This window comes from Muscardinus avellanarius (assembly GCF_963383645.1).
Source record: "Muscardinus avellanarius genome assembly, chromosome: 9".
In the NCBI taxonomy this organism is placed as follows: Eukaryota; Metazoa; Chordata; class Mammalia; order Rodentia; family Gliridae; genus Muscardinus; species Muscardinus avellanarius.
In genome coordinates this window covers 22345670-22634027 of record NC_137795.1, presented here as the reverse complement: position 1 = coordinate 22634027, position 288358 = coordinate 22345670, and the positions used below count along the sequence as shown (strand labels likewise).

At 38.3% G+C, this 288358-nt stretch overlaps 1 protein-coding gene across 3 annotated transcripts; it reads left to right on the top strand.

Moving 5' to 3' along the window:
* Positions 1-78939: 78939 nt before the first annotated feature.
* VPS41 (VPS41 subunit of HOPS complex) lies at positions 78940-264725 on the top strand (the record flags this gene model as incomplete). 3 transcript variants are annotated; one of them, XM_080701307.1, is made up of 29 exons in its annotated part: positions 78940-78960; positions 95952-95990; positions 128277-128381; positions 135403-135480; positions 165859-165933; positions 173905-173967; positions 175879-175944; positions 201858-201977; positions 203299-203445; positions 212753-212819; positions 217810-217907; positions 221071-221200; positions 222599-222714; positions 224245-224301; positions 227351-227412; positions 228993-229074; positions 233937-234029; positions 237640-237767; positions 239401-239545; positions 241352-241393; positions 241975-242025; positions 243858-243995; positions 250610-250664; positions 252625-252765; positions 254652-254788; positions 261972-262071; positions 262175-262219; positions 263732-263811; positions 264645-264725. In XM_080701307.1, 29 exons carry the CDS (start codon positions 78940-78942, stop codon positions 264723-264725), a joined length of 2562 nt encoding a protein of 853 aa, XP_080557433.1. The 3 variants fall into 3 exon arrangements, with proteins under 3 accessions (XP_080557433.1, XP_080557432.1, XP_080557434.1); XM_080701306.1 differs by having other exon boundaries at positions 128274-128381; XM_080701308.1 differs by lacking the exon at positions 165859-165933 and having other exon boundaries at positions 128274-128381.
* Between the last annotated feature and the right edge of the window lie 23633 nt (positions 264726-288358).

Below are 288358 nucleotides of genomic sequence, written 5' to 3'. Positions count from 1 at the left end.
TGGTAGGACTCAGGATGAAACCCAGGGGCATTCTATTTCTGAGCTACACCCCCCCAGCCCTATTTTTCATTCTTTATTTTGAAACAGGGTCTCACTAAATTGCAGAGGGCCTCACTAAGTAGCTGAGGCTGTACTTGAACCACAATCCTCCTGTCTCTCCCTCCCAAATGCTAGGATTACAAGCATGCACCATCATACCCAGCCCACTTTTGATTTCTAACATAGTAAATACCAATAAGTACAATGCACAAAGCCAGGCATGATGACATACATCTGTAATCCAAGTACATAAGAGTCTGAGATAGGAGGATCACAGGGTTAAGGCCAGCCTCAGAAACTTAGTGAGACCCTGTTTCAAAATAAAAGAGTTGGCGTGCAGCTCAGAGGTAGAATGGCACTGGGTTTAACTCCCACCACCAAAAACAACACACACACACACACACACACACACACACACACACACACATTTTATATATTTAACAAAAGCAAAAGCTTTCGGTAGCCTTAATAATGCTATAAAGAGATTCTAAGCCCAAAATGTTGAAGGATTGAAGACATGATAGAATGTTTATTATTTATCATATTTTATTCTAAGCACATTCTTTTTCTTTTCAATACTGGAGATTGAACCCAGGAGCATTTTACCTCTTAACTACACCCCAGGCCTATTTTTTTATTCTTTTATGTTTGAAACAGGGTCTCACTAAGCTTTGGAGGGTCTCACTAAGTAGCTTAAGCTGGCTGCAAACCTGTCTCAGCCTCCCAAGTACTGAGATTAAAGCATGTGCCACCACACCCAGCTAAGCAACTCACTTATATTAATACATTTAGTGTGTGCACTGGCCCTAAAGGGTAAATATTTTAATCTTGATTTTCTAGATGTAAGCACTGATGGAAGAATTACATTGAATATTATAAATGCAGAGATTCTTAAAAGCAAATGCACCTAAAAAGCAAGTTTATATATTAGTAAACTAGATATGCAATGCATTTTGGATGAGAATGTTCTAAAAAAATATTAAGTTAAAGATTTTACATAATTTTTACAGAGAGCTTCAAAATGGCAACTGTGGAACACAGCACATCTCAGTAGCTGGAACATATAAAGTTCAACTACTGAGAAGGCAGCATCTTGACAGACAAAATAAAAAAAGCAGCGGAAGATACTCACCAACAAAAACAAATGTGAATCACAGCAGAGGGAAATCCAATGCTCTGAATTTGAAATCCACTGCAGAAAGCTCCACTGAGCGACTGACCTGGTGTGGCAGCCAGCACCATCTCGGGCCATCAGCCCAAACTGCATTTACTGACTCCAGCGCTGCAGCCCCAAGAAATCCCAACAAAAATTTCAAGAACTTGAAGTGCAGAAAGTGGCCGCAGAGCTCCAACATCTTAGGCAACCAGCACCATGCTTCAGGGATGCAGAAAAAATCCAAGAGCCTGTGAGCTCACCAGAAGCAGCACTCGCAGCAGCACACTGTGCCTTCCAGAGACCTGGCTCACAGGAGAGTAAGGTAACTGGGTCTCCTTACCCAGCCTAGAACAGCAGCAGGACCCTGGTGGGCTGGGACCTGGAGGTCCATCCTGGGGGTAGTCCTGTTGAAATCTCCAGAAACACAGGAAGGGCTCATAGTGCTCAAGACATGGTTCCTGCATGGGGTCGCACTGGACTCCCTCTGCCAGTGCAGGTAGGGAGACACAGGTTCACAGTGGGAAGGCACAGAGGGCAAGGCCTGAGTGTGGAGCCCAGAGCTGGAGGGCTTACATGGAACTTATTAACAGTGACACTGATAACCTGACACCTAAACACAAAGCTGTCAGAAATGAGAGAGGGAGCAAACACTCATTAAGTGGGTCCATAGGCTGACAATAGGATATGGAGCAAATGAGAGACATTGCAATATACTTCAGAATCTATCACAGTGAACAGACATACAGATATTACATGGGCCCAAGCCATATATATGTAAATTAGCAGGAATGCTGTTTTGGGGGGGTTGTTTTTCTTTTTGTTTTCTTGCACACTGTTGCTAGTCCTTTTTGCTCTTTTCCCTTTTTGTTCTTCCTTTTATAATGTCTTTTTTTGTTTTGGATGGTTTTTCGTTATTAATTTGTAATTGTTAGTTTTTGTAACTTGTTTTGTTACTTTATTCATGTTTGTTTGCCCCTTCCCCCACTCCTTTTAAAAACTTCCTCATTCTAGCCTATCTACTCTCTCCTCTCCAAATTTTTATCCCTACTTTATCTACTTGTTTTATATTCAAATTATTTCATATCTTCATACATAAATACTCTACTAACTACAAGAATCCTACTATCTGTCTCACATTCTCAACCAGATACTACCTTATTATACTTAAATTCTTACTCAACTTAATTATATCCTCTTCTTTACCCAACTCCTGTACCCATCACCCCAGCTCCTCTCCCCTTACCCAACCCTCACCACTGAAAAAAGCACTGTTTACCCATGCATGAATCTGCTAACACCTCTAAATTCCTACTGCTAAGATTGGATTAAACAGATTACCCACAGAGTCACACACAAATAAGATGCCAAAACATCAGAAAAACAAGTCTGACTACCCTGAAAATATGAGAACTAGGAACAGTGAATATATAAGGGAAATCATAAATAATGACCTACAAGAAATGCAAGAAGGAGAATTCCAAATACTGATCTTCAATATGATAAAAGGCCTTACAGAAAGTGTACAAGAAATGAAAGAGGAAGTGGAGACATTAAGAAAGAATCAGAAAGAGTTCTGGAATGAAATGATAGAGTCAATAAATGAAATAAAGACAGCAATAGAAATTCTGGAAGATTAGATGAAATGGAAAGTAGAATATCACTGTTAGAAGACAGTTCATTCAAAACCAAAAACATAGTCAACAGCATACAGAAGTCATTACAGCAATAAAACCTAAACATCCAACAACTATGGGACAACATGAAACGTCCTAACTTATGGATAAAAGGCAATGAAGAAGGAATAGAGGTAAAGACAAAGGGTATTCATAATCTCTTCAGAGAAACAATTTCAGAGAATTTTCCAAACATGCAAAAAGACTTGGACATACATGTACAGGAGACATACAGAACACCCTAAGGCAAGATCAAAAAACAACCTTCCTACGCCATATAATAATCAAAATGACCAACAAAGAGGCAAAAAAACAATCTTAAAAGCAGTGAGAACAAGAGAAATGATGACATATAGGGGAAAAACAATAAAAATCACCCCATACTTTACAACTCAAGTCATGAATGCTAGGAGAGACTGGTATGATGTAATCCAGGCCATGGAAGAAAACAAATTCCAACCCAAACTGCTATATCCAGCAAAGATATTCAAAATTGATAGAGAAACAAAAGTGTTTCAAGTAACCAGACTCTCAAAAAATTCATGAATACAAAGCCAACACTAGGAAAAATACTTAAAAAAATAAATCATAAAGAAGAAAAAAAGAATCAAATTTCAGAACCAAAGAGATGAAGTTTATCAACAGGACAACCAAGCAAAGAAGAAATAACATTATATCAAACAAAAGATAGAATATAAAATAGCAGGAAAAAACTCATATTTCAATAATAACCCTGAACATTAAAGGTCTTAACTCACCAATGAAAAGACAGACTGGCAATGTGGATTAAAAAACATAATCCAAATATATGCTGTTTGCAAGAAATGCACCTTACAGCCAAAGACATTCATAGGCTGAAAGTGAAAGGATGGAAAAAGATATATCATGCTGATGGAGACCCAAAGTGGGCAGGGGTAGCAATGCTGATATCCAATAAAACAGACTTGAAAACACATCATAAGAGACAAAGAAGGGCACTTTCTTTTATTAAAAGGAACAATCCACCAGGAAAATATAATGATAATAAATACGTTTGCCCCAAATTTGGGTGCAGCCACATTTGTAAAAACAAACCCTCCTGGACATCAGATCTCAAATAGACCCAAATACAATAATATTGGGAGACTTCAACACACCACTCATGCCACTAGATCGATCTTCAAATGTCACTAGCTCGATTTTCAAGGCAAAAGATGAGTAAAGAATCTTCAGAACTAAAGAAAACTATAAACCAACCAGGAACAGCAGAATATATATTCTTCTCAGCAGCCCATGGAACCTTGGAGAATATATATATATATTCTCCACAGCCCATGAACCAAAATAGATCACATTCTGAGTCACAAAGCAGCACCAGCAAATTCAAAAGATATAATTTAATTCCCTACATCTTTTCAGACCACAATGGAATGAAAGTAGAAATAAACAACAGGAAGACCAAAGAAACTAATTAAATACATGGAGATTGAATGATACAATATTGAATGATGAGTGGGTAAGATCAGAAATAATGGAAGAAATAAAGAAATTCCTGGAATTAAATGAAAGTAGAGACACAACATAACAAAATCTATGGGACACTCTGAAGGTGGTGTTAAGAGGAAAATTTATAGCACCGAGTGCCCACATAAGAAGACAAAGACTTACCAAATAAACAACCTAATGACACATCTCAAGGACCTAGAAAAACTGCAACAGTCTAATCTCAAAGTCAGCAGAAGGCAGGAAATAATTAAAATCAGAGCAGAAATAAATAAAATAGAGAATAAAAAAACAATTCAAAGAATCAACAAAACAAAAATCTGGTTCATTGAAAAAATTAAAAAGATTGACAACCCCCTGGCCAACCTAACCAAAAGAAAGAGATAATAAAATCATTAAATCAGAAATGAAAAAGGAGACATCACCACAGACAGTGGGGAAAATCAAAGGATTATTCAAAGGAAATTTAAAGTACCAAAAAAAAAAAAATCCAAAGATACCTCAAGAAAAAAAAAATTACACACTTGCTCATCATCCTTGATGAGCAAGATGCAAAAATTCTTTTTCTTGTGTGTGTGTGGTACTGGGAATGGAACCCCGGGGACTTCTACCTCTGGGCTGCAGTCTAAGACCTATTTTATATTTTATTTGGAAACAGGGTCTCACATAGTTGCTGAGCGCCTCACTAAGTAGCTGAGGCTGGCTTTTGAACCTGCTTTGAACCTGCATGATCCTCCTGTCTCAGTCTCCCAAGGGCTGGGATTAAAAGCATGTGCCACCATACCCAGCATGATGCAAAATTTCTAAACAAAATACTAGCTATACTCATTCAAAGCCATATCAAGACAATTATACAGCACAAACACGTTGGTTTCATCCCAGAAAAGCAAGGGTGGTTCAACATATGCAAATCAGTACATGTTATTCACCACATAAATAGAACTGAGAACAAACACCACATGATCATATCAATAGAAGCTGAAAAAGCATTTGAAAAAATCTAACTCCCATTTATGTTAAAAAACACTACAGAAAACTGGAATAGAAGGAATGTATTTCAACATCATTAAGGCAATATGCAATAAACCCAAAGCCAACATCATATTAAATGGAGAGAAACTGCAAGAATTTTCTCTAAAATCAGGAACAAGACAAGGATGCCCACTATCACCACTCCCTTTCAATATAGTCCTTTAGACTCCTGCCACATCCATAAGACAAAAGAAGGATATCAAAGGAATTCAAATAGGAAAAAAGGAATTTAAATTATCCTTGTTTGCAGATGACATGATCCTTTATCTAGAAGACCCAAAGAATTAACCAAAAGACTTCTTAGTGCTGATTAACCAATTCAGCAAAATTACAGGATACAAAAGCAACCTAAAAAAAATAGTTGCTTTTTTATATGCCAGTAATGAATCCATAATGAAAGAAATATAGGAAACAATTCCATTCACAATAACCTTAAAACCAATAAAATACCTAGGAATAAACCTAACCAAAGATGTAAAGGACCTCTACATAGAAAACTATAAAACATTAAAGAAAGAAATTGAAGCAGACCTTGGAAGATGGAAAGATTTCCCTTGCTCATGGATAGGCAGAATAAATATCATCAAAATGGTCATTCTGTCAAAAGTGATCTACAGATTAAATGCAATTCTTATAAAATATAAACATTCTTCATAGACCTTAAAAAATCAGTCATGAATTTTATATGAAGAAAGAAAAGATTCAGAATAGCCAAAGCAATTCTCAGAAATAAGAACCATGCAGGAGGCATCACAAGCACATCATTCGCAAGAAGATGAAATGACTTGGATAACATTATGTTAAGTGAGATCAGTCAAGCACAGAAAAATAATGGACATATGTTTTCTCTAATATGCCCAAACTAGGGAATATTAGGGATATCAAAGGGACTCCAGATAATGAAGGGGAAACCTCAGCAAAAGTATAAAGAAAGGGTAGAAAAGGAAGAAGGCTGAGGTTGATTAATGGAGGAGCTACATTCGAATATGTGCATAAGTGAATGTAGCAGAACTAGTGCTGCTGTAAACACATGAATCTACAAGTAGCAATCAGCAAATGAAAGGTGATGAATGCTGAGTGGGAAGAGGGACTAGAAAACAAAAGCCTACCAAAATACCCCTAAAAATTAGCAGATATATTTCAAGTTCATGCAAGATACACAATAAAGGAAGAATGCATCAATTTTTAATAAATATCAAAGGAGAATCTAATTTCAGATGGTAGTAGTCTCAATGGTAGTATTGAGAACTAATAGAGAAAATGTGCATGAATATCTATCACAATATGTGGAACAAGAGTCAATTTTAATAAATTGACTTCTTTATAAATTTTTATTTATTTATTTTTATTTTTTTTAATTTATTTTTTATTGGTGCAATGTATTCATACATCATAGTGGTATAAAGAAAATACTTTTGTAGACATACATGCACATCTCGCCCAGTTAGCCCCTACCACGATCCCCACCCCCTTCCCTCCCCATCCCTCCTTCCCATGCTTGGCTTACTGGTTGACATCTAGTATTATAGCAATTTATACAATATTAACATTGATAATCTCACATAACAGTTTCATTTGTCTGGTACCAAACTTTTGATGACTTAAAGATAACATTTCAATATTTCTTTTTGCTTTCTTTCTTACCAGAGAATATTTTTTTCTTTTTTTTTTTTAGGTGAAACTATCATACATTTATTTATTTATTTTTCAGAAAAAATCTATCCTGATATGGAATATGGACTCTAGATACCCAAAACAGTCTCAAAGAAGAACAAAGCTAGAAGATGTATATTTTCTGATTTCAAACCATATAAAGCTACAATAATTGAAACAGTGTAGTACTGTTCTAAAGGCAGATATATAAACCATTGGGGCTAAATAAAAGCCTAGAGATAAATTCTTCCATACATTGTCAAGTTATTTTTGACAAGGTTTCCATGAACTTTTGGTGGAGGAAATACTAGTCTTTTAACTAAATATTGTTGAAAAATAATAATAAATGAAAAAGAATAAAATTGGACCCTTACCTAACACATATACAAATATTAACTCAAAATAGATAAAAGACCTAAATATAAATCTTAATACTATAAGCTTTTAGAAGAAAATCTGGGTCATAAAACCTCACAACATTGAAATTGGAAGTGATTTCTTGGATATGATTTCAATGGCACAGGCAACAAAAGAGTAAATAAACTCCCTAAAAAATAAAAAAAAAATATTGTATATCCAAAGACAATGTAAACAGAGTTAAAAGTTACTGATCCTCTTCCAAGAGTTCCTCCTATGACCCATTTCTCCCTAACTCTCACATATTAGGGAAAGCATCTGATTTCTTATTTTTTGTGCCTGACTAATCTCACTTAGCATAATGTCCTCCAGTTCCATCCATTTCCCTGAAAATGATGTAATTGAGTTTTTTTTGATGGCTGAGTAAAATTCCATTGTGTACATATCCCACAGTTTTGTAATCCATTCATCTGTTGATGGACATCTTGGCTGATTCCATAGTTTGGCTATGGTGAATTGTGCAGCTATGAACATAGATACACATGCATTAGTTTGGTAGTTTGGTTTCTTTTCTTTTGGGTAGATACCCAACAGTGGTATTGCTGGATCAAATGGAAGATTTGTTCCCATTCTTCTGAGGATTCTCCATACTGTTTTCCAGAGTGGTTGCACTAATTTGCAATCCCACCAACAATGTCTTAGAGTTCCCACTTCTCCACATCCTCGCCAGCATCTGTTGTTGTTTGTGTTTTGAATGATGGCCATTCTAGTTGGAGTTAGGTGAAATCTCAGGGTAGTTTTGATTTGCATCTCTCTGATTGCCAGTGATGTTGAGCATTTTTTCATGCATTTATTGGCCATTTGAATTTCTTCTTTTGTGAAGTGTCTATTTAGTTCATTTGCCCATTTTGTTATTGGATGCTTTGTTTTCTTAGTGTTGAGTTTCTTGAGTTCTCTGTATATTCTAGATATTAGTCCTCTATCAGTGGTGTAGGTGGCAAAAATCTTCTCCCATTCTGTTGGCTCTCGATTGAGGTTCTTGATAGTTTCCTTTGCTGAACAGAAGCTCTTCAGTTTCATGCAATCCCATGTATTGATTCTCCTTTTAATTTGTTGTGCCTTTGGGGTCTTGTTGAGGAAATGTTTGTCTGTGCCTATGTGTTGTAGTGTTGGACCTATGCCCTCTTCAAGGAGTTTCAAGGTCTCTGATTTAATTTCCAAGTCTTTGATCCATCGTGAGTTGACTTTTGTACAGGGTGAAAAAGTGGGATTAACATCCAATTTTCTGCATATGGTTAACCAGTATTGCCAACACCATTTGTTGAAGAGGCTATCTTTTTTCCAGTGTATGTTTTTGGCCCCTTTGTCAAAAATCAATTGGCTGAAAGTGTGTGGACTTGTTTCTGGGTCTTCTATTCTGCTCCATTGGTCTATATATCTGTTCTTTTGCCAGTACCATGCTGTTTTTATTACAATGGCTTTGTAGTATAGTTTAAAGTCAGGTATTGTGATTCCTCCTGCGTGGTTTTTGTTGCTGAGAACTACCTTGGCTATTCTGGGCTTTTTGTTATTCCAGATAAATTTAAGGACTGATTTTTCTATGTCTGTGAGGAATGATCTTGGTAGTTTAATGGGCATTGCATTAAATCTGTAGATCACTTTTGGGAGGATGGCCATTTTAATGATATTAATTCTGCCAATCCATGAACATGGAAGGTCTTTCCATCTTCTAAGATCTTCTTCGATTTCTTTTTTCAGTGTTTTATAATTTTCTTTGTAGAGATCTTTTACTTCCTTGGTCAAGTTTATTCCTAGGTATTTTATTTTTTTGTGGGAGATCCTGAGTGGAAGTGTTTTCTGAATTTCTTTTTCAGTGGATTTATGGTTGGTGTACAGGAAAGCTTCTGATTTTTTAAGATTGATTTTGTATCCAGATACCTTGCTGAATTTGTTGATCAGTTCTATAAGCCTTTTGGTTGAGTTTGTTGGGTTTTCTAAATATAGTATCATGTCATCTGCAAATAGTGAAAGCTTAAGTTCTTCTTTTCCTATTTGTACTCCTTTGATTTCCTTTTCTTGCCTTATTGCTCTGGCTAGAGTCTCTAGTACTATATTGAAGAGAAGTGGTGATAGTGGACATCCTTGTCTCGTTCCAGTTTTTAGGGGGAATTCTTGAAGTTTTTCCCCATTTAATATGATGTTGGCAGTGGGCTTATTGTAGATTGCCTTAATAATGTTGAGATATGTTCCTTCTATTCCAATTCTCTGCAGTGTTTTTATCATAAATGGATGTTGAATTTTATCAAATGCTTTTTCAGCATCTATTGAGATGATCATGTGGTTTTTGTCTTTGATTCTGTTTATATGATGAATTACATGGATTGTTTTTCGTATATTGAACCAGCCTTGCATCCCTGGGATGAACCCTACTTGGTCATGGTGAATGATTTTCTTGATGTGGTTTTGAATGCGTGTTGCTAGTATTTTGTTTAATAGTTTTGCATCCAAGTTCATCAGAGATATAGGCCTGTAGTTTTCCTTCCTTGAACTGTCTTTATTCGGTTTGGGTATTAGTGTGATGTTGGCTTCATAGAATGTATTTGGGAGAGTCCCGGTTTTTTCTATTTCCCGAAATAGTTTGAGTAGTATTGGGATTAGTTCTCCTATAAAGGTTTTATAGAATTCACTTGGGAAACCATCTGGTCCTGAGCTTTTCTTTGATGGTAAGCTCTTTATTGCTATTTCAATCTCTTTGATTGTTATTGGTTGGTTTAAGTGTTCTATATCTTCTTGACTCAGTTTAGGAAGGTTGTATTTATCTAGGAAGTTGTCGATTTCCTCCAGATTTTCCATTTTGTTGGAGTATAGTTTTTCAAAGTAGTTTCTGATAATCCTCTGGATTTCTACGCTGTCAGTCGTAATGTCTCCTTTTTCATCCCTTATCTTCATAATTTGGGTTGATTCTCTCTTTTTTTTAGTTAGGTTGGCTAGTGGTTTATCAATCTTGTTAATTTTTTCAAGAAACCAGCTTTTGGTTTTGTTGATTTTCTGTATTGTTTTTTTATTCTCTATTTCGTTAATTTCTGCTCTAATTTTAATAATTTCCCGTCTTCTGCTGGCTTTGGGGTTCAATTGTTCCTGCTTTTCAAGGGCTTTGAGGTGTGTCATAAGGCTATTTATTTGAAGATTTTCTGTTTTTCTTATGTGAGCACTCAGTGCTATAAATTTTCCTCTTAATACTGCCTTCAAAGTGTCCCAGAGGTTTTGATATGTTGTTTCTTTATTTTCATTTGTTTCTAGAAATTTCTTGATTTCACCTCTTACATCTTCTATGACCCATTCTTCATTCAGAAGTGTGGTGTTCAGTCTCCACGTGTTTATGTTGTTTCTCTGGGTCTTCTTATAGTTGATTTCTAGTTTCAGTCCATTATGGTCTGAAATGACACAGGGAAGTATGTAACATTTTTTAAATTTGCTAGTGCTCATTTTGTGTCCCAGGATGTGATCTATTTTGGAGAAGGTTCCATGAGCAGCTGAGAAAAATGTAAACTCTGCTGTAGTTGGGTGAAATATTCTATATGTGTCCAAAAGGTCCATTTGGTTAATGTTGTTCTTTAGTTCTGAGACATCTTTACTGACCCTTTGTCTGGAAGATCGGTCTAGTATTGTGAGAGGTGTGTTGAAGTCTCCCAGTATTATTGTGTTGGGATTTATGTGTGGCTTCATGTCACAAAGAGTTTGATTTATGAAAGTAGCTGCCCCTATGTTTGGGGCATAGATGTTGATTATTGTTATTTCCTCTTGCTGGACTATTCCTTTTACCAGTAAAATGTGACCTTCTTTGTCTCTTCTAATAAGTTTGGTTTTGAAGTCTAACTTGTCTGATATCATAGTTGCTATTCCTGCTTGTCTTCGAGTACCATTAGCATGGATTACCTTGCTCCAGCCCTTTACCTTGAGTTTGTTCCTATCTTTACTTGTGAGGTGTGTTTCTTGTAAACAGCAGATGGATGGATTCTGGCTTTTAATCCATTTTGCCACTTTATGTCTTTTTATTGGGGAGTTGAGGCCGTTTACATTCAGTGTGATTATAGAGAGATAATTTTTAATTCCCAACATGTTAAGATCTTATTTCTGTTTGAGATACTGTTTATTCTTCTTTGCTTAGTTGTCTGCTGGATGGGAATTCTTGTTTCTTTGGTTCTGGCGTGAATTACCCATTTCCTCTTTGCAGTTAATCTCCTTGAGTATTTTCTCTAGCGCTGGTTTTGAAGACATAAATTCCTTCAGTTGCTGTTTGTCATGGAAGCTTCTTATTTCCCCATCTAATTTGATGGATAGTTTTGCTGGGTAGGAAATTTTTGGCTGGAAGTTGTTTTCTTTCAGAGTTTGGAATATGTTACTCCAAGCCCTTCTGGCTTTCATAACTTGGTTTGGGAAGTCTGGAGTGATTCTAATTGGTTTGCCTCTGTATGTCACATGGCCTTTTGTTTTTGTTGCCTTTAAGATTCTCTCCTTGGCTTCCACATTAGTCATTTTGACAATTATGTGGTGTGGGGATCCTATTCTCTGATCCTGTCTAAAGGGAGTTCTATAAGTTTCCTGGACCTGTGTATTGACCTCTTGCTCTATGTTTGGAAAATTTTCTGCTATTACTTCCTTGAAGAGATTGTTGATCCCTTTGGTTTCACCTTCTTTTCCCTCCTCTATTCCAATTATTCTTAGGTTAGCTCTCTTGAAATGGGCCCATATTTCTTCAATGTCAGATTCCTGCTGTCGGGTTTTTTTTTCTAAATTAGAAACTATGCGTTCATTTTTAGAATGATCATCTTCAAGAAGCGAGATTCTATTCTCCATGTGGTCTAATCTGTTGTTTATACTTTGAATTGAGGCCTTTACTTCATTAATTGCATCCTTTATCTCTTTTTGACTCTCTCTAAATTCTTTTCGAAAGTCCTCTATTATTTCTAAAGTTATTTTCCTAATTTGATCTTCTAGAGATCTTTGGGTTTCTGTGTTATCAGATTCTGATGTTGTGGTGTTGTTGGCATTCACTGCTCCATTGTTATTTCTCTTTCCCATGATTTTGGAAGTTTGTGCCTTCTCTGGTTTCTTCCCTGAGTCACTACGAGTTCACTTAAGATGCTCTGGATCTCTAGTCTATGGTATCTCAGTCACCACTACTCCTTTACTGTGTTGTATCACAAAGTCTCAGACCCAGGGAGTCAATCAAGGCTGCTTAGACCGTGGGGGGTGCCAAGTTGGGCGTTCTCCAGTGGGGAGTTGTGACTATGGTATGATATCTCTGCCACTGCCACTCCCCCACTGGGCTGCACTGCTAAAATCTCCGACCCAGGGAGACTATCTGCGCAAGTCCCTGGGAGTGCAGTACTGGGTTTTCTCCCCTAGGGGCCGCAATTTGACTCACGGTTGTTGAGTGCGCTGTTGGAGCTGTAGTGAACTTGGTGGATTCGCTGCTGCCGCCACTGGCAATATGGCACCACTGCCACGCCCTCGGCCGTGATGCGGCGTATTTCTTCTCTGGTTTTGAACTCTGCTCTGAGTCCTTGCCAGTTGTGCTGCGCCCAGCCCTTGGGAGCTTTAGATGTTCCCTGCACCAACAAAACTGCTGACTGCCACCCGGCTGTTCAGCACCTGTTCACCTCGGCTCGCTGTCCACCCCTCCTCTCAGGCGCCTGGTGGCTGGTTGAGTGGGTTGGTCTAGGGCCGTCCGGTGAACTCGCCGCTGCCGCCAGCAGTAAGACGCTGCTTCTGCATCCTAGGCCGCGAGGACAGAGTACCTCCTCTCTGGATTTGAGCTCTGTTTTGAGTCTCCCTCCTCTCTGGAGCCTGGTGTTGCTAGGGGAGATATAGGCCGCGCCGCTCCGGCCGCTCTGAGCCGCGGCTCTGGCTGCTCCGCACCATGGTTCTGGCCGCTCTGGCTGCTCCGGCCTCTCTGCACCGCGGCTCTGGCTGCTCTGCACCGTGGGTCTGGCCACTCCGGCCGCTCCGGCCGTTCCGCGACGCGGCTCTGACTGCTCCGGCTGCTCTGGCCGCTCTGCTCAGCTGCTCGGAACTGCGACTCCAGCTGCTCTGTACCGTGGGTCTGGCCACTCTGGCCGCTCCGGCCGTTCCGCGCCGCGGCTCTGGCTGCTCCGGCTGCTCAGGCCGCTCCGCTCCGCAGCTCCCCCCAATCCGCGCTGCGGCTCTGGCCACTCCGGCTGCTCCGGCCACTCCGCGCCGCGCGGGCGCGGCAGTTCGGGCTGTTTTTTTTCCGGTGTCTTGTTTTTCCAGCCCTTTTTCTCTGTCCCTTGTATTTACCATTTTTATTTATTTGCTGTGGTGTTTTCTGGCTCTGAAAGGCGCTGGTTTTGAGGTAGTAGAGTTGGATTGTTAGCGGGACTTGTAAGTGCCGCTTTCCTCCGTCGCCATCTTCCCGGAAGTCTCTAAATTTTTAATTTAATAAATTCCCTTCTTTTTTCTTCTTCACCTCTACAGAATATTGTATATATAATTTGAAGTTTAATCAATACTGATGATTTTTTGGAACACCTTATTCTTATTTCCAAAAGAAAGTTTATAAACTATAAGTAACATTAAAAATTTGTGGCAACCTTGGTAGATAACTAAGACATTTTACTTCAGCATATAGAAATATAAGACCCCAATTACAGAGATAAGAACAACATAAAAACATCATGAAATCCTTCTTTTGTTTCATACATAGCATTAATGAATATGTTCAGATTTCCAGATGTTTTTGGTACAATCTCAATGGTGGGATTTATCAGAAGAGATGCTGACATCAAGAAAGAACAGGACCTATGAAAATGGGCTTTTGTCTGGGACCATAGTGAAGAGGAAAGTTGATCTAGCAATAAGATGAGAATATAGCTTTAAACAAAAATATCACTTAAAAAGATTAGTACAGCCGGGCATGGTGGTGCACGCTTATAATCCCCGTGCTTGGGAGGCTGAGACAGGACGCTTTCAGCAACTTAGTGAGACCCTGTTTCCAAATAAAATATAAAAAAGGTCTGGGAGTATAGCCCAGAGGTAGAAAGCCTCTGGGTTCCAACCCCAGTACCACCAAAAAAAAAAAAAAAAAAAAAAAAAAAAAGATTAGTACACATGCAACAAAACAAAATTATAAATTTCAGTGAATATCCATGGTATTAGAAGACTTTGGAGTTGTTTCTAGAAGTAGCCCTCAAACTCCAACTAGGACATCAGAGTTTTATTCTAATCTGCATTAAAAAAGAAATAGTTTAATAACCGATAGATGACCCTTACAGTGCTTTAGCACATTCCTGGTACTCTTGCCTTCCTCACTGTCTCCGACACTCTCTTCCAAAGTCCTATCTAGATCTCACCAAGAACTGTATCATCACTATAATCTCACTTTAAAGCCTCTCATTCTCCTACCATGCTTCCACACTTACAGAATCTACGCAATTCCATCATTTCTTTGACCTCATTAGTGTCCAAAAACAATATCCCTCATCTTCCTTGATGCCATTTCCCTCATTAACAAGCTTAAATGTCATAGTTTAGAATCTATTCCCTTGAGAAGGTGAGAATTAATAGTTGATTTGGTGAACTTTCTTCGAGTTCAAGGACACCTGAGAATTTGACTAATGGTTGAATTCCTACTGCAACTTCAACATAAATAATTGGTTAAAAGCCTACATAAACCAGATTGATAGAGAAGATTCTATCAGTCACTTCTATCTTAGCAGAATCTCCTCTGTCAGACCAAGCATTTATGTGGTGTGCATTGAGAACTTGTTCCTGAGGGGGCTACCTGCCCTACGAGATAGAAAAGCTGAAGAGACCCAAGTTCATGACTGTCCTGATTTAATGATGTTTCATGATTATGTATGTCCCAAGTTCATAATGACTGGGAAATCAGAAGGCCTTTGGAGTCGCAGACCTCCTTCATGCCCCCATTCTGTGTGCTCTGTTGATTACTGTTTATTCTTTCTTAAACCTAAGAAAACATGGGCCTTTTGGAGTCTATTGTGTCTCATGAGCTTTATTTACCGGTGATACTAATAGCAAATCCAGCTCAGGTTAAATCCAACACTTGACCCTGAACCTGCACCCAAGAAAAAGAGTATAGAGCAAAACCCCACAAATCATGCCCACTGGTCTTTCTATAAGAACATTGACTTTGAAAGGGCCCTTCCCACTGCCCTAGTCCATTTCTCTGGTCTAATTATTATCAACCCGCTGACTTCACAATTCTACACTTTCTCCTCCCTCCATACACTCACAGCAATCCCTCCCCACTCCTCCTGCTCAGTTATGACCTTGCTTCTGCTTTCTCCTAAAACACAGGAGAAAACTCCTGCCACCAAATCTACCAACCTGCCTGCATTTGTACCTGTTGTTCTTCCTTTCCTCCAATTAGAATGGACGAAGAGTCATTGTTCCTGTCATTGTTTCTCAACCCTGCACTTGTACATATGATCTTGTTCCCTCTCAATTACTCTACAGTTTTGTTCTTACTCTAATCCTCTTTTACTTCTACATCAGCAAAATTTTCCCCTATAGACTATTCCCATAGGCATAAAGAACATAATAGATTAGCTTTGAAATTATGTTTTCCAGAACACCTTTCAGTTATTACCCCCATTTCTCTGTTTTGCAGAAAAAAAGTTCTCAGAATAGTTGAGTCTGGATACTATCTCCCCCATTCCCATCAGAGATAAAGAAAATTAGCATTTTCATGTTACTTTTGTAATTTCACATAGAAAATCAAATGGAATCTATTAAAAGATATGAGAATAAGTGAGCTTCCAAAGGTTGCTAGATTCAAGAACAGTATATATCAACTGCATTTCTATATAGTAGCATTAAAAATCAGAAATGAAAATAAATACCTTTTATGACAATACAAATATGAAATTCCTTGAGAAAATAACCAAAAATATATGAAAGATGTATACCCTGAAAAGCTATAAAACATTGTTCTCAGTTTTGCTGGCTGTTTTCTGCTGGATTGACAACTTATTTCTCTCTGTCCTGTAGCTACTATAGATGGCAGTTAATACACAGAAACTTGTTCAAGTGCAGTGTCAAATTTCATTATGAATGGAGCACTAGTTTCACACTGCCATTACCTTAGGAGGCATCTCAAGCCTGGCTGTCCCACTTTTAGAGGGCAAAAACTCAGGTTTCTGGTGCTGATAATCTGTTATGTTAATGGTATAAATTTTCATCCACATTTTTTTCTAATAGTTTTAAGTAGGTCATTTAAGAGGTGGTAACTACTGTATTAAAGTCATTGCTGTATACAAGTTGCAAAATGGTGATTTTTTAAAAATGTAATTCCTTCTTCATTCACAGTTTTTGTACAGAAAAACTCACTCACTGGGGAATTTTTGGTTTTACTAAAATGTGGTTCTTGCTGCAAAGGCAGGATAAGTACTCAGTTCTCTTTCTTTCATTATTAGTTTTTGAGTAATAAGTTTGTGCCTTAGCAACCTCTGATATCGTACAATGAGTTATGTTTTATTTCATTTTATTCTATTTGTTTGGTTTTGTTTTGGTACTGAGGGTTGAACCCAGGGGCATTCTACCTTTGATCTATATCCCCAACCATTTTTATTTTTTTATTTTGAAACAGGGTATTGATGAATTGCTGAGAGTCTCACTAAGTAGCTGAGGCTGGCCTTGAACCTGTGATTCTCCTGTCTCGGTCTCCCAAGTACTGAGATTACAGGGGTGCACCACCCACTTGAATTTTATTCTTTTTTCAATATCTCTAATAACTGATGATGAAAACTGGTAATTCTTCTATATTTTCAGTGAGTTTTAAACAATTGCAATCATTTTTCTCAGTGGTGCTCAAATTTTCACATCTTTTGCCGGGGTAACCCATCCACTTGGCTATGTGTACTTTTACATGACATTTGTGTGTGTGTGTGTGGTACTGGGACTGGGGTTCCTGGAAACCCTTCTACATCTGGGCTACACTCCCAGACCTATTATATATATATGGCTGGCTTCGAACCAGCGTGATCCTCCTGTCTCCACCTCCCAAGCGCCGGGATTACAAGCGTGCACCATCACACCCAGCTGACGTGATCCCATTTGCCTCTTTCATTCATTTCTATAACAGTCCAAATTTCTTTTTGGGTTCTTTTTATAGAAGAGTGATATTTAGAACCACTGGTACTATATCATTTCAGTGGTAAAAACTATAAAATATGTGTTTTTGTTTTTTGTTTTTTTGTTTCTTTTTTTAGTACTAGAGATAGTACCCAGGGGCATTCTACCTCTGAGATACATCCCTAGTCCTATTTTTTTTTGTTTTGTTTTGAAACAGGGTCTTGCTAGGTTGGTGACAGTTTCTCTAAATTGCTGAGGTGGTCTCAGTCCTGTAATTCTCCTGTCTCAGCCTCCAAACTACTGGGATTACAGGAGTAAGCCACCAACCCTGGTGAAAATGTAAATATCTTTTAAGGGAGAAATATCAGGCATTCCCTCTGATATAATCACTTCAAAATTTAGTATCAGAGGTTTTACTTGACTTAATTTTTCTCTTATGGTTTCTATTTTGCTTCAAAATAGAATTAACATAATCATGTGCTTATTTTATTCTAGAACACAAAATAAATAGTTAATTAAATGAAGCATCATTCTTAAACATTTTATATTTATCAGTCAGAAACAAAATAAGTCATATTAATGACTTTGATTTTTATGAAATTTACATTTTCCAACTTTGATTGGTTTTGTTCCATTTACTATGATTATGTATTCATCCAATATTCTATTATATATATATATATATATATATATATATATATATATATATATATGTCACTTACTGTTTTTATATACTCTAAAATATATTAGTCTCTTTCCTCTCTTTGTTGGCTAGGCTGACATGGATGGACAGCTTATGTGGCTGTGTTTCAGGAGAAAGCCCCCTTCCCACCAACATGGTTATTATTTTTGTAAGCATAAGTGGTCTTCCAGGTTTTGAGAATAGAGTATCAAGGAGTCTGAGTTTAGGTATAAGAACCTGGAAAATGGTTGTCCTCATGCAATGAGACTTTGCATTTGAGTGTACAGTCTCCCACTGAGAGAAGCACTAGTCCCAGAAACTTGAGTCTTTCATTGAATAGATATTTCTGATAACAGGTTCCCAGTTTAAATTGTCTAGGAAATTCCAACCAATTAAGGACAACATTATTTAACAATATATTTTTAATGACAAACCTGGTCTGACTAAAAAGAAAGAGGAATATTTGGGAACAAAAAAACAAAATGGAAAACCAACACTGTAAACTCAGGCTGATAGAAAAACAAAGGAGATGGGCTATGTGGTGGTGGAAGAGGATTGGGATTTTTTTTTACTTGAGGATTTTTTAAAATTTTTATTGGTGCATTATATTCAAACATCATATTGGGGTAAAAAACTTGTGTGTACAAACATGTACATATCGCTGATTTAACCACTACCCAATTCCCACCCCATTCGCTCCCCATCCCTCCCTCCCTTGCTTGGCTTAGTGGTTTACTTTGATATGTTTAAGTACATTGTGTGTTTTAGAGAATTTCCTTCTTCCCCCCTCCCATCCTCTCATTTAGTTGTCTTGTTTGCTCCTCTATAGGATTTCCTTTTTCATCTAGAGTTCCTCCTATGACCCATTTCTCCTTAGTTTTCACATATTAGGGAAAGCATCCAATTTCTAATTTTTTGTGACTGACTAATCTTGCTTAGCATTATAATGTCCTCCAATTCCATCCATTTCCCTGAAAATGAAGTAATTGAGTTATTTTAATGGCTGAGTAAAATTCCATTGTGTACATATCCCACAGTTTTGTAATCTATGCATATGTTGATGGACATCTTGGCTGGTTCCATAGTTTGGCTATGGTGAATTGTGCAGCTATGAACATAGAAACACATGCATTAGTTTGGGAGTTTGGTTTCCTTTCTTTTAGGTAGATACCCAGAAGTGATATTGCTGGATCAAATGGTAGATTTGTTCCCATTCTTCTGAGGATTCTCCATACTGTTCTCTCAAGTGGTTGCACTAATTTTCAATCCCACCAACAATGTTTTAGATTTCCCACTTCTCCACATCCTCACCAGCATTTGTTGTTATTTGTGTTTTGAATGATTGCCATTCTAGTTAGAGTTAGGTGAAATCTCAGGGTAGTTTTGATTTGTATCTCTCTCATTGTCAATGATGTTGAGCATTTTTTCATGCATTTATTGGGCATTTGAATTTCTTCTTTCGTGAAATGTCTATTTAGTTTGCTTGCCCATTTTGTTATTGGATGTTTTGTTTTCTTAGTGTTGAGTTTCTTGAGTTCTCTGTATATTCTAGATATTAGTCCTCTATCAGATATGTAAGTGGCAAAAATCTTCTCCCATTCTGTTGGCTCTCGGTTGAGATTCTTGACAGTTTCCTTTGCTGAACAGACGCTCTTCAGTTTCATGCAAAAACACGTATTGATTCACCTTTTAATTTGCTGTGCTTTTGGGGTCTTGTTGAGAAAGTGTTTATCTGTGCCTATGTGTTGCAGTGTTGGACCTATGCCCTCTTCAAGGAGCTTCAAGGTCTCTGGTTTATTTCCAAGTCTTGAATTGGATGGTTTGATCCATCTTGAATTGACTCTTGTGCAGGGTGAGAAAGTGGGATTAATTTCCAATATTCTGCATATGATTCTCCAGTTTTGCCAACACCATTTGTTGAGCAGGCTATCTTTTTTTCCAGTGTATGTTTTTGGCCCCTATGTCAAAAATCAATTGGCTGAAAGTGTGTGGATTTGTTTCTGGGTCTTCTATCCTGCTCCATTGGTCTGTGTATCTGTTTTTGTGCCAGTACCATGCTGTTTTTATTACAATGGCTTTGTAGTAAGGTGTAAAGTCAGGTATTGTGATTCCTCCTGCATGTTTTTTGTTGCTGATAACTACTTTGGCTATTCTGGGCTTTTTGTTATTCCAGATAAATTTAAGGACTGATTTTTCTATGTCTATGAGGAATGCTCTTGGTAGTTTAATGGGCATTGCGTTGAATCTGTAGGTCACTTTAGGAAGGATAGCCATTTTAATGATATTTATTCTGCCAATCCATGAACATGGAAGATCTTTCCATCTTCTAAGATCTTCAATTTTATTCAATGTTTTATAATTTTCATTGTAGAGATCTTTTACCTCCTTGGTTAAGTTCATTCCTAAGTATTTTATATTTTTTTGTGGAAGATCCTGAATGGAAATGTTTTCTGAATTTATTTTGCAGTGGATTTATGGTTGGTGTACAGAAAAGAGGATCACAGGTCTGAGGACAGCCTCCGCAATTTAGCAAGGTCCTCAGCAACTGAGTGAGACCTATTTTCAAATAAAAAAGAAAATCAGGCTAGGGGTGTAACAGGGTGTAACTGGGGGATAGGATGCCACTGGGTTGATGACAGCATTTTGAGAGCCACAAAACCTGAGCAACCAAATAACCTGAGCCCAGATTACTGACCCACAGAAATTGGCAGATTACTAGATGTTGCTTTAAGCCACAAAGTTTTTACCTAATTAGTTATGCAACAATTATGAAAAATTGCAAAGGCATTAAAAATTATAAGCTAAGCAATTAACTGAAGAGGTTAAAAGCAAAAACAAAAAAGGAAAGAGTAGAATGAGCCAAAGAAAATAAAAGGAAGGAAATAATAGATACCACTTATTAGAGAAAACAAACAAAACCAAATAGGTAGGCTTATAATTAACTTCTTATTAAAATAATTTCAAACTCATATGAAGTTGTAAAAATGTCATAGATTCACCCAGCCACACCTAATGTTAGCATCTAATGTTAATTACAATGTAACTATTGTAAAAGTATCAAAACCAGAAAATTAACATTGATATAATGCTATTTTACCAATCTACAGGCATTATTTGAATTTTGTCAGCTGCCCCATTCCTGTCCTTTTATAACTCAAGAATCAACCCAGGATTCCATATTCCATTTAGTTGAGATATTTTCTTTATATCCTTCAACCTGAGACTATTGTTATTCTTTCTTTGTTTTTTTTTTCAAGTTTGACAATTTTTATAGTATAGGTAAATTATATTGCAGATTTTCTCTCAATTTAAATTTGTTTGGGGACTTCCGGGAAGATGGCGACCGAGAAAAGCGGGGCTTAAGAGCCCCGCTAACAACTAATCTCCATTACCACAAAATCAGCGCCTTTCATAGCCGGAAAACACCATCACCAGAGAAACAAAAAAATCACCAGGCTCCAGAGAGAAAGCAGACTGAGAACAGAGCTCAGAGCCACAGAGGAGATACACCGGCCTCATGCCCGAGGATGCAGCAGTAGCCGCCATACTCCGGCGCCAGCGGCGAGTTCACCGGACGGCTACAGCAAGCCGAGGTGAGCCGCTGCAGAACAGCCAGGCGGGATTTCTCGCCGCAGGTAAAATCTAAAGCTCCCAGTGGCTGAGCTCAGCACACGCTGCAGGGATTCAGAGTGGAAATCAAAACCAAGAAGAAATACGCCAGCCTCACGGCCGAGGGCGTAGCAGCGGCGCCATATTGCCACCGGCGGCAGCAGCAGAGAAGTCACCGAATCCAGTACAGCTACATCTGCGTACTCAAGAACAGTGAGTCAAATTGCTGGCCACAGAGGAGAAATCCCAGTACTGTACTCCCTGGGACTTGACCCAGTGGGGGAGTGGCGGTGGCAGAGATATCACACCATAGGAGAACGTGCAACCTGGCACCCCCCACAGTCTAAAGCAGCCTCTATCGACTCTCTGGGTCGGAGACTCTGTGATACAACCCAGTAAAGGAGTAGTGGGGTCTGAGATACCAAAGACTCGAGATCCAGAGCACCTTAAGTGAAGTCATAGTGACCCAAGGGAAGAACCCAGAGAAGGCACAAACTTCCGAAATCATGGGAAAGAGGAATAATACTGGAGCAATGAATGCCCACAACCCCACAACATCAGAACCCGATAAAACAGAAAATCAGAGATTTCTAGAAGATCAAATCAGGAAAATAACTGTAGAAATAATAGAGGTGCTTCAAAAAGAACTCAGAGAGAGCCAAAAAGAAATCAAGGATGCAATTAATGAAGTAAAGGCCTCAATTCAAAGCACAAACAACCGATTAGACCACATGGAGAACAGAATCTCGCTCTTAGAAGATGATCATTCCAAAAATGAAAGCATAGTTTCTAATCTAGAAAAAAATATCCGACAGCAGGAATCTGATATTGAAGAAATATGGGCCCATTTTAAGAGAGCTAACCTAAGAATAATTGGAATAGAGGAGGGAAAAGAAGGTGAAACCAAAGGGATCAACAATCTTTTCAAGGAAGTAATAGCAGAAAATTTTCCAAACATAGAGCAAGAGGTTGATACACAGGTCCAGGAAACTTATAGAACTCTCTTTGGACAGGATCAGAGAAGAGGATCCCCACGCCACATAATTGTCAAAATGACCAATGTGGAAGCCAAGCAGAGAATCTTAAAGGCAACAAAAACAAAGGGCCAAGTGACATTCAGAGGCAAACCAATTAGAATCACTCCAGACTTCCCAAACCAAGTCACGAGAGCCAGAAGGGCTTGGAGTAACATATTCCAAACTCTGAAAGAAAACAACTTCCAGCCAAAAATTTCCTACCCAGCAAAACTTTCTATCAAATTAGATGGAGAAATAAGAAGCTTCCATGACAAACAGAAACTGAAGGAATTTATGTCTTCAAAACCAGCACTAGAGAAAATACTCAAAGAGATTAACTACAAAGAAGAAATAGAAAACACACACCAGAACCAGAGAAATAAGAGTTTCCATCCAACAGACAACTAAGACTGGTTATCTGTGGAGATTCATTATTTATGTTAGTCTTTTACCTATCTCTAAAGGGTATTGTTTGCCTTTATTGTTGTTAATTTTTAGGATTTCTAGTTGGAATATTACTATACCTTCAGATATAGCATTTGGAAATATGTTATCCCATTCTATTAGTAACTTTTAACTCTGTTTACATTGTCTTTGGATATACAATATTTTCTTTTTATTTTTTAGGGAGATTGTATACTCTTCTATTGCCTGTGCCATTGAAATCATATCCAAGAAATCACTGCCAATTTCAATGTTGTGAGGTTTTATGACCCAGATTTTCTCCTAAAAGTTCATAGTCTTAAGATTTATATTTAGGTCTTTTATCTATTTTGAGTTAATATTTGTATATGGGATTAGGTAAGGGTCCAACTTTATTCTTTTCCATGTAATTATTATGTTTCAACAATATTTAGTTAAAAGATTATTATTTCCACCGCCAAATGTTCGTGGAAACCTTGTCAAAAATAACTTGACAATATAGGGATGAATTTAGCTCTAGGCTTTTATTTAACTCCAATGGTTTATATATCTGCCTTTAGAACAGTACTACACTGTTTCAATTATTGTAGCTTTATATGGTTTGAAATCAGAAAATATATATCTTCTAGCTTTGTTCTTTTTCAAGATTGTTTTGGGTATCTAGAGTCCATTTTCCATATTAGGATAGATTTTTTTTCTGAAAAATAAATATATAAATATATGATAGTTTCACCTAAAAAAAATAGAAAAAAAATATTCTCTGGTAAGAAAGAAAGTAAAAAGAAATATTGAAATGTTATCTTTAAGTCATCAAAAGCTTGGTATCAGACAAATGAAACTGTTATGTGAGATTATCATTTTTAATTTTGGATAAATTGCTATAATACTAGATGTCAACCACTAAGCCAAGCATGGGAGGGAGGGATGGGGAGAGAATGGGGTGGGGATCGGGTGGGGGCTGACTGGGCGATGTGTGCATGTATGTCTACAAAAGTTTGTATCCCACTATGATGTATGAATACAGTGCACCAATAAAAAAATTAAAAAATTAAAAAAATTAAAAAAAAATTTTGTTTGATGTTGAATTTAGTTCTGTTTTTGACAAAAATACTAAAAAACAAAAAATTTCTATTCTCAGTGCATTGTAACAGTAAGTACATTATGTCAATATATTTCATTACTGGTGATGTTAATTTTCTTAATACAAATTTTGTTTTTTATAATCTTGGTGCATTTTAATCATACATCTTAATGGGGTACAAGATGGTAGAGACATACATGCACACATCACTCATTTAGCCCTTTCCTAATTCCCCCATTCCCTCCATCCTTCCTCCTTCTCATGTTCAGTTGAGTGTTTGGCTTTGTTATGTTTCTGAATGTGTATCCCGTGCGTTAGGGTGTTTCCCTCTTCGCCCCTCTGATCTCTCTCAGCTAGGTCACATTATTTGCTCATCAAAGGTTTCTCCTTCTTCATCATAGTTTTTTCTATGACTCTTTTTCTAGCTTCTAGGGAGCTCATCCTGTGCCTATGTGTTGAAGTGTTGGATGTATCCCCTCTTCAAGGAGCTGTAAGGCCTATGGTCTGATTTACATGTTTTTGATCCATTTGGAATTCAGTCTTGTGCATGGTGAGAAAGTGGAGTTTATCTCCATTTTTCTGCATATGGTGAAGCAGTTTTGCCAACACTAGTTTTGGAGAGGTTATCTTTTTTCCAGTGTATGTTTTTGGTCTCTTTGTCAAAAGCCATGGTTGTATGTGTGAAGATTTGTTTCTGAGTTTTCTATTCTGCTCAATTGGTCCATGTGTTTTTGTGCCAGTATTATGCTATTTTTATTATTATGGCTTTGTAATATAGTTTGAAGTCAGGTATTGTGATGCTTCTGCTTGGTTCTTGTGGCTAAGAACTACTCTGTCTATTCTGGATTTTTTTCTTCAAAATGAATTTATTTATTTATTTATTTATTTATTTATTTATTTATTTATTTTTGTGATACTGGGGATTGAACCCAGGGTCTTTGTATTTCCAAGCTATACCTCCAGCCTGATTTTATTTCTTATTTGAAAACTAGGTCTCAGTAGGTTGATGAAAGTCTCACTACTTGCTAAAGCTGTCCTTAAACCTGGGATCCTCCTATCTCAGCCTCCCCATTACCCAAACAAATTTAATGACTGATATTTTCTATGTCTGTGAGTAATAACCTTGGTAACTTGATGGGTATTGCATTGAATCTGTAGATCACTTTTGGAAAATGGCCATTTTTTTAATTTTTTTTTTTTTTTGTGATACTGGGGTTCTTGGAAGCCCTTCTACCTCCAGGCTACACTCCCAGACCTATTTTATATTTTTTTATTCGGAAACAGGGTCTATTAAGCCAGCAAGGCTGGCTTCGAACCTGCGCAATCCTCCTGTCTCCACCTCCCAAGCTCCAGGATTACAAATGTGCGCCACCACGCCCGGCTAAAAAATGGCCATTTTGATAACATTTATTCTGCCTATCCAAGAACATAGAAGATACTTTCATCTCCTAATGTCTTCTTCTATTTCTTTTTTCAATTTTTTATAATTTTTCTTGTAGAGGTCTTTTTCCTCCTTGGTCACGTTTATTCCTAAGTAATTTTTTTTTTCTGTGTAAGTTGAATATCGTTAGTGGAAATATTTTCTGGATTTCTTTTTCAGTGGCTTTATGGTGGCATCAAAAAAAGCTGATTTTTAAAGATTGATTTTGAATTCAGAAACTTTGCTGACTTTGTTGATCAGTTCAATAAGCTTTTTGGTTGAGTTTCTTGGGTCTTTGCTTTTTTTCATCTACAAATAGGAATTGTTTTAGTTCTTCTTTCCCTATTTGTATTTCTTTGATTTCTTTCTCTTGCCTTATTGCTTTGGCTAGAGTCTCAAGTACTATATTGAAAAGAAGTTGGGGTAATGGTCATCCTTGTCTTGTTCTTGATTTTAGAGGAAGTTCTTGCAGTTTTTCCCCACTTGATATGATGTTAGCTGTGGAGCTATTGTATATTGTCTTTAGGATGTTGAGGTATGTTCCTTCTATTTCAATTCTCTGTGATGCTTTTGGCATGAAGGCTATTGGATTTTGGCAAATACTTTTCCAGCCTCCACTGAAATGTTCAAGTAATTTTTTTCTTTGGTTCTGTTATGTGGTGAATTACAAGGATTGTTTTTCATATGTGGAACTAGCCTTTTATCCCTGGGATGAACCTGACTTGGTTATGATGTATAATTTTCTTGATGTAGTTTTAATTGTGCATTGCTAGTATTTTGTTTAGCAGTTTTGCATCTAACTTCATCAATAATATAGGCCTATGGGGGACTTCCCGCTCGGGACCCCCTCCCCTTTTGGGGAGCTGTTCTCTCTCTCGCAGGTCGTGTTGGCACTGAGAGAAGGCAGAGTGCATCTGAAGGCACGTGGCTCGGGCGACTCTCGAGTAGTGACCTGAAGGCCTCTGCTGGACATCATGGCTGACCAGGCCCCTAGGGGTGACCTGTACCTCTTTTCTGGCAGATCGCGTGGACTCTGGGAGAAAGTAGTTTGCAACTGATGGGCACTTGGCTCGGGCAACACTTGGGTAGTGACCCTGAAGGCAGCTACTGGACCCTGGAGTTCTGACAGCCCCTATGGGGTGTTCGGCCACTTTTCTCTATTCCCTTCTGGCAGATCCCGTGGACTCTGGAAGAAAGCAGCCTGCACCTGAAGGCAGTTCGGCTTGGGCTACTCTCAAGTATTGTCCTGAAGGCAGCTGCTGGACCCAGAGTCCCAGCCCCTTTGGGGGTGTTCAGCCACCCTTGCCCCATTCCCTGCTGCTTCCAATAAACCTTTTATTCCCCTTCAAAAAAAAATAATATAGGCCTATAGTTTTGATTACTTCGTTGAGGTGATAGCTGCCAAGTTTCTCCAATGTAAATTTACTATTTCTTTCTCCTTATAACTAACAAAGAGAAAATACTTTAAAACTACATAAATATCTTATTGTCATATATTTGCCTCATTAATTTTAGCATTGATAAGTAATCCATGCATGTAAATCTACTACTTTTTTATTTGCCAAATGTTGTTTTTCTATCAATTTTTAGATATTTGCTTGTTGTAATTTTTCTCTAAAAGAAGTATTACTTTCCCACCATTTAAGAACTTTTATTCTTGTCTTGACAGATCTGATAACATAGACAGTATTGTGCAATAATGATTATGTTTAAAATGTAAAACCATATTAAGAATGATAAACCATATTAAGAATAAAAATGTAGCCAGGCGTGGTGGCACACGCTTGTACTCCCAGCATTCAGGAGGCTGAGACTGGAGGACTGGGGTTCATGGACAGACTCAGCAACTTAGTGAGGCCCTCTGTAACTTAGTGAGACCCTGTTTAAAAAATAAAAAGAATAAAAAAAATAGCGATAGGGGTGTGGCTCGGAGGTAGAATGTCCCTGGGTTCCATCCCCAATACTGCAAAAAAAAAGGAATAAAAATGTAAAAATTGCCAGCAATGCAGAGAGATTTTAGAATCATAACACCTTATAGTACTTTATTCCAGTGAATTTAAAAACAAGTTATAAGCAACCATGTTGCATAATATTATAAATGACCAAAATTCATTTAAAACTTAATAGTTTAAAAATTACCCCAAAATAAATAGCAAACCCAGACAGTTTTGCACTTTCGCATTTTAATTGTTAATGTGTCTTATTTTTCTTTTCAGGTTTTCACTTGTATAATGGTTCCAGTGTCATTTCTTGCTCCTCTGTTACATATTTTTGATACTTTTGTTTTATAGCATTCACATCCTTTGAAGATTCTTAATGTTTTTTACTTTTTCCTAATGTTATGTGCATATAAGAATGAATCGCTACAAATCTCACTATCATGTACAATTACAATGCACTAATTAAAAAGTAAAAAGAAAATAAATTTCCTTAAGTTATTAATACTACCTAAAATGACTCTTTCTTATTTTTTTAAAAGAACTAACCTGTGGTTTATAGCCTACATTGTTCTTATTTATTCCTTACGTACCACTGCAGAATGAACTCCACACTGGTTTATTGCTATTTTCCATTTGTTCATACTGGAATGGGGCCAGTTCCTTCCTTAAGCTAGGTCCCTCTTGACTCTTACTCCTTCTTACCTACACGCTGACTGAATTCTGTAGCTCACTGAAAGAAGCCAAGACAAGGAATTCAAGGATTGGCAGTAAGAGGTACAAAGTAAGTATGCTTTGTAATGCATAGGGGTTATATCTAAATAAACTTGGGTACAGTTAAAATAGTCAGATTTTACCAACTGGCACCAGACTTCTTCCAAGAGTCAAAGCTGTTTTTTCTTTTTTTTAGAGCAGGGCCTTGATAATCAACTTTAGATAGAAAGTAAAGACAATGATAGAATGTGTATTTTTTGACAGTTGTCTGAGTCCTTCTCTGCCTTAGCTTTTTCAGTTGTAAAATGCCAATAATAGTAGCTGCCTTACAGAGTTGTGAAAGCATTAAATGAGCAGCCTAGAAAAGAACCAATTACCTACATAGTTTCTGCTCGATGGCGGTTAGCACTGTTATTAACCAATGAGCAGGAAGGAGCAATGAGAGGAGAGGGCCGAGCGCGCTGGGCATCTTGGTGAGGAGCTGCAGCTGAAGCCACAGAGTTGATGCTTCACAGGGACACGCAAATGGTCTTCTGTCCTGCAAGATGAGACATCAGACTCATCCATTATATTAACAAAGCCTTGTTACAATGGCCTGGGGATCTGGATGGATCAGGAACCCGAGATGACTTGATGATACACAGGCATGCCAGCAAGTATGGATAACTCTGAAGGAGGTGCATGGTCCTCAAGGGGACCTGGAGTTTCTGAGCATTCAATGTTCTGGGGCACCTCAGGATATTTCCTCCAAAACAATGACTGCTGCCACTTTCACCCTCTAGCCATAAGAAAAGTCAAAATACTTATGAACATCTTTAACACTAGAAATTGGTTTTAATATGCTGACCCATTAGCTAGATGATCTGAAAATTGATCACTTGAAGACTGACTGCTTCGTGGGGCAATGTGTTTATCTATCTAATGGTGCTTGAAATACTATAACATAATATTACAACTGTGATGACAGGCTACACCAGACATCAGTTTACAATTATTTAGGAAAGATAAGAAAGAGGAAACTACAGCTGTTCTTCAAAAGAGAAAACTAAAACAGGCATGGTGTGGCATATTTGTATCCTAGTATTTGGGAGGCTGAGACAGGAGGATAGAAATTTGGATAACAGCCTCAACAGTGTAGCAAGACTCTCAGCAACCTAGACATTTCGAAAAAAAGAATCAGGATGAGGGTGTAGTTTAGAGGTAGAATGCCCCTGGGTCCAATCCCCACTACTACAAAATAAATAAATAAATAAATAAATAAATAAATAAATATTAAGTTTTTTAAAAGAGAGCAAACTAAGAGTTTAAAACCCATTGCTTTAGAGATCAGGAGAGAAAGGCATATTTGCAGTTCTTTCTTAATCTAAGCCTTTGATTATTATAGACTTTAAAAACTATCAATCTATATTGGAACAATAATAATTAAAAATTAATTTGAAAATTAACCATTTTCATAAGTGAATTAATTAACAAAGTAAAATTAATTCCTTTGTTTTTAAATCTAAATAGCCAATAGAATAATTTGAGAGAGAAAGTTAATATCTCTCTCTCTCTCTCTCTCTCTCTCTCTCTCTCTCTCTCTCTCTCTCTTTCCAGTCCAAAATTACAAAATGTTAGCCGGGCATGGTGGCGCACGCTTGTAATCCCCGCGCTTGGGAGGCAGAGACAGGAGGATCGCGCAGGTTCAAAGCCAGCCGCGCTGGCTTAGGAGACCCTGTTTCCAAATAAAAATGTAAAAATAGGTCTGGGAGTGTAGCGAGGAGGTAGAAGGGCTTCCAGGAACCCCAGTACCACCCAAAACAAAACAAAAACAAAATTACAAAATGTTGTAATGTGCAACATTTTACTTGGGCTTTTATTTTTCTAATGATGACATTAATAAAACACATTCTGGGTAATACATGCTTCCTAAGCCATTTCTGTTTCTTCACCAGAAGTATTAAGGAAGTAATGTGCTCACTAAAATAAAACTCTGATGCTATCAAAGAAAACACATGTGCAGCCTCCGCTAAAGTCTGTGTGGGCACTCACTCAGTGAGGGTGGAGTAGCTCTGTTGCTCCTTGAAGCAAATATGAAGCAAGTATCCCTTAAAATTTAAAGCAAGATTAAACACAAAAGTGCTATTGGAGTACCTTTAGGTATTCATAGATTGCCATTTTGTACTTCACATATTTATATAGAGACATTTTATACTACATATTTAGATATTCCTGCAAAGTATTATGAAACTAGCATTCATTCACAAAAATTAACGGTTTGTGAACTTTATATATTCATTTTTTGGTACATTTTACCTCTCATATGCCACCAGCCCTAATCAGAGTCTCACTTAGTTGCTGAGGCTGGCTTTGAACTTGTGATCCTCTTGTTTCAACCTCCCAAGTATTGGGATTTCAAGTATGTGTCACTACACTCAGCTTTGTGAGCTTCTTAAAATAAAATTCTGTCCTTTGGACACCCAATCTCTGACCAGTGTTGCCATAATTGTCACATTGTTATTCCCTGCTCAGTGATGGGCAAGTAAGACAGCCTTCCTGATACCCCAAACTCAAAATCCCCTTTAGATGAAGAGTGTGGACTGGGGTTTCAATGGGGTGTTCTCTTGTCTCCTTAAAATAATAGAGATCTTTAGCCAGGCATGGTGGCACAAGCTTGTAATCCCAGCATTTGGGAGGCTAAGACAGGTGGATCACAGTTCGCAAAAGCCTCAGCTACTTAGTGAGGCCCTTTGCAACTCAGTGAGACCCTATTTCCAAATAAAGAATGAAAAACAGGGCTGGGGGTGTAGCTCGGAGGTAGAATGCCCTGGGTTCCATCTCCAGTAACTAAAAAAAAAAAAAAAAAAAAAAAGTAGAGATTTTAAAAATACCTTTGAAGCTTAAGGGAATCCTGTTTCTGTTTTCAGTCTTCTCTGGTTTCTACAACTTGGTAAAGTGACCTCTCAGGTAAGGTATTACTATCGCAAAATAAATAAGTTTAAAAAGAAGAATAGGAGCCGAATGTAGTGGAGGCACACACCTGTAAATCTAATATTTGGGAGGCTGAAACAGGAGGATTGCCTAAAGTTTGAGGCCAGTCTCAGCAATTTAGCGAGATTCTTAGAAACTTAGTGAGATTCAAAATAAAAAATAAAGTAGGGCTGGAGGTACAGCTCAAAGGTAGACTGCCTTGGGTTAATCTCCAGTACCACAAAAATGAATAAACAAATGAATGAGTGACTTTCCTTGGAATTAAAGAAAAAAAAAGTCTCTCAACATGCAGGGTTACTCTGTTAAACAGCTTAAGTTGTGCACTGCACAACTCCAGTCTATTCACATAGACTAAAAATAATGGAACTGCCCGAGATGCATAATACAATGAGCCCTGCAGTTCCCCGCAAAGACACTCAATCAAGGACCCTGACTGTATAATGCCACTCAGCACACAAGGTATTCTCAGTGCTTAACATAACCAGAGTAATTTCAGTAATTTTTTCTGATTAAAAATATGTTTCTTTTATACAATTTATTGTTTTAGGAAAAGCACAATCAAGGGAATAGAAGTCACCAGAACTCTGCCAATATTTCTATTAGAAATACATTAATCTTCAAATAATGTACATCTTTACTACGTTCAATCACCCACTGAAGATTTACATACTACTCATTTTCCATCTTTTAAGTTTGAGTGAATGCTGTAGTTTTCTTCTTATAACATCCTCATAACTGTAGCTAAGGTTATTGCTATGTAGCTTTTTCCTTTGATTCCTATTGTGTCTAGGATCTTTTTTGAGATATGTAAATCTTGACCTTTTGGCTATATTGCTCTCTTCTAAATCCACTGTTCCGAACTCTCCAAAGTCAGGCTGTTGACTGTCCTTTCCTTAGTGCTTTGATTCTCTGCTCCTGAGCTCTGAATAGCTTCTGCTTGCTGTACCTAGCTGGAAACCTTATGCCAAAGCAAAACCTTTGATATTTTGTTATTTCTTATGTTCCAGCCAGAGCAAATGATTAACATTGTCTTTGAAGTAGCTGTTGCCATTCTGAAAAACCCTGATCCAAGGTATCTCTTGCTATCTATTTCACTCAATTATTGCTATAAAAGGTAAATTTAAAGATAAATGGCAAATTCTTATCATGTCCCTCCAAATGAGACATCCACCTTGCTAAGGAACCCGGAGACAAGTTCTTCACTGAGTTTTCAGTATGAATAGTGTAACTGCATTCAACTTGTGTTACTTTAAGCATATCCTGCTATGTGTATTTCCAACACCTCTTCCTCTGTGGGCACAATTATGTCTCATTGAACAGCAGGCTGAGAGTGGCTCAGAGAGCAGTATTATTTTAACCATTCAGTACAGTGAAATGATGGTAAGAAATCCTTATTTTGCAACAGCTGAACAGGGACAATAGCACTTGTCTATAATTGTGAGTGTGTATATGAATGAGAAAATATTTGCAATTCAAGTGTCTTGTAGCCTAAATGTTGAACATGCTAAACAGAGTGGATTAAAAAACAACAGCCTTCTCTAAAATTGGAATTGAAAGAAATCTTAGAGGCTGAGCAGCCCAACTCCTCCAAAAGAGTGTAGACATATGTGATCCAAGGATATGTTTTTAAGTATGAGAGCCAGTCAATTTTGTATATAGAAACCACCCAAAGGATATCAACCAGAACTTGACTTCCCAGTAAAACACTTGATTATATAATTTTACTAACCACTGTTGCTTGATGAAAGACATCTCATGGCACAGAAAGTTAAATATCATAGAGACTTCATCCATGATTAAGGGCAGAGGGGTATGTCTTAATTTGGTATGTATCTCATAGTTGAAAATTAAAAGGCCACTTTGAAGGATCTGCTCATGTTAGCCATATAACTCTCAAAAAGCTTATTTGACACATCCATGAATATCGGCATGATTACTTAAAGACAAAAAATTAAATTTTGAAAAGTAAATCCATAATATGCCAAGTTCCTCTACTAGCTTGGTAGTTTTTTGTTTTGTTTTGTTTTTTAACAAAGAACCACCTGCTGAATAGCCCAAGTGATAGAAATATATTCTTTCACAATTCTGGACGTTAGAAGTCTGAAACCAAAGTATGGGCAGGCTTGGTTTCTTCCCAGGGCTTCTCTCTGAGGCCTGCAGAGCCATCTTCTGTCTTCACATGCTCTTTGTGTCTATTTCTGTGTTCAGATCATCTTATAAGGACACAGGTAATATTGGATTAAACCTCTACCATGTCAAACGTGTGTGTGTGTGTGTGTGTGTGTGTGTGTGTGTGTGTGTGTGTGGCACTGGGGTTCCTGGAAACTCTTCTACCTTCAGGTTATACTCCCAGGCCCATTTTTATACTTTTTTTATTTTGGAAACAGGGTCTCTTAAGCCAGCCCGGCTGGCTTTGAACCTGTGCCATCCTCTTGTCTCCTCTTCCCAAGCGCGGGGATTACAAGCATGTGCCACCACTCCCGGCTAAATAATTGTATTTTAATTAACTCCTTAAAAGTGTCATCTCTTAGCACAGGAACATTCTGAGGTGCTGGGGCTTAGGGCTTCAACATGAATTTTTATTTTTATTGTTTTTGGTCTGGGAATTTAACCTAGGGGCATTTGACCTTCAAGCCACACACCCTGCCCTTTTTATTATTATTATTATTATTATTATTATTATTATTATTATTATTATTTATTTTGAAACAGGGCCTCACTAAGTTGCAGAGGGCCTAAGTAGCTGAGGCTATTCGAGAACCGCAATCCTCCGGTTTCAGTCTCCCGAATGCTGGGATTACAAGTGTGCACCACCACACCCGGCTTCAACATGAATTTTTTTTATTTTTCAGTACTGGGGATTGAACCCAGGGCCATTCTATCTCTGAGCTACACCGCCAGCCCTATTTTTAATTTTTTATTTGGAAACAGGATCTCACTAAGTTGCAGAGGGCCTCACTAAGGAGCTAAAGGTTGGCTGCGAACCTGCCATCCTCCTGTCTCAGCCTCCCAAGTACTAGGATTACAAGCCTGCACCACCATGCCCAACTTAACATAAAATTTGTTGTGGGGCATAATTCATCCTGTAACGACCTCTTGCTCAAAAATTTCCTGGTCTAGTTTTTAAACCTCTTCCCTGTAACTCTCCCTTATAACTAATCCCCAGTAGTGCTGATCTTCTCTCAATTGCTAAGATGTATTGAGGTACATTTCCTGCCAGAGCTTTACCCTGTTCTTGTCCAGAACATTGTGCACCCCCACATTGCCCAAATCCTCATCATCCCCAAGTCTCAGCTCAAATTTCTCTTGGCCTAAACTGGGACATCAAAGTAGGCTTTTTTCATCGTGTTCTGAAGTCTTATTTCACAGTGCATACCAAAGTTTATAGATACACTGATTTAAATGAACATTAAAGTCACTCGATAATACTCATAAAAATGCTTAATAGCAAGAATATTAAGAGATATTCTCTTCCACTTGAGCTCATAAAGATTAACAAAATTTTTAAGTGTTTATATTTTTATGTTAACCACATATTTATAATCCAGTGATCTTTCTTTTTAGTAAATTCAAATATCATTTGGCTTCATTTTTTTTATCCTAAAAACTTTGCACTTCTTATGGTACTGGCCTGAGGGTGATGGGTGCTCTTTAACTTTGAATGTCTGGAAAAAGTCTTACTTTTTTAAAAGTATGCTTTACTGGATGTAGACTTCTAGGTCTATAGCTTTCTTTTCCCTTATTTATCCCTTTACTATTATTTATTTTATTTTTGCTGTTATTACTGGGGATTGAACCCAGGGGCATTCTACCTCTGAGTTACATCTCCAGCCCTTTTTATTTTTTTTTTATTCTTTTTGTGTGTGTGTGTGGCACTGAGGATGGAACCCAGGGGCATTGTACCTCCAAGCTACACACCCAGCCCTATTCTTTAGTCTTTTTTTTTTTTTTTTTCCCAAAACAGGCTCTGTCCGTGAATTGCAATCCTCTGGTCTCAGGCTCTCCAATGCTGGTATTACAAGTGTGCACCACCACACGAGGCTTGTTTTTGTTTTGAAATGGGAGTCTTTCTAGTTTGCTGAGAGCCTTACTAAGTTGATGATCCTGGTCTCAAACCAGCAATTTTCCTGTCTCAGACTCGCAAATACTGGGATTATAGGAGTATAACACCACATCCAGTGGTTTATAGCTTTTTTTTTTCAAAACTGGTTGATTTTAATGTCTGTAGGGTCTATATTCCTGGCCCTCTTTCACTTCTGATGCTAATAATTTTTTTTGTTTTGTATCAGTCTATTTATAAATGTGTCAGATTTGATTTTTTGTTGTTTATTCATTTTCCATTTGATTGAGAGTTATATTATTATCTTTATTATATCACTTCTCTGCTTAATTTGGAGACTAATATTCTCTTCTCTTGCAACTTCTTAAGAGTTTACATCTGAGCCAGGCAAGGTGGCACACACTTGTAATCCTAGTACTTGGGAGGCTGAGACAGGACTATCATGAGTTAGTGACCAAACTCTGCTACTTAGTGAGGCTCTCCTCAACTTAGCGAGACCATGTTTCAAACTAAAAATAAAAAATCGAGCTGGGTGTTGTATCATAGAGGTAGAATGCCCCTGGATTCAACCTTTAACACCATACAAAAAAGTCATTTTTTTACTTTAACCTTTCTTTTTTTTAGTATAAAACATTGAGAGATATAAATCTTTTACTTTATGTGTACCTCACAAAACTCAATATGTTGTATCTCTAGTTTCATGTGAAACATTTTTTATTATTTTTTCATTTTTTTTTATTGGTGCATTGTATTCATACATCTTAATGGGACACACATCTCCCAACTAGCCTTTACCCAATTCTTGCCCCATTCCTTCCCCCTCCTTCCTTCTAATGTTTGCTTGGTGATTGATATATTTGTTAAAGTACATCATGTTCATTAGAGATTCTCCCTCCCCCTCCCATCCCTTAGTCAGGTCGCCTTATTTGCTCATCCATGGAATCTCCTTCTCCATCTAGAGCTCCTCATATGACCCATTTTCTCCCTAGCTTTCACATATTAGGCAGATCATCCAATTTCTTAACTTTTGTGACTGACTAATCTCACTTAGTATAATGTCCTCCAGTTCTTCCATTTCCCTGTAAATGATGTAAATGTGTTTTGCTTTATGGCTGAGTAAAATTCCATTTTGTACATATCCCATAATTTTTTAATCCATTCATCTGTTGATGGACATCTTGGCTAGTTCCATAGTTTGGCAATGGTGAATTGCGCATATATTTATTGGTCATTTCAATTTATTCTTTTGTGAAGTATCTATTTATTTCAATTGCCTGGTTTTTTTTTTTTGATTGGGTTATTTGTTTTCTTAGCAGTGAGTTTCTTGAGTTTTTTGTATTCTAGATATTAGTCTTTAATAGGAGGAATAGTTAGCAAAAATTTCTCCCATTCTGTCAGCTCTCTGTTGAGGTTCTTGATAGTTTCCTTTGCTATACAGAAGCTTTTTGGTTTAATTTAATCCCACATATTGATCCAATTCTTAATTTCTTATGCCTTTGGGGTTTTGTTGAGAAAGTTTTTTACTTGTGCCTATGTGTTGAAGTGTTGAAGTCATACCCTCTTCAAGGAGCTGTAAGGTCGGTGGTCTGATTTACAAGTCTTTGATCCATCTTGAGTTGACTCTTAAGTGGGGTTTATTTCCATTTTTCTGTTCAACATCAGTAGCAATCAGAGAGATGCAAATCAAAACCACCCAGAGATTTTACCTAACTCCAACTAGAATGGCAATCATTCAAAACACAAACAGTAACAAATGCTGGTCAGGATATGAAGAAGTAGGAACTCTAAAACATTGTTGGTGGGATTGCAAATTAGTGCAACCACTTTGGAAAACAGTATGGAGTATCTTCAGGAGAATGGAAATGAACCTACCACATGATCCAGCAATACCATTTGTAAGTATCTACCCAAAGGAATGAAACCAAAATACCAAACTAATGCATGTATATCTGTATTAATAGCCACACAATTCACCATTGCCAAACTATGGAACCAGCCAAGATGTCCACCAACATATGAATGGATTACAAATATGTACAGAATGGAATTTTACTTAGCCATAAAGAAGAACAAAATTAGGTCATTTGCAGGGAAATGGGTGGAACTGGAGTTTAGTCAATCACAAAATGTAAAAAATAGGATGTTCTCCTTAATATGTGGAAGCTAGGAAGAAAAGGGGTCATAGGAGGAACTCTAGATAAAGAAGGAGAAACCTTTGATGAGCAAATAAAGTGACCTTACTGAGGGGGGTCAGAGAGTGGAAGAGGGAGATTCTCTAATTTACATGAGGTACATTCACAAACATATCAAGTCAATCACTAAGACAAACATGAGAAAGAGGGAGGGGGGAAGAAATGGAGAGGGAATTGGGGAAGGGCTAAATGAGTAATGTGTACATACTATCTTGTACTCCATTAAGATGCAGGACTACAATGCACCAATTACAAAAAAAAAAAGAAAATGTGACTTAAGAAAAACAAGAGAACTCATAATATTGTTTCCTTGTTATTGGTATTAAAATGCTTGAGCTAGAAAAAATAGTAAGTTAGAATTTTCCTTCCTAGTCTCAAGGACTAAGTGCCAACTTGCTAATTTTACCTTCAATTTCAGGGTGAACTTTCGGGTTCAAACTGGTGCTCTGAGTCTCACCCCTTCATTGTCTTCAGGGGGAGCTGTAAAAGAATGGCATGACCTCATACATAACAGATATGTTCTAAAGCATATCCTCTATGAGTATACATTCATCTTTTGAACCTGTCTTCATTTTTGTAAGGCAAACCTTAACAAGATGTTTCATAAAGTTACTGCCTTGTCTAGTTTCATAGGATAACTCCTGATTTGTATGTATTAGAATATGATAAAAGTCATATTTGTGTCCATCACATTTGTGTTCTATGCATCTCAATACGTATGTAATAACAAGTAATATTCATATAATACTCTAAGACTTATAAGGCTGAAACATTACATATTCCATTTGTTGTATCTCATGTATTGGGATTTTACATTTTAGCACCTCCAAAATAAGGATGCTCTGACAGTTGATGGTGTTATCATTTAGTTGGCAATATTTTTTCTTTCCTTGATTTATGTAAAATAATTATGTGACTTCCAATTATTCATATTTTTGATTCTATCAACACAGTAATTCTAACCAAAACTTTTATTAGATACTATTATTCTAATTTTTATTTTTATTTTTTGCAGTACTGGGGCTGGAATCCAGGGATATTGTACCTCTGAGCTACGCCCACAGGCCTAATTTTTAGTCTTTTTAAATTTTTTGAAACAGGGTCTCACTGAGTTGCAAAGGGCCTTGCTAAATAGTTGAAGCTGTCCACAAACCACGATCCTCTGGTCTCCTCTTCTCGAATGCTGGGATTACAAGCGTGCACCACCATGTCCAGCTATTATTATAATTTTAATGATGGAGGAACTTAGAGTAAAAGAGTCAACATATTTTTTTCACAACAATTGGGTAGGTAATAATAGATTTTGAATTTGAAACCTAACTCTTGAACTCATTGTTTCCCACAGTGGCACCCATCCAGGGTGATCAGATGGTGTGGAAAGTAGAGACGGCATGAAATAATAGTCACTTCAAGTTACAGGTGATCAGACAGAACATGAATGATCTACAATAGGTCACAATTTTGCCCATGATTCATTGCATCCTCTTCACTTGCACACTCTGCTCCAACAATCCACTCATAAATATTCTATTTCTTTATTTAATCATTCACAACATATCTATTTCTGATATAAAACAGATGACTGTACATACTCATAGTACATGAAATTTTCCTCCACCTTGTAACACTTATTCATTCAGTGCAGCCCATCACCACAAAAATTACTTTCCTTGGTATTATTTAAATTAGATCATTTATATCCCAGAAAACCAAATAAGCTTCCAACCTCTTCCTTTTTAACGTTGTTAGCATGCTGAATATGAACACATAAACCTTGAATATTCCTATAAGATAAAAACTATCAGATTTTCAGAAAAACCCAAATTCCAGCATTTTTATTTGTAATTAATAAATTTATGTATCTTGGTGCTGGAGATTGGACCCAGAGCCCTCTGCATACTAAGCATGGACTTTACCACTAAATTAACACACAACTCAGCTCAGTATTTTTAGGTTTGTTTTAAATCCAAGTAAAAACAATGAAAAGTCCAAAGTGATCAGTGCACTTGAGAATAATCCTAACAACTCAGGATAAGAGAATGCTCAGAAGTGATTTGTTTATATATAACTTTAGTTTCCAAGTCAATGTGGACTACTCAGAATCAGCATCTAAGGTTAGACTTTCCCAGAATATCTGCAGCACAAAGAAGCTTATTAGGATATATTTTAGAAAAATTTATACTTTTTGATCTCAAAGTCATTGTGTTACACCTTGGAAAAATGTTTACCTTGAATAAAGTGTAAGTAGATTTCACTGCACTCTGTATTATTTACCTTTCTGCTAGCAGGAGCTTCAATATGACTATGACTGTCTTTTTCTCTGTGTATTTTCAACACCCATGGCTCTGGGTAGGGTATAGAGACACAGTAGCTATGATTTGTGTATGATCTTGCTTTAATCATCAAGTCATTATAGAGTTGAAAGAAATTTGAGGGTGAGAGTGAAGGGGAAAGGAGAGATGTTGGCCAATGGGCACAACGTTTTTGTTAGATGGGAGTAGTAAGTTCTATGTTCTATTGAATAGCATGGTGATTACAGTTAATAATGTCTTTTATACTTCATAATAGCTACAAAAAGGGATTTTAAATGTTCTCACCACAAAGAAATGATAAATGTTTGAAGTGATGTACATGCTAATTAACCTGATTCAATCATCCCATATATGTGCAATAGTTATCAATTAAAAATAAAAGAATTTTCGCTGGGCGTGGTGATGCACGTTTATAATCCCCGCGCTTGGGAGGTGGAGACGGGAGGATCGCTCAGGTTCACTGGCTTAAGAGACCCTGTTTCCAAGTAAAAAAGAAGTATAAAATAGGTCTTGGAGTGGAGCCTGGAGGTAGAAGGGTTTCCAGGAACCCCAGTACCACTAAATAATAATAATAACAATAACAACAATAACAACAACAACAACAACAACAACAATAATAATAATAATAATAATAATAATAATAAAAAATTTTAAACAAGGACATATTATTAACCAAAGAACATTGCCTGGTTTTAGAAAAAAACAGATATCAAATGTAAACAAGCAATTCACTTTCTCAGTTAAATAACAAAAATTCCTTAAATAAACTCCCTGCATTTGGGAATAGTGAATATTGCATGAAGCTTTCCCTAATATTCCACTATGAGTTCAGCTTGCTTAGTTATCTAAGACAAAATATAACAAAACATAAAATAAATGTTGAGATGCATTCTAGGTTTTCATCTACTTTTAAAGCCAGGCATGGTGGCGCACGCTTGTAATCCCAGCATTCGGGAGGCTGAGACCGGAGGATCACAGTTCACAGACAGCCTCAGCTACTTAGTGAGGCCCTCTGCAACTCAGTGAGACTTTGTTTCAAAAAATTAAGAATAAAAAATTGGGCAGGGGGTGTAGTTCAGAGGTCAAATGCCTCTGGGTTCTATCGCTAGACCTGCAAAAAAAAAATACTTTTAATATTGACTTCTAAGTCTAGTCCTGCACATTTCTAGGGCCACTCTTCTCTTTCATGTCTGACATAAGATATTACCAGCCTTTCTGACATGTATTGTATTGTAGAAAGTTCAAGCCTTCCTCATGATTTTAGAGGATTTCCAGAGGGATTCTACCAGTTCATGGGCATCTCCCATTCTGGATTTATGCTCCTTCTGAATTCTCAATAATGATACACACTGGGCAATGCTGGGTTGCCATCCCTCTCTTACCCCATTCTGTATTACCTCTCTTCCTTCATTTTCTCAAAGGACCACTAACCACAGCCATTCTGTGTAGAAGGCATTTTATGGAAGTCTTAAGCTAACAGAAGTGAATTACGTACAGACAGGTTAGAATTGGCAACCCCATAAAATTGAGTCTTAGACATCATTGTGCTGTGAATCCAGAGGTCATCTCTACTGCAGATTCTTTTTTGTGGGTCCATCTTCCCTCCAGACTCCACTTACTTCCATTTCCCTGGGTCCCTTCCTTTAGTCTTAACAAATCTTCTGTACCCCTCTCTTTATGTCCTTCTGACTCTAAGCTTGGAGACTCATAATGACTCCTTTATTCAGGGTGAAAAATCCACTTACTTTGTGATGCAAAGTAACTTGTTTTCTTTATTGGCCTATATCTTAGTTTACCAGCTCTGCCCTGCAGACTTTTGGAGCCATACAGGCTATTTTGCTCTATCAAAACAAAGTTTTTATCCTAAGAGTAATTCTGCCTTTCTCCTAGTTCTGCCAGCTAAGAAAAAAGGAAAGATGGAAGGAAGGAAGGAAGGAAGGAAGGAAGGAAGGAAGGAAGGAAGGAAGGAAACATTTTTCTTCTTTCTAAGAGAGTTGTCATTAAAGTATATGTTTAACCCAGATCATTCCAGAGAAGGAAAACAAATCTCATTTTTCTGAGACTTGAATAGTATTTGGAAGAAATGGAAATGTTATTAAAACTGTACAATCTTACAGCCCTGTGTTAAAGCTCTACAATTTGCTTTGAAATGCTTTAGCCAAGACAGCATAATATAAAGGGATGTGTGTGTTAATTTTGATCTACACCCTAGGGGCTGTCACTTATTCTAGTCAGGCATTTACTCTTATAATAGGATCAGCTAACATTTAATTGGAAATGCTACAGCTAAGAGACTATGGCAAATTTTATCTTTAAACAATTATGTTGTTAATTTACATATTGAGTATTGATATAGATTTGTATTGGTGAAATTTCTGGCTTGTTAATTAGTGTGAAGAATTTTAGAAGTGGTTAAATTAGATAAATGAATGGCATTGGACACGCAGTACATATATTGAATAAATGACTTTAGATATACGCTACCTTTGTATGCACCTACAAACTTTCAAGATGGCACCTGGGGCATGGTTTCAGTCTCAGCTTTAAAGGATGATAAATGTTTGTTGCCAATTATCAGAGATACTAAAGTCTATCTTTGGACTGTAGCTATATTTATTTCAAGTGAACCTTTAGTTCGAGATGTTTGCTTTGCCGATCATATAAAAGAATGGAGAGCTCGATTTTTCCTGGAACTCAAAGAATGAGCTGTGTGATGTCTATTGTGCCTGCTTGCTAAACATATTTATCTAATAAATGTTTGTGTGTGGTAGAATTTGTTCTGAGACTTTGCTCTCTCTAAATACAGGTTGTGGAGGATTAGCTAACTGTAAAAGCTTTGTTCTTTTTTGTTTTTTGTTTTGTTTTGTTTTGTAGCTACAAACAACTACCACAGAGAATCTAGTAGCTGTGCACGATTAGACTGATTTGAATGGGTTCAAAACCCTCTGGTAACCAGAGTTCAACTGTGATGAGGTCAACATCTGCTCCTGTAGTTATTGCACATAGCTTGCACATGCTTAGGAGATGTTGAATGATTAATTAAGTGTATCATGATTTAAGTAGGCAATTAGGAAGATAAGAATGAAGAGGAAAATGAATCATATTGTTTATTTTCTCTCCTTGGTGTGTCAGAGAGACACCTGGGTATGGTCACCACAGAGAGAAGGCAGTGAGTCTGACAAGATCCCAGCAGAGCCGGGCTGAGGTGCGCCTGAATTAATACTCTGTCAGCATGCAGGGATGATCAGGCCCAAAAAACTGTTTATAAAATGTCCAAAAACCAAGGAAGGCACCAGAATTGTTAGCATGTGACTTTGTAATGAGATACAAAGATCATGTGAGCCAAAATTCTGGCATCAATACGGATATGGAAAACTCTAGAAAAAATAAAGAGACAAATCAAAAGAAAAAAGTTAACTGGAGGACTTCCGGAAAGATGGCGACCGAGAAAAGCGGGGCTTAAGAGCCCCGCTAACAACCAATCTCCATTACCACAAAATCAGCGCCTTTCATAGCGAGAAAACACCATCACCAGAGAAACAAAAAAATCACCAGGCTCCAGAGAGAAAGCAGACTGAGAACAGAGCTCAGAGCCACAGAGGAGATACACCGGCCTCACGCCCAAGGACGTCCCAGCATCGCCATACTGCCGGCGGCAGTGGCGAGTTCACCGGACGGCTACAGCAAGCCGAGGTGAGCCGCTGTGGAATAGCCAGGCGGGATTTCTCGGCGCAGGGAGCATCTAAAGATCCCAGTGGCTGAGCTCAGCACACGCTGCAGGGATTCAGAGTGGAACTCAAAACGAAGAAGAAATACGCCAGCCTCACGGCCGAGGGCGTAGCAGCGGCGCCATATTGCCACCGGCGGCAGCAGCAGAGAAGTCACCGAATCCAGTACAGCTACATCTGCGTACTCAAGAACAGTGAGTCAAATTGCGGGCCCCAGAGGAGAAATCCAGTACTGTACTCCCTGGGACTTGACCCAGTGGGGGAGTGGCGGTGGCAGAGATATCACACCATAGGAGAACGTGCAACCTGGCATCCCCCACAGTCTAAAGCAGCCTCTATCGACTCTCTGGGTCGGAGACTCTGTGATACAACCCAGTAAAGGAGTAGTGGGGTCTGAGATACCAAAGACTCGAAATCCAGAGCACCTTAAGTGAAGTCATAGTGACCCAAGGGAAGAACCCAGAGAAGGCACAAACTTCCAAAATCATGGGAAAGAGGAATAATACTGGAGCAATGAATGCCCACAACCCCACAACATCAGAACCTGATAAAACAGAAAATCAAAGATTTCTAGAAGATCAAATCAGGAAAATAATTGTAGAAATAATAGAGGTGCTTCGAAAAGAACTCAGAGAGAGCCAAAAAGAGATCAAGGATGCAATTAATGAAGTAAAGGCCTCAATTCAAAGCACAAACAACCGATTAGACCACATGGAGAACAGAATCTCGCTCTTAGAAGATGATCATTCCAAAAATGAAAGCATAGTTTCTAATCTAGAAAAAAATATCCGACAGCAGGAATCTGATATTGAAGAAATATGGGCCCATTTTAAGAGAGCTAACCTAAGAATAATTGGAATAGAGGAGGGAAAAGAAGGTGAAACCAAAGGGATCAACAATCTCTTCAAGGAAGTAATAGCAGAAAATTTTCCAAACATAGAGCAAGAGGTTGATACACAGGTCCAGGAAACTTATAGAACTCCCTTTAGACAGGATCGGAGAAGAGGATCCCCACGCCACATAATTGTCAAAATGACCAATGTGGAAGCCAAGCAGAGAATCTTAAAGGCAACAAAAACAAAGGGCCAAGTGACATTCAGAGGCAAACCAATTAGAATCACTCCAGACTTCCAAACCAAGTCATGAGAGCCAGAAGGGCTTGGAGTAACATATTCCAAACTCTGAAAGAAAACAACTTCCAGCCAAAAATTTCCTACCCAGCAAAACTTTCTATCAAATTAGATGGAGAAATAAGAAGCTTCCATGACAAACAGAAACTGAAGGAATTTGTCTTTAAAACCAGCACTAGAGAAAATACTCAAAGAGATTAACTACAAAGAAGAAATAGGTAACACACACCAGAAACAGAGAAACAAGATTTTCTATCCAACAGACAACTAAGATTGGTTGTCTGTGGAGATTCATTATTTATGTTAGTCTTTTACCTATCTCTAAATGGTATTGTTTGCCTTTATTGTTGTTAATTTTTAGGATTTCTAGTTGGAATATTAATATACCTTCAGATATAGCATTTGGAAATATTTTATCCCATTCTATTAGTAACTGTTAACTCTGTTTACATTGTCTTTGGATATACAATATTTTTTTTAGGGAGTTTGTATACTCTTTTGTTGCCTGTGCCATTGAAATCATGTCCAAGAAATCACTGCCAATTTCAATGTTGTGAGGTTTTATGACCCAGATTTTCTCCTAAAAGTTTATAGTCTTAAGATTTATATTTAGGTCTTTTATCTATTTTGAGTTAATATTTGTATATGGGATTAGGTAAGGGTCTAATTTTATTCTTTTCCATGTAATTATTATTTTCAACAATATTTAGTTAAAAGATTATTATCTCCACCACCAAATGTTCATGGAAACCTTGTCAAAAATAACTTGACAATATAGGGAAGAATTTAGCTCTAGGCTTGTATTTAACTCCAATGGTTTATATATCTGCCTTTAGAATAGTACTACACTGTTTCAATTATTGTAGCTTTATATGGTTTGAAATCAGAAAATATATATATTCTAGCTTTGTTCTTTTTCAAGATTGTTTTGGGTATCTAGAGTCCATATTCCATATTAGGATAGATTTTTTTTCTGAAAAATAAATATATAAATATATGATCGTTTCACCTAAAAAAAATAGAAAAAAAAATTTCCGTTAAGAAAGAAAGTAAAAAGAAATATTGAAATGTTATCTTTAAGTCATCAAAAGCTTGGTATCAGACAAATGAAACTGTTATGTGAGATTATCATTTTTAATTTTGGATAAATTGCTATAATACTAGATGTCAACCACTAAGCCAAGCATGGGAGGGAGGGATAGGGAGAGAATGGGGTGGGGATGGGGTGGGGGCTGACTGGGCGATGTGTGCATGTATGTCTACAAAAGTTTGTATCCCACTATAATGTATGAATACAGTGCACCAATAAAAAAAAAAAGAAAGTTAACTGAAAAACATGGGTGTTAAGCAAAAAAAAAAAAAATTAGTAAGGGAAATGTTTCACTAATAGGTTATGCTGTTTCGTCTTACTATCTTGACCGTACAGGCAATATTGACAAGAGAGCACAAAGTGGATGGCCAAGCCTCCCTCTCTCCCTTGACAAGAATCCAAGTGTCTTATATTTATGTCTTTCTCTAGGAAAGTTCTAAATTAAATTTTGTTACCATCCAATATTATAAGCATGAGTCTATTATGTCAGTTTCAGAAATTTTTTCGCATTATTTCTTAAATGGCCTGTACAGACCTGCTAAAGTGAACACAAATTTAGCATCCCTTAGTCTTGACACCAAGATGTATAAATATCACCCTTGATTGTCAAGAAGCAATGACACTCATTCACAGACAACCTGCTTTACTCTCTATACACACAGATAAACGTGACTGGCACCATCAATCTTGAAAGAATATCTGAAGATAATCTGTTCTAAGTGGTCATCTTTACTCAGATATGAACATTGAAATATTCTGTGAAGCACATTTCCCCAGTGTTCATTACTATGAACATATTACATTAAATTTCACCAACTATTCAGAAGAAGCACAACAGTTCTACCCTTACTTGTGAGAAGTCGTAGGTTCATTTGGGAAGAAGTTCAGATACAGAGCACCACTAGAGAAGTTACTGGGAATTACTTGAGTTGATTGATAATGCAGATTGAGAATCAAAACCTCCTTCCTTCATTGAGATTTTAGAGATGCTACTCTGTGTCTACAAGTGAAAAAAGAAAAAAGAACAGAGACTAGGATGCAGTGGAATAAAGCACAAAGATATTTGGCAGAAAGAAGTGAATTGGATCTCAAGGGATACTTAAAGTGAAAAAGACGGTGGGAAGATGATTTCTGACTTGGGACACAGTGAGAGGAAAGACAGAGGATAAGAATGGATACAATTAGCTGGGCATGGTGGCACATGCCTATAATTCCAGCAGTTGGGAGGCTGAGACAGGAAGATCACAGGTTCGAGGACAGCCTCAGCAATGTAGTGAGACTCTCAGCAACCTAGTGAGACCATGTTTCAAAAACAAAAAAAAGTAAAAAGGGCTGGAGTGTGGCTTGGAAGTAGAATTCCCCTGAGTTCAATCCCCAGTGCTACACACACACACACACACACACACACACACACACGAATGAAGAATAGACGTAGTGCAGGAAGAACATTAGGCAATGTAATGATGCTGGGGAGGCAGCAGCCAAGTGAGTCAGGCACCCAACATATCCAGTTACAGAGCAGACATCACCCTTCCAGTCTGTACTTTACTGAGTGAGTGAGGCTTTGCCAAAAAAAATTTGGAGTAGATGTTAATATCCCCATTTTATTGAGGAGACTAAGTACACGTATAACAATCTCTCTCACAAAATGAAGTACTGTACCAAAATGCTAATAAGAAAATACCGTTGCTTCTCAAAAATAGTTAATCAGGCCAATATGTTCTTATTAGAACAAGGTACCCTAACGTGACATTAAGCAGGGACCAGACACTGGAGAATGACTGGATACTAACCTTCACAGCTGCTTACATCTAAGTAACAGGATGTTTCCTTTTTTTTTTTTTTTTTTTTTTTGGTGGTATTGGGGTTTCTGGAAACCCTTCTACCTCCAGGCTACACTCCCAGACACCTATTTTTCTATATTTTTATTTGGAAACAGGGTCTTTTTTTGGGGGGGGGGTGGTACTGGGGTTCCTGGAAGACCTTCTACCTCCGGGCTACACTCCCAGACCTATTTTTACATTTTTATTTGGAAATAGGGTCTCCGAAGCCAGTGCACGCAGCTGGCTTCGAACCTGCGCGATCCTCCTGTCTCTGCCTCCCAAGCGCGGGGATTACAAGCGTGCGCCACCACGCTTATAAAAGCACTGATGGCAAGTCTACACTGGATCTGAGTAGTAGGGATTTTTATTTTTATTTTGAGATGGTACAAAATTGTTCCATGGATCTTGAAAGTGACTTCAAAAGACATGAGACATTGTATTTTATTCCTACAACAGTCAGTATAAAATGCAGAAATTGTCATACACAACAGTTTTCTAAAAGCCTTGAGTACAGTTGCTCAAGAAGACATGGATTTTTATAAGTAGAATCAAGCAGAAGACAAGAACTGTTAGGTGGTTGCCATTTCTGGTCAGGTAGCCCTCTCCAGTTATCATGGTGGCTGGGTCATACCATCCATATTTGCCTGGCCCCTTTGGCATTTTAGTTTGTAAATACCACAGTAAGATAATTCTTCTGGTGAAAAAACTTACAGAAGGGAAAAATCTTCCTATGTTTTCCAAAAGGATCTCTGTCCTCAAAGCGTCCCTTCTATCTCTCAACATTCCCACTTGCTGTAGGAATCAACCCCAAATGAAAAAGAAACCCACCCTCCGGAGCCACAGTCATCACTCCCTGCAAAACTCATCTTAAGACACCTATCACAGAAGTCAAGACTGGACTTATACTCTGTAAAGACAAGGTAAGTAGGCACTGTAGACAAATCGAGCTATATAACACTAGTTGGTCTCCATCTGTTATACTTGTGGGTATTCCTATGCAGGGAGGCAGGAAGATGCCAAGGTCAACTCTTTAATACAGTTCCTGGGCCAGAATCTCACTTATGTCATGAGACAAAGTAATCAGTGGGTAGAGGCCTGGCAGGTGTGTGATTCTACTTGCTTTAATGCCATTTTAAGTCTCTGAACAAAAGAGATTTTTATTTTTATTTTGAGATGATACAAAATTGTTCCACAGATCTTGAAAGTGACTTCAAAAGACATGAAATATTACATTTTATTCCTAAAGCAGTCAGTATAAAATGCAGAAATTGTCATACACAGAGTTTTCTAAAAGCTTTGAGTACAGGTGCTCAAGAAGACATGTATTTTTGTAAGTAGAGTCATTAATTTTCTCTTCATCACTAAAAAGCATGTTTTAGCATCTAATTAAATCTGATGCTATGGCACTTTGTAAAAAGAACTGCCGGTATTGAAGAAGGTAATAGAAAAGAAAATATACCTGTAATATCACCCCATGAGAAAAAATTACTTTTCCAATATCACTGATATTATTTGATATGGACAGTCAAATAATTAGAATCTTTTATTTATTTATTTTTTGGTACTGGGGATTGAATCCAGAGGCATTCTACCTCTGAGCTATACCCCCATCCCTATTTCGTATTTTATTTTTATTTTGAATAAGGTCTCACCAAGTTATAGAGGGTCTGTAATCTTCCTGCCTCTCATCCTATACAAAATTCAATTCAAAATGATTTTAAGACCTAAGTATAAGACAAGAAACTCTGAAAACTTAGGCGAAACACTCCAACATATAGGCACAGACCACTATTTCCTGAATATAACTCCTATAGCTCAAGAAGTAATTGTAAAAGTCAAGACATGGGATAATATTGAATTAAAAAGCTTCTGCACAACAAAAGAAACAACAGAGTGAAGAGAAAGTCTATGTAATGGGAGAAAACCTTGCCCAGCTATTCTTCCAACGGAGTATTAATATGCAAAATATATAAAATTTTAAAACAACAGGAAGCCGGGCAAGGTGGCACACGCTTGTAATCCCTGCGCTTGGGAGGCAGAGACAGGAGGATCGCGCAGGTTCGAAGCCAGCAGCGCTGGCTTAAGAGACCCTGTTTCCAAATTTAAAAAAATATAAAAAATAGATCTGGGAGTGTAGCCCGGAGGGAGAAGGGCTTCCAGGAACCCCAGTACCACCAAAAAAGAAAGAAAGAAAGAAAGAAAGAAAGAAAGAAAGAAAGAAAGAAAGAAAGAAAGAAAGAATAAAACAACAGAAAAAGATCCCAATCAATAAATGGGCAAATGAACTGAATAAAAAAATTCTCAAAAGAAGTATAAATGGCCAAAATATATATTTAAAATGTTAATCAGTTTTAGCCATCAGGGAAATGCAAATCATTTAATCTACCTCAAGATTCCATCTCACTCCAGTCAGAATGGCAGTCATCAAGAATACAACTAACAGTGAAGCCGGACACGGTGGCACACGCTTGGAATCCCAGCATTCGGGAGGCTGAGACCTGAGGATTGCAGTTCGCGGACAGCTTCAGCTACTACTTAGTGAGTCTCTCTGCAACTCAGTGAGAACCTGTTTCAAAAGAATAAAGAATAAAAAATAGGGCAGGGGATGTAGCTTGGAGGTTGAATGTCCCTGGCTTCCATCCCCAGGCTTGCAAAAAAAAAAAAAAAAAAAAGAGAATACAATAAATAACAATAAATGCTGGTAGGAAGTTCGGGAAAGGCTCTCTTAAACACTGGTGAGAACATAAATTGGGATAGCCACTGTAGAAACTAATATGGAGGTTCCTTAAAAGACTAGGAATAGAACCACCATATGATCCAGCTATACCACTCCTCAGTATTTATCCAAAATAATCAAAGTAAGCATTCTTTAACGATAAATGTCTACCCATGTGCAGCATAAAAGCCATGTTATGGAATCAGTCTAAGTGTCCCTTACTGATGGGTGGATAATCATGTGTGAGTGTACGGATGTGTCACTTTAAGTCTCATTATCATGTATAGTTATAATGCACCAATTAAAGTTTCTTTTAAAGAAAATGATATAACACAATGGAGTATTATTCAGACATAAAGAAGAATGATATTTCATTTGCAGAAAAATAGATGGAACTGTTAAGTGAAATAAGTCAGATTCAGAAATACAAGTATAATATATTTCTCTCAAATGTGGAAGCTACAGGAGGAAATAAAATTGTTACTATGAACTGAAAGTAAGATCTTGAAGAAATATGTGTCCATATATGTTTATAGCAGCATTATTCACGATAGCTAAATGGGGGGCAACCCAAGTGCCTATCAATAGATGAATGGATAAGCAAAACATAAGTATGTACACAATGGGATATTATTCAGCCATAAAAAGGAAAGAAATTCTGTCACATTCTACAGCAAGGATAAAACTTGAAGACATAGTGCTAAGTGAAATAAGGTAGTCAGAAACCACTGAGTAGGTCTTTTGTAAAGAAAAGATAAGACAAATAGTACTCACCCTTTTTGTGACAGAAAGACAAAACTGTCTGATTTCACTTATGTGGGGTGCCTAGAGCCTAGAGTGGTCTAACCATAGAGACACAAAGTAGTATCATTTTGTTCACAGGCAACAGCAAGGGAGAAGGGTTGAAGAAGATGGGCTGTTGTCTAACACGTGCAGAGCTTCTGTTTTGCAACTTTTTTTGTAAAAGAGTTCTGGAGACTGAGTAGCAGTATAAATGTACCTAATGGTAATGAATTATCTTCTTTAAAATGGCTAAGATGGTGAATTTTACAATTAAAAATATTTTCAGCATGAAGACACAGAAGAAAAGTGAAGGTAAAGAGAATGGAAGGGGTGGAGAAGATGTGCCTGGCTGCTCTCACTGGAGGCCCAGTACTTGGGAGGCTGAGAGAGGAGGATTGAAGGTTTGAGGCCAGCCTCATCAATCTAGTGAGACCTCAGCAATTTAGCAAAATCCTATTTAAAAAAAAACTGTGACTGCTTGTAATCCCTGTGCTTGGCAGGTGGAGATAGGAGGATCACGCAGGTTCAAAATATAAAATGGGTCTGGGAGTGTAGCCCAGAGGTAGAAGGGTTCCATCCTCAGTACCACCAAACAAACAAACAAACAAACAAACAAACAAACAAACAAACAAACAAACAAAAAACCAACAAAACTGTGGAGCTGGGTGTGGTGGCACATGCTTGTAAATCCCAGAATTCATGAGGCAGACACTGAAGGATCTCGGTTGGCGGACAGCCTCAGCTACTTAGTGAGGCACTTAGCAATTCAGTGAGACCCTGTTTCAATAATAAAAAAAGACTAAAAAATAGGGCTGGGGGGTGAATTTCGGAGGTACAATGTCCCTGGGTCCCATTCCCAGTACCAAAAGAAAAGAAAAGAAAAGAAAAAATATCAGAGATAGAATGTTCCTGGGTTCAATCTCCAGTCCAAAAAGAATACTTTCTTTTTTTAAGTTAACAATAAGCCAGAACATTTTGTATTCTATTTCCTTTATTATTCATCTTAAACTTTCTGATTATAATCCTGGAAACATATATCCTCTTCATCCTAATTCCTCTTTTTTTATTGAAAAGTACAAACACCTTGAGTCCAGGATATACAACTACAGCTTTAAGGCATTGTCCCAGGAACTGAAGCTCAGACTTAACCCCTTCCTTCTCAGGAGGTTAGTGTGTGTGTGTGTGTGTGTGTGTGTGTGTGTGTGTGTGTGTGTGCATGCTGCTGTAATTGTCCCATATTCTACCCATGGGGGAAAGTGGTCCCCAGAGCTGGATGTGGTGGCTCATACCTATAATCCTAGTACTAAGGAGGCCCCTAGGATTATGGGAATGACTGAACACACTGCATATGACACTGGACAGCTGAGAGCAACAGCAAGCTATTTAGTCAGGTATACCTACAACCCAGAGAGGGGAGCACTGCATGGCACCGGGCCACACAGAGGCACACAGGGGGCCACAGCAGGGGCTGCGGGAGGCAGGCTGTGTAGTCTCAAAACTACAGGTATCCCGGGCTCCAATAGACGCCTGTGACTGCCTGATACTCAGAGACTTTGCCTCTTCCTTTGATAAAGAAGAGTATTTGAAGGGGAACTTATTTGCAGGAACAGAATGGGTAGGAAGCCTGTGGTTAGGTCATGCAAGTCCCCCACAATTCCACTGGAAGTTGAGGCCACACTTAGCACCGAACCTCAGCTCTAGGTCTTGGAGGGTGTGTGAACAGCATGTGGACATAAGGTGTAACAGTGCATGATGCTAGGCACACGTGCAGAGAGAACTCACACCACATTGGATATGGTGTCAAACCAAGAGGTCCTCGGCCTGTAGCCAACCAAGGGAGAAACGACTGTTGATCAACAGGAGTCTTATTTCATTAGCGGTTAATTCTACTGCTGTGCTCCTATCCCCACTCCAATTAAGTATAAAATACACATTTCAAGGGTTGGTGCCAAACCATAAAGGCTAGAGACAAGCCCTGCCACCCAGCAGTAAATATTAAGGGAAAGAAAGATTTAATGTAAACGGCAGCACATGGCAGTGCTGATGATTTCTCATAAACTACATGGACTAATTTAGAAAGGAAGGGGAAAAAAGGCAGAGAAGCCTTCAAGGAAGTAATAACCCAGAGGTAAAAAATATTGATTAGGGAAAAATATTATCTTAATCAAAATATGTCTTTTAGCTGGAAGTTGTTTAGACTCCAGAAAGAGAAAACTAAGTCTGTTTCTAAGATGCACGTTTTTCCTTGTGGTATTTGTTGAATAATGAACGAGTCGTCACTCTTTCTGAGCTCTTTGCTGTGTAAATCAAAATAAAGGCTTTAAATTTTCTATAGAACACCTTATTTATTAGTCTGATGAACAATAAGCAATATTAACAATTTTAAACTATCTCAATATATATACCTCCCACTTTTGGTATGTCTTGATGATATATCCTGATAAATTTTACAAGGCTGACCACATACTGTATTTTATTTTAATGAGAGCTTGTTACCTCCGATCTTTTTCATCTGTCTTCAGAGGCAAATGATTCAAAATAACTTGTTCCTGTCCGCATTTGTCTTGTGTTTGAGCAGCTTCTTTTGAATGTCCTTCCAAGTTTAAGCTTGCCCTTTTAAACATGATGATTAGACAATATTTGAATTTTTTCCTATGTTCTTTTGTTTTTTAGGGATTCTTCTCAATTCAAACAGAATTTGAATCTAAGTAGGTAGAAGCTAATCCAAATTCTAACATCTTCTCAGCTTTTCTTTAATCTTATGATACATGACTGTTCTTAAAATCGCATATAACAAAATGTTACGATTTTTGTTTGCCATTTGAATACCTAAAAGCTCATTCACAGACGTGGTGCAGGAGCGCACAATCCCATTCCGCATTTTACTCATGGAGCAACCAAAGCTAAAGTGTTATGAGATGTGCTAAGAGAATGCAAGAAGAGCAAAATTAGAACGTAGTTTCTGACCATTCACTTGGCATCCACATACAGAAAGTGAGAAATTGATAAATTGCCCAATAAATTTAGTCATTATGGCCTACAAAATTTAGGTGTAACTGGTGATCGATGACCCAAATCATTCAGAGACCTATGTCCCCTGGAATCTCAAATCCCTATTTCATGTATAAATACTGGTTCTCCTTCAGGCCTCCCTTAATGATCTATGCATTTCCCCACTTTTGAACATATTTGCAAAATCTGTGTGCGAGGGTAACTATTGTCTTTACTTTTGCATTGCAAGTAAAAGAAAAAGAAAACTGAAGATCATTTTGAATCCAATATTTTCCCCTCATCAAAATATGCAGAGAGCACCCCCTGTTGGCTGCCTAGCAGCAGGCAGCCCACAAACAGCTTCCTTGTTAGTACACAAAGAAGGAAGTAAACTAAAAGAGCCATGGTAATTTGGATTCCAGTATCAAAATGGGGAGGGGAAATCAATATTAGCTTAATGGAAAAAAAAACAATATTGATAGGAGGGAAAATTTTATTCTCAGGCTCTTAATAGGGTATTACAAGCACTGGGAAGGGAAAATTTCCCCTTTCTTTTCTCCTTTTTTTGAAAGCTTAAAGCTGTATTCATTTTCAACATTAGATGAGTACAAATTTTTGAAAAAAGTAATAGGCAGAAGAAACTAATAAATAATTTTGCTGTTCTAAGGCCACACTTGGCTTTTTAGCTTGTGCCTTTCTCCTGTTCATATCAAAGGCTAAGAAATGCACTGTAAAATTCCAGATTTACCCCCATATTTTCAAGTGACCTGGGCATTAAAGGGAAGAAATAAGCCAGACATGGTGGTGCACACTTGTAATCCCAGCACTTGGTAGGCTGAGACAGGAAGGTCCCAGGTTTGCAGCCAGTCTCAGCTATTTAATGAGGCCCTCTGCAACTTACTGAAGCCCTGTTTCAAAATAAAGAATAAAAATAGGGCTGGGGGTGTAGGTCGGAGGTAGAATGGCCCTGGGCTCCATCCCCAGTACTGAAAAAAAAAAAAAGGAGGAAACATGGGTAGGTGATAATACATAAATACACATATATGTTTCATTCTACTATCCTAAGGATTGAGTTGATAAAAATAGATTTCCTTTATTTTTACTATAAATGCCTTATGCTACCAACCCCTGCAAATCTACTTGCTAAATTCCGCTTTTACTTATCTACAGGAAAGCATAGATTTTATTTTAAAATTCTGTTTAAAAATTACAATACTGGGTTCTTTAAAAATAGCAGCTATTTTGCCAATCCTGCCAATAAAAAAAAAAATAAGAGAAATCTTTTCCCTAAAAATTTCATCTGTTGGAAAGTCTAAATATTCATGTTTTTATTCTCAAATATATCTCTCCATAATTATAAATTTGAAATATCCAATTAGTGGGTGCCAGGGCAAGATCTCTAGACTAACCCCCAAAGAATCTGGATTCTAATCCTGGCTCTACCTTTTTCTGTGCCTATTCCTTGCATGCCATTAAGCCTCCTGGCATTTCAGTTTTATGATCTGAAAAATGAAAAGTAATTTTCTTAGTCAACAACTCAAGATACATGGAATGTTGATTGTGTGCTGGATACACTACCAAGTGCTTAGCTCCATAGGCTGTGTTGAGAGAGGGACAAATAATAATAAGCTGGAATTAAATATCTGTTGCATTGTGATTGCTATAAATGTCAGTGAGTTGACTCAGGAATACATAGGAACTCAGTTCTGGCGTTAGACAGTGGGTCCCAATCTCATCCCTTCCATTTTCTGGGTAACCTTAGAGATATTAGTAAATGTTTCTGAAATTCCATTTTCTTATGTAGAAACACTGAGACGTTTCTCCCAAGCCACATGGATGGCAAATGGAAGAGATGGTTTAAACCACAGTCATACTTGAGGACCACAGATCTGGAAGAGAAACAGATGCAAATACAAAGGTATGGATTTATTCAACTTTATTCCTTTATCTTTCATTGTACTCTTTGAAGGACCTTGGCTGTCATACTGCTTTCTATGATCTCTTATAGATAAGAGAGTCCGTAGAATATTTTAAGGGGGCATGGAGCATGGTCATGACTAACTCTCCAGGCTGTTAAGAGAATTCTTCAGGAGAGTGGGTACCGGAGATTGAAGCCAGGGGCATTATACCTCTGAGCTACGTCCCCAGCCCTATTTTTTAGTCTTTTTATTTTATTTTTATGTTATTATTTTTTGTGGTACTGGGGATGGAACACAGAGGCATTCTACTTCCAAGCTATATCCCCAGTTCCATTTTTTATTTTGCAACAGGGTCTCACTGAGTTACAAAGGGCCTTACTAAGTAGCTGAGGCTTTCCACGAACCACTATCCTCCTGTCTTAGACTCCCAAATGCTGGGATTACAAGTATGCATCACCACACCTGGCTTCTATTTATTTATTTATTTTTATTTTTTAACTTTTTATTGGTGCATGTAGTCATACATCTTAATGGAGTACAAGATGGTAGAGGCATACATACATATATCACCCAATTAACTCTTACCAAATTCCTGCCCCATTCCCTCCTCCTCCCTCCTTTTCATGTTTGGCTTAGTGATTGACTTTGATATGTTTGTTAATGTACATCATGAACATTAGAGAATTTTCCTCTTCCCCTCTCCCATCCCTTCAGGTCGCCTTATTTGCTCATCTGAAGTATCTCCTTCTTCATCTAGAGTTGCTCCTATGACCCATTTTCTCCCTAGCTTTTGCATATTAGGGAGAGCATTTGATTTCTCAGTTTTTGTGACTGACTAACCTCACTTAGCATAATGTCCTCCAGTTCCATCCATTTCCCTGTAAATGATGTAATTGTGTTTTTCTTTATGGCTGAATAAAATTCCATTGTGTACATATCCCATAGTTTTGTAATCCATTCATCTGTTAATGGAAATCTTCGCTGGTAACATAGTTTGGCAATTGTGAATTGCGAAGCTGTGAACATAGATATGCATACATTAGTTTGGAGTTTGGTTTCCTTTCTTTTTTTTTTTTTTTTGGTGGTACTGGGGTTCCTGGAAGCCCTTCTACCTCCGGGATACACTCCCATGGGCTACACTCCCAGACCTTTTTTAACTTTTTTATGTGGAAACAGGGTCTCTTAAGCCAGCAAGGCTAGCTCCGAACCAGCACGATCCTCCTGCCTCTGCCTCCCAAGCGCGGGGATTATAAGCGTACCCAGTGTTGGTTTCCTTTCTTTTGGGTAGATACCTAGAAATGGTACTGCTAGGTCATATAGTGAGTTCGTTCCTACTTTTCTTTTCTTTTCTTTTCTTTTCTTTTCTTTTCTTTTCTTTTCTTTTCTTTTCTTTTTTTATGGTACTGAGGTTCCTGGAAGCCCTTCTACCTCTGGGCTACACTCCCATACCTATTTTTTAAAAATATATTTTTATTTGGAAACAGGGTCTCTTAAGCCAGCATGGCTGGCTTTGAACCTGTGCAATCCTCCTGTCTCTGCTTCCCAAGTGCGGGGATTACAACCATATGCCACTGTGCCCGGCTGGTTCCTATTTTTCTGAGGATCTTCCATATAGTTTTCCAAAGTAGTTGCACTAATTTGCAGTCCCACCAACAATGTATTAGAGTTCCTACTTCTCCACATCCTCGCCAGCCTTTATTATTGTTTGTGTTTTGAATGATTGCCATTCTAGTTGGAGTTAGGTGAAATCTCAGGGTAGTTTTGATTTGCATCTCTCTGATTGCTAATGATGCTGAGCATTTTTTCATGCATTTATTGGCCATTTGAATTTATTCTTTTGTGAAGTGTCTATTTAGTTCCCTTGCCCATTTTTAATTGGGTTATTTGTTTCCAGGTGGTTTCCCAAGTGAATTCTATAAAGCCTTTACAGAAGAGCTAATCCAGATACTTCTCAATCTAATTCATGAAATAGAAAGAAACGAGAGTCTTCCAAATTCTACGAAGTCAATATCACACTAATACCAAATCAAATAAAGAAAACTCAAGGAAAGAAAGCTACAGGCCTATATCACTGATGAACCTGGATGCAAAACTGCCAAACAAAATACTAGCAACACACATTCAAAACTACATCAAGAAAATCATACACCATGACCAAGTAGGGCTCATCCCAGGGATGCAAGGCTGGCTTAACATACAAAAATCAATCCATGTAATTCATCACATAAACAGAACCCAAAACAAAAACCACATGACCATTTCAATAGACACTGAAAAAGCATTTGGCAAAATCCAACATCTATTTATGCTAAAAGCACTGCATAGAATTGAAATATAAGGAACATACATCAACATCATAAAGTCAATCTACAAAAGGCTCACTGCCAACATCATATTAAATGGGGAAAAACTGTGAGAATTCCCTCTAAAAACAGGAGCAAGACAAGGATGTCCAGTATCACCACTTCTTTTCAATATAGTACTTGAGACTCTAGTCAGAGAAGTAAGGCAAGAAAAGGAAATCAAAGGAGTAAAAATAGGAAAGAAGAACTCAAAACTTTCACTATTTGCAGATGACATGATACTATATTTAGAAGATCCAACAAACTCAACCAAAAGGCTTACAGAACTGATTGACAAATTCAGCAAAGTGTCTGGATACAAAATCAACCTTAAAAAATCAGAAGCTTTTCTGTATACCAACCATAAGTCCACTGAGAAAGAAATTCAGAAAACACTTCCACTCAGGATATCCCATAAAAAAATACACAGGAATAAACTTAACCAAGGAGGTAAAAGACTTCTTTTTATTTTTGAAACAGGGTCTCACTGAGTTGCGAAGGGCTTCGCTAAGTAGCTGAGGCTGTCCACGAACCTCCAGTCTCTGCCTCCCGAATGCTGGGATTACAAGCATGCACCACCATGCCCAGCCTTAGAATTGAAGGAGGAACTATATATAAATGTAATACAATGGCATATATTCCTATGATTGTATTTACTACAGTCATAGAATATTGACAATGGTTAGGAAAGAAAAAGACCCACACAGTATCACTTACTCTGATGTTGGACAAGATGTTCTTGGGGGATAAAATAAGACTATTCCCTTATAGGAAACTAGAAATGGGAAGCTGGACCTTCATCAGTGACCAAAGACTAATATTTCCTGTTTTCACTCATTTCTTCCTTTGACTTGGATTCTTAAAAAAAAAAAAAAACAAGCATGAAAACTGTTTATATTGAAACCATCTATATTGAAAGGTCTATGTGAAAATAAATGGCCTTTGCCAAGGGAGGCAGCCAGGGCTGGGCAGGCAGATCTTTCCAGTGGAAAATTGTCTTTCAATGCCAATCTTGGAGCATATTGATGTAATTAAGTTGCACATTTCAGATATGTGAAGAGAATGCTAAGGTTAATTTAGTTGTCTTAAGGGAGAGGTATCCATATAGTATTGCTATAAAGTAAATATAAATCAACAACAGCATTTAAAATTCAGTATCTAGTCTTTGAACATCAATAGTAATATGCTCCACTAAATATGACATCAAACTAGCTGATTTATTGTCAAAATGTGACAAGGTTATGCCAAAGTTTGGTTCTAATTCCTAGTGCATATAGTTCCGAATGTCTGAATTTTATCCTTTAGAGCTCATTTGGGGGATGAGGGAAAGAAAGGAGTGGGCCTTGCTTATAATGAAAGTCAGATGTAGTAATTAGAGCTGTTCTTAATTTGGGTCATAGATTCATAAAAGCATCTGATGCATCAAGAGATCTCTCTGAATACACAGAAGAAAAGAATGTAGGAGAACTATTGTTTAGGGGAATGCTTTGCCTATTAATAAAATGTGGTCATTTCCATTATTAAGTTATTCTTTGACACAGTTTTCCATCCAGAATTCTCTACAGAAAAGAGTTCATGTCTGCAATGCTATATAATTTTTTCAAAATAGTACATGTCTTTCATTTCTGAAAAAGAAAAGAATTTTCTTTAATGGCTTTAAAAAGCTGAGTCACTTCCCTCATAAGGGCAGACCCCTCCTCCAGGAGAGTTGTCTGACTCCATTTTAACCATCCTGGCAGGTGGTGGCCTGGTTTTTAATTCCTGGAAACCTACAGATATACTCTCCACCCTGGAAGAGCCTCTTAACTCAAAATATATTTCTTTAGAAAGATTCACTGAGAAGTAAAGAGGGGAAAAAACCCCACCACAAAGCCATGTACTTAAGCAGTCTCTTTCAAGCACCACTTACTGGCATTACGCTGAATGGAGAAGATCAGGATTTGACATCTATTGTGGCCACTCTGCAGCTCTACATCAAGTGCTGCCCAAAGGTGAGCACCCGGGCCTTGGGGCTTTGGGTGAGCCTCAATTATTGAAGGAGCTTGGGGAGGAGAAGAGGAAATAGGAAGGGCAGGCTATTTCTATGAAGAGGAGGGAATTGATACCAGCACCAGAATGGAAATTGTTATGAAGGAGGCCTCCATCTTGTTGGCAAGGCTGTGATTAGAGGAGTTAGACCCTGAGAAAAGTGCATTTATCAATACTGTAGGAGGAGGGGGTTGGTCTACAAAAGACTTTTATGTGCACCATTTATTTTCAATAAAAAGTAATATTTTAAATTAGTGTAAAATTTTACTCTTTAGGAAATATTATCAAAAAATGCTTTCATGGAGCTAGGCAGGTTGGATGTTTATGAAAAGTGTGATAATACTGAGAAATATTTCACAACAAAATTATCAAATAATAGACTGGAAAGTCACTCAGGCCAATTCTGTTTCATCAATCACTCGAACCAGACAGCACTTACCTATCCACTGGGTTTCCTTTCACACATTTCTGTATCCTCTGCCACATGGTGAGCCTCGAGAACAGGAAATCTTGGGTTGTAAACTTTGTACTGTGAGAGCTTAGCATTGAGCTTAATTAACTTTGCATAGCATTTGTGGAGGAGTCATAAACTTTTTTGTTATTCATTATACCTCCTTCATGTTCTAATGCCTAGGCAGCTGAAGATGAAACTCCAGACTTTGCACTTCTGCTGTGCCACACTCTTTCTGAGGAGATGAATAAAGAATGCCAAGCTAAATGAGTGAGAAAAAGAACTGGTGTGGGAGGCGGGGAAGGACACGTGAAACTACTTAAAATACTCTACATATATTATCCTGCTTCTGAATTCATGTTTTTTTTTATAGACAATACAAAGAAGACCAGTGAATGCCTTCATTAATATTTCCAATCTGGACACAGGCCTGTGATCATTCCTTTGACATCACAAATATAAAACTCTTTCTGTCCATCTACTTTTTCATAGTATCAGTATTGTTCCACTTGTTAAGTGAGAAAACTCTTTTCAAAATAATTTTTAAAAAAGAAAGGTATATAGTCTCACATGTGGGGTGAATAAAAGTTACACTTAGATTCTTTATAGCTTGATCTAATTGTTCAAACATTGTCCCTTGCTATTCCTCAGTAGAGCATAGTTCCATTACTCAATCAGTTTCCCCAGACAAGCAAGATGGCTATGAACAGCCTAGACTCACATCTTCTCATCCTGGAGACCCCAGGAGAAAGAAGCCATCTTCCATGCTCATTTCTGCAAAGAAGTATTGACCAATACACTTGGAGTTAAATGTCCTTACCAAGAAAAATTCCTATGCCCCAAAGGAAAAGTATTGAAATTAGCTTAACTTGCTCACTTGCTCACCTTGAAGGCTAAAAAAGGCAAGTCACTGCGAGAGAGCTCCACCAGGAACATCCAGAGATAAAAGTAAGAAAAGGTTGGGAAAATGTTTCAGAAAGTTAAAAAACTAGAGTTATCCCAGTCTATTTCATTTGCTTTATTATATTCTTATTGTCAAAAATTACAACCCAGTACTTTTCAATTTGCAGGTTGTGCCCATATTGCAGATCATGAAATCCAATTAATGAATAGTGATTAGGATATTATAGAATAGAATAAAATAATGCTTTTTGGGGGGATTGAACCCAGGGGTGTTCCACTAGTAAGGTATGCCCCTGCCCTTTTTTATTTTTTATTTTGAAACAGTATCTTGCTAAGTTGCTTAGGCTTCATGTCAAACATGTGATTCTCCTGTATCTGCCTCCTAAGTACTGGGATTATAGGCATGCACCACTGCACCTGGTTAGAATAAAATATTTTAGTGAGGTCAGTGTATACTACTTATATTAAAGGTATGTTAGTCAGCTTTCCAGTGATGTGAAAAATATCTGAGAATATAAACTTTCTCTTTTTTGGTGGTACTGGGGGTGGAACCTAGGGGCTTCTACCTCCGGGCTATACTCCCAGACCTATTTTATATTTTTTTCGAAACAGGGTCTCACTAAGTAGCTGAGGCTGGATTCGAACCAGCGTGAGCCTCCTGTCTCAGCCTCCCAAGTGTGGGAATTACAAGCATGCGCCACCATGCCCGGCTGAGAATATAAACTTAAAGTTAGAAAATATTTATTTTGGCTCAGAGTTTCAGAGTTTTCCTTCTATGTTTTCTTGGCCCTATTGCTTTTGGCTTGTAATGAGGCAAACATTACGGTGGGTAGCATGTAGTAGACAAAACTCTTTATCTCATGGGGGCCAGGAAGCAAAAAGAGAGAGGAAGGGGCTGGGGGTCCCAATGTCTCCTTCGAAGGCATGCCCAAATGACCTAACTTCCTTCCACTAGGCCTTACTCTTAAAGATGGCACCACCTCCCAATTAGGAGCCTTTGGGAAACTTTTAAGGTCCAAACCATAACAAAAGGTAAGTATTACTTCATAAAATTTTATTTCATTTTGATGTGTTTGTACTCTCTGAATATATGTATGTATATGTACATGTATGTGTATACATACACACATATATGCATATATATAAATTCTCAGGTTATGATATACAATGAGTTTATTATGGAATACAGTAGGTAAAACAAGATACATTGAGTTGATCCACATAGCAGTAAGTCTTTCAAGCACACTCTTAATTCAAATTGAGACCCCATTTAATGTAAAATTAATTCTACTCAGTACTAGGAGGCATTAACTACTTCTATTAAGAAACCAAACTTTCTCTTCATATTTAATGAGTTTATGTTAATATGTTTCTAAAGACTTTTGCCAGAAAAAAAACAAACATTGAAACAAAGAATTCCTATGGGACTAACAACAAATTCCTACAGTTTAAATGTTTTAGTGTTGGCACCCCAACTCAGAAAATAGGACTGCAGAGGAAACTTCAGAGCAACCTAAGAAGAACCTGTACCAGTGACTAGAAGAGCTGGAAGGAAAGCGGTGCCAGACTTGTTCTCTTTCAGAAAAGCAGGCCAACAATTTGCAAAGATTCAAGAAAACTAGCTCCAAGAGTGAGGGTTGTTTTAAGGGCTGTTATTTTTTCAGTTATTTCATAACTTACCAAGAAGATATATAGTAGATTTTTTCATCATTTAAGCAATACCCTGGAAAGGGAAAATAAGTTATTACAGGCAATATTAGACACCAAAAGAAAATTGCTCATCTCAGAGTTAAGTAGTCATGCATTTATGGAATAACACCCCAGTAGTGTAAAAGATCTCTAGTGTTCCAGAGTGCCAACTTCCTTTTCAGGGATAGAAGGACCATCCTATGTTTATTATATATATATATATATATATATATATATATATATATATATATACACACACACACACACACACACACACACACACACACACACACATATAGTCTCATGGTAACCTAGTAAAAATAACTGACAGCTGGAGCTGCCTAAAATCTTAAGAAATTTGTTACAAATGCAAACCAGAAATAGAAGATATATTTCCTTTGAAAGAGATTAATAGGCAATTTTTATTGCTGTAGTTAAGGCAATAACAAATGACAGCTCATTCGCCTGAGGCTTCAGCAATCAAGTATGAGAGTAGAATAGGGAGAGAAGAAGAAGTAGATTCTTTTAGATGAATCAAAGCTCTAAAAATTAGAAACAATGAGACATGTAAAGCACACCAAGTAATTCTGTATGGTTGGAGAAGAAAGTGAAAGAGGGAGTGTTAGCATAAGATGCTGGAAATGTGTGAATACAAATCAACTGAATTTTATCCCAAGAGCATGGGAGAGCTGATGAAGGATGTTAGCAGAGAAATCATGTATAATGTGTATAAGGAAGTTGAAAGGGATGGAGATGTAAGCAGAGAGACCAATTAGAAGGCTGTTATAATATTCCAGGTTGATGGTGAACTTAATTAAAAGAGGCACAGTGGGGGTAAAGAGGAAGGTACATAGAGAAATGTGAACAGGTTGAATTAACAGAACTTGGTGACCTGCTAGGCTCTGGGAATAGGAAGTAAGGAAACGCATCAGGTCTAACTCCTAGCTCTCTGACTCGGGCACGGGCATGGCTGTGATTTGGATATTGTTTTCCCCTCAGAGGTTTAGGTGATGGATGCTTGGTCTCCCATGTAACAGTACTGATGTGGCAGGCTGCATCAGGTAAATGGTAGGGTCTAGTGGGAGACCTGTTATGTCCTTGCAAAGAATACTAGGGTCTTGCAGAGACCAGTCTCATGTGACTGGATTCATTCCTGAGAGAGTCAGCTGTTATAAAGCAAGGCCACCCATATGCTTGGTCCCTCCTGTGCACATTCTCCTTCCACTTCTCTGCCATATAGTCAGTATAGCCCAGGGCCCTCACCAGACACAGCACCATGGCATTCATACCTCCAGCTCTAAGAATTGTGAACCCAAAAATCTGCTTTTCCTTATACATTCCTTATCCACCTTCAGGTACAGCAATATAAAATGGACTAAGAAAGGCATAAAGGTGGTGCTAATCATGGAGACAAAAAACTCAGGAGGAGGAGGTTTTAGGGAAGAGATTATGAATTAATTTTGAGATATATCCTCAAAAGAGGAGAGGAAAAGAGAAAATCTTACAATAAGCAATGGCAGCAACCAACTTGAGTCTCTGTAAATTTAGTTGAATATCCTCACACCAAATATTTACCTACCATACATAGCTATTCCCACAACGTATTTAGCAGAAATGTCTCTTAGCCTTTGATTTATGTGTTTATCCTTACTCTATACTAATTGTTAAATGAGTGAATACTATTTATGTAACTAAGTAGTAGAAAACATACCTTTTTTACAATATTCTAAACAAATTACACAGTGATATTATACTACTAATATTTCTGTGTGTGTGTGTGTGTGTGTGTGTGTGTGTGTGTGTGTGTGTGTGTGCGTGCGCGCGTGTGTTGTACTGGGGATTGAATCCAGGGGCATTCTACCCCTGAGCTATATTCCCAGCTGTATTTTTTATTTTTTATTTTGAAATAAGGCCTCACTAAGTAGCTGAAGCTGGCCATGAGCCTGAGATCCTCCTGTTTCAGGAGGCCAAGAATTATTTCATAAAAAATCCAGAACAAATTGCTGTTCTATGTTCTGTGTAGTAGACCAAATGAAAATCCCTCTGGAAAACTTCTTGCAATAAAGAATGAGAACAAGCTGGGCTTGCTGGCGCAGGCTTGTAATTCCAGCATATGTGAGGCTGAGACAGGAGGACTGCGGTTTGCCGACAGCCTCAGCTACTTACTGAGGCCCTCTGCAAGTCAGTGAGATCTTGTTTCAAAATAAAGAATAAAAAATAGAGCTGGGGGTGTAGCTTGGAGGTAGAATTCCCCTGGGCTTCATCCCCAGTACTGAAAAAAAAGAGTGAGAACAAAGACTTAGACCCACCTTACTGTAATAATATTAACTACTGTCACTAGCGGTGGAGTACATGAATGCTAAAGCTCATGCTTGGAATGAAGGATTGCTTTGTGACACCTAGTGTGCATAGTATTAAGCAAGGAGCCAAGAATTAATATCCTGTTTAGAGTTTGGAGACTTTGTGAAATACTAACCCACAAAGTAGCTCAGATCTAGAATGATCCATTGGGATCTAAGAGTTTTGTAGAGGCTAGTCCAATTTACAGAGCACAATAGTTATACACACACACACACACACACACAACACACACACACACACACAGCCACTATGATAGGATGAAATGACTCTGCTTTTGTAGACACACTAAAGGCCTTGATTTCTAGCTATTTTTAGCAATGTGTCACTTGGAGCACAGCTTATACCTATAACCAGTGAATCCTTTCCAAGGTATGAAATGATACCAGACCTGTAAAAAGTGTCACTATTAAGTTTGAATATTTTTTTCAATCCTGCAGTTTGGTGTGAGAGTCTTAGCTAATATTTGCAAATGGTAGATCAGAGAGCAAATATGGCAACATTTATATCATTAGAAAAAGAAGCCCAGAGTGGTGGCGCACACTTGTAATCCTAGCATTTGGAAGGCTGAGAGAGGAGAATCATGGTTCCAGGCCAGCTTCAGCTACTTAGCGAGGCCCTACAACTCAGTGAGACCCTGCTTCAAAAATAAAGATTATAAAATTAGGGCTGGGGGTGTAGCTTGGAGGTAGAATGCCCCTGGGTTCCATCCCAGTACCTATAAATAAATAAATAAATAAATAAATAAATTTATTTCTGGTTATTAGTGAAAAAGGTAAATGGAAAGCTTTTCAACCTTTATAAGACTAGAATTCAAAGAAGGTAGAAACTCACTGCTCTAAGAGGAAGGTTGTTTCGCAAAGTTGTATCAAAGCCTTGGCTGTTCAGTGCCTGCCTTCTACTTTTCTAATGAAAAGCAGGAGACTTCTCCCGATCAAATGCCTCTAAAGCAAGAAAAGATGTGTTATTTATAACTCAAAGAATATTTATTATAATAGGCATACTCCCATGGTGTTAGGGGTACACTGGCAAGCCCTAGGATTTTCCTGAGCATTCCTTCCTTCATAGCCATCCCCCCTCCATATTAATCAGGATGGAAACCCAAGTCTAGTACTCACTTGACCTAGTCCTTGAGCCAGCTAACAAAGCCATTATCTTTATATTACAGTTTTTTTTTTTCTGATCTTGAAACGGGCTTTCAAAATGGCTCCTGCCCTTGACTCTGGCCAGTTGCTCATTTGAAACCTAGAAAATTAGTCAATAGTAAAATCAGTTTCTGGCTGAAATTCAGCTAGCACCGGAGGGATGGTTAAGTCTGACTTTTGTCAGTGCCACATGAACTGAGGGCACTTATCCAGAAAGGGTGAGAGTGACAATTATATGTGTCACCCAAACAGCAGAGAATTCAGCCCTGTTTCTATCTATTCTGAGATACCTTTCCTTAATCCCTTAGGTCTGAGAACCAAGACGGTTTCCCTGGTTACCAAAGCCCACTTACTAGAGCAAAGGGCAGGAAAGATATGACATAAATATTGCTTAGAGGAGAAAGCCAATGTGGTGTGTGTGTGTATGTGTGTGTGTGTGTGTGTGTGTGTACACATCAGTTAGGGCTGTTTGACTGTGAAGATCTGAAAATTTATTTGAACTTGTTTCAACAAAAATTGTTCCTATGATATCTAGCAAAATCCAAACATCAGGAAATAGTTTGATCTGTTTCGTTCTTAATTCCAAAAGTCTCATGGAAAGAAAAAAGATCAATAAACGGAATATAAACTGTGCCTGGTAAGTGGAGGGGTTTTTTAAGGCACCATGAGGGTGGTGGTCCAGGGACATGGGATGGTAGGGAGATGAGTCCTAGGACGAGGATGCTGGACAGATAATTCCGACAGTATTTATTTATATCATAAGTACATAAAATGGAATTAGGTTTTCCCAGCTACAACAAACAGACACAGTCTGTAGAAAGCCAGGGGAAGGCTTAATAGAGAGAGGCCTGTCATATTTATCAACTGATGGTAGAACATGTTTATTTTTCTCCAACACCAATTCTATACAAAAATGTCTTCTCTATTTTCCTTTTTACTCACCTGCACTGATACAGGCATCTAAGCCCAGTGAAAAGAAGTGGAAGTGTCCCCAAAGGCAGTGGGGAAAAAAGGAGTAGGAGATCGCTTAAGGGAAGAGCAAGGTCAGAATATCCCAGCTTAGAGTAAGATCTTACCGATTAATTTTTAACATATTTTTATTGAAAATAAATGGTATATATTTAAACTGTAATTGGTGCCCTCTCCCCCCTTGCTGATTAATTTTGATATATTTATGAATGTACATCATGTACATTAGAGAATTTTCCTCTTTCCCCCTCCCATCCCCTCAGTTGGGTTGCCTTATTTACTTATCAATAGTTTCTCCTTCCTCATCTAGATTCCCTCCTATGTTCCTTTTTCTTCCTTGTTTCTGCATATTAGAAAGAGCATCCACTTTTTTTTACTTTTTGTGACTGACTAATCTCACTTAGCATAATGCTCTCCAGTTCCACCCATTTCCCTGCAAATTTTGTTCTTCTTTATGCTAAAATTCTATTGTGTACATATACCATAGTTTTGTAATCCATTCATCTGTTGATAGACATCTTAGCTGATTTCACAGTTTGAAATTGTGAAATGTGTGGCCATGAACATAGATATGTATGTGTTGGGGTCTGCTCAACTGCCTGACAAAACTTCCGATGAATCAGCTACATGTAGCTGAGTGCGTTGGGGTCTGCACAACCGCCTGACAGAACTTCCGATGAATCTGCAACAGGTAGCGTTGAGCGGATATGGAGGGCGTAACTACTCTCCTTGCCCCCGCTAGCCCAATTTGGTAATGTTGAGCCTTATTGGCTCAAATAATGCTTCCGTGCTCGTGAACCCCTCGTGCATTGGATAATGATTGGCTGCAAGTTATGTGCTTTGCACATGCAAGAGTGACCTTTAGCTTGATAGGTTAAAATAGTTTCCTGTTGGAAATCCCCCTTGCATTTTTTTGCTTTAAATTGGGTTGCCTGAGAAAAATAAACGAGATCCTGCTTGACACGTCTCCCGGCTCTATGTGCTGCTCTTACAGGCCATCGGCACTCATTTTCCTTCTCAGCTCCACCGCTAACGGGCTGGACCCATCATGTATGCATTAGTTTTAGTTTGGTTTCCTTTCTTTTGGGGGGGATAGCCAGGAGTGGTATTGCTGGATCATATGGTAAGTTTGTTTCCATTCTTCTGAGGATTCTCCATATTTTCCAAAGTGGTTGCACTAATTTGCAATCTCACCAACAATGTATTAGAGTTCCCACTTCATATCCTTGCCAGCATTTGTTGTTGTCTGTGTTTTGAATGATTGCCATTCTAATTGTAGAGGTGAAATCTCAGGGTAATTTGATTTGCATCTCTCTGATTGCTACTGATGTTGAACATTTTTAATACATTTATTGGCCATTTGAATTTCTTCTTTTGTGAAGTTCTTCTTGGACTATTTTATTTATTTATTTATTTATTTATTTATTTATTTATTTATTGGTGGTACTGGGGATGGAACTCAGGGGCCTTCTACCTTCAGGCTACGCTCTCAGTACTCTCAGACCTATTTTATATTTTATTTGGAAACAGGGTCTCTTAAGCCAGTTGAGGCTGGCTTCAAACCTGTGCGATTCTTCTTTCTCAGCCTCCCAAGCACAGGGATCACAAGCATGCGCCACCACGCCCGGCCTATTTTAGATCCAAGGTTGGTTGATCCTGCAGATGCAAAAATTCAATTGAACCATATGGGATTCTAATAAGGATCACTCAAAGACTCTGGTTTGCTTCATTTTTGTGTGAGCAGTGTCATCTTATCTGTTTACTTTATGGACTTTCTTGCGTTCTTTTTTGTCTGCCCCCTTTTGAAGAGAAAGGGCCTTCCTAGTAGTGGTCAAAGTCATTCCCTCCTTGAAACAACAATCAAAGGACTCTGGACTTCATTTCTGGGTCAGGGTCATGTATCCCTATGCTTTCCTATGAAAACACTGCCATTAATGTTGAATGAGCTTGCTGATCATTACAGTACAACTTCACTAGCTAGTCCAATAAGTGCCTGGAGTATAGAATAACACAATAAAATTGAAGATAAACCCCATGGTGAATAAATTTCTTTTTTAAACTAATGTTCAAGGTAAGTGTAAAACTATGAAACCAACATCATAGTGATTTTATTTTATTTGTGGGTCTGGGGGTGGAACCCAGGGGCATTTTATCTTTGAGCTACACCCATTTATGTGAAAAGCACTGTAGATAATTGGAATAGAAGGAACATATCTCAGTATCATTAATGTGGTATATGATAGGCCCACCGCCAACATCATTAAGTGGGGAAAAACTGCAAGAATTCCTCCTAAAAACAGGAACAAGACAATGATGTCCATTATTACCACTTCTTTTCAATGTAGTACTTGAGACACTAGCCTGAGTAATAAGGCAAGAAAAGGAAATCAAAGGAGTACAAATAGGAAAGGAAGAACTAAAACTATTGCTATTTGTAGATGACATGATACTATACTTAGAAAACCCAACAAACTCAACCAAAAATCTTATAGAACTGATAAAAAAAATTCAGCAAAGTGTCTGGATACAAAATAAATCTTAAAAAAATTAGCCTTCCTGTATGCCAACCATAAAGCTACTAAAAAATAATCCAGAAAACATTTCCACTCAGGATCTCATAAAAAATAAAATACTTATGAATAAACCTAACCAAGGAGGTAAAAGACCTCTACAAAGAAAATTATAAAACATCAAAAAAAGAAATAGAAGAAAAACTTAGAAGATGGAAAATTTTTCCATGTTATTGGATAAGCAGAATAAATGTCATCAAAATAGCCATTCTTTCTAATGTGATCTACAGATTCAATGCAATACCCATTAAATTACCAAGGTCATTCCTCACACAGAGAGAAGTTTCAGTCCTTGAATTCATTTGGAACAACAACCCAGAATAGCCAAAGTAGTTTTTAGCAACAAAAACCATGCAGGAGGAATCACAATACCTGACTTCAAACTATACTACAGAGCAATAGTAATAAAACCAGTGTTGTACTGGCACAAAATTAGAGATGTTAGACAGAATAGAAGACTCAGAAACAAATCCACAAAGTTACAGCAAATTGATTTTTTACAAAGGGGCCAAAAAATACACTGAAAAAAAAATAGCCTGTTCAACAAATGGTGTTGGCAAAACTGGTTAAACATATGCAGAAAATGGAAATGAACTCTACTTTCCCACCCTACACAAGAGTCAATTCAAGATGGATCAAAGACTTGGAAATTAGACCAGAGATCTTGCAGCTCTTTGAGGAACTCATAGGTCTAACACTGCAACAGACAGGCACAGGTAAAAACTTTCTCAACAAGACCCCAAAGGCACAACAAACAAAAAGGCAGATCAATATGTGGGATTGCATTAAACTGTAGAGTTTCGGTAAAGCAAAGCAAACTATTAAGAACCTCCAAAGAGAAATGACAGAATGGGAGAAAAATTTTGCAAACTATTCCTTTGATAGAGGACTAATATTTAGAATATACAGAGTACTCAAGGAACTCAGCACCAAGAAAACAAATAACCCAATCAAAAAATGGGCAAGGGAACTAAATAGACATTTCACAAAAGAAAATATTAAAATGATCAATAAATGTATAAAAATGCTAAACATCATTAGTAACCAGAGAGATGTAAATTAATGCAGTCTTGAGATTTCACCTAACTCCAATAGAAATTGCAATCATTGCCGGGCGTGGTGGCACACGCTTGTAATCCCAACATTCGCATTCGGGAGGCTGAGACCATAGGATCGCAGTTCGCAGACAGCCTCAGCTACTTAGTGAGGCCCTCTGCAACTCAGTGAGACCAGGTTTCAAAATAAAGAATAAAAAATAGGGCAGGGGCTGTAGCTCGGAGGTCGAATGCCTCTGGGTTGCATCCCCAGACCTGCAATAAAATAAAATAAAATAAAATAAAATAAAATAAAATAAAATAAAATGCCAATCATTAAAAACACAAACAACTGCAGGGCGTGGTGGCGCATGCTTGTAATCCCCGCGCTTGGGAGGCTGAGACAGGAGGATCGCGCAGGTTCAAAGCCAGCCGTGCGCGCTGGCTTAGGAGACCCTGTTTCCAAATAAAAATGTAAAAATAGATCTGGGAGTGTAGCCCGGAGGTAGAAGGGCTTCCAGGAACCCCATTACCACCAAAAAAAAAAAAAAAACCCACAAACAACAAATATTGGCAAGGATGTGGAGAAGTGGGAACTCTAATACATTGTTGGTGGGATTGCAAATTAGTGTAACCACTTTGGAAAACAGTATGGAGGATCCTAAGAAGAATGGGAACAAACCTACAATATGATCCAGCAATACCATTTCTGGATATCTATCCAAAAGAAAGGAAACCAAACTACCAAACTAATGCATGCATATCTATGTTCATAGCTGCACAATTCACAATTGCCAAGCTATGGAACTAGCCAAGATGTCTATCAACAGATGAATGGATTACAAAACTATGGGATATAAACACAATGGAATTTTACTCAGCCATAAAAAAACACAATTACATCATTTACAGGGAAATGAATGGAACTGGAGGACATTATGCTGAGACTAGTCAGTCACAGAAAGTAAGAAATTGGATGCTCTCCTTAATTGGCAGAAGCTAGTAAGAAAATAGGAGATAGGAGGAACTCTAGACTAAGAAGGAGAAACTATAGATAAGCAAATAAGGTGACCCAACTGAAGGGAACACGAGGAGGGAAGAGGGAGATTCCCTAATGTACATGATACACATTCACAAACATATCAAAGTTAATCACTAAGCCAAACATGAGAAGGAAGGAGGGGAAGGAATGGGGTGGGAATTGGGGAAGAGCTAAGTGAGTGATGTGTGCATGTATGCTCTACCATCTTGTACTCCATTAAGATGTATGACTACAATGCACCAATAAGAATAGAAAAAAATCCTCTATGAAAAAACACATTTTCTTGGCACAGATAAACACCTGAATTCTAAGCAGAATGAATTTAATACTTTAAGATAAAAATTAGTGCAGTAAGTGGATTTCATATAAGCACTCTATCTCTGAGGAAAACTCAAGCAGATGGTCTTTGAAATATTTGTTAGTGAGACATATGATAGGAATCCAATATTTATACAGGAAAGATTTTCTTTTCTTCTTCTTTTTTTTTTTTGGTGGTACTGGGGGTTCCTGGAAGCCCTTCTACCTCTGGGCTACACTCCCAGACCTATTTTTATACTTTTTTTTTTTTTTGGAAACAGGGTCTCTTAGGCCAGCACAGCTGACTTCGGACCTGGGCGATCCTCCTGTCTCTGCCTCCCAAGCGCAGGGATTATAGGCGTGCACCACCAAGTCCGGCAAGATTTTCTCTACTATTCAAAATAATTGCATTATATTGGTTAATAGTTTTTAAAAGGCATTTCCTGATATTGACAAAGAACTTGTATGATAGCTTCACAGACTTCAATGACCAAGGTATTTTATTTCAAAATATTTTAATGAAATATTTATAAATTTTTAAATGTATTTGAAGCATAAAAGAGAAAAAGAATGACTATATAAATTATTATTCTTCATTGAATATAATTACAATATGTTCTATTTAAATAATACTTAGCACAATATCTATAATGTTATTAGAATATGACTAAATGCAGAAAACTGATGGCAAAACTTGATGGTATAATTTTTTGGAAAATAAATTTTAAATAAACACAGGGAAAGAGAGAGAAGAAAGAAATACAGAGAAAGAGGAGGGAAGGAGGAGGAAGAGAAGAGGAGAGAAGAAAAAAATATGTACAATAGTACTGACCTGAATGAAGGTTGTAAAATGGTGCCTTCAAAACTGTGAGCCAAAATAAACCCATTCTCTTTATAAGTTGATTATTTATGCCATATTTTATGATAACAGAAGGGAAATTTCCAATAAGTTATATCTTGAAGTGACATTTAGAATATAGCATATTAGTTTAAGTGGGTATGATTTTTGAATACTAAATTGCAAAATCAATTGAGGGTTGCCAACATTATTAAAAATAACATGATTATTATTTTATAAGAGAAAGCTAATTAAAGAGAGACTAAGATTATTGCTTGTAGTCAGTAGTGGAATGTGGTATAATTTTAGTTGTCACTGGTTGTTAGGAAAGAATTGCGTAAACTGAAAATGGTAGCGATATAAGGAGTGGGAGCTAAAGACTGGGACAATAATAATCTATATTGCACTGTCTACCTAATTAAAAGACATATAAGGTTGAAATTTTTTGTATGGATTTGGGGATGGAACCCAGAGGCATTTGACCTCCCAGCTATACCCCCTGTCCTATTTTTTATTCTTATTTTGAAACAGGGTTTCATTAAGTTGTGGAGGGCCTCACTAAGTAACTGAGGTTGCCGCAAACTACGATCCTCTGGTCTCATCTCCCGAATGCTGGGATTACAAGCATGCACTACCACACCCGGCTATAAGGTTGAATTTTTTAAAACTTCACTTTTTTCACTTCATAAATTTAAAATAATACTATTTTATAATGGAAAATACTGAAGCTATTCATACTTCCTCTTTTTTAATATATTTTTATTGGTGCATTGTAGTCGTACACCTTAATGGAGTAAAAAAAAAAAAGTGGAGATATACATACACACATCACCCATTTAGCCCTTATCCAATCCCCATCCCATTCCCTCTCCCCCCTCCTTCCCATGCTTGCTTTAGTGACTGACTTTGACATGTTTAAGTACATTATGTGCTTTAAAGAGTTTCCATCTTCCTCCCTCCCAGCCCTTCAGATACGTCTCCTTAATTGCAGATACTCATGCATTGGTTTGGTAGTTTGGCTTTCATTCTTTTGGGTAGCTGTCCATAAGTGGTATTGCTGGATCTTATGGTTAGTTCACTTTCATTCTTCTGAGGATCTTCTGTACTGTTTTTCAAAGTGGTTGCATTAATTTGCAATCCCACCAATAATATGTTAGAGTTTCTCCACATCTGATCAATTACAGTTTATCTATTCCTTGGAAGTCCTTTTATTTTCCACACTGATTCCCATTTGCTAAAATACTGACCGCCAGAAGATGAGTGACTTTGATGAGATGATCCACTCACACCTAATTTTTTAATAGAGGTCAGTTGGGTCTGGGAATCTGCTGAGATATTGGGTGAGACAGCAGCAGCTTCAAGTGCTTCATGACTGCACAATTGCAGGGACCTGCTGGCCCTTTGCTGTGCAGCAGGCCCAGGTATCAGCCTCTCAGGCCCTGGCGCCGGCCTCGCTGCTCGGCAGGCTCTGTTCCCAGCCTTTCCGCTGGGCAGGCTCTGTTCTCAGCCTTGCTAGCCCTGGCCTCACTGTATGGCAGGCTCTGGCCCCTGTCACTGTGAGCAGGGTGTCTACGGAAGTTCCCATTTTTTCTTCCATATTTTTTTTTTTGTAGGAGAAAACAGTACATGTCTTTTGCAGAAGCTGGGAGCCTGAATACTTAGCAGCAATGGATTTCATCTCCCCACTGAGAGCGGAGGCCCACAGCTTTACCATTGAGAGGGGGATCTGGTGCTCCAAGCATACCCACAGCTTCAGGGAAACGCATCGTGGCAAGCCTGGCACGGCCATGCAAGGCTCCCTCCAACACACCCCGAACATTTTCCTTACATAGTATGTTGTCCAGAATTCCTGAGCATGTGCAGCAGGAACAGTCTACATTTGGGGAGATTTCTTCAAAAATTCAAGGTGGATTGGATTGGATCTGTCTGCCTCTCCTGGTACTGGCCACCACCACCGATGCTGCTGCCACTGCCATCTTGGTCTCTCCTCTTCAATATTTTGTAATAAAAGAAAACAGGACATGTCTTTTGCAGAAGGTGGGCGCCTGGGTACTTAGCAGCAATGGATTTTATCTCCCCACTGAGAGCGGAGGCCCACAGCTTTACCATGGAGAACAGGATCTGCTGCTCCGAGCTCACCACAGCCCCCAGCGCAGCGTAGAGGAGCGTGGTGGCCAGGAGCGCCTGAGGCCCCCAGGACACGTGGCTGGGCATCCCCATCCAGCCATGCTGGGCTCCCTCCAATGCACCCCGAACATTTTTTCTTACAGAGTATGTTGTTAAGAATTCCTGAGCATGTGCAGAGAAGCAGTCTATTTTCTGATCTCTTCTGGGATGTTCTTCCCAAAATCACTTTTTTTGTGGTGGCAGGCACCATGATGCCATCTTGCCTCCAATTTCACCATTTTCCACTCTCTGTCTTATATTTTAGATAGGAAGTCATGAATGGAAATGTCTCTGTATGTTGTCCCAATCAGTTACTAAACCAAAATCTGTTGTCCAGGGTTTCTCAGAGGATTACATGTCCTAAATGGCCACTGCCAACCATAGCTGCTGCAGCTGCGGCTGCTGCCATCTTGCTCATATTTCCTAAAGATGAAATAGTTATCTTTTTGACCAAAATAGCTGTACTTTATTGAGTTAACAGACTGTTTCAGAGATAAACGACAAACTTGTAAGATAGATCTTTAAAACCCCAGTGAACCCTTCTATAGATATAAGGCATTAGGTCTGGTTTCTATAGTTTTTCAGGTCCTGAAAACTGAGAAAGAGAAGTTGAATCTTACTTTACTTTCATAGCTTGAAGTTGGGAGAATGTGATTTGACACTGGATCAATGACTGTTAGGATGGAAATTTTCAAACTCAATCTATGTGCTTATTACCTGGGAATATCATTAAAATTTAGATTCTTGTTCAAAAGGTCTCTCAAATGGCCCAGAATTAGTCATTTCTTAGAAGCTCCCAGGTGGTCTGTGAAATGCACTTTAAGCTGCCTGACTTCCTAGATCAGGGCATCCCAAACTCTCATTTCATATGAGAAAACTTGAGGCTTAGAGGTCACAAGTGGAATTTCATTCTGTTGCTGTCCCAAATGAACCTGTCAGCCTGTAGTTTGGTTTTATCTTTCCATACCTGTGGCTCTTTACCTGTTTAGTGTGTACACAAGTAAATGTCAATGGATCCAATGTGCATAGTTTATTATAATCAGGACAGTACACCTAATGGGGAACAGATGAGGAATCCCAACTCTCTGAGCTTGAAACTAATAGAACAGAATCTGCAGAAAACTTTGTCTCTTCAGTCAGGTCTATAACATCCATTTTGGGAAAGAGAAAGAGTCTGAAGATTCTTCATTAGAAAGTATAGCAGAGGATGGCGAGTCTCCAATTTTGCTTCCTGGGCTGCCACTGTGTCCTTCAGCAGAGGGTCTTTTCATGCACAACTTGCATGGAAGATAAAAGGGATGCATTGTTGGAAAATCTATGGAGAAGTTTCATCCAATATATAGGACTTGGGGAGCTCTGGCTGCCAGAAATAGTATAGATGGCAAATTCAGAACAAAATCAGTAGCAGCAGCCCTGGCAAAGTATTGATTTACAGAAGACCTCTTCAATGAAGGCTTTTAACTGATTGCCACACTAATTCTATCACCAGAAAGGGCCAGGTTGCATGGCCTGGGAGAAAGTACAGCACAGCTGGCCTAAGAGACTAGGTAGGGCTAAGAGGAAGATTGCCTGCCAACAAAGAAAAATACAGAGGCCAGGACCTGTCCAGGTGTAAAGTTCTCAAAAATTTATAAGACCACATGCTATGTATTTGAAAAAATATATAATTTTGGGAGACTAAGAACAAATTCTTGTTCTGGATTTCAGTGTTGATTTTCCCAGTATTTGGTCACTCTTCCTTTGGAGGTGCTGCCTGACTTCTTTTTACCAAAATAAAACTGAGCAATAAAACAAAAGCACCCTAAGGATGGAGGAGTGGCAATAATCCTATTTTTCCCTCTTTACTCTGATCATGTTTCCGTTTCACCAAAGCAGAGGGGATTGTCAATTTGAAGAGGCTGTAGTCCTAGATATTTCTGGGTGGGTCTCACTCATAATGAAAAAAGGGAAATGACAGTTTGTGAAGCAAGTCAGAAAAGAAGAAGGGTAGGCTTATCTTGATTTCTCATGGAGACTGGGCTGAGAGAGGACATCACCCTAGCTTCTGGGCCTTTGAGGAGTCATGGTTTGAACCGTGATAGCTAGATACTCAGGGAAGCACAGAATGCTCCCTACTAGGTCAGAGTCAGTGTGGCACAGGAAGTCAAACACAGCACACAGGCATCTACCACGTGTTGCCGTATGTGATGCCTTCTGCTAGGTGAACAGAAAGCAGAAAATGCCTGTCTTTGAAGAAGATACTGCAGATTCCTGAGGATTAGGAAAGGGAGCTTATAATGTCCTACAACATGGAAAGGGGATCAGTTATACTAAAGGATAGAATGGTTTTACAGGTTTTCACCAAGGACAAGTTGAATATTCTATCTTTACCTACAAAGAGCACTAAAATACTAAAAATTAAACAAAGCAATTATTTTTTTCAATTTTGCATCCATAAGAAAATGTGAACTTAACGTAGTAAGCAGTAGAAGCTCAGTGTTCATTGGTGTATAAATGATCCTCTGGCTCTCCACTGCAAATGTCACTTTATATCCACTTGAAATACTTTTTTAAAAAAGCAACAGTTTTAGATTAAGCAGCATTTGATAATCAGAGCCTTCGGCATCAGACAAGGCCAAATTCTAACCCTAGTTTTTCCTTTAACTAGCTCTGTGACCACTGAGAACTCTACAAGTTATTAGAATATCTGGAAGGCTTAAATGAATTGACTTATACAAAGCTATGAACCCAAGTCCTGATAAGTAACTCTTAAATTCTTAATGCTAAAATAATCACGGAAACTAAAACAACAATAAAATAAATCTTAGCACTAACGATGGTCATGATAAGATTCTCCAGAGCAGGACTCCTTGGAGCTTGGATAGTCTGAAGCCGCAAGCGCCCGAGCACGTTCTCCTCTCTACGCAGCCGCCTAGCAGTGACTAAAACTACAATTCCCAGCAGGCCTGGGGTCAGCGCTGGCGACCTCACTTCCGGTCTGTCACGTGACTCTCGGGCCGCACCATGGCGGAAGCCGAAGAGCAGGTAGTCTCCAATTGAGGGTTGGGCCTCTGGGGTAGGAGAGGCGGGAGTGAGGTGGCCGGGTCGTGGAGGGGTGTGAGGGCGGCTGGAGGGTGCGGCCGAGCCGCGACCGGGGAGTGAGGCCGGGGGCTGCTTGCCGGGGAGGCCGGCGCTGCGCCGACACACCTCCGGGCTCCTGGGTGTCCTCCAGGCAGGAGCGCTCACCTGCGCCAGGCTCTGCGATTTTGGCTTGAAGGCAGGGCAGGCAGCCCAGGGACTGAGTGCCTGTCGGAGGCATAGGACATGTTTCGAGGCCAGGAGACTGGAATTCAAGTTGCTTTCCAGTGAGAGAGGAGAGCGTAGGTGATGGGTTTTGTTTTTTGTTATCTGTTGGATTTGGGTACAGAGCTAAGGCACTATTATGGTGCAGTAGGGACGAAGTGTACCGGTCTGGAGAAGTGCCTAGCGTCCAAGCTAGTTCCCTTTCTTAAATATGTCACTTTGGGCCATTTAACTTTCAAATATAAGATCTGGAGATGACCACGCCCTTCTAAAAATAGGTTAAGATGAAACGAGTTAATATACAACTTTAAAGTGATGAGAACCGTTGGGCACAGTAAAAGTTTAAGAGGATTATTTGTTGTCAGTGTGACATCAGATGGCCGTATCTAGACAACTGATAACGTGTCACTGGAGTGAAGGTAGAAATTAGTAACGAGGATATGCACATAATTTTTATGCAGCAATAGTGACAGCCACATATTAGATGAAAGAACAAAATAAGACGGACATGGTGGTGCACGCCTGTAATCCCAGTAAATGGGAGGCTGAGACAGAAGGATTAGGCAGCAAGCCTCAGCAGTTTAGTGAGGCTCTCGGCAACTTAGTGAGATAGTTCCAAATAAAATATAAAATAGATCTGGAGGTGTAGGCAGAGGTAGACCCCCCCCCCCAATAAAATTAAAACGATAAGAAAGAGGAGACGAGGCTAGACCTTGGGAGAGATCTCTTAAGTTGCCATTTCTCATGTCATGTCAGTTTGATATTGCTTTCCACACAAATTAGTAGGGCCATCAGTGTCCCCTGCTACCGTCTGCCACCTTTTTCTGACCTCCTTTCCCACTACATTCCTCCTCCTCTTCTATCACTCCGCACCAGGCACATTAGTTTTCTTACTGTTTCTTCAACAAACCAAGCAAGTTCTTATATCAGCACCTTTGCTCATGCTGCTCTCCTTTGGGAGTCCTGAGCTCTATGGGCCTTTCTCTTTCACTTCCTTTGTCTAGATGTTCTTTTGACTGAGACCTTCCCTGACCATTCTTTGAGACCTCCTTCCTGTATCAGTTTTCTCTGAAATGCTCATTATCATTTGGCATACTGTGTTTTAAATTTTCTATTTATTTTTATTTTTGTATATTTCTGAGTACTCTCACTGTTTGAATATAAGCTACATGATAGGAATTTGTTCATGATGGTCTCCCTAGACTATTGGTTGGTACTTAATATGTGTTAAGTGATTGATTTTTCAAATAAGCGGGTTGAAATTCAGTCAACTTGAGGAGCTATCTTATCTGTAATAAAGCTTTAGTCATCATCTACAAAGCTTATGATATTTTACTTTGCCTTTACTTAATAATCTAAATAATTATTTTATAAATGAGAATAACCCTTATCTCCTTTAGTATTTTTATTTTTATTTATTTATTTTTTTGTGGTACTAGGGATGAAACCCTGGGGGCATTCTACCTCTGAAGTACACTCCAGCCCTATTTTATTCTTTTATTTTGAAACAGAAGGCCTCATTAAGTTGCTGAGGCTGACCTTGAACCTGTGATCCTCCTGTCTCAGCTTTCCCCAAGTACTGGCATTACAAGCATATGCCACCACTCCTAGCATGATTTTTCTTTAAACTACTATACTACTCGCTGGGCGTGGTGGCGCACGCTTGTAATCCCTGTGCTTGGGAGGCGGGAGGATCGCGCAGGTTCGAAGCCAGCTGTGCTGGCCTAGAGACCCTGTTTCCAAATATAAAAGTATAAAATAGGTCTGGGAGTGTAGCCCTAAGGTAGAAGGGCTTCCAGGAACCCCAGTACCACCAAAAAAAAAAAAAAAAAAACAAACAAACAAAAAAAAAAACTACTATACTACTTTGGATACCCATATGCAGTTGGAGTAGGCATTTGCCTCCCAAGAAGTATCAGTGTATGCTAAAAAGACCAGTAGTCTATTGTCAGTGAAAGAAACATTAACAAATTATTCTATTTATTTTTAAAAGAAAGCTACTAAATGGTTGTACTTCTGTTATCAGTCCATAAAGATTAAAAATGGTTAGGCTATTTTCATTCTGCCAGATTGGTGCATTATGCATTTTATAGTAGGGAGCTCTTGAAATCTGATAGTGAGCCATTATTAAGCAATTTTGGAAGGCTGAAAGTGTACAAAAATGAAGTTAAGTCAATTTCCTAATTGTGTTATCCTGCCACCTTGAACCATTTTGGAAATTGTAACAAATTGTTTTTTCTCCTCCTGAATGCTTTAAGAATTGAGATGTGTATTAAATGAACTACCATGACAAGTTATAGATGAGGGCAAAGGAAGGTGTTATTGGCACTGTCCTATAAATTCAGCAACTCTGCAAGATTAATATCATAAAACTGAACTTCTTGGCATTAACTTTCCTGAGTATTCTTTGATGATTACTGTCCCCCCATTTTATAAATAACCAAGAATACTGACATCTACACAACAGTCTGGAGAGTCTAAAACTAAAGAACTTTAAGTCATTGTGAAATCCTTGCTTTTGCTGAATATAGTGAAGTTAGTTTGAAGAAATAATCACATTTATATTTTATGGCTCAGAAGAAGAACTAATATCCCTGCATTCTGCCTGGAAATCTTCTGACCAGCAGTTTTGCTTAGCTCCAAAATGATTTACAGTTGGCCTTCATCATTGCAGATGCCCAACAGTATTTGTTCATGCTTCTCTTATGAATAACATTCTGCTTGAAGTCTGGTTGTTTGTGTATTTGTCTTATCTTTCCTACAGATTGCTGAGTCTTCAAGAATAAGGACAAGAGCTTATTCATGTCTATATCTCCCCTAAGGCTAGTGCTTTAGTAAAATACTAAATTTTAGTATTACATTTTAGTATTAAAATTTAGAGGTGTTTAGTAAAATACTTAAGTGAACTTATTACAGGGAGAACAGCTTTCCTAATTGTCATATTGTAAATTAATCTTAGTAGAATTTTTATGGAATTATGTCATCTCCTTGAAACTTTGAAACATTGTTAATTAAGATGAAAATAGATGATGTACCTTTCTTTCTTTACTCCTACCAGCTGTAGTATTATTTCTTCTTCCCAACCCAACCAGCCTGGAGCCTGGTTCATTGAAATATGTGAGCAATCAAACTAACTGTTCCTTGACTAGATGGGAGAGTTTCTACTTTGAATTCTCCCTTTACATCTTATGTTATTTTTTATTTTTATTTTATTTAATTTTGTGGTACTGGGGGTTGAAACTTGGGGCATTCTATCTCCAAGCTACACTACTCTCAGTCCTTTTTATATTTTATTTTTGAAACAGGGTTTCACTCAATTGCCTGCAATTCTCCTGTCTCAGCCTCCCAACCACTAGGATTACAGGCATGCACTACCTCTCCTGGCTTTTACATTTTAAAAATTAGGGTAATTCTCTTCTTATTATAGACCATTTATGGATTATCAGATGGCACATTCCATAACCATGAGGGCTTCCATGTGCATAAAATAAAAGTCAAGACATACTTGAGTGCCAGTTTTCTTATCTGTAAATTGGGAATTTTATTCTTGAGACATATGAGTGTGAGATGAGATAAAGTTGTTGAGGTGCCTAGTTTGAAATGGTTGTCTTACAAGTAGGATGAATATTAAACATCCAAATATATATACTTGGTTTATGTATGCACAGTTTTCTTATAGTTTAGCCTAGATACATCTTAAAAGCAACATTACCAATAACTAAAGGAAAAACAGAGTTCAAAAAAGAAGTTACAATAGTAAAGGTTACCACATTTTTAGAGGGTCCACTGTTTACCATTTTATAACTAAAGTTTACTCCCAGATTGGCTTAGCTGGACTTACTACTTTTAAGTTTTTCTGCTCCTCACCATCAGGGTTGGTCTGCTGGAGGGTGTATCATTAGCTGGTTGGTAGCAGCCTCCCCAGCATCTATCTATGTTACTGCCATCTAGAGGAAGCACACATGTGATGAGGAGCTTCTGTATTCCCTGCAGCTCTCCATCCATAGCTGCCTATTCACAGTTGTCTTGGTTTGTTCTGGACGCCTTGTCCTTCTCAATGTATTATGTTAACAAATCCAGCCTTTATTTTAGACTTACTGAATCAGAATCTGGCTGGGCGTGGTGGCGCATGCTTGTAATCCTCGTGCTAGGGAGGCGGAGACAGGAGGATCGGGAAGGTTTGAAGCCAGCCCACGCTGGCTTCAAATACCCTGTTTCCAAATAAAAAAAAGTATAAAATAGGTCTGGGAGTGTAGCCCAGAGGTAGAAGGGCTTCCAGGAACCCCAGTACCACAAAACAAACAACAACAACAACAACAAAAAATCTGGATGAAGGAGTATATTAATGGGTATTAGTTAATTCCCCAGACTGAATTTTGATGATTCGGATGCAAAGTCAGATTGGGCGCTGGTTCACTGGGCCACTGAGCTTTTCCCTTTCTTTATGCCAGGGGAGACATCAGGATTTTTCTTTATTTTCAGAATGAGTGTACTTGCTAGGGGATTGAACAGGGCTCTAATCTGAGCCTTCCTGCTCCTACCAGCTTTACACGTTATCTTTCCTATTCAACCAGCCTAGTCTCTGGGTACCTGAACCTGGCTCCGTTAAGCTTTTATAAAGTGGTGCCTATTCGACAAGGGGATAGGGAATATATATTACATGAAATATTTCCTCCTTCCTGTGCCCATGTCTGACTTTGGACTCTATCACAACCTTCTTCCCATTAAGCTCAGCTGCTGTACAGTTCTGGGGAAGGGAGATAATGTACTAGTACCTTGTTGAGTGTCTCATGTCCATCCCCAGGCCCAGTCTGAGGTCTTGGAATCAAGTCTTTGCTCTATTTCTGCGTAGAGTTCAGAGCCAGGTCAGCCCTCCAGCAGTTTGGAGCTGCCCTTCCTCATGTTCCAGCCTCTCATTCTCTCCCAAATTCTCCACCCCTCCAACATTATATATTCTCAAAATTCTGGGAATGTCACATGTCAGGGAAGTTCTGGCTTCTTACTCTCCTGGGCTTCCTCTTTTCCTCCACTTTCTGGGTTCTGTGCTGAAAGAGGGATTAAGGTGGGGATCAGTGGAAAGCCTTTGCTAGAGAGGTCTTCAGAGAGCCTCAGGGGCTCCACTTGGTTGTTAGTGCTCTGCTGGAATTGCTCTGTTCCTGTTCATGTTTCCTGCTGCCTTCCTCCAACCTCTTTCTGAAACTGCCCTATTTGCATGAGTTAGTAGTTTGAGCATTTTTGTAGAGAAGAGACCTTGGTATTGCTCATGGGGAAATGCACAGTGGAGGCAGAGCATTCCTGTTTTAGATTACTGCTTGTCTCTTGTCATTACTGACAAACACGATGAGCTGATGCTTTTGGGTAGGATGGTAGGAGATAAAGAAGCCAAAACCTTTAGGTTTATCCACATTGTATATAAAGTAAGTGCTGTTAAGACATGGGAGTTAATATTAGGTCTAGCTGAGGGGTGTGTAAAGAAACAGAGGTCTAGGAGATCAGACCTGGACCTGTGGCTTGGGCTCACTGGACACAATTCTGAGAAGGGAGGTTGGGCTGTGAAAGAAGGCGAGGATTTGGAAACAGCCAGTGATTTTCAAATCTTAAACCTCAGATTGGTGACATGAAAATATGTAACATAAAAATTGAGTTCTGATACTGAAGTAAGAATGAAGACCCTTGGTTTGATTGCCCGGTGGTGTCCTTCCTAAGGTTCCTCCACTGGCATCTTCTGAACTCTGAGAGGATACTGATGTTGGAAGTTGGAAAACTCTCAGGATTAGTGCAGAGTTGGACCAAGGGCTAATTATTTATCTATTGAAGTATTGGGTTATTGAACCCAGGGGTGTTCTACTTCTGAACTTCATTTCCAGCCCTATTTTATCTTTTATTTTGAAACAGGGTCTCAGAGTTGCTGAGGTTGGCCTTGAGCCTGAGATCCTCCTGTCTGAGCCTTTTAAGTACTAGAATTTTAGGCATCTGCCATCAAGCCCACCTGGGCAAAAGACTTTCTAAATGCAGGGAATCATGAAATGAAAGCATCATCAAGGATCACAAATTCAAGGCGATGATATGAGTGGGATTTCTGTGGTATAGGAAGATGGAAGTGGTGTTGGGGATATAGCTGTTATGCTCCAACTGAAATTGTGTGGAAATGTGGATACTGGGTAGAGATAGTCTTATTTCTATGAAGTTAAAAATACAGATTTTCCTGTGAGGGCTTTTATAAACATCACCCAGGCCACGCAAAACATCTGTAGTTACATCCAGACCCCAGACCACCTGTTCTGCTCTCACATAGAGATGTGACCATGTGATATCAGTGAGATGCCACCCTGTGTGGGGGAAGATGGGGTGGTGGTTTGGGTCAGGTAGTGGAAAGTGAGGCTATAAGTCTCTTGAGGATCAGGCTCAAAAAGTTTTTGACTACCTTGGCTGGAGAATCTGAAATCTATTCTTTATGTTGGGAGACTATTGAGGGCTCTTTGAGGAGGACACGAACCAGTTTGATCTGTGCTTTGGAAAGATAATCTCAGTGTCAGCTCATGAATAAATTACAAAGGTCACATGTCACAGTGCTGAGGTTTTAGATAAAATTTTTTGTTAAATGATTGAAGTTGAAAGATTGCTTTGTAAAAGAAAAGTAAATTGTTAGCTTTCAGCTTGTTACTCATAATTTGTCCAGCTAAAAGTTTGTGTCACTGGGGTTCCTGGAAACCCTTCTACATCTGGGCTATACTCCCAGACCTATTTTATATCTTTTTTTATTTGGAAACAGGGTCTCTTAAGCCAGCGAGGCTGGCTTCGAACCTGCGCCATCCTCCTGTCTCCACCTCCCAAGTGCGGGGATTACAAGCGTGTGCCACCACATCTTGCTGTGGTAGAAATTTATATAGCATAAAGTTTATCATTTTATTCATGTTTAAGTGTATGGTCCAATAGCATTGAGTACATTTATGTTGTTGCACATCCATCACCACCATACATCTCTAGAACTTTTCATCAGCACAGATTAAAACTCTGTACTCATAGAACAGTAACTCTCTGCTACCCCTTCCCCTGCCCACTTTTATTTCACTTCTGTCTAACATATGTGGACTCATACATTATTGGTCCTTTTGTTTCTTACTTATTTCACTTAGAGAACAGTACAAATTTATAACTTGGATTTTCATGATTCAAAATTAAAATTGCAGTCCGGGCCCCTGGCCCTGACCCTGGGAGGGTGGGCATGTGCTGGCAGGGTGCCCCTAGGTGACCCCCCTCTCCACCCGGAAGGACCCTGTAAAAAAGGAAAAGAAAAAGAAAAAAGGAAAATATCAGAGATGGGTCAAGGAGGTGGCGGATGCCAGGATACTGGAGATGCACACAAAACTTATCCAAATGAACTGGAATTATTGGAAAAATTCCCTGCTAAGGAGGACTGCTTCTTCTCTACATTGTTAAGAATCTTGGACATCACCTGTAAGGAGAGAGACTTTAGTGGAGACCAAGGAGAAAGGCGGTGCTGAAAGCGGTTTCTGCGTTGGCAGTGGAGACATGTATTCAGGAGAAGCAGAAATCGGAGCCTACCAACCTTATTTTTTTATTTTTTATTTTTGGAGAAATTACACCAAAGCTACCGTCATGCATGCTTAGGAAGACTGGACAACATTCAGAGTGGAAAAAGAGCTTGGGAAAGATTTGAAATGGTGGAAGCAGTGGCAATGGCAGTGGCCAGTACTCAGGGGAGGCAGATATCTGATGCATTACACCTGGAACCTTTGAAGTAATGACCCCAGAGGCAGAATGCTACCACCACCATGCACCCTTGAGAACGTGGGACAAATAGTTGGGTGAAGAGGGTGCTCGGATTAGAGCCTGCTGAGGGGTGAGGCTGGTGACGGACACAGCAAAGCTGGGATCAGAGCCTGCCATGAGGCAAGGCTGGTGCTGGGGCCTCCAAGGCCGGGATCGGAGCCTGCTGAGGGGTTAGGCTGGTGCCAGGGCCAACGGCCGGCATCGGAGCCTTCCATGAGGCAAGGCTGTTATTGAGGCCTCGGAGGCCGGGATCAGAGCCTGCCGAGGGGTTAGGCTGGTGCTGGGGCCAGCGAGGCCGGGATCGGAGCCTGCCATGAGGCAAGGCCGGTGCTGGAGCCTCTGAGGCCGGGATCGGAGCCTGCTGAGGGGTTAGGTCGGTGCCGGGGCCAACGAGGCCGGGATTGGAGTATGCCGTGAGGCAAGGCCGTTGCTGGGGTCTCCGAGGCTGGGATTGGAGCCTGCCGAGGGGTCAGGCCAGTGCCAGGGCCAGCATGGCCAGGATCGGAGCCTGCCATGAGGCCAGGCCGGTGCTGGGGTCTCCGAGGCCGTGATCGGAGCCTGCCGAGGGGTTAGGCCGGTACTGGGGCCAACGGCCAGCATCAGAGCCTTCTGTGAGGCAAGGCCGTTATTGAGGCCTTCGAGGCCGGGATTGGAACCTGCCAAGGGGTTACGCTGGTGCTAGGGCCAGCGAGGCCGGGATCGGAGCCTGCCACGAGGTAAGGCCGATGCTGGGGCCTCCGAGGCCTGGATCAGAGCCTGCCGAGGGGTTAGGCCGGTGCTGGGGCCAACGGCTGGCATCGGAGCCTTCCGTGAGGTAAGGCCGTTATTGAGGCCTCCGAGGCTGGGATCGGAGCCTGCCGAGGGGTTAGGCCGTAGCTGGGGCCAGCGAGGCCGGGATCGGAACCTGCTGCGAGGCAAGGCTGGTGCTGGGGCCTCCGAGGCCGGGATCAGAGCCTACTGAGGGGTTCAGCCGGTGCCAGGGCCACTAGCCAGCATCAGAGCCTTCCGTGAGGCAACACCGCTATTGAGGCCTCTGAGGCCAGATTTGGAGCCTGCCGAGGGGTTAGGCCGGTGCTGGGGCCAGCGAGACCAGAATCGGGGCCTCCCATGAGGCAAGGCTGCTGCTTGAGCCAGTGAGGTCTGGATCAGTCCACTGGGTAGCCAGTCCACAACTGGAGCCATCAAGAGTGGGATCGGTATTTGCAACGTGGGATGCACAGAGAAATATCGCAGAAAATTAAAACCAGATGCTTCCCCGAATCAGCAATAACTAGGAGCAAAGGGGCAACAGGAAGTGGTCGAGCTATAGAAAGGGCCCTATAGTGAAGCAATTAAGGTAACCAATCAGAGGGTATGGAATAGGGGAGGATGGAGCCTCTTTAAAAAGCAGGAGGTACATAAACATATGTATCAAAGTTAATCACCAAACAAGCATGGGATCGAGGAAGAGGGAGGGAATGGGATGGGGACTGGATGAGGGCTAATTGGATGATGTGTGCTTGTGTATTCTCTCAAGTCTTGTATTCCAATGTGATGTATGATTACAATGCACCAATAAAAATAAAGATCGCTGTTCAACATCATTGGCAGTCAGAGAGATGCAAAATAAAACTACCCTGAGATTTCACCTAACTCCAATTAAAAACTTCAAAACACAACAACAAATGCTAGTGAGGATGTGGAGAAGTGGGAACTCTAATACATTGTTGGTGGGATTGCAAATTAGTTCAGCCAGTTTGGAAAACAGTATGGAAGATCTTCAGAAGAATGGAATTGAACCTACCATATGATCCAACAATAGGAGAAACTCTAGACCAAGGAGAAACCCTAGATGAGCAAATAAGGTGACCTAATTGAGAGGGATGAAAGGGGGGGAAGAGGGAAATTCCCTAATGTACATGATATACATTCACAAACATTTCAAAGTCAATCACTAAGCCAAACATGAGAAGAAGGGAGGGGGTAGAGAATGGGGTAGAATTTGGGGAAGGGCTAAATGAGTGATGTGTGCATGTATGCCTCTACCATCTTGTACCCCATTAAGATATATGACTACATTGTACCAATAAAAATTTTAAAATAATATTAAGATTGCTTAAATGAGGCAAAAAAAAAAAAAGTTTGAAAACCATGCACTCTGAATGCTAACCTTGTTCAGGGTTCATACTTCCTGAATCCCTCAATGGGGTTATTTATGCCATCTTGTTCACTTCATCTCTAAAACTTTAAATAGAAGGAATTGGTGAAGGAAGGAAGCTAAGAAATAACAAACCAGGCTAATTTCTGAAGTTATGCATGCTTTGCTGTGGTAGGATTGTGGACAAAGGCATGATTCCTTCTATTCCAAGAAGTTTATGCTAAAACTGAGGGGAGGTTCTACCTTGTCCTGGAGTAAGTGTTCTTGATTGATCAGCTGTTACAGGAAACTCCCCTGGGAGCCTGGTTTTTCCTGAAAACTCAGGTCTTTGAGATCTATAGGCCTCAAGGTATCACATTCTGGCACTGAATTCTTTCTGATGCATACATAGCAAGAGTATAATTTGATTTTGAGGTTTTGGTGTTTCACATTGCTGAATGGGGATTTATGTGTTTTGTCTTAATGAAAACATGGACATTCAACCACTTACCCTTTGTGCATATTTGAATGGATTCCAAATTTTAAAAAATGTCCATAGGTAATGTAATTTTTCTGAAAAGGCTGAGGGTGTAGCTCAGAGGCAAAATGTCTCTGGGGTCAATTCCCAATGCTACAAAGAAATCATGAAGTTCGACCTTGAATCTTCACCATTCCAATCTCAAGGGTTGTTAGAAAGGTTCAAGAAGCTGTGTTACAGACTGGTACTGCATTTAGGATTATGAGAAATGTGTGATTGTGTTCAGTAAAGTAATTAAAATAGTAAATCCTTTACAAATAAATTTTACTCTGTAAATTTAAAGTCTTGATATAGTTTCATAGCACACACAGAATGTGAAGTAGTTACTATGGTGGGGCAAAGTAATAGATCCATAATCTTATAGTTATCTAACCCTCCATAGCAAGAACAACTATAATCTGCTCATTTAAGCAAAAATCCTGAATATAATACACTATTACTAACTGAAGTCTTCATGTTTTATATTAGTTCTTTAGACTTGTACATTCATCATGTCTGCTACTTTATGTCCTTTGACCTATGTCTCTGGATTTCCAAACTCTCCTCCTCCTAATAATCACTGTTTTATTCTTTTATCTATGTATATTTGATTTTTTTTCTTAAAATTCCAAATATAAGTGAGATCATGCAAATTTGTTTCTGTGTCTGGCTTATTTCACATAGCATAATGTCTTCCAGGTCTACTTACACTCTCACAAATGCTGTGCTCTCCTTTCTAAATGCTGAGTAATGTTTGTGTGTGTGTGTGTGTGTGTGTGTGTGTGTGTGTGTGTGTGAGACAGTTTTTTAACTAAGCTGAAGAGCGTAGTTAATGTGAATAAATGCTGTAATGAACATGAGAGTGTAGATAGCATAAGGAGGTGATGGATATAGTTCACTTGGATGTATACCCAGAAGAAGGCTATCTGGGTTACATAGTAACTGTATTTTTATTTATTTATTTATTTTTATTTATATATTTATCTATTTTTATTTATTTATTTATTTATTTATTTTTATTGGTGCACTGTATTCATACATCATAGTGGGATACAAACTTTTGTAGACATACATGCACACATCGCCCAGTCAGCCCCCACCCGAACCCCACCCCATTCTCTCCCCATCCCTCCCTCCCATGCTTGGCTTAGTGGTTGACATCTAGTATTATAGCAATTTATCCAAAATTAAAAATGATAATCTCACATAACAGTTTCATTTGTCTGATACCAAGCTTTTGATGACTTAAAGATAACATTTCAATATTTCTTTTTACTTTCTTTCTTACCAGAGAATTTTTTTTTCTATTTTTTTTAGGTGAAAAGATCATATATTTATATATTTATTTTTCAGAAAAAAAATCTATCCTAATATGGAAAATGGACTCTAGATACCCAAAACGATCTTGAAAAAGAACAAAGCTAGAAGATATATATTTTCTGATTTCAAACCATATAAAGCTACAATAATTGAAACAGTGTAGTACTATTCTAAAGGCAGATATATAAACCATTGGAGTTAAATAAAAGCCTAGAGCTAAATTCTTCCCTATATTGTCAAGTTATTTTTGACAAGGTTTCCACGAACATTTGGTGGTAGAAATAATAATCTTTTAACTAAATATTGTTGAAACATAATAATTACATGGAAAAGAATAAAGTTGGGCCCTTACCTAATCCCATATACAAATATTAACTCAAAATAGATAAAAGACCTAAATATAAATCTTAAGACTGTAAACTTTTAGGAGAAAACCTGGGTCATAAAACCTCACAACATTGAAATTGGCAGTGATTTCTTGGATATGATTTCAATGGCACAGGCAACAGAAGAGTATACAAACTCCCTAAAAAATAAAAAAAAATATTGTATATCCAAAGACAATGTAAACAGAGTTAACAGTTACGAATAGAATGGGATAAGATATTTCCAAATGCTATATCTGAAGGTATATTAATATTTCAACTAGAAATCCTAAAAATTAACAACAATAAAGGCAAACAATACCCTTTAGAGATAGGTAAAAGACTAACATAAATAATGAATCTCCACAGATAACCAGTCTTAGTTGTCTGTTGGATGGAAACTCTTATTTCTCTGGTTCTGGTGTGTGTTTACTATTTCTTCTTTGTAGTTAATCTCTTTGAGTATTTTCTCTAGTGCTGGTTTTGAAGACATAAATTCCTTCAGTTTCTGTTTGTCATGGAAGCTTCTTATTTCTCCATCTAATTTGATAGAAAGTTTTGCTGGGTAGGAAATTTTTGTCTGGAAGTTGTTTTCATTCAGAGTTTGGAATATGTTACTCCAAGCCCTTCTGGCTCTCATGACTTGGTTTGGGAAGTCTGGAGTGATTCTAATTGGTTTGCCTCTGAATGTCACTTGGCCCTTTGTTTTTGTTGCCTTTAAGATTCTCTGCTTGGCTTCCACATTGGTCATTTTGACAATTATGTGGCATGGGGATCCTCTTCTCCCATCCTGTCTGAAGGGAGTTCTATAAGTTTCCTGGACCTGTGTATCAACCTCTTGCTCTATGTTTGGAAAATTTTCTGCTATTACTTCCTTGAAAAGATTGTTGATCCCTTTGGTTTCACCTTCTTTTCCCTCCTCTATTCCAATTATTCTTAGGTTAGCTCTCTTAAAATGGGCCCATATTTCTTCAATGTCAGATTCCTGCTGTCGGATATTTTTTTCTGGATTAGAAACTATGCGTTCATTTTTGGAATGATCATCTTCTAAGAGCGAGATTCTGTTCTCCATGTGGTCTAATCGGTTGTTTGTGCTTTGAATTGAGGCCTTTACTTCATTAATTGCATCCTTGATCTCTTTTTGGCTCACTCTGAGTTCTTTTCAAAGCACCTCTATTATTTCTACATTTATTTTCCTGATTTGATCTTCTAGAAATCTCTGATTTTCTGTTTTATCGGGTTCTGATGTTGTGGGGTTGTGGGCATTCATTGCTCCAGTATTATTCCTCTTTCCCATGATTTTGGAAGTTTGTGCCTTCTCTGGGTTCTTCCCTTGGGTCACTATGACTTCACTTAAGGTGTTCTGGATCTCGAGTCAGTAGTATCTCAGACCCCACTACTCCTTTACTGGTTGTATCACAGAGTCTCCGACCCAGAGAGTCGATAGAGGCTGCTTTAGACTGTGGGGGGTGCCAGGTTGCACGTTCTCCTATAATGTGATATCTCTGCCACCGCCCCTTTCCCACTGGGTCAAGTCCCAGGGAGTACAGTACTGGGATTTTCCTCTGGGGCCCGCAATTTGACTCACTCTTCTTGAGTACGCAGATTTAGCTGTACTGGATTCGGTGAAATCTCTGCTGCCGCCGCCGGTGGCAATATGGCGCCGAGAAATCCCGCCTGGCTGTTCCACAGCGGCTCACCTCGGCTTGCTGTAGCCGTCCGGTGAAGTCGCCGCTGCCGCTGGTAATATGGCGCTGCTGCCGCGTCCTCAGGCGTGAGGCCGGTGTATCTCCTCTGTGGCTCTGAGCTCTGTTCTCAGTCCGCTTTCTCTCTGGAGCCTGGTGATTTTTTTGTTTCTCTGGTGATGGTGTTTTCTGGCTATGAAAGGCGCTGATTTTGTGGTAATGGAGATTAGTTGTTAGCGGGGCTCTTAAGCCCCGCTTTTCTCAGTCGCCATATTCCCGGAAGTCCTATAGTAACTGTATTTTTAATGTTTTAAGAACTTTTCTACTGTTTTCTGTAATGGCTGCAGCAACCTCATTTCTACCAACACTGTCCAAGGTTTCCTTACTTCCACACCCTTGTCAACACTAGTTATTTCTGCCTTTCTGATAGTAGGTACCCTAATGGGTATGAGGTAATATCTCCTAGTGGTTTTGATTTGCATTTTTCTTAATGGTTAGTGATTTTGAACACCTTTTCATATACCTGTTGGTCATTTTATGTCTTTTTTGAGAAACATTCTTTTTTTTTTTTTTTTTTTGGTGGTGGTACTGAGGTTCCTGGAATCCCTTCTACCTCTGGCCTATACTCCCAGACCTATTTTATACTTTTTTATTTTTGGAAACAGGGTTCTTAAGCCAGCATGGCTGACTTTGAACCTGTGTGATCCTCCTGTCTCCACCTCCCAAGAGTGGGGTTTACAAGCGTGCGCCACCACGCCTGGCAGAAATGTTCTTTTTTAAAAAATTGGGTTATATATTTTCTTGGTGTTGAGTTGTATAGGCTTTTTATTATAAATTTTGGTTATTAACCTTTATCAGAAATATGGCTTGTAAATATTTTTCCCAGTCCGTATATGGGTTGCCTTTTCATTTTTTTGATTGTTTTCTTTGCTGTGTGAAGGATTTTTAGTTTGACGTAGTCCCAATTATTTATATTTGCATCTGTAGGCTACGCTTTTGGTATGATATCTAAGAAAGCATTGTTAAGGCCAGTGTCAAGGAACTTTTCTTTTTCCCCTGGGAAGTTTAATTGTTTCAGATCTTATCTTTAGGTTTTTTAATCTACTTTGAGTTGATTTCTGTGGTTGGTGTCTAATTTTAATGTTTTCCATGTGGAAATCCAGTTCTCCCAGCACCGTTATTGAAGAGACTATTCTTTCCCCATTATGTCTTCTCTGTGCCCTTGTGGAAAATTAGTTGGCCATATATCTTTGGACCTATTTTTGGGCTCTCTATTCTGTTAGAATAATGACTATGAATATTAAAAGTAGATTGTGGCCAAGGAGAAGGATCAAGATTCTACAAGGACTAAAATTAGGAACTGGATGGTTAGTGCAGAGAAGAATCAGTTTAAAAGTGTGGATGTGATACCTGTTGCTAGCTATCTGGAGGACAGTCAGGTGGTGCTAAGAACAAAAAATTACTGTTGGTGATTTTATCTTCAAAATAATTGTATCTTCAAAATAATAACTTTCTAAGGTTTAGAGTAATACTCAATTAAACAGGCTGCATAATGTTTAAGATGAGATTCTAATATTCTGGCTAATGAGATAAAATTCTTAGCCTGGCGTGGTGGCACATGCTTATATTCCCCACCCTTGGGAGGCGGAGACAGGAGGATTGCACAGGTTTGAAGCCAGCTGTGCTGGCTTAAGAGACCCTGTTTCCAAATAAAAATATAAAAATAGGTCTGGGAGTGTAGCCTGGAGGTAGAAGGGCTTCCAGGAAACCCAGTACCACCAAAAAAAAAAAAAAAAAAAATTAATTTTATTATCCCTTTGATGATAATATATATTCTTAATTTACAAATGGTCTTTGAGTGCAAGGACTATATTTTTATTAAGATTGTACTCTAGAGGGTACCTGCTGCTCATCAAGCTTGTGCTGATTTTTGATGTATGAAATAAAAATGATTTTAGATACCAGATTTGCATTTATCTTACTATCCACCTTGAATTAAGTAATGTATGCATCTGACTTTCTTTAAAAGGTTTGTTTTTTCTTGAAAAATATTAGTTAGATCTAAAATGGCCTTGCCCCATCTTTTTGTTCTTTCTTTGTTTATCTCATGGATTGTCATAAAATGCTTGCATTCAGTGTCAGCATATTAGTTGTAACCTTTTATTGCTATTGATATCTATAAGTATGTTAAGTAAATCTTCGTTTTGCTGACCTCTTTGAGGATGCATGGCATCAGCAGATTCTCTCTTTCAGCAGACAGGTGAGAGATTAGCAGGATCAAGTCAATTTTTCCCTTTTTGCTTTGTCTTTTCCAGAGCAGCAAGATTCGTTGTCTAGCAAGAGGGAAACTGTTAAATGGCAGAATTTATCTTAAGAGTTAACAGTTTAAAGAGTGCACACAAATTACACAGCCTGCATATACAAGGTCTGATGGATACCACTGCAGGGGGATTCATTTTAAAAAGCTGTTTAAATAAGACAGTCATTTTGACTCAGCCAGATTAATAACATCATAATAAATAACACAAGAGCCTTTCAGTGTAAAAATCAGCTGACGGGTCATTTGAAATGGAAGTTTCCTGTTTTCTGAGATCAGCGAGGCTGCTTTGCTGGATAAATTTCCATTTTTAGATAGTGAAAGAGTCAAGTGCTCAGGTGACAAGTTCCTGGGGCAGTTGTTCACCTGCTGACTGCTTGAGAGGTTAACAGAAGTGTGGACCCCAGTGACCCCACAGGAAGCAGTTCATGATGGCCAGGGTGTAGCACTGTAGGAAGCATGGAGGGGGAGCAGGTATGTAGAGTGTCCTCCAAAGCACAGGTACAGATTTCCTTTCCAAGAGGGGTGTTAGAGGTGGGGACACAAGGACTCTTTCCCTTGGCATATGGTTTTATTCTTTTTCTTTGTTCTGACCATTTTCCCTCTTTGTGCTTTGTAGGATATTGGGTCTCTTGAAGAATCTACAGATGAGTCTGAGGTAAGGTGATACTTCAGGAGCTTTAGGTTTTGAAGCCAGCCATGTTAGTTACTTTCTTGAGCTTGCTTTGCTTTGCTAAGTGGAACATTTCCAGGGGTTTGTGGGAGGAAGCAGTAGGTAAAGTAGGGATATAAAATAGAACCTTGGGGTATGTCAATTGTCTTTAAGGTGTCAAACAGCTTAGTTTAAAAATAAAAAGGAGTAAAAGTTTTCTTTTCATCTTAAAAAGTATTTTATTTTACTTTATTCTATTTTTTGGTAGTACTGGGGATGGAACCCAGGGGCCTTCTACCTCCAGGCTACACTCTCTGACCTATTTTATATTTTATTTGGAAACAGGGTTTCTTAAGCCAGCTGAGGCTGGCTTTGAACCTTCATGATCCTCCTGTCTCAGCCTCCCAAGTGTGGGGATTACAAGTGTCAAGTGTGTGCCACCACGCCCGACTTTAAAAAGTATTTTAACCGGAAGCATGTGGGCACTGGTAAAATTGATAGTTTTAAAAATAATCTCAACACTTTAATGCCAATTTTTTTTTTTTTTTTTTTTTTTTTTTTGCGGGTTTGGGGATGGAACCCAGGGACAGGGGTATTTGACCTCCGAGTTACACCCTCTGCTTTATTTTTTATTCTTTATTTTGAAACAGGGTCTCACTAAGTTGTGGAGGGCCTCACTAAGTAGCTGAGGCTGTCCGTGAACCGCCTCCCGAATGCTGGGATTACAAGTGTGTGCTACCACGCCTGGCTTAATGTCAATTTTTGTTTTAAGTTATCCACTATACATTTTATAATATTTGTTCTTTTCTTTTTGACTCAGTGCTGGGGATTAAACCCAGGGCCTCCCACATGCTGGGCAAGTGCTCAACCACTGAGCTATACTCCCACAACAATATTTATTCTTTACTCATTCTTTTAATGCATGTGAAATACATATTGGCAAAATTCCTAAAACATTGAATTTTCTTTTTCCATTTAAAAATTTTTTTTATTGGTGCACTGTGTTCATACATCATAATAGGATAAAAAAAATACTTTTGTAGACATACATGCACACATTGCCCAGTCAGCCCCCACCCGATCCCCACCCCATTCCCTCCCCATCCCCCCTTCCCATGCTTGGCTTAGTGGTTGACATCTAGTATTATAGCAATTTATCCAAAATTAAAAATGATAATCTCACATAACAGTTTCATTTGTCTGATACCAAGCTTTTGATGACTTAAAGATAACATTTCAATATTTCTTTTTGCTTTCTTTCTTACCAGAGAATATTTTTTTCTTTTTTCTTTTTTTTAAGTGAAACTATCATACATTTATTTATTTTTCAGAAAAATCTATCCTAATATGGAATATGGACTCTAGATACCTAAGACGATCTCAAAAAAGAACAAAGCTAGAAGATGTATATTTTCTGATTTTAAACCATATAAAGCTACAATAATTGAAACAGTGAAGTACTGTTATAAAGGCAGATATATAAACCATTGGAATTAAATAAAAGCCTAGAGATAAATTCTTCCCTATATTTTCAAGTTATTTTTGACAAGGTTTCCACGAACATTTGGTGGAGGAAATAATAATCTTTTAATTAAATATTGTTGAAAAATAATTACATGAAAAAGAATGAAATTGAACCCTTAACTAACACCATATACAAATATTAACTCAAAATAGATAAAAGACCTAAATATAAATCTTAAGACTATAAACTTTTAGGAGAAAATCTGGGTCATAAAACCTCACAACATTGAAATTGGCAGCGATTTCTTGGATATGATTTCAATGGCACAGGCAACAAAAGGGTAAACAAACTCCCTAAAAAATAAAAAAAAATTGTATATCCAAAGACAATGTAAACAGAGTTAAAAGTTACTGATTGAATGGGATAAAATATTTCCAAATGCTATATCTGAAGGTATATTAATATTCCAACTAGAAATCCTAAAACTTAGCAACAATAAAAGCAAACAATACAATTTAGAGATAGGTAAAAGACAACATAAATAATGAATCTCCACAGATAACCAATCTTAGTTGTCTTGGATGGAAAATCTTGTTTCTCTGGTTCTGGTGTGTGTTACCTATTTCTTCTTTGTAGTTAATCTCTTTGAGTATTTTCTCTAGCGTTGGTTTTGAAGACATAAATTCCTTCAGTTTCTGTTTGTCATGGAAGTTTCTTATTTCCCCATCTAATTTGATAGAAAGTTTTCCTGGGTAGGAAATTTTTGTCTGGAAGTTGTTTTCTTTCAGAGTTTGGAATATGTTACTCCAAGCCCTTCTGGCTCTCATGACTTGGTTTGGGAAGTCTGGAGTGATTCTAATTGGTTTGCCTCTGAATGTCACTTGGCCCTTTGTTTTTGTTGCCTTTAAGATTCTCTGCTTGGCTTCCACATTGGTCATTTTGACAATTATGTGGCATGGGGATTTTCTTCTCCGATCCTGTCTAAAGGGAGTTCTATAAGTTTCCTGGACCTGTGTATCGAACTCTTGGTCTAGGTTTGGAAAATTTTCTGCTATTACTTTCTTGAAGAGATTGTTGATCCTTTTGGTTTCACCTTCTTTTCCCTCCTCTATTCCAATTATTCTTAGGTTAGCTCTCTTAAAATGGGCCCATATTTCTTCAATGTCAGATTCCTGCTGTCGGATATTTTTTTCTAGATTAGAAACTCTGCGATCATTTTTTGAATGATCATCTTCTAAGAGCGAAATTCTATTCTCCATGTGGTCTAATCGGTTGTTTGTACTTTGGATTAAGGCCTTTACTTCATTAATTGCATCCTTTATCTCTTTTTGGCTCTCTCTGAATTCTTTTCGAAACTCCTCTATTATTTCTACAGTATTTTCCTGATTTGATCTTCTAGAAATCTCTGAATTTCTGTTTTATTAGGTTCTTATTTTGTGGGGTTGTGGGCATTTATTGCTCCAGTATTATTCCTCTTTCCCATGATTTAGGAAGTTTGTGCCATCTCTGGGTTCTTCCCTTGGGTCACTACGACTTCACTTAAGGTGCTCTGGAAATTGAGTCTGTGGTATCTCAGTCCCCACTACTCCTTAACTGGGTTGTATCGCAGAGTCTCAGACCCTGGGAGTCAATCGAGGCTGCTTTAGACCATGGGGGGTGCCAGGTTGGGCGTTCTCCTATGGTGTGATATCTTTGCTACCGCCACTTCCCCACTGGGTCAAGTCCCTGGGAGTGCAGTACTGGGATTTCTCCTCTAGGGGCTGCAATTTGGCTCATTGTTGTTGAGTGCGCAGATGGAGCTGTAGTGGACTCAGTGAATTCGCTGCTGCCGTCGCTGGTGACAATATGGCACCGCTGCCATGCCCTTGGTCGTGAGGCTGGCGTATTTCTTCTCTGTTTTTGAACTCCGCTCTGAGTCCCTGCAGGGTGTGCTGAGCCCAGCCTCTGGGAACTTTAGATGCTATCTGCGCTGAGAAATTTCCCGAATTCCTCCTGGCTGCTCTGCAATGGCTCACATCGGCTGGCTGTCCGCTGCTCCTCTCTGGAGCCTGGTGGGCTGTTGAGTGCGTTGGTCTAGAGCCGCCCAGTGAACTTGCTGCTGCCACCAGCAATAAGGCGCTGTTGCCACGTCCTTGGCCGTGAGGCTGGCGTATCTCCTCTGAGGTTCTGAGCTCCTTTCTGAGTTCCCCTCCTCTCTGGGGCCTGGTGCTGCAAGGAAAGATAGTGCCCACTGCTTCGCACTGCAGCTCCGGCCGCAGCACTGCGGTCTGGTTTCTTTCTGGTGTCTTGTTTTTCCAGCCCTCTTTTTCCCTGTTCCTTGTAATTACATTTTGTTTCTCTGCTGATGGTGTTTTCTGGCTATGAAAGGAATTGATTTTGTGGTAATAGAGATTGGTTGTCAGTGGGGCTCGTAAGCCCCGCTTTTCTATCTCGCTATCTTCCCGGGAGTCCTCAGGTCATTTCTTAAATAAGGAACCTTCTTAAAAACTGCTTGGAAGTTAAAATACCAGTTAAGATGGTATTTTAAGGGAAAATAAAGTCTTTGAGAAAGATGGGAGGCATCCCTTATAGGCTTAGTGGTAAAAGAGAAAGAACAGCAGAGGAAATTTAAGAGTACCCAGAAACATTACCTTCTCCTCTCTCCTACCACCAAGAAATGGTACCACATATAGGAGAAAGTAAACATCACTGTATCTTCATAATTCAGAAAGTAGTAAGCTACCCAGGTTCATCTTCCCCTCTTCAGAAGCATTTTTTGTTGCTATCTGAGAACACTTAAGATATTTAAAAATGAATGGAAATGGCAGGTGTCATCCATAGAAGGCTCTTACAGGAAGAAAACAAAACTATGAGAATCCAGTTTATGCTTTTTGATTCTTTTTGTTAATAGGAAATAGTAACATAGCATTCCATCATGAGCTGATTTTATTCATTCATTTATCTATTTTGGTATTGGGGATTGGACCCAGGGACATTCTGTCTCTGAGCTACACCCTCAACCCTATTTTATTATTTTTTTAATTAGTGTCTCACTAGGTTGTGAGGGCCTTGCTAAGCTCCTGAGGCTGGCCCTGAATCTGCCATCCTCCTGTCTCCCTAAGTACTATGATTATAAGGATGTACCACCATGCCCAGCTATGAGGTTTTATTTTAAAATTTTTTTTATTGGTGCATTGTATTCATACATCTTAATGGGATGCAAGATGGTGGAGACATACATGCACACATCACCCATTTAGCCCTTACCCAGTTCCTACCCCATTCCCTCCCCCTCCCTTCTCATGTTTGGCTTAGTGATTGATATTGATATGTTTGTTAAACTACATCATGTGCATTAGAGATTTTCCCTCTTCTTCCCTTCCATCCCCTCATTTAGGTGGCATTATTTGCTCATCTGTAGTATCTCCGTATTCATCTAGAGCTCCTCCTATGACCCATTCTCTCCTTAGCTTCCACATATTAGGGAGAGCATCCAATTTCTTATTTTTTGTGACTGACTAATCTCATTTAGCATAATGTCCTCCAGTTCTATCTATTTGCCTGCAATTGAAGTAATTGTGTTTTTCTTTATAGCTGAATAAAATTCCATTATATACATATGTTATAGTTTTGTAGTCCATTCATTTGTTGATGGAAATCTTGGCTGGTTCTATAGTTTGGCTGAGTTTAGTATTGTAAACAAGCATTTGAAGATGTGCTCAGTGACCTTAAATGGGAAATTAAAAACTCAGAATAGAAGTGGACAAAAAAAAAAAATTAGGAATTCAGGGAATGAGAGTTGACTAAACTGAGGAAAGAAATTGAAGGAAAAGGAAAAGTTGAGGAAACTGAGACCCAAAGTTCAGTGTGGCTTGACTGTAGTATCAGATAGTTCATGTGGGAGAAATGGGTTGTATTTCTGGCTCCTTTTCATTTTGCCTTCTAGCTCTGGTATCTTATTGGGGATTGTGTGAAAGGACTGACTTCAGCCCTGGGATTTATATCTCAGCTGTCCCTCATACTTTTTTGCAACCTGGACATAATACCCACCTCCTCAGTTCTTCAGCTCCTGAAAAACGGGAATTATAGTTTGCTAGGTATGGTTGGAGTGAGGATTAGGTAACATTGTTTGTAAATCATCTTGTATGGTAGCATATGGGGAGCACTCCATAAATACTAGCGATCTTCAATTTGTAACTTAAACTTGTTTTTTTCACTACTGGGGGTGGAGTCCAGGGACATTCTACCTTTGAGCTACACTCCAACCCTATTTTTTATTCTTTATTTTTGAAACAGGGTCTCACTAAGTTGTGGAGGGCCTCACTAAGTAGCTGAGGTTGGCTGCAAACCTGGATCCTCCTGTCTCAGCCTCCCAAATGCTGGGATTACAAGCGTGTACCACCACGCCCAGCTCAATTTGTAATTTAGACGTGATGGTTTGACTCATTTTGCAACTGATGGTCCAAGTTCAGACTTCATGTGCATATGTATATAGTAAGTGTTTACAGTCCATCCTTGGGAGAAGTTTTTTTTTTTTTTTCTTTAAGATTACTTTAGTTTGAATCACTTTCTACTTCTAATAGTGATATATTAAACCTTAGTCTTCCAAACAATTCTTTTTATTTTTTTTTACCTCTATCTCTTCCTCCTATTAGGTTTTATAATTATCAAGCTTTTGTAGAACAGGCATTTCCTTTATATACTTCTACTTCTTTCTTTTTCAAGTGCTTGGATAATTTCCAGTTTTGTGAATAATAATTTGTACGTGGTGGAGGATCACAGGTTCACAGCCAGCTTCAGCTACTTAGGCCCTCCAAAACTTAGTGAGACCCTGTTTCAAAATAAAGAATAAAAAATAGGGCTGGGAATGCAGCTCAGAAGTCCCTGAGTTCAATCCCCAGTACCTCAAGGGGAAAAAAAAATGTTACTGTGTTCAACCATGTGGTATAACAATATATCTACCACTTTGTGAAATGGTGTATTTCATATAAACTGCACTTATACAGTATATCCAGAAGACAAATGTTTTAGGTCATATTTTCATGTTAATGTATGCTGGAAAAAATATTATTTGCCACAAATTATCCACATGTTTTTTTTTAATTAATCTTAGAAAGTATAACCAAATGAAATGAAATGGCTAAAAACAGTATAATTAATGTAATTGAAAGTGATGAATATGTCAGTATGTAAAACTTCAAGGTTTTTAACATGTATTTTGTGGTTGAAGTAGAAATTCAAAACTGTATTACAATCAAAATGGTTCAGCATTTCAGTAAGAGACTCCATAGTTAAGTGTCTTGCATTTATTGTAATGCTTTAATTAGTTGTGGCAAATTTCATAGAAAAACTAATTTGGCCCTCTTTCCTAGGTTTTTTTCTAATACACACTGTACTGCTTATTCCACCTTGATATGGTGAGCCAGACAATTTCTTAGATGGCTCTTACTTTTGAAAAGCATAACAGAGAAATGCATTATCTTTAAAAGGATTTCAGTGCCATTTTGAAGTACTAAGGTCTTCTCAACACTTAAGGACTATTGCTTAAGATATAAGTATAAGTGGTAGCAAAATGAGATGGGAGTAGAGAGGAGTGGATCAATAGTCAGGGATGGCTTCATTGAAAGTCTTCAAGAATGAATATGCCTGGATCCTTGGAAGATGAATCTGGGCAGAGAGGCTGGGAGTCTTCTCAAAGGAGGGAGTATATGTGCAGATACAGTCATACCAGTGCATGTATGTTAGCCAACTGTGAGACCTTCAGCATGGTAGGAATGTAGTAGAAAGAAGAGTGTTTTTTTTTTCTTTTTTTTTCTTTTTTTGTGGTACTGGGGTTCCTGGAAGCCCTTCTACCTCCGGGCTACACTCCCAGACCTACTTTTTACATTATTATTTGGAAACAGGGTCTCCGAAGCCAACGTGCATGGCTGGCTTTGAACCTGCGCGATTCTCCTGTCTCTGCCCCCCAAGCACAGGGATTACAAACGTGCTCCACCACACCGGGCCTTGTCCTTTTAATTTTTAATTTAATTTTTTAATTTTTTAAATTTTTTATTGGTGTATTATATTCATACATCATATTGGGGTAAAAAAATTGTGTGTACATACACGTACACATCACCGATTTAACCCCTACCCAATTTCAACCCCATTCCCTCACCATCCCTCCTTCCCTTGCTTGGCTTACTGATTGACTTCAATATGTTTAAGTACATTGTGTGTTTTAGAGAATTTCCTTCCTCCCCCCTCCCATCCCCTCATTTAGGTTGTCTTGTTTGCTCCTCTATAGGATTTCCTTTTTCATCTAGAGTTCCTCCTATGACCCATTTCTCCTTAGCTTTCACATATTAGGGAAAGCATCTGATTTCTTATTTTTTGTGACTGACTAATCTCACTTAGCATAATGTCCTCCAGTTCTATCCATTTCTCTGAAAAATATGAAATTGAGTTTTTTTAAATGGCTGAGTAAAATTCCACTGTGTACATATCCCACAGTTTCATAATCCATTCATCTGTTAATGGACATCTTGGCTGGTTCCATAGTTTGGCTATGGTGAACTGTGCAGCTATGAACACAGATACACATGCATTAGTTTGGGAGTTTGGTTTACTTTCTTTTGGGTAGATACCCAGAAGTGGTATTGCTGGATCAAATAGTAAATTTGTTCCCATTCTTCTGAGGATTCACCATACTCTTTTCCAAAGTGGTTGCACTTTGCAATCCCACCAACAATGTTTTAGAGTTCCTACTTCTCCACATCCTCACCAGCACTTGTTGTTTGTGTTTTGAATGATTGCCATTCTAGTTGGAGTTAGGTGAAATCTCAGGGTAGTTTTGATTTGCATCTCTCTCATTGTCAATGATGGTGAGCATTTTTTCATGCATTTATTGGACATTTGAATTTTTTCTTTTCTGAAGTGTCTATTTAGTTTGTTTGCCCATTTTTTGATTGGATGCTTTGTTTTCTTAGTATTGAGTTTCTTGAGTTCTCTGTATATTCTATCAGAGGTGTAAGTGGCAAAAATCTTCTCCCATTCTGTTGGCTCTTGGGTGAGGTTCTTGACAGTTTCCTTTGCTGAACAGAAGCTCTTCAGTTCCATGCAATCCCATGTATTGATTCGCCTTTTAGTTTGTTGTGCCTTTGGGGTCTTGTTGAGAAAGTGTTTATCTGTGCCTATGTGTTGCAGTGTTGGACCTATGCCCTCGTCAAGGAGCTTCAAGGTCTCTGGTTTAATTTTCAAGTCTTTGATCTGTCTTGAATTGACTCTTGTGTAGGGTGAGAAAGTGGGATTAATTTCCAAAACCAATTTTGCCTACACCATTTGTTGAACAGGCTATATTTTTTCCAGTGTATGTTTTTGGCCCCTATGTCAAAAATCAATTGGCTGAAAGTGTGTGGACTTGTTTCTGGGTCTTCTATTCTGCTTCATTGGTCTCTGTATCTGTTTTTGTGCCAGTACTATGCTGTTTTTATTACAGTGGCTTTGTAGTATAGTTTAAAGTCAGGTATTGTGATTCCTCCTGCGTGGTTTTTGTTGCTGAGAACTACTTTAGCTATTCTGGGATTTTGTTATTCCAAATAAATTTAAGGACTGATTTTTCTCTGTCTGTGAGGAATGATCTTGGTAGTTTAATGGGCATTGCGTTGAATCTGTAGATCACTTTAGGAAGGATGGCCATTTTAATGATATTTATTCTGCCAATCCATGAACATGGAAGATCTTTCCATCTTCTAACATCTTTGATTTCTTTTTTCAATGTTTTATAATTTTCTTTGTAGAGATCTTTTACCTTCTTGGTTAAGTTCATTCCTAAGTATTTTATTATTTTGTGGGAGATCCTGAGTGGAAGTGTTTACTGAATTTCTCTTTCAGTGGGTTTATGGTTGGTGTACAGGAAAGCTTCTGATTTTTTAAGATTGATTTTATATCCAGATACTTTGCTGAATTTGTTGATTAGTTCTATAAGCCTTTTGGTTGAATTTGTTGCATTTTCTAAATATAATATCATGTAATCTACAAATAGTGAAAGTGAGTTTTTCTTTTTCTATTTGTACTCCTTTGATTTCCTTTTCTTGCCTTATTGCTCTGGCTAGAGTCTCTAGTACTGTATTGAAGAGTAGTGGTGATAATGGACATTTTTGTCTCATTCCTGTTTTTAGGGGGAATTCTTGAAGTTTTTCCCCATTTAATATGATGTTAGCGGTGAGCTTATTGTAGATTGCCTTAATAATGTTGAGATATGTTCCTTTTATTCCCATTCTCTCCAGTGTTTTTATCATAAATGGATGTTAAATTTTATCAAATGCTTTTTCAGCGTCTATTGAAATGATCATGTGATTTTTGTCTTTGATTCTGTTTATATGGTTAATTACATGGATTGATATTTGTATGTTGAACCAGCCTTGTATCCCTGGGATGAAGCCTACCTGGTCATGGTGTATGATTTTCTTGATGTGGTTTTGAATGCATGTTGCTAGTATTTTGTTTAATAGTTTTGCATCCAAGTTCATCAGAGATATAGGCCTGTAGTTTTCCTTCCTTGAACTGTCTTTATTCGGTTTGGGTATTAGTATAATGTTGGCTTCATAGAATGTATTTGGGAGAGTCCCGGTTACTTATATTTCGCGAAATAGTTTGAGGAGCATTGGGGTTAGCTCTTCTATAAAGGCTTTATAGAATTCACTGGGGAAACCATCTGGTCCTGGGCTTTTCTTTGATGGTAAGATCTTTATTGCTCTTTTAGTCTATTTGATTGTTATTGGTTGGTTTAAGTGTTCTATATCTTCTTGACTCAATTTAGGATGGTTGTATTTATCTAGGAAATTGTCGATTTCCTCCAGATTTTCCGTTTTGTTGGAGTATAGTTTTTCAAAGTAATTTCTGATAATCGTCTGGATTTCTACACTGTCAGTAGTAATGTCTCCTTTTTCATCCCTTATCTTCATAATTTGGGTTGATTTTCTCTTTTTTTTATTTAGATTGGCTAGTGGTTTATCTATCTTGTTAATTTTTTCAAGAAACCAGCTTTTGGTTTTGTTGATTTTCTGTATTGTTTTTTATTCTCTATTTTGTTAATTTCTGCTTTAATTTTATTAATTTCCTGTCTTCTACTGGCTTTGGGGTTCAATTGTTCCTGCTTTTCAAGGGCTTTGAGGTGTGTCATTAGGTTATTTATTTGAAGATTTTCTGTTTTTCTTATGTGAGCAATAAATAAATTTTCCTCTAAATATTGCCTTCAAAGTGTTCCAGAGGTCTTGATATGTTGTATCTTCATTTTCATTTGTTTCTAGAAATTTCTTGATTTCACCTCTTATATCTTCTATGACCCATTTTTCATTCAGAAGTGTGGTGTTCAGTCTCCGCATGTTTATGTTGTTTCTCTGGGTCTTCTTATAGTTGATTTCTAGTTTCATTCCATTATGGTCTGAAATGACACAGGGAAGTATGTAACATTTTTTAAATTTGCTAGTGCTCATTTTGTGTCCCAGATGTAATCTATTTTGAAGAAGGTTCCGTGAGCAGCTGAGAAAAATTTAAACTCTGCTGTAGTTGTGTGAAATATTCTATATGTGTCCAACAGGTTCATTTGATTAATGGTGTTCTTTAGTTCTGAGGCATCTTTACTCACCTTTTGTCTGGAAGATCGGTCTAATGTTGTGAGAGGTATGTTGAAGTCTCCCAGTATTATTGTATTGGGATTTATGTGTGACTTCATGTAACAAAGAGTTTGATTTATGAAAGTAGCTGCCCTTATGTTTGGGGCATAGATGTTGATTATTGTTATTTCCTCTTGCTGGATTATTCCTTTTACCAGTAAAATATGACCTTCTTTGTCTCTTCTAATAAGCTTGGGTTTGAAGTCTAACTTGTCCGATACCATAGTTGCTATTCCTGCTTGCCTTCAAGTTCCATTAGCATGGATTACCTTGCTCCAGCCCTTTACCTTGAGTTTGTTCCTATCTTTACTTGTAAGGTGTGTTTCTTGTAAGCAGCAGATGGATGGGTTCTGATTTTTAATCCATTTTGCCACTTTATGTTTTTTTATTGGGGAGCTGAGGCCATTTACATTCAGTGTGATTATTGAGAGATAATTTTTAATTCCTAACATGTTAAGATTTTATTTCTGTTTGAGATACTGTTTATTCTTCTTTGCTTAGTTGTCTGCTGGATGGAAAATCTTGTTTCTTTGGTTCTGGCCTGTATATCCTATTTTTTCTTTGTAGTTCATCTCCTTGGACATTTTCTCTAGCACTGGTTTTGCAGACATAAATTCCTTCAGTTTCTGTTTGTCATGGAAGCTTCTTATTTCCCCATCTTATTTGATAGATAGGTTTGCTCGGTAGAAAATATTTGGTTGGAAATTGTTTTCTTTCAGAGTTTGGAATATTGCCGAGTGTGGTGGCTCATGCTTGTAATCCCCGCTCTTGGGAGGCGGAGACAGGAGGATTGCGCTGGTTCGGAGTCAGCCTTGCTGGCTTAAGAGACCCTGTTTCCAAATAAAAATATATAAAAAAAAATAGGTCTGGGAGTGTAGCCCAGAGGTAGAAGGGTTTCCAGGAACCCCAGTATGAAAAAAATAAAATAAAATAAAAAACAAACTAGAATTTGGAATATGTTACTCCAAACCCTCTGACTTTCATGACTTGGTTTGGGAAGTCTGGAGTAATTCTAATTGTTTTGCCTCTGAGTGTCACTTGGCCTTTTGTTTTTGTTGACTTTAAGATTCTATGGTTTGCTTCCATATTGGCCATTTTGACAATTATGTAGTGTGGGGAACCTCTTCTCTGATCCTGTCTAAAGGGAGTTCTATAAGTTTCCCGCACCTGTGTATCGACCTCTTGCTGTATGTTTGGAAAATTTTCTGCTATTACTTCTAGCTTTCTTTTTCTCTGTCTCTTGTATTTACAGTTTTTATTTCTCTGCTGATGGTATTTTCTGGCTATGAAAAGCTCTGATTTTGTGGCAATAGAGATCGAGTGTTAGCGGGACTCGTAAACGCTGTTTTTCGAGGTTGCCATCTTCCTGGAAGTCGTTTATTTATTTATTTTTTTAATACATGGTCTTGCTAAGTTGCTGAGGGCCTCACTGAGTTGCTGAGGCTGGCTTTGAACCTACCATTTTTCCTGTCTCAGCCTCCCAAGTACTGAAACCTCTTCATTATTTTAAGCTATATTTCTGCCATTTGTTAGAGATTGAAAAGGTGAGTATTTATTCCTTGGTATGATAGATCTTTGAACAGAATTTATAATTATAAGGGTATGCCACCATGCCCATGTCAGTTGCAGCTACTAAAATACCTGTGAGATATTTCTGTTGAGAGAAATTAATTTTAAAATAAGTTGCAACTTCTAGGTGCATCAGCCATAAGAAGAGTTCTTTCTCAGTTTTGTTAAAGTGAAAAGAAGTCATTGTGATAAATCAGGAGATAGCCTTTTAAATTAGAAAATGTATCGCACAGAAATAATCTATCTCACCTAGCAGGTAGACCACTATGAATAATTTATTGAAATTTAAATTGATTCTTTACATGTATTAATTTTAATAAACAAATTTATAGTGACTAGCAACTGAAATGGTAATATACTCTGTTATGAGATTGATTGTTGAGAAAAATAGAACACAGGGTTATAATGTTATTTTCTTTCTGGTAGACCTTGGTGAAAACCTTGCTCTTTTATTTAATGAGCTATTAATATTAATAGGTTCAGCTGATTATTGCATCATCCAGGCATGGATAAACATTCCTTTTGAAGTATATTATATAAAAATTATTCATTTGGAAACTTTGTAATTTTTTTTTGTATATATAGGGGTTCTGGGGATGAAACCCAGGGGCAATTGACCCCATGCCGTATTCTTTTTTATTCTTTATTTTGAAACAGGGTCTCATGAAGTTGCAGAGGGACTCACTAAGTAGCTGGGGCTGTCTGCAAACCTCAATTCTCCTGTCTTAGCCTCCCAAATGCCTTCACCACCACGCCTGGCTGAAACTTTGTATTTTTAAACTGCATTTCTGCCATTTGTTAAAGACTTAAAATGTTGAATGTTTCTTCCTTGGTATGATAGATCTTTGAACAGAATTTATTATTTTATTGCCTGTGGAAAATTACTGTAGGCAACTCAAGATTGATCCTTTTATTCATTCAGTATATCTTTATTGAAAAAATATTTATTGAATATTAGGATACTAGAATATACTAGTATTTGATGAGAAAGGCAAATAATATACAAGAACATTTAAATTTATTAACATACCCAATAATAATGAATGTTGTTAGTTAAAAGAAATATAATTGACTGAAGGGAATGGAGTGGGCTGAAGAGTTGCAGTTTTATCCTTGGTGCTTAGGGAAGGCTTCTGAGGTAAGGTAACTTGGCATCCTTATTTTGGAAATGGTGAAACTAGACCTTTGAGAGGGCCCTCTGTCAAACAGAAACATGGACCATGCCTGGCCTCCTGACTCTGACAAGAATTGTTTGAATCTATATTTTTTCTTGAGTGGGATCATGATTTAATATAAGAACCAGCAAATAGGAATTATCTTTTATCTTTAAACTTGGCTCTTGGCATCCATAGTCCACCAATTCTAGACCCTTCGGTGCTTATGTTGTTCTTAGTAACAGGTAGAATAATGGTCTCCCAAAGATGTCTATCTAGTTATCGCTGGAACCTGTGGATACAACATGTTCCAGGGCTGGGAAGAATTAAGGTTGCTATTAGCTGACTTTAAGATAGGTTTGTTATCGTGGATTAGCTGAGCAGGTCTAGGATAATGGTAAAGGTCTTTACAGATAGAAGCCGCAGCAGGAGGAAAGGTCAGCAGTGTAATATGGGAGGCTTGGCTTGCCTTTGCTGGCTTTCAGGGTAGAGGAAGGGCCCACACCAAGGAATGTAGGTGGCCTCTAGAAGATAATAAAGGGAAAGAAAAGAATTCTCCCCCAATACTTCCAGAGGGGTGCTGTGCTGATTTTAGGCCAAGGCTGTCCATGTTGGACTTCTGCCTACAGAATTGTAAGGTAACAAATGTGTTGTTTCAAGCCACAAACCTTATGGTCAGTGATAGGAAACTAATACAATAAGTAATACAGTAAGTGTTCCTGTAGCACTTGCATATGGCTTTATTTCTCAGAGTTTGGGGTAGCAAATACATCTAGGCAAGGGAAAGTATGCAGAAAATCGTAGTGAAACTGGTATTCTGTGGGTATGTCTTTTCTAATGATTGCTTATGAGTGTTGTTTAAGTGATGATTTTACTTGACAATTAGGGCCTGATTCTGTACTGTGGAGGCTTTAATGCTTCCTCTTCTGCAGGCTTCAGAAATGCTATGACAGATATAAATAGTATGTAGGATTCTTTTCATCCATAAACTATTTGGTTTTGAGTGCAAACATTTTTTAATACAGAGATCCCTGGGTGCCCATATCGTCTTATTTCTTTACCTTAGAATGTGACTTTTTTCCAAAGACCTCAGTCGATTAAATATTTCATAGCAGGATGAGAGGATGATGAGAGTGGGAAATTTCTGATGGAGCTGAAGGTTTTTGTTTGTCATCCACATCTCAATCACTAGGGATTTCGCAGTTCCGAGGCATTTGGTTGGCGATGGGCTACTTTTAGTCTTTACAGGACTCTAGGGGAGGCTCTGGACTTAGCAAGTAGGAAATTGTAATACTTCCTTTCCTTTCTAATAGTAATCACACTTAGATGTGTTTGAAACATACATTTATTTATTTGGTCATTTAATTTATTTATGGGCTTGTGCTTGCAAAGTAAGTACTCTATCACTGGCTAGACCCCACTGAAACCATTCTTTTTAATGCTGCAGTAAAATCAAAAGAATATGTCTTCCTTTTTTTTTTTTGTATTGTAGATAGTATAAAACAAAGGGGCAATTAGATGAAACATGTCACTGTTCGTTCAGTTTTGTGTTCTAGTGAGATAGAAAGTTAGCTTGGAAGGGAGGATGATATGAGTTTGCAGTTTGAACTTTGGTCTATAATACACATAATTGTCATATTTTTAATAACTGACATTCACTAAATAATTCTAGATTTTATGCTTTGTGTACATTTGCTACATTTAATTATTATGAAAATTCCCTGAAGTACATATTATCCCTTTTCATAAAAATGAGGTAAGTTAAAGTAGCTTGCCCAGCATATGTACACAGCATATGTAACACAGCATATGTATGTACAACTGGCATAAGGAAACATTATTTTAGTTAAGAAGTTTGGATAATTCTCCCTTCTTCACTTGTGCTTTTCTCTCTCTTATCTCCTTTTTTTGTTTTATTGTTTTTGGTTTTTTTTTTTTTTTTTTTTTTTTTTGGTCCTGGGGATGGAACCCAGGGGCATTTTACCACCAAGCTATACCCTCCGTCTTTTTTTTTTTATTCTTTATTTTGAAACAGGGTTGCACTGAGTTGCAAAGGGTCTCACTAAGGGTCTCACTAAGGAGCTGAGACTGTCCTCCTGTGTTAGCCTCCCAAATGCTAGATTATAAGTGTTTGCCACCATGCCCCACTGTTATTTACTTTTATTGGTACATCTAGTCTTACATTCATTTTCCTCCCTTCCAGTACCAAGTGTCCATGTTGACAGTGGTATGTCCACTTGTGTACACAGAGTTAAAGGTCGTGTTTCCACTAATGAACCTCAGCCTTTCTCCCCCTTTACCTTCCTCCCTGGCTTCCCTGAGGATCCCCATCATCCGGAGTCCCTCTGATATTCCAAATACTTCCTACTTCGAGCATATTAGAGAAAACGTATGTCCCTTCTCTTTTTGTGCTTGGTTAATCTCACTTAACATAATGTTCTCCAGGTCTTTCCATCTTATGAATGACATACTTTTGTTCTTTATTGCTGAGTCGATTTCCATTGTGTGTATTTTCCATAATTTTGTTATCTGTTCATCTGTTGATGGGACACTTAGGTTGTTTCCATAGTTTGGCTATTGTGAATTGTGCTGCTATAAACATGGGTTTGAATATATTACTGTAGTTCCCTGGAAATATACCCAGTATTGGGATAGCTGGATTGTATGGTGGACCCATTCTTAGTTTTCTAAGGAATCTCCACACTGATCTCCATAGTGGCAGAACTAGTTTGCACTCCCACCAAAATAGAAGAGTTCCTATTTCCCCACATCCTCACCAGCATTTATAGTTATTTGACTTTTTTGTGCTTGCCATTCTGATTGAGGTTAGATGGAATTTCAGTGTAGTTTTGATTTGCATCTCCCTTATTGCTAATAATGTTGAACATTTTTTTCTGTATCGGCCATCTGTATCTCTTCTTTTGTGAAGTATCTATTCAATTCAGTTGCCCATATCTTGATTGGGTTATTTGGTTTTCTAGTGTAAAGTGTTTTAAGCTTTTTCTTTGTATATTTTGGGTATTAGCCCTCTATCAGAGAGATAGCTGGTAAAGATCTCCCATTCTATAGGATTTCTATTTATATTCTTTTTTTGTATGTGTGGTTCTAGGGATGGAATCCAGGGGCATTGTACCTCCATGCTGCACCCCCAGCCCTTTTCTTTCTTTCTTTCTTTCTTTCTTTCTTTCTTTCTTTCTTTCTTTCTTTCTTTCTTTCTTTTGTGGTAATGGGGGTGGAACCCAGAGGCTTTCCACCTCTGGGCCATACACCCAGACCTATTTTATATTTTTATTTGGAAATAGGGTCTCACTAAGTTGCTAAGAGCCTCACTAAGTAGCTGAGGCTGGCTTCAAACCTGTGTGATCCTCCTGTTTCAGCCTCCCAAGCGCTGGGATTACAAGCGTGTGCTACCACGCCCAGCTTTATTCTTAATTTTGAAACAAGGTCTCACTAAGTTGTGAAGGCTTCAGTCACTAAGTAGCTGAGGCTGTCTGTGAATTGTGATCCTCCTGTCTCAGTCTCCTAAATACTGGGATTACCAGCATGGGCCACCATGCCCAGCTTCTTTTTAAATTCTTAATGATTTTCTTTGATGGGCAGAAACTTTTTAGTTTGATGCCATCTCACTTGTTAATTCTTGTTTTAATTTCCTGGGCATTGGAGGTCTTGTTGAGAAAGTTACTGCTTGTGCCTATGTGTTGGAGTGTTGAGCCTATGCCCTCCTCTAATAGCTTCACAGTCTCTGATCTAACTTCCAAGTTTTTGATCCATCTCAACTCTATTCCTGTGCAATGTGAGAGCTAAGGATTTAGTTCCATTTTTCTACAAATGGATAGCCAGTTCTCCCAGTACCATTTGGTGAAAAGGCTATCTTTTTTCAAAGCATATGTATTTGGCCCCTTTGTCAAAGATCAGTTGACTATAAGTATGTGGGTTTGTTTCTGTATCTTCCATTCTGTTCAATTGCTTTGTGTGCTTGTTTTTTTTTTAATTTATTTTAATCAGTTATTTAATTTATTTATTTTGCGGTACTGGGGATGGAACCCAGGGGGATTCTACCTCCCCCAAGGCTATTTTTTATTTTTTATTTTGAAACAGGGTCTCACTGAGTTGCAAAGGGCCTAAGTAGTAGCTTAAGGCTGTCTTTAAACTGCAATCCTCCTGTTTCAGCCTCCTGGGATTACAAGTGTGTGCCACCATGCTTGGCTTTGTGTGTCTGTTTTTGTGCCAGTACCATACTATTGTAATTACTATAGCTCTGTAGTATAATTTGAAGTCAAGAATTGTGGATGCCTTCTGCATGGTTCTTATTGCTGAGAATTGCTTTGGCTAATCTGGGCCTTTTGTTCCTCCCTATGAGATTTATGACTGCTTTTTCTAGGTATAGGAAGAATGTCATTGGTATTTTGATAAGAATTGCATTGAATCTGTAGATCACTTTTGACAGAATCGCCATTTTGATGATATTCATTCTGCCTACTCATGAGCAAGGAAGATCTTTCCATCTTCCAAGGTCTTCGTCATTTTCTTTCTGCATGTTCTATAATTTTCATTGTAGAGGTCTTTTGCATCTTTGGTTAGGTTTATTCATAGGTATTTTATTGGTTTGAGATTATTGTAAATGAAATTATTTTCTGTACTTTTTCATAGATTAATGGTTAGCATATAAAAAAGCTACTTATTTCTTTAGATCTTATCTCTGTTTTTACAAAATGACACTGGTAAACTATCAGGATATATCTGATCATCTTTATTTCTCATCTCTTATAGCATCTCCTGGATTTTTTTTTCTAGCACTTGAATACTTGTCTCAAATGTGTTTTCATTGTGGGAATTTGGGTGATGACTGTTGAGAGCCCTGGTGCAGTTCAGGTTCTGTAGGGGTAAACCCACCAGGGGAGTGGCCTGGGAGAGGAGGCCATTTCCTCCTGATAAAGGAAGGGGTGAATGCAGGGGTCAGTCCTTATCTCTGGGAGGGCAGGATGCCTTTGATCCTTTCCCTAGCTAGCACAGGAGGCTGGAGAACCTCCCTCAGCAGCTTGTGAGAGGTAAGTACAGCAGCATGCCAGCTTCTCCAGGACATGGTCCCGGCTGCTGCAACTTCCACCTCTGTTCCGGGTACAGGGCTTTCACTTTCCCTCCTGGGTTTAAGTTGCCTCCAGAGTATCTTGTGGAGATATTAGTTTCTGTAATTCTCCTTTCCTCTCCTTTCATTCCATCTTTGGGCTAGTTTTGTTTAAGAGGTTAGCAGCACAGGTAAGCTGTCTTGGCAGAACCATATTTTGTTCTTTCCTTACTCGCAATGTCTTCAAATAAGACTGTACAATAGTGATCTATTTATCACCTTTTTTATTTTCTTGTCTTTCGACTTGGCTAAAATTTCTTTTTTTTTTTTTTTTTTTTGGTGGTACTGGGGCTCCTGGAAGCCCTTCTACCTCCGGGCTACACTCCCAGACCTATTTTTACATTTTTATTTGGAAACAGGGTCTCCTAAGCCAGAGCCGCGGCTGGCTTCGAACCTGCGCGATCCTCCTGTCTCTGCCTCCCAAGCGCGGGGATTACAAGCGTGCGCCACCACGCCTGGCGACTTGGCTAAAATTTCTAAATTGGTTTTGAAAAAATGAAAGTGGTAGTTGGCACCTCTGGATTGTTTTCTGTTGATGATGGGAATGTTTATCTTGTTTTGTTAAGAATCATATTTGCTTTTGATTTTAAATAATCATGCCCAGCTCTTAATTCTAGGCTCTTCCAGAAGAAAATTTCTTTTAATTTGCTGAAATTCCTTTTTTTTTTTCTTTTTACTTTTTTGGTACTAGGGGATTAAACCAGCTCAGCTTCTATCTCCGAGCTGCATCCCCAGCCCAGTTTTTTTTTAAATTTATTTTTTATCTTGGAATAGGGTCTCACTAAGTTGTAGAGGGCCTCATTAAGTAGCTGAGGCTGACTGAAAACCTGTGATCCTCCTATTTCAGCCTCCTGAGATTACAAGCATGTGCCACCATACCCAGTTTTTTCTTTTTAAATGAAGAACTAGTGTTGAACTTTATAAATGCTGTTTGTTTGTCAGGATGGCCCTGGTTTTTTCTTTTTTTGACTTATCAAATGATAAAGTCACATTTCTTAACATGCAGTCTTTGGATTTCTACAATATTTTTATATACTCTTATCAGTGCATTATAGTCTCACATAATGTAGCTCATAGTGATATACAAATGTTTACTGTTAACTTAGGAAATTGGGTTTGATTTATGGTAGTCTATTTAGAGCTTTTACATTTAAATTCCAATGTGATCTGACTGAAGCAATGTGTATTTTTTAATATACTCTGAGAATTAGTATTTTTTAAAATATACTCTGGGAATTATGATACTACAGTTTTACTGCCTTTTAAAAATGATAAGAAGTTTTTGTATGTTCCTAGTATTGGGCAGTTTGAGTAACTTTGGGATTTTGTGTGTGTGTGTGTGTGTGTGTGTGTGTGTGTGTGTGTGTATGTGTGTCTGGGTATGGAACTCAGGGTTATTCAACCTCTGAGCTATACCCTCTGTGTCCTATTTTAGGCTTTATATTGAAACAGGGTCTCACTAAGTTGCAGAGGGCCTCACTAAATAGCTGAGGCTGTACGCGAACCGGGATCCTCTGGTCTCAGCCTCCAGAATGCTGAGTTTACTAGCATGCACCACCACTCCCAGCTGGAATTTTGTATTCTTTGAAAGATATTTAAATAAAACTTGTAGCTATCAGAGTTTGAGCCAGGTAGTATGCTGCAGGAAACAGGTAGTACTTTGATGACTTTCATTTCTCAGTTTATTCTGATTATCTTACTTGATTTGTCTTTAAAAAGTACTGTATTAGACAACTTATCATTACTATGATAAAATACCAGAGATGATTTATAAGGAGGAGAGATTATTTATAATCATTTTATAGGAGGGTAGGCTTTTTGGCTCATGGTTTCAGAGTTTTTAGTTCATGTTTGGTTGGCCCTGTTGCTTTTGCCTGTGGTGGCACAGCACATTGCGATGTGAGCATGTGGTAGAGGGGACCTGTTCATCACTTGGCAGCTGGAAAGCATAGAGTGTGATAAGAAGGGCTTGGTTCCAGTGTCCCTTTCAAGGGCACACCCCAGTGACCCAGTTTCCTTCCATGAGGTCCCACCTTTTAAAAGTTTTTCCCATTTCATAACACTATGGATTGGCAACCAGGACTTGAGCACATCTAAACTATGGTAAGTACTAACACTTGGACTTATTAATGATTCTGTTTTTTATTTATTAATTCATTTTTGCTTTTTCATTTGTTACTTTTCTCTGTTTCTCTGGTGCTCACCTTCCTGCCTTCAAGAATTCCTTGGTCCTTCAATTCTTAAGGCTGGAACTCTTAAACTTTAGATTACTCTACTCCTCAGAGTTCAACCTGCTGAAGAAAGATGGTGGCTGAGACCAGAGGGTGCAGGGTGTGGAGATAAAAGAGACAGAGGATGCAAGTGTAGTTGTCTGCCCTGGAGATCAGTCCTCAGGGGAAGATGGGAGTCTGCTGGAGAGAATTAAGCAGGCTCTGAGTTGGGGGGCACAGGGTTGGTAGGAAGGCTAGGAAGAAGCTGTCTACCTTTTGTTCTTGTGGTTTATGTTTATTTGAAACAAATCAGGGTGTGCTGTGAATTCGATTTCAACAAATGTATCACTTTCTCCTTGATTTTGGTAGCTTTTGATTTTTATTGCTAATTTCAGTTTTATGTTTGTCTTCATGGAAAGTACAGAAAAGCTGTAAAAGGCTTTGGTGTGGGGTGGCTAATAAGGTTTTTTTTTTTTTCTTTTCTGAAGATGTGCAATCAGAAATGCTTGAGAAGTATTTAAACCTTTTATAAAATAAATAATTTCTCCAGAAGTTAGCATTTTTCTATTTTTACATAATATGCAAATTAGAAATAAAATAATTTTTTTCTGAGCATTCAGGACCTCTATTTGCTACTACTGCTAGAAGATGATCAAGCTGCATTTCTGTAAATGTATCTATAGTTTCTACTTTTCACATTCAGGATAGCCACCTTCCCACCTCTCTTTCCCCCTCATCCTCTTTTTGTGTCTAAACTAACAAATAGTTTAGTTGATCTTCTGGTTCTCTTGGTTGATAGTCTCTGATTTGGAGTATGGAAATCTAAATGAGAATGTCTGAGAAAAGCTGCTTACTAAACCCTGTTTACTGTTACTCAGACGTTTGTTTTCACTGGTCTTTATTAGGTACCCGCAGTTTTGTTAGGTGAAGTTCAGAACAGTGAAAAGGCATAAACCCTACTTCTAAGGATCTTGTGATCACCAAGGGATATTGGGAAGAAAGGAAAAGAAGGTTATGTTGGCTTTAGTGGAGGAAATTGTCCACCTGAATGGCATATCTTGAAGATTGGTGAGGTTATTCCATATGGCTAGAAGGAAATGAAAAGCTTATTTGCTTTTCTGATTTTTTCCCCTCTTCTATATATTCTTATCGCTTTCCCAATATAAAATAAATGATGAGAGTTGATCCTGTTTATGGTATGTGGCTTAGGGCATGGGAACCTTCACCTTATTTTTTTTCCTCCTTGAATTGAACATGAAATTCTGATACTACGGGGCAAAGGAGAGACCAGGGTTTATGAAGACTGCATATCTTGTGAATCTTAAGTAGAGCTCTTCAATTATTATGGGCTCAACTTTTTCTCACTTTCCTGGTCCAAGTCTTTTGGTAAGGAAAGCAGCCCTGAGATAAGAATCATAGTTTAGTAGATAAAAAGTTTTAGTGAGAATGTTGAAAAATTTCTTTAAACGTAATATTTATTTTTACAATAGATATGGTATGTATTTGTTTTAGAATATTTAGGAAATGCTGGCAATAACTCAAAATAGTGATTTTTATTTACTCTCTTTAATGGCCACAGCAGCCTGTGATTTCAGTCCTGTTATCACCCCCATTTTACACATGAAGAACCTAAAGCTTAGGGAGATTACCACTTCAGTGTGTATTATTCTTATTACTGCCAATATGTTTATACATTTCTTAAGTAAAGTTTAGATCATATAAAGTAGGTTTTATGACCAATTTTGTACCCTAACAAGATGTTATTAAATCATCTTTTAAACAGGTTTTAATGTCTGTAATATTTTGTCTTTTGAAATTGATTTAACCCAGAGTTCCTGACTCTGGCACTATTGGCATTTTGGGCAGGATACTTTTTTGTTCTGGAAATTCTTTTGTACAGTATAGCTAGCTCATTTAGCACAATTGACCTATATCCATTAGATACCTGTAGCACTTTTCTTCTACTTCCTACCCAAATGTGACAAGGAAAATGACTCTAGGTGTTGCCATGTAAGTGTCCTTGGGGTACAAAATCACCTTTGGTTGAGAATTATGTACTTAATTATACATATTCTGTGCTTTTAACAAAATAAATAGATAAATAGATATAAACCAATATAAATAGACTCATGGTAAATTTTTTATCTATTGGAAAAAGTATACCTATGAAATCTAGATTACATTTATTAGGTAATTTCAGCTCCTTTTTAATTAATATTTTATAATCACAATATTGTTTGAAATTTGAAAATGTAACCTTATTCTCATTCATGTCACAGTGTAATTGCTTGTCTGTCAGCAGTCTGATGGGAAGGCATCCTGGGAGCTCTGGCCACCGTTTTTTATTGTAAATGAATTCCATTATCTCCATGTCACTTTCTTAAAAAGTTTGGTCACTGAGGCAGCTGTAATACCTTGTGTTATTAATAGAACCCTGAAGTTACTTTTTCAGCGTGTTTATGTAGTTTTCTAGATATATTTTGAAACTTTAGAAGGACCTATAACCTATCCTAGATACTCATCTTTTTGTATGAAAATGTTCTGCCTGTAATAGAACGTGTGTGTGTGTGTGTGTGTGTGTGTGTGTGTGTGTGTGTGTGTGTGTGGTGCTGGGGGTGGAACCCAGGGGCTTTCTACCTCCAGGCTACACCCCCAGCCCTATTTTATAATTTATTTGGAAACAGGGTTTTACTTAGTTGCTGAGAGCCTTACTAAGTAGCTGAAGCTGGCTTCGAACCTGTGTGATCCTCTTGTCTCAGCCTCCCAAGCACTGGGATTACAAGTGTGCCACCACGCCCAACATGAACATTTTAACTATATGCTATAGTTCTAATATAGCATCTTAGAAATATATATATATATATATATATATATATATATGTATGTATGTATATTGCAGTTACCCTTTTTAGAAAGTCTCATTCATCTTCTGCATAGGTGATTTAGGCAATACAATGGTAGTTGAAATAATTAGGTCTGAAGTTATTTCAGGTATTTTTTATACTCCCCCCTCCCCCGATCATGGATTTCTCATACCCTTTTGGAAAAGTTTAGGATCAGTGTGATATATTTGAAAATGACCTATATATGTGTGTACATTGAGTGATAACATTATACCTTGAAATAAATGCATGTATCCAGTAATATATAGTTCTTATCTACTTATTTTCCCTTTGTTGATAATGTCATGTGGTAGTGTTTACATCTATTGTTTATAATACCATTAGTTGTATTTTCAAGACTCAAATTATGTGTTTTGGTTGACTTACATAGTATTTGTTTCAATTAGGCATTGAAAACTTTATTTGTATATGACATCTACTATTTTTATTTTTCTGTTCTCCTGCCTTCTCTAACAAATAGTAATTATAAAGAAGAATTATAGTATATCATGGTGCTTCTATGATGTGAATTATTTGCAAAGAGAGGGAATATTTTAAAATGTCAATTTTCAAAAACTCAACTGTTCTGATAATGGATTTTAATAGCTGTTTATATATATTAAACTTATAAGGTTGACTATCAGTTTTGAGTATTCCATTCTCCTTAAGGTAATTATAGTTCTAAAGAGAATATCCTAGAGGAAGAAAGCCTTTATTTTATACTTTCACACTCATGGTTGATTATTGATTTGCTTTTTATTAACACTTGGATTTTTTTTTTTTAACTGTGGAAGTTCAAACTGCATGAAAGCAATGAGAATATCTTTGGAGATGTTAGTGTTTCCCTATTGTAGCTTTAAAAACATTAGATATTTATTAAAAGGATTTGCCCCTAGTCAGATGTAGTTGATGACATGAAACCAAGTAAACTGTTCATCTGATTAAAATTCCTGGTGGTTCAGCTGAGGTCTTTCTCCAAGGGGAAGCAGTCTAGGAAAGGCCATCTGCGTAGAGTGAGATTGCCAGTTGTTTAATAGTGCTCACCTGGTGTGTTTCCACTGGCTTAACATGAGCTTTATAGGACATTTCCTGCCTTTGGTATTTTTCATTTTATTAGGAAGTGTTATCCAGAAATTAAAATTTAATTTCTGTATGGATAGGAATAGTAGAAAATGTAAGGATCTTTCAGTTAACTTCTGGAATTTATGACACACATTGTTTTTACAAGTAAAATTCAAGTTTGCATTTGGAATGTAACAGTGGTGTATATCGTAAAATGTACTAATATGAAGCTAGCCTCAGCAACTTAGACTCTCTTTCAAAATAAAAAAATAAAGTGGGCTGTGGTGTAGCTTGGAGATAGCATGTTCCTGGTTTCAGTCCTTAGTACCCCCCCTCCAAATAATAGTACTAATGTGTGAAAGAAAAATATTGATAAAGCTAAAATAGGATGCAAATGTAGAATGATTGGTTATAAAGAAAGAAAGAAATGTCTTATGCATAAATTTTAAATCATCAGGTGAAAAGCAAAGTATAATATTCTTGTTGGTATATATGTCCTAATTAGGTAATAGGATTTTGTCCATGGGAATTTGGAAATTTATTGTATGGGGACAAATTAACAATAGTAACACGTTATTGAACTGCCATTCAGGCAGAAACCCCTAATTGTTTTTAATATGTTATTCCCCCAAATAATTTTTTTCCCTTTTAAGTTGAAAACTCAGAAAGAATGACTACAATATGACATTTACTTTCAGATAGTGTTCTAGAATTTCATAGGATGGTTTAAAGGATTTGTCTTTAATTAAAAGTGCTGTATACTTAGTAAAAATCCATGTTAGTTGAGGAATTGATTCTTTTTAAAGGAAAGCTGCAGATTTTTCTTGTATGAGTAAATGTCACTCTGTTCATATCTTTGCTTAGCTGCAAGTCAGGACTTGTTCTCTTCCACCAGGTTGTCATAGCAACGTAGTTAACTGTCATCTCAACTCTTGATGGTTTTATTTGTAGGTGTGTAAGATTATTAAAATTTAACAAAAATTATTGATTTGTTTTTTATTAGCTCTGAGTTGTTTACCATGGAAGTTCAAACTGTATGAAGGCCTTTTTTCTGTTTAGGTTTTTTAAATTAAAGTGAAATTCTATATTAAATCTACTTGGTTTTTAGAATATATTTTATTTAAAATGTAATATAGAGTGTGCAGCAGCAGAATAACCTCGATGAATGGTATTTTTCAGTCACTTTCTGTTTTCTTTGTTTACAGCAAGGAGAAGAAAACCTTAAAAAAATTCACCTTTGTCCTACTTTTAACTTAACATAAAAGATACCTGTCAGAAAAGTGTGAAATGGTACATCAAGTGTCTAATATTAGAGTTTCATTTTATTTATGGTTTTTGAAACCTTGCATGAATGATTCAGTGAACTGTGTTGTGAAAGTATTTATTTTTGTATATTTATGTGAGGGAAATTATTTGGTTTTCACTTATAAATAAGACAGGCAAACCTTATTTACAATAACTTTATCTAATGGTCCGTGGATGAGTGCTTTTATGCAAAATATTCAAGAGGCTAGAATTAACTTTTCACATTGGATGCACATTTGATGTACAGACTTGCGCAACAGGTGGTATCTTATTATAAAGATAACATTCAGGATTCAATTTGTATTTAACACATTTACTCAAGAATGTACACATCATCTGTACCACATTTCATGTAAACTTTGTAATCATTTCTATTTCTTTCTTGGAGCAACATAAGTAGAGGTTATTGTTGCTTTTTGTATTGGTCCCTTTTCAAGTTTCTTTAGATTTGGTTAATGTGCTATTTCATATTTATATTAAAAGCAAGTCAATTTGGGGTATAATAGGTCCTTGTGTTGGATTGATTATCAAAAGATATCAAGGTATTTTTTTACCTAAATATGACGTCCTGTGTGTAACTGCCCTTTTATACTTCCTTTTTTGCTATTAATTCCTATAGTTATTCTTGGAAAGTTAATGGTATACACACCATCTTTGATTATAACACTATGTTGCTACATAAACAACTGCTTTTGTATACTTTAATCAAATTTAAGATAGTTTATTAGTGCACTGGTAAAACTAAGTGTTTTGTAAAAAACTAGTTTTTTAAAAATTAAGTTTTATTACTGTTCTTGTAGCTACATGATGGCCTCCGGTAACCTTTACTTTCCATTATTCATACCTTTGTGTCCTTCTGTCCCACATGTATTCATGACTGACCTGTATGATCAATGGAATATTGTAGAAATGACATTGTGTTGTATCTAAGGCGAGGTCATAAAGCATAACGCTTTCATTTTGTTGTCTTTTGACTTCCTCATTTTGGGGGAAGCTGCTATGTTCTGAGGACATTCAAGCAGCCCTATAGGAAAGTCAATGAGCCAAGAAGTGAAGCTTTCTACCAGTAGCCAAGCATCATCTTGCCAGTCATTGGAATGAGCCTTTTTGGAAGCTGATGCTCTTAACTTTGGTTAGGTCTTCTCATGGTTGCAGCTTCAGCTGATATCTTGCCTGATACTTTGGGAGAGAACTCCAGGGAACTACCATGCTGAGCCACTGCTGAACTGCTTGGTGTCAGCAACTGTGTAAAATAATATATATTTGTTATGTATGTATGTATGTATGTATGTATGTATGTATATATGTATTTATTTGGAGGTACTGGGGATGGAACCCAGGGGCCTTCTACCTCCGGGCTATACTCCCAGACCTATTTTATATTTTATTTGGAAACAGGGTCTCTTAGGCCAGCGGAGGCTAGCTTCGAACCTGCAGGATCCTCCTGTCTCAGCCTTCCACGCGCGTGGATTACAAGCGTGTGCCACCACGCCCGGCTCGTTGTTGTTGTTTTTAAACCAGTAATTTTGGCATAATCTATAATGCCATAATAGGTAACTAATGTACCTCCTAAGTAAGCACATTTTAAAATGCTTTTTATTAGTCACATAGTTTGTAGGCACAGGAATTTCAGAGACTTCTGTTTTAGTTTATAGAGTCATTTTCACAGGAGACTGGGTACTGTGTTCTACAAGGCATTGACTCAGAGCATTCATAATTGACTTTGATTTTCAGTTTTGTCTCTACCCACTGTGTGCCTTGAGGAAATCACTTAAATTTTCTGATAATTTTTACTGAAAATCTATTTAATAAGGGATAATTATAGATAAATCTCCATAGGATTTTTTTTCCCTTAAAGTCAGGGTGAAATAAATTTTATTCATGGCATATAACCCCTTTCCAGGTGAAGATGCAGATCTTTGTCCCAAAGGTACATTCCTTTCAGCATTGGACAATGGTTTTTGTAAGCATCAGAGTTTGTGGCGTCTCCCTAGGGTGTCCTATCTATCTTATAATCTGCAATAGGCAGAGCAATTATTACTCTGTCTTTTTTTTTAAAAACCTAGTCTTTTTATTATTATCTGTCTTATGTGAGATTTCTTTCATCTTTATCCTGCTTGCGATTGCATATCTTCTTGAATTTGCTTGTAGATGTCTTAACAGTTTTGGAATATTCTCAGTTGTTATCTCTTTAAATGTTTTCTTTTGTTCCTTTTAATTTTTTTCCTTATCCTTCTGGGATAAGACTAAGGCTACCTTAGCAAATAAATGTTTTTAAAAACTCTTGATTATATGTTAGATAAACTGAATGTATTATGTAATCTTTTAGACAATAAATGTCTTAAAAGTATGTGTGACTTTTGCACTATATTCTACGTCTCATCTATTCTTCATCGTGTCTTCTATCCATCTGTCCTTTCTGGGCTTCCAAGGACAAATTAATGGAAAATACAAAGAGATTGTTTATGACTTGTGGAACACAGAGACAGGGTCTAACATACTTTTAAAACATTTGTTGTCAGACAGGTGTGGTGGTGCACACTTGTAATCCCAGTGCTTGGGAGGCTGAGACAGGAGGATTGCACAGGTTCAAAGCCAGCCTCAGCTACTTAGTGAGGCTCTCAGCAACCTAATGAGACCCTGTTTCTAAATAAAATATAAAATAGGTCTGGTGGTGCAGCCCGGAGGTAGAAAGCCCCTGGGTTTCATCCCCAGCACCACACACACACACACACACACACACACACACACACACACACACAAATTTGTTGTCTAAAATGATTAAGTAATCTTTGTTTTTACATGTTTTCATCTAACCGATCTTTTCCTTCTGTTTTCCTAAACTTCCATTAAGTTAAACCATTTGTTGACTTCTTAATTTCAGTTACGTTCTTAGTCCTAATTTTTTTTTTGGGGGGGTGGGTCTGGGAATGGAACCCAGTGGCATTTGACCACCCCCTGCCCCATTTTTTAAATTCTTTATTCTGAAACAGGGTCTCACTAAGTTGCAGAGGGCCTCACTAAGTAGCTGAGGCTGTCCACGAACCGCGATCCTCCAGTCTCAGCCTCCCAAATGCTGGGATTACAAGCATGCACCACCATGCCCAGCTTAGTCCTAAAATTTTTATTTGATTCTCTTATGTAGACTACAATTGGCTGTTGAAATTTTTTGTCTTTTCACCAATTTTCCCATACATTTCTATTATTTGATTTGAACATACAATCATAGTTATTTTAAAGCCCTTCATTTATAAGAACACATTCTACACTTGATCTTAGCCAAAAGCTCAAAGCCATTAACTGGAAACTGCAATATGATACCATTTATGATATATATGCCACGTATGAGTTTGTTTTTCTCTTGATTTTTGGTTATTTGGACCTATCTTGTGGTATACCTGGTTATTTATTGAACCCTCAGTATTGTATCTGAAAAATCATAGCAGTGCCAGTATTTTTTTATTCTTCAGCCAAAGTGGAATTAGGTTTTCTTTAGTTGACAGATAGGGTGTGGGATTATGTACCTTATTCTAATCAAGGATTAAACTGAGTCAAAACTCTTATGTTTTGACAAGTTTTGGTGTCCCCCATGAACCAGGGATTCTAACTGTGAGTCTGTGATGTGTACCAGGATTCAGCTTCTTCTGGTTCTAGAATTCTTTTTTTTTTTTTTAATTTTTCATTGGTACATTGTAGTCATACATCTTAATGGGGTACAAGATGTTGGAGGCATACATGCACATATCACCCAATTAACCCTTACCCAATTCTTTCCCCTTTCCCTCTCCGTACCTTTATCTCATTCTTGCCTAAGTGATTGACTTTGATATGTTTGTTAATGAACATCATGTACATTAGAGAATTTCCCTCTTCCCCCTTCCATCCCCTCAGTTGGGTCGCCTTACTTCCTTTGTCTAGAGTTCCTTCTTTGACCCATTTTCTCCCTACCTTTTGCATATTAGTGAGAACAACTGATTTCTTATTTTTTTGTAACTGACTAATCTCACTTAACATAATGTCCTCCAGTTCCATCCATTTTCCTGTAAGTGACATAATTGTGTTTTTCTTTATGGCTGAGTAAAATTCCATTGTATACATATCCCATAGTTTTGTAATCCATTCATCTGTTGATGGATGAATCAACAGATTCATCTTGGCTGGTTCCATATTTTGGCAATAGTGAATTGTGCAGCTATGAACATAGATACCCATGCATTAGTTTGGTAGTTTGGTTTCCTTTCGTTTGGGTAGATACCCAGAAGTGGTATTGCTGGATCATATGGTACGTTCGTTCCCATTCTTCTGAGGATCCTCCATACTGTTTTCCAAAGTGGTTGCACTAATTTGCAATCCCACTAACAATGTTTTAGAATTCCCACTCTCTACATCCTCGCCAGCATTTGTTGTTGTTTATGTTTTGGCTGATTACCATTCTAATTGGAGTTAGTTGAAATCTCAGGGTAGTTTTGGTTTGCATCTCTGATTTCTAATGATGTGAAACATTTTTTCATGCATTTATTGACCATTTGAATTTCTTCTTTCATGAAGTGTCTAGTTCACTTGCCCATTTTTTGACTGGGTTATTTGTTTTCTTAGTGCTGAGTTTCTTGAGTTCTCTCTATAGTCTAGATTAAGTCCTCTATTGGAGGAGTAGGTGGCAAAGATGTACTCCCATTCTGTTGGCTCTTTATTGAGGATTTTCATAGATTCCTTTGCTGTACAGAGCTCTTCAGTTTAATGCAGTCCCACATACTGATCAACCTTTTAGTTTGTTGTGCTTTTGGGGTCTTGTTGAGAAAGTTTTTATCTGTGCCTATGTGTTAGAGTGTTAGACCCAGACCCTCTTCAGGGAGCCTCTAATTATTACTTTCACAGCACATCAAGGTAACTCTTTTGCATATTTGAGGCTATTTTGCTCTTTAGTGCCATACCCTACACAGCTTTAGAAATTGGCGATTGTCATAGGGGAAAGTAATTACACAACAAGCTAGATTTTCTGCCTCTCTCTTCCACTGTTATCATGGCCCCTAAAATTACAAATATATTGCTCTATCCTCATAAATACTAAAATGTTTGTTGCCTTCTCTACTCATAGCAGTGACAGTTTTGCCCTACAGAGCCTGGATTCTCAGTTTCTTGTCCTACATGTAAAATTGGTAAATGTTTTTAGGAAGAAAGTGTGTGGGATGCCAGCTCACCTTTTTTTGGTTTCTCTATTGCTTTGGAGGCCTGACTTCTGGTTGAGGTTGCCTCAGTAGTCCTCTGAGGCCTAGGGTAGATGATACATGTTTTATCAAGCCTTTGCAGTGATTGTGTATGAGAGCATTAATGTACCTCAAGATATTTTCATATTAGATGAAGGACGAAGGGCGAAGTCTGTGCAAGTATTTTTGAAGCAAATGTCAAGGAGTATATTATTTTTGTGAACTCTTTTTGTTCAGTGTTATGCTGTTTCAGGTTCTGATACATGATTTTTTTAAATTTCTCATTACTCATGTAGTAAAATTAATTTTTAAATCATTGTAATAATTTTTACAACTGCCTTTGATTTATTAATGCTATTATAGTCAGTATTGAATATTAACTTTATTCCTTAGCTGTGAGAATGAACATCTTATGATGTTATATCAAGCAGTAAGGTTGAGCATATGAAGTTTGTGACAATACAACATGATTGTTTTCAACCTTTGAATTTATCCTAGCAATGCAGTTGATATACCCACTTGGCAAAAGGAAGCATGGCAATATTAACCTTTAGCTAGAGTTGTAGTTACTGGCAGTGGGTGAGGAATCATATCTTGTTCCCCTTTAAGAAATATGTTTTGAATCTTTCAAAACAAACCTACAAAGGCTGTCACTTTTTCTTGCTTTTCATGCAGGAGGAAGAGAGTGAGGAGGAACCCAAACTGAAGTATGAAAGGCTTTCCAATGGGGTAACTGAAATTCTTCAGAAGGATGCAGCTAGCTGCATGACAGTCCATGACAAGGTAAGATGGCACTTTAAGAAGATTCTTGTTTCTACTCTAAGTTTGTACTCTGGAATCCTGGTGTTTTGGTGGGGGTTGTCTGCAGTGATTGTGTCTTCCTGCCACTCCTCATCTTTTCTTTCTCACCAACCAAAACCAAAACCACCCAAATATTTTACATATGCACATGTACCCACCTACATACATGTAATACTCTCCAGGAGTATATCAGATAGAATTTAGATTCCCTTAATTCCTCATATAGATTAAGTTAGGAGCATGTTATGATTAGAAACAGTGAAAGGAGATTATATTGGAGGTCTTAGAAATTAATAGAATTGCCCCCAATTATTACTTGTCTATTATATGAATTAATTGATATAGTCTACATCTGGGTACTTGTTGCAGTAAAGCTCCTACCAACTTCTGAATCCAGGCTAAGTACTAGACAGCACCCTTAGCCTATTCGTGGACCAAAGCAGCCTGTGTTGTTAGAATGATAGCGGCCATATAATTTCAGCCATTGTCCTCTTCTTCCCTAGGAGTTAGTCCCTGAGTGTTAGTCCTTCCTAAAAGGCAAACTCCTAACCTCTGACCCATCCGCTGGCTTCATTCTGTGTTCCCAGCAGTGTTGCTCCATCCTTCCCCTTGCCCCAACCTAATTTTTTTTGTTTTCCCCTTGGTGGTACTGAAATTGATCCCAGGGCATTCTACCTCGAAGTTATACCCCAAGCCCTTTTTATTTTTATTTTTATATATTTTTTTGAAACATGGCCTTGCTATGTTGTGAACACTCTTGCCTTCTTGCTGAGGCTATCCTTACACCTACAATCCTCCTGTTTCAGCCTCCCAAGTAGTAGGATTACGGGTGTCCATAACCATGCCTAGCTGCATAATTTCTTTTTGCTTCAGACTTTGTTCCATGGTAAACATTCCTATACTCAGTAATTTAATAAAATGCCTCTTAAATCTTGTCCTGTGAGCTCTGGCCCTTTTTTTTTTTTTTTTTTTTGGCACTGGGTATTAAACCCAGGGGCATTCTACCTCTGAGCTATACCACCCTATTTTTATTTTGAAAAGGTATCTCACTAGGTTGATGATAGTCTTACATGTGTTGAAGCTGTCCTCCAACCTGTGATCCTCCTGTCTCAGCCTCACTACTACCCCTTCTTTTTGTTGCTTCGCCCGACTTCCTGTCCCTTTCCTTCACTTAGTGGAGATTGCCCTTGCAGTTCTTCAGCCTCACTTAACTCTACTGACCTTCACATCCACTCTGATTCATCTCCCACTCTTTTTTTTTTTTTTTTTTTTGGTGGTACTGGGGTTCCTGGAAGCCCTTCTACCCGTGGGCTATACTCCCAGACCTATTTTTATTTTTTGGAAACAGGGTCTCTTAAGCCAGCATGGCTGGCTTTGAACCTGCGCGATCCTCCTGTCTCTGCCTCCCAAGCGCGGGGATTACAAGTGTGCGCCACAACGCCCGGCCATCTCCCACTCTTAAGGCCACACTCGAGGATGTCCTCACCTGGAACTTGAGGATCTTTAGTCTCAATTACACTCTGTTGACTCCTTTTATCTTTCATGTTCATTTCCCCACAAACTTTGTTCTGTGAGTTTAGAGAGACTTGATCTTTAGTTCGTTCTTTCCTTTGTGTGTCTGTAAAGTGATTAATATCCTGACGCGCAGCATGTGCAGTCGTCTTGCATCCTCATATCTTTGTTGTGCCCCTTAGCTCTAACCTCAAGTCTGAATCAGTGGGTGCTGTATAGTGACCAAGCAGCCATGCGCTGGTACAAGCTCATATGCCCAAATACACTTGTCACTAATTGTTACTTCTCCTTCATCATTTCCTGCAGTCTTCAGTTCCCCTTGCTCAACCACTGTCCCTTCACCCTCAAAGGACTGTGTTTCTGCTTAAGAAAACTGAAACCATGGGGCTCAAGCAACATCAGTTCCTGACCCCTCTCCAAGCCTGTCTGAATCCACACCCCTCCTTACTTACTCCTAGGAGGTTTCTTCCTCCAGTTCAAGGATCTTTTTTTTTCCTCACTTTTATTGTTTACTTTATCTCATTTCCTCCTTTCTCTCTTAAAGATACTTGCTATGTCGTGAGGCATACCAAATGTTCGCCTGCAGGTGAACCACTAATCTAATTTCTGTTTCTAAGAGGTTTTCCTATGTATATATCAGATAACGACAGTCATATGTATTCAATCTCTTGTGTCTGGTTTCTTTCCCGTAGTGTAATGCTCATGATATAGTGTGTATCTATTGCTGAGTAGTATTCTGTTGTATGAATGTATCACGTTTTGTCTGTCTTTTCACTAGCTGATGGACATTTGCTAATTTAAATATTACGTTGTTTTTTTTTTTTTTCCATTCACCATCTGATGGAAATTTGCTGATTTTAAATTGTGGCTCTCTCTCTTCTCAAACTTTTTTATTACATCCTCTTATTACTTTCTGTATAATTTCTGATACCTCCTTCCTTCAGTTTTCTTTACAACTATATTCCCCTTGTATGTTGGTTTTCTTAAGATTTGGTCCATTATCCACATTTCTTCTTGATTCATACTTTCTCTTTGTTTTAAATTTCATGGCTTCTGTGCCCATTCACAAAATGGCATTCATCAGAATAGCATGTGTATTTATCTAGGTGTCTTCTAGACATCTGTCTTTTGTCTCTTTTTCCTGAGCTTCAGCATGTCCACAGTGAACTCACCTTTTCGTTCTAGACTTGCATCTATTTTTGTCCGTATTTTATTTGATGTCATCCCCACTTCCTTTGTCCTCTAAGCCTCCTGTTCCCCACAGCCTTTTCTGGGTCCTGTGATTGTCTTTCTCCCTTGCTTTAGCATAAGCCCTCATCTGATCCTGCCTGAACTTGGTAAACATGAATCTCTTGAGCCTCTCGTTTTTCCTCTTAAATCTGTCTGCTTCTTGGTTGCAAGGATAATGTGTTAAAAATACAGATTTCAAAATCCTCGTATGTTTTTCATCATCTAGTAGATTAAATCTGAGCTCCTTAATGTGGTATGTAAGACCACCGAGCCCATCCTTGCCTGCTTGTCTTCTGTCTTTCACTTTCTGCTGTCAGTGTGGAACTATGGTAGCAGCACTTGGCAGATTTTTACTCACAGGACCTTTCTTGCTGGAGTTTACCTCACAACTTACCTGCTTTAATCCACCCCCATCCTGAGCCCTTCTTCTCTGTTACATCAGACGTTCATCATTTCTCCACAGAATTAATACACGTCCTATGAACTAATTTATTTTTATTCTAATTTTCTTTTGTTCCCGTCCATTCATAATACTTCTAAAGTAATATTACAGAAGTTCTGATCTGATCATACTGAAATTCTTTATTGATGTCCTGATATATTTTGTGTGTGTGTGCTACTGGGGATGGAACCCAGGGGCCTTCTACCTCTGAGCTACACCTCCAGCCTAATTTTTTATTCTTTATTCTGAAGCAGGGTCTCACTAAGTAGCATAGCTCACTAAGTAGCTGAGGCTGTCCGAGAACTGCCATCCTCCTGTCTCAGCCTCCCAAGTACTGGGATTACAAGTGTGCGCCACCACGCCAGGCTGACTTCCTAATATTTTAGTGTTTAGGACTGCCCTCCCTGCTTTCTCCACTTTCCCACCTTTTGTCTCTCCAGCTTTTCCAATCTCATTACCTGCCTTTTTTTCCTGGGCATAGATAAGATGCTTTATCCACATAAAACTACTTATGATCTCTTGCTTTTTGTGGTATTCAGTGCCTTTGAACAAGTTCTGTCATTCTGCCTAAAATGGTAGTGCCAGACTCACAATACCAGCTTGTTCTCTTTTCCAGTTGCTCCCTCAGGTTCAACATAGCGGTTACTTCCCATGTTCCATAGTCTTACAGATACTTTCATGTTTAGCATATTCTTTAAATTTAATTGTAATTAATCACTTTTTGTGTATATCTTCTTTAATATGCCATGATCTGTAAGTCAGATTACTCATTATATAATGCTTTTATTGCTCATAGTGTTTTTTGTGTTTGTTGAATGGAGAATTGAATGAATAAAATTGAGAAAACAGAGCTAGTCAATTTATTAGCAATATACTTAAAAACCAGCTTGACCAGAGCCAGTGATTGGGAACAGGATTCAGCATTGACTTTTAGATCATGAACTCTTCATCTGAGATCCATGTTTCTATTAAGAGGAGTCTAATCCATTTGAGAGTATCTCCATGGTTTATTTTTGTGGTTCTGGAGACTGAACTCAGTACTGTAAGCATACTAAGCAAATGCTTTACTTTTGAACCATATCTCTTACCCCATATTTCTGTTTTTAATTTTGGTTCTAACTCTACAGCCCTTAATTTTTCCAAGGGAAGTCTCATCAACAACTAGAATTTATTTTCCTAGTTATAATCTTTAAAATATGATGAAAAGATGATAAAGGGAGATGAGGTAATATTATTGGGGTGACCAGATTTCAAATGTGCTATTATTTTTTCTTAGGATGGTTTATCATGCCTTCTACTTGTTCACCTATGTAAAATCCTGTTTTGCTATGTAAAGGCAGTTATGCCCAGTGGATTTTGAAGGTTGGAATGTCCATTGTGATAGTTGATAGTGAATCAACTTTCTGTAATTAAATATGAAGGGGACTAATGAGATTATATTTATTCTTTGTTTACCTGGATTTTAAGTGCTTTCAGGTTAAAAAAAGAAATGAGATTCAATGGATATAGAAATTCAAGGCAGAGACAGGAGGATCTGGGTTCTCAGACAGCCTCGGCTACTTAGTGAGGCCCTTTGCAACTCAGTGAGACCTTGTTTCAAAATAATGACTAAAAAATAGGGTTGGGGGTTTAGCTCAGAGGTAGAATACTTCTGGGTTCCATCTCCAGTACTGCAAAAAAATAAATAAATAAATAAAATAAAAAATATATAAAATCAAGGCTTTTAATGGTAGAAAGAAAGTAAAATTTGAAGGATTTGTATTTATATTCTGTCACATTTGTGGCCAACTTGGCATTTTACAGTTTTTGTAATTTAAGTACTCAAAAACATTAGCAAATGAATATATGACTCACGCATAATTTTAGTAGTTCCATAAATATGATCAGCTTATGAAACTTTTTTGAACAGCATATAGCTATTTTTTAAATGGAATAGCAATAATATTTCTAACCTAAATGATTAAATGGTTTCCTAAACAAAAGGTAGCTTTTCATAAAATCAGAATTTTTTTACAAAAATATTCTAAAGCAATTGTACCTTTGGGTTGAAACTATAAAATTAAAATAGCTACTGTTTTCTGTCATAACTATTAATGAAATTAGTAATTTGGGGGGAAAAAGAAGAAACTAATATGTGAATAAAATACCCTGTGTAGAACTGTTGAAACTTTCCTCAAGTGAACACAGAAGTTCAAAAATGGCCTTTACAGTGGTGCCAGACAATGGCACGATATTAAAGCATTTTAAGGATTCAAGCTCCGTATTTTCCTGACAAACTAAATATAGTATTTATGAGGAGAATCAATACTGTGAGATACTTGGGGTGGAGTTAGCTTTTAAGACTCATTCTTTTACCACAGAGAGTCTCAGAATAGAGTATCACTTGTTTCCAGTTAGTATTTTATGTGGTGGTTTTCTATTCAAATATTGTCAGAGTGTCACTGTAGAGATAAAATTACAACCATTTTTGCCCTCTATTTCTGGTTAGAATGTTCTTTTGCTTTGGAGAAAACATTCCTGTTTCGTTTTAATATTCAGACTAATTTCCCCCCAGAATTACCTCTAGCCCCTTTCCCTTTCAGTGTCCGAGCTTCCGTTTTCACCGGGCTCGCTGTCTGCCCTGGATGACTAATCGTCCTGGCACCTGGTGCATTCAAGCAGGCCTGTGCAGTGGCGTCGTCATACCTAGTTATGTCTGCACACCTGATGTTTTATTAACCAGTATTGATTTTTTTCCCCGGGGGACTTTTTCTTCCTGAAAAAAAGGCAACCTTGCAGGAGTGAAAGGCATTGCAGGGGATGAATTTCTAACGAACCCCTTCTTTCCCTTTTTGTGACTTTTCTTTAATGTAGCTTCATATTTTAAGTGCCCGAACTGAAATTTCATTTAAAGCAATTCTATTTTGATAAATCCTTTTAAATCTTGACTTTCTATAAGGTTATTTTTTAAAGATTGTGCTGCTTGACTGAAATGCTTAGTAGCCTGTAAATTTGAGCATTTCATTATAGGTTGCAATGAAGCATGCTTGCATGCAATGAAATTCAGAGAATTTTGAACTTTTTGAGTAATGCTTAAAGAAATAAAAAGGAAGAAAAATCTTCATGTTGTATTTGAGGTAGTCCTCAAGTTTCCTCTGGCTTATTTAGGATCAGTTGAAAGAAGAAACAGGGAAATATGAACTAGTTTTATATTGTGAAATGAATATGTAGCTCAAGTTATTTGTTGACAGAAAAGGATTTTTTGCATTAGAGTATAAACATTTATACTCAAATATTATACAGTAACTTTTATAGAGGCATCCTGAAGATAACTAATAGTATAAGTACATCTGAGGGTTTTTTAATTCTTCAGTATGGCATGGATTATTTATTCCAAAAATATTTACTTTATGTATGCATTTTTGCATTGAAGTTAAATGACAGTCCAGATTTTCACACTTGCCATAAATTAGGGGGAGTTTCTTAATCATTTCCCTCTTACTCTGAGTTCAACTGTAGGTTGGTTGTGCTTTCACAGCTCCAGTTTTAATTTACTGCCTCAGTCCGTCAGGCATTGTGTACAGACTGCATATACACCATTAGTTGTCAGTAGATGAGGGTCCTCATGAGTCATTCTGACAGCTAGCTTGCACTATCACAATAAAATAGGCCCTGTTCTGTCATTTTCCTGAAGCTGGAAACAAGCCTTCTCTAAGGAATGTATATCTCCCGAGATATTGCAGAATATTCTTGCATTAAGCTTCTTGACTTTGAAAATTGTTTTATTACCAATTCTGTATTAATAGGACACTAATTAACTGACCCCTCTTCTTCTTTCAGTTTTTGGCACTGGGCACACATTATGGCAAGGTTTATTTACTTGATGTCCAGGGAAACATCACTCAGAAGTTTGATGTAGTAAGTATGTGCCATAAAAAAAATGTGTGTGCTATGCTTCATGCTTAAACATTTGTGCTTTAGAATACTAGTTTTAGCAACTTTTTTCAAAAGCATAGAGAATCACATTGTCATCTTTTTAAAGACATCTTGATCTCAGCTTCTTATCTGTGATGAAACTTTTTTCTTTTTCTGTTTTTGATAATATGATTGCTTTGTGGAGCTCTGTATCATTTCAGTTTTAAAATGGATTCTTTCAAATTTGAAAACATTGTTATGACTTGAATTTGTTATTTTTTGGATGTATTGTTGTCATATTTAATCTTTAACATTTATATTATAAACACAATGAAAGAGAAACAAGGATTTATAAAAATTAGTGAACAAAATATTCCTGACTTTGATTTTTGCCTCTAGTTAAAAATAATTTAAAGAAATTAAGATTGGACAAAATAACACTTTATTTTACATAATGCTTTTTTCCCCAAGAAATATTTCTTAATCCATTTATTACATGTATAGGTCTGATTCTAGTAATGGAATTATAAAACAATAGTCTCTGGCCTTTATTGATCAGTAGGGTTTTGTTTGACAAGAGGTAGAATCACTAAGGAATTACTATTTTGAAAATTATTTCATGATTCTGATATTTAACCTGAGTTGGAGTCACTGAACTAGAGGCTATGCAATTTTACTTTAAATATATGTGATATGAAAGAATAAATAAATCATTCTGCATGTTGAAAATTGTTTTGTTTTCCATTGATATTTTAGGAGAAATATTTGGCACAATCTACTAACGCTGAGAACATGCGTAGTAGTTGCGTTTTTTATAGTTGCACAGGGGTTTCTGTGTTATGCAACCATCTGTGGCTATTCTTTTGTTGATTAAGAATGATGACTGCTAGAGTGAGGCTTTATTCTGCATGTTGATGTTCAGGTTTCAGAATATTTGAAAGACAATTCTACGTATGTTTTAATTAAAGTGCTATAGCCACCGTTTTTTTAGATTCTATCTAGATAAAGGGTAATGTTCAAAGTTACTCCATAAAGTTCAACTTTATTTAACTCACTGAGTTAAAATAAGTCTAGCATGTTATATACAGTGGCTCGAGTTATTTATTTATTTATTTACTTATTTATTTATTTAGTGGTGCTGGGAATTGAACCCAGGGACACTCTACCTTTAAGTCTCCCAGCCTGATTTTTATTTTTTATATTTTATTTTGAAACAGGGTCTCACTAAGTTGTAGAGTGCCTCACTAAATAGCTGAGGCTGACTGCAAATCCGGATCCTCCTGTCTCAGCCTCCCAAGTACTGGGATTACAAGCGTGCGCCACCATGCCTGGCTTTCAAGTTTTTTAGAAATAATATATGTTGGTAAATATCAAGCTGTATTCTTGTAAATAATGGCTGTCTTAGTTGCTTACACAATATATATCATTATTTCAGAATGCCTACAGAATCTCAAGTTGATTTTAAATATACACTTGGTATTTATACCTATGTAATGTCATTAGCCATAGCTACTTCCTTTTTAATAATCTTCATTTTTCTTAAGTGTGTTAATTTAAAACTTACCTATTATGCATTTTTATCTCAGTATTTTTGTTTGGCAGAAATAGAAAATGACAAGGTTTTGTTGTGAGCTGCCATGGCAGGAGACATCCATTAAAAATGGATGGTTACAAAAGTAAAAGATTAAGAAAAAAACAAAGAAGGGCTTATTGGGTATTTTATGTTAAAACAAAGAAAGTGTTACCATTAATCTCTTGAAGAATAAGTGGGTTTAGGATTCTTCTTGAACTATAAGTAAGCAGTCTATTGGTAATTACTTTTCTCTTTTTGACAGGATTAAGCTAATGGATGCTCTTCCTTGGTTGCTGATAATTTGGTACTTCTAATGTTCATGTGCTATTAAAAAATCCAGATCTCACCGGGCGTGGTGGCGCATGCTTATAATCCCTGCGCTTGGGAAGCAGAGACAAGAGGATCGTGCAGGTTTGAAGCCAGCCGCGTGCTCTGGCTCAGGAGACCCTGTTTCCAAATAAAAATGTAAAAATAGGTCTGGGAGTGTAGCCTGGAGGTAGAAGAGCTTCCAGGTACCCCAGTACCACTTTAAAAAAAAAGAAAAAAAATCCAGATCTCTGTCAAAACTAGCTTACAGGATAATATGTTAGCACCCTCCTAATAGGTTCTTTTGTTTCAAGTTCACCCTCCTTGCCCTGTATCCTAATCATTGTCTCCAATATCCCCTGGCTCCCCATTACTTTCTAGATAAATTCCTAATTTACTAAGCATTCCAGACCCAGACCAGGACCAGGTCTTTGTTTCTTCCCTCTCTAGTCCTTCCTTCTGAGTGTTTGTTGCCATGAGCTTTTAACCATCTGAGCTTTTACTCACATCTCTTCTCTCTGGAATGCCCTTACTTTCTTTCTGTGCCCTCCTTCCTCATTGCCCTTGAGGTGTTTCCTTCCTCTGAACTTCACTTGTAGTGTTGTACTGTCCTTCAACCTGTCAGTTCCATCTTTATATTCATATATAAGTTCTTGGTGAGAGGGCCATGTCTCTTACCATACTTCTCCTTCTTTCTTTTCGTTTCTCCTTTCTCTGGGGCTGTTTGGTACACAGTAAATGGATGTTGGTTGATAACATTTTGAATCATCCCCATAAAGCTAGTTGTATTTTTGTCATTGCTTGACTTCCTAGGGGGACCTCTGGAAGCCAGCTCTTTACTCTCCGGTATATCATTTACTTCTCATTTCATTGTTGTGTTTGTAATTAGAAATTTTTATATTATAATCTACTATGGGCCAAGTTGTACCCCTCCATTCCTATGTTGAAGACCTCTCCTCAGTGTGATGGCATTCAGAGATGGGGGCTTTGGGAGGTAATTAGGTTAGATTAGGCTACAAGAGAGGGTTCTCATGATGGGATTAATGCACTTAGAGGAAGAGATGTCAGAAATTCCCCCTATCAGCCCTAGGAGACTGTAGTCTACAAGCCACAAAGAGTGCCTTCACCAGAACTGGGCCATGCTGGCATCTTCATGTAGAACTTTTGGCCTCCAGAATGGTAAGAAGTAAATCTCTGTCCTTTAAGCCACTTAGTCTACAGCATTTTGCTATGGCAGAGTAAACAGATGTGAAAATTTTTTTGTTGTTTTTGTTTTTTTGTGGTACTGGGGTTCTTGGAAGCTCTTCTACCTCCGGGCTACACTCCCAGACCTAGTTTTTTATATTTTTATTTAGAAACAGGGTCTCTTAAGCCAGTGCAGCTGGCTTCAAACCTACGCGATCCTCCTGTCTCCGCCTCCCAAGCACAGGGATTACTAGCGTGTGCCACCACGCCCAGCCAAGATGTGAAATTTGAACCTTAAATCCTACTTTGGGAAGGTAACCCCTTTTTTCAGCAGCACTTACCAAGTTATAAATAATATTAAGACCATTCCTAGTTGCTATGAAGAATTCATAAAACTTTCAGAATTTAGAGGCCCAGGAAACTTTAAAAGATAACTGCAGATATAAAAGGTGCCAAGTGAGAAAGTCTGAGGGAGATGGAGCTTGTGCTGTGATGTGTGTCCTGTGCCACTCCGCTCCCAGTCTCCTATGCTGGTGCACTCAAGTGCTCCCTCCCATGTCTAGACATTCTTATTAGGTTATGTCTCTAACCTGAGCGTAACAAGATGCTGTTGTGACTGACTTCTGGTCTGTGAGTGTTTGTGGCTTCATTTCTCCCCCTGGATATTGTGGGACTCAGCCATCATTTGGAGCGCACCCCTGACCTTTTATTGCTTTCTTTGACATAGAAGAATTTATCTCTTCTATAAATGAGCTCCTCTTTCCTTAGTATTGAGATATCATATATATGTTGCTTGGAGGATCACCCACTTTTTTCATTTTCAGCAAAGGAAATGTTTATATTTCCTCTGCTCTTTCTTTGTTAATATAGTCCCACATACTTAATGTTCTTTTACTCTCAAGTTACACTTTACATTTTTATACATACCTCTTATTCTTTATGTAGCTTAATCAAATATTGATTTCTAAGAGAGTGCTAGCTGCTGCTGCTGCTGCTGCTGCTGCTGCTGCTTCTTCTTCTTCTTCTTCTTCTTCTTCTTCTTCTTCTTCTTCTTCTTCTTCTTCTTCTTCTTCTTCTTCTTCTTCTTTTTGTGGTACTAGGGTTCCTGAAAACCCTTCTACCTCCGGGCTATACTCCCAGACCTATTTTATACTTTTATTTGGAAACAGGGTCTATTAAGCCAGCGTGGCTGGCTTTGAACCTGCGCAATACTCCTGTCTCCCAAGTGCAGGGATTACAAGCGTGTACCACCACGCCCGGGTTGAGTGCTAGCTTCTTGAGGGCAGTTTCTTTGTGTAATTTACCTCACTATCTTCAGTTCTTGGTATAAAAGCCTCATATGAGAATTTTTTTTTTTTTTTTTTGCGGGTCTGAAGATGGAACCTAGAGGCATTTGACCTCCAAGCTGTAGCCCCTACCCTATTTTTTATTTTTTATTTTGAAACAGGGTCTCACTAAGTTGCAGAGGGCCTCACTAAGTAGCTGAGGCTGTCCGCGAACCGCGATCCTCTGGTCTCAGCCTCCCAAATGCTGGGATTACAAGTGTGCGCCACCACGCCCAGTCCCAGAAGTGAGAAATTAATAGAATTTGGCTGAACTAAACCAGTCATGTGTTCAGAATGAGATTTTAGTCAGTTAAAGGACTGCATATACTACAGTGATTCCATAAGATTATATTGTAAGTATACTTTATGTTGGTACAACTAGGAAATTGTTTTACATTACATTTTTCAGAGCATCATCTCCATTGTTAAGGAGCACATGACTACTTCCAGATCTGAAAAATTCCATTTGTCTGGACCATTTCCCACATAATAAAGGTTTTAACCTTTCTTCTCTTACATCATGATTATTGTTTGTACAATGTGGGAAATCACAAGGACATGAACGTCTCTTTGAGAGTTAATGCAGATACTGAGCGTTCATTATTCCCCTGAACAACGCAGTTATTTGTAGCTTACTCATAATGTGGCTGGTGTGATTTTGGGGGTGACTGTCCATTGAAAGACTCTTTGAAACAGATCTAATAAAAATTTAAGCTGTCTATTCTTAAGCAAAGAAATCTTGCATTACAATTGACCTAATGGTACTTGCTTATCACCTTGAAGCTAATACCATGTGTAATGTGCTAGTCTAGATGCAGAATCATTAATTTCGAAGCATAGCATGTATACTTTGATATTACCAAAGTGGTACATTGTTGCCCCAATGTGCCAGTAATGCTTGTCTAAGACTGATTGACAGGTCTCAGATTATCATGTGCTTAAAGAACCTGTTTTCTATATTTGGGCACAGTATTTTGAATGATAAGAGATGTGTCAAATGAGTTGAGAATTACTTAAATGGGAAGCAGTCTGACTTCTGATAAGTGATGCCAAGGACATTCTTATTTCCAATTTTCTACATTAGAATAATCTCAAGTTTATGGATTAAGTATAAGTAGCATGATAACTTTGGTGGCATTTTTGCATGTAAGTGACCAAGTAAATGAATTTAGAGTTAAGGATGTTTCCCTCATTTAGAGTTGAGAGTCATATTTGCAGACTACTATATCTTCTTACCCTTTTGTTATAACTACATTTGGGCAAATATCTCTTAATAGTTAAAATTTAATATTTCTTCACTGAAGGAAATTACCCTGGTATTCTGTATATTTCAAAGTTAGAGTTGGAATAATTTTAATTTTTTAAAAATATGACTCTGAACTAGCTTGTAGACAAGGGCGTAGTTTTCTGAAGCTCCTCACTGATTTTCTTCTAGAGTAGAGGATATCCTAATTTCTGGTGGCCTGTTTTGGGGGGCTCAGGCACATTTGCAAAATAAGAGCATGAAGGGGAGTCTGAGCAAGGTGAGACCCAGGAGGAGCAGTGAGCATTGCTGTAGGGAGGGAGAAAACATGCAGACACTGAACATCAGGTGAACTTAAAACATCAACATAAGTGTTTCACGTTGTTAGAGTTGGACTAAGTAGTGACACATTCTTCTGTGGTGGGAATTGCTAAAACATGAGAAACATGAACCATGAACTTTTGGTCTATATGAGCATTTGGTTTACCCTCCTAGTAGCTTGAGAATAGGCCAGTAGAGAGGAAAGAATGGAAGGTGCAAAATAATAAGATGAATTTACTTGGCAGGTTTGGCCCTAGGGTCAAAGGGAAGAGAACGAAGTGTTTTCAGAGGACTGTCTTTGTGATAACTGGCTTTGGATTGGATATTTAGAGAATTAGGGAAACCAGACAGATGGTGGCAAATTGGATGTTATGAACCTGAAGGCAGGGTTTTATTAATGAATAAGATATGAATGTCTGTGCATATAGTTTAGTAATAAATGCCTTGCATTTTTTTGTTAATAATGGACTTTTTAGTATATCATCCCTGACAGAATGTATTTTAAAATAATAGTATGTATGTCTGTCTTTCTGTTTTCCTGTGTGAATAGATTTGCTTTATTAGCTCTTTTTATTTGTTTTTTTTGGTGGTTCTGGGGTTCCTGGAAACCCTTCTACCTCCGGGTTACACTCCCAGACCTTTTTTTTTTTTTTTTTTTGGGAACAGGGTCTCTTAAGCCAGCATGGCTGGCTTCAAACCTGCGCGATCCTCCTGTCTCCACCTCCCAAGCATGGGGATTACAAGCATGCGCCACCACACCTGGCTTATTAGCTCTTTTTAGAAGTTATTTCTTGACTACATTTCCCAACTATTATATATTTATTTATTTATTTATCTGTTTATCTGTTTATTTATTTTTGCAGTACTAGAGATGGAACCCAGGGGCATTTACCTCCGAGCTACACCCCCAGCCCTATTTTTTATTCTTTATTCGGAAATAGGGTCTCACTGAGTTGGCAAAGGGCCTCTCTAAGTAGCTGAGGCTGTCTTTGAACCAGAATACTCTGGTCTCTGCCTCCCGAATACTGGGATTACAAGCGTGCGCCACCACGTTCAGCCTTGCTCAACTATTTTTCATTTAATTGAGTCATGGTATATTTGGAAGATGGACATTTAAAAAATATTTTTCATCCATTCACCCAAGATAAAATTCTTCTACGACAAACTTGTCATTTGGTTGTCCATTCATTATTTCATACTTCTGGTAAGAAGAAATTTTTTACTACCAGGAGTAGCTATTAAATCTTAATATTTTAGTTTTTAAAAAAATTTATACCAGGAAAAAGCATATTAAAATTAAGTAAACTTAGTTAATGTATACCACTAAATATAAGTATTAGAATTACTATAATTCCTGGGAGGTCACCATATTTATGCTGAACTTAGTGCAGGCAACTGATTGGCATAGTGTACTATAGCCCAGAACTCTTGGACTCAAGCAGTCCTCCCATTTCAGCCTTCCAGGGAGCTGGGACTACAGGCATGTAACGGATGAAATAATTCTGGGAATATATACAAAATTATCAGTTCCCCCAAATGAAAAGCCTTAAAAAGAAAAAGATGGCTACAATTACAACTAACTTTATCAAGTGTTTGCAGGGATGTGGGAGAACTGGAACTCATACACTGCTAGTGAATATGTAACATAGTATAATTACTATAAAAATAGTCTGGCAAGTGTTTAAGATGTTAAACATTCAGCCATCATACACATCTTACCTTTTCACACCGTGGAGATGAAAGTATGTGCTCATTTGATATGAATTTTATAAGTTTTATTTTTATTTTTTAACAGTGCCTAAATATTTTTCATAACCTACATTTTTTCAAATTAGACAGTTTTATACTGAATGACATGAAAGGAAACTTAAATTACCAATAGTTTACACATAAGCTTGATTCCAGTCTTAATCAAAAGAAGTAGACCAGAATAAAAAACCCTCCAGAAAGCTTCCGTCTTGCATGTCATTTTTATTTATAATAGTCCCAAACTGGAAACCATCTATACGTCCATCTGTAGGTGACTGGATAAAAAAACTGTGGTATACCCTGTAATGAAAGGAATGAACTGTTGACACATTCAGCAGCATGGATGAATCTCATCTCTCTCGTCATAGGTGGAAGAAGCCAGGCCCAAATGCTGCGTATTGTAAAACCGTGTTTTTATGCATTTATTGGGGCATTATGGTTTTGCATCATTACTTATTTCGTAGTGATAGCAATGTGTGTGCAGATGGCAGACTGCATTCATCTTGAGGGAGAGTTAAGTGCCTTGTGAAGTAGTCCATCTTTTATTTTGGGGGGAAAAAAGTATTTTTGGTGGTTCAAGTGACAAAAATGTGTGAATCCCACCCTGATCTTACAGAAAGTTTCCAAAGAATAAAGGGAGTTGTTATTGCTAGGAGTTTTCCAAGAACCAAGTTTTCAGTGCTCTTTATACTTAACAAGTAAAGCTGAGTCCTGTGGTAAAACTATGATGCTTATCCTTGAGGGGAGTTGGGAACCTTGTGACTGATGTGTCAAATTAATTTTATGAGGGGAAATCTTTAGGTTAGATGCTGTCAAGGCGGTACTGCAGGTTGTCGCATTTCTCTACAATCAGATTATGCCACGTCGTCTTCCCAACCAGCACTCTTTAAGACTATATTGCTATGTCTCTTCTTAAAATTGGCTGTTGTCAGTAAAAAAAAAAATTCATTGCCACTTAGGTTTCTGGAAGATGGGGAATTTATTGATTTGGTTTGTATTTTTCTGGTTACTAATAAGGCTCTTTATTCTTGAAGTTGTTCATATACTTTTTCAGTACATATGTAAAATTCTAAATTGACTTGTAATTTTAAAATTTATTATTTACAAGCAGAATATCAATATTGGAAATGTAACATCATTGATCAGGGCAGATTGTGTAATGGTTCTAAATCAGAAGAGTTAAGTCACCAACAAGTCCAATTGAACACTTGCCAATCTCTCTACCTTAAATAAAATTCACAATTTACTTCTAGGAAAACATTCACTTTCACACCAAATTCATGTCGTAAACCTGAACTTTATTGTTTTCATGTGCTTGTACACTTGTTTTGATTCTTTACGTTCTGTAGAAAGCTGCAATCATAAGATGTTTGTACCAAGTTCTAAGAGTGTACATAGGTTAGTTAAAATCTTACTTCTGTAATAAACTTTTACAGATCAATGAGAAAAATCTAAACAAAACCAGAATGAAATTGGGCAAACAATATGAACAGGCAGTTCTCAGAAGAACACCGAATGCCCAGTAGCCACATGGAAAGATGCTCAGTTTCTATAGTAATCACAGAGTCATAAGGGAAACATGAAGTAAAACAACAATAAGATACCATTTTACACCCATCTGTTTGGCAAAGCTTCTGAAAGATCAGTACTGTGACTCTAGGGTGTAAGGTGTATGAAGTTGGACATCACTTTGCTTTGAAGAGTGGCAGATGTCTTCTTGTTTATGTCTTTTATCTTTTTTTTGTAGTCTTTGTATTCTTTGTAATTCTTTTGTAATCTTTGCAATTTAGAAATTTAAAATTTTAATATAGCAAATATATATCAATCTTCTCATGCATAGTTTATGGTTTTTGTGTTTTCTGGGGGAAAGTTGGTTTTTGCTATTGCTAAGTATCTGAAGTTGTTACATTATCTTTAAAGTGTTGCTTTTTACATTAAGTTTTTATTTTAACCCAATTAGATATACTGTATATAGAGAAGAATTTATTCCTTGACAAGAGAGACTAAAGTTCTTGCCTGCCTAATGAAAAAATTATAGTAGTCTTCCCTTATCCATGGAGGATATATTCTGAGAACGCCACTGGATTTTTAAATTTTTTCAATTTTTGCGGAGGAGCTGGGAATGGAATTCAGGGTCATTCTACCTCTGAGCTACACTCCCAGCCCTATATTTTAGTCTTTGTTTTGAAACAGGGTCTCATTAAGTTGCAGAGAGCCTCTCTAAGTAGCTGAGGCTGTCCTTGAACTTTGACCTTCCTGTCTCTGCCTCCCAAGTACTGATAAGGATGTGCCACCAGGCCTGGCTCACCACTGGATTTTTGATCCCATAATTAGTAATAAACTCTTGTATGTCTTTACTTGTATATACTGTTCAGCAGAAGGGTGGCTAGCTGGGTTCTGGAAGTGGCAGGTGTGGCCTGAAAGCTGGAGTTCGTTTAGCACTGGGTAGTGGCCAGGCATGGGGTCAGACTCCTACCTTCTCATCTTCAACCTGAATTTATTATCATTGGCTTGAACAGGTCACTTAACTTTTTTTTTCATCTATAAATTGTGTTATCACATTCAAACCTCTGATTTATATGATAGTTAAGATAACACATGGGATATATGTAGTGCAAGGCTTAGTAAATGTTAACCATTGTCTACAGATAGATTGTGCTGGAATCTGATTTCTTATATCAGGTATTTCCTATGCTTCCTGAAGGAGAATGGCTGTTTTTTAATTCATTCATATGGTCGGCTTTAGTAATGTTAATCATATAAAAGACAGACGAGCTCAGAAGAGGAAGAAAAAAAGGAGAGAAATAAGATAAAAGATAAAATTTTTGTAATTGACCCTTCATGGCCTGATTCATCAGGTCTTTTTGTGTAGTTGTGAGAGGTGGATATCTTTCATCACATAGTACAAAGAGCGTTTTAAGCATACTTATTACATAAAGAATTAGGTTTATAAATAAGTCTCAGTGTAGGCCTGGTTGACTTCAGAAATTTCTTTTTTTATGCATTGCAACTTGGTTTATGAGAATTTTTTTTTGAGAACTTGAAAGATGACAATCTACATGGGAAATGATTCAATGGGTAATTAATAAAGGGGCATTTTTATACTAGAGAGCATTATCACAATGCTTGTTGTGGTGAAAGTTCAGGTAGATTTGTTATTGTGAAGCGATCTTATGTTGAAAAATAAATCAGGTATTTTTTCTTTGCTTAATAACTTGATCTGAATTATTTAAATTATTTATACTGTCTGCCCTTTCTTAATAAGTGATGTTTACTAGCCAATGGAAAGCAAGGCCTTTACTTTCTTAACTGTTTAGCTTTTAGGTAGAGTGTGTTAACATTGCTGCTGTTATTAAATCAAAAATGAAAGTGAGAAAAGTAAGTGAGAATGTCTTTCCTCCTAAACATTTTTTTTGTCATTAACAGTGTTATTAATGGTATAGTGAGAAATTAAACAAGGATGTCTATAGTTCCTGTAAGATGTTCAGATAGCTCTGCACTAATCATGAATATGATTTTTTGGCTTTCTTGAACTGCTTTTGGTAATGTATGGGACTTGCACAGCCTGAGGGTAGCCTCGGAGACTTGTCTTTTTTTTTGCTTGTGGTCTTAAGCATTGCACCACTACCATTCTACTTCTAAGCTACATCCTGAATTCTATTTTTTATTTTGAAAAAGGGTCTTATTAGGTTGTCAGGAGTCTCACAATGTTACCCAGGCTGGCTTGGAATATGCAGTCCCCCTGTCTCAGTCTTCCTAGTACTGGGATTTCAGGCATGTGCTACTATGTCGGGCTGCAACTTAGTTTATGTTTATTAAACATAAACATAGTAAAATGTTTATTATTATTTTTCTCCATGGTCTCAAAGATTAGAAACTCATTTCTATTACCCTATTCATATGGAAAAATTGTTATACTCCAGTGAATTTTGTGTTCTGGAATTGAGTATTAGACACTCAATAAACTAGGATTCTTGGAGGCATAGCCAACTACAGAGGATGCTGTATTTACCATGTCCACCTTCTGTCAAATCCATTTAAGTATTAAAACATGAGGGTTTATTTTACACTAAATTATTATTAAAGTATTTCAGACCAGTTCAGTTGTGTGGCATGAAAATGTCAGTGTTATGGGTTTTTGTTGGGACTGAAGGGACCCCACGGGATTGTTGACAGCCATATACTCCTTATAATAAGGTCCTGATTTAAAGGACAGCTCTTTTAATTAAACAGCATACCTTGCTTTTTTTTTCTCCCCGGTGGGATCTAGTGGGTCTATAAGGTAAAGTCTCCTGTCCATTTAAAATCAAATTTCTGGAGCCAAGGGAAAAAAATCACTCTTTGACTGCTTGTAGAGATGATGTTTTCCCTTTGGAAAGCCCTATTTTCTTTTGTCCCTCAGTGTTTACTCCCATCTCATGTAGCTTTTGTCCTGTCATCTGCCACCATTATCCCTGTATACCCTCTCGATGCATCTTTAGCCCGTCTTTTCCTTTGCCAGTTCTGTATATTGCCACCTCTCTTGTTCAAGTCTTTATTGACTCTCCCTGGGTTATTGCAGTAAAACACAGGGATCTGCCTGCCTCATGTCTTTTCAAATCTGTCCTTCACACAGCTACCCAAGTAATCTTCCCAAAGTAGTGCTGGGATCTTGTCACTCCTTTTACCAAAAACACCCAATGACTCCACTGTGCCTGAGGAATACAGTGATTCTTCTGCGCAGCACTCTGGATCCTGCCATTAGCCCTGACGGTATTCTCCCGCAGTGTGGTCTCTGCTGTATCCATACTTTGTCCTTTGGCTCTGGCTGGAATGTGCTTTCCTGTCTCTGCCCATGGAAACATTCTGCGTCTCATTTTCTCTGCGACATCATCCTTGATCATTCATGGCAGAAGAGTTTTTTATCTTCATTTGTAATGTGAAAATGAGTAAAACACAGCCTCTGTCCTTCAGTCAGGTCAGTTATGGAGCTAGTCTAACAAAGATGAGCGTTAAATTACATATAATTATATAATGCATTAAATTATAAAATAGAGATGTGTTCAGAATGTTCTATCAGACCTATCCACATATACTTTCTAGCCAAGCTAATATCCCTAAATTCTCTGTATGCCATGTAGGAATTTGATAACATTGATTGATCTTGTGAAGCACATTTGTTATTATTATTTTGTGGTACTGGGGATGAAATTCAGGGACAGATGTTCTGCATCTGAGCTACATACCCAGCCCTGTTTTATTCTTTTAATTTTAAAACTGGGTCTCACTAAGTTGCTGAAGGCCTCACTAAATTACTGAGACTGGTCTTAGGCCTATGATCTTTCTGTCTCAGTTTCTAAGTACATCATGCCTGGCGTGTTTAACACAATTATTAAAGAATTGCCCCCTTTTATTATTTTCTTTCAACAATCTGATGATTTGGTGACTGCCTTCGTTTTTCTGTTATTTGTTTTTTGTATCTTTGGTGGCTGTATGCATAATAATGGAAGTACTTGTTCAGTTTTAAGAACAAATTTTTTTTGTTAAACTTTATGCATTATTCGTCATCATTTCAAAACTGTCAGAGTATTTTATGCCAGGTTATTTACATATAAAATATTTAATTTTAACATTCTTTTTAAGATCCATTCTAATAAAGTGGTTTGTTTTCACAATGACCTAAGAACTAAATACAGTGTTTGGTATATGCTCAGCAATTCCTTTTTGAAAGTGGACTACTAGGGAGAAACATTTTGTTAGTTTTTTATGCTATTGCTTAGATTAACTTTGATTTGTATAGGTCTTATTTCATTTTCTTCCTTAACTGCCAAATTTAGTATTGTAAACAACCATTCCAGACATCTTGGAGAAACCAGCACACACCTTGTTTAAATGTTCATCTGAGCTTTTAAGGAAATTTACCTTTTTCTCCTTAGCAGTGGAATGTGAGCGTTGTAACTTTGGGGAAAATACTTCAGAGGGCAACAGCAGAGTGTTAGCATCCCAAAAGGTGCCCCTTTCAAGTTTGAGTAGTATTTTGGCGATAATGTAAGTTTAATAAGGATAAGGCCACATTTACCTTGTTCTCTACTCTGTACCTGGTATCCAGCTCAGTCCCTGGTGTGCAAATAAAAGAGGAAATGTGCACTAAAACCCTGTTATTTTTGTTTCTTGAAATAATGGTTTAATCAGTGCTCAGATTGTGAATGACTATCTAGAGTACCTGCTTACTATCTGGTGTCTGGTGCAGGCTAGCTTCCTACCATTGTCCACAGGGATGTGGCCGGCACAGATATAGAAGATGAAGTTTAACAAAAGAAAAGCAGCCCTAGGAATCAGCAGTATGCCAGCTTCTTAGGAGGCAATCCCTTCCAAATCCTCTTCATGCTTTTAAAGGTTGTTAGGATTTAGAAAACGAACATCCATCTAATAAGTCTTCTGTAGGCAGAAAGGCCCTTTTGTGCCCCTGCCTCTTGTTGAGGTTGTATCATCCTGACCGGGCGCAGCAGTGGTGAATGTCTGAGCCTTTTACCAGTCGGCCACAGACACAGGGCTATTGGTCTTAGGCACCAGGTAGAGACAGCAGCCCAGAGCTTTAGAGATCAAGGAATACTGCAAATGGCTGTTGCTAGTAAGTTTATGGCATCTGAATCAACCCCAGTATGCTCTTGTGGAGAAAGTGATTAAAAATTCTTGATTAGAAGATTTTTTTATTAATGAGTTTATTTTTGTGCTGCCAGGAGTTGAACCCAGACATACTAGACAAGTACTCTACCACTGAGCCACACCTGCAGTCCATAGGACATTTTTAAAGGCTAAGAAAAAAAAGTATTTAGGAGTATTTTAATGGCTGTCAAGCAGTGATTTTAAGTGTTTTCAAATGCAGAAAATTTGAGCTCAGTTGTTAACTTAGTGATATCACAGTGAATGGAAAAAATTATCTTGTTTTCTTTCTAAACAAGATGCTTCTTTCTCAGTTCCACATTTTCAGACAAGTTGATTTCTTTTAGATGATTTTCAGGATATTGGAGATTGAATCAAGGACATTTATTTTCTAATAGAGCAATTTCATTTTTTAATTCATTATAATGGAAGTTACACAAGTGGTGAATTAAGGTAGTTAATAAATATATTTTTTCTTATCAAACCACATTCTTATTGTTGAAATTAGAGAACATATATTATGGTTTCCTAGATGCATATAAACAGTGTACTCAGAGTACTCTGTGTATTTTAATCATTATACATATATACACACACACACATATATACACATACACGTGTGTGTGTGTGTGTGTGTGAGAGAGAGAGAGAGAGAGAGAGAGACAGACAGACAGACAGACAGACAGACAGAGGATTCTACCCCAAGGGCATTCTACCTCTGAGCTCTACTCTCAGACAATTTTTCATTCTTTATTTTGAAACAGGGTCTCATTAAGTTGTAAAGGATCTCACAAGTTGCTGCGGCTGGCCACAAATCTGCAGTCCTCCTGTTTCAGTCTGTCAAGTACTGGGATTACAAGTGGGCTTCACCACACCTGGCTAATCATTTTGTATTATTCATATTAATTTTACAGCATAAAGGAACAGCCCTGATATACTGTAAAGCTACTTGAAGCAACACAGCTTTGAAATCGCTGGGAGGTAGCCGGGCGTGGTGGTGCACGCTTGTAATCCCCGCGCTTGGGAGGCAGAGACAGGAGGATCGCGCAGGTTCAAAGCCAGCCGCGTGCGCTGGCTTAGGAGACCCTGTTTCCAAATAAAAATGTAAAAATAGGTCTGGGAGTGTAGCCCGGAGGTAGAAGGGCTTCCAGGAACCCCAGTACCAAAAAAAAGAAAGAAAGAAAGAAAGAAAATCGCTGGGAGGTAATTGTCTGCAGTCAGTAGTTATAATATTTGGGGAGAATTTGTGAGCTCATAGATTAGTACAGCAGACATTGTCTCAAATGCTAGACACACAATTATTTCATATTATTAAATAACAGTATTAGTATGCTCAGTTTTTAACTACCATTTAATTCAGCCAAATACTTTTAATTGGAAATTAGCCTTCTTGCATAAATGTGGGTGAATCTTTTAAAGTATAAACTGTTGATAGATGATGAATAGTTGTTTGTGAAATAAAAGGATATTTCAGCCACATTCTCATGTAAAATTTTAAATGTGCCATGTAGTCAGCTATGCCATATTATACAGCTGACCTCTTCTCTTAGTTCAGAGTAGAAAATAAATGAGTTTGCTGCTTTTTATTTCTTATTTCTCAAGTTGGAATGAGTTGTTGCTGATAAAGTATGTTTCCCCATCTACACAAACAGCAACTTCTATTAAAAGCTGGATTATCACTTCAGAAGTCTCAAACTAAGTAGTTACACAGTCTAAGAGAGGTAGGGTTGTCTTTAAAACCTCATTTGTATTAATTTTAACTATGAAATATAGTCAGCATTGTGGGGACATGATTGCCACAGTGGACCATCTGCTTTTCATCAACTCATTTTTGATATTAAATGTTGAAAACCGTGGGCCTCAAAAGAGAAGGGATATACCTGAAGTTAACTCTTTTCACTGAATTTACTTTTGAAGCTTTACCATTCTTTAAATTTTTTTCTTCTAGAGCTTTTTATATATTTTCGTGGAGCTCACAGATAAGTCTCAGAGATGGGGGCAAAGTGAGTTATTGATCTGAAATGGTAGTATTTTGGAGAGAGGGTAATATGGAGTCATACAAGAGGAATATTCCATTCAACAAAGAAGAACTTAGTCTCCTTCCCAGAGGAGTGGGTTTTTGCATTGGATCTTATACAAAGAGCAGAAATTTTTTATGTCAGGAAAAAGGGAAAGGAGGCTCTGTATAGCCTACTCTAGGCTGAAGATAGGCAGTTAAAGAGAACATTTCAAAAAATTAGAAGCCAGGCGTGGTGGCACACGTTTGTAATCCCAGCATTTGGGAGGCTGAGACCGGAGGATTGCAGTTCACAGACAGCCTCAGCTACTTAGTGAGCCTCTCTGCAACTCAGTGAGTCCCTGTTTCAAAAATAAATTTTTTTTTGTTTGTTTTTTTTGGTGGTACTGGGGTTCCTGGAAGCCCTTCTACCTCTGGGCTACACTCCCAGACCTATTTTTATATTTTTTTATTTAGAAACAGGGTCTCCTAAGCCAGCGCAAGCGGCTGGCTTCGAACCTGCGCGATCCTCCTGTCTCCGCCTCCCAAGCGCGGGGATTACAAGCGTGCACCACCACGCCCGGCTTCAAAAATAAATATTAAAAAAAAAAATAGGGCTGGAGGTGTAGCTCAGAGGTAGAATGCTCCTGGGTTCCATCCCCAGTACCACACACACACACACACACACACACACACACACACACACACACACAATTAGAGTGAGCAGGATCTTCTGTATCCTTTGGGTCTGACTGGAAATGAACCTAGAGAGTTTAGGATACAAGGAACCATATAATGAAGAATGGCTTTATCCATATATTATTCAAACTGAGTTTGAAGGTGAAAGGGGGTTAATAATTATCCCTAAAGCGAGGAAGAGGAAGAGGAGGAGGAGGAGGAAAAATTTTCATAGACAAAAGTCATAAACAGATACTACCAAGCTATCTGAAAACTCTGTTAAGCAATTTATAATTTAGACAGGGTAGCAGCTTACCTAATCTGTTTTTAAAAGTACAGCTTTAAGATTAGCAGGAGCATTGGAAGTGAAAATGAAGAGTATGTGTTGGGGGAACTGCATGTGGGGCTTGTTTCAGAAAATGATGTCAGTTATGAGGCCATTGGCTATAGCAGTGGGGAAAGGATAAATCTGAGAGACATGGAGAGGTTGAATGACGAGACTTAGGGACTTTGGACTACTGGTGGGGTATGAGGGAGAAAAATTAGTTTGGGATGACTTTTAGTACTCTAACTTAGATGTCTATGTGGACCAACGGTCATTTGGTGAAATTGGGAATACAGAGGAAGATCTGGCCTCTGCAGATGGCTTCTTGACATATGGCTGTGGAGCACTTTTGGGTATGAGTATTCAGGTGTGCAGTGAGACCCGGGCTGGGCTGAAGTGAGTACCAATAATTAAGAGGCAGACTGAGGAGGAATTAGAGCCTAGAATGATGACTGAGAAGTTGTGACAGAAGTGCCAGGAGGGAGATAGTGGAAGGGAGTTTTACATGCTATAGTCATGAGCACTGAAGGGCTTCTGTGGCCTCAAACAGGAAGGTGATGGTGACCTTTTTCTCAACAATGGTGAATTTCCCTGAGCAATTGATGGCCTCTTTCAGGCAAAAGACTACTTATGTTGTGCCAGTGAAAACGTTTAAGGAGTGAAGGAGAATAAACAGTCCTTTCTTTGTGTACCCTTGGTGATTGATCCCTTATCTGGAATTTTTTTAAATCTTAATTTACTTAACACATATTCATAATTTGATACTACTCTGAAGTCAGACTAGGAGTGTATCTGTTTTCTTGTAGTTTTTCTATCTCATTCTCTAATATTTGTCATACTTGTTAATTTGAGATCTAACTCTAAATCCTTCCCCCACATTTTCTTAAGGAAAAACATATTATAGTAACTGCCATGACATAATTTTCTTCCAAACAGTATACAGTGGAGTCCCGTTCCCATAGCCTATTAAGGGATGGAACTGGTGGCTAGGTAGATATGATATATTTAGCTTTAGCTTTTGCCATCAGGACCATAAGTAACAAAGTGTCCATGTGGTTTGTTTGTTTCTTTATTCAGCAGTGTTTGTATAGCCATTGTGGAAGTTCAGCAGTAGAGAATGTGGTTGTCATTGCTGGAGAAAAGAAAAGATTGGGAGGAGGCAGTGGTCTGCATAGTTGTCACAAAGCAGTCAAGTCAAGTGAGGCTGACTGAGTTCCCATTTGCTTCAGCCCTGGGAGGTTGTTGGGAACATCTGGGATAGGAGAGGAGAGGCGAGAAGAGGCCCGTTGCCAATGGAGGTGGGCACAGCAGCTGGTAGCCCTGATGCCCCTAAGCAATGCAGGGTCACGATGCCTGGGGCAGCGAGCTGGTGGCTTTCCTGAGGAAGTCGCTGGAGCCTTCTCTTTTGCTTTCACTAAACCTATATTTTGGAATTTTCAGGAAAGCTTCACAAAAGTTCTCTAGCTTTAAGATTGCTTGTTATTAAATTCCCCATCTTGAGTCAAAGAAGGATTTAATGCTAGAGATGAAATCTTACAGCAACGGAGATGTTTGTGAGTTTAATAGTTAAAGGTTGGGTCATTCTGGCTTTAAAATAAGTCAGTGAGAAAATAAATGTATTTGTTTTCATTCTGTTGTGTAGATTTGCAGAACACGCACCATCAGGTTTGTTTCTAGGCTAAAGTCCAGATGAGGGTCACTTACCCAGGATGCATCATCAGTGTAAAGCAAAATGAGCAGGAAGATGAGCTTCCCCAGGTATGAAGGAGCAGGCGTTTGCTTTTCACACAAGGAATAGAAGTGTGGCTTGTTCTTAACTGCGACTAAACAGCATGGAGCTACCTCGGCAGCCATGAGGGTGTCGGGGTTGCTAAAGAGCGGATCTCTGAGAGCAGGAAAATGAAACCCTGTCTTCTGTTTCTCATTCATTCCACTCAGTGTCCGTGGGGATGCAGCATTTGTGAAGGAATCAATTATCCATTTGTTAGTCAGAGGAGCCTTACAAATTATACATTAGCAGATTGATTTCTTAGGTTCGCGGTTGGGGGACCGATAGCTTAAGGTGGGATGATGACGAGTGTCATGGGAAAAGAAGTGGCCACAAAGAACACCATTAAAAGCAGCTTTTGAGATGACTGAATTTATTCCTAATTGAAGAGATGGCATAATCCATACTAAGTGTATTTATTTCGAGCATTTTACATCAGGTAATTGATTATCACATGAGGTGTACCATTGGTAATTTTGCATTTTCTTTAAATTTAAGAACTTGAGACCACCTGTAGTGGCCTGGGGTTAGAAGGTGTGTGCTGGTTCTCCCTCCCACCCCTTACTCAGACTTCTTTTTTTATTCCATTAAGGAAACATTTTTGTGTGTTCTATAGTGTCAGCTTGACATTATTGATTTTTTTTAACAAACTCCCTTGTATTGTCCAGAATTCCAAACGTGTCTCCATTAGGAATAAAATTGTAGCTAATGGAAAATACAGCTGAGGCCATGTCCCTCTGGTCTTCTTTTCTTTGGCCTCTTTCCCCTTCCACATCTACTTAAGTATCCTGTCTTTGCAACACATACTCTAGACTGTATGTTTAGATGTGGAGCTTTCCGCTCCTCAGCCATTATGGTAAAAAGCATAGAAAAACCAGTTGTTGAAGTATTGCAGAGTCCTGTGGCGTCAGGCTTCCCTCCAAATTTGCGGACATCCTACAGCCTCTCTGTTGTTTCTTTGTTTCCGGTGTGTAGAAATGGTGAAGATATGCCAGGCATTTGTTCCTGTTTATGGGAGGAATGATTATGACTGCCAGGTCAGCTATAGGCAATATTGACAGTTACAGTTGTAATACTGAAATCCTGTTAGTTATTTGCTCTTTATTAAATAATGTTATGAAACTGTTATATAAATAGAATATGCATAGTGATGGTACTCGATATCACTCAAAATAGAAATATGTTCTGTAGTTCCTAGAATATGGTTTTAAAAATTACTGTTGATTTTGGTTTCTTTTTGTTTCTAGATTATTGAATTTACTGCTTAACCAAGTTTTTAAAATATGTACTTTCTGATTATAAACAAATATTTGTTGTGGAGAACTAGAAAGACATAGGAAGGGCAACTTAATAATAATAGCTTAGCACTCAAATAGAACCAATACTAGTATTTTGGAGTATCTATTTCCAGTCAACATACATGATACACATATACGTATAAACAAAGTAATATTCATAAGCCTTTGGTCATACTTAGCAGAATTAGCCAAACTTTGAGTTTGGCTCAAAGTTCTCCATATTTCTAGGTCTGCCCAAGACTTTTTTTGGAATGGGGATTGAACCAAGGTGCATTTACTTTTGAGCTACAACCCCAGCCCTATTTTATTTAATTATTTTGTTGTTGTTGTTGTTTTGAAATAGGGTCTTACTAGGTTGCTGAAAGTCTAGCAAAATTGCTGAGGCTGGTGTGGAACCTGAGATCTTCCTTTCTTAGGCTCCAAAGTACTGGGATTACAGTAAAGTGCCACCACACCCAGCTTCTGCCCGGTTCTGGAGATCCCCAAGTACTCAGGTTGGATCATTAGGTAAAGGATATATTGAACTCACAGCAAGTTGTTAGTGCTCATAGAGTGGTTTATTATGGGGAGAAAATAGAGGCCAAAGATCCAAGGAGACGAGTACATGTAGTACACAGCCTGAAATGGCTCCAGATGTGAAGCTTCCATGGACCTCAGGATGTGCTACCCTCCCGGCATAGTGTGAGTCAACTCCCTTGAGCCACTGTGGTCGGGATCTTTATCAAGGCTCTGTTGTGTAGGCACAGTCAGTTAACGGGTTGTCCATGTGGTTGATCTCAGCTTTCCAGTTGACAGCACCTTTATCCAAAGCCCCACCCCTAAATCACATACATTCACCCATCATATATCCGTCCCTCCCTCCTTCCATCTATCCTTTCCCTCCCTTCCTCCCTCCCTCCCTTCCTTCCTTGCCAGTTCCCATTCTATAACTTTTGGATGTGGCAAGCCCCCCTAATGTCAGGTTAGGCTAGCTTTCTGCCTTAACCAAAACATTCCTACCACCTATGATTCAAATTACTTCCCAGAGGCCAAAAGCAAAGGCCAGACCTATCTTTGAACTTTATAAATACTTTACAACATAAGATGTTCACAAATACTTTACAACATAGTAGGTTTCCTTAACTTTATTTTTTTATTACTTAGGTTTCTTGCTTTGGGATATTCAGATCATTTCTATTTCCCAGCATCTTTCAAAAAGAACTATGGACAAACACTTTCCCTTGATTATGATATAGTAATGTTTATCTTAGGGAATTTTGTTACACATTGCTGAATACTTTTTGGTAACTTTTTCAAATTTCAGCTACCATTTTTGTGCTTTCTTAACCAATTAGATACTTCAGAAATTTTTGCTGATTTTATAAGTAAATTTTTTTTGTTTTTAATAAAACAGTATATTGTTATTATGTATTTGTTATTAATGAGGTTGACTCTTATTTACATACAATTTGTATTATATTGTAAGTTGACTGTTTACCTGGTTTGATTTCAGTGATTAAAAATTTCACTTTTCTTCAGAAACTGCTCTAAAGAAAGATTAAAAAAGTAAAGATCCTTTTGGCTATTCTAGATTTTTTAAATTTCCATGTAATGTTTAGTTTCAGCTTGCTGATTTCTGCAAAGAAGAAAGTTGTGATTTTGATAAGGAACAAGTGGGATTTATAGATCACTTTAGGGAATATTGCCATCTTCACATGCTGTGCTTGACTTGTACCCACAGGTGTCTTTCCACTAAGAAAGGAAGGGAGGGAGGGAGGGAAGAAGGTTGGTTTAAGATGTATAACAAGCTAAAGCTACAAACCTATTTTTAGTTTGTACAATAAAGGGTAAATATCCTTAATCTGTAGTAACCACATAAATACTCTTACTCTATAATAATTTTTTCTGAGTTATTTTAAAAGTTATGGAAGTTATGGACATCTCAATAAGGAAATAGTCTCTGCCTTTGGATTCATGCTTAGGATCTACACCTTAAGATTATAGTTTTTACTATTGTATTAACTAGCTTATCTCTCCCATTCTCTCTCTGTGTGTGTGTGTGTGTGTGTGTGTGTGTGTGTGTGTGTGTGTGTTACTGGGGATTGAGCCCAAGGGCTACACCCCCAGCCCTGTTTTTTATTCTTTAATGAAACATGGTCTCACTAAGTTGTGGAGAGTCTCACTCAATAGCTGAGGCTAGCTGCAAACTCGCAATCCTCCTGTCTCAGCCTCTCAGGTTACTGGGATTACAGGTACTTTAATGTGGTGTGGTATGGTGTGTGCCACCACACCCAGCCTTCATTCGTACTTACCACAGCCAGCTGTAGTGGTTCACGCTTATAATCCTAGAACTTGGGAGGCTGAGACAGGAGAATCACAGGTTCACAGCCAGCCTCAGCTACTTAATGAGGCCCTCTGCAACTTAGTGAGACCCTGTTTCAAAATAAAGAATAAAAAATAGGACTGGGAGTATAGCTCAGAGGTAGAATACCCCTGGGTTCAATCCCCAGTACTGAAAGAAAAAAAAAAAAAAAAACACCAAAAAACCAAAAAAAAAAAAAAATCCCACCAGAAATAGCAATTATTTGTACTTTGACTTTAAAAAGAGAGGGAAGTAGACACATTATATAGTCCTGTACTGAATATTTCATTTCTAAATTAGTCAATGTGATTATATTGATTTTCGAGAGAAACATAATTCAAGCATAATTTATCATAATTTAAAAGTAATCACTAGTAGAATAAAACTAGAATGAACAGCATTTAATTCCTAGGTATAAAAGAAAAAAAGACTAAAATTGAAATAGGAGATATTCCAAAAGTCTATGAAATAATATAGTATATAAAGCAGTGTTAAATGGGTCAGCTACTCTGATACTTAAAAAGAAACTGACTCAGCTTTGAGCACATATACCATCAAAAAGATGTGAACATAAATACACTCTAAAAAGCCAACAACAACAAAAAATTTTAAACATGTAGGCAATAGGAATGTGATCAAAACTAGAGTTTGAAGCAAATGACCATTAATCAGCAGAAGACACTGATTATATTTACAGGTTATGAGGAAAATATACCAGTTATTCTTTTATATGCCAAATTATAGGGCTTCTATTATGAAAATCATAATTCATCTTAAAATCAAGGAGAAATGGACAGAACTATAGTAGTAGTGGGAAGATTTGAAGACACGTTTTAATTAGTCTTTGATAGGTAAAAGCAGTAAAGACATACGTAGAGAAATTAATATAAATAACACAATTTTTAAAATATACAATGAACCTAAAATAGAGAATATTATTTTAAAACTATGATATTTTAGTTTGCAAAGAGAAATCATTGTTTTTAAAAATAGATATTATATAAACTACATTCTCTGACCATAGTTCAGTCATATTAGATTTTTTCTTTCTTTTTTTGCAGTGCTGGGATCAAATCCAGGGCCTGGCACATTCTAGGATGTATTCTGCCACCAAGCTAAATCCCCAGCTCCTAGAATTTATAGATAACAAGCTTCTCCATTATTTGTCATTTTGCTTTCCACAGGTTCATTTGCCTATGGTCAACTGAAAATTACAGAAGCAAACAGTACATACATTTTAAATTGATCACCATTTGCAGAGAATTTTGATGGTATCTCTTGTTCTGTCATCTGGGGCGTGAGTCATCTCTTTATCCAGCATATACATGCAGTATATGCTGCTTGCCTACTAGTAACTTAGGAGCTCTTTTGGCTGTCTGTACTGTCCATGGTTCCAGATATCCACTGAACATCTAGGAGTGTATCCTCTGTAGACAAGGGGACTACTGTAACATTATCACACTTGGAAATGAAACAAAATAAGATGTGACTTTTCCCAAGAAAGAAGGAATATGCTTACACATTATTTCTGGTCCTTGGTTTATGGTCAGTCATAGATGGGAAGCACTTTATTTTATGATTAACAAATGAATAATTACAATTATTTAGCAAAGTAGTAATTTTCAGAAACTAGAGGAAGGTGAACTTTTTTTTCCAACACAAAAAAGGGAGAAAATTATAATGGATAACAGTAAGAAGTTAATACAAGATAAAACACTACAAAATAAAGCAAGCTGACAAAATACAGCTTCTCTAAGGTCAGCACAACTGAAAGGCATTTAATAACGATGCTCAAGGAAAGAAGGGAAATCAAATATATATATAAAATACTACTATGTATATATTTTTATATTTGAAAATATAAAATTGGAAAAATAATAGTATTTCATAGAATTGTTGTGAGGATGAAATGATATGTGCATAAAACTCTATAGCCTGACAGATAATGAGCATATAAGTGCTAACTTTCAGAAAATGTAACCTACTAATAGTTTTACTGTTTGCTATTCTTTGTGTCAATATCATTATTTACTAATGTATTAAAAAAACAAAAAGTAAAAAATATTTGAGGCCTGGGGATGTAGCTTAGTGGTAGAGTGCCTTTCTAGCTTACATGAGGGCCTTTGTTCAATCCCTAACACTACACACAAAATAATTTTAACTTTATAAATATAGATTTGAAGTATACTATCTTCTTGGAAAATGTATATGATCAGAATAAAATTAGAACATTTAAGTAGCTTGATAATTATGGGAGAAAATGGAAAAAAGAAAAAAAAATACCCAAACACCTAAATCTAAGATAAATGAAGAATGCTGATCCCTGACATTTTCATGGGCAAATACTTTTCCAGTTTTACTTTTAGATTTTTAAAGTTTAATATGTGAAATTTAGTTTTGAAAAGAACATAAAATGTACGGTAAAATAGCCACAACGCAATCACCTCTCTCACACAAATATACCATGTAAATGTTACTTTCTGATCACAGATTCTTTTGTCTTAGAGGTAATCATTGTACTGACCTTTCTAGTAGTAACTTTTTCATTTTCTTTTTTTTTATTTTACAAGCTGTACATGCTTTTCCTATATACTATAATAAAGTTTTGCCTATTTTAGTGATAAGTGCCAAGGGAAAAAAATAAGTAGTAGTGAAGGAGACATAAATGTTTGGGTAGGTTATTGAAAGTTTAGATTGGTTGGTCAGGGAGTCTCACTGAGAAAGAAGATGATTACCAGCATTGTAGACAACCAGATAAACAAATACAAAAGCCCTGAGGTTGGAGAAACAGAGGTCCTCATATCTGGAGTAGAAAGATTAGGGAAGAGAAGATGAGATCAGGAATCACAGGGAGGGCTGAAGCCAGATCATCTATGACTGTCAAAAATTTTGTATTTTATCTTGAGATGCCTTTAGAGAGTCAGCAAAAGAGTGTCATCTTAACAACCTGTTAGCAGTATCACTTTGCTAGCTTGTTGAAAATAGAGTTCTGGAAGAGTCAGGGAAGGAAGAGGTCAACTAGTTAGGAGACCATTATGATAATACTATACAAATGATGGCAGCTCTAGGCATGGTGATATGTGCTCAAAGGTATGGAGGATTGTGTCTGAAGAGGGGATAGAAATTGATGACAGAGCTAATCAAGAATGGGAATGAAAGATAGGAGTAAAAAATGCCTCTAATATTTTGTCTTGAGCAATTAGAAGGGTATAGATGTCAGTAACTGATGGAGAGCACAACAGGAAGAGCCCTCTTAAAATGTTTTGGATATGTTTCGGTTGAGATGCCTTATGGGCATCCAAGTAGAGATAGTTTTTTTTTATACATTGGTCTGGAGATAGAAATTTAGGAGTCACTACATGGTCTGGAAGAGACTACTAAAGTTGAGTGTGGATGAAAAAAAGAAGAGATGCAAAGACCAAACTATAAGGAAATCAGGAGGTAAGTAATAGAGACAGAGATGAAACAGCCAGAAATTTAAGAGAAAAGTCAGATGAATATGGTACAATGGAAACAAGGAAAAGGAGGCATCCACAGTGTCACATGTTCTGATTAGATAAAGTAAGTTGAATTGAGCAGTGACCATTATTTTTAATAATATTTGGGTCATTTTATCTTAAAATTCACATGGAAGGATAAATACTTCAGAAGCCAAGGAAAATATAAAATATTTTTACAGACTCACCTTCTGAGATATCAGGGCATGGTATATACATCTTCTGTAATTGAAAATGTTGAATTGATATAAGAATGAAGACAGATAATCCAGTAAAAAACTGGGCAAGTGAACTAAATAGTTCACAAAAGAAAAATTTCAAATGGCCAATAAATGTATAAAAAAGTGTTCAACATCATTAGCAATCAGAGATACAAATCAAAACTACCCTGAGGTTTTACCTAACTCCAGTTAGAATGGTCATCATTAAAACACGAACAAGAGCCGGGCGTGGTGGCGCACGCTTGTAATCCCCGCGCTTGGGAGGCGGAGACAGGAGGATCGCGCAGGTTCGAAGCCAGCCGCGCTGGCGTAAGAGACCCTGTTTCAAAAATATAAAATAGGTCTGGGAGTGTAGCCCGGAGGTAGAAGGGCTTCCAGGAACCCCAGTACCACAAAAAACAAAACAAAACAAAACAAAAAACAACAACAACAAAAAAAAACCACGAACAAGTGCTGGCAAGGGTGCAGAGAAGTAGGAACTACAGACATTGTTGGTGGGATTGCAAATTAGTGCAACTACTTTGGAAAACAGTATGGAGGATCCTCCAAAGAATGGGAATGAACCTACCATATAATCCAGCAATACCACTTCTTAGTATCTACCCAAAAGAAAGGAAAACAAAATACCAAACTAATGTATATGTATCTATGTTCATAGCTGCACAATTGCCAAACTATGGATCCAGCCAAAATGTTCATCAACAGATGACTAGATTACAAACTATGAGATATGTACACAATGGAGTTTTACTCAGCCATGAAGAACAAAATTATGTCATTTGGAGGAAAAATGGGTGGAACTGGAGAATATTGGGAAAATGGATGGAGCTGTAGATTAGTCAGTCACAAAAAGTAAAAAATTAGATATTTTCCCTAATATGTGGAAAACTAGGGGGAAAGAGGATCATGGGAGGAACTCCAGACAAAAAAAGAGAAACCGCAGAGGAGAATGAGCAGATAAGGTGACCTCACTGAGGAGGATGAGAGGATATAGGGAAATTGCCTAATGTACATGATGTACATTCACAAACATATCAAAGTCAGTCACTAAGCCCAACATGAGAAGGGAAGGGAAGGGTAGGGAATCGGGTGGGAAGTGGAAAAGGGTTAAATGAGTGATGTGTACATGTATGCCTCTAATATATTTTACCCCATTAAGATGTATGACTACAATGCACCAAAAAAAAAAAAAAGGATGGAGACAGATGCAGAAAATTTTTCTATCTGTAAATATTTATTATATAATAAACTAAGCTTTCTCCAAGAGTAGACAGATGGATTATTTAGTAAATTGGACTAGCCCAACTAGTTATCCCTTTAGAAGAAAATTAAATTAATCCTGAAAGGATTTAAACTTAAATATAATAAAGTAACCTTCTTGCAGAGAGAAAGAGAGAGGTATATTTAATATCTGGGTGAATATAAAACAAACATGAGCAAAAGATATGAAGTATTTTATAGAACAATCACTTGGGAAAACATGAGTTTGTATACTAGTCAAGGAAATCAATCAATGAATATTGGTTATTGACAGAGAAATAAATTTAAAAGTCTATTGCCAGCAGAGATATGCAGGAAAGGGAATTCCTGTACTTTGTAGGTATGGTATTTTTCTCTGTAAAATTGCTAATGTGATGAAATAAATGGTTTCTATTCAGAGAAGAACTTGCTGTAATGAGAGGTTTAGTTTATTTGCCCTTGGAATAGCATTTGAACCACTCAGAAATTTTTGAAGTTTTATTTTCCTTGTTTTAAGGTGGAAAAAGCCTCATTAGCTTTCTTCTAAAGTTGAATGTCAGATAATATGTGTATATGCCAGATGCTTGGAAACAATACAATGACTATTAGGACAGAACATGAACCTTTCAATAATGCAATAATGGAGTCAAAGAAGAGATGTATGCAGAAAGAAATATAAATGTAGATAGTAGTGAAGAGAGACATCATAGTGAAACCTCAATTTCATGGTTGCACTCAGCATTGGGCCTATGATTTTAAGCTTAAAATCATAAGACAGTAGAACTGTCTGCAGAGAGGAAAATGTTCTGTGACCTATGTGTTTCCTTATATAATAGCTCTTAGACATCTTTGGCTGTTGGGCACTTGGCAACATGTTATTGTAAGTGAAAGACTGCATTTTAAGTTTTATTTAAGTAATATAATGTACAATTGAAACATACAAATGGGCACCTCAACTACACACACCAATGACATTATACTTTAAATCAGATTGTAAGAGGATACTGATTAAAACTACAATCAGAGGTATGTAGGGTTTATATTTGCCAGGAGCAAAATGGATCTTGAGATGTTTGGTGATCAGAATGAGGGAACTGTTGACAGAAAATCTTTAATTTGAGGAAAGCTTTTATCCAAAGAAGACTATAGGAGCTGATATTTTAAAACTTTCTAGTCGGAAGTCACACAACTCTTCTGGTGTTTTTCCACTTCAGCCTTTGCCATGGCTTTTCCAGCATTGGCATGTGCCTTCACCCTTCCTCTTGGTGGTGGACCTGGATGTGCTCTTTTCTCTGTTGTGGGATGTAGTCTTCATTTTATTCTCCTTTAAAATGGAGAAGTCTGTCTTCATAGACCTTTCCTTTTCTAACATTCTAGAAACTTCATCTCAAGAATGTTGATTGTGCAGTGATTGAGGGCTCCAAATGTGAAAGGATTCTATGTCCAAATGTTGGGTCCAGTACATGGGAATGTTTCCACAGTGTCAATCAGAGGGTGGCTTTTCCATTTTCTGGGAGTTTAGGTCTGCCCTTATCTTTGTTTACTGGCTCTGAAGTATTTTCCATCTGAGGATCCAGCATTTGTTTATTTCCATTTTTTCTCATTGGCAAGCCAGACCATTTTAAAGTTATACATTTTTAAAAGCAAATTTGCAAGCTCATGATGTAACTGCTAGAGACTTATTTTTCTCTTCATGGTTAGTTTGTTTCAACTGAGTGTTGTGTGAAGTAGTTGGGAACTGTCTATTTAAGAATAAAAAACAGAAGAGCTGGCTATTTTTTATTGTTGACAGCATCTTCAATTTTGACTTCTATTAGTAAACCCACTTGTATGCATATTTTAGTAAGTAAATAGTTGGATACATAGCAAACTGGAAAGCTATAAAATATTAAAAATATAGTTATATATTTTCTCTTTGGAAGATACATCCTAAAGAAGAAGCTTTGTCCTATTATAGATTTTGAAATTGACATCAAAGTCAATCACTAAGCCAAACATGAGAAGGAGGGAGCAAGAGGGAATGGGGCGGGAATTAGGTAAGGGCTAATTGGGTGATGTGTACATGTATGCCTCCACCATCTTGTACTACATTAAGATGTATGACTATAACGCACCAATAAAAAATTTTAAAAAATGTTAAAAAAGAAATTGCTCAAGAAAAAGGTAGAATTAACAAAGTTCATTAATGTCAATTAGTATTTGTGGTTGCCCATAGAAAGTACTTCGCATAATATACAAATGAAAAGTTAACTTAAGAGAAGAACAAATATGTTGCTGGCTAAGGAACCAAAATGAAGCAACTAAATTTATATTTTCATACTGAATTTTCATACTTTTATCTTGGCCTTTGTTTCGTTGTTTTAATTTATTTTAATTGTAAAAGGTCAATTTATAGTGTTGGTAGAATATAACATTAAATACATAAGAAATAACATTTTAGGGGGTACTTCAGATATGTGAAATAAAAAATTAGAGGAAATCTTAGATTTCTGCATTTATTATGTGTCTGGAAGCAAAGCTATGTTTTACTTTTTTATTTGCAAAACAAAATCTATCTTGGGATCATGCATATAAATAACTTCCATCACTTCAGTTTTACAAAGAACATAGACATATAATTGTTGATTTGTATTTTCCTGAAGCTTTACATGTCCTTTTTGTTTGTTTGTAACAGAGTCCTGTGAAGATTAATCAGATTAGCCTGGATGAAAGTGGGGAACACATGGGCGTGTGTTCAGAGGATGGCAAGGTATGTTGGGGATGTGGTCGGTCACATTGAAAGCACTGCTCCAGCACTGAGTTTCTGTGGTCTTATCCCACCCCAGGTGATCGCAATTGTACTTTGCTTACTATATACTTGCATCAGGAGAACCTTGATTATTCTTTTTGAGTATTGGACTTGCTTCCAATTGCTCATAATTAAAATAAAATATATTTTACACAAATGTGCCTTAGGAAAAGTAATTACAAGAATGTCAATAATGTAACTAGTATTAAGCTGATTAACAGCTGTGGCAAGGTGACGTGTCACGTTAATCATTGCTGCTATGCCACTTATACTTCAGCGACTAGTCTGCAGTTCCTGCAAGACAGTGCTTAATGCCTTTCTGCCATAAATCTACAAAATTGGATTTTGTGGGCATGATTTCTGTGGGCTGGTGGTTTTCATTTTCACACACAAGTTATGAATGTTTCTCTTGAATAATAGAATCTTTTGATAAGCAATCATAGTTTATCAGAAGAATAAAGTGTCTTACAATGGCCACATTAAATAAATGTAAAATCAATATATGTACAGTTTTCTAAAAACCTGGCACCTACTTCTTGACTGGGGACATACATCATTTGTGCAGTGTATAACTAACAATTATCAGTGCTTCTTGCTGGTGTTGAGCTGTGACATTTAGTGGTTGTGGTGATTGATTTTCCACTTATAAAAATGTCTTTTTTGTTTTTAAGTCAGTGGAAGTCTTTTCTAATGTTAGTTTGCAATGATAAAATTCTAAGGCAAAGTATATTTAAGCTACTTTTTAAAAATAGTCATTTAAGAAAGGAATACATTAAGAATCATTATAGACCCTTATATATTTCTTACTGAATAGAGATTTTGTAATCTAATTTTGTAATTTTGATGTGCTTTAAATACAATGGACCATTAAGATGAGTAAATTTGAGACTTCCGGGAAGATGGCGACCGAGAAAAGCGGGGCTTAAGAGCCCCGCTAACAACTAATCTCCATTACCACAAAATCAGCACCTTTCATAGCCAGAAAACACTATCACCAGAGAAACAAAAAAATCACCAGGCTCCAGAGAGGAAGGGGACTCAGAACAAAGCGCAGAGCCACAGAGGAGATACACCGGCCTCACGCCCGAGGACACGGCAGCAGCACCTTACTGCCGGCGGCAGCGGCGAGTTCACCAGACGTCTACAGCGAGCCGAGGTGAGCCGCTGTGGAACAGCCAGGCGGGATTTTTCGGCGCAGGGAGCATCTAAAGCTCCCAGTGGCTGAGTTCAGCACATGCTGCAGGGACTCAGAGCGCAGCTCAAAACCAGAGAACAAATACGCCAGCCTCACGGCCGAGGGTTTGGCAAGCGGTGCCATATTGCCACCGGCGGCAGCAGCAGCAAATTCACCGAGTCCACTACAGCTCGATCTGCGTACTCAACAACAGTGAGTCATATTGCGGGCCCCAGAGGAGAAATCGCAGTACTGCACTCCCAGGGACTTGACCCAGTGGGGGAGTGGCGGTGGCAGAGATATCACACCATAGGAGAACGTGCAACCTGGCACCCCCAATGGACTAAAGCAGCCGCGATTGACTCCCTCGGTCTGAGACTCTGCGATACAACCCAGTAAAGGAGTAGTGGGGACTGAGATACCACAGACTTGAGATCCAGAGCACCTTAAGTGAAGTCATAGTGACCCAAGGGAAGAACCCAGAGAAGGCACAAACTTCCGAAATCATGGGAAAGAGGAATAACACTGGAGCAGTGAATGCCCACAACCCCACAACATTAGAACCCGATAAAACTGAAAATCAGAGATTTCTAGAAGATCAAATCAGGAAAATAACTGTAGAAATAATAGAGGTGTTTCGAAAAGAATTCAGAGAGAGTCAAAAAGAGATAAAGGATGCAATTAATGAAAAGGCCTCAATTCAGAGTACAAACAACCGATTAGACCACATGGAGAATAGAATCGCTCTTAGAAGATGATCATTCCAAAAATGAATGCATAGTTTCTAATCTAGGAAAAAATATCCGACAGCAGGAATCTGACATTGAAGAAATATGGGCCCATTTTAAGAGAGCTAACCTAAGAATAATTGGAATAGAGGAGGGAAAAGAAGGTGAAACCAAAGGGATCAACAATATCTTCAAGGAAGTAATAGCAGAAAATTTTCCAAACATAGAGCAAGAGGTCGATACACAGGTCCAGGAAACTTACAGAACTCCCTTTAGACAGGATCGGAGAAGAGGATCCCCACGCCACATAATTGTCAAAATGACCAATGTGGAAGCCGAGCAGATAATCTTAAAGGCAACAAAAACAAAGGGCCAAGTGACATTCAGAGGCAAACCAATTAGAATCACTCCAGACTTCCCAAACCAAGTCATGAGAGCCAGAAGGGCTTGGAGTAACATATTCCAAACTCTGAAAGAAAACAACTTCCAGCCAAAAATTTCCTACCCAGCAAAACTTTCTATCAAATTAGATGGAGAAATAAGAAGCTTCCATGACAAACAGTAACTGAAGGAATTTATGTCTTCAAAACCAGCGCTAGAGAAAATACTCAAAGAGATTAACTACAAAGAAGAAATAGGTAACACACACCAGAACCAGAGAAACAAGATTTTCTATCCAACAGACAACTAAGATTAGTTATCTGTGGAGATTCATTACTTATGTTAGTCTTTTACCTATCTCTAAATTGTATTGTTTGCTTTTATTGTTGCTATGTTTTAGGATTTCTAGTTGGAATATTAATATACCTTCAGATATAGCATTTAGAAATATTTTATCCCACTCAATCAGTAACTTTTAACTCTGTTTACATTGTCTTTGGATATACAATATTTTTTTTATTTTTTAAGGAGTTTGTATACTCTTCTGTTGCCTGTGCCATTGAAATCATATTTAAGAAATCACTGCCAATTTCAATGTTGTTAGGTTTTATGACCCAGATTTTCTTCTAAAAGTTTATAGTCTTAAGATTTATATTTAGGTCTTGTATCTATTTTGAGTTAAACATTTGTATATGGTGTTAGGTAAGGGTCCAATTTTATTCTTTTTCATGTAATTATTATTTTTCAACAATATTTAGTTAAAAGATTATTATTTCCACTACCAAATGTTTGTGGAAACCTTGTCAAAAATAACTTGACAATATAGGGAAGAATTTAGCTCTAGGCTTTTACTTAACTCCAATGGTTTATATATCTGCCTTTAGAACAGTACTACACTGTTTCAATTATTGTAGCTTTATATGGTTTGAAAATCAGAAAATATATATCTTCTAGCTTTTTTTTTGAGATCGTTTTGGGTATCTAGAGTCCATATTCCATATTAGGACAGATTTTTTTTTCTGAAAAATAAATATATAAATATATTATAGTTTCACCTAAAAAAAAGAAAAGACAAAAATATTCTCTGGTAAGAAAGAAAGTAAAAAGAAATATTGAAATGTTATCTTTAAGTCATCAAAAGCTTGGTATCAGACAAATGAAACTGTTATGTGAGATTATCATTTTTAATTTTGGATAAATTGCTATAATACTAGCAATTCCAGAGAGTTTCTAGTTTTTCTTTGGATGATGATGATGATGATGATGATGATGATGATTTTGGTGGTACTGGGGTTCCTGGAAACCCTTCTACCTCCGGGCTACACTCCCAGGCCTATTTTATATTTTTATTTGGAAACTGGGTCTCTTAAGCCAGGGAGGCTGGTTTTGAACCTGCGCGATCCTCCTGTCTCCGCCTCCCAAGTGTGGGGATTACAGGCGTGCACCACCACGCCTGGCCTCTGGCTTCTGAGTATTATTATTAAAATACCTTTAAAAGCATCAGTCAATAGCAGGGGTCCTCAGATGAACTTGATTTCCTTTGACTAGAGGGATTCGGTGAAGGCTATTCTCTCTGGGAAGTGGACACTTCACCCATCATCACTTCTTGGTCTCTGATGCTCTGCCACAGTGGACAGTACAAAACCCAGCAATCTTCCCTGTTCAGGTCACAGTTGCTGCTGCCCAAGATGTAATGGAGCTTACTTGGCCACCCCTGTTATCACTCTCAATCTATTGTTATTTGGAAGCTGGGGTTTGAGAAAAGCTGTTTTACAGAAGTTCTAACTGTTCAGGTCACAGTTGCTGCTGCCCAAGATGTAATGGAGCTTACTTGGCCACCCCTGTTATCACTCTCAATCTATTGTTATTTGGAAGCTGGGGTTTGAGAAAAGCTGTTTTGCAGAAGTTCTAACTGGGAGGGTTGTATTGTGTTTTGTTTGCCACACTCAATTAGTGGGACATTGCCTGGTTTTCTGGTTGGCAAATACTTAGAGTGCTGGGCTAAAGTAGAGGATTGCTCACCTTCTTTACTGTTTCATGAAGGTAGGTTTTTGTAGTTAGTTAGTAAAACACATAGCACACATTTGTAACTTATGATAACTCTTCCAAGACTTTGCAGGAGATTAATTTATTTTCAGGTGTTGTCATAGAGTTGCCTTAATTCAAATTTAATCACCTTTATAGTTTGGCAAATATATAAGAGTTTTGAATATTTTTCTATGTTCTTTTTTTTACTATTCTTACGTTATATGTGAAAAGATGTTATTTATAAATTTTAGACTAGCTTATATGAAGATATAAGTTCTTTGGAGCACTTTCGTTCTGATCTCAACTCTCATGCTTATGATTTTTATGACCTTAGGCAAGTTATTTTTCTGTTAAATGAGTACAGTGTTTATGTTAAACCAGCCCAGTGGCTTTTGCTCTCATCCCTAGCAGTGTTGCAGAAGGACAGAATGAGGTTGAGCAAGACCTTCAGCCCTATCTACATATTATCAGTCATGAACAGCATAACTTAGCCCCGCAGAAGGCTAGATTTCATACTTCTATGTGGGATCCAGCCGTCTGTGTCCAGGGTTTTCAAGTGTTTAGTCAGATTGGAAAACCTTGGGATGAAGCATGCTGAAGTATTTAGAGATGTAAGATAGTCTCATATTTGCCAAAAGACATATTATGACATTGTACTAAGAAGAAATGGATTGTGTTAGAAGAGTTTCCTCTCGTTTGGCAGGAGTTGGTTTTGCGGTCAGTTCACGAGGGGCACCATTTGTTGACTCCCTCCAGTAAAAGTCAGATGATGCAGGGCTTCTCTTACATTCGCCCAGTGTTCTTAGAGTGAGTTAAATTTCCTCATTGTAAAGTAAAGCTATGAATGCAATATTTTTCTTTCCTATTTCTTTTAGCTATTTTATAAGAAGTTGAATACATGTTAAGCTTATGTACTTCTATAAAAGTAATTATTTTATACCCTCTGAACAATGAGAGGTAATGTGGTAGTGGACAGGCATGTGTTTGCCATATCAAGAATGCATTCTAAGAACAACCTCAGGGTTAATAAAATTCCTTTTGTGCTGCATTTTATCATGTGCTGCTCTTGGAACTCAAGTAACATACTTAGCACAATGTGTGAATTGAACCCAGGGACATTCTGCTTCCAAGTTACACCTCCAGCCCTATTTTTTATTCTTTATTTTGAAACAAGGTCTCACTAAGTTGATGGGGACCTCACTCTTAAGGAAACCGAGACTGGTCTAAAAATTTACGATCTTCCTCTCTCAACCTTCCAAATACTGGTATTCAAAGTGTACCCCATCACTCCTGGCTAATATCACATCTTTTAATGCATGAATCTGTCTCAAGGAATTATATCAAGATTGAATTTTTTACTTGACTCACAGCTTACCAACATTAAAACAGGAAATTGAGAGTTTGAATAGTTCTATATGTAAAAGATTGAGATTTGTAATTATAAACAGTCTCACAAAAGAAATTTCTCATAGCCCGTTTGTGTTGCTAAAACAAAGTACCTTAGCCTGGGTAGTTCTTAAACAACAAAACTTTATTTCTCACAGTTGTAGGGGTTGATACGTCTAATATGAAGACACTGGCATTTGGTATCTGGTGGAGACTGCTCTCTCTACTTCCAAGATGGCTCCTTGTCACAGTGTCTTCACATGTAGAAGGGACAAATGTTGTGTCCTAAGTGGTGGAAGGAAGAAGAGTAAAAGAGTCTAGTTTCTTTGACACCTTCCATGAGGGCAGTAATATTCCATTCATGAGGATAAGAACCCTCCCAAAGGTCGTAACACCATCAATCACCACGGTATTAAGAGGTCAGTGGGGGTTAGATTTCAACACATGATGCAAACATTTAGACGGTAGCAAAGCCATTAGAACACAAATAGTTTCATTGCTGAATTCCTACAAAATTTAAAGAAAAAAAATGTAGCACTACGTTAGAGGTTAGAAGAATGAACACATCTCAAGTTTTAGCAAGTAGTTTCCATTGGCCCTGATAGTTTGTTAGCTCCATGTCTGTGAGAACTCCTGCAATTCACAAGCTTTGCTGGTAAGAATATTAATTAAAACTAGTTTGTAGCTGAGCATGGTGGCACAGGCTTATAATCCCAGTACTTAAGCTGAGATGGGAGGATCGCTGTTTAGCAGCCAGCCTCAGCTACTTAGTGAGGCCCTCTGCAACTTCTTGAGACCTTTTATTCAAAATAAAGAATAAAAAATAAGGCTGGGAGTGTAGCTTAGAGATAGAAGGCCTCTGGGTTCAATCCCCAGTAACACACACACACACACACACACGCACGCACACACGCACGCACGCACGCACGCACACACGCATGCCTGCACGCACTTACAAAAAAGAAAAACTACTTTGTGAAATGGTTTGGCTGTTTGTTTGTTTGTTTATTTTTTGGTGGTACTAGGATTCCTGGAAACCCTTCTACTTCCGGGCTACACTCTCAGACCTATTTTATACTTTTTATTTGGAAACAGGGTCTCTTAAGCCAGCACCTCTGGCTTTGAACCTGCGCAGTCCTCCTGTCTCTGCCTCCCAAGTGCGGGGATTACAAGTGTGTGCCACCACACCCAGCAGTTTGGCTGTTTATTAAATGGGAACATATTATTTGTGGTGGCGTGTTAGCCTCAACTGGAAACAACCCAAGTGGTCATCAGTGTAAGAGATATGCAAACTGTACTCATACATTGAACTGTGTTCATGCACAGCAATGGCAAGGAACTAACTGTTGTTCTATGCAATGCTGTGTATAACTCACAAGCAATGTTGAATGAAGAAGCCAGTGAAATAGCATATGATTCCTTTTATTTAAAATTCAGACACCAGCGGGACTTAGAATAGGGTTAGATTTTAGGGTAGTGGTTAATCTGAAGCTGTAATTATCTGTAGAGGTTTACAGAGGGGTTTAGTGAGTTCTAGTCCTCCTTCTCGCTAATGGTTGCAGGTAAGGATGCTGTCATAAAAATGTGTCAAGTTGTAAAGTTATGATTTGTATCCTCAATATGTGTATTATACCTCAGTTTGATTGTGTTTTTCTTGTTTTTGTTGTTGTTACTTACTAAAGAAAAAATACAAATATGTGCCAAATAGCCTGAGACAACTTTAAGATAGGCACTGATAAAAGGAAGCTTAAATATTTTATTTATGCACTCTCAGTAGATTTAACATAAGATTGTAAATGCAGTTCACCTAATCTCTTACCATATTGATCTGTGTGGCTGATTTATATACGTATAATTTAAGAAAGCAGTTCTCTTCTCCTTTAAGGGAGTATAAATATTCTTTTAGGGATAGCCTAAGGGAAGTTCATAAAAGAATATTAATAACCTGTTCATATCTGTTTCAGTTGTGAAAGTTGGCTTCCATTTAATAAACCAAACTTGTAGTGAGTAAAGAGAACTTTATCCATGGATGATTATAAAAGCTTAATCACTGACAGAGGGCCATCACCTCAGTGGAGTTGTTTCCATTAATGATTTGATAGTGGTCACAGGTCCTTAGAATTCCTAACTGTTCCACTTTTCTTTTGTTGCTTTTACTGGTAGTACTTGTACTCACTACTCCACATCCTTTTCTGCTACTGTCATGGTGAACTAACATGATCCATTTACTTTTAGGTGCAGGTATTTGGACTGTATTCTGGAGAAGAATATCATGAGACTTTTGACTGTCCCATTAAAGTAAGTATTTAGCAAGTTTTAATTTCTCTAAAGGTTTTTCTCAACTAAGAACATGAAGATTAACAGTAATTCAAAGATTAACAGTAATACAAGTCCTGTATTAACTTTTGTCAGTAAATATCTATTCAGCAATGAATGATGTCCTGATATCTTTTGCATGCTGTGAAATGGGGCAGGGTGTACAGTATATGACTCTGATCTGTCTGTCTTCAGAGGACCTTGATTTGGGTGGGTGAATGACATTTGCGTGTGCATGTTGGCACATACTAACAGTCTGTGATTAAAGACTTTAGAGAGGTGAAAAAAACATTAGGATATCCAGGAGGATTGCAGGTTCAAGGCTAGGGTGTGGTAACTTAGTGGGAACTTGTTTTGAAATAAAAAACAAAATAGGGCTGCTGATATAGCTCAAAGGTAGAATGGCCCTGTAATCAATCCTCATTAACCTCCCCAGCACGCACACACACACACTTGAAATCCAAAGCAAAAACGAGTCGTTTCTTGCCGTTTTTTTTAGTGGTGGCTTTTTAGAAGGAGTGATGCTTGGCTAGACTTTGATAAATGGACAGGAGCAGATGGTGATGCTGGGTTTTCACATGGAAGAATGACATAATTGAAATGAAGAAGCTAGAGAGTTCAAACTGTTGTAAATAGGTTAGTTTAGATGGTGCATAAAAGACTGATTTGGCAAAAGACCTGTACAGATAGATTGGAGTTAGAAATCTATAAGACAGGTTATAGACATTCAGGCTAAGGAATTTGGACTTCATCTAATAGATAAGAGGGAACTATTGAATATTTAAAAACAAAGTAGTAAGGTAAAATTATTGAATTGTTTAAGAACAAAGTTGAAAAACAGCTAAGCTGTAGGAAAATTAATTGGTGACTGACTGTATACAGTAGAGGTTTCAGGTCTGATGGACAGTAGTCAAGAAGACCAGTTTTAGGTAATAATTATGGTAATGTATCTGATGTACTTGTTAAAGGAAGAGGTCACATTTTTTCACTTGTTTTTTCAAACATTTATTGACAAACAGGTAGAGGAGAGATAAGATCTGACATGTGTTTTAAAGAGGGTTCACCAGAAGGAAGGGCAATTTAAACAGAAGAGTGATTGGGGGATGAGAAATTATTAGCAAGGCATTACCAAAAAAAAAAAAACAAACAGACATTACAAAATAAAAGCTCAGGAAAAAAAAAAAGTGATCATGAGCATTCAAGATAGAGTAGAAGAATTGAATTTAGACAGCCTGTAGGAATAGACCCCATGGGAGGGCAATATTATATAATCACAAAGCCACTAACAGTAATAAAGAGATGGAGCACATTGGGAGAGACCCATGTAACAAGGAGCTGGGGGAGATTGAGTAGAAAGTATATAAGAACCAGGGGAAAAGATCTTAGGTTGTGGATAGAAAGGAAGGTCCTCAGTGGTTACCTCCATAGCTTTTAGGGCCTACACTTCTGTCATCTCCCTTTCTGGCAGTGTCTTGGTGTAGCTAGTATGAAGATACATTGCTCCACCTGCCCTGCTCGATACTATCCAACATTAGGAGACATCTTGGACCAGGAGGCAGGTTCTTTCTGTGGGTTTCTTTTATGAATTGGAGCATTTACGAATAGTTTTGACACCATCCTGCTTTGATTGACCTCTGTGGTATCTATTCATAGAGATCCTAACTCAGCCAGAAAGTAGAACAAATTTGTTCCAGTTTTAAAGCTTTGACCTGGCTTCAGAGAAGTTTTGCTTTTTCACAGAATATGTCCTCAGTTGCTATAGGATAGTACCTGCATTCCTACCAAGATGCGAGATAGTTCTTAGGTCATGCTACTAATAATGCATAAAGCATTTTCACTCTGGGCTTCAATTGTTGTGGCTCTTAAACTGGGTTGGGGCTTTTTCTTTTGCAGATCATTGCTGTGCACCCACATTTTGTGAGATCTAGTTGTAAACAGTTTGTTACAGGAGGGAAAAAGGTAAGTGCTGTATGTCTCTCCCGTGGCGTGCACCCTCATTGGAGGGGTGATTTCTTTGCTCTGTATTTATCCTTAATGTTTTTATTTACTTTTGGGGGAGTTATGGCCTCCATGTTTCTTACTACCTTCCTTTGTATGTGGGTGTATGGAGAGAGAGATGTTATTCCAACATCCACTTGGAGATTTGAAATATTGTCCCTTCCACCAAAAAACAATTATTAGTGAGCTTTCAGAGATGTCTGCTGCCTTCTTTAGTGACCTACCATGTACTTAAAATACTGATAAATTACTTTGATTTAAATATTTTCCTATAGCATAATGCAGACTTGAGTTCTAATTCCTAATTTTACACATGACCCCTATTTCTTAAGATATTAAAGATAATAGTATGTTGATGTTTAAGTAGGGATACTCAAAATCTGAAGGTGAAATCATCCTGTGTTGATTTGTGTTCTTAATATTTGTGAAGTTTAGTAGTTTTTATTCTGTGAGTGATATATGTAATCTCATCAAGTCTGTTACATTAATTCTGCTACATGAATGTCTGCCTGTGAGGTTCCTGAGTTAGCTGTGTCAGTAACATATTCTTTGTTCTTCTTTTAGGCATTTGATAATATTCACAGACATCTGTAGAAAGAACTGTGTGAAAGTATCTGTTTGGGCTGGGCATGGTTGCACACACTTGCAATCCTAGCATTTGGGAGGCTGAGACAGGAAGATGGTTCCAGGACAGCCTCAGCTACTTAGTGAGGCCCTTTGCAACTCAGTGAGACCATTTTTCAAAATGAAGAATAAAAAATAGGGCTGGGGTTGTAGCTCGGAGGTAGAATGCCTCTGGGTTCAATCCCTTGTACCAAAATAAATAAAATAAAATAAAATAAAAAGAAGTATCGGATCAGGTCTCACTGAGTAAATTCATGAGCACTGCATTGAAGGAGCAGCAGAGTTATCTAACATCTCAGTATGGCAAGGCTATGTAGGAAAAACTTGGAATTTATAGAAAGATGGACCTCGTGATAAGCAATAAAATAGAGTTTACCAAATGCTGCTGATGTGAGAACATCAAGGGCTTGATTTCTCTTTTCACTTATCATTGATTATTTGATAGGTGGTTCTATGTGTAGTCTTTTTTGAGAGAGAATTCTGATACCTTCTTATTTTCTATTCAGTTCTCCAGAAACACATCTATGAATATTTCTTTCCAAATACACACACACACACACACACACACACACACACACACACACACGTTTACATGTAAGTAAAATCACAGAAAATAAAGATAATTCAGGTCATTTGGTGAAAGTTTGAATTAAAATGACATTCTTATATTAGAATTTCTGGACTAAATTCAAAAGAAAAAATATCCTCTAAGTCTTATTGTATATTATTATATACAAGGCTTAATATACTGAGCTTGGTAAATGTAGGGGTATGATATTTTGGGGTGAATAATCATATAATTACATTTAATTTTCAATAACATTAAGGTTTCTTTCCTTTAGGTTTTAAGATAGGTTTATTGGTGCATAATTTGTATACCCTAAGTTCAGCAGCTTAAAGTGTACCAATTTAGTATATTTATAGTGCTGTGCAACCATCAATAAATCTATCTTTAGAACATTTTTATAACCCCCAAAAGAAACCTTGCACATTAGCTGTCACTTTGCATCTTTTACTCTCTCCTATTTTTTTCCTCAGGCAACCACTAATTTTTCTAAGTTTTCCTATGCTGGGTATTTCTTATAAATGGAATCACACAGTATGGCCTTTGTGTCTGTTTTTTTTTTAATTAGTTTTGTTCCTACATGTATGTTGTAGAGTATATTAATACTTCATTCCTACAGATGAACAAATAGTCCATTTTATGGCTATGTGGTAGCTTATTTATCAGTTGATGGATATTTCGGTTCTTTTGCATGATTGTGAATGACACTGCTGTGAACATTTGTATACAATGTTTTGTGGCTGTATGTTTTCATTTCATAAGGATGAAATTATTGAGTCACGAAATGATAAACCTATGTTTAACACTTTGAGGTACTTCAAACCATTTGCCAAAGTGGCAAAATTTTACATTATCAGCAGAAATAGCTGAGGGTTTCAGTTTCTTCACACTGTCCCAAGCATTCACTGTTTAATCAATCCTGGTGCATGCTGAGTGGTATCTCATTGAGCTTCTGACTTCCATTTTCCTAATGACTAATGATGTACAGCATCTTTTCTCTCATTCCTTACTGGATATTTGTATGTTTTCTCTGGGGAAATGTCTTTTGTCAGTTTTTAAATTGAATTATTTATTATGTAGTTGGAAACATTCTTTGTATATTTTGGATATACATTTCTTTTCTTAATTTTTTATTGGTGCATTGTATTTATAAATCATGATGAAGCAAAAAAACTTGTGTAAACATAAATGTACACATCACCCAGCCAGCCCCCACCCAGTTCCCACCCAACCCCCTCCCCACCCTCCCTCTCATGCTTAGTTTAGTGGTTGACTATGATATGAGTTAGTACATCATGTGCTTTAAAGAGTTTCCTTCTCCCCTCCTCCCATCCCCACAGTTAATGAAGTCTTTGTATACAGTTAAATAATTTTAAAATATCTACCATCTTGTGGTTTGCAAAAATCTTCAGAGAATTTCTTCTGTATGTGTATGATGTACACCTTTAAAGATTACTTGTCCTACATGCTCTTAACAGTGTATTTTTTCTTTTGAAATAACTTTACTTAGATGAAGATATTTCAGACAATGTTTTCTAATTTCATTAGGAAATACATAAATACTTTTAAAAACTAAGAAAAAACTTTTAGGAAGTAACATTAAGAAAGGAGGACTATTATGAAATTACTGTTTTTCACTTAGAAAATTTTAGCAAATTTTTTGGAGGAACTAGTCTTTTTATAACTGAGTTATAAAAGTATACCTTTGAAAAATAAGAAAAAGTCTATGTTGCCTTAGTTAGCAACTCTAATAATTTCAACTGCAGCTTTAAACTAGCACCATAAATCAACAGAACAAATTTGAAGAGCCCAACATTTAGCAAATTGTGATAAACCTTGCAATAATCATTCCTGTGGGTAATAAGACTCTTATGTTTAGAGCAGACAACAGATTATACATCCGGAGGAAATGAAAATAAAGACCAATAAAGAATGGAGAGATTGTGGCTTACCTTTAAGAAATAATCTTATCTTCAAAACAATTACAGCAAAGACTAGCCAATTGAAGATATAGTGTAGAATAAAGGCAGTCTTGACCCTTAGGAAGACTGATCCTAACACGCTCCCCATGGAAGGGTATGGAGATTGAACCTAGGGTGTTGTGCTTGCAAGGCAAGCACTTTGCCACTGAACTATATCCCAGCCCTGATCTGTTCTATAATCCATTAAATTATATGCAACTTCTGTAAACAATGGTTTAGTGGCACCGAGGAGTTAAAAAGGAAAGTGGAGATATTTGTGCCATTCTTTGGAACAGCCAAAAGATGCCAATATCTTCGCTGTTTTAATATTATTAAAATTTTTTATTCCAATGGGGCTTGGTGGCACATGCTTGTAATCCCAGTATTTGGGAGGCTGAGACAGGAGGATCTGGATTCGCGGACAGCCTCAGCTACTTAGTGAGGCCCTTTGCAACTCAGTGAGACCCTGTTTCAAAATAAACACTAAAAAATAGGGCTTGGCATGTAGCTCAGAGGTAGAATGCCCATGAGTTCCATCTCCAGTACCAGGGAGAAAAAAATCATTTCTGTAAAAAAAAAAAAAAGAGTACATACATTTCAAAATAGTGCTGCAAACTATAGCACTGTAGCAGGGGGAAAAAAAAAAACCCTGAAACTATAGTTTGACACATTTATTGATATTTTCTTTTAAGGTTCTAGCTTCTTCCTTCTTTAGGTAGCTTCTCATCCACAAGGGACTGAGAGTAGGAGGCTATAGTTCTGTCTGGCACAAACTTTTTTTTCAAGGTAACTTCTTATTAGTTGAATGCCATAGCTAGATTTATGGATGTCTCTGCTTGACATATGAACATAAAAAGCTTATTCTAAATTCTGTTTTGCTTCCACATTGAAGAAAAAAAAAGAACACGTCTCTTAAAACTGCCTTTGGAGAGAGCTTTCAAACATGTGAACCAATGAAAGTGCGTGCGTGCGCGCGGCCTTCTTCCATAGCAAAAATTCCAATACATGAGCAAAAAAGCAAATGAAGTTTCAGTTTTAGAAATAAGTCTGCCAACTATATCTTCTCTAGTTTTCTTTCTAATTATACAACTTTCTGTGTCAGCAAGATAAACTTTAGCTTCATATGGCCTTTACCTTTGAACTCTGTGATAGACTTCATAGTAACTGATTCTACTACTTTGACAAATTATTAAATTGTCATGATGCTATTTGCAGTGGAGTTCATTTTTAGAAATGAGATAGTCAGCTGTTTTGTGTTGTAGTGGGATAAAATGAGGGGACCTGACCAAAGGGACAAGTTGCTTTATAAGCTGGAAAATGTCTGTCAGCAAAGGGAGAAAAGACCTGGGTGAATGAAATGAGAGAAGGGCTTTGCTGTTTGGAGCTGAAGGCCTGTGGCAAATTTTACCTGAAGGACAGGGATAGTAGCATTGGCCAGCTTCTATAGCATGCACACTGGTGATCTGCAAATAACAAATTGCATTTGGAATCCTTCATGAAAGAGAATACAGTGAAGTGGCTTGTAGAAAAAATAAAAATTTTTAAATGTTTTCAAGATTATTTTTATTTTTTCCAGCTTTATTGGGGTATCTGACAAATAAAAATTGTATGTTTATTGTGAAGTATGGTCTGATATGTCTGTATTGTGAAATGATTGCCACAGGTCAGGTCATTGACATGCCATTACCTCACATAGTTACTTTTTTGTGTGTGATGAGAGCACTTAATCTGTTTGCTAGCTACGTTCAGTTATCCAATAGTGTTATTAACTGTAGTCATCATAATGTAGATTAGATCCCCAAAAGTTATTCATCCTAACATTGAGAATCTCTACCCTTTGACCAGCATCTCCATTTCCCCTACCTTGCCTAATATTTTTAAAATTGTTGTTGTCAAGGATCCCTTTCTAATCACTGTGAAGTATAGGAATAGTTCATTATATCTGCTCTGTCCTGGTCAGATTGGAACTGGAGTTCTGTAGGGTTAGAAGGATTTTAATATCCTTTTATGTTTACTGTCCAATATTTGGCTTCCCAGGATATTTCTCCAAGTTGCCAAGTACTTGTTCATGGACAGCCTTAAATATGCACACTTTTCTCACACGGTCTCTATTGTTGTAGTTTTCAGGTAAATCAAGTGTATGTCCTAATGACATACATTAATGAGCTATTACAAATAAATACTTCGATTTCTTCTATATTATATAAGTTGTGGTTTTATTCCTATAAAGTCATGGTATTACCATACCAAAATTGATTTAAGAATGACTAATTAATAGAAAAGAAAACATAATCTTCACAAATTTTTTGTTAGGTATGTAAAACCAAGTTGTAAACTAGCTTTTTTGTTAAGGTATATTTTAGTGAGATTTCTCTTATATATAAATCTGGACTGGTTAAGGCTAACAATAGAAATTTATTGCTTAAAATAGAAATTATTTTCATTCTCAAAACATGTGTTCTTCAAAATTATGTCATTTGTAAGAAAATGGATGGAACTAGAGAATATCATGCTAATTGAGATAAGTCAGACCCAGAAAATCAAAGCCCCATTTATGCTCTAATATATGGAAGAAAAACAGAAAGAAAAGGAACCTCATGAAAATCAGGAGAGAGATCAGTAGAGTAGTATAAGGAGATTGGGGAAGAAAGACAAGAAGGAAAGCACAGCTATGCTGAAAGACACAGACCAAATAATGTTATGCACATATATGAAAGTATTACAGTGCACTAACAATTTTTTAAATGGGTATTCTTCATTGCTTTCATAATTTTTTATTTGTGTCAAATATCAGTTGCCTTTTGATATTAGTATGTAGTATTCCCAAGTTATTTGAATGGTATACATAGGGGATGGAGTGAGAGGTGATACATAGCAATGTTGTTTTCTCTTATAATCCTCTTGATTCATGGCCAACAGATGCCTATTAAGAATAGAAGGCACTACGCGTGGTGCCCCACATTTGTAATCCCAGCATTTGGGAGACAGAGACTGAAGGATCACGGTTCACGAACAGCCTCGGCTACTTAGCAAGGCACCTTGCAACTCAGTGAGACCCTGTTTCAAAAATTATAGGACTAAAAAATAGGGCTGGGGGTATATCTCGAAGGTAAAATGCCCCTGGGTTCCATCTTCAGTACCACACACACACAAAAAGAAGAGAAGACCTCTTTGTTTTAGTTCAGATAATTTTTCTGTACGTAATGTTACTTTATTGATAACAGATTCTTCATGAACTCTGATAGTAAGTTCACTGTTTTCCTGTAGCAATCAAACCATCCTTGCTAACATCTTCCTTTGCATATTTTAAAATTTTTATTGGTGCCTTGTTTATACGTAATAGTGAAATTCATTGCAGACTGTGACACAATTGGATCTTTTGCATGTTTGAGCAGTGAACCATCCTCTAGTTCAGGGAGGCTCATCGCATCTTCTTGTGGGTTTTGACACTTTGACTGGGAAGTTCTCATAACCCTCCTTTTTTCCCCTCCTTCCTTCCTTCATATATATGTTTGTATGTATGTAAATTTTACCATGAGATAATGTTGTAACTGTTTTTGTCTTTAAGCATGTTGACCTTCCCCTTACCTTGATTGGTTGTGTTTTTCCTTCTATTTTTCAAATGCATTTTCATCCAACATTCCTCTTTGATGTTTGCAGCAGTGAAATTGGAGCAAGTTAAATGTCTTAACAGCTGTGAATTAGCTGTCCTGCAGCCAAAGAACACAAGGAGGATCTGCAGGGGCATTAGAATGAGGATGTTAGGAAGAAGGTGTGGTTGTGTCTGAGTGGGTGGGAGATAATTTGGGGGAGATTCAGGAGAGCTCTAGTTGTTACAGGTTGCATGCTATTAGGAAGCAAGATTAATTGTGTACCTGATTCTGTTTTTTTTTTTATTTCTTTTATTTTTGTTTTGTTACTGAGTATTGAACCCAGAGGCATTCTACCTCTGATCTAGGTCCCTAGCCCTATTTTTAAAATTTGAAACAGGGTCTCCCTATGTTGCTAAGGCTGGCCTTGAAACTTTAGTTTTCCTGTCCAAATTTTACCTAGAAGAAAGAATCACTAAGCAAGGGCTAAAGTCATAATTGAAATGGAAGCAACAGCCTCTCATTTTAGCCAGGTTGCATGGTTATTTGTGGAAATTGTTCATTCTGACAAGACTATGAAATGGTCTTTTTGTTAGTCAACTTTGCATTACTGTGACCAAAATGCTTGGCTAGAACAACTTAGAAGAGGAAAGATTTGTTTGGTTCACAGTTTCAGGTGTTCAGTCCGTAGCTTGCTGGCTCCAAGGTGCCAGATTGAGGCAGAGGAAGGCGGCTCTGCTCCTGGCAGTCAAGAAAGGGAGGTACAGGAACAGACAGTCCTCAAGACCACAGCCGCAGCGACCCACTTTCCCAGCCGTGCCCACCTCTGAGCCGTGCTGCATTGCTCATGCTTTCAACACATGTCCTTTGGGGACATTGCACATCCCAGCCATAACAGTCTTGTTTGTCCTGATTCTTTGTGCTCACAGAATGGCTTCATCTGATGTTAGTGTTCTCTGAAACTGTTTAGTTTCAGGAGAATACCAAGGCCCATCTGTGAGTAAGCCTTGATGTCAGGTTTTCTCTTTCTCAGTGGGAACTAATAAAATGCTCAGCATTTTAGTGGATTGCTTCTGTTGAGGTACTTTCCCAGAATGTATGATCTGATTGGCGTGTGTGTGTGTGTGTGTGTGTGTGTGTGTGTGTGTGTATGTGTACACATAAGCATGCATGTGAGTATATTCATGGAAGGCTATCACCAAAATAGTAATAGTATTTGTGTATGGACAGGATTATGAATATTCTTTCTAGTCTTCATTGACATTATATTTGCTTTATTTGTAGCAAACCTACATTAGAAGTTTTATAATAATAAAAACAGTAAAAGATATACAGATGCATTTCAGATCTTATTTTAACTTACCATTGTGAAGCATATGAAATTTCCTACATTATTGAAGTCTGTTCTTAGCTCAGTATTATTAGTTGCATAATAGTCTGTCCTATGACCTATTTGAATTTTCTTCACCATTCTCCTATAATTGGAGCTTGAGGTTTTGTATCTGGTGTTTGGTTGTCAAAAATCATGCTGCAAAGAAGCTAGAAATCTTTGGGCATGAACTTTTGTCTGCTTTTCTGAATATTTTTATGGCATTGATTTCAGGTATTAGATTTACTGAGTCAAAGGTTATGATTTTTTTAGGCATTTGATTTGTTATTGCCAAGCAAAATTGCATTCTAGAAAACTTAGAGCAGTTTATATACTAGCTATGTGTGAATATATATTTCACCACTTCTCTTTGCCAATATTTTGCAGTTTCTTTAATTATTAGAGATTTGGAGCACTTTTATTTATTAGCCACTACTATATCTTCCTTTGTGATTTGTCTGATTATATTCTTTGCTTAAGGCAGCTTTTAATATTACCATAGAAGCCAAGTAAATGAAGACTGTCCATTTGATATTTATTGTCAATTTGAGCACAAATTATTGCTGCTTACTGAATAGCCTGAAGCCTTTTCTCCAATTTTGGCAAAATCTGGAATAATTATTCTTGTTCCCTGGGAGGCATTATCTAGAATGAGACTTTAGACACTAAAGAGTGAAAGGAGAGGATAAATATATGTGGCTTGTGGATTTGAGTTTGCCCTAAACCCATCACTTTTGCCACTTCCATGGAAGTTGTCAATGACTAAGCAGTGTGCCCAGTTAACCACCGTTTTTCACAACATAAGAGACTCCATTATAAAGTGGGAAGGCGGACTCATTTGACTTTTTCTTTTGCATTTAGTGTCCTGATCTTTATTTTTCTTCATTGAGCTGAGTAAAAGACTTGTTCAAATACATATGTATTCAGGTTATTTCAGTACTTAGCAGATTTTTTTTAAGCATTTGCTATGTCAATATTTCTCTTTGATCATCTACCTACACTTGAGATAATGTGTGGTTAAAATAGTGACACTTGATCATTGCATAGGATATTAACTAAAGTTTATTCATATAGTAGATGACTTTTGTGTTTTCTCTACCTTTCTACTGGGGGTCTGATCTTGAGCCCTGGCAATTGAAACACAAACCCAGAGTGTTTGGCATTAGCATCTATCGATATTAAGCCTGTGGCATCCATATGGAAGATTTTCCTTTAGTGGTAAAGTTAATAAACATATCAGCTATTTCTAAAATCATATTTGTGGTTGTGAGTTTGCATATGCGGAGATTATAGATTCCTAGTGTAAATAGGAGCCCACTTCACATACTGGGCATAGTTAATTGTTTAACACATACAGATGGATGGATAGATCCATAGATTTCTATCTGTTATCTCTAACTCATAAATGGCACTCTGGTGGTTAGGGATTTTTTTGTTTTGTTTTGATTTGTTTTGTTTTAGTCCATATTGAACCCATTGTTTAGATTTCTTGGTTGTTACCCTGACTGTTACCTTACAGTGAAATGGTGTTTTTTGCTTTTTTTTTTTTTTCAATTTCAAGGCATTGATCTATCTATGTAGTTTCACAAGATTAGTGAAATTTAAGGGCTTTCCCAGAGTCTGTTTTGTAATCATTTTAATTAAATATTGCCTATAAGCAATTGGCTAATCAAGCAGACTCTGAGAATACATGTGTGTACGAAGCTTTCCTATGATAGCAGTGTTTAGTCTGTATTTAGTTTCTTTTAAACATACCAAATTACCTTTAGGAAAAGGAGATTAAAGATTATAACTTGTCCAGAAAGAATTTAAAGGAATAATATACTTGAGAAAGTCTTTCTTTCTTCCTACCTGTTTTATGTTTTCTCTTCATGGAGGTAGTAAATTGTTGGTGATGGTTAGAAAAGCTGTGTGTTTTAAACTTCAGGCCTGAGCAGGAAGCAAGACAAAGGCACAATCCCAGTCTTCTCCATGTTCACTAATGCTTTTCTCACTTGCCTTCTTGACCTTTTAAATTTCATTCATGACCTTTCCAAATTTCGAATATTTAAGTCTTTGTATGACAGGTCTTCTCCATCATTATGCCCTTCATTGACTGTCTTATTGGATATGTTCTAATTTTCTTTTTTTTTTTTTTCTTCTATTCCTGTGGTTATGTTTCTTTTCTTGTTCAAAATGTCATATAGTTGTGTTTTCTTTTTTCTTTAAGCTTGTTAGTAATGGGTTTATTTACTTTATTGCCTTTAAAAATAAACAACTTTTTTGGAACCCAGGGATATTCTACCACTGAGCTACACCCCCTCATTTTTTCTTTTGAAACAGGATCTCACTAAGTTGCTGAGGGCCTTGCTAAATTGCTGAGGCTGGCCTCAAACCTGCCATCCAACAACTTCTAACATTCTGTGCGTGGGGAGGCGGAGGTTGCCGGGGATTAAACCCAAGGGCCCTCTACCTTCCAAGCAATATCCTCAGCTGGGGTGCGTGTGTGTATGTGTGTGTGTGTGTGTGTGTGTGTGTGTGTGTGTGTGTGTTACTGGGGGTGGAACCCAGGGGCTTTTCTACCTCTGGGCTTTACTCCCAGACCTATTTTATATTTTATTTGGAAACAGGGTCTAAGTTGCTGAGAGCCTCACTAAGTAGCTGAGGCTGGCTTCGAACCTGTGCAATCCTCCTGTCTCAGCCTCCCAAGTGCTGAGAATACAAGCATCTGCCACCACACCTGGCTACTTATCTTTTAGATTCTTTTATAAAATGTTAGTTATTAAGTTGCTAGGTATACAATTTCAGCATTGATTTCTTTAATAAAAAAATGTTATCTGACAGCATAATTCTTCATTTCTTAGTGGCCAAGATTTTAATTATTATTTTTAATAATTAAAATTAAATTTTAACTTTATTGCTTTTAATTATTAACTTATAAATTATGGTCAAAGAATGTGACCTATAGTAAACCTCTTTTTAATGTATTGAGAATTTCTCTGTGCCAATATGATATCACCTTTCTTATTGTTATTGCTGAGATTGAACCCAGGGCTTCACACATGCTAAGCACATGCTCTATACACTGAGATAGATTCCCTGCCTCAGGATCAACTACAGCAGATGTCTTCCATGAACACATAGGAAGAAAAATATACCTTCTCTTTTCAAAATATATGTTTCTTTTTCATTTCCCACATTCGTGAGTGTACAGGTACACATGCACACACATACAAGTTTACTACTGCATTGTTATTCTTGTATTCCCCACCTTTGTCTACTAGAGATGTCCAATTTTGATATATGCTTACTAAAATCTCTCACAATTATCTTGTTTACCTCACTAGTCAGTAAAATTTATAATTAAAGAAGTGTACAACAGTGAACTGAGATAGAAGAGCTAAAGTAATCCCTTTGTTAAGCACCAAATGAATCAGAAAAACATTAAAGGAGTTCTATCAATAGAACTGTCTAGAGCTAAATACACTGTGCATTAAATCATAGATTTTTTTTAAATCCTTTTTCTTTTTTTTCTTTTTTTTTTATTTTCCTATTTGTAAAGGTGATAATTTTTTTTAATTTTATTTTATTGGTGCACTGTATTCATACATCATAGTGGGATACAAACTTTTGTAGACATACATGCACACATCGCCCAGTCAGCCCCCACCTGATCCCCACCCCATTCTCTCCCCATCCCTCCTTCCCATGCTTGGCTTAGTGGTTGACATCTAGTATTATAGCAATTTATCCAAAATTAAAAATGATAATCTCACATAACAGTTTCATTTGTCTGATACCAAGCGTTTGATGATTTAAAGATAGCATTTCAATATTTCTTTTGGCTTTCTTTCTTACTAGACCATATTTTTTCTGTTTTTTTAGGTGAAACTATCATATATTTATATATTTATTTTCAGAAAAAAAATCTATCCTAATATGGAATATGAATTCTAGATACCCAAAACGATCTTGAAAAAGAACAAAGCTAGCAGATATATATTTTCTGATTTCAAACCATATAAAGCTACAATAATTGAAACAGTGTAGTACTGTTCTAAAGGCAGATATATAGACCATTGGAGTTAAATACAAGCCTAGAGCTAAATTCTTCCCTATATTGTCAAGTTATTTTTGACAAGGTTTCCACGAACATTTGGTGGTGGAAATAATAATCTTTTAACTAAATATTGTTGAAAAATAATAATTACATGGAAAAGAATAAAATTGGACCTTTACCTAATCCCATATACAAGTATTAACTCAAAATAGATAAAAGACCTAAATATAAATCTGAAGACTATAAACTTTTAGGAGAAAATCTGGGTCATAAAACCTCACAACATTGAAATTGACAGTGATTTCTTGGATATGATTTCAATGGCACAGGCAACAGAAGAATATACAAACTCCCTAAAAAATAAAAGAAAATATTGTATATCCAAAGACAATGTAAACAGAGTTAAAAGTTACTAATAGAATTGGATAAAATATTTCCAAATGCTATATCTGAAGGTATATTAATATTCCAACTAGAAATCCTAAAAATTAACAACAATAAAGGCAAACAATACAACTTAGAGATAGGTAAAAGACTAACATAAATAATGAATCTCCACAGATAACCAATCTTAGTTGTCTGTTGGATGGAAACTCTTGTTTCTCTGGTTCTGGTGAGTGTTACCTATTTCTTCTTTGTAGTTAATCTCTTTGAGTATTTTCTCTAGCGCTGGTTTTGAAGACATAAATTCCTTCAGTTTCTGTTTGTCATGGAAGCTTCTTATTTCTCCATCTAATTTGATAGAAAGTTTTGCTGGATAGGAAATTTTTGGCTGGAAGTTGTTTTCTTTCAGAGTTTGGAATATGTTACTCCAAGCCCTTCTGGCTCTCATGACTTGGTTTGGGAAGTCTGGAGTGATTCTAATTGGTTTGCCTCTGAATGTCACTTGGCCCTTTGTTTTTGTTGCCTTTAAGATTCTCTGCTTGGCTTCCACATTGGTCATTTTGACAATTATGTGGCGTGGGGATCCTCTTCTCCGATCCTGTCTAAAGGGAGTTCTATAAGTTTCCTGGACCTGTGTATCAACCTCTTGCTCTATGTTTGGAAAATTTTCTGCTATTACTTCCTTGAAGAGATTGTTGATCCCTTTGGTATCACTTTCTTTTCCCTCCTCTATTCCAATTATTCTTAGGTTAGCTCTCTTAAAATGGGCCCATATTTCTTCAATGTCAGATTCCTGCTGTTGGATATTTTTTTCTAGATTAGAAACTATGCATTCATTTTTGGATTGCTCATCTTCTAAGAGCGAGATTCTGTTCCCCATGTGGTCTAATCGGTTGTTTGTGCTTTGAATTGAGGCCTTTACTTCATTAATTGCATCCTTTATCTCTTTTTGGCTCTCTCTGAGTTCTTTTCGAAGCACCTCTATTATTTCTACAGTTATTTTCCTGATTTGATCTTCTAGAAATCTCTGATTTTCTGTTTTATCAGGTTCTGATGTTGTGGGGTTGTGCACATTCATTGCTCCAGTGTTATTCCTCTTTCCCATGATTTCGGAGGTTTGTGCCTTCTCTGGGTTCTTCCCTTGGGTCACTATGGCTTTACTTAAGGTGCTCTGGATCTCGAGTCTGTATTATCTCAGACCCCACTACTCCTTTACTGGGTTGTATCACAGAGTCTCCGACCCAGGGAGTCGATAGAGGCTGCTTTAAACTATGGGGGGTGCCAGGTTGCACGTTCTCCTATGGTGTGATATCTCTGCCACCACCACTCCCTCACTGGGTCAAGTCCCAGGAGGCCCAATACTGCGATTTCTCCTCTGTGGCTCGCAATTTGACTCACTGTTCTTGAGTACGCAGATGTAGCTGTACTGGACTTGGTGAATTCACTGCTGCTGCCGCCGCCGGTGGCAATATGGCGCCTCTGCCACGCCCTCGGCCATGAGGCTGGCGTATTTTTTCTTCTCTGGTTTTGATTTCCACTCTGAATCCCTGCAGCGTGTGCTGAGCTCAGCCACTGGGAGCTTTAAATGCTGTCTGCGCCGAAAGATCCCGCCTGGCTGTTCCGCAGCGGCTCTCCTGGCTTGCTGTAGCCGTCCGTTGAGTTCGCCGCTGCTGCCGGCAGTATGGCGCTGCTGCCGCGTCCTCAGGCGCGTGTGTCTCCTCTGTGGCCCTGAGCTCTGTTCTCAGTCCGCTTTCTCTCTGGAGCCTGGTGGGTTTTTTTGTTTTTCTGGTTGATGGTGTTTTCTGGCTATGAAAGGCGCTCTTTTTGTGGTAATGGAGATTGGTTGTTAGCGGGACTCTTAAGCCCCGCTTTTCTCGGTCGCCATCTTCCCGGAAGTCTTCGGATATGTTCTAATTTTCTGCATCTTGCATTTTGTTATTTCTCTACTTTCTTGTCTTGAGTCCCAGAATCATCTCTGTCTGGTTCTTCCAAGCCTCTCAGTCCTTTTCATAGGAATGTACTTGGTGTCTTAAACTTTCCATGGCCTGGTGCCCCTTCCAGTCTTTCCTGCTTTCTTGTCTACTTCAAAGCAAGCACTGTTGCCAGTGTTGAGGAAGCCTGAAGGAGCCAAGTCATAAACTTGAAAGATTACAAGATGATTAAAACAGAGCTAATCATACTCCTTTCTCAGTCAGTGAAGAGTGGTTAATGGGTAATGACAGGCATTAGGCTGTATTACAGCCTGATGGGAATCTTGCCACATATGGGGGAGATACTGGATTGTACATCCTTCCACCACTCTGCGGTGTAGGAAAGCCAGATAGATTTATCAGCACAAAACATAGGAGAATAAAGTATATTGCTGGGATGTGAGGGCTCCTATTGAAATATAAGTACGGAGAGTGCTGACTGCCAGAATGTGGATTTATGGGAAATAAAGCCCTAAAATACTTTCTCCAGCAGCAGCAGCAACAACAACAACAAAAAAGCAGTCCTCTTGGAAACAGCCTTTCCTTTCTATGTACTTAGCTCCCATTGAGCTTAAATTGCTCTCAGTATTGTGATAATGACAATTCAATATTACAGGATGTGGAAGATGAACCAAATAAATTAACCAGCTGCTTTTAAGGGTAGTTCGCTCAATGGTTTACCCCTTAAAATGCTTTGTAGAACTTTCGTGCTCAGTAGGTCTCTAGGCAGTTTTATGACTAGAAAAAAGAAATGGATTTTATTAAATGTCAGTGAAATAGAGGCAGATAGCTGTGTGGTAGTTAAATTAGTGTAGAGTGTTTACAAGGAAAGTAGTTTATCTTTTCTTAAATCACCAAAGTGAATTTTCCTTGCATTCCTGCCAGAAAATATGTGTCTGCTTGAAATTCCCATAGATTAGGAGAAAAAGAGCAGAACATTTGGTCTTCGAAACTCTTGTGTGAAAGAAGCTCTGTGTTCTATGAAGTAAATATTATAATCAAATCCTTCATGAAGACAATAATGGAAGTGATTCCACAATTATTAGCTGACATTTAAAGTTTAATACTATGTAAGGATTGGAAAATTAGACTCGTGAGTGAAAATTAAAAGTAGATTGGAGAGAAATATATGCCCCAGGGTGAGGAGGTGACCTAGAGGAGAGGAGCCTGGGCAGTGCCATTGGAAAAGATTTCAGAAGACAGCATGATGCTTGAAATTGTAATGATAATTGTCACATTCACTTGAGTGAATGTATATTTTTCTTTGAGCACACTTCAGTCCATAGAGTAGCATTTGCTCGTCTGTATTATAACCTGTCATTGAAGGAGAAGCTTCTTTGTCCCTCTAACTTCGTCTCAGAGCAGTGTCCACAGGCCAATTGGAATTAACCCTGAGAGGAGCTGCATTCAGAATTCTGACCTTTCCTTTCTTCCTGCCCTCTGCTGCAAGTTTTCTTTGGAGCTAGGGTGGGAGACAAAAGGAAGCCAAGGGCCCTTAAGCCTTAGCTTCTTCCCATAGGTGGAAGCATACCAGCTGCAGCAGAAAGGACTCTTTGGAGTGAATTTGGATTTTGTTCGGAATTGTCACTAAAGATTAATGTTTTATTAATCAAACTTACTAATTGAGTTAATATTTTATTTAAAAAGTAGGTGTGCTTATGTAAATTAATTCTAATATGTGTTCAGTATACCTCAAGCATTCTCTCTCCAAATTCTAGTCAGTTTTTTTATATTGTTTTGTTGTTTCAAGTATTTTCTTACATTAATCTGATTATTTAAAAAGAATGCTTTTCCCCTTTATTAATGTATTAACATTATAAAGATCATGTGTTCAGTGTAGAATAACTATAAAATAGAAATAATGTAAAATCCGTCACACATTGCTAGAATTGAGATTACTGTGTAATGTATCTTTCATATTTTTGTCATATTTACATATAAATATTCATATTTTATTTAAGGGAAGAGCATCATAAGTAATTTTTGTTTTGAAAATCTGGTTTTGTGTGTAATATTCTCTGAATATTTTTTCTGTTGAGTATATGCATATTAAATCATATAGAAATGGAAACATTCCTCAGTTATCTGGCTCTACCATGTTATGTTGTACTCAATCACTTCCTTGTTTTTAGTCCATTTCTGGATGTTATAGATGGCTCTTTACATACTTTTTTTTACTCCTCTTGTAATTTATCAGCATTAACCATCTAGGCACAGACTTCCTGTCATCATTTTGGAAGCTTTGGATCCAAAATGCTAAAGGATCCTTCAGAAAAATGATGCTCAGGAGTTTGAGGATGCCCTTCCGCACGTCTCACACCCACACCCACAGGCCTGGCTGTATCATTTTGATTCATCTTTGTCAGTTCTCTTTTTTCTTCACTTCTAGGATCATTGCTATATATTTTGGCTGATAATTTTATAAAATGTTTTACTACCTCGCAGAGACAGTCCACCCCTCCCACCAAATTGCTTTGCTTTTTTTTTTTTTTTTTCTGAGTCTGGGGATGGAACCAAGGCTCCTAGCTACACCCCCTACCCTACTTTTTATTCTTTATTTTGAAACAGGATCTTACTAAGTAGCAGACAACCTCACTAAGTAGCTGAGGTTGTCTGCGAATGGCAATCCTCTCGTCGCAGCCTCCTGAATGCCGGGGTTACTGTGCCACCATGCCTGGCTTTGTTTTTCTCACATTGTTTTTAAGTGAATTTTTAGTACTTTGGGATTTTCTTTGGCTTACATTAAAGTCACAGGTTAATGCAATGAAACTTAAGTTCTTCCATGAGAGTTATGGGTATTATTATCCAGGAACAAAGCATTTTTTCTAGTTATTTAATCTTATTCTTTTTTTTTTTTTTTTACAGTATTGGGGATGGAACCCAGGGGCATTCTACCTCCAAGCTATACCCCCAGCCCTCTTTTTTATTCTTTATTTTGAAACAGGGTCTCACTGAGTTTCAAAGGGCCTAAGTAGCTGAAGCTGGCTTTGAACCTGCACTATCCTTCTGTCTCAGCCTCCCAAATGCTGGGATTACAAGCATGTGCCACCATGCCTGGCTTAATTTTCTCTTTATAAACATCAGTGAAGTACATTTTGTTTTATGTGGTCAGTGCATGTACCATCTGTTTCTGTTCATTGCTAACATTCAGATCTATAAATTTTCCTTGTTCCATCCATTTCCCTGGAAATGACATGATTTTGTCCTTTATTGATGGACATCTTGACTGGTTCCATAGTTTAGCAGTTGTGAATTGTGCAGGTTTAAACATAAATATGCATGTATTAGTTTGGTAGTTTGGTTTCCCTTCTTTTGGATAGATACCCAGAAGTGATAGTACTGGTGATATGGTAGGTTCATTCCCATTCTTCTGAAAATCCTTTTTATTATTATTTTGGTGGTACTGGGATTCCTGGAAACCCTTCTTCCTCCAGGCTACACTCCCAGACCCATTTTATGTTTTTCTTTTACTTGGAAACAGGGTCTCTTCACCCAGCAAGGCTGGCTTTGAACCTGCGTGATCCTCCTTTCTCTGCCTCCCAAGCGCAGGGATTACAAGTGTACACCACCACGCCTGGCTCTGAGGATCCTTTATACTGTTTTCCAAAGTGGTTGCACTAATTTGCAATCCCACTAAACCTGTATGAGAGTTCCCACTTCTTCACATCCTTGCCAGAATTTATTGTTTTTGATTTGATGATTGCCATCTCTCTGATAGCTAATGATGTTGAACATTTTTTATGCATTTATTGGCCATTTGAATTTCTGTGTTCTCTCATTCTTTTGTTGTTCTGTTGAGGTTCTTTAGTTTCCTTTGCTGTACAGAAGCTCTTCAGTTTCACACAGTCCCATGTATTGATCCGCCTTTTAGTTTGTTCTGCCTTTGGGGTCTTGTTGAGAAAGTTTTTATCTGTCCCTCTGTGTTGCAGTGTTGGACCTATGCCCTATTCAAGGAGCCTCAAGGTCTCTGGTCTAATTTCCAAGTCTTTGATCCATCTTGAATTGACTCTTGTGCGGGGTGAGAAAGTGGGGTTTATTTTCATTTTTCTGCACATAGTTGACCAGTTTGCCAACACCATTTGTTGAACAGATTATCTTTTTTCCAGTGTATGATTTTGGCCCCTTTGTCAAAAATCAGCTGGCTCTAAGTGTGTTTGAGTCTTCTGCTCCATTGGTCTATGTATCTGTTTTTGAGTCAGTACCATCCTGTTTTTATTACTATAGCTTTGTAGTATAGTTTGAAGCCAGGTACTGTGATTCCTCCTGCTTGGTTTTTGTTGCTGAGAACTACTTTGGCTAGTCTGGTTCTTTTGTTCCAAATGAATTTAAGGACTAATTTTTCTATGCCTATGAGGAACATTCTTGGTAATTTAATGGGTATTGCATTGAATCTGTAGGTCACTTTTGGAAGAATGGCTATTTTAATGATATTTGGGAACATTATGCTAAATGAGATTAGTCAGTCACAAAAAGTAAGAAATTGGATGCTCTCCCTAATATATGAAAGCTAAGGAGAGAATGGGTCATAGGAGGAGCTCTAGACAAAGGAGAAACTATAGATGAGAAAATAAGGCCACCCAACTGAGGGGGGTGAGAGGGGGGAAGAGGGAAATTCCATAGTGTACACGATGTACATTCACAAATATACCAATCACTAAGTGAAATATGTGAGGGAGGGGATGGGGTGGGAATTGGGGAAGGGTTAAATGAGTGATGTGTGCATGTATGCCTCTACCATCTTGTACCTACTTGTATGACTATTTGTATGACTTGTATGACTACTTGTATGACTACAGTGCACCAATAAAAAACAAAAAAAAATAAATTTTCCTTGTTTACAACTTTTTTTTTTTTTTTTTTTGCGGTACCAAGGATGGAACCCAAGGGCACTGTACCTCCAAGCTACACCTTCAGTCCTATTTTTTAGTCTTTTTATTTCAGAAATAGAGTCTCACTGAGTTGCAAAGGGCCTTGCTAAATAACTGAGGCTGTCTGCAAACTGCGATCCTCTGGTCTCTGCCTCCCAAATGCTGAGATTACAAGTGTGTGCCACCACACACAGCTTCTTGCTTACAACTTTTGATCACATCCTCTGAATTTTAGGTTTGTAGTATCTATATTCTCATTCAGAGTACTCTGGTTGCAGTATGATTTTCTTTTCTTTTCTTTTTTTTTTTTTTACACAGGATGGAGTATATTTCTTATCTTTTTAAATTTTTTTTTCTTGACTCTTGTTATCTTTTTTTTATTTTTTTTTTGTTGTCACCTGAGAACCATGGTAATAATTACTTTTCACTTTCAGAGTTATTTTCTGGTTTTTTGGAATGTCTTATTGTTGTGGAGTCAGGAGTACGAGAATTCTCTTATACCCAGGATAATTCTCATTATTTTCAAACATGTATTTTTTTCCCCTAGGTGCCTTCCTCTTGCTAGCACACCTTCTTTTCTTCCCAGGCGTGCTCCAGGTGACAGCTGGTGGTGTTGGCGGCATGTTTCTGCTGAGGCTTGCCCAGGGACTGCCCTTTCCTCCAGTCCTCTGAGTGTGGGGGATGTTATGGCATTATAGTGACTAACCAATCACCTACTTCCCATGCAGGTGTTTCTGGAAATAGTTAAATCATGGCCTTCACTGGAGCCTTATTTTTAATATGTTTTTCAGAATTTTAAATTTTAAATTTTGGGAATATTTAATTTTCCTACACAGGTATAATTGTTTCTCCTCTGAGTACTGTGTTGGTCATTTTTAGTTGTGAATTGGTGAGGGAGAGGACTTGGATTCTATATTTCACCAGACTTTTCTCCTGTCTCCAGCCTTCCATTCCTTCTGACAATTACTATTTCCTCCCCATTTCTTAAGTCACCTCTACCTGACCCAGGTCATGGGCTTTGATCTCACTAATTCCTAATGTTAAAAATTATTATTAGCTACTTCTTGTTAGCAGAATGTGATTTTGTCTGTAGCAGCAACTATTTCCTCAGCCTTTCTCCATTCCAAAACTTCAAACCTATATTATGTCAAAATACTGAACCCTATCACTATCCCTCTGCATTTGGCTGGACATAGTGTCCTCTCTGATAGCAGAGGAAATGGCTGAATCATAGACCCAGGGATCTCTAACTGGCAGCAGGAAGGCATGATGGCAATTATTATTAGCGTTTTGTTTGTTTTGTTTTATTTTATTGGTGTTGGTGCTAGGGATCAAACATTAAGCTTTCCATGCTAGCTATACCCTCAGCCCTATGGCTGGCATTTCTTAATTAGAACCTGAGAGAAAGGCAAGGTTGCAATAGGTTAGAAGGTATTTGAGAGTGCATATATGTGATATTTCTACTGGGAAGACAAGGCTAAACAAGTTTAGTAAAATCCCTGCCTCCAGTCACCACCATAGAAGTTGTGAGGCTGCCCTTCCTTTGTGTGGATAATAGATCTTCAAACATTTTTAGCTTATTAAAGTGGCTCAACTCAGCTTGTGAAGATGAACACATATTTAACTTCAAAATTTTCTTTTTTTGTGTGCCTTTTCTGACTATAGGAACCTAAGTATGAAGAAAGATATATAGGATATAGAACTAAAAAAATGAATTTGCTGTTTCCATTATTGTATCCCCACTGCTACCCTATTTTGGGGGGAGGATATAAATATAGTAAAGTAAATTGAAACTGCCTCTGATGATAGAAATTTTATTTTATTTTATTTATTTTTTTAATATAATTTGTTTTATTTTTTATTTTATTTATTTTATTTTTTATTTTTATTTTTTATTTTTTATTGGTGCACTGTATTCATACATCATAGTAGGATACATACTTTTGTAGACATACATGCACACTTTTCCCAGTCAGCCCCCACCCAATCCCCACCCCATTCTCTCCCTATCCCTCCCTCCCATGCTTGGCTTAGTAGTTGACATCTAGTATTATGGCAATTTATCTAAAATTAAAAATGATAATCTCACATAACAGTTTCATTTGTCTGATACCAAGCTTTTGATGACTTAAAGATAACATTTCAATATTTCTTTTTGCTTTCTTTCTTACCAGAGAATTTTTTTTTCTATTTTTTAGGTGAAACTATCATATATTTATATATTTATTTTTCAGAAAAAAATCTATCCTAATATGGAATCTGGACTCTAGGTACCCAAAACGATCTTGAAAAAGAACAAAGCTAGAATATATATATTTTCTGATTTCAAACCATATAAAGCTACAATAATTGAAACAGTGTAGTACTATTCTAAAGGCAGATATATAAACCATTGGAGTTAAATAAAAGCCTAGACCAAATTCTTCCCAATACTGTCAAGTTATTTTTGACAAGGTTTCCATGAACATTTGGTGGTGGAAATAATAATCTTTTAACTAAATATTGTTAAAAAATAATAATTACATGGAAAAGAATAAAGTTGGACCCTTACCTAATCCCATATACAAATATTAACTCAAAATAGATAATAGACATAAATATAAATCTTAAGACTATAAACTTTTAGAAGAAAATCTGGGTCATTAAACCTCACAACATTGAAATTGGCAGTGATTTCTTGGATATGATTTCAATGGCACAGGCAACAGAAGAGTATACAAACTCCCTAAAAAATAAAAAAAATATTGTATATCCAAAGACAATGTAAACAGAGTTAACAGTTACTAATAGAATGGGATAAAATATTTCCAATTGCTATATCTGAAGGTATGTTAATATTCCAACTAGAAATCCTAAAAATTAACAACAATAAAGGCAAACAATACCCTTTAGAGATAGGTAAAAGACTAACATAAATAATGAATCTCCACAGATAATCAATCTTAGTTGTCTGTTGGATGGAAAATCTTGTTTCTCTAGTTCTGATGTGTGTTACCTATTTCTTCTTTGTAGTTAATCTCTTTGAGTATTTTCTCTAGCGCTGGTTTTGAAGACATAAATTCCTTCAGTTTCTGTTTGTCATGGAAGCTTCTTATTTCTCCATCTAATTTGATAGAAAGTTTTGCTGGGTAGAAAATTTTTGACTGGAAGTTGTTTTCTTTCAGAGTTTGGAATATGTTACTCCAAGCCCTTCTGGCTCTCATGACTTGGTTTGGGAAGTCTGGAGTGATTCTAATTGGTTTGCCTCTGAATGTCACTTGGCCCTTTGTTTTTGTTGCCTTTAAGATTCTCTGCTTGGCTTCCACATTGGTCATTTTGACAATTATGTGGCTTGGGGATCCTCTTCTCCGATCCTGTCTAAAGGGAGTTCTATAAGTTTCCTGGACCTGTGTATCAACCTCTTGCTCTATGTTTGGAAAATTTTCTGCTATTACTTCCTTGAAGATATTGTTGATCCCTTTGGTTTCACTTTCTTTTCCCTCCTCTATTCCAATTATTCTTAGGTTAGCTCTCTTAAAATGGACCCAAATTTCTTCAATATCAGATTCCTGCTGTCGGATATTTTTTTCTAGATTAGAAACTATGCGTTCATTTTTGGATTGCTCATCTTCTAAGAGCGAGATTCTGTTCTCCATGTGTTCTAATCGATTGTTTGTGCTTTGAATTGAGGCCTTTACGTCATTAATTGCATCCTTTATCTCTTTTTGGCTCTCTCTGAGTTATTTTCGAAGCACCTCTATTATTTCTACAGTTATTTTCCTGATTTGATCTTCTAGAAATCTCTGATTTTCTGTTTTATAGGGTTCTGATGTTGTGGGGTTGTGGGCATTCATTGCTCCAGTATTATTCCTCTTTCCCATGATTTCGGAAGTTTGTGCCTTCTCTGGGTTCTTCCCTTGGGTCACTATGACTTCACTTAAGGTGTTCTGGATCTCGAGTCAGTAGTATCTCAGACCCCACTACTCCTTTACTGGGTTGTATCACAGAGTCTCTGACCCAGAGAGTCGATAGAGGCTGCTTTAGACTGTGGGTGGTGCCAGGTTGCACGTTCTCCTATGGTGTGATATCTCTGCCACCGCCACTCCTCCCCCACTGGGTCAAGTCCCAGGGAGTACAGTACTGGGATTTCTCCTCTGTGGCCCACAATTTGACTCACTGTTCTTGAGTACGCAGATGTAGCTGTACTGGCCTCACTGAATTCGCTGCTGCCGCCGCCGGTGACAATATGGCGCCGCTGCCATGCCCTCGGCCGTGAGGCTGGCTTATTTCTTCTTGGTTTTTATTTCCACTCTGAATCCCTGCAGCGTGTGCTGAGCTCGGCCACTGGGAGCTTTAGATCTCTCTGCGCGGAGAAATCCCGACTTGGCTGTTCCGCAGTGGCTCACCTCGGCTTGCTGTAGGCGTCCCGTGAATTCGCCGGTGCCACTGGCAGTATGGCGCTGCTGCCGCGTCTGCCGCGTCCTTGGGCGTGAGGCCGGTGTATCTCCTCTGTGGCTCTGTTCTCAGTCAGCTTTCTCGCTGGAGCCTGGTGATTTTTTGTTTCACTGGTGATGGTGTTTTCTGGCTATGAAAGGCGCTGATTTTGTGGTAATGGAGATTTGTTGTTAGCGGGGCTCTTATGCCCCGCTTTTCTCGGTCGCCATCTTCCCGGAAGTCCTGATGATAGAAATTTTAAACATTCTTTTATGGAATTTTGTTATTAGCCTTTCCTTTTAAGGGATAAACATGTACCAGGATATTATGTCTTAAGTATTTGTATAATTGTTGTCTTAAACAAATCAGATATATCAAGAAAAAATTTTACTGTCTTTAATAATACATACATGATAGAAATTATCTTCTTCATTTTAGAGGTTTAATCAGTAAATGTATTTTATGTATTTATGTATTTATTTATTTATTTTATATATTTATTTATTTAGTGTGTCTGGGGTTGGAACCCAGGGGCATTCAACCTCCAAGCTACACCCCCTGCCCTATTTTTTATTCTTTATTTTGAAACAGGGTCTCACTAAGTTGCAGAGGGCCTCACTAAGTAGCTGAGACTGTTGCAAACCACGATCCTCCGGTCTCAGCCTCCCAAATGCTGGGATTTCAAATGTGTGCCACCATACCCGGCAGTAAATGTATTTTATTTTTAAAATTTTTTATCAGGATTTTTTCAGTTATATATTCTGACCTTTGGAATAAAGACCCTAGCTACTAAGCTTTTTCTGTGTGTGTAGTACTGGGGATTGAACACAGGGTCGTTCTACGTCTGAGCTGCACTCCCAGCCCACCCTTTTTCTTTATGTTTTTGAAACGGGGTCTCTCTAAATTGCTGAGGCCTGTTTCAAACCTGTGATACTCCTGTCTCAGCCTCCCAAGTACTGGAATTACAAGTGTGTGCCACCACGCCTGGCTGCCGGGGTCCAGCCTTAGCAGAGTCGAGGTTCATGTGAAGGTGAGGGGAAACCGAGGTCGATGAGAGAAGAAGACCACACAAATTTAGATTTAAACTTCTCTGTTTTATTTAGGATTTGTTATATCTTTTATATATTTTTTTTGTTGGCAGAAAAGCAAGTGCATAGTCATGTCAGCAGGATTTTTAAGGACAGGAAATATTATTTATATACATCAGGGCAGGGTGTTAGACATTTAATTAATCATAGTATGTTTTGTCTCACTTCACAAGGCTGACTCAAACCTAATCTTATACAGTGGCTCAAACTAAGGTCAGTTTAAACTTATTGTTTGGCCCAATAACTTTATCCTTGGGAAAAATTTTTGCTGTCTGAGTCTCTCACAAGCCGCTGCCCATCAGTTTTAGTTATAATGTTTATACATAAAGTTCCAATTATACATATTAATCCAAATAATCCTAAATTAATTTATGAAGAAAGGAATGCTAGACATACTTCATGCCCCCTACGCCGTTGCGGATCCCCTGATCGAGCTTTCTCAAGATCGGCATGAGATGTGGTAGCACCTTGCTGCAACTAAACTTTTAAAGGAGGCTAATCCTAAGGCAAATTTTCCTTATTTTGCAACATGAATTACTATTTGAAGTAATTTTCAAATTTTTTCTCTTAGGAGAAATAGAGATTACTTCTATTGCAGTTTAATCTGTGAGTGACATTTTATCTTCAATGAAAAGCTTATGACATTTTGATTTTCCAGTTTACAAAATAAGTTTCTTGGCAGTCATTTGAAGAACTCTCAGCAGTACAAATCTTTTAACTAATGTGCATTATTTTCCCTGAACCTTGGTATTTTGGTGCCATCTTGTGGCTGGGCTCTGTAGTAACCTCAACATTTAAATTTGTTTTAAATAAAATGTCCTGGAGAGGAAAGGATGTGTGGAGAATTTGTTCCAAAATGCAAATCATAAAATGTAGTCTACATAAAAAATGTTGAGATGACTTGTTTGTTATTTGGCTACATTAACAAGCAGAAATAGTAAGTAAAGACTGTAACCTAATGATTTTGTTCTTGAAAGTCTGTGTTTATTCTGCTCTTCCCTAGTTGCTGCTGTTCGAACGGTCCTGGATGAATAGGTGGAAGTCCTCTGTTCTCCACGAAGGAGAAGGAAACATACGGAGTGTGAAGTGGAGAGGTCATCTGATTGCTTGGGCCAATAACATGGTAAAATCACATCTTCATCTCCTAACACTTGTCAGTGGCAGGAGAGCAGCCACTTGATAGGGCTGTGGCAAAGGGAGCAGGTGCCTCTCACTCCAGTGGTCATTTCTAAAAGTTACCAGCTGCAAATAGTATCATAAATGGGAGGTTAAATAAATTAGATTGTTTGGGGCTTTATAATGTAGTAATTCCCAACATATTCTGGACTTTATTTCAGGGTAAGGAACCTGAGGCGTGGAGAGTAGCCAAGAAAATGAAAAGCTATCTTAATAATTGAAGGGCTGTACTGGGAATGTGGTTTTGAAAATACAGTTTGTCTATTGCCCAAGGGCAAGTAACAGTTGATATGAAACAAGTGGAGAATATTGCTGATTTCTCTTTTACTCTCAGGATAATCATAGACAAAATCTAGGCCTGCTTTTAAGAAAGTAGATCATAATATTTGTTACTGTAACTTATTTCAAGTTTACTTGATATGAATTGAGAAGTGTAGAAAGTTTTCAAAATAATCTTTTTCACAAGCCGGGCGTGGTGGCGCACGCTTGTAATCCCTGCGCTTGGGAGGCGGAGACAGGAGGATCACGCAGGTTAGAAGCCAACCATGCTGGCATAAGAGACCCTGTTTCAAAAATATAAAATAGGTCTGGGAGTGTAGCCCAGAGGGAGAAGGGCGTTCAGGAACCCCAGTACCACCAAAATAATAATAATTAATAATAATAATAATAATAATAATAATCTTTTTCACGCTTGGCATATCTTTTGAAATGTCAAGGTATCATTGAATAAACTGGTTTCATTCAATTTTAAAAGATAGAACTCTCCCCAGAATCCACCTTACCAGTCAGGACTTTTCTTTTTTCTCCTGGGTCACAAGAAAGGGAACCAAACCCATGTTCTCTAGGTACATTTTTAGTTAGGTGCCTACTTGGAAGTTCCATTTGAGAACTTGAAAATGTCAGATGTAGCTTTCTTTATATTGATGGTTTTTTCAGAATCAAAGCCTTGCTGAAAAGCAATCTTTTTCTCTTAGTGGAGCAATGCAATTAGAAATGTTACCTGTCTGTTGTTTGGGGCATGCAGTTGTTGATATCTGCACACTTCTCATTTGTACCCATGCCGTCCACTAACAAACTATCCTCTGTCCAGAAAAGGATAAATGTTTGTTTTTTGTTTGTTTGTTTTGGCGGGGGCTTGATTTTCATAGAGCTGGTTTGTGTGGAGCCAGAAGCATTCTCCTTTGCAAGGTTTCTAGCCCTGGTCTATCAGCACTGCCAGATATTCCTTTTCCCAAGTAGAGGATGCCTAATGCCACTTCATTTTACAGGGTGTGAAGATTTTTGACATCACCTCAAAGCAAAGAATCACCAATGTGCCCCGGGATGATATAAGTCTTCGCCCAGATATGTATCCCTGCAGCCTCTGCTGGAAGGACAGTGTGACACTAATTATTGGCTGGGGGACTTCTGTCAAGGTGATTTTGCTTGTCCTTCTAAGTTCATCTTGTTACAAATCATTTGAGGGTAGTCTAAAGAACATGAGTCTGTGAATGGCCTCTAGGAACCAAATATTTTCACATGTAAATAGTGGTTAATATATGTGTCTGTTATTTTTCTATTTCATGCAAAACAGTCTGTGAACTTTGCAATGCTCAGGCTGGAGCTGCCTTTTTAGAGCTTTTATTACATTTCCCACAACCGAATTGGCTGTAGGTATTTATTGAACATGTGATTAGTTTTGTTGGGTAGTCAGTTTTTCCTCTTTATTATATTTTCTGTATTCCTCAGTTTTGACCCATAGCTTCTTCATTTGAGTTATTGAGAGTGGAGAAAGAAGGTTAAAACTAAATCTTCTTGTGCTTGGTAATAATTTGATACACTAGGAGGCCTATACTTACTACCAATAATGAGATTTGGGAATCTTTTCTAATATATAATGATCTGCCCCTATGTGCCATGGTAAATAAAATTTAGCTGTTTTATAAAAGGGGCTCAAAATTCATTCACATTTATAACAAAATAAACTAAGTCAGCTAAAATTAAACTAAACTGGTATGAGAAAGTAGCCCAGCACTACTCTAATGAAAGAGCTCAGGCTTTGGAGTCAGACAAATCTAGGATTAATTCCATCTGATTGTCTTCATATGCAAAATGGGAGAATAGTCATTCTCAATTAGTAAGTTTTGGGGAGAAGCAAATGATATAATGCTTATAAAGAGTTTGGCAAAGAAACTGGTATATTGTAATTGCTTAATAAATCTTAGCTATCGTTGTTATACCAGAAAATTCTAGACAATTCATGAAAGAGACATGGCTATTTGGAATTTTCTCTGAAAAGGGGAAAGCACAAAAAACGATTAATAGAATGGTTGCTATTACCAAAACAATATGGTTGCACTTAAGATATGGTCCAGCTAGCCCTTATGTTGTGTGATTCAGGTTTTTCTTTCTTTTAGTCATAATTATTTTCATATATTATATGAATACAGCCTGATTCATATTTAGAATAGCAGGAATGAAATACCCCAATAATCTAGAATAAAAAGAAGTGATTTCCTTGTCTTCTTATCCTATTATGTGGTTTCTGATCCAAAAACCTTAAGATTCTTGGTATTTTAAACATTCCTTAAATGGATGAAGTGGATGTTTCCTTTGTTTTAAAGTTAAAATTTTTGTTATCTTAAGGGGAAAGACAAAAAAAAAAAAAGCAGCATAATAGGACATGTAACAAGTTAACTGGTTGTTACTGGAAATGCTTTTTGTGTTGGGATAAATAGTGACACAAAGATGCTTAAACCTAATGCTTAAAAATGTTTATTTACGTGGCAAAAATGTGATTCAGTCCAAGACGTTGGGGTGGGGAGAGTGCCTGAATTATAATTTGGGCCCTGAATGCAATCCCACATATCCTAGTGAGAGGCAAGGAACGGAAGAAACTGGCCCTAAAGAACCAAGGCAGACAGTGGAGTGGTGGACAGGGATGCTGACAGCCACGGGAGCCGGAGGAGGCCAAGGGCCCTGCAGGCATTACAGCCTGTTGCTTGATTTCTGCCCAGTGAAACTGATCTCAGACCCTACCCTGCATAGCCATAAAGAAGATACATCTCAGTTCTCTCACACCATGAAGTCTGTAGTAATCTATTAATAGCAGCCGAAGGAAACAAATACATTTTCACTGTGACTAAATTAAGATTTTTAAAATTTTATATCAAATATACTACATTACCTTGGAAATTCTTTTTCTTCTTACCCAGCTATCTGAATGTTGAGCATTTCTCAGTTCAAAGGAAGAGACAATAAGAACCTTGTCTTTCCTCAGAATGAGATAAATCACCACTTGCTTGGTATGCTTAAGGCCCTGGAGTTTGATCCTCAGTATTGCATCTTGTGCACACATTCACCCCCCACCCCACCTTCACCTCCACCACTCGGCACGCAGTTAGTGCTAACAGTTTCATTCTTCATTTCCTTTGGCCAACATTTACCAAGTGCCTGCAGTATGCCAGGCAGTGTTTTAGTATTCTGGCTTTGCAGGTTGTCAAATATATGTTGTAGTGAGAGAAGATGGACAAAATTAAATCAGCAAATAAATATATCATGTTGGTGATAATAAATTACCAAGGAAAACATTTAAACCAGTTAATGGTAAAGATGTTTAAGATTAGGTACCACTTAATATCCAAGGTCAGCCTTTCTAATAAATACTGTGTCATTTAGGTAGAAGCCACGCGGCCCTGTGGTGGTTCCATGGCAGAGGGTGGGTCAGCACTGAAAACAGAAGTACAGCTTCTTAAGGCAGGGGTGTGACTGTTGTTTTCAAGGAACAGAAGGCAGCCATTATTGTCAGAGCAGAGCATGTGTGGAGGAGAAGGTTAAAGATGCAGCTGCCTAGGAGAGATGTTTGTGGGGTAGGGGGAAACGGAGGAGTGGGAGCAGATCAGTTTTTGGCTCATGAGTCTTTAGTTTTTGAGTGAGCTGGGAAGCCAGCAGAGCACATTGAGCAGTGGATTACTGAAATGAGCTGAGTTGCTTTTTAGAAGGATCACTGTTGGAGCTCAGTAACAAAGGGACACTGAAGAGGTGAGACCAGGCTGGAGGCTGCAGTAGCAGATACTTTAAAATAGTATATTCTTGGATCCGCATAATGGTAATGGTGAGAAAGACTAGATGCTCTGTGTATTTTGAGAGTAGACCCTACAGTATTTGTTAATAATTGAATATGGAGGGGAAATATCAGCAAAGTTTGAATGGAAAGATAGGAGAGGAGGAAGGCTGAACTTGATTAATGAGGGTCTACATTCGAATATGTGTAAAATTATGAATATGGCATGGTTACCCTGGACAACCATTGGTGGGAGGGGGAAGGGAAAATGGGGGCGGGGGGGAGAAGGCACCAAGTATAGTTTAAATGTATACCATTTATGTTCAATAAAAAATTGGTTTAAAAAATAATTGGATATGGAGTGTAAGTAAAAGGGAAAAATAATGGTTGGCTAATGAACTGGAAGATGAAGCTAACCTTTCTGAAATAGAGCAACTTCTAATGGTGTGTGTTTCCAGGGAAAAAGGCAAGAGAGGTTTGGGGATGAGGTGGAGGAGATAGTCGAATGAAGCAGATTATTGCTCATGTGTGAAAGTCCACCTCAGTAGAAAGGGCTCTTAAAATTATTGATCCTCAGGATACCATTTATCTCCTCACACCCATACTTGCTGCTGCCCATCCTGAGACATTTGCTATAGTGAGAGTTTAGACTGCAGACCTGAGGAAAGGAGTACAGCAGTGGCCTGCGAGTTGTGCAGAAGACTGTGGCATACCCAGAGAGAAGCAGTCAGGCCTTGTCCTGAGTCCTAGCTCTGGCCCTGTGGTCTTGAATACCTCATAGCTCCAGTGTTCTCAGCTCTAGATTAGACATGGGACCACTATCCACCAAGGTACCTGAGGGTTGGAAGAGGCCCATTTAGTCCTCATGGTCTATCACATCCTTCAAATCTCTGCCCTTTTCTCTATCATCTCTCGAAGCTCTGGTTTTGCCTCCGTCCCTGAGCCTTAGGTCTGTTCTAAACAATCAATACAGCTAGAATAATATATCTAGGATGCAGATCAGATATCAGCCTCCTGTGAAATTTGCTTAAGGAATTTTCATTACCCACAGAATGACTGACTTTAGCGTGGCTACCAAGGTTTTGCATAATATAACCTCTGAGTTCCTTTCCAGCCTCAGCTCTGCCCCTTGCTTCCCCTGGGCTCTCTGATTCTGTCTGACTGACATTCTAGCTAAAGGGCCCAGGCTGTCACATTATTTTGTATACCTATCTTAACTCTCCTGCTTTACTTACGTGTCACTTCTTCCAGGAAGCCTTCCTACCCTGTTAGCACATGCCTCTTCTTCCCCATCACACCGTGGTAAAACTGCACCATAATCTTAAGAAAATAACCTTAACCCAGAACTGATGCTTTATTGTTGTACTTGAAACCATTTGAGACTGTTCCACATGCATTTTATCAGAGCATTAAAACAACTGTCCATTTAGCAGTGTAGAGTGTGCCTCTTATCGACAATTTAGTAGTTTCCTTATTAAGTGTGGAAAAAAGAGTAGATATCTTATAAGCTCATAAGTCTACTTAATAAGGAGATTAGGAAAGTTGGGGGAAGCAGCCAGGAGATTGTAGGGGATGGCCTAAGAGGCAGATGACAAAAAGCAATCAAGGGAGAAAGTAGCCAGTCACTCCTGAGTGGGGTCTTGTATTTCCAGAGCCAGGAGTTTGTGTGCTGTGGGAAGGGAAGCATGCTGCCTCCTGTACTCACAGAGTTGCTGCAGTTTAGCCAGATGGTAATTTAGACAGGTAAGTTAAGCAAACAAAACATACATTGTATGTATTGGAATTTAGGAATTTATCTTAAGGAAACAAAAGTCCTAAAGTTTTATATTTTACCTTGTTGATTATGCTATTGCTTATAATAGAAATAAAGAACTAATGGCCAAAAAGGAGATCAATCAAATTATAGTACATTCTTATAATAAGATCCAATAAAGATATTAAGGAATTGTGTTTTGGAAGAATATCTAAATAATATATTAAATTATTCATGGTAGCCAGGCGTGGTGGTGCATGCTTGTAATCCCCGTCCTTGGGAGGCGGAGACGGGAGGATTGCGCAGGTTCAAAGCCAGCCACACTGGCTTAAGAGACCCTGTTTCATAATAAAAAAAAATATAAAAAGAGGTCTGGGAGTGTAGCTCGGGAGTAAAAGGGCTTCCAGGAACCCCAGAACCACCAAAATTAATTAATTAATTAATTATTCATGGTAAATTGTTAGCTTAATTAAAATAACCTCCATTTAAAAAAATTTGTTACTGGACTTCCGGGAAGATGGCGTCCGAGAAAAGCAGGGCTTAAGAGCCCCGCTAACAACCAATCTCCATTACCACAAAATCAGCGCCTTTCATAGCCAGAAAACACCATCACCAGAGAAACAAAAAAATCACCAGGCTCCAGAGAGAAAGCGGACTGAGAACAGAGCTCAGAGCCACAGAGGAGATACACTGGCCTCACGCCTGAGGACGTGGCAGCAGCGCCATACTGCCGGCGGCAGTGGTGAATTCACCAGACGGCTACAGCAAGCCAAGGTGAGCCGCTGCGGAACAGCCAGGCAGGATTTTTCAGCGCAGGGAGCATCTAAAGCTCCCAGTGGCTGAGCTCAGCACATGCTGCAGGGACTCAGAGTGGAACTCAAAACCAAGAAGAAATAAGCCAGTCTCACGGCCGAGGGCATGGCAGCGGCGCCATATTGCCACCGGCGGCAGCAGCAGCGAATTCACCGAGTCCAGTTCAGCTACATCTGCGAACTCAAGAAAAGTGAGTCAAATTGCAGGCCCCAAGAGGAGAAATCCCAGTACTGTACTCCCTGAGACTTGACCCAGTGGGGGAGTGGCGGTGGCAGAGATATCACACCATAGGAGAACGTGCAACCTGGCACCCCCCATAGTTTAAAGCAGCCTCTATCGACTCCCTGGGTCGGAGACTCTGTGATACAACCCAGTAAAGGAGTAGTGGAGTCGAGATACTACAGACTCGAGATCCAGAGCACCTTAAGTGAAGTCGTAGTGACCCAAGGGAAGAACCCAGAGAAGGCACAAACTTCCGAAATCATGGGAAAGAGGAATAATACTGGAGCAATGAATGCCCACAACCCCACAACATCAGAACCCTATAAAACAGAAAATCAGAGATTTCTAGAAGATCAAATCAGGAAAATAACTGTAGAAATAATAGAGGTGCTTCGAAAAGAACTCAGAGAGAGCCAAAAAGAGATAAAGGATGCAATTAATGAAGTAAAGGCCTCAATTCAAAGCACAAACAACTGATTAGACCACATGGAGAACAGAATCTCGCTCTTAGAAGATGATCATTCCAAAAATGAACGCATAGTTTCTAATCTAGAAAAAAGATTCCAACAGCAGGAATCTGACATTGAAGAAATATGGGCCCATTTTAAGAGAGCTAACCTAAGAATAATTGGAATAGAGGAGGGAAAAGAAAGTGAAACCAAAGGGATCAACAATCTCTTCAAGGAAGTAATAGCAGAAAATTTTCCAAACATAGAGCAAGAGGTTGATACACAGGTCCAGGAAACTTATAGAACTCCCTTTAGACAGGATCGGAGAAGAGGATCCCCATGCCACATAATTGTCAAAATGACCAATGTGGAAGCCAAGCAGAGAATCTTAAAGGCAACAAAAACAAAGGACCAAGTGACATTCAGAGGCAAACCAATTAGAATCACTCCAGACTTCCCAAACCAAGTTATGAGAGCCAGAAGGGCTTGGAGTAACATATTCCAAACTCTGAAAGAAAACAACTTCCAGCCAAAAATTTCCTACCCAGCAAAACTTTCTATCAAATTAGATGGAGAAATAAGAAGCTTCCATGACAAACAGAAACTGAAGGAATTTATGTCTTCAAAACCAGCGCTAGAGAAAATACTCAAAGAGATTAACTACAAAGAAGAAATAGGAAACACACATCAGAACTAGAGAAACAACATTTTCCATCCAACAGACAACTAAGATTGGTTATCTGTGGAGATTCATTACTTATGTTAGTCTTTAACCTATCTCAAAAGGGTATTGTTTGCCTTTATTGTTGTTAATTTTTAGGATTTCTAGTTGGAATATTAATATACCTTCAGATATAGCATTTGGAAATATTTTATCCCATTCTATTAGTAACTTTTAACTCTGTTTACATTGTCTTTGGATATACAATCTTTATTTTTATTTTTTAGGGAGTTTGTATACTCTTCTGTTGCCTGTGCCATTGAAATCATATTCAAGAATTCACTGCCAATTTCAATGTTATGAGGTTTTATGACCCAAATTTTCTTCTAAAAGTTTATAGTCTTAAGATTTATATTTAGGTCTTTTATCTATTTTGAGTTAATATTTGTATATGGGATTAGGTAAGGGTCCAATTTTATTCTTTTCCATGTAATTATTATTTTTCAACAATATTTAGTTAAAAGATTATTATTTCCACCACCAAATGTTCGTGGAAACCTTGTCAAAAATAACTTGACAATACAGGGAAGAATTTAGCTCTAGGCTTTTACTTAACTCCAATGGCTTATATATCTGCCTTTAGAACAGTACTACACTTTTTCGATTATTGTAGCTTTATATGGTTTGAAATCAGAAAATATATATCTTTTAGCTTTGTTTTTTTTCAAGATCGTTTTGGGTATCTAGAATCCATATTCCATATTAGGATAGATTTTTTTCTGAAAAATAAATATATAAATATATGATAGTTTCACCTAAAAAATAGAAAAAAATATTCTCTGGTAAGAAAGAAAGCAAAAAGAAATATTGAAATGTTATCTTTAAGTCATCAAAAGCTTGGTATCAGACAAATGAAACTGTTATGTGAGATTATCATTTTTAATTTTGGATAAATTGATATAATACTAGATGTCAACCACTAAGCCAAGCATGGGAAGGAGGGATGGGGAGAGAATGGGGTGGGGATCGGGTGGGGGCTGACTCGGTGATGTGTGCATGTATGTCTACAAAAGTTTGTATCCCACTATGATGTATGAATACAATGCACCAATAAAAAAAAATTTGTTACTGATGATATCTTCGTGTTGGGACAGGACTAATGTTTGTTTTCTTTGAATTTTTCTCTACTTTAGAATATTTCATAGTATAGCTATACTTAGGGTAGCAGCTGTAAAAGATCACCATCTTTAAAAAAAAAGTAACAACTGGCAAAAATTGTGTAATCAGTACTTGACTTCTGGTTCAGACTTAACTGGATAGCGAACTTATTTAACTTTTTTTGTTATTTATTACTAAATTGGATATTGAAAAAGAAAAATTAATGAGGTAAAAAATATCCAAAGTCATAGCAACCTAAAACAGACACTTGTCAACATGTGTGGGTTTTCTGGTGTATGTGAGAGAGATAAGAGAAACACATATAGTCTGAGATATAAATATATGTTGAACTATAGACTGATATAGACTGCTTACGTGTGTGTACACACTTATGAGCACATATGCATGTAGGTATATTTCTACCTAAACTATATACATATATTTTAAAATAAAAGTTGGCAAACTTGCTGTAAAATAGCTGGTAGTAAAATTGTTGAGTTTGCAGGCAACAAACTGTTACTGTTGATTCTCGCTCCCTTCTTCCAAACCTCAGACCCCTTTCTTAAGAAACATGAATATTATTTTTACCTTACAGGCCATAACAAAAATAGGGAAAGGTACAGTTGCCAATACTGATATAAGTCATATACCATTGAATATAATATGCTTAAGATAAAAAATGCATATACCACTTTTGCGGAATATTATTTAATAGCATGTAATCAGAAAACTAAGATCTAATGTGAACTGATCAGATTAGCCACGGGGCATCTTTGGTTACTTACTCCCACCGTGGCTTTATTTGGTACAGTCATGGTTTGCGTAATGAAAAGGATACATCCTGAAAAATGCATCATAGATGATTTGATTTGTCATTGTGTGAACATGGTAGAATATACTTAGACAAACCAAATTGACCATGATACCACCAGGCATAGAATGTTATGGGCCTACCATAATCTATGTGTTGTCAATGACCAAAACATTATTATGTAGCACAAGACTATAGTCTTTAAGTAGAGTTTCTGAGAATGGGTCATTAGAAATGTATTAAAACTATCTTAAGCAGGGTGTGGTGGCATACACTTGTAATCCAGTACATAGGAGGCTGAGACAGGAGGATTGCAGGCACATGGCCAGCCTCACCTCTTTAGTGAGGCTTTCTGCATGCTTGTAATCCCAGCATTTGGGGGGTTGAGACAGTGAGGCCCTTTGCAACTTAGTGAGACCCTGTTTAAAAATAAAGAAAAAAAAATAGGACTGGAGATGTAGCTTGGAGGTGAAATGCCCCTGAGTTCAATACCTGGTATAGCAAAAAACAAACAAACAAAAAAACAAAGTATACATGTGTGTGTGTATATTATGTGTGTATGCTATCTCTGTGGGGTGTGTGTGTGTGTGTGTATCTTAAAGTTTTCTTTTTTTGCCCTTGAATAAGATATTTAAGAATAATGTTGAGAATATAAGTAGTGGTTGCTGTATGTCATTCAAATTAACTTTTACACCCCATCGTCAGTGTTACATGGTTAATTTAACAAAAATCTACATGAAATAAAATGTTATGAAGAATTTCCCATGAATAGAATTTCCCATGAATAGAATAACTTGCAAATTTATTTTCCAGATATGTTCAGTGAAAGAACGACATGCCAGTGAAATGAGGGATTTGCCAAGTCGGTATGTTGAAATAGGTATGGCTCCTCAATGTGTTCTGTGAGTGTGAGTGTGAGACCTCAAAAGAATATAAGGCCCTGTGTTTCTCAGCAGGTGTCATCTCTTGGGAATGCGATTAGGTCAGAAACTTTTAAAATAGCCTTTTCTATTTTGAAACTTCAGTATGGAAACCCTCTTCTAAATTTGTGTGTGTATAAACATATATATGTGCATATTCTAATTTTATACAATAATTTTGTAGTTTGCCTTTGAAATTAAATAACTGGGTTAGGATTCTGGTTTTGTTACTTACCATTTGGAATTTGGCCAAATTTCTGCATGTCTCAACATTATTATCTCTAAAATGTAGAAAGGAATACCTGCAAGTTATTTGTGAAAAGTACTTGAGTTAATACATGCATTCACTGGGCACAGTATTGACATCTACGTGGTCCTGTCAACTTAAACTTTTTTTGTGCGTGGTACTGGAAAGGGAGCCCAGGGGCATTCTACCTCTGAGCTACGTCTTCATCCTCATTTTTTATTCTTTATTTTGAAACCATATGTCGCTAAGTTGTTGAGGTTCTCACTAAATAACTGCGACTGGCCGTGAACCTGTGATCCCTGAGTACTGGACAAGTGTGGGCCACCAAGCCAGGCTAATTTAAACCTTCTAAATAGTCCTGCTTTTCTTCTTGTTCATAACACACACACACACACACACACACACACACACACACACGTACACACACACTGAGGATTAAACTCAGGGGCACTCTACCTCTAAGCTACTCCCTAGCCCTATTTATTTATTTATTTATTTATTTATTTATTTATTTATTTATTTATTTAGGTGGTGCTGGGGATGGGACCCTTCTAACTCCAGGCTACACTCCCAGACCTATTTTATATTTTTATTTGGAAACAGGGTCTCTTAAGCCGCCTCTATCCTCCTGTCTCCGCCTCCCAAGCAAGGGGATTACAAGCGTGTGCCACCATGCCCAGCTTTATTTTTTATTTGTGGTTGTGGCTGTCTCAAGCCTGCAATCCTCCTGTCTCAGCCTCCCAAGTACTGGGATTACAGCATATAGCCCCACACCTGGCTCTAAATACTCATATTCAGTGTCAGAAATATGGCCAGGACTGCCCTATTCCTTTATCTGGACCACTGTAGCAGTCTCCTAACTGGTTTATCTCTTTCTACTGTTACTGCCTCTAATCTGGTCTCCCCATGGCAGTCAAAACTCCGATCTTAGGATAAAGAGAAATATGGTCTTTAACATGGACCACGGGACTCATGCTGGCCTTCCCTGCCTCGCTAGCTACAGCTCCTACCAACCTTGGTCTGCGTGTGCTGCTGCACTGACTTTCTTCCACCTACCTGGGTTCCTTCTTCATCTAGAATATTTTTCTCATTTCTTTTATTTCACCGACTCAATCATACCTCAGCTCTAGTATTGCTTCCCAGAGAAAGCACACTGAATCTCCCTAGCTGGGTCAAGTCCTACCTCTTAAACATATTTACCACGGTATACCACACCTTTGCCTTACTTGGGATTACAGTGACCAGGAGATTGTTTGGTTATTTCTGTGTCTTCACCACACTGTCACCTCTTTGCAGCGCACACTGGGCTGTTTTGGCTCACTGAATCTTGGGGGCCTGGAACGATGGTTAGCACAAGTTCAATAATATGTTGAATGAATCGGTGACTCTGAGAAAACAGTATCAGGTTATTCTGAGAAAAAAATGCTGTATTATAGTATTATTATTATTATTATTATTATTATTATTATTATTATTATTGTGGTACTGGTGTTCCTGGAAACCCTTCTACCTCCGGGCTACACTCCCAGACCTATTATATATATTTTTTGGGGGGTGGGGGTAAGATTTACTTATTTTTTAAAATCTACCTGAGTACTTATATACATATTTTTCCATTTATTTTATTTATTTTATTTAATTTTTATTTTTTATTTATAAGTGGAACATATTGAGAGTAGTGTACATTTACATTGTGCTATATGCCCTTCCCCTTCCCTCCCCCCCACCAGTAGAGAGTGTCCAGGTTAATCATGTTGTATTTATACTATTACACATATTCGTATGTAGCTCCTCCGTTGAACAACCTCAGCTTTCTTCCTCTCCTATCCTTCCATTCAAGCTTTGCTGAGATTTCCCCTCCATCATCTGGAGTCCCTCTGGTATTACCACTACTCCCTAGCTTGGACATATTAGAGAAAACATATGTCCCTTCTCTTTCTGTGCTTGACTAATCTCACTTAACATAATGTTCTCTAGTTCCTTCCATCTTCTTGCAAATGCTATTATTTTATTTTTCTTTATAGCTGAAAAGAATTCCATTGTGTGTATATTTTTTTTTTTTAAATTTGGAAACAAGGTCTTTTAAGCCAGCGAGGCTGGCTTCAAACCAGCGCAATCCTGTCTCCGCCTCCCAAGAACTCACTACTATGGCATTAAAATGGATAGAATTTAGCTGCAGAACCACCAGAAAGCTTCCAAGGAAACAAAGCTGTTATCTGAAGTGTGTGGCCTTCCTAAGATACTTAACCTTCCTCAGTCATGCTTTCCCCATCTAGTGAATGGAGATGGTAATACTTTCCAGTATGGTTGTGAGAATTAGACACAACACAGGTAACTGCCTAGCATAGTGCTTGGCACTAGTAGACACTCACTAAACCATGCTAATTATTATCACTTGCACATTTTCATCCTGACAGCATGGCTGCCAATAATTTCCCCTGTGCTGACTCTAGTAGCCCAGAACCCTAGGCTCAGATATGAAAGTGTAGTTGGTTTGTACTATAATTTCCATGAAATAGAACATGTGTATAGATACCAACAGTATCACATTTCTGACATTTTACTGTTATGGCTGGTGGCTAAGTACCATTTTTTCCCATCATGAGAGCAAACCTTTAAGAATATAAACTGTTTCCACAGCAGGAGGTAAAGTGGTTTGGATAAGAGTCCTTGAGTAGGATAAAGGAAAGGAGAAATATTAGGAGGTCTGGATTAAAATTTGCTTTAGCCCTGAACAGTGTGAACCATTGTTCTTTGGTATATCGGGTGAAAATGGCATTGATATTAAAGAAATACCTATGGCTACCAATTTCCTAGAAACCAGATGTTTATAACCCTTCCTTACAAGTCAGGTCACAAAAACAACATGAAAGTTATCCCTGCCAAGAGGATATTGATACTCTTGTAAATGAAAAATAATAATAATAATAAGGAATTTGCCTATTGGCCATTCACCAGACTTTGGGATGCCACTTTTTCTTCCAGTTTTCATTGCTAATAGATTGTAATCCATGCCTATTATACTTAGTTTAACCTCATTTGGGTCTCTTGTCCTATCACAAAGTACCTGCCCTTACATGACTTAATCATGAATAAGCAAATTTTTGGTCATCTCTTTTAGCGTGAAAATTGAACTGTGAAAACAGTTTTGGAAAGAGAAGACAGAGAGACAAGGAACACTAAGTGATATGTGAGACAAAGGGGAAGAAGAAAAATTCAGTAACCTCATGCCTTCTGTATTGTGTTTTTATTTCTGCTCTCATTCCTTTGGTTTATAGACAGGAAAAAGTTATACCCACAAAATTTAAAATGATTTGTCCAAGTTAAATTCAGTGGAAGTTAAAGCCCAGAGTTTCTGACTCAACATTCAGTATTGTTTCCAGAATGACACAATGAGTTCCCTTACTTGAGAAAAAAGAGTAATTTCATCAGATACATTAACTAAATCTTCAGCTAATACCCAGAAATGTGGAGAAGATCTGAATTAAGACACCCATCAAAAATGGGATGAGTCCAAATGAGAGTTTACTCCTAAATAAATCCCTGAGTGCATTGAGCAGCTCCTGAACAAGCCTCTGCTAGTACCAGTCCTGGCTCAGTTCGCTTCTGCTGTGTAACAGGTCAGGCCAAACTCCATCTTTATAAAACAATCATCTGTGCCATAGTAATATTGGTACTTTTTTTTAACTTTATCAGGTCTGTAGGGTCTAGTGTGATTGAGTCCACATACTTCTTAAGTGATATAATTCTAAATTTTAAGTAGACTGTTTTTAAACAGGAAAGAGAAACTCATTATTTTTCTCTGACCTTTATTTCACTTAAGAAATATGATGTTTAGCCGGGCGTTGGAGGCACACTCTTGTAATCCCAGCATTTGGAAGTCAGAGACAAGGAGGATCGTGGTTTGTGGCCAGCCTCAGCTACTTAGTGAGGCCCTCTGCAATTCAGTGAGACCCTGTTTCAAAATAAAGAATAAAAAATAGGGTTGAGGGTGTAGCTCGGAGGTAGAATGCCCCTGGGTTTCGCCCCCAGTACTGAAAAAAAAAAGGAAAAGAAATATGATGTTTGATCACCCTGTACCTTTTTAAAACTTTAAGATCTTTAAATAAAATATTTAATACCAAAAAATAGTGTTACAAATAGCAGTCTAATGACTTCTTCACTGCTCTAATGCCCTGACTGTGAAAATATTAAACTCAGGTATTTGGAAAAAAATGAGTCTTGTTATTAATAATAGTTTATTTGGGGCTGTATGGACTTCCAAGTATCTTCATGTGATTAAACTATGTCATTTTCAACTGCCTTGACACATGTCACACTTGACCACTCATGGTGCTATAATTATTGAGTTCATATTTGTTGGTGATCAAAATTTCATGTTTGAGTTAGCACATGGCCTTTCTAGTACTGATTATTTTGAGCCACTTAGTGCTGAGTGGTGAAAATATGTCCAACTCTTCCCCTTTATGTTAGCTTTTTTAAAAATTGGTACTTAATATTGTACATGTGTATGGAATACACTGTGGTAATTCAGTAGCCATATACCAGGTATGATGATCAAATCAGTGATTAATATTTTCATCTTAGACATTTATCATTTATTTTTAAGATGGGTCCATCTAGCATTCATAGTTGATATAGCCTTCTGGCTGTATTCTGCATTTTACTGCTTTTAATAAATCTTACGTCCCTTTTGTTTGCAGTGTCTCAGTTTGAAACTGAATTTCATATCAGTGGACTGGCACCTCTCTGTGACCAGCTTGTTGTACTTTCCTATGTAAAGGAGGTTTCAGAAAAAACGGTAATTATTTTCTTCCCAAGTTCAAAGGGCTGTGGGAGGGAGAAGGGGGTTTTGTTTTTTGCAGTACACTCAGATCAGATTGCCTGTTAGAAGAGTCCTCTGGAATCCAAGGAGAACTTTCTTGACTTACAGAAAAAGACAGACATTACCCTGTAGCCTTCAACATACTTACTGTCAGAAGCTCCCTCATTGCCTGCCTTTGTTCCTTTTGCTGAGCAAAGAAGAGAGTCATTTTTCTCCCTCCTTTCTTCATCAGTCTCTTGGTATTTTAGTCAAAAGGAATGAAGGATTTCTCTTGCTGAAAGGCGAAGAAACTAAGCTGACACTGCATTAGCAGAAATGACAGCAATGAAGTTGATCGGCTGCAACAACAGGGGTCCCTGTGGTCAGAGGAAATTATAGAAAGGGCAGCTCGTTATTTCCTGTGGTCCAGACGTATCTGTTTACTCCCCAGCGGCCTGGTGATTCCAGTACCTTGTTTATTGCTTTGAAATGAATTGTTGCAACCTCTCAGTTATCAATGCAAATGGTAGTCCAATGAAACGTGTGGCTAATAGAAAGCAGTAGATGGCCTAAAGTTCATGAGTCATTGAAATAATGCTAGAGTGGAGGTTCGTATAAAATCCAGTGGAGGGGCAGGCGCACTCAGTCTCCCTTCGAAGCCCAGGCCAGGACCATTCCCAGCTTGTCTTTTTTGTGTAAGTTAGAGGTCTTGCCCAGAAGAGGATAGGGATGACTTCAAGGCATAAATAAGGAGGGTTTATAAAGTAAAGGGTTTTCTACTGTACATAAAAGGAATTGCAATTGATTCTCTATCCTTTTACCCGTAAGTAGTCAAGTGGGCTCTCCTTGTTTGTGTCCTCCTCCTCCTCTCTCTCTCTCTTTTTTTATGGCAAAGAGTAAAATAGGAGAGAAAAACCCTGGGAGTCCTTGTTTAGAAGTGATAGGTGTTCTTGAGCTTTTCTCTGAGAGAGCACTTGCATTAGGAAGCCATCACTATAGTAACTAAAGCTCTGGATGCCCATGTTGCTAGGCAATGAAATGCTGTAGACTTAAGTGAACACTCAGACCTTCTAAAATCAATAGGGTTGGCTTCTAGCCCTATTGCAGGACATCAGGTTATTATTATTTTATTTATTTTTGAAAATAGAGAAAAGCAGTGGCTCCTGAGGGAGTAAATACAGTGCTTTTTGATGAGGGATGTGGGGGAGGATTGAGAATGATTGAAAGGAAGAAGGAACAAAGCAGTAAAATGAAAAAGGGAGGGCCTAATAAACAATTGACCAAAAGAAAGCGAGAAAGGAAAACTTTAATAAAAGAGAATGTTGGAAAGAATAAAACCCAAGGAAAGGCCAACCTCGGAGAGCAAATTAGCAAATGGAATTTTTTCAAAGAAAGAAATGAAGATCTTGGAGATTACTTAAATTGTGTGCCATTGTACAGAAGACTCATTTTATGTAACACCAAAATATGTCTTAATTAAACACTGGATAAATAAAATTAAGACAGAAGAAAAAGAACGACCTCTTTATTCAGGCCATTCTCCCTACTTCTGTTGCATTCAATGAGATTTACTTCTCACCCACATATCTCCGTGTACTGTCTTTGCATACATGTGTCTTCACAGAGCTGCAGTCACTTGCTCCTCCCCATTGCTCTGCTGTTATGCACATGATGTTGTTCTCCATACTCAGTGTGCTCCCCTCCTTCCCATGCTTGGTTTCCTGATTGACTTTATGTTTAAGTACATCATGTGCTTTAAAGACTTTTTCTCTTACCCCCTCCCATCCCCTCAGAGAGGTCACCTTAATTGCTCCTCTATAGGATCCCTTCTTCATCTAGAGCTTTGTTCTATTTTTTCCATTGTTTAAAAATCAAAGTTCTCATTTCTCACAGATTTGATACATTATGCTATATATTCATGTTCACTAGCTTTTTCCTTTACTAGATGATTTTTTTCTAGTTGCTATTTTATATTTGGGATGTTTTCAGTGTATGAGGTGGAAAGCAAATATAATTGCTTTCTAGTTTTTCTAACAAAATTTGCCAAAGAAATCTGGGTTTACTGTTCTATTTGAGAAACATGAAGAGCTAGGTATAGGCCGGGTCCTCCCACCCCCGTTTTGTTCCTCTTGTCTATGTCTGCTCTTACCAATATTGAAGTGCTTTGGGCATTGTTGGTTTGTCTCGAGGATGTGCTTTATGCATCTATGCTGAATGCTCTTACAGCATGACCTTTGAAATAGAGCAAATCCAGGCTTAGCTTTGGTGCCAGTTTTTCCACATATCCTGCCCTTGTCATGGACTTATATAACTTTAACCTTAGTTAATTTTTTGCTCCTCATTTCCTTTACCTATAAAATTGGGAACGCTAATACTAAACTTTGTAGGGTTCATTTAAGAACACAATGAGTATAATATTACCTATAATCACCTGTTAGGTTTGTTAAACCGCCACAGGTCTGAAGCAAGTGTTAGCACATTTTTCCCCTTCTCTCATCGGGAGTATCATCATCTAGCTCTGTATGGCTGTTTAAATTTAAACTAATTAGAATCAAAATTCAGTTTCTTGGTCACACTAATAGTATCATGTTTTCAGTATCCACTCCTGACTAATTTCTACTCTAGTACACAGTGGACATATAGAACACTTCTACCCATCATCTCAACAGGGTGTGTCTTAGAGATGACTCTTAGTATTTGATTCTTCAGCATTACTAGTAAGTTCACTCTTATTATCAGTGGTTTGGATAAGGGAGCAGTTTGTGATATTATTTTACTTTTCCTCACATTCACATGAAAGAAATATACCAAAGTTGTCTTCATTGCTGTCTGTGGTCACCACTCTCCTAGGATTGAAGAGCCTATAAGGGTAGATTTCCCAAATGATACAGTAATGTTTATTTCACACAAAAGGTCAGGAAATAAGATAGCATTAGGAGGCTATCCACCACAGGCTAGTAGAAGGGCTTATATGTACAAAATTATAAACTAAAGCCAGTGGGCTGGGGCTGTAGTTCAGGGAAAAGCATTTGCCTGCCATGTAGCCCTTGTTCTGTCCTCAGAACCAAAACAAAACAAAAGCAAGTATGTCTAACTTGAATTAATTTGTAGAACTTATAAAAATGTAATTAAAATGAGTCTTTCCTTGTCTTTGCCCTAGGAAAGAGAGTACTGTGCCAGGCCTAGACTGGACATCATTCAGCCACTTCCTGAGACCTGTGAAGAGATCTCTTCCGATGCTTTGACAGTGAGAGGCTTTCAGGAGAATGAATGTAGGGATTATCATTTAGGTGAGAGAGAACAAAGATCTGGCTCATGGGATATTATAAATATCTGACTATTTAACTTACAAAAAAGGGAACTTAAGATGTTGACTCATCTTAGAGAATAACTAGGCACACTTCTTTTGTTTAAAATCAAAGGATCTAGGCCCAGAGATATCTTGGAGCTCGCCTGAGTTCTGACAGCAAGAGAGAAGTATTGAGCTGGAACTGGTACCAAGATGAGAAGCAGGCACCTTGGCTTCAGTTGTTGTAGTTTTTCTGTTATCCTAATTATTTAAGTGATAGTTAACTTGATGTCAAGTAGCAGGACCTTGTTTGTCATATCATGCCCAACTTTATGTCCCTAGAAATTTGTTCTGGGATGGCAGAGATGTTATCTTTATGTTTGTAACCAGGTGGTCAGGATTGGTAAGTGTCTGACCACCTCAGTGGGCTGTGGGTGGATATTTGTGAAATGGATGGGTGACCACACATAGCCTTTCACTGCTCAGAATCAGAAGGAGAACAGTAACTATTTAGTCATACCAAAGCCATCAGCTGATTGTCACCATATTTTTTAAAAATACGCTGAGGAAAATAAAATGGTTAGACTTTTAAAACTTTTTTTTCTGCTATAAAAACAGTTGACATTTTTTGAGAATATTTCTCTTTTTTCACTTTGGCCAGAGAAATTAACGCATACATGTCTGAACTTTCTTATTTATATGAAGCCCCTAACCAGTTGAAATATGAGAGTATATTCTGGACTTGGCAAAAAGCATCTGTGATTCAAAGCTAAAAGTGTCCACAATCTAGGATTTTTGCTTAGAGCAAACTCTGCTGCACACTTAGAAACTCATCAGAACAGGTTTTATAATTGAATTCTGCAGGAAGCCCTCACCATTGGCACTGTGCACAACATACTGAAATGATAGATTATGTCCCCAGGGCTTGGGCATCTGTCATTTATGGTTTAGACAGCCTTGACCTTGATGAGGAAGAAACATTTATCGCAGACTGTGTGGTGTAATTGTTGTGTAAAAATAGAAATGCCATTAATGGCCATAAATAAAGTTTATGTACAGCAGACAAACTCTAATATGCACTAGACATGGAGAATTTTGAACAGTTTTTCACCTGAGTCAGAATGTTATTGTAAACACAGAATTTTAAACTTCTTATATTTTAAATTTTATAGAAATTTCTTCCTCTTTTTTTTTTCTTCTTGCTTCTTTCAAGTAATTTTACTAAAAGCACTGATATATATTCTGTCACTTTTCATCTCCACGCTTTACCTTTCATCAGTGTGAAGCACACTTGCTGGGAGGGTAGACAGGTTCCTGTTCACTCTAATTGGAGAGAGTAACGGTGCTGTGTTCTGTACTGTGAGTCACTTGGATCGTCTCTTTCCCTTCTCACCTCTAGAATCCTCTGAAGGGGAATCACTCTTCTACATTGTGAGCCCAAGAGATGTTGTAGTGGCCAAGGAACGAGACCAAGATGATCACATTGACTGGCTCCTTGAGAAGAAGAAATATGAAGTACTTTTAATTTTAATTTCTTGAGAGTATTGACTTGTCTGTAACATAGAGAAAAGATTTTTGTAGTGAATCTTCTATGTAGTTGAATCAGAATGCCCCAAGCCAAAAATATATAGGAAGCTAATAACTTTCTAGTACCCCTCTCAGAAATCAGGGCAAAAAGGTTGCAACGGGATTGACTGGCTTAACTGTTAAATTGGAGAAGAGTTGATGGTAGAAGGAGGGAGTTAAATATAAACTATTGAAATTTTTATTTTAATTTTTCAAAGAAATTAAAGTACAAATAGTATTATTATAGAGTTGTCTATTTTTTGCTTTTAGTGAAATCATGCATTTTGTCCTTATTTTGTAGTAAAGGTAAAGGTAACTGCATTGTTGGTGCATGCCTGAAATCCCAGTACTAGGGAGGATTGCAGGTTCAATGCCAGCCGCAGCAATATAGTGAAGCCCCAGCATCACAGCAGGACCCTGTTTTAAAATAAAATAGGACTAGGGGTGTAGTTTAGAGGTAGAAAGCCCCTGGGTTCAATCCTTAGTAATACACACACACACACACACACACACACACACAGAAAAGCTACCAAGTTTATGTTCTTGGTAACATACTCAAATTTATAGGATGGTTTGATCTACTAGTTTGGATAGAGTGATATTTTCTGTGTCAATGACTCTTGACAAATTTGAGTACGTAATGCCCCAACATGACTTTTTTTTTACAGGAAGAAAAATAAAACATTTTCAACTTTAGTAGCTACAAAAATAATGTGTTGGTTTAGTTAGAGTCTGTGGATGGACCCATTATTATCAGAAAATAATACTCTATTAATCCACCTTTTTGTTGCTCTAAGTTTGCAATTACCTGGAAGGTAGTTTAAAGTTTTTTTAATTGATAAAGTATTGAGTCTAGATACTGATAACCTTATTCATAACCCAGTTATTATCATATTGCTTTAGACTGAATAGTTGCTTAAAGAAATAAATGAGTTTTAAATATTTATGCTAAACTAATACTTATAAACTTTCCTAAATAGAAACCAGATCAGAGATTTTCAAAAGCGTAATTGTCGATATACAGAATTATGTATGTGTGGCTTACTTCTGTTGAAACATGAAGGCAAAAGGCCTGTTCCACCCTTCTGTCCACATGCTCATCAGTGCTCTTAATGTATGCCGTAAGGAATGACAGATGCCTCTTTTTGTTTGGAGACTAGGAGATTTTGTTATGTTTTGATTTGAAATGTGACTCTGCTATCCTAATATGGAGTGAATTCAAATAGAAATGAATGAAGTCTTTATTTTGGTTGACTGCCTTTGTTTGAGTTTGAATTCAGTGAAGTTTATTCAACCATAGTATTAAAAATTCCAGTGCTTCAAGCAAAAGCCATGGGAAAATAGGGCTTTATTCATATAGTCCAGAATATTGAAATATAATAAATACAGCATTTATAACTACAGTATCTTTCTTTCCCACACTTTTCCATTTTGTCTCACTTTTTTTCTGCTTCTTTTATCATGCTTATGTAAATATAGGAAGCTTTGATGGCAGCTGAAATTAGCCAAAGGAACATCAAAAGACATAAGATTCTGGTAAGCATGCAATTATTTGAAGCTTAATTTTACCTTTTATAAGTTATAGTGAGACTGAAAATAATGTGAAGAGAGCATGTTCTATCTTTTCAAAATTTATTTCAGAGCCATGTATGGTGGTGCACGCTTGTAATCCCAGCATTTGAGAGGCTAAAACAAGAAGATTGTGGTTTATGAACAGCCTCAGCAATTTAGTGAGGCCCTTTGCAAGTCAGTGAGACCCTATTTTAAATAAAGAATAAAAAATATGGCCGGGGTTGTCGCTCAGAGGTAGAACCCCCTGGGTTCCTTCTCTAATACTAGAAAAAAATTATTTCAAACTAATTCTCTTTTACCTGTGAGATCAAAATATTTTATTTTATTGAATCAGTTTCTACTTGTAAACTAGAGATTTGAACACCTGCTAGAGGATAGTTTTAGGTAATTTGGAAACTATGTTTGAGAAATAAACTTTAAATAAAAAGCTTTCTAGGTATGTCTATGGAAGCTTCTTTAAATCATAGATAAAGTGCCGGGCGTGGTGGCGCACGCTTGTAATCCCCGCGCTTGGGAGGCGGAGACAGGAGGATCGCGCAGGTTCGAGGCCAGCCGCGCTGGCGTAAGAGACCCTGTTTCAAAAATATAAAATAGGTCTGGGAGTGTAGCCCGGAGGTAGAAGGGCTTCCAGGAACCCCAGTACCACCAAAATAAATAAATAAATAAATAAATAAATAAATAAATCATAGATAAAAACCATATTGTCACGAGCTAGGCATAGTGGCACATGCTTGTAAGCCCAGCATTTGGTAGCCTGAGACAGGAGATTCACAGTTTGTGGACAGCCTCAGCTACTAGTTAGTGAAGCCATTTGTAATTCAGTGAGACCCTGTTTCAAAATAAAGAATAGAAAATAGGGCTGGGGGTGTAGCTTGGAGATAGAATTCCCCTGGGTTCCATCCCCAGTACCACACACAAAAAAAATCATATTATCGCAACATTTATCAAAAGAGTACTTTTTTTTTTTTTTTTTTTTGCAGGTCTGGAGATAGAACCCAGGGGCATTTGACCTCTGAGCTATTTTGAAACCTGGTCTCACTGAGTTGCAGGGGGTCTCACTAAGTAGCTGAGGCTGTCCATGAACCACTATCCTCTGGTCTCAGCCTCCCGAATGCTGGGATTACAAGCGTGTGTCATCACGCCCGGCAAAAGAGTACTTTCTTAAAACTAGATTTACTGTCTTTATCATAACAAACTGAATTGATTGTGTTAGGAAGGCTAATGGAGGATATCAAATATATTTTTATTTCATTTTGAATTCTAGAAAAGTATAGGCTAAATGCCCATTTCTTTGCTGACTTCACAGTGAAGGTACAGATGGAGATCATGGTGAGAAATCATGCTGTTCGTGTATGAAGGGACTTTAGGAATCATCTGCCCTGTACCCTTGTTTATAAATGAAAACTAGAAACTTAGTCTTCTATAGCCAATCAAGTTTCAGCAGAAATTTCTTTTGCTATGCTTTCTCTACCTTAAACTCCTATGTAAAATTCCATATAAAGACTTAATTCCTGAAGAGTTTACTAAGCAAGATAATTTGGGAATAAGAAGAGGAAAGAAAATCTTATTTAGGAAAAAGAAGAGTATCTCCTATTTTTCGGTCAAAATTGTGGCAAATAGGCAAGAAATCTTGAAAAATGGAGAATAAGGCATTCAAGCCCTTAGAATGGTGAATGTGAAGGTGCAGAGAAGCAAAGGGGCGTGGCCTCTATGGCTGTGTGGAGACCTTGAAGGGGTTTCTTCATAGGCAGCAAGGTCCAGAACTTGAATGGACATCAGTAACTAGGAGCTTGGTTCTATTTTGGAACCCTATGAGACATTTGAGCTTTTAGGCCCACATCAGATTTCCCCGTTTTCAAGATGCTCTAATGGAGATGAGGCCAGAAGAGGCGACCTGAAAGGGGGTTCAGTCTTCTGAGTAGGTCGGAAGTGACAAGACCTGCAGAGTCAGCAGAAACAGAGACATCCTAAGGGACACACTGATGGAGCCCAGCAAAGGAACTTGAACTCAAAAACAGATAAGAGAGTTATCAGCAAAGAAGTAACTCGTTCACTGCTTGAGTTTGTATTAGGCAACCCAGGCAAGTCTGTGTCATCAGAGAATGGAGGATTTGAATGATGCATTGATAATGCTGTCTTTCACGACATGAGGCATCCAAAACAGATGTGGGACAAACAGAGGAAGGTTGTGTCAGAAGCTGGGAAAGGAGAGCATTCAGGGTGAAGAGAAAGAAACGCTTACATAATTGAGGTAATTCAGTCAAAAAGGGCTAGACAAGCCCAGCAGGTCAGGTATATTTCAGATTTGGTAATATGAAAGTAATGTAAAGTTTCAGTTTATGTATAGTCCATCTCCAACCTGTTATAGGGATCAAAAGTGAATAGTAGATTGTAAAGCAGAGTTGAATATAGACTATCAGGTTAGCTGTGGACAGAAGAGGGTGGAGACTATAGTTAGGGCCCATACCATCATGGGATGGTAGTTGGGAATTTTGTGTAGGAGAGATCCCTAAAGTTTGAATCAACTTGTGTTTCTCAGCTCATTTTCACTTCATTATTACATTTAATGGTTTATATTTTCTTTTCCTATGATAATATATCATTTCATTTTTCTTAACATTTCTTCAGACTTGGGATAGAGGGGACAGGTTGATCATCTTTAATAGATGAAGGCAAAAGAAACAGTTTGATATCCAGTGAAACATGTGGTTGTTTGATCATGTTTCTAATATCAGATATTTCCTTTGGAGAAAATCTCTTAGAAGGGAACATTAGAAACTTTTAAAATAGTAACATTTATTTTTTAGAAAATGGATTTTAAAATTTTTGAGGAAACAAATATAAGTACATTTAAATATTGAGTATGCTAAAGGAAGAAGCAGGTATAATTACAGAAAGCAAACTATTAGTAGTGCTAAAAGAATCCTAAGGGCATGACCTGCTCAGAAGTTAAGACACAGCTTTTTAGTTGTTCCATCTGAATTATGAAATTGCTTCATCTAATTTTCTCCAGGATATTGGCTTGGCATATATAAGTCACCTGGTGGAAAAAGGAGAATATGACATAGCAGCACGGTAAGACCAGCCTTTTCATGGTTACTCAATATAAATAGAACTGGGTAAAGTTAGAAGTTGCCATGCTTTGTAGTTGACAAGTACTTTGTATTTTTTATATCTTTCTGACAAAGGTATTTTTTGAATATCACTGGTTTCAGTTACAGTATGGATTAATATATATTATTTCTGCAACTATTAGCTTACTTTCACCGGAGGAAAATTGCTTTTTTCCATATTTAATGAGTAAAGTGTTCAGAACCACAAAGGGTTTGAGGTTTTCTCCATTAGTTTATTATTTTTATTTTTATTTATTTATTTACTTTTTTTTGTGTGTGGGGGGTCTGGATGTGGAACCCAGGGGCATTCTACCTCCGAGCTACACCCCTGCCCTACTTTTTTATTTTTTATTTTGAAACAGGGTCTCCCTAAGTTGCAGAGGGCCTCACTAAGTAGCTGAGGCTGCCTGCGAACAGCAATCCTCTGGTCTCAACCTCCCAAATGCTGGGATTACAAGCATGCACCACCACGCCCGACTCCCCATTTATAATCTAGTGAAGTGGCCTGCCACAGTGTCATGGGGCTAGCAGAAGACATGAGACTCCTGGATCAGAGCTAACGGACTATCTCAGCAGAGTACTACTATATCAGTAATTGTCAGAGATTCAGCATTTACCCCACATCCTGGATCCCCAATTCCCACAGCACAGCCCTGCCTGTGCAGGGGTTGTGTTCTAGGAGAGGAATCTTGAACTTGGGATATCTTTGCTAGTAGATTGCTCCAGAAGAACATCACCTGCATTCTGTCGGGCAGTAAGCAAGCCTGCCCTGTGCTCTAGTGGGAGACACAATCTGTGTCTTCTGTTTTCTGGGTTGTTTTTGTTATAAGCATCTTTGGAAGACAGTTTAAAACCTAATGTCTCTGCTCACAATTCAAGAATTGTGTTTTAACAAGAGGCTTGCAATTGCATGGAAGTGGTAACTCCTAGGATCCTGGTTGTAGGGGTTTGGGTGGACAGAGCCGTGTGTATGTGGCCATGTGTTCCACATGAGGGATACCCACTGGAGCTGTGCTGTGCCCTCTCCCTGACTGTGCAGCAGCCTCTGAAGATGGCCTCCAGGTCTGGATAGTCCCTGAGATGAGTTAAGAAAATGTTTCTTTAATGTATAAAGTAAGGTCTCACTCTATATAATGTAAAACAGTCCTATAATTCTGTTTTTCTGAAGGTTAACTTTGAAGCCCATTATTTAAAGCTACTTAGAAAGGATTTGATATGTGTGGGTTTGGTGAATTTCTTTCAAGGCAGGAAAGACCCCAAACCAATAGTGCTTATCCAGATATACAGAAAGCTCAGTACAGAAAAATCATTGGGAAAACCCTAATTGTGGTTTTCTGAAAGAGATTTGTTTTGACTTATAAGTATTTTTGTATAATCTTCAAGGTTCTTGTCAACCTGCGTATACAGCCAAAAGTAATCCCTTTATATTCATTAAAACTTGTGATAGAAATTTGCCAAAATTCTGTGAAAAGAGACTTAATTATACCATTAGAGAAAATGTATACTTACTCTATTTTCTCTCTGGGATGTTTTTACTTTTAGCAAATGCCAGAAAATTCTTGGGAAAAATGCAGCACTCTGGGAATATGAAGTTTATAAATTTAAAGAAATTGGACAGCTTAAGGTAAGCAAAGCTTTTATATTCTGTGTGCTTTTATTTGTGCATTAAAAGCTTTATTTTAACTTAATTTTTAATGCAGTATGTTGAAGTATTATCTCAGCTAGAAAGAAAAAAATCAAACTTGTAGAAATTAGTTTCAAAATTACAAACCAAGGTTATATTTTATGTGTGTATGTGTGTATACTATATTATCCTATGTTACAGATATCATTATTTTTGCAACTATTAGCTCTTTTCAGTGCTCTCTGTGCTTAGATGAAGTGTGTGTGTGTGTGTGTGTGTGTGTGTGTGTGTGTGTGTATGTATGTGTGTGTGAGACACACTCAGGTTTTAAACCCAAGGTTTGAGCTACACCCTCAGTACTTTTTAAAATTTTTCTTTTGAAGAAAGATCTCACTAAGTCTTAAGAATCTCACTACACCACTGAAACTATCTTTGAAACTGGGTCCTCCCGTCTCAGTCTCCCAAGCCTGGGATAACAGGCATATACCACTGCATCTGGCTTTAGAAGAAGCTTTCATGTTCTTTTTTAGCAGTGACTTTGGAAAACAAGTGTAATTTGTTTTACTAGATTAAAACATAAATTTTTGTTCAAATTTATATTTTATAAATTATATCTTATCTTTTATTTTATTTTTTTATAATTTTATTTTATTGGTGCACTGTATTCATACATCATAGTGGGATACAAACTTTTGTAGACATACATGCACACATCGCCCAGTCAGCCCCCACCCGATCCCCACCCCATTCTCTCCCCATCCCTCCTTCCCATGCTTGGCTTAGTGGTTGACATCTAGTATTATAGCAATTTATCCAAAATTAAAAATGATAATCTCACATAACAGTTTCATTTGTCTGATACCAAGCGTTTGATGATTTAAAGATAGCATTTCAATATTTCTTTTTGCTTTCTTTCTTACCAGAGAATATTTTTTCTTTTTTTTTAGGTGAAACTATCATATATTTATATATTTATTTTTCAGAAAAAAATCTATCCTAATATGGAATATGAATTCTAGATACCCAAAACGATCTTGAAAAAGAACAAAGCTAGCAGATATATATTTTCTGATTTCAAACCATATAAAGCTACAATAATTGAAACAGTGTAGTACTGTTCTAAAGGCAGATATATAGACCATTGGAGTTAAATACAAGCCTAGAGCTAAATTCTTCCCTATATTGTCAAGTTATTTTTGACAAGGTTTCCACGAACATTTGGTGGTGGAAATAATAATCTTTTAACTAAATATTGTTGAAAAATAATAATTACATGGAAAAGAATAAAATTGGACCTTTACCTAATCCCATATATAAGTATTAACTCAAAATAGATAAAAGACCTAAATATAAATCTTAAGACTATAAACTTTTAGGAGAAAATCTGGGTCATAAAACCTCACAACATTGAAATTGGCAGTGATTTCTTGGATATGATTTCAATGGCACAGGCAACAGAAGAATATACAAACTCCCTAAAAAATAAAAGAAAATATTGTATATCCAAAGACAATGTAAACAGAGTTAAAAGTTACTAATAGAATGGGATAAAATATTTCCAAATGCTATATCTGAAGGTATATTAATATTCCAACTAGAAATCCTAAAAATTAACAACAATAAAGGCAAACAATACAACTTAGAGATAGGTAAAAGACTAACATAAATAATGAATCTCCACAGATAACCAATCTTAGTTGTCTGTTGGATGGAAACTCTTGTTTCTCTGGTTCTGGTGAGTGTTACCTATTTCTTCTTTGTAGTTAATCTCTTTGAGTATTTTCTCTAGCGCTGGTTTTGAAGACATAAATTCCTTCAGTTTCTGTTTGTCATGGAAGCTTCTTATTTCTCCATCTAATTTGATAGAAAGTTTTGCTGGATAGGAAATTTTTGGCTGGAAGTTGTTTTCTTTCAGAGTTTGGAATATGTTACTCCAAGCCCTTCTGGCTCTCATGACTTGGTTTGGGAAGTCTGGAGTGATTCTAATTGGTTTGCCTCTGAATGTCACTTGGCCCTTTGCTTTTGTTGCCTTTAAGATTCTCTGCTTGGCTTCCACATTGGTCATTTTGACAATTATGTGGTGTGGGGATCCTCTTCTCCGATCCTGTCTAAAGGGAGTTCTATAAGTTTCCTGGATCTGTGTATCAACCTCTTGCTCTATATTTGGAAAATTTTCTGCTATTACTTCCTTGAAGAGATTGTTGATCCCTTTGGTATCACTTTCTTTTCCCTCCTCTATTCCAATTATTCTTAGGTTAGCTCTCTTAAAATGGGCCCATATTTCTTCAATGTCAGATTCCTGCTGTTGGAATCTTTTTTCTAGATTAGAAACTATGCATTCATTTTTGGATTGCTCATCTTCTAAGAGCGAGATTCTGTTCTCCATGTGGTCTAATCGGTTGTTTGTTCTTTGAATTGAGGCCTTTACTTCATTAATTGCATCCTTTATCTCTTTTTGGCTCTCTCTGAGTTCTTTTCGAAGCACCTCTATTATTTCTACAGTTATTTTCCTGATTTGATCTTCTAGAAATCTCTGATTTTCTGTTTTATCAGGTTCTGATGTTGTGGGGTTGTGCACATTCATTACTCCAGTGTTATTCCTCTTTCCCATGATTTCGGAGGTTTGTGCCTTCTCTGGGTTCTTCCCTTGGGTCACTATGGCTTCACTTAAGGTGCTCTGGATCTCGAGTCTGTATTATCTCAGACCCCACTACTCCTTTACTGGGTTGTATCACAGAGTCTCCGACCCAGGGAGTCGATAGAGGCTGTTTTAAACTATGGGGGGTGCCAGGTTGCACGTTCTCCTATGGTGTGATATCTCTGCCACCACCACTCCCTCACTGGGTCAAGTCCCAGGGGGCCCAATACTGCGATTTCTCCTCTGTGGCCCTCAATTTGACTCACTGTTCTTGAGTACGCAGATGTAGCTGTACTGGACTTGGTGAATTCACTGCTGCTGCCGCCGCCGGTGGCAATATGGCGCCTCTGCCATGCCCTCGGCCATGAGGCTGGCCTATTTTTTCTTCTCTGGTTTTGATTTCCACTCTGAATCCCTGCAGCGTGTGCTGAGCTCAGCCACTGGGAGCTTTAAATGCTGTCTGCGCCGAAAGATCCCGCCTGGCTGTTCCGCAGCGGCTCACCTGGCTTGCTGTAGCCGTCCGCTGAGTTCGCCGCTGCCGCCGGCAGTATGGCGCTGCTGCCGCGTCCTCGGGCGCGTGTGTCTCCTCTGTGGCCCTGAGCTCTGTTCTCAGTCCGCTTTCTCTCTGGAGCCTGGTGGTTTTTTTTGTTTTTCTGGTGATGGTGTTTTCTGGCTATGAAAGGCGCTCTTTTTGTGGTAATGGAGATTGGTTGTTAGCGGGACTCTTAAGCCCCGCTTTTCTCGGTCGCCATCTTCCCGGAAGTCCTCCTATATCTTATCTTTTAGAAAGCAAACTTTTTTTGTATTAAGGAATGAACCCAGGGGCACTTTACCCCAAGCTACACCCCCATCTCTTTTTATTTTTAATTGTGAGATGGGATCTCACTCAGTTGCCCAGGCTGGCCTCAAGCGTGCAACTCCCTTGCCCCAGCCTCCCAAGTCATTGGAATCATAGGCGTTTACCACCAAGTGCCCAGCTAGGTGAAATCTGGCCATGTAGCTCTAATGAATAATTTTGCTATTTCACTTTTTTAATCTTTAAACTTAGTACACAACACAAATCATAGAAGTATTCTTATGTTTGTTTAAAATATTTTTTGGAGTTTTCCATATTTGTGAGCCTTTTGGATACTCTTGTGTTATTATTATTTTTTTAAAGTTCCAGTTGTATTGGCTTATTAACCCTATTACTTTTCCCATGCTTGTCCCATAAATATTACTCTTCCCTGGATGGTCTCCAACCATGTTTATTATTGTGCTTTTTCTGACAGGTTTTTCTCTAGTCCTTTGGCTCCCTGTAACGCAGACATTGCCTTTGAATCGTTGTAATGGTTTTCTCTCTTTGTATATTGCTGATAGTGCTTATTCAAATTAATATAAATCTATGGCCTTCCCAGATTTGGTCATTCACCTTGGAATGTATGTTTATGACATACAGTATACCCATTCCCCACACTTAATAGGTTAGAACTCTGGATGAAAATATTTTCCTCTATAACCTCCTCATTCTGTTTAATCTTCTATTGTCAGTTCTACCTTATCCATACCAACTGTGCCTCTCACCTTTCCTTCTAATACCATTGCCTTAACTCTTGCCTGAACCTTGCAAAGGCCTTCTGATAGATTTAGGAGCAGCTCTAGCTACAGTTCCTTGTTTTAAATACAAATCTGGGCTCTCACCTCCCTGCTAGTGTTGCTTCCCTCCGGCCCATAGAACCAAAATGGAATTCTCTCACTTTCAGGACTCAACCTCCCTTCCTTTCCGGTCTCTCTCCTATCAGTGGCCTTCATCTTACATCTCCAGGCCTCTCTGCACACAGCTGCTCATGGCTGCATGCCTTTGTGCACCTTGCTCCTTTACCAGATGCCTTTCCCGTTCTCTCTTTGCCTAATAAATCCAGGGCTTTAGTATGCAAAACTCTCCTGTGGGCTGGGGGTATGGCTCAGTGATAGAGTGCTTGCCTACATGCACAGGGCCCCAGGTTAGACTTCCAGCAATATGTACTCTTTCTAATTTCAGAAGACAGTTGTGAGTCAGATGAGTTGGTATTATAATCTCAAAATAAAAAATCAAATAAAATAGCACTAGGAGTATAGGTCAGAGGTAGAATGCCAGAGAACTCCATTGTCTTACATTTATAAAGTAAAAACATGAGTTTTCTGCATAATTGTAACAGTTTTGGTTTGCCTTTTAAAGAATTTCTTTTTCCTTTTTCTTCACCAGGCTATTAGTCCTTATTTGCCAAGAGGAGATCCAGTTCTGAAACCACTCATCTATGAAATGATCTTACATGAATTTTTGGAAAGTGATTATGAGGTATGGCACTCTAACATGGTCATATTTCTTACTGTCAATGGGAATGTTGAGAAATCTGAGAATTTTATCTCCTTATTATATTTCTAATACATGAGTCAACTCTTAAAATTGTTTTAAATCTATATCATCAAATTTTTTTATTGATTCATATATCTGGGAAACTTTTGACTGAGGTTGAAAAAAAATATAAATATGACTTAAGCTTCAAACTTGGAGATATTTTCTATTTTCTTTTGAATATTTTAGGATATCTACCTGGTCAGTACTATTGAGAATTATAATTTTTATGGTCATAAGCTCTTATAAACAATTCATATTTTGGCTTCCATTATAGAATTCTCAATTTAATGTTTAATTTTGAATTACATTGTCACATACTGGAACAAGTAGCAATGTTCCATAATAAGTCTTTATCACATTTTACATGAAGGAAAACTTTGTGCTGCAAACAGCACTAAAGATCAGATTAAGAAAACAAATTGTGCTTGTCTGGAATATTGACTTCTCAATTTTCTTTCTAAAAATACATAAAGTAATACCATTTTCTTTGAAGTTATGGAGTTTCTAGTCATAGCATATAGCTTTGCCTATCAGTTCATAACCTAGCAGTTGTTTTAAATAGTTAGATTTTAGCCAAGTATAATGGCACATCCCTGCACTGTACTTGGGAAGCTGCAGGGTTAAAGCCAGACTCAGCAACTTAGTGAGACCTTGTTTCCAAATAAAAAATAAACTAGGGCTGGGGATGTAGCTCCGGGAAAGGATGTCTCTGGGTTTAATCCCAGCACCACAGCAAATAAATAATAAATTAAATAAATAAATCTATTTGTTTCATAATATTAATCACTAGTATTAATTGTGTATCAGCATGTTAAATGTGGGACAGTTCTGCGGCATTTCATTTAATGGGTACTTCTGAGCCTGCTGCTCTGTAATGGACACTGAGGTGTCCGACGCCTTTGCTCATTCTATCTAACAGCTCTCTGCTGGCCGTGTCCTCCAGTTAGTCATTATGACCACAAGGTTGACATAATCAGCATTTCTTAGGTAGCACATTTATTTGAGGGTGCATGAAACTATTTGCAGGGAGAAGCCTAACATGAAATGTAATAAGTGATTATTCTCATTTATGCTCGGGTCACCATGCTTTTATCACACACTTTAGTCATTTTGTCTTATTTTCTCTTATATTGAAAATCGGTAGTATTGTGAAGCTGTTACATGGAGAGAAAAGAGAAAATGGAGCTAACCTTTCTTCTCTGCCTAGACAATATTATTCCTGGTCTTGGATTTCTGACAGCTGCCAGTATTGGGGAGAAAATCTCTACAAACTCTTTTATACATTGAAAAGAGTCTTAAGAAGATAAAAGCATAGTCCAGAGTGTCATTTTGGCTCAAGAATATCTTATGTTCTGATTGAATCCCCTCCCCTAAGTCTCTGAAGTCAAATTGTAGTCATGCTACTATGTAGGAAGTTTACAGTTTAAGTGAGAAATGTGTCCTCTGTTGTTCTGGTACCTTGCCATCCTTCCTAAGGATTACTCTAGTCAAAATTGAATGATACGTTAGTGGAAACTATATTTCTGATTCTTTGTAATTTTTCTCCTCAACAAATCCTTTTTTGTTGTTGTTTTTGGTACTGAGGATGGAACCCAGGGCCATTTTACCTCCAAGCTCTACCTCAAGCCCTATTGTTTTAGTCTCTTTATTTTTGAAACAGGGCCTCACTGAGTTGCAAAGGGCCTCACTAAGCAGCTGAGGCTGTCCGTGAACTGCATGCAATTCTTCGGTCTCAGCCTCCCAAATGCCAGGATTACAAGGGTGCGCCACCATGTCCGGCTTCTATTTTACTTCTAAATAATATTTAAGTAAGTTTAGAGTAGTTCATTGGATCAAATAGTGGAGTTATTTAATATCAAGTTTTTTAGCAAACAAAATGGACAGTTTTACTTTTCTCTTTTTGTCTTTTGAGGATATCTAATTTTTCTTTCCCAAAGGTTGTCAAGGATCAGAAAGTAAACTCTCCCACCTTGCTTTGAGTTATAAACATGAGAGCTCATGATGGGAGTGATGAGGGCAATGCTGTATATGCTACTGGCTAAGAACCAGTTGTGGGAGGGACATAGTTTCAAACCAAGAGATCTGGAGTTTCTATCTAAACAACAAAATTTGAGATACAAAAAGCCAGGGTAAGAGCTCGGGGATATGACTTGACCTGCAGCATAAACCCAGGTTAGGAGTCAGAGTGGAACAAGGGCAAAGATGGTAACTTGTTAAATGTACATGCCAGGTGGCTTTATTGTGGGAGCCTCTGCCCTGAGCAGATCATGTCCCATTGCACTTGCTGTGCAGCACACAGCTGCATGCCCAGACTTAAAGTAGGTGGAGCTCACTGTACAGTAGTTTTCCATGCTTCCTTTGCCATGCCGAAACCCACAATTTATTAATGAAAAGTTTTATTGACTATGCTGAAGCCCATAGAATATTAATGAAAAGTTTATCGACCAAAGGATTAATCATGAAATCACTGTCTGTTACACAAATACTTTTAAGTAATGTTTAAATTATTTGGATTATTATCCTGCTTCTGTGTTGGAAAAACTGTTTCCCTAGTGGGGTGGTAGCACACACTTGTAATCCAAGTAATCGGGAGGCTGAGACAGGAGGATTCAGGCTCATGGCCAACATCACCTACTTTGCAACTTAGTGAGACCCTATTTCAAAATAAAGAATTAAAAAAAAAAATTGGACTGGGGAGTATAGCTCAGAGGTAGAATGCCTCTGGGTTGAATCCCCAGCACCACAAAAAAAAAAAAAAAAAAAAAAAAAAAATTTCCCACTGCTATAATGCCATGATCCTCACAGAAGGTTTTTATGACCCAAAGAGCTATGGGGTTTTCCCCACTGCAAGTAGGCAGTCAGCTCTGCAGCAGATACCAGCTAGTGTCCTCTAATCGAGTACAGTTCTGATACTGCCCCCGATGGAACATGTAATCCCACAGGTTAAGATCTCAGGCCCCAAGACTGCCTCCTGTCCCCCTGCTTTGCCAGTTGCAAGCTCCCTATTATTTTATTTATACTTCTAACCTACCAGCTGTATATTGGGGTGTCCATAACTCCCTCCTTAGGTTTGATTAATTTACTCTAGTGGCTCAAGAAACTCAGACAAACACATTTACCCTTTTATTATAAAGGTTATTACCAAGGATATGGATAGCGATGCAAGGTGTGAGGTGTGTAGGAGGGGACATAGAGTTTTCATGCCTTTTCCACGAGTGCCACTCTCTAGGGATTTCCTATTTAGTTGTCCAGAAGCTCCCTGAACCCTATGATTTTGAGTGTTTATGGAGTCTTTATTGCATAGGTGTGATTACAAATAGACTGAGTGGGAAGACACAGCAAGGCCTGCCTATTCAATTCTTGAGCATTTCTACCCCAAGAATGTGGAACAGAACTCCTCTAGAATGAGGAGGGTCTTACAACCTATCTAAATTTCCATGGCCTGCCTCGAGGAAGGGTAAATGAGCTAGGAACCATGGACCAAAACCAAATCACAATATTACATCTATCTAAATGGTGTTTTGTTTTCTCATCTCTTCTCTTTGACTAGGGTTTTGCCACACTGATCCGCGAATGGCCTGGAGATCTGTATAATAATTCAGTGATAGTCCAAGCAGTTCGAGATCATCTGAAGAAAGACAGTCAGAACAAGACTTTGCTTAAAACCCTAGCAGAATTGTGAGTATATTTTAGTACTTTTTTGTTGTTGTTGTTTTGCCAATCTATCTACATTGAAATGTCTTTCATGCTTTAGATTTCAAACTCCAAACGGGGACGATGCTTTTTTATACCGTTTTTCTATATTCACCTTTTTTTTTTTTTTTTTTTTTTTTTTTTTTTTTTGGTGGTACTGGGGTTCCTGGAAGCCCTTCTACCTCCGGGCTACACTCCCAGACCTATTTTTACATTTTCATTTTGGAAACAGGGTTTCCTAAGCCAGCGCGCGCGGCTGGCTTTGAACCTGCGCGATCCTCCTGTCTCTGCCTCCCAAGTGCGGGGATTACAAGCGTGCGCCACCACGCCCGGCTATATTCACCTTTGTTTAAAAAAAACCTTTCATAAATCTCAAATGATCAGCTAGAAGGTCAGGACTGTGTGTTAAACTGTGCCATTGTAGTGCAGTCTGTTTCCCAGGGTAGAGGAGCCCCATGCTACAGCACTCTCAGGCAGTAGTTAGCAGAGAGAAGTCTGCAGGTGTTAGACTCCTCAAGTAAAGTGGTTTCTCAGTGCACCAGGCTCTGGATTCTGTTATCCTTGGATCTTCCAATCATTTAATCTCTCACATATCAGACTTCATGTTTATAAAATCACAGGTAACAATTCCCCATGGGATAATTTTGAGCTTTAAATGAGATGTTATAATAGAGGACTAAGAACACTCCTGGACACTGAATCAAGGCTCAGCTAATGGAACTTTATTCATATTAATTGGGCACTTTCCTCTGGCTTCATGCCAGATGCCTATGCTACAAGGATAAGATGCAGCCCCAAGGTGCCTCAGTCCACGGAAATAAATAGCATAGTGCAGGTCTGTTTAAGAAGATGGCTCCCGGAGGCTTCAGCCCCTCCTTGCCGTCCTGCCACCTCAGACCTCCCCTCTCCCATCCTCTTGCTTCTTTTTACTTTGACCAAGAAAGGTGTGGCAGAATGGAGAAGATTTCAGAACTATATATTAGACTTTCCACAGAGGAAGTTGTGTTGATGGTATTCTGAGTTAGAACATCAATCATTTTTTCTTGGAAACATTGTTTGTGATGCCCCTTGGATTCTGTAGCACTGTTAATAATGAACTGACAGGATAATTTCTGTTGAGTTGGCTTTCAGGAGCTGGCTTAGGGACTTAATCAATGTGAAAAACATTGTTTCAGTGGAAAAACACATTTCAATTTTGTACAACCCCCTTACAGATAAGTTCTTAGAATATAACCCATTTGTCAGCTGAACATTGCTTGTAAGAATTTTAAATGATTTTTCTGTTTCTAAAATGAATTTGTCTTGAATTCTGGATCATAGCTTCATTGTCTGGTGTGTAGATTTATGTAAAATTTTGAGGCTGAATTTCCAGTAAAGAAAATTGTTACCTGAGTATTATACATTTTCTGAAATTCTTGTGAGTTGAAAGGTAAGAGTCTGAGAAAGAAGTATTTATTAGTAATATATTATTAAATCCAAAGGAATATTTTTCTTTCAAGATAGTTAACTTTCTCTCTGAACAGATTTTCAGTTTTTAATATTATAAAACAATCTCTTTGCCTGTATATTTTGATGAGAACAGTTGATGAATATTAATGTAAAATCTTTATATTACCAGGTATACCTATGACAAAAACTATGGGAATGCCTTGGAGATCTACTTAACATTGAGACATAAAGATGTTTTCCAGCTGATCCACAAGCATAATCTGTTTAGTTCTATCAAGGATAAAATAGTTTTATTAATGGATTTTGATTCAGAGGTAATATGCTTCCTGTTAGTACTTATAAACTATTTTTTTTCTTCCAAATGTTTATAATCATTTGACCTTATTCAAATTCTGGATTAGTGAATGAATCACATAGCTTAGTGGTGATTCACTTACCATGCTTAGAATACTCTGACCCTCACTAAATGTTATTTTAGTAGTTAGCAAATTGGGAATTGTTTCCTTCAGGTGATTATTCTAAAAGCAGTCATGAATTAATATGGAACTTTTAAAGATGTTTGTGTAAAGTAATTTCTTACTTAAGCAATTTGTATATTTCACAGAAACAAAGCAACTAGACAAGTACCAATCTGTGTCCCAGAATTAAAATTCAAGTGAATTTCTGTTAGATTCGCTTACTCATGTTTTATCCATTGGCCTTCCCACATCCAGCATGTGGGGTTTCCATTGTCTAGTGTTACTCAGTTTAAATTTGATTCATAAGGGGATCCAGTCTTCTTCACATATCACAGTGGTTCTTGTAAAGTGATATCATCAATATCTTTCATTTGTGTGTGTGTGTGTATGTGCATGTGTGTGTGTGTGTAAAAAGGAATGTAATTACATGTTTACATGTGCTGGTGATACAAATAACAAGATTCACAAAACAGTGATTTAATTTAGAAAATTAAAATTTTATAAATTCAAAATGTAGAATTCTAAAAGCTCCAGAAGGATTGGTACATTTTTAATTATGGTTTACTAAATTTAAGGATTTAATTTCCACAGACATAATCTTAATTTAGATAGGAGCTGGACATACCTCTTTTTTCAAAGCCCAGTTTTTATTCTGAGTGAAGTCTATAGGGACTACAGAGCTACATAGAATTATACATTTCCATCAAAGTTCAGGTAGAGGGGCACTGCTTCTCTGAGAGAGAACAATTAAGAGGATAAGATGCTATTTAAAAATTAATTACATTTTCTCCATATCCAGTCTTCTCTCATGCCTACCCCCTATGTGTCTTTAGAGCCTAATTTTGCATACATAGCTTTGAGAAAAGATGAATGAACGGAAACTAATTGCCGTTCAAGAGTTCAAACCACAGCTAAGGAATCATAGCATCTTCTAATTAGAAGAGATCTTAGGAATAATCTGTTCCAACACCCTCACATTTCAGAGAATAAAAGTAAAAATTGGAGCAGACAGCAAGGCAATAGCAGATTCAAGAACAGAAACCAGGTATTCTCTATGAGGCTCATTCTGGTGGGCTCTCTCCTCACTACCTTCTTCTTGTAAACTAACTTGTGTTTCATGCATGGTAATACTGGCAAAAATAAGTTATAAAAGCCAAAAATCTGTATATCATTATAGAATATCAGGTGTTTTACTCTATTTTGGGGTCTTACCCTTTGCTCCACATATGAACAGACCATATGTTGGTAGAATTTCATAGGAAGACTCAGTCAAGGTTTAGGTAGTCAGAAGAAAAGCTCATTTTTGTGATTCTTGTCATCAAATGCTTGGTCTCCATTGCTCCTGGGACTTACATGGGAACTTGTAAAGATAGGTGAGATGTCAAGGAGGCTAAACAGTGTAGTCAGGATGAGTTGTGTCTGGTAAGTTAAAACAGGCATTGGAGCAGTATGCAAAACACACAGGCCTCAGATGAGGCACATTTGAAAATGCACACCTCTTCGATATCATTTTACATCTGGGCCATTGTAAAGCTAAGTGCTTCTTAAGAATAGAAAGCAAGCCCTCACCTTTAACTGTGGTAGTGTAAGCACTACATTGTGTTTAATGTTCTCTTCTTATGTAGCAGATTTCAGTGACTATAGCTATCTTTTATATTTCAGAAAGCTGTTGACATGCTTTTGGATAATGAAGATAAAATCTCTGTGAGTGGCTTTTTCTATGTTTTTGTATGTAAGTTTTTCTATGTAAGTACATGTTCTTTTGGTAATAATTCAATACTGTAGACTGAGTCTATTAACTAAAGAGATTGATTTTGGCTCATGGTCCGGTCCAAGGTCCAGCAGCCACATTTGGTGATGGCTTCTTGCTGATGGAGTCCTGAGTTGGCACAGGGCATCATGTGGCAAGACACAGGGAGCACATGTGAGAGGCCAGCAGTGCCCTGGTGGGAGAGAGAAGCCAAGTGCAAGGGATGAAGCAAGGCAGCTGGGAGGGGCCGCTCTTGCTCTTTTATATCAACCCAAGAGGCAGCATTAGTCTTGGCCCAGTCACCTCCCACCAGAACACCACCTTTCAGGGTCATTATTGTGGAGAATCAAGCTTCAGCATGAGTTTGGTGGGCAGAGGTAGGAGGTTGGGGAGGCAAACCACATTCAAGCCATAGAAGTGTGTTACCAGATGAATGTCCCGAACCACGTTAGCTGTTAGGAAGAGGTGTTCAGCAGATACTTTTGCTGCTGTGTTTGTATTTTCATAACTGTGTTTGGGATTTTTTTTTCCCTAGATTAAAAAAGTAGTAGAAGAATTAGAAGACAGACCAGAGTTGCAGCACGTGGTGAGCATTGAAAATCTTCTTTATTCCTTTTGAATGAAGGGTGAGGCACAACACCTCTCAGTATTGATAAGAAAACTCCATGAACTCTTCATGGAAGTTAATATTCAACTTGGAGATCTGACCACAAATGATAATCTGAAATCATTAAAATATGGCATATGCTGTGACCCCAGTGCTAGGGATTAATTGCAGAACAGGCACTTGAACTTTGACTTAAAAATGATTAGTAATGTTTTTTAAAAGTTATATTCATTTTGGTGTCGCCTAGGAGTAAGCTTCTTCCATCTGTGGTTGCTGTTAAATATAACTATGTCATAAGTTACAGCAAAATCCTGGAGTGCACTGTAGAGACCAAGTTCTCCTGCCAAAAAAACACCACGCAACCATTCTCTGCCCAGAACTGCAGCATGGTCAAAGTGCATAGCCTCATTTCTCTTGTCCCTCTCTCTGACAACAGCTAATCTCACCTTTTTCATGTAATCTTGGTGATTTTGCTATTACGGCCTGTTTCTAGATTTCCTTGAGGGCTCCTTTAGTTCTACTCATTGTATTATCAAGGGAATAAAGCAGAAGTAGGTATTTTCTATGTCTTTTAAAACTTGTATTAGAAAAGGCTTTTGTGGCCATAGGGATTATACCAGTAGGGCTTTGGATATCAGATACAATGAGTGCAATGATGTATATGTCTTAGTTATTAAAACAGCGAATGCCAAACATATGCTGATTCATTTACAGTAACAGCTTCAGGGATAGACTGATGCTCTGGGTCTGTATTGATCAATTCTACCTGATCACAGCCACTTAAATTGTGAATGCCCTTTGGCATGAATGGTGTGATTGAGTCTTCCTGCCTCCGGTAGATTTGGGGATTTTTGTGTACATTTAGCTAAACCTTAAACATTGATTTCTCAGTACTGTATTGGTAGACTTAACCTTGCCTATGAGTAAACAGCAAATTATTCACTTTCTTTGAAGTTCACTATTTATTTATTTATTTATTTATTTATTTATTTATTTATTTATTTGGTGGTACTGGGGTTCCTAGAAACCCTTCTACATCCAGGCTACACTCCCAGACCTATTTTTATACTTTTTTATTTGGAAACAGGGTCTCTTAAGCCAGCCCACGTGGCTGACTTCAAACCCGCACGATCCTCCTGTCTCCACCTCCCAAGTGCGGGGATTACAAGCGTGGGCCACCATGCCCGGCTTCACTAGCTTTTTATACAGCTAGGGTAAGGAATCAGTTTTGAAAATTGGTTCAGAAGACTACATGTACTCTTTTTTATTTTTAACTTTTTATTTTGTTTTTTGATGTCACCAATATATGCAGCATTTCATTGCAAACATACATAGATCTCAGTAAGACTCAAAAAAGAGAGATGCCAGATGTATGAGAATTAATTAGGTCCTACTACTGGGGTTTTTAAGAACATATTCTTGTCTCATGACTTTTACATAAAAGAAGAAAATTTTCGTCATATTAACAACTACTATTGTTAACATTTCTATAGTCCTTAGCCTATGCCAGGTATGGTTCTGAGTCACTTAATCCTCACAACCCAATGAGATCTTTTGCAGTTTAAGAAACTGAGTTACCCAAGGTCACATGGTTGCCAGTGTTAGAGCCAGATCATACAGGAACCTTCTAGAAAGTGATCTTCTTGTTCCCTAAGAGGCATTCTCCTTCTCACTCCTCCATCATCTAGAGATTTTTCCTAGACTGCTTCTCTCTTACCTTGCCAGCAGAGTTATACTTGAAAGTAGCAATGTTGACCAGGATTTGTATTTTTCTTATTTTAATACCCATGGCTTATCTTTGTTCCATTTAGTATTTGCACAAGCTCTTCAAGAGAGACCATCATAAGGGACAGCGCTACCACGAGAAACAGATCAGTCTTTACGCTGAATATGATCGACCAAACTTACTTCCCTTTCTCCGAGATAGTACCCATTGCCCACTTGAAAAGGTAAGGCACAGACTCCCCACTTGTACACTGCAGGCTGTCACTGTTGCTATGCCATTTGTCCTTGCCTTCTTACATGTGTCTCCATACATCCCTCCCGGTGCAAGGGGAAGACCTTTGCTCACAGAGCTGGTGTTGCTGGGCTGCTCTGATAAGACTGGAGGTCCTTTTAGGTTCAGTTTTGGGGAGGAGCTGAAGCCAATGCCTGCTTGTGGCAGGCTCAATTAGAATATTTAATCCAGAGTCCAAGACTCAACCATCAAGATGAAGTGATGTGAAGAGCCAGAGCATTTCCCTGGATGAGATTGGCTCCTCACAGTCAGAGTCCAGGAGGGAAACAGGTGGTCCGAAGTCAGGAGTCAGGCTTGATGAAGCAAAGCTGATAGCTCAGGCTCTGCTCTAAGCATTCACCTCTGTTTCTACATTTCTCTTACACACAATGCTCATCTGTTTGCTAATATGTCTTTTCAACTCACCTATAAATTCTTCAAAGGTAGAAGTTTGTCTTATTAAGAATCAAGTCAGTAATCCACATTTTTAGAAGTCTTTGATAGACTTCACTGTTGTAGGTTGCTGGAACTTCTTCACTAGAGGATATTTCTTTGTCAGGATTCATTGTGGGAAACCTGTATATTTGTAAAAACATATTATGCTACCTTTTTCAGATACCCAAAGCTGTCTCAAAGGAGACATTTAAGACGGATCTCATTCCTTTTACCTTAGAAATAAGAATTATGTGTACCATCTTTTGTTACCTTAAACACTGTTTTCATTTATGTTCACTTGTAAAATGAAAAAAATGACTGTATTTGCCATTTCACAATTAATAGAGTAGGTTTTCCAATGAAAGGGGCTCTCAGTATGCTAATAGTAAAGGTTATGAAATGTGGGCAACTTGCCTCGTCTGAAGAGACCCATACTTACTACTAACTGTAAAGTTAGGAGCCAGGTGTGGCTGTCTCACACTGTAATCCCAGTTCTTGAGAGACTGAGACAGGAGGATCTCAGTTCACATTCAGCCTCAACTACTTAGTGAGACCTTTTGCAACTTAGACCCTATTTCAAAATTAAGAATAAAAAATAGATCTGGGGGTATAGCTGGGAAGTAAGAGTGCCCCCTGGGGTCCATCCCCAGTACCGTAAAATAAAAATAAAATAATAAAGTTAGGAACTTAACTCTAACCCTTCTCCCCCAAGAAGCATACCTCAGAAGAGTTTTTGCTTTCTCACTTCGCTGGTATCAGGTAATCATCGAGAGGGCAACTGATTGCAAATTGGCAACTGGTTGAAATCTGAAGAACCCATGCTACTTTATTTTGAATTAGTTGAAATACTAAACTCTCTAGATACCCTGTTAGCACATCAGAAGCTCTTTAGGGATATTTATCCAGGACCAGAGTTGCAGAACTTAAAATTGCCACAACCCTTAAATTCAAAAATTAATCCCATGTTTCTAATGCCATTGTTTATTCTAAAGAACATACAAAGTGTGTAGAAATTTATAATATCTATGACAATTAAAAAAGACAAAAATTCTTTATATTTCTTTTTTTTTTTTTTTTGCAGTACTAGGGATGGAACTAAGGGGCATTCTACCTCTGAGCAACACCCCAGCCCTATATCTTATTCTTAATTTTGAAACAGGGTCTCACTGAGTTGCAAAGAGCCTCACTAAGTAGTAGCTGAGGCTGTCTGCAAATCTCAATCCTCCTGTTTCAGCTTCCCAAATGCTTGGATTACAAGCATGCATCACAATACCCGGCTCTATATTTCTTCTTTGCTTTATAATATGTGCTGTGCTTCCAGCTACTCTGTGGTACTTAATCTCTACAAAAATGCAGTTGGATAGATAGAATTGTTCTATGCATAACATGTTACATCTCAGGGAGCTGAAAGAAACAGTCCAAAGCCTGCAGCAATGAGATTGAGGTCAAGGCTTGGAGCCTGAGTCTCATATTCTTTCCACTGTGGTGAAGAATCATCCTTCAGGCTTAAAATGTTAATTAAAATAATAACCACTAAGATTTTCAGGCAAGCATCATGAAAAATACAAGTTTTTAACTGCTAAACTGCCCTTCTATAATTTTTTATGTGGTCATCAGGTACCAGTGTTCTCATTTTGCAAATCTGATTTGATTATGCCTAAGAGTAGTTAAATGAAAAACATGAGCTCTATAACATTGTCAAGTTTATGATTCCTCTCATATCTAATAATCACTCACAAGGTGGCAGTGTTTATGAACTTGGAGGAATAGGCCAAGTAATGCCAAGTTCACCGTTAAAGAGAAAATGTATAAAAGATGACAGAGTCGGGTGTATTCATTTCAAGTCACCCCTCTATGCCTGTCTCGTATGGAGCTGTATTTCTATTTTCTGTATTCCTATCTTTCTAATAAACTTCTTTAAATCTTAAAAAAAAAAAATGACAGAGTCAAGGGTAGGTAGGAGTCATTAATTTTCAGTTGATGAGGTTTCTAATATTACTCTCAATTTCTAACTCTATTTTATCCTAAGTCAGTAAAGGAGAATTAAAATACTGCTCTTCCATAATATTTTTACTCATTTTTTTGTCATTATGGTGCCTTTTCAGAATTATTTTTACACCTACTCTTTTTTTTCAATGTGCATGGCTCTGTGTCTGCTGGAAAAAGTAAACATCTTATGTTGCCTACTTTGTCCTCTAGAGGGAGCATTATGGTCCAGGAACATTCAGGAATTTAAGGAAATGTAGGTTTTAGTCATGTTTGTATCAATAATAGAAAAATTCTATGTACGAGAAATAATCTTTCTTCCTTTACTTAAAATTTTTAGAGTTTAAAATGTCATTTGTGAGGATTACCTAGTCACTAAACATTTGATAATTTATAAAATTCACATTTCAGAAACTCAGGTTATCTTTGAACTTGATACATATCTTGAAGTCTCATCCATTTTTAACTTTAGCTTGCCTTCAATTATTTCCATGAATTTTCATTTTTGATGATATATAGAATTTATGGCATTGTTATTCCATAGAATTTTCTGTAGGGATGGAAATGTTAAGTGATCTACCGTGTCTGATATGGTAGCAAATAGCCACACATCACTCTTGAATATCTGAACTATAATTAGTGCCGCTGAGGACCAGAATTTAAATTTAACTTGACTTTAATCAATTTACATTTACACTTGATCTTAGTCAAAAGGCCAAGAAGCAATCAGTTTACATTTAAATAGCCACACAGAACAAGTGGCTACTGCCTTGGACCACTCAGGGAGGCTTCAAAATGCACACTGCTCTTTTGGTTTGTGACAAGCACGTCCACAAGCACCTCAGGTGCCCAGGAAAAGGGGAATGGTTCTGTTTGACACTTGGAGTGGTACTTTTAACACTCAAGTGAATTTCCAAGTATAAATGAATACCTTTTTGTAATAAACCATTTTTAGGCAGAATATTCATAATCATTCGGTCTGTCTTTTTCTATACATTCTACCTATCCAGGTGTAGTACATGTTGTTTATTAGGCAGTGAAATAGTCACAGTCGTCAAACTACAAAACATATACTGTACATCTGTCTTCAGCCGCAGCACAGTCTGGTTATTACGTTAGTTTCTCAGTGGCTTTTTGTTAAATAGCCCTGGTTCTATGAGTTCAGGTTTGTTGGTTGTTAATCCCTTCTATTTAACTTTATACCTCTTTATCTGTGTCCGCAGTGAAGAGTTGGTAAGAAAATCCCTTTGTTTATAATGCTGACTTGTGAGATAGTAGAAGGCTAAGTAAAACATGTGCTTAACCAAAGCAAATGAGTACTTTCTGTGTGTTAGCTTCCATTACATTCAGCTGTGAGTGATAAAAATTCCAAAATAATTGTGGCTTAAGCAGAGTAGCAGTTTAGTATTCTGTCACATGGAGTCCTAGTTAGAGGTAGGGGAATTATGGCATGCCATGGGTTCTAAGAGCAGGGCTCTTTTCTCTTGCTCCTTCACTTTGTACAACCTAAGTCTCATGATGTCAGGTGCTGCTATCCTTGATTCACAAAGCAGATTGGATGCAAGGACGGCAAATGGAGAAGCCAGGGGTTACATACCTGCTCCAAGGGAAAGTTCCCAGAAGGTGCCATTCTGTTTCTTCAACTCCAGGGACATCATCATATGGTTGCCCTCCCATTAGAGAGGCTGGGAGATGCTTTAGTTTGGTTTGGGGTCTTAAGGGTTTTTAAAGTGTGGTCAGTCACACACACATCTAAAGTCTTATTACTGTGAAAGAAATGGGAGAAAGATACTAGAAGACAACTAGCTATCTTGGCCACCTGATGTTGAAAGGAATCTTGTGCATTTCCTTTATGTATTTTTAGTTACGCGTTTTTTCCACATGACCTTCAATTATTCTCATCTCTTACTTAAATGGTGTGTGTACCTTAAAATGCTACCCTGATTTCACTGCATTTCTTCAATAAGATGCTGCTGCTTTTTCCTCTTCTGTTTTCCTTTTTTTTTTTTTTTTTTTTTTTTTTTTTGCTACATTGATCTTTTTATCTCTATGATCAGTTTTTTTTTCTGCCCCTTAGCTGGTTTAAAATATATCTCCTACAAAAGCCGGGCGTGGTGGCGCACACTTGTAATACACACACTTGGGAGGCGGAGACAGGAGGATTGCGCAGGTTCAAAGCCAGCCGCGCTGGCTTAAGAGACCCTGTTTCAAAAATATAAAATAGGTCTGGGAGTGTAGCCCAGAAGTAGAAGGGCTTCCAGGAACCCCAGGACCACCAAAAAAAATTATATAAATATATATATATATCACCTATGCCGGGCATGGTGGTGCACGCTTGTAATCCCCGTGCTTGGGAGACAGAGACAGGAGACAGGAGGATCACGTAGGTTCGAAGCCAGCCTTGCTGGCTTAAGAGACCCTGTTTCAAAAAAAAAAAAAAAAAAAAAAAAAAAAAAATATATATATATATATATATATATATATATATATATATATGTCTGGGAGTGTAGCTCAGAGGTAGAAGGGTTCCATCCTCAGTACCACACACACACACACACACACACACACACACACACACACACAAACGCCTACAGAAAATTTTTAAGTCAAAAATCAAAATATCAAAACTAGTTCCTGCTGTTATTTCCCAAGAAAGATCACTGAACAGAAAGAGCTAATTAACTTGAGCTGTTCTTTTTATCTCTTGAATTCTGTTTACAAAATAACCTTAGCTTTTTTTTCTTTAATGACTACTCTTAATACGTAACCCAGTAAACTTGCTCCTTAAGCCTTTACTGCCTGCTCATTTTTCTAAAATATATATTGCATACGTGCTATGGCCAGGCCTTGTGCAAAGCCAAGAGTGCGTGTGGTCCCGGCAGAGGAAAGTTAAATAAGCAAGTTGATTGAGCTGGTGATGGAAGGCACTGTGAAGCTGTGCACAGAGGGTACGGCTGAAGGAAATGCCTAGAATCTGGCCTGATGTGGATCCATGAGAAGATTTGTCTGAAGTTCTTGCTAGGGTGGAGAGTGGGGGAAGAGGGAAACATTTCAGGCAGAGGAACACATTGGAGAGATGAGCAGGAGACGAGGCTGCTCTAGAAGGCCAGGCACGGCTTCTGATGCCTTAGGACACGACAATGACTCTTGGATTGGAGCATGAGCGAACAGTGTAAGGGGTGAGCAGGGGGCTGTCAGGTAGGGATTTCCTGTGGAACTGCATCTGATTTAGACGCCGCCTTTTCTCTGCACTTTCACGAAATGACTGAATGCAGCTTCGCACGGTGCCTGCCCATGGAATGACGTGTGCTCAGGGCTCTGTCACCCCTGTACTCTGAGCTCCCATGGGTGTAGTCATGCTGCCTCAGTCCTACTAAACCTCCTCCTCTTTCCTTTCCTCTCATGTGTAATGGTTAACACTTTCATTATTGTCACCTCTACATCTCCATCCAACTTGGCCTTCTAGCACCCAGCACAGAGTATAGAAAGTGTTGTGATAAGAATTACTTATCGTCATAGCGTGTCTTCTAGACTGCAAAGGTGCTGATATCTGTGTCGTTCCTCATTTCTTTGCTCAGTCTCCCCCTTTTTGATACTTTTTGATTATTTTTCTCTCTCTTTTGACAGATTATTGAACAGAATTCTATTTTAAACCCATGATCTGGCAATAAATGCATGCACTGGTTCACTTAGGCAACAAGTGTTTGGTGGCATATGGTATGCTCAAAACCAGGAAGATGTTAACAGTGAAAAACAGCACTTTCATGGGGCTTACATTCTAGTAGAAGAAAACAGTTTAATGATGACAATAGATTTGGGAATCTCTGCTATAAAGAAACCTAAAGTAGCATAAAGAGAGAAAACTTAGAAAAGGTGCTTTCTTACAACATTCTGTTTTCTGCCTTTGCTCACAGAATGTTCTAAGTTGCTTCAAACAGGTTATCGGTTAAATCGTGTAGGGTTCAATAACTCTGAGAGGTGAATGAGTACAAGACCCAGAGAGATTTGTGTTTTGTTTGCTTGATTTGTTTTGTTGTTAAAGGAAAGCAATGGAAAAATTATTACATGCTTGTAAATTGAAATGACTATTCGTTGTTATTCTTGTTTGGAGCTCATTGTGATATTCTTACTCTGCTTTAATTGAAGGCTCTTGAGATCTGTCAGCAGAGAAATTTCGTAGAAGAGACAGTTTATCTTCTGAGTAAGTAACTTTAATTTTGGTTCCCATAAACAGCCTGATGAGGTGGAAACCTGATGTAAATTGAGTAAAAATAGATGTAAATTTCATAATGATGTAATAAAAGTTCAGGCCTATTTTGTATAGTAATTTACTACATAAAATAAGAGATTTCAGAGCACAGTAGAAAAACAAAAAGTTGTTCAATAAATACTGCTTAAAGAATGTAATACTAGCTGAGCATGGTGACATACATCTGTAATCCCAAATCTCTATACTTGGAGAGCCTGAGACAGGAAGATCACAGGTTCATGGCCAACCTCAGCAACTTATTGAGACCTATACAACTTAGTAAGATTCTGTTTCAAAATAAAAAATAAAATAAAATAGGGCCAGGGTATTGCTCAGAGATAGAATACCCTGAGTTCAATCCCTGGTACTACCACCATAAATACCATAAATAAATAAATAATAAATAAATAAATAAATAAAACTACTAATGTATAATAAAAGCAATAAGATCAAGTAAAATTGTATCATACCTCACAACAGAGTAAAATTGTAGAGGGGTTGATAGTTTTACTTTTTATTATAGTAGCTTATATTACTAGGAAATAATCTTCATTTTCAAACTCACACCCTAAATATATAGAGGAAATACAGCTGAATATGTTGTTTTGGCCGCATGTGGAGGGGCACACTTGTAATCCCAGGATTTGGGAGACTGAAACAGGGGGATCCAGGTTTGCCACCACCCGCAGATACTTTTTTTTTTTTTTTTTTTTTTTTTTTGGTGGTACTGGTGGTGGAACCCAGAGGCTTTCTACCTCTGGGCTATACTCCCAGACCTTTTTCTTTTATATATTTTATTTGGAAACAGGGTCTCACTAAGTTGTTGAGAGCCTCACTAAGCAGCTGAGGCTGGCTTCGAACCCGTGCGATCCTCCTGTCTCAGCCTCCCAAGCACGGGGATTACAAGCGTGCGCCACCACGCCCGGCTCACCCACAGATACTTAGTGAGGTCCTCTGCCACTTAGTAAGAACCTGTTTCAAAATAAAGAATAAAAAAATAGGGCTGGGAGTGTAGCTCAGAGGTAAAAAAAAAAAATAAAATGAATCTGGAGTTTTGGAGTGAGAGAACTTTTTAATAAACTGTAGCTGTTAGCTATCCCTAGTCTTCTGGCTCCTGTCTCCACAGGTGTTGTAGTTTTTTAATGCGTACTAAGACACAGCACTTTTTTTTTTTTTTTGCAGTATTGGAGAAGGAAGCCAGGGGTATTCTACCTTCAAGCTACTCCTCCAGCCCAATTTTATATTCCTTAGGGTCTCACTGAGTTGCGGAGGGCCTCACTAAGTAGCTGAGGCTGTCCATAAATCTCAATCCTCCTGTCTCAGCCTCCCAAATGCTGGGATTACAAGCCTGTACCACCACACCCACCTAGACACAGTACTTTTTTTTCTTTCTACCAAGGATGGAACCCAGGGACATTATATCTCTGAGCTACACCCCCAGCCCTATCTTTTCAGTCTTTTTTTTTTTTCTTAAGCAGAGTCTCATGCACCACCACACCACCTGTCTTTTCTTCTTCTTCTTCTTCTTTTTTTTTTTTTTTGCCTTAGCCTTTGTAAATTTTTTTTTTAATTTGTGCACTGTACTCATACATCTTATTGGAGTACAGGATGTTAGAGGTATATATGCACCTATCACTTTAGCCCTTACCAAATTCCCACCCGATTGTCTCCCCTTCCCTCCTCATGTGTGGCTTTGTGGTTGACATTGATATGTTTGTGAATGTGCATCATGTATTCTAGGAAACTTCCCTCTTCCCCTCCCATCATCCTCAGTCAGGCCTCCTTATTTGCTCATCTATAGTTTCTACTCCTACGTCTAGAGTTCCTCCTATGACCCTTTTTCTCCCTAGCTTCCACGTATTAGAGCTCCAATATTTTCCTTTTTTGTGTCTCACTTCTTCACCCCGCCTAGGCCGAATGGGCAATAGCCGAAGTGCCCTGAAGATGATAATGGAAGAATTGCACGATGTTGATAAGGCAATCGAGTTTGCTAAGGAGCAAGATGACGGAGAACTCTGGGAAGATCTGATCCTATATTCCATCGACAAACCACGTAAGCAGAGAAGCCATCTGAATTATAACTGTTTTCTCTTAATGTAGCCAGTTATGTCTAAAGTGAGAATTACCTCGGGATACATTGGGTCGAAAATGTGGTGAAATATCTACAACAAAAATAAGCCTGCTGTGTTGTAAGAATTTCTGATACTCCTCTGCAGAAAAGAACTGGAACCTCATCACTTTTATGAGCTGAGTATGGCAAAGAACATGTGGTGATACAGCTTATTAACTCTGTTCCCATGAGACATATTTTTTACCTACAGCACCAAATTGAATAAATGTCATATGGTTTGGATTGGGTGGGATTTTGTTTTGTTTTTAGTTTATATACAGCGAGCATTTATTGTGAAAGTAAATACCCCTTTATGGAAACATGTAACTGTTAATGGAGACTGACCATGGTTGGATGTTTGCATTGCAATATTTGTTGTCTTTTCTGCCCCATTTTATCAATGTAGCACCAGTTTATATTTAGTCCTCATCTCGATCATTTGTATTGGATCCCCTTCTGTTTTAGAAAGAAATAAACAAAAGTAGTCACCTACCAATAACCCAAGTCCTTTTTTAAAAATACAGAAATGATTAAGGAAAAAGCAGTGTGGTTTAAAGTCTCCCCTCTCTCCTTTTTTGTAATGGTTGGTTGGTTGGTTGGTTGGTTTAGTTTGGTGTGGGTAGGAAGATTTTATGTTCATGTATATACTTTAATCTGAAATTAATGACTTTATCTTTTGGAAATGCAAAGAATTTAACACGATAAAGTGGTAGTTTAAGATAGATTTATTTTTTTAATTTATTTTGGTAATGAGAATTGAACCCAGAGTCATCGTACCTCAGAGCTACACTCCTAGCCCTTATTTTATCTTATTTTATATTTTGAAATGGTGTATTGCTAGGTTACTGAGAATCTTATTAAGTTGCTGAGGCTGGTCTTGAACTGCAAACCTCTTGTTTCAGCCTCTCAAGTACTAGGATTACAGGCATGTGTCACCACATTAAGCTAGTTTAAGAATCTTGAAGAAAGCCCATTGTGGTGATGTATACCTGTAATCCCAGTATTTCTGAGGCTGAGACAGGAGGATTGCGTGCTGGCAGCCAGCCTCAGTTTAGCAAGGCCCTCAGCTTAAACAAATATATATATCTTAATGAGGCCAAATATTTTTTATAGAACACATCATAAACTTGGGGTCTGGCCTGGGTTTGACTTTTGGATAATTACTTGATAGGTTTGTGATCGAGGCAAATTAAACACCCCATTTCCCTTGTCTTTAAAATGGAAACCCATGACCACATAACATCCCAACCTTGCAAATATTGGAGGAAAATGCCTAATAATTGAGTCATAAGAAGTCCTCAGTAAATATTAGTTGCACCCCTTTGACAGTACAAACTGTTTGTAAAGTGTAAACAAAGGTATAACCAAACCATTTATCCAACTATTTTTGAACTGTTTTCATTTAGTTTCTCCTTTGTATTGAGGGAAATTCTTAAAATTTTAGAAGGTTAAAGCCGGGCGTGGTGGCGCATGCTTGTCTCTGCTTGGGAGGCAGAGACAGGAGGATCGCACAGGTTTGAAGCCAGCCACCCGCTCTGGCTTAGGAGACCCTGTTTCCAAATAAAAATTTAAAAATAGGTCTGGGAGTGTAGCCCGGAGGTAGAAGGGCTTCCAGGAACCCCAGTACCACCAAAAAAAAAAAAAAAATTTTAGAAGGTTAAACTTAAAAGAAGATCAGCCTTGAGAGTTTAGAAATTCAAATGGTTTTAACATTTACTTTGACAGAAATAGATTTTTTCAGTTACTTTTGATCTAAAGTTGCTGTGTGTGCAAATAGAATGCATTATAACATTACTTAAATGTTAATTATTTTATGTGATATTTCACAGCTTTTATCACTGGCTTGCTAAACAACATTGGCACACACGTTGACCCAATTCTTCTGATTCACCGTATTAAGGAGGGAATGGAGATACCCAGTCTGAGAGATTCCTTGGTTAAAATTCTTCAGGACTACAATTTGCAAGTAAGCATCCTTTCTTAGGCAAATGAGCGTGCCAAATGAGTTGATTCAGTTCTGGGTAAAAATTTCTAAGGTTTATATTTGATATTAATCAGATATTTTGCATTTGAAAGATACATTTTATTTAGACCCACATTGCTGAAAAACTGTTCAGATAGAGAAAGTAGAAACGTCACTACTTAGGAAAGCCATCTGACTAATGACCCCAAATCTTTTCATTCAAAAAGCACGTCTGCTTTTGTGGGGTAAATATAGCATGGCATTGAGGAAGTAAGAATAGTAACAATGGCTGTTAGATCAGGCTGCTCAGATATTTTTAGGGAGAATAAGTATTGTGTCCATTTGGAAGGAATAAAAATATTTTTCAATAATTTACTAATTTTCCTTTGAAGTCATTTAGTAATCTTTTACCTGAAACAATTTAAAATACAGGCTTCTATTTAACATGGCTGTTCATTAGAGTAGTAACGCCTCATTATCCCTGTTAATTCAGAATTCATGATAAGAAAAATGCAACCCATTATTTTCTTATAAAATAATATGCTAATTACAAACCATCTTAATCTTTTTCTTAAAGGGATAAAAGCAGTGCTATTTTTCAGAATGCTGATGGTTTGCTTAATAACTTGAAATTGTGTAAAACACATTGCCTTAAAAATTTAGACTGCTTTATTTTCTTAATTTACTTTAAAATGAGTTTTTGTTATAATGAATGAAATTGCTTTCCTGGACACAATATGCTTTTGCAAGTTAAAGCAAATGATAAGGTTGTAAGAGAAGTGGGTTGTGATGAGCATTTGTTAGGCCAGTGATCACTGTGGAGGGTGTGGGTAGAGGCTCCACCTGCTGACTTGGGGTGATGGCTGCAGGACTCGGAGAAGAACAGAGGAGGGTCTGTGTCATCGAGAATAGATGTGAAGGATGTCAAGTAATGGCACAGCTGGAGGAGCCGCAGCTTATGCCAGGGGATGGGATACTATCAACACTAAAATTCCCAAAGTCATAGTGGATGAATTTAAAAAGTGGGGTGAGAGTAAAGGTTATTGGAGTAGAATTAGTTAAGAAACTGAGAGACTTTTACTGAGTCACTTAAGTGCACATTGAGAAATGAGGGCAAGTAGGGATTACCGTAAGCCATCCTCCAGCATCCTCAGTGAACTGGGATGTTACCCATGTGATCTTGGATCCATGGCCCCCTCATGGGATGGCACAGCTGTAAAGGATAAATCTTTCCTGCAAGTGGGGATCTAAGAGATCTGGATCCTTCCTCACAAGAGCTTTGTGGGAAATGGGATTAGTGAGAGAAACTGTTAAGGCCAAGGACCTGTTCTGCAAAAAGCTAAACAATTATGCAGGTCTTTATTTCCAGTGGGATTTGGGGGTTTGCAGATAACCCAGGGGAAAGGCTGTTGGAGGGAGAAAGAAAAAGAGAAGAAGGAAATAATACTGGAGTGGGTGGACAGGTGAAGAGAGATGGCATGAAGATTCACATTTTGAGCAGGGCCCTGTGAATGCAGAACAGTGGTCCAGACAGGGGAGTCACTGGCTCTGAGATTAGAATTGGGCTTTGTGAAAGTGGTTTCAATACCCAGCCTTATACCTCTGGGTGTGAGTGAGGCTGACAGTGATCTGCACCCCACCAGTCCTCAGGCATACCACAGGGTGTGCCAGGATCTGCTCCAGATTTTAAGTCCAAATTTGTTGAGAAGCCACTAAAGCAGCTCTGTGCAACTCCACCCTGAGGAAGTTGTAGTAGTGGTACGTGAAGCTTGGCCTCTGAGATGCAAAGTATGCCTTTCTCTTTTGTCAGCGCCCACAGTGCCTGCAAAGCCACCTGATAAGTCCCTCATCCTAGGCTCTTACTCCAGAGAACTACACTCATGAACACCACTGTGCTCTCACTGCACATTCATCTTTTATGAATGTATTTCATAGTTGTGAGTCAGCTGGAAGTAAAAATAAAATTATTATTTGATAGAAAATGGAAGTCTAACATAAAAACTATTTGCTCATGACTGACTGCTATATAAAAATTTTATTCTCTTAATTATATTTTAAAATATACTGAGAGCATTTCTTTAAGCTATCTAACTGGGCAGTTAGGCAGTGTGTTATGGAGGTTTGAAACTGTTGAGCCAGTGGGTCCAAAGAGCTGTTATTGCCAGTGAATCACCAACCGAGGAGTTACTTCTCGCAGGGAGAGGAGGAGATGCTGAGGGCGATGGCAGAAAAGGGAGAGGAGGAGATGCTGAGGGCGATGGCAGAAAAGGGAGAGGAGGAGATGCTGAGGGTGATGGCAGAAAAGGGAGAGGAGGAGATGTCGAGGGCGATGGCAGAGCCTGTGGAAGCTGCTGTCCTGTTGTCACCACCGACGCACAGGCTTGTTGGAGGATGCAGAGAGAAAATGTTCTCTTGAGAGATGTTCAAAAAATTCTGAGGGGTGCTTCTTACTTGTGAATGAAAAAAGGGTCTAGCTTTTCCCCCAATGGGAAAGCACTACTCTTTGTCATTCAGGTCCATTAATTAATTCTCTCTCTGTAGGCAACCTATTAGGGATCATTGTAAAACTCACATTAGCATTATTTGAACCGTTTCCTCCCTCAGTCATCCTTTTCCGTCTCCACCTCACTCTCCTAGTCCGCTCCCACTGTGCTCCTGGTCTCTCTCTATCTGAATTGCCTTTTGTTTCCTATTTTGTCTGTAGCTTCCACAAATGAGAGAAAACATACCACCCTTGGCTTTTCTGAGGTGGGCTGATCTCTCTTAGCTTGATATTCGCAAGTTCCACCAGTTCTCTGCAGTTGTCATAATTTTGTTTGTTCTAGCAGAGTAGAATTCCATTGTGTGTATGCACCACATTTTCTTTATCCAATCATCTGTCGATAGATATTTAGTTTCATAATTTGGCTATTGTGAGTTGTGCTGCTATAAACATCAGTATTTTCAATTATAAATTAAGGATTTAGTTAGCATTTATATCTTTTTCTGCTGTTGGAGGAAAATTAATTTCCTAATTAAGGGGAAATTAACTTCCCCTTAATTTCAGCATTCTTGCTTTAAAATACCTAGGCAGTCTTACTTGACAAGTAATTCATCCTCGAGACAGTAGCTGTCATCTACACTCCACAGAGGGGTTGTCTGTGCCTCACAGGGGTCGATAACCCTGGAAAGGGGATGAGCTAGGTCTGAGCCCAGGTTCGCTGACAGTCTCGCATGCCTCTCCTATCAGGACTGTCTTCGCTGTCACCACCCAGAGTCTTCTCATAGGATAGATCCTTAGTTCCTTAGTTTTTCATTTTGGGTAACATGTGGCAGCTGTTTTGACTTGCTCCTGAAGGGGTAGCCAGTGTGGAGGAACCGGCCCTAGCTGACCTTCCTGCATCCCTGCTGTGAACCAACCTGCCTAAATCAGGGTGTCTCCTGGAAATGTCAGTACACATCCTTCAGCCTCTGCTTTCCCCCAAATAACTCCAAACATCTCTGTGCCCACTGAAGCTATGTTCCAGCATTTATGTTTGCTACAATTCCATATTTCTTGTTTTCCCACATCTTCTCGGCTTTGAAATCCATAAAACCCCCAAGCCCTTTTTATTTCAAAACAGAGTCTTGCTGAGTTGCTGAAGGTCTCACTAAGTTGCTGAAGCTGGCCTCAAATTTGTAATCCTCCTGTTTCAGCCTCCCAAATATTGGGATTGTAGGTGCCTACTACTGCACCCAGTCTAGAGATACTTTTTAAATTTATAAATTCCAAAAATAAATTTAAGATCAAATAGGTTTGTTTCTTTCCTTTAATTTTTTTTTAGTTTGGCCTTAACAAAGCTTTTAGGTAACACAGGTAGGTGGCCTGACAACAAGTTGTAGCTTTTTAAAAAAAATCAATTTAGTCCTGTGCACTTCTTTGATCTATTTTAAATTTCAGTGACAGTATACTAAGTGAGATTAGTCAGTCACAAAAAGTAAAAAATTGAATGCTCTCCCTAATATGCAGAAGCGAGGGAGCATATGGGTCATAGGAAGGACTCTAGAAAAAGAAAGAGAAACCATAGATGAGCAAATACGGCAACCTAACTGAGAGAAACGTGGATGGGGGCAGAGGGAATCTTCCTAATGTACAATATGCATATTCACAAGCATCAAAGTAAATCAGTAAGCCAAACTTGAGAAGGGGGAGGGAATGGGGTGGAAATTGGGAAAGGACTGAATGAGTGATGTGTGCATGTATGCCTCCATCATCTTGCATCGCTTTAAGATGTATGACTACAAGGCACTGATAAAAGAAAAAAAAAACAGTTGTTTTTATAAAATTGTCTTGAACTCAGACCATAGAGTCCATCTTTCCTGTCTTATTTCTGTCGTTCATCTCTGATGCTGTTTGCCAACCAGAAGCAAAGCTTTTCCAAGTAAAATTCAAATCCCATAGTGTTGTGGCCAAAAGAATGAACTAGAAAGGAGTGGGCAACTTCTCAGCCCAGCTCTGTGTTGTACTGGGCCTTACAAAGCCAAGTAGTGCTCTGTCACTTACATTTCTATGATGAGCAGTGCGTTATAAACAAGGCAATGCCAGCTAAAAATTCAGTGACCCTTAAAATAGAAATTCCTGAAACTCAGCAGTCTTTTGGGTGGCATTTTTTCCGATGACAGCTTAAACATTTATCAGCAGAAGAATGCACCTCAGGGTTGCGGCCTCTTGGCCCCAATACAGATGCTGTGTCTACAACCCTTTCCAGGCAGGAAGATGTGGGAGGCAGAAAGCCTTTTCCTACCGAGGCTTTTCCTGGCTTACTAGGATGGGCGGCTACCCAGGCTTGGTATTGACTCCTTGACCAGATCTGTATGATGTGAGCCCTTGCAGCTGCATATTTTAGTTGGATACACACTACAAAGTTGGAGATGTATGCATGTGAGCAAGGAGGCACTGTGGAGTACAAGTGTCAGCTGTGTATGTAACACTTCATTTTCTGGAATAAGCCAATCTGAAGCACATGGCAAAATATTAACAGATTTGCTAATTCTCAGTGGTAAAGACTTGGCTGTCATTTTTCTTTTTTTTTTTAATAATGCATATTTTGAGAATGTGAACAAAGTATGGAAGATAGTGTACAGAGTAGAAGCAGCAATGGCTCAGTGCCATTCTGGTAACTAGAAACCTGGTAGCAGGAGATAATATATGCACTCTCTGTACGAGCATCAAGCCAGCAAGGACCGAGAGGAGGCTGTGAGAGGGGTAGCCCATGGCCCAGAAGATAGGCTAAGATGAGTGGGCCTTGGGCGGCATTAGTCACCAGAACTGAAGAGTGTTAAGGTCCCGAAGGCTCAAAGACGGCCTCCTCAGCCAACCACCACAGCATCTGACTTTTCAGCCAGCAAGGTCTTTGTGATGAAGCATTCATGGGGAAATACCAAATAGCAGCTTTTGGGGGTGAGGTCAGTGCCAACAGCACACTGTCCATGAATCACCAGAACCCAACTTGCCTGGGAACTGAAGAGCACACCTGTGTAGTGATGCGTAGAATCCTGTAGCCTTCTGCTTTGCTCCTTTGATTGCCTTCAATTATTGTAGATGTTATAGAATGAACTGCAGTTTCCTTGTAGATATTTTCCATACGTTTTCTCGTAGTTGTGCCTGCTACCATGGCCATGATATTTGAAATGCTTTTCTATTCTTCTGACTTAGAGGCTTGGATTTTGATCAAATGACAGAAAAAGTAACAGTGAGCTGTACTTGTGTACTTTTTTCCTTCTGGCTGTTTGCCTGTGAATCCTGAAGTTTTTCCTTAAAAAATCCTTTTGCAGGCAGACGGGTTGTACTTACTTAGAAAATGTAATCCTGCTGGGGAGATGGCTCCTTCTTGGTTTGCAGTTTTAGCTGTTTTCCTTTTAGGCTGCAGACCTAGCTGCTCTGTCTAGACTGTGGCTTCATCCTTACCCCTGTATTATTCATGCTGTGGGCCATGTCTTTTTTAAGAATTTCACCAGAGATGTTGGGACTGATGCTATTTTTTTTTAAGTTTTTTATTTTGGTGTTAGAGGCTAAGCAGCCTTACTTAATTTGCTTATAAATTTTTTGATGTCAATATGCCTTGCATATTTTTAAGCATTTATTGGTGCATTGTAATCATGTATCATAAGGAAATTCAAAGTGATACAGATACACATACACATCACTTGGTGTATTTCCCTCCACATCTCTTTCATAGTATATTTATTATTTTTCTCTTTTTTGTATGCTTTAACAAAGTCTGTTAAGTTTTTGGTATTTTAAATGTATCCAAATATCCATTTCTAAGAGAATTTTAAAGAAAATTTCATAGGCAATTTGTCAGTTAATGTAAGAACACTAAAATCATGTAATATCTTTTTTGTCAGTACTTGAAATAACAGGTATAGAATTGTAATCTTGATAGTTCTGTTTTTTCTGAATGTTTGCCTTCCTATAATCAGGGCGATGGGCCTCTGGCTGGATTCTCCCAAAGCCAGCCTTGGGGATGCCTCGGTGAACAGGGCTGTGGGAGACTGTCACGGAGGACTGCCTTGGGGGGCCATGGATGTGGCCTCCTAATTTGCCTTCCCACCTCAAACCTGTGGAAGCAAAACGCCCACATCAATAAAGCCAAGGGACGCCCTGCCCCAAGCACCCACAGTCACTTAATGACATGCTTCTCTGCTCAGCCCATCATCACACCCAGTGCCCGCATGAGAGGAACCTATAAGCATTTGTGCGGTGAATAAATGGACTTATGGAATAAATGGATGGTTTAGAATTGCAGGTTTTTCATCCTCGACAAATACTGAAGATGGAATGACCAAGTCATGTAGGAGCCAGAGTGCCAGGGAGGATCCATATGGGGAAGCCCTATAAGACAACAGTAGGAAATAGCCTTCTCTGCCAGACTTTGGAATTTTTACTTGATTTTAAAAGAACTACAGGAATCACTGTGTGACTTTTAAAAACAACAACATGCAGAGAGTCATGACTTAGTCATGGCTCTAGCTATCTGGCTGTGATTTGCAGGGAGGAGGGTACTGTGGGCAAGAAACCCAGTAACTGCCTCTTTGGAGTATTTCAAACCCATAAAGTTTCTGGATTCCAAATAAGACATTTCCCCCAGTATTAAGACTGCTTTCTCATTTAAGACTGCTTTCTCTTTATTTTTTTTAATACTTTCTTTTTAAATGTGTGCATTAGATTCTGCTTCGTGAAGGCTGCAAGAAAATTCTTGTTGCTGACTCTTTGTCCTTACTGAAGAAAATGCACCGAACTCAAATGAAAGGTGTTCTGGTTGACGGTATGTAAAACTGAGATAATCATAAAGACTGTATGCCTTGCTTCAGAGAGGCCGAGTCGAGGTCCAGCAGAGCCTAATCTAAAGTATGTGTGTTCTTTTACAGAGGAGAATATCTGTGAATCATGCCTTTCCCCCATCCTCCCAACAGGTGAGAAAGTTGGAAAAAAAAACAGATTTCTCAAATATATATTAATGCTTCATAGAAAAGTCCAAAACACCTCGCTGGCCTCCCGTTTACTCCGCATTAAGAGATTATTTAGTAGGGCAGTGGCATGAGGAGTCCATTCACTTAGGTTCTTTCATAGATGAAGCCAACTTGGATTTTTAAATGTTACTGTCAAAAACTACAGTGTGCTCAGGGGAGGAGGTGAGCTTTCAGTGTTAGAGGCAGGGTTCCCAACAGAAAGCAGCACACGAAGCCCATGCACCTCGTCTGTACAGTTGAGTTCTTGAGGACACTGCACTTTGCCAGAAATACAGCAAGAGCATAAGGGTGGGTGTGCCGGGCTGGAGCGCCGTGCCCCACGGGCCGCAGCCTACCATTCTAACCTGGGCCCACTGCTGCCTCCATGAGAGGTCTAAGCAGTGAGTGGCCTTAGGTGAACTGAGAAGGCTTGTTTGTTTGTTTGTTTGTTTGTTTTGCAGTAGTGGGGATGGAACCCACGGTAATTCTACCTCTGAACTACACCCCTAGCCCTGTATTTTAGTCTTTAAAAAAAAAAAAAAAACAGGGTCTCACTGAGTTGCAAAGGGCCTAACTAAGTAGCTGAGGCTGTCCACAACTGTGATCCTCCGGTCTCCACCTCCCTAATGCTGGGATTACAAGCATGAGCCACCATGCCTGGCCCAAGGAAAGGCATTTTTATAAAGCCACAAATATAATTTCAGAATGTGGTATATAAATGTTAATGTAAGTTGAGGGGAGGATTTGGGCATACATAGGCAGTAATGCATACTGACACTAGTTTTTTGTTTTGTTTTTGTTTTCTGTGGTACTGGGGGTGGAACCTAGAGGCTTTCTACCTCCGGGCTATACTCCCAGACCTATTTTTTATATTTTACTTGGAAACAGGGTCTCACTAAGTTGCTGAGAGCCTCACTAAATAGCTGAGGCTGGCTTTGAACCTCTGGATCCTCCTGTTTCAGCCTCCAAAGCGCGGGGATTACAAGCGTGCACCACCACACCCGGCAACACTAGTTTTTGAAATAAATATCATTGCATTCCTTTGGAATTGTCCCCCCTACCCCTATGTAGTTTGGGTAGCTGACACAGAGGCCAAGCAGGTAGCCTGTGGATCACACTTGCAAGGTGATTATGCTTGCTTCTCATTTGGGCATACCCACTACTCAGGAATAAACATTATATATATGGGGGGGTTTTTTGTTTGTTTGTTTGTTTGTTTTTGTGGTACTGGGGTTCCTGGAAGCCTGGAAGCCCTTCTACTTCCTGGCTGCACTCCCAGATCTATTTTATACTTTGTATTTGGAAACAGGGTCTCTTAAGCCAATGCCTGGCTCAGGAATACTTTTGTAACTAAGTAATTCTCCAAAGGCAGCTTGTTGCTAGAAAATGAAACCACAGCTGAACTTTTAGTCAAACCGGGTTTAACAGTGTCCTGGTCTCTTGTTGCACTGAGTTCTCCTTTATTGTCTCCACCAGATGCAGCTAAGCCCTTCAGCATGGTGGTCTTCCATTGCCGGCACATGTTCCACAAGGAGTGCCTGCCCGTGCCCAGCATGGTGAGTGTGCAGCTGTCCACCAGAGAGGAGCTACTGTCAGGGGGCGTGTGCTCAGAACCTTGCCCTCCCGAGGGCTCTGCGGATTGAGTTCTAATATACAGTGGGCACTCTGTAGCCATGGAGTCTGGATTCTTATATTCAACCAAGCTCAGACCAGAAGTATTGGGGATGGGAGGGATTCCATCATGTAACATCATGGAACTAAACAATAAGGTGTAACAACTGTTTACATATCATATGTAATATGTTTACAACATATTAGATATTCTAAGTAATCTAGACACAATTTAAAGTGTATACAGCATGTGCATAAGTTACAGGCAACTACTGTGGGACTGGAGCACAAGTGGGTTTTGGTACCCAGTGAGGTCCTGGAACCATCTCACTTAGATGCCAGGGGATGACCATAGTGTTATAGCGCATAAGAGAAATTAATTTGTCAACTTTTCTAATGTTAAAAAATGTAGGGAACGTTATAAAATATACTTGGTTAAGTGATTCATTCAGGTGAAGTGGATGACTGTTGAGCTCTAGAGCTCTACAGTACAGAACATTTTATATCTCGTGGGACTTTCTCAACCTGACTATGTACCAGGAAGCTGTCACCCCTAATTGTAAGTCCCATTCCTCCAGGCCAATGAAACTCCTGTTGTGGGGAGTCCTTTGAATCGCAGAGTAGCAGTACAGTGACTCCTCTGTGAGCCAGAAATAATCTCCAAAAAAGGGAGTGCCACCTCATGCTTCTTCTGCACACACCGCAAATGCTAATAATTTTAATATTAAAGTCTAGTAGAGAAGATATTTTTTAATCTGTGTTTTCACTTCATTTTTAGAACTCTCCTGCACAATACTGCAATATCTGCAGTGCAAAGAACCGTGGACCAGGAAGTGCAATTTTGGAGATGAAAAAATAGAATGGTTTGCTTGTCAGTCTCCTCCGCGCCGCACTTCTCGAGACTGTTCTTGCAACAGCAGAAGCGTTGGTTGACACCAGTGCCGATAAGAGATATATTAGTGTGTATGTGATGCTGAGCACCGGTTCCTTCATCTGTGCCTGTCTTCTAGACATTTTTCTTTGCAATTGATAAAAAAGTGGGTGCTTGCCCCATACCTTGGAATATTTGGGTTCATAGTCATTATTGCATCGTTTTGGGCTTGTCATTTAGTGGTGGAAACATAAGTCTCTGAGTTAGAAATGAATATTTTAGACCTGAGTAAAACTATTCAGCCATGAAGTGGACTACTGGGAATTGTCCTAACTGTTGGCGAACATCACCAGCTGCAGATATCCAGCAAGCCACTCCCCACACTCGGACCTTCTTTCCATATGCAACAACTCTTGCATTCTGGGCTTGGCTTTTATGTGCTTCTAATCAGCATTTAATGAAACATCATGCAAATTGTCATTTATTCAGTAACACCTGGGAGTACATTAGCAGGCTGCAGCTTGGGGTCCTGCAGCTCTGTTTATTGATCATATGTTCTGTGCATTCTGACAATTGGCAGAGTGTCTGGCCCTTTTAAGCAGTCGGCATTTGCTGAATGAATTAAACAATGTTAGCTCTTTTCAATGTGAAAGACTCACTTTCACTGGGTCAGACATCTGTAATCAGGAAGCCTGGCATTCCTTTTAGAAACACAAGAGTTTCAGCATCTTAGTGCCTGAGGGCATGTGGCTAGGTTTTGCTGGTAAAGGGGAAAAACGTGACCTTTTCTCAGGAGAAGTGGAGTGGTCCAGTGCTAGAGGTTAGGCATAACCATGATCCTGTTTTGCCGTCTATGGAAACTCCTTGTAGAACCAAGCATAAAATAAAGGGAGAGAATCCAAACTTGTTACTGTCTTAAAGTTTTTGACTGGTTATATACCATCCTCCAAGAGTGTAGAAGTGTGAAAAACATATACCGTTGTCCCTGCTGTTAGCCCCAGCAACAGAAAGGACTGCGGCTTTCCACTTCTGTCCTTTTGGTGGGAGGATGGATGCTAATGAACACTGAGCACCTGTGGATGACCTGGCTTCTCCGGGCCATTCCCATGAGCAGCATCTCATTTAATTATCGTAGCATCCCCAGGAAGAAGAATTATATCCCTTGTTTTACTGGTGAATAAACCAAAATGGAGATGTCTCGCAGGAGATGCCTGTGACTGCCTGAACTCAGAGCAGTCCTCCTCATCCCTCTAAAAAAATTTAGGCGGAGAGTGGTACTGCACACTTGTAATTCCAGGACTTACGAGGCTGAGGTAGGAGGACCACAGGTTCAAGGTCAGCCTCAGTAACTTAGCAAGACCCTGTTGCAAAATAAAAAGTTAAAAGTGGGTAGGGTGTAGTTTTCATACATCCCTGGGTTCAATCCACAATAAAAAAAAAAAAAAGAAAGAAACCTTAGGGCCAGGTTTAGAGGAAAAGCACAGTGCATCTCTTCATGTTGGAATTACAGTCCTGTAACAGAAACAGATTTATCTGTTAGTCTTAAATATTTAGAACTGGAAGTTTTCTCTATGGTAACTGAGTGTACCCCTCGGCCTTCTCAGTGTTATTTTATTCTAAGGCTAGTATTCTTTTGGCTACACTGCCAGTTCCTAGTTTTTGTTTTTACCAGGGAAATTTGTCTTTCACAAAAACCTTGCAAACAAGCCCAACTTGTTGTTGTTCTTTTCAATATTATCTTTTCTTAAAAAAAAAAAATGGTACTGGGGGTTGAACCCAGGGAAGTTCTACCTCTGAGATATCCCCCCAGCCCTATTTTAGTTTTTAGTTGGAGACAGGATCTCACTAAAGTTCCTGAGAGCATTTGCTCAGTTGCAGAGGCCAGCCACAAACCTGTGATCCTCTTATCTCAACCTCCCAAGTACTAGGATTACAGGCATGTACCACCATGCCCAGCTCAATGTTACCAATTTAATATAAAGAACCAGCTTATTGGATTTATATCACTCTCTTAGGATTTGAGCAAGTTCATTTCAAGAAGAGTTCTATAATTAAACCAACAGGATTTACTAATTTAGTAATAAATCCTCTGCTTAGAGGTAAAGTACACTAGTTACTAAATTCTACTTGGACATAAAAAGTATGGAAAAAGTGATAACTACATATTCTTCATTTTTGAGTTAGAGATTTAAGGGGAAAATAATGAAATATGTTTATTCACTATTTCAGAAATTATCGACACATTTTAAAAATCCCTGATCAAATAAATTTTATTGTTAATAAAGATTCTAACTCCTTTCCTGGAATCACTTCCCTTTTGAATAAACAATATCTCATTGTTCTGGTAAGTCTTTTTATTCTTTAATCTATACGTATTCAATCAGTGTAGCAAAGTAAGTTTGACATGGTGATACATGCCTGTAATCCTAGTACTTGGGAGGCTGAGACAGGAGGATCACAGATTCAAAGCCAGCCTCAGCAACCTAACAAGACCCTGTTTCAAAACAATAAAATGGGTGCGCCGGGGTGAAGTTTGGACGTAAAATGCCACTGGGTTCAATCCCCAGCACCACTACAAACTAAAAAAAGGAAAGGTAATCAAAATGCTAGTAAGTTAATTTTTTTTTCTTGTGTAACTAGTCCAATTTAAGGCAGGTTTTAAAAAAAAAAAAAAAAACCTACTCTGCTTATATTAGAGTTTAGAAAGGCTATTAAAAAGTATTTTGTTTGTTTGTTGTTTTGCAGTACTGGGGATTGAACCCAGGGGCATATTATACCTCCAAGCTACACCCCAGCCCTATTTTTATTCTTTATTTGGAAATAGGATCTTACCAAATTGGGGAGGGCTCACTAAATTGCTGAGGCTGGCCACGAACCTTCAGTCTTCCCATATCAGCCTTCCAAATACTGGAATTACAGTAGATGTGCTACCATGCCCAACTAAAAGTACATGAATATTTTGAATCCTGTGTGTGTGTGTGTGTGTGTGTGCGCGCGCGCACACGCGCGCGTACACACTGGAGTGAGCCCAGGAACATTCTAGCCACCTTGCACAACTTGAATCTTCTCCTAAAGAGAGGTATTCTCTGAGTATGAAACAACCAAGTTCAAGGTACCTTGTGATAGTTTTATTTTGTGTTTATTTTTACCAGAAAAATTATCTACTAGTTGATGTTCATCCTTGAACATTTTCAAGAAGTTAACAATGAAATTTTAGTTAACAGTGAATTTTTAGTTAATTTGATTGGTTTTTTTTTTTTTGGGGTGCTACTGGGGTTCCTGAAACCCTTCTAATGTTGGACCTGACGGCCCCCAGGAAGCACACATTCCCCCCCAGGAATCACTCACAGGCAGAAGTCGATGCAATCAGCAAGAGGTTTATTTCATCAGTGCTGGGGTAGCCTCGCAAGCCGAGGAATTGACCCCTAGTAACAGAAGCTTGTAGCTTTTATACTCTTAAAACACAAAAGTACAGTTAACATTAAGCATTAGGTGTTTCATTGTCATTGGTTCTTACTTTTGACCTTTACTAGGATTGGGTAGTTTATCAGGTATTATTCTTTTTGGCACTTAGCAACAGTTGTAGTTAGCAACAGTTTCTGTGGTGAGCCAGTTCCTGGAACACAGGGAAGTAAAGTCCCAGCAACGGAAAGTCCCAGTACCTGTAAACAGGGGCACTGGGGCGGAAAGTCCCAAATGCCGGGGCAGCTGGGGTCTTACACTACCTCTGGGCTACACTCCCAGACCTATTTTATATACTTTTTTATTTGGAAACAGGGTCTCTTAAGCCAGTATGCTGGCTTCGAACCTGTGCAATCCTCCTGTCTCCGCCTCCCAAGCGCGGGAATTACAAGCGTGTGCCACCACGCCTGGCTGGTTGTTCTTTTGTGTGTGTGTGTGGTACTGGGGTTCCTGGAAGCCCTTCTAACTCCAGGCTACACTCCCAGACTTATTTTTATTTGGAAACAGGGTCTCTTAAGCCAGCGCATCTGGCTTCGAACCTGCGCGATCCTCCTGTCTACACCTCCCAAGCGTGGTAATTACAAGTGTACACCACCTGGCTGGTTGTTGTTTAAATAGTGTTAAACTACATGTTTTTGTTTTTTTGCTGGTATGGAGATGGAACCCAGGGCCATTCAACCGCCAAGGTACACCCCCTGCCCTATTTTTTACTCTTTATTTTGAAACAGGATCTCACTGAGTTGCAGAGGGCCTCACTAAGTAGCTGACGCTGTCCACAAACCACGATCCTCCAGTCTCAGCCTCCTGAATGCTGGGATTACAAGGGTGCGCCACCACATCTAGCTAAAATACATGTTTTAATAATATAAAAACAAATATTCATGGCACCGTCACTATGTGGCAGGCACGTTAGCGCTCTGCATATGTCGTCTGGATTATCACTTAGCTGGCCTACGTGAAAACCTTATCATCGTCATTTCACCAGGAAGGAACTAAAGCACATGCAGGCTCAGCACCTTGACATTGCTGCAAATTATGCAACTGGAATTGCAGCCCAGGCAGGCTGTCCACAGGGTGCCTGATCTTAACCACAGTATATTTGATTCTTTTTCTTTATTTAACAGCAATACTTAACCTGGCCAATATCCACACTTCTTTTTTTTCTTCTGCACTCAGCTTCTACATTAATCTTCCTTTCTGAATGACTGTATCAAGATTCCAGATACTTTACTATCCCCAGTGCTTAAAATATCTGTTAGATTTTTCCTATGTCCAGTTCTTCTCTTCTGTTTCCTGCCCAGACTTCCCTTTGAACCTTCATGTCACAGTCTCCATGTCTTCTTCTCCAACATACCCCAGCCTGACCTACAGCAGTCTGTGTTCCAGCCTCCCTGTAGAGTGCAGAACAAAGCTATCTGTATATGGCGTGTCCCCTCAAATAAATTGTTTTTCAAAGGAAAGAAATATGCCAGAATTTTTAGGCATGATGCAAAAAAGGTACTGACTGACTATCCATTAAAAGATGGAGCAAATTCAGATGGTCAATAAGCGCATGAAAAAATGCTCAACATCATTAGCAATCAGAGAGATGCAAATCAAAACTACCCTGAGATTTCACCTAACTCCAACTAGAATGGCTATCATTTAAAACACAACAAATGCTGGCAAGGATGTGGAGAAGTGGGAACTCTAAGACGTTGGTGGGATTGCAAATTAGTGCAACCACTTTGGAAAACAGTATGGAGGATCCTCAGAAGAATGGGAACAAATCTACCATTTGATCCAGCAACACCACTTCTGGGTATCTACCCAAAAGAAAGGAAACCAAACTACCAAACTAATGCATGTGTATCCATGTTCATAACTGCACAATTCACCATTGCCAAACTATGGGACCAGCCAAGATTTCCATCAACAGATTAATGGATTGCAAAACTGTGGGATATGTACACATGGACTTTTACTCAGCCATAAAGAAAAACACAATTACTTCATTTACAGGGATATGGATGGAACAGGAGGACATTATGCTAAGTGAGGTTAGTCACAAAAAATATATATAATTGGATACTTTCCCTAATATGTAAAAGCTAGGGAGAAAATGGGTCAAAGGAGGAACTCTAGACAAAGGAAATGAGGCAGCCTAACTGATGGGCTGGAAGGGGGAAAGAGGGCAACTCTCTAAAGCACATGATGTACTTAAACATAAAGTCAGTCACTAAGCCAAGCATGGAAAGGAGGGAATGGGGCGGGAATTGTGTAAGGGCTAATTGGGTGATGTGTGCATGTGTGTCTCCACCATCGAGATGTATGACTACAATGCACCAATAAAATTTAAAAAAAAAAAAAAAAAGGTGGAGCAAGACCCTTCTTCCTCTGGGTATAGGGACTGAGTGCTGGGAATATTAGAGCCAGAAGAGGGAGTTGAAGGGCAGCTCTGCCCCTTGCTACTTGGTAGTTCCTATGTTTGTCTTTCGTGATACCTGATGGTTGTGTGGGCACATCTGCTGTCCCTAGTTTCTATACTGTTCTGTATAGAATCTTTGGGAATTGAACCCAGGGGCATTCTATCTCTGAGCTACACTCCCAGCCTTCTTTATTTTTATTTTGAAGCAGGGTCCCACTGAGTTGCTGAGCATCTCACTAATTTGCCAAGGATCCTGGCATTGACCTTAGGATCCTCCTGTCTCAGCCTCACAAGTACAGTTAGAGTGGTGCACCACCACACCTGGGTCATGCTGGAGCTTTCTAAAGATGAACCTTTGTATTCACTTGTCAAAATCCTGATATTGGCAAGGGTCTTAGCTCTAAGCACCATAGATACCTTAATAAATTAATGATAAATTAATAAATTAGATTCAAATAAGTGAATATAACATTCTTTGTAAAACTCTAACATTTTGCCAAGCATGGTGGCACACGCTTGTAATCCCCACGCTTGGGAGGCAGAGACAGAAGGATCATGCAGGTTCGAAGCCAGCCACACTGGCTTAAGAGACACTGTTTCCAAATAAAAATATAGGTCTGGGAGTGTAGCCCGAAGGGAGAAGGGCTTCCAGGAACCCCAGTACCACCATAAATTAAATAAATAAATAAATATCTAACATTTTGCCCCAGTTATTCCAAATTGCTTCAGCCTTCCCTTTTGCTTTGATACTGGCATGTCAGTGATATATTTTGAAAGTTCCAACAACAGAGTAATCATGATTTGCACTCAGACCAGTGTATTTTGAAGGTAAGGAGGCACTATAAAAAAAATTACTCCAGGCTAGCAGATAAAACCCAGCTGTCCCTAGCAACCTGAAGTATGTCACCCTCTCTGCACCTTGTAACACCACTGGTATAATCGTCCAAGTAAGAGAATGAAGAAAAATATGTGACTTCAAGCCAAAATTCACTATAGTTTCTTCCCTCAGGGAAGCTGTGTTAAAGCTGGAGCACACCAGAGCTCCAGGGATGACTGAGCCAAGTTGCTCTGTTCTCTAAGGTGAGGGCAGTTACGAGGTGAAGATTTGAGGGAGGGAGTTCACCAACCTGGGTGATCAAAGGGGTTTTTAAGAAAGGCCAGCTTGCTCGCTTATAATTCCAGTATTTGGGAGGTTAAAACAGAAGGATCACAGGTTTTAGTCCAGGTAACTTAGCAAGACCCTGTTTGAAAATGAAAGGGCTAGAGATGTAGCTCAGTAGTAGAACTCTCCTTGATTAAATTTATAGTGCACACACTAAAAAGGAAGAACAGATTAATATTCAAGTTTTGTTGGATTGATGCTAACCCCCAAATATTCAATAAAGTTTGGTACAAAAAGGGTATCACCTGCAGGAGCTACGTACCACAAAATACAGAAATGAAGAGCCTCAGGAGATGGATTTGAGTGGAGCAGGCCTTCAGATCCACAGCAACAGCAAGAATGTAAAAACCCTGTCTGGATATGGTGGTTCATGCCTTTAATCTCACTACTTGAGAAGCTTTGGTGGGAAGATCTCAGGCTCAGGACCGGCCTCAGCAACTTAGACCCTGTTTCAAAATAAAACATGGCTGGGGTGTATCCTGGAGGTAAAATGCCTCTGAGTTCAATCCTTAGCAGCACATATGCGTGTGCACGCGCGCGCGCACACACACAAACACACACACACACACACACACACACACACACACAAATATAAGTACTCTGATATTCTCAAAAATATTGAGAGACAAATCTTAAAGAATAAAAGCTTTGAGCCGATTTTAGAAACAGCAGAAGACTGGGTGATCTCAGCTATATCAAATTGTACATTTATCATAACTATATTGACAAATTTTGGCAATGGAGTACAGATTTTATCCTTTAGTTTTTAAAATAATTTTAGCACAAAGGTTATATTTTGTCACCCAGCTTTCATCCTAATCTTAATGTGTGTCCTGTTTTAGAGACGCGTATATTTATCCTGACTTCTTCACGATTGATTTACATCATGTCCTGTGTACTGACACAGGTATGTGTGAAAGGAACTCACAAAGGATAAATCAAGAGTGAAATTGCCTTATAAATTACCTCATAATGCTTAAAGTAACAGATAAAATGCAGTTATGCTCGAAAAATCATTTGCATAAAAATTGGTTAGGGAAGATTGGGTTAGTAGTATAAGTGAAATAACAGGCTTTGGGTAAGAAAAAATTTTGCTGTCAAGTTACACCCAAGTGTTCTCCCTTCTATCACTTACTAAGAACAATTCCAATAAGTTACTTAGCATCTCTAAGTACTAAGCATCATTTGCCTTAAACATGAAATGGAGTAATAATTGCATTTTCCTGGAGGATGTCGACAGTGTTGAAGGAGATAAGTGGAAAATCCTTTAGCTAGTACTAGCACAGGAAGAATCACTAGCATGCAGCTCGTGCTTAATACCCACATCTGAAATGGTCCCTGTGGTCCCCATGTCTACCAGCGCTGATCTGTGACCAGTGGAATATGGCAGAATTTGTGACACAGTACTCCCAGGACTAGGTAACCAAACAGTGGAGAAGCCAATTCACAAACGGAGAATCCAGCCTTGGTGAGGAACAGTTCCCACTTACAGCCATGTAACCTTGGAAGTGATCCTCCAGTTTCAGCAAACTCTTCAGGGTTTTCAGACCTGGCCAACAACTCCAAAGCAAATTCATGAAAGACCATGGGCTGGAACTGCCCACCTGACTCACTCCTGGATTCCAGATACTTTGAAACTGTGTGTTGATGTTGGTTGTTTTGGGTTGTTTAGTTTGGTGGTGATTTGTAACATAACAGTAGATAGCTAATACAATAAGCACATAATTATTATCCTGGTCACAGTTACTTGGCCACAAATATGGACCATCAGTGACGGTTAAAAAAAAAAATCTAATGTCAGGTGTGGTGGACATGCTTTTAATCCCAGTACTTGGGAGGCTGAGACAGGATCGCGGGTTCCTGACCAGCATCAGCTACTTAGTGAAACCCTTTTTCAAAATAAAAAATAAGAAATAGGGCTGGGGTGTTGCTCAGAAGTAGCATGCCTCCTGGGGTCAATCCACAATACTACACACAAAAAGAATCTAATACCACTTGTTTTGTTTTTGTGGTACTGGGAATTGAACTCGGGGACATTCTACCTCTGAGCTCCATCCCCACTTCAATTTTTTATTCTTTATTTTGAAACAGAGTCTCACTAAGTTGCAGAGGGCCTCACGAATTGCTGAGGCTGGCCATGGACCTGTGATCTCCTGTCTCAGCCTCCCAAGTACTAGAATTACAAGTGTGCGCCTCCACACCCGGCTTAATGCCACATTTTAATCGACAGTTCTTTTTATGGAATGAGGAGTAGCGTTCTCCATTGTGCATTCGAGAGCACCTTGTTTAGAGAATTTTCAAAACACATTTTAACAAAGTAGGAGTAGCTAGGGCAGGGATAGAATTTGAAATTATATAATTTAAGAAACAAATTAAGGAATTAAGTGGTATAATATTTCAAGGTCATGAAAACTGAAGGGCATACTAAATTTACAACATTTAGAACTATGTTGCATATAAAGGAGGAAGGGAAGATAGGCTTTATGTTGCTTCAAAAGTCTAATTGCTCAAGCCAAGCACAGTGGTTCACTCCTGTAATCCCAGTACTTGGAAGGCTGAGAGAAGAGGATTGCAGGTTCACAGGTCAGCATTCAGTAACTTATAGAGAGCCTTTTTCAAAATAAAAAGTGCTGGGAGGGACCAGATGTTGTAGTGCATGCTTGTAATCCCAGTGTCAGGGCCCGCTCGGCTAGACCGGGATGGGGCGGTGGCTCAAGATGGCGCCTAGGCATGTTGCCAAGTCACAAGGCTCACAAGACTGGCGGTGCCTTGAGCCTGCGCAGTGTGCCCTATCAGGCGCCCTATGGATGATCAGTGACGCAGTGCCTCGTGCTACCACCAGCCCGCCTATGAGAGGGTTAGAAATGTGCATGCCCTAGCTGTGGGAAGCTTGGGGTTGGTGGAGTGATGAGGGAGGGGTTGTGAGACTGATATATATTTTTCTGCTGTGCACATTGAGGGGGAAGAATTAAAAAGGAAGCATCATCAACAGACTCGGCATTTGTGTGTTCTTTCCCAGGGCTCTGCAGGACAGAGCCTTAGGGATGCGACATCCCAGCACTTGGGAGCCTGAGACAATGAGGCCATTTGCAATTCAGAGCCTGTTTCAAAATAAAGAATAACAAATAGGGCTGGGAGCTGGGCGTGGTGGCTCATGCTTTTAATCTCAGCATTCGGGAGGCTGAGACTGGAGGATCGCGATTTGCGGACAGCCTCAGCTACTTAGTGAGGCCTTCTGCAACTCAGTGAGACCTTGTTTCAAAATAAAGAATAAGCCGGGTGTGGTGGCACACGCTTGTAATCCCTGTGCTTGGGAGGCAGAGACAGGAGGATTGCACAGGTTCAAAGCCAGATGTGCTGGCTTCAGATACCGTTTCCAAATAAAAACAAATTTCAAATAGGTCTGGGAGTGTAGCCTGGAAGTAGAAGGGTTTACAGGAACCCCAGTACCACAAAAAAGAAAGAGAAGAAAGAAAGAAAGGATTTTTAAAATAGGGCACGGGGTGTAGCTTGGAGGTCAAATGACCCTGAGTTCCATCTCCAGACCTGCAAAAAAATAAAAAATAGGGCTGGGGGTGTAGCTCAATGGTAGAATGTCCCTTGGTTCCATCCCCATCCCCAGTACAGGAAAAAAAAAGGGGGGGGGGGCTGATAGTGTAGATTAGTGATAGAAAAGCCCTGGGCTCAATTCCTGGTATAGGAGATGTCCACTAGATGTAAATGTGACTTTCCCTCCTTTTCCAAGTCAGCCCCAGAAAGAAAAGGGCAGGTTCAAGCCAAGGTTGGTAACCATCTGTCAGGCTGTTGCAGACTGACCTCAGAGCAGCTGGGAGAGTAGTTGGTCTCGAAGGCCCTTTCCACATTAAGCATGTCCAAATCCCTCTAGAAGCAGCAAATTTAACCAAAAACAGCAAAATTAATCAGTAACTCTCATGCTCTGGTATTTTGTACTCAAATCCTTTGCCATCTGTTGTATGTCTGAACAGCTGCATCTCTGGCCCACTTATTGGTTCATTGGCACTACACGGTCCTTTCTCCCAGCCCCTCAGCCCCTTCTAGGTAAGACCCACTGTATCATCTAATCACTTAGCAGCTTTGCTTTTTGCTAGATTAGTGTATATCCTTTAGTTATTACAGTTACCAATGACTTTTTTATTCTTTCTAATAGAAGAAAAATGAGTGATTTTTCTTTTTTTCTTTCTTTCTTTTTTTTTTTTTTTTTTGCAGTACTGGGGATGGAATCCAGGGGCTTTCTACCTCTGGGCTACACTCCCAGACCTATTTTATAATTTATTTGGAAACAGGGTCTCACTAAGTTGCTGAAAGCCTCACTAAGTAGCTGAGGCTGGCTTAGAACCTGTGCGATCTTCCTGTCTCAGCCTCCCAAGCACGGAGATTACAAGTGTGCACCACCACGCCCAGCTGAGTAATTTTTCTAAAAGAAAAGTGAGTCAGAATCTGTTTCCACTGATTCTGTCCCCACAAAAACTCATATATTGGAGTCCTAACTCCAGCATTTCAGAATGTGCCTGCATCTAGAAATAGGGCCTTTAAATAAAGTAATTACAGTAAAACAAGTCATATGGGTGGGCCTAGTCCAATCCAACTGATGCCCTTAGGAGGAGATCAAGCTTGGATACAGAAATGCCTGTGGAGTGGAAAGTCCTGATGAAGACTTAGCCATATGCATGCCAAGCAGAAAGGCATTGCAAGAAACCACATCTTCAAGACATTATGACTGTGCTGTTGATACACTGAGGGTGACAGGCACAAGGCTGATGCTGCAGTGCCAGGCCGCTGGTGTCTGTGCCTTCCCTCTACTCGGGGCCGGGCTCGCCCAGCATCAAAGTGCACCGTCACACTATCTTCCATCTTCCAGGTGCATGGTGTCTCATGTAACTTCAATATCCCACAAGATGAGTGCTTTTACACTCATTTACAAGGACAGAAAACTAAGACCCAAAGAAGAAAAAGGACTGGCTCAAGCTGGACAGTGGCAGAATCAGGAGATATAAGCAGATCTGTGTGACCTTCTGGGCTGTGTGCATGCGTGTGTGTGTGTGTGTGTGTGTGTGTGTGTGTGTGTGTTACTGGAGATTGACATTTTACCTCTGGGCTATATCCCCAGTCCTTTTTATTTTTTATTTTGAAACAGGGTCTTGCTAAGTTATTGCACACTGGCCTGTGACACTCCTGTTTTGGTCTCTTTTTAAATCCCCATTCAATCCTGTCATGGGAACAAATTAAAGAGTAAAAGCTGAAGGATGTTTTGTGCTTCAGCTTCTAACAAAACTCTTTGTACACAAAAGGAGCTGATAGAACCTTGCTAAAAGCTGTCCCTGCCTAGAACTCCCATTTTGCTAACCAAATCCAGGAACAGCGCCAGACAGTGGAAGAATGATTCAGCCTTATGATCATCTCATGTAATTGGCAGTTTCCCAAGGGCTACTATTTTGTTTGATGCACAGTATAGAAGACCCATGAAGGAACTAAACTTGCTTTCATTTTAGCTTGATTACTTTCCTACACCTCAAAGCAACCTCAGTCCCATCTAAAGTATCTTTGATTCACATAACCTTTAGGTGACCCAGGTTGCATCCTTAATACATAGTCAGGATCATGGGAAACATATTGTAGTTTCCCCAAATGCCTACAATTCCTTATATTCATTTAATATAGAAAAATGACTTTAATAAGAGCAGCCTGGTCATTGGCAGTATCTGCAGCTAAGTTTTTATGAATATAATTTTTCATTATGGCTGCAAAGATAATAGGAACTTTATTTTTCAGTAGAGTTCCTGAATGCAAAAGTCATGTGGGCCTCAAGGGACTTGAGCAAAGTTTTTTTTTTTTTTTTTTTTTTAACAGAAACGCATTTGCTGTCTATCTGAGGCACAGCTCAGAGAAAAAGGAGGCCCTTTTCGAATGATTCCAGAACATTTCTATACTAATATACACTTAAATGTGGTTGGCCCAGCTTGATTCATGTGTACATACCTGAAGCCACTGAAGGGTATCAGTCTCCTCCAAACCACAGATAGAGTGGGAAGAAGGCTAGGATAATTAACCCATATAGACCAATTTACCAGAGAGAAAAAAAAGTTTCCCAATAATTATTCTATATTTTCTATATCCTCACATTTACAAGTAGTTGGTCTCGAAGGCCAACTGGGCTAAAAGATGTTTGGTTAAAAGATAAATAAGACAGTCCCTCCCTTGAAGGAATTTAGTTCCATATGGGAACTGGTCAGATAAAGAGAAAGCCTCATGAATGTATTTCAAACAGAGAATCATAAAACAGGAAAGTTGTGAAAAGATGTTCTGAAGCTGAAAGAACAGAGGAAGGATGCAGAAGGCTGGGGTAGGAAACAGGAGGAAGGGGTGATACCCAAACACAAGAAGGAGCTGATACTGTAAGCTGGAGCCCACGGGGCACCAGGACCTGCCTGCCTCTTTGATGACACACCAGTGTCACCCTAGCCAGGGCTAGAAGTACATCAGGGTGCTGCTGGAGTCTGCCACCAGCCCTTACTGCTGTCGCTGCGGCAGCCCCAGTGGATAGTCCACCCACTACCGCACTGTTGAAGGCAGACATGGGAGGTTTCCTGTGCCTCCTGCTTTGCGCCTTTTTATTTTAGTGCATTGTATGTGTACATCATAAATGGGTTAAAAATGTGTGTAGACATAGATATATACACATCACCCAGCCAGCCCCCACCCAGTCCCCACCTCACTCCCTCCCCATCCCTCCCTCCCATGCTTGGTTTAGTGGTTGACTTCGATATGAAAAGTACATCATGCGCTTTAAAGAGTTTCCCTCTCCCCACACTTAGGTTGCCTTATTTGCTCCTCTATAGGATCTCCTTTTTCACCTGGAGTTTCTCCTATGACCCTTTTCACCCTAGCTTTCACATCTAATTCCTTACTTTTTGCGACTGACTAATCTCACTTAGCATAATGTCCTCATGATCCATCCATTTCCCTGAAAATACCGCAGTTGTATTATTTTTTATGTCTGAGTAAAATTCCATTGTGTACATATCCCACAGTTTTGTAATCCATCTTTTGATGGACATCTTGGCTGGTTCCATAGTTTGGCTATGGTGAATAGTGCAGCTATGAACATAGATACACACGCATTAGTTTGGTAGTTTGGTTTCCTTTCTTTTGGGTAGATATCCAGAAGTGGTGTTGCTGGATCAAATGGTAGATTTGTTCCCATTCTTCTGAGGATTCTCCATACTGTTTTCCAAAGTGGTTGCACTAATTTGCAATCCCACCAACAATGTTTTAGAGTTCCCACTTCTCCACATCCTCACCAGATTTGTTGTTGTTTGTGTTTTGAATGATGGCCATTCTAGTTGGAGCTAGGTGAAATGTCAGGGTAGTTATGATTTGCATCTCTCTAATTGCCAATGATGTTGAGCATTTTTTCATGCATTTGTTGGGCATTTTAATTCCTTCTTTCATGTAGTGCTATTTAGTTCACTTGCCCATTTTTTGATTGGATGATTTGATTTTGAGTATTGAATTTCTTGAGTTCTCTATATATTCTAGATATTAGTCCTCTATCGGAGGGATAGGTGGCAAAAATCTTTTCCCATTCTGTTGGCTCTTGATTAAGGTTCTTAGCAGTTTCCTTTGAGAACAGAAGCTCTTCAATTTCGTGCAATCCCATGTATTGATTTCCCTTCTGTTTTGTTGTGCCTTTGGGATCTTGTTGAAAAAGTGTTTATCTGTGCCTATGTGTTGCAGTGTTGAACCTATTGCCCTCCTCAAGAAGCCTCAAAGTCTCTGGTCTAATTTCCAAGTCTCTGATACATCTTGAATTGACTCTTGTGCAGGGTGAGAAAGTGGGATTAATTTCCAATTTTATGCATATAGTTAACCAATTTGCCAACACCATTTGTTGAACAGGCTATTTTCCAGTATATGTTTTGGGCCCCTTTGTCAAAAACCAATTGGCTGAAAGTGTGTGAGCTTGTTTCTGGGTCTTCTATTCTGCTCCATTGGTCTATGTATCTTTTTTTTTGTGCCAGGACCATGCTGTTTTTATTACAATGGCTGTGTAGTATAGTTTAAAGTCAGGTATTGTTTTGTTGCTGAGAACTACTTTGGCTATTCTGGGCTTTTGTTATTCCAAATAAATTTAAGGACTGATTTTTCTATGTCTGTGAGGAATGATCTTGGTCGTTTAATGGGCACTGTGTTGAATCTGTAGATCACTTTTGGAAGGATGGCCATTTTAATGATATTTATTCTGCCTATCCATGAACATGGGAGATCTTTTGATTTTCTAAGATCTTCTTCTATTTCTTTTTTCAATGTTTTAGCATTTCCTTTGTAGAGATCTTTTACCTCCGTGGTTAAGTTTATTCCTAAGTATTTTATTTTTTTGTGGGTGATCCTGAGTGGAAGTGTTTTCTGAGTTTCTTTTTCAGTGGATTTATGGTTGGTGTACAGAAATGCTTCTGAGTATTTAAGATTGATTTTGTATACAGACATTTTGCTGAATTTATTGGTCAGTTCTATAAGCCTTTTGGTTGAGTTTGTTGGGTTTTCTAAATATAGTATCATTTAATCTGCAAATGGTAAAAGTTTGAGTTCTTCTTTCCCTATTTGTACTCCTTTAATTTCCTTTTCTTGCCTTATTGCTCTAGCTAGAGTCTCAAGTACTGTATTGAAGAGAAGTGGTATAATGGACATCCTTGTCTTGTCCCAGTTTTTATGAGGAATTCTTGAAGTTTTTCCCCATTTAGTATGATGTTGGCTGTGGGCTTAGTGTAGATTGCCTTTATGATGTTGAGAACTGTTCCTTCTATTCCTATTCTCTGCAGTGCTTTTATCATAAATGGATGTTCGATTTTATCAAATGTTTTTTCAGCAACTATTGAAATGATCATGTGATTTTTGTCTTTGGTTCTGTTTATATGATGAATTACATGGATTGATTTTCATGTTGGACCAGCCTTGCATCCCTGGGATGAACCCTACCTGGTCATAATGTATGATTTTCTTTATGTGTTTTTGAATGTGTGTTGCTATTATTTTGTCAGTTTTACATCCAATTTCATCAAAGATATAGGCCTGTAGTTCTTCCTTGAACTGTCTTTATTTGGTTTTGGTATTAATGTGATGTGGGCTTTGTAGAATGTATTTGGGAGAGTTCTATTTTTTCTATTTCATGAAATAGATTGAGGAGTATTGGTATTAGCTCTTCTATAATGGTTTTATAGAATTCACTTGGGAAACTATCTGGTCCTGGGCTTTTCTTTGATGGTAGGCTCTTTACTGCTGCTTCAATCTCTTTGATTGTTGTTGGTTGGTTTAAATGTTCTATATCTTCTTGACTCAGTTTTGGAAGGTTGTATTTCTCCAGAAAATTGTCAATTTCCTCCAGATTTTCCATTTTGTTGGAGTATAGTTTTTCAAAGTAGTTTCTAAAATTCTCTGGATTTTTACACTGTCAGTAGTACTATCTCCTTTTTCATCTCTAATAATTTGGGTTGATTCTTCTTTTTATTTAGGTTGGCTAATGGTTTGTCTATCTTGTTAATTTTTTTTCAAGAAACAGATTTTCTGTATTGTTTTTCTATTCTCTACTTCATTAATTTCTGCTCTAATTTCAATAATTTCCTGTCTTCTACTGGCTTTGGGGTTAGATTGTTCCTGTTTTTCAAGGGCTTTGAGGATGTCAATGAGTTATTTATTTGATGATTTTCTGATTTTCTTATGTGAGCACTCAGTGCTATAAATTTTCCTCTTAATACTGCATTTAAAGTGTCCCAGACACTTTTGATATGTTGTATCTTTATTTTCATTTGTTTCTAGAAATTTCTTGATTTCACCTCTTACATCTTCTATGACCCATTCATCATTTAGAAGTTTGCTGTTCTGCCTCCACATGTTCATTTGGTTTCTTTGGGTCTTTTTATAGTTGATTTCTAACTTCATTCCACTATGGTCTGATAAGACATAGGGAAGTATGCACATTTTTTTAATTTGCTTGTGCTCACTTTGTGGCCCAGGATATGATCAATTTTGGAGAAGGCTCCATGAGCAGCTGAGATAAATGTGTACTCCTTTGTAGTTGGGTGAAATATTCTATATGTGTCCAACAGATCCACTTGATTAATGGTGTTCTTTAGTTCTGAGGCATCTTTACTGACCTTTTGTAGATGATCGGTCTAATTGTGTGAGAGGGGTACTGAATTCTCCCAGTATTATTTTATTGGGATTTATGTGTGGTTTAATATCACAGAGAGTTTGTTTTATGAAAGTAGCTGCACCTATGTTTGGGGCATAAATGTTGATTATTGTCGGGGCCCACTCGGCTAGACCGGGATGGGGCGGTGGCTCAAGATGGCGCCTAGGCATGTTGCCAATTCACGAGGCTCACGAGGCTGGCGGTGCCCTGAGCCTGCGCAGTGAGCCCTATCAGGCGCCCTACGTATGATCAGTGATGCAGCGCCTCATGCTACCACCAGCTCGCCTATGAGAGGGTTAGAAATGTGCATGCCCTAGCTGTGGGAAGCTTGGGGTTGGTGGAGTGATGAGGGAGGGGTTATGAGACTGATATATATTTGCCTGCTGTGTGCATTGAAGGGGAAGCATTAAAGAGGAAGCATCATCAACAGACTCTGCGTTTGTGTGTTTTTTCCCGGGGCTCTGCAGGACGGAGCCTTGGGGATGCGACATAGTGGAGCCGAAACCCGGGAACGCCGTAGGGAAGGGACAAGTGGAGCCGAAATGCCGGGGAATGCTGGGGAACGCCGTGGAAAAGGTTCACAGGTAAGCGACATAGGGACAGCGCTGTGTAGGTTCGCAGGATTTAGCGATGAAGCATAAGGTTCGCAGATAGCGACGAAGCATAGGTTCGCGGATTGCAACAAAGCAAGACTTATCATGGGGTCTAAGGTTAAGCGATGAAGGGACAGCACTGTGTAGGTTCGCAGGATTTAGCGACGAAGTAGAAAGCTCGCAGATTGCGACGAAGCAAGATTCTTTTTAAGGGAGGAGTGAAAGAAATGGGAAGCTTAAAGCAGGCATAATGATGGTAAATCAAAGAGTGGACCTATTACAAGAACAGGTTGACATCTTAGGACAGATGGCCATGGTACCATGTATTCAAAAATTGTCTGGACTATGCATAACCTCTGTGCAGTATCAGAATTTTTCCCATACAGGCAATTTACCCCGACAGATAGGCAGAATGCTTCTGGGAAATTGGAGCCATAAATTTGAACAGACTATGACAGAACCTCGAGCGTCCATTGTTACGATCAAATCTACCCGCGTGAAGATTGCCTCAGTACAACAATGGATGGACCTGATACAGGGGACAGTAGGCTTCTTAAGAGATTGGGGTGGCCTGGCATTCTGGGCATTTTTTTGCTGGTGGTAGTATGCTATGTCCTGGTTGGATATATCAGGCGTATTCGACAACAAACTGTGCAACAACAGCACATGCTGGTGCAAGCTCTGGCTGCCCTTGAAGCTGGCTCATCTCCTCAAGTATGGCTCAATATGCTGGATCGGTAGTCAATGACGGGTACGATTGTCCCCGGAATCATATCAACCTAAGACAGGGGAGTAATCATGCTATTGCTTTCCCGATGACCGGTAAGAATGATCCTTGAGGGTCTACAACCTAAGACAGGCACGATCCCGAGCCTTATTTTTAATAAAACAAAAAGGGGGATATGTCGGGGCCCGCTCGGCTAGACCGGGATGGGGCGGTGTCTCAAGATGGCGCCTAGGCATGTTGCCAATTCACGAGGCTCACGAGGCTGGCGGTGCCCTGAGCCTGCGCAGTGAGCCCTATCAGGCACCCTACGGATGATCAGTGACACAGCGCCTTGTGCTACCACCAACTCGCCTATGAGAGGGTTAGAAATGTGCATGCCCTAGCTGTGGGAAGCTTGGGGTTGGTGGAGTGATGAGGGAGGGGTTATGAGACTGATATATATTTGCCTGCTGTGTGCATTGAAGGGGAAGCATTAAAGAGGAAGCATCATCAACAGACTCTGCGTTTGTGTGTTTTTTCCCGGGGCTCTGCAGGACGGAGCCTTGGGGACGCGACAGATTATTGTTATTTCCTCCTGTTGGATTGTTCATTTTACCAGTAAAAAATGACCTTCTTTGTTTCTTCTAATAAGCTTAGGCTTGAAGTCTAACTTGTATGATATCATAGTTGCTACTCCTGCTTGTCTTCTTCCTGCTTACCTTGCCCCAGTTCTTTACCTTAAGTTTGTTTCTATTTTTACTTGTAAGGTGTTTTTCTTGCAATCAGCAGATGGATGGATTCTGGGTTTTGATCCATTTTGCCACTTTATGTCTTTTTATTGGGGAGTTGAGGCCATTTACATTCAGTGTGATTGTTGAGAGATGATCTTTAATTCCTAATATGTTGAGATTTTATTTCTGTTTGAATACTGTTTCTTCCTTTTTGCTTAGTTGTCTGCTGGATGGAAGTTCTTGTTTCTCTGGTTCTGGCGTGTATTACTTATTTCTTCTTTGTAATTAATTTCCTTGAGTATTTTTGCTCATGCTGGTTTTGAAGACATATATTCCTTCAGCTTCTGTTTGTCATGGAAGTTTTTTATTTCTCCATCTAATTTGTAAGATAGTTTTGCTGGGTAGAAAATTTCTGGCTGGAAGTTGTTTTCTTTCGAGTTTGGAATGTGTTACTCCAAGCCCTTCTGGCTTTCATAACTTGGTTTGGGAATTCTGGAATAATTTTAATTGATTTGCCTCTGAATTTCATTTGGCCTTTGTTGTCTTTAAGATTCTCTCTTTAGCTTCTACATTGGTCATTTTGACTATTATGTGGCATGTGGATCCTTTTCCCGGATCTTGTCTTAAGGGAGTTTTTTACATTTCCTGAAACTGTTTATCGACCTCTTGCTCTATGTTTAGAAAATATTCTGCTATTACTTTTTTGAAGAGATTGTTGATCCCTTTGGTTTCACCTTCTTTTTCCTCCTTTCTGCCAATAATTCTTAGGTTAGCTCTCTTAAGATTGGCCCATATGTCTTCAGTGTCCAATTCCTGTTGACAAATTGTTTTTTCTATGTTATAAACTATACATTCATTTTTAGAGTGATCATCTTCTAGGAGTGAGATTCTATTCTCCATGTGGTCTAATTTATTGTCTATGGTTTGAATTGGTGCCTTTACTTTAATCCTTTATTTCTTTCTGAATCTCTCTAAATTCTTTCCTGAAATCCTGGATTTTTTCTACAGTTAAATTCCTGATTTGGTCTTCTGGAAATCTCTGCATTTTTGTGTTATCAAGTTCTGCTACTGTAATGCTGTGAGAGCTCTTTGCTCCATTGTTCCTCTTTCCCATGATTTCTGACATTTGTACCTGTTTCTTTTGGTAGATTTCTTTCAGTTTCTAGGTGTCAGCTGGTATATTCAAAGGCAAGTGTGTTCAACAGTGAAGGTTGAATAAGGAGGGAAGTGAAGGAGTAAATGGAAGAATAGGGTATGGTCAGATAGGGTCGGATAGTATGAGTATATGAGTTTGTTAAGGTAGTATATACTAGAGATTAGTGATAGTGCCAATTTAGTAGAATTCTAGAAACCAATGTATAGTTTCTAGTATAGTGATATGAATTGGATTAAATGCCAGACTAGGAAGTGATAAATAGAAGAGAAAAGATAAAGGAGGGATAGAGAGGAGAGAGTACATTTGTACAAGGTAAGAAGGTTGGGAGAGAATTTGGTATGAGGGTTAAAAAAACAATAAAAATAAACAAACAAAGCAAAACAAAAATCATAAAAACATAACAAAACAATACAAAGAATCCACAAACCCCTTCCAAAAAAAAAAAAAATGCAAAAAAGCAATCAGATATAAACACACACACAAAGAGTGAAAAAACCCAAGCAATCCCAACAATGAATTGATGCGACTCTACAAATAAATTCAGCAGTCTCGGCCGGGCATGGTGGCACATGCTTGTAATTCCCGCGCTTGGGAGGCGGAGACAGGAGAATTGCTCAGGTTCGAAGCCAGCCGCGCTGGCGTAAGAGACCCTGTTTCAAAAATATAAAATAGGTCTGGGAGTGTAGCCCGGAGGTAGAAGGGCTTCCAGGAACCCCAGTACCACAAAAAAAAAAAAAAAAAAAAAATTCAGCAGTCTCTTTCTGTATAGAAACCAATTGCTATGGCAGCATTTCCTCTGTGAGTCTGGTTCTCCGAGTCTTCTCAGTCTATACTGATGGTCAATATTGATGGGGTTGGATTTAATATTGGGTGGTTACCCTCCACACTTTCCACAGATTTGGGGTCTAGGTCTCTCCCTGCCTCTGTTGGCAGCATATGCCTCTGAGACCAAACTCAATGTAGGAGTCTCTGTTTTACACAGCTAGGGCTGGGCTAGTCTGACTTCTCCCTGTTTCCCACAATTGAGATGTCTGTGGGGTTCCCAGCAAACCTACTCATTGGGTTTAGAGTTAACCATAAAATTCCCCCCACACTTTCCACTGATCTGATCCTGAGTCTGTCTAAGCTTCTGATATGATCAACAGCAGATCCCACTCCCACCTTCTCTGGGTTCTTCTCCAGTTCACCCAACTTCACTTATTGTACTCTGGATCTCTGGGGGGTGTGGTAATCTCCACCGCCATTGCTTCTTCCCTGAGTTGTATCTCAAAGTCTCAGACCCAAGGAGTTTGTCACAGCTGCACCAGAGTCTGAGGCCACCAGGCTGAGGGCGTTCCTTCAGGGGTGTTCCTTCAGGGCACTGGGACTACTAGGGTCTAGTAATTTCTGCCACCCCTACTCCTGTACTGCATTAAACCATTAGATTTCAGACCCAGAGAGATTATCAAAGCTAGTTGAGTCCCTGAGGGTGCAATGCTGGGATTTCTCCTGTAGGGGCCGCAATTACACTTACAATTGTAGTGGCACTGGGCTGGAGCTTCCGCTGGAGCTTTCATGGGCATGGTGAACTCACTGCTGCTGGTGGTAATATGGCGTCTCTGCCACACCCTCGGCCATGAGTCTGGTGTATCTCCCCTCTGGTTTGAGCTCCTCTCTGAATCCCTGGAGACTGTGATGGTCTTGGCCACTGAAAATGTTGGCTTGTCTTTGTGCTGAAAGAACTGCTGAATTACATCTGACTGGACTACAACTAGTTGCTTCAGCTCCTTTGCTTTTCCTCCCTGGAGTTTAGGTCTGTGAGGCAAGATGACGTAAGTGCGGCTGCCACCACGGTGGTGGGCAGGTTTCTTTTCTGCTTCTAGGGTTGTTCTAATCATATTTTTTTTCTATCTATTGTATTTATAGCTTTTATTTCTCTATTGATACTATTTCCTGACTCTGTAAGGCGTTATTTTTGCCGCTATGGAGATCGAGTGTCAGCTGTACTCATAGAAGCTACTTTACTCAGTTGCCATCTTCACCTAGCGCCTTTTATTGGCAGGATATAAGAACCTGGCTGCAAGGGAAGCTTTCCAGGCTAACAATAAAGTACAGAGGGCAGATGGGATAAAAGGTGGGGCTGAGAGATAGCAAGTAAATAACCATACTGTGGTACAAGCAGATAATTATAAAACAAAGGGTGCATCAAATGCTGAAGGAGCACATAAGCAAATCGTGTAACCCAAATAAGGGCTGGGGAAACTTTCTGAGCCAATTCTGAAAATATACATCTAAATAGCCATTCACTCATCCTTTTATTCATCAAGTATTTGATTGCCAGGCAAGCAATGGGAGGGACCAGGTGCAGAAAGCGGCTTGTGTGAGAGAGAATGATGTTTGTCGCACTATGCAAGTGCAATATAGGTTAGTCCTGAAGGACATAACAGGCCACGATGTGGGGACGATCTTTAATAATAAGAAAAGATGGCAGGGGCCAGTACCTGGAAGTCTGAGGAGGATTACAGGTTTGAGTCCAGCACATGGTAACTTAGTGAGACCTTGTTTCAAAATTAAAAAGGGTTAAGGGTGTAGCTCAATGGCAGAATACACCTAAGTTCAACCCCCAGTACCACAAAAGGAAGGGAGGAAGGAAGGAAGGAAAGAGATTTTGCCACAAAGAATGTATTTTAGAGTGAATAGAGCAGGAGGACCCCAGTACCCATGATGTCACCCTGACACAGGCCTTTGGGACTTGGACCTTTCTAGTGTCAAATCACCCTCTGTAGAAGGCTACCCACATTACACATCAGTTTGGTTCCACTTGACTGAACTATAGTCCAACTCAATCTGACACTGAAGGTATTTTGAAGATGTCACACTTGAGAATAAGTATAAAAACATATTTAGAAAGAAACATGAGAATTTATTGATTGGTTTTCAACTGGGGATTGAATCTAGGGGCATTCTTTTTGTTTATTTATTTATTTATTTATTTATTTATTTATTTATTTATTTTGGTGGTACTGGGGTTCCTGGAAACCCTTCTACCTCCAGGCTATACTCCCAGATCTATTTTTTATACTTTTCTTTTTCTTTTTTCTTTTTTTTTTTTGAAACAGGATCTCTTAAGCCAGTGCAGCTGGCTTCGACTCTGCGTGGTCCTGCTGTCTCTGCCTCCCAAATGCAGGGATTACAAGCATGCGCCACCACGCCCAACT